Source organism: Rhipicephalus sanguineus, chromosome 4, assembly GCF_013339695.2.
Source record: "Rhipicephalus sanguineus isolate Rsan-2018 chromosome 4, BIME_Rsan_1.4, whole genome shotgun sequence".
Classification (NCBI taxonomy): Eukaryota; Metazoa; Arthropoda; class Arachnida; order Ixodida; family Ixodidae; genus Rhipicephalus; species Rhipicephalus sanguineus.
The window spans coordinates 63,662,389-63,937,807 of NC_051179.1; the positions used below are offsets into that span (position 1 = coordinate 63,662,389).

The 275,419-nt window shown below is 46.8% G+C and overlaps 11 protein-coding genes and 3 non-coding genes across 16 annotated transcripts; 3 read left to right on the plus strand and 11 right to left on the minus strand.

Moving 5' to 3' along the window:
- The first annotated feature begins 7,624 nt into the window (after positions 1–7,624).
- LOC119390124 (Meckel syndrome type 1 protein) lies at positions 7,625–84,642 on the plus strand. Its single transcript, XM_037657680.2, has 10 exons — positions 7,625–7,790; positions 49,456–49,505; positions 50,842–50,904; positions 55,768–55,832; positions 60,193–60,262; positions 65,238–65,342; positions 66,050–66,216; positions 78,000–78,085; positions 83,399–83,449; positions 84,332–84,642. The coding sequence occupies exons 2-10, from the start codon at positions 49,469–49,471 to the stop codon at positions 84,438–84,440; spliced, it is 753 nt and encodes a 250-aa protein (XP_037513608.1). The 5' UTR covers positions 7,625–7,790; positions 49,456–49,468; the 3' UTR covers positions 84,441–84,642.
- A 1,681-nt stretch (positions 84,643–86,323) lies between these two features.
- Positions 86,324–108,456, minus strand: LOC119390120 (S-adenosyl-L-methionine-dependent tRNA 4-demethylwyosine synthase TYW1). Of its 2 annotated transcripts, none has more exons than XM_037657673.2 (14): positions 108,256–108,456; positions 107,300–107,423; positions 107,120–107,206; positions 106,303–106,404; positions 102,566–102,760; positions 102,070–102,166; positions 100,620–100,714; positions 98,298–98,396; positions 96,674–96,924; positions 94,535–94,644; positions 93,723–94,036; positions 91,589–91,699; positions 90,902–91,069; positions 86,324–89,269 (listed from the first exon to the last, which is right to left on the minus strand). In XM_037657673.2, the coding sequence occupies exons 1-14, from the start codon at positions 108,336–108,338 to the stop codon at positions 89,057–89,059; spliced, it is 2,049 nt and encodes a 682-aa protein (XP_037513601.1). In that variant the 5' UTR covers positions 108,339–108,456; the 3' UTR covers positions 86,324–89,056. The 2 variants fall into 2 exon arrangements, with proteins under 2 accessions (XP_037513601.1, XP_037513600.1); XM_037657672.2 differs by having other exon boundaries at positions 107,300–107,427; positions 108,260–108,450.
- A 675-nt stretch (positions 108,457–109,131) lies between these two features.
- Positions 109,132–117,974, minus strand: LOC119390123 (SREBP regulating gene protein). The gene is made up of 5 exons (XM_037657679.2): positions 117,717–117,974; positions 117,361–117,517; positions 115,324–115,475; positions 113,977–114,090; positions 109,132–113,607 (listed from the first exon to the last, which is right to left on the minus strand). The coding sequence occupies exons 1-5, from the start codon at positions 117,816–117,818 to the stop codon at positions 113,500–113,502; spliced, it is 633 nt and encodes a 210-aa protein (XP_037513607.1). The 5' UTR covers positions 117,819–117,974; the 3' UTR covers positions 109,132–113,499.
- A 129-nt stretch (positions 117,975–118,103) lies between these two features.
- On the plus strand, positions 118,104–122,312 carry LOC119390119 (DNA repair protein RAD50). Its single transcript, XM_037657671.2, has one exon. The coding sequence runs from the start codon at positions 118,192–118,194 to the stop codon at positions 122,107–122,109; it is 3,918 nt and encodes a 1,305-aa protein (XP_037513599.1). The 5' UTR covers positions 118,104–118,191; the 3' UTR covers positions 122,110–122,312.
- Positions 122,313–127,363: 5,051 nt separating this feature from the next.
- LOC119390121 (uncharacterized) lies at positions 127,364–159,970 on the minus strand. 2 transcript variants are annotated; one of them, XM_037657677.2, is made up of 14 exons: positions 159,791–159,970; positions 156,937–157,047; positions 154,876–154,951; positions 153,714–153,856; positions 152,382–152,536; positions 151,129–151,286; positions 148,368–148,493; positions 147,697–147,808; positions 145,664–145,839; positions 144,500–144,753; positions 143,805–143,915; positions 140,943–141,309; positions 127,809–127,902; positions 127,364–127,691 (listed from the first exon to the last, which is right to left on the minus strand). In XM_037657677.2, the coding sequence occupies exons 2-14, from the start codon at positions 156,955–156,957 to the stop codon at positions 127,673–127,675; spliced, it is 1,812 nt and encodes a 603-aa protein (XP_037513605.1). In that variant the 5' UTR covers positions 156,958–157,047; positions 159,791–159,970; the 3' UTR covers positions 127,364–127,672. The 2 variants fall into 2 exon arrangements, with proteins under 2 accessions (XP_037513605.1, XP_037513603.1); XM_037657675.2 differs by lacking the exon at positions 159,791–159,970 and having other exon boundaries at positions 127,365–127,691; positions 156,937–157,174.
- Positions 159,971–172,651: 12,681 nt separating this feature from the next.
- Positions 172,652–173,843, minus strand: LOC119388789 (innexin inx2). The gene has a single exon (XM_037656200.2). It carries the CDS (start codon positions 173,770–173,772, stop codon positions 172,681–172,683), a length of 1,092 nt encoding a protein of 363 aa, XP_037512128.1. The 5' UTR covers positions 173,773–173,843; the 3' UTR covers positions 172,652–172,680.
- Positions 173,844–176,635: 2,792 nt separating this feature from the next.
- LOC119390127 (uncharacterized) lies at positions 176,636–202,284 on the minus strand. Its single transcript, XM_037657681.2, has 14 exons — positions 202,214–202,284; positions 196,855–196,979; positions 195,232–195,381; positions 193,429–193,926; positions 188,888–189,308; positions 187,151–187,196; positions 186,968–187,087; positions 184,860–184,976; positions 182,222–182,302; positions 182,063–182,143; positions 180,048–180,225; positions 179,363–179,530; positions 178,106–178,240; positions 176,636–176,953 (listed from the first exon to the last, which is right to left on the minus strand). The coding sequence occupies exons 2-14, from the start codon at positions 196,936–196,938 to the stop codon at positions 176,792–176,794; spliced, it is 2,241 nt and encodes a 746-aa protein (XP_037513609.1). The 5' UTR covers positions 196,939–196,979; positions 202,214–202,284; the 3' UTR covers positions 176,636–176,791.
- A 25,677-nt stretch (positions 202,285–227,961) lies between these two features.
- LOC119390130 (uncharacterized) lies at positions 227,962–236,625 on the plus strand. Its single transcript, XM_037657689.2, has 6 exons — positions 227,962–228,135; positions 229,398–229,501; positions 229,859–229,897; positions 234,562–234,585; positions 235,459–235,479; positions 236,584–236,625. Exons 1-6 carry the CDS (start codon positions 228,054–228,056, stop codon positions 236,623–236,625), a joined length of 312 nt encoding a protein of 103 aa, XP_037513617.1. The 5' UTR covers positions 227,962–228,053.
- Positions 236,626–238,835: 2,210 nt separating this feature from the next.
- Positions 238,836–240,183, minus strand: LOC119390129 (cysteine-rich venom protein). The gene has a single exon (XM_037657688.2). The coding sequence runs from the start codon at positions 240,155–240,157 to the stop codon at positions 239,156–239,158; it is 1,002 nt and encodes a 333-aa protein (XP_037513616.1). The 5' UTR covers positions 240,158–240,183; the 3' UTR covers positions 238,836–239,155.
- A 10,715-nt stretch (positions 240,184–250,898) lies between these two features.
- Positions 250,899–252,458, minus strand: LOC119391249 (uncharacterized). The gene has a single exon (XM_037658925.2). It carries the CDS (start codon positions 252,451–252,453, stop codon positions 251,245–251,247), a length of 1,209 nt encoding a protein of 402 aa, XP_037514853.1. The 5' UTR covers positions 252,454–252,458; the 3' UTR covers positions 250,899–251,244.
- A 292-nt stretch (positions 252,459–252,750) lies between these two features.
- Positions 252,751–252,822, minus strand: Trnah-gug (transfer RNA histidin (anticodon GUG)). The gene has a single exon. It is a non-coding gene; the product is annotated as a tRNA-His (tRNA).
- A 268-nt stretch (positions 252,823–253,090) lies between these two features.
- Positions 253,091–253,162, minus strand: Trnah-gug (transfer RNA histidin (anticodon GUG)). Its single transcript has one exon. It is a non-coding gene; the product is annotated as a tRNA-His (tRNA).
- A 268-nt stretch (positions 253,163–253,430) lies between these two features.
- On the minus strand, positions 253,431–253,502 carry Trnah-gug (transfer RNA histidin (anticodon GUG)). Its single transcript has one exon. It is a non-coding gene; the product is annotated as a tRNA-His (tRNA).
- A 4,482-nt stretch (positions 253,503–257,984) lies between these two features.
- LOC119391250 (solute carrier family 13 member 5-like) lies at positions 257,985–262,329 on the minus strand. Its single transcript, XM_037658926.2, has 4 exons — positions 262,150–262,329; positions 260,005–260,172; positions 259,615–259,749; positions 257,985–258,146 (listed from the first exon to the last, which is right to left on the minus strand). The coding sequence occupies exons 1-4, from the start codon at positions 262,327–262,329 to the stop codon at positions 257,985–257,987; spliced, it is 645 nt and encodes a 214-aa protein (XP_037514854.1).
- Between the last annotated feature and the right edge of the window lie 13,090 nt (positions 262,330–275,419).

Genomic DNA, 275,419 nt, shown 5'->3' on the forward strand with positions numbered 1-275,419 from the left:
ATCGTGCCACACGAAGCCGCGTTAACCCACTGCGCCACGAAGCCCGAACTATAGCGTTATTTAAGCTATATAGTACACTGAAGCGCTATTAAATGTATGAGTTTTAGAAATACCATGTAAAAGCTCACTGTACGTAGGTTACCGAAAAATAAAAGATCGTCGTTTCTACCTAAATTATTGCCTTTAGATGAGAACTGTGATCAGAATCTCTAGGAATATTTTCCACAACACGTTCAGGTTTTCAACCTAATAGTAGCGACACATTCCTATCACCAGATGCTGAACTGTTCACGCCATCTTTTGAGAACTGTTACTTTGAGTCCCGACTGATATGTTTTAATTGTCGGTGATAGAATAAATTTTTCTAAACAGAAGTCCGACGTAAGTTCTCCGTACGTCAACGTCTCCCATAGCCTAGAGAAACACTCATTCACAATTCAGGGTTCGTTAACTGCTCTACCATAGTAGAGTGCGTAGGACTCTGAATAGTTTAGCTTACCTTTTTACCTTGTCACCTCGTTTTACCTTGTTAATTTTGTAATTTGTATCTGTGTTGAATACCACCTATCTTTATAAGACTGTTTTCAACTACCGTTCGACAGGTTTCCGAGAAGTCTCAACAGCACTTTGCAATTAGGCGAGCTGGGAAGCCATGCTCGCTTTTTAAATTTTATTTCGAAGCATGACATTAATTGTATACAATTAAAAATAAGACCTATATTTATAAAAACAATATTGCCGCCTTGTCAAGAGGTGTGTATCCCCTTGTGATTTTCCTGGATTCGCGACACTGGTTCTCAACACCCTTTTAGCACCAAACGTAAAGTTTGAAGCATGCATCTCTTCACTGGCGTAGCCGGGGAAAGGGGAGGGGTGGGGGGGTGGGTGTTCAACACCCCCCCCCCCCCCCAAATTTTCGATTTTTCATGCGTATTTATATACGCGCGCGAACATGCGTAAAAAATCATTGTCGACCTCCCCTAAAAAAATTTCTTTAAATGTGGTGATAGAAAAATCAAAAGCTAAAACAGAAGACACTTAGATAGATCCCAGCTCGCGATAAACACCGGGCCCGCACGTTTCTTCAATGGTTAATGACCTGTACGGAGTACTGTGCTAGACAGTGCACCCGGCTCCTTCGCGTCGCACCAACGTGTTTGTGTTCCGCAAAAAAAAAAAAAAAGAAAAAGGAAAGAACAGTGCGACCTTTTCAATGCCGCCGGGTGACTATGAAGTTCGCCGCCGTGCAGCTGACAGCTCCGTCTTGATATTTCGTCGTTCTGTCTTGCCTTCTTCTGCGGTTTTAATTTGTTGTTTATATATAGCTTGCGACGCATGAATAAAATAGACGTGCCTATCTGGCGCTATTTTCCTTTAATCGTTTCTTGTATTATTTTTTTTTTCTTTCTCGTCGACACGGGCTTCTGGTTTCTTTCCCTTCTTTCTCTGCTTCGTTTAATTGACGTGTCTAAAGTTCATGCCAGAAATAACGCGACGAAGAAAAAGAATAGAAAAAGAAAGAAAGAAAAAAAAAACACGACGATAACAGCCGGCTGCAGAACGCGGAAGCCTGCATTGCGTCGGCGGCCGAAACGTCATTCGAGAGCGTTGACTCCTTCCCCGCAGAGATAGAGTTCTCGATAAATATTCAGTGACAATGGAATGTCAAAGCGGCGAAGAAAAAAAAAAATGTCAGCCCCTTGTTATGATTCTCCGCCGCCTGGGCGAGTCCATTCGCTGCTACCTGGAGGGAAGGTTGGGGGGAGAAGCATTTGGAAAGTTTTTAATTCTTTGTTTCGTTTTGAAGTTCCATCCGATTCGTTTGCCACATTACATACATGGTAGATTGCCGCGTTGAAAGCTGCAGAAAAACAGCTCGACGCATGTGCGTGACAGCATGATTGGTCGGTTAATGTGACAGGAAAAGTAACCGATTACCCAAGCATATATCAGACGCCGTGACATTATGCGTATATACGTTAGAACATACGGTACTCCAGCTGTCTAGCGGAACACAAAAGGAACTGTGGAATGCTCTTGTATCGCGAATTATAGATGTACACGTTGATGTACGATGGCGTTATGGTAATACCGCATACAAGAAGTTATAGTTATGGCCTAGTTTAAATGAAATAGTTGCCTTTTCGGAGTTAACGCGAAACGTGTAGTTTCGCTGCGGTGGCAATTGTAAACGTCTTTCAAAGAAAGCATTGTTAGAATCCATTTAAGCTTGAATTTTTGCCGCATAACGTTGCTTTGAGAGAGCTCTATTTATTCCCACTTTCTAGTTGCGTGTACTTGACGCATCAGGGGGGCAGAAATGGGGCAGAAACCTAAATAATAACAAATAAAATAAGAAATTAAAAGGGCCATGACACGGTCATACAACAAGTTGCAGTTTCCAGCGAAAAATAGTAGTAGAGGGTATATTATGATATGAAAAAAAAATGGACCGTAAAAGAATATTTCGGTGCAAAATAAACCGTAGAAGTCGCCGGCTGTAAACCCCGCCCACCACGGGCGACCGCCATATTGCCATGGCGTGCGTGACGTCATGTGCTGCATGGTGCGGAGCCGCCGTCTTCTGGCAAAGTTTCAGCCGTTGCAAATATTTCAGTTTCAATGCCAAGCTGAAAAAAAGTTGAAATAGCTCGATTACACGCTCAGCTGACCACGGAACAAAATCCTTCGCCGGAATGCAGACGCTCGCAAAGCAAGCAAGCAAGCAAGCAGTCCGTCAGTGTTGTCCGACCCTCAGGCCGCCTCGAGTGTTTATAAAAAAAAATTCAATTATAAATTAAGTGCTCGGCCAAATGCGGTAAAATTTCGCCAGCTTATTTCTTAACGTACAGGGATTGACCCACGTAACCCAGATTATGGTCTAAAATTGGGTGTCGTGGCCCTTTAAGGACGACGCAGAGTGCTATGGAACGGAATATCGTAGGCGTAACATTAAGAGATTGGAAGAGATGAGAGTCGATCAGAGAACAGACAGGGGTATATCACTCATCATAGTTGATATTGAAGAGAAAGAAACGCACCGGGAAGGCCACGTGATGCGTATAGGACAGATAACCGACGACCAGCGAGAGTGACGGAGTGTATATACCAACGGATGCGAAACGCAATCGAGGACTGCTGAGAGTTAGGCGCGGTAATGAAGACGCGCTCGTATACGCATAAAATACAACCAGTTCGCTGAAGACAGGGAAAATTAGGGATTATTGGGAGGAGCCTTCGTCTTGCAGTGAACGTAAGAAAGGCTGACAATGACGATGTTCGCTGTTTGTGTCTTAGTGACAGCGTCTGTATCTCTGTGTATGTCTGTCTGCCCCTTTTGCCTTTAACACGCTGCGTTAACCCTGTAAATACGACGTTCATGCTACCGTTGGTCGCGGGTTCGATTCCAATCTGTGGCACCGGAATGCCTGGATATTCACCCAACAAGACCTGCTGAAAGCCCCCGTCTTTCAGATACTCTGGGATTCAAAGTGCATGAATGGAGGTACTATAAGTGGCCGGAGGCTGAGATAACCAATATACACTCAGTGTATTGGTGAGGAAACTAAAAGGCTGAGAAGTACGCGATTGATAGAATCGCAATCACTACGGGCATTTAGGTAACAGCACAATGTCGAAACAGAAGCTTGCATGAAGAAAGAAAAGACGCGGAAGAGATAGGCAAAAATGCCATGTAGACTGCAATAAGCGTAATAATAAAGATCCGATTAGATCAAACAGGATAGCTGCCTGTACTTGGCTCGTTTCAAGGGAATGCCAATAAAGGTAATCGTCATAACCCCCGCGACCTTCCTTCGATTTGCATTCTATTATGCCTATATGCATATATTATCTTTTTAAATAACGAAACGTTTCGTCGCCGGCTTCGAAGTGCGCAGGCATGTCACCTGTGTGATCATATGGTTAGCATGATATCGCGCGATTTCTATTTCCTTTATTTGATTCTTCTGCTAACTACCGCATGCCGGGATTGATTACCCTTTGTACTTACACAATGGGTTTTAGAAAAAAACTGCAAGTACGGGTCGGCACTCGTGCGTTACGCATACTCTGGCATTTCCGCAGCAGCTGAATTCAATCGACGAGGCAGTTTTATGCGTGCATGTGTTTTTCGAGAAGGGGTATGTATGTTTGAAGGTATTGCTCATCACCAGGCGGGGAGCTGGGCTTATTAATTTGGTCGCGGCTTCGATTCCCGGCCACGGCTGCCGCATCATGATGGGTATACGAAATGCAAACACGCCCGTTTACATACGTTTATGCGCACGTTAACGAACCCCAGGAGGTCAAAATTAACCCAGAGTCCTCCACTGCGGTGCGCCTCATTGTCACGTAGAGGTTTTGTTACGTAAAACCCGAGAACTTAATTTACGCAAGAAAGGGGAAATAAAAAGAAAAGCGGGACCCAAGACGTCTCACATAAGCGACGCGATTTGCAAGTCACTTTCTGGGAAGCTCCTCGAAACGTTTACTCATCTGCATGCGAATGCCGCGATTGTTACGCGACGGCGCGTGTGAGTATGAGCGGTTGAGACGTGTGACCTTGAGGACTGACTATTTTGACTCATCGGTGTAGGTCGACGCTTACGTCTGTGCCAGCTGGCCTTCCTCATTGTGACAGGCCGAAATTCATTGCGCTACTTTCTTCTTTCTTTTTTTTCAATTCTCTATTTCTCTATCTCCGTGCGCAATCGTGCGTCTGAATGTAGTTGCTGTTATGCTCGTACAGCGCGTCCTCCGCATAGGACAAATTCCTTTCCAGCGATGACGCACTTGCACCACGTGTAGTAGTGATTGATTGTTAATCACAAGCGAAGGTCAACTGTGAATTCTTTCCCTATGGAGACAGTGAGAAGTAGAGAGTGGGAGAGCAAGCAAAAAACATATCCGGATTCAAAGCACGTGTTGAAATAGAAAGCGGGGATCGTTCGTGGACCAATAACTTTAAATGCTACCATATACTGGTAACGTTACGCAACGTGTTTTGCGGATCATTTGTCGATGACGCACGTCAGCCGGGCTAAATTGGCGACGATGCGGCGAGCAAATGAGCTGTTGCATTCGATGAAGGAAGGCTTTTTATGACAGGACCTTATAATGAAAACCAGCAGATAATGAAGCCAAAGAGGGTATAGGGGACGTTAATTGAACTGTTTTAAGCGCATAGTAGTAATTGCGATATAGATTTGAAGAAAGTAAAGTGGACGAAAAGTTATAACTTTCCCCCGGCAGGGACCGTAACTGCAACCTTCGGACATTCTTACGTGCCGAAACCACGATTTGATTTTTCCATGTAGTGTACTGCGCAGTCACTGCCGGAGCACGAACAGTGCTCACCTAAGGACAATGCCCCCCCCCCCCCCTCGCTAGCCATCCCATTGGTCGAGTCCTAAGGAAAACAACCTTCGCTGCAAAAATGAACATGAATCGATCATAGGCTTCTCAGAACGGCCTGCCTTTGGTCCCTGACTTTCAAATGTGAGAAGTAAACCGTTCTTGGAATGCGACATCAGGGGTCCGCGGCCACCATTATTGTCAAGAACCTGCATGGCCGTAACCGTGCGCATTAAGCGTTGACGTAACAGTTACGACAGGGTAAAGGTATGAAGGATACTTGGGGTCCGCCTTTCATGAGTGGCGCCACCCATACCGCCTGTGCTCAAGTCTATGGCAGTGATTACAGTGCTTCGCGCTGTCCAAGACTTATTTTATGGGAGTTCTGCGCTCCGTTTCGGCTAACGCGCGAGACAGGTGCGGCAGCCACGGCTTGCGAAATCCGGAAGAATTCAAGGAAGAATGCTTTTACTTCGAACGACAGAGCAAGCTCGTCGCTTGTGCAAGGCACGGTCGTCGACTTGCATATGTCTGAAGGTCGCATATGTGTGTGCGTGCGCACGTCCGTACGCGGGTGTGTTGTTTGTTATTTATTAGATACCTATGTGAAGCGCAGTTCCGATGTCGAAGCTGTTCATTTCGATGCCAAGCAAAGTATTCGCAGTCGTTGTCAGTGCAGTATGGCTTTACGTTGGCTTTACGCGACTGCGTTATCATTGTTATCGAGGGAAAAAAAAAAAGAAAATCTGGAATTCAGCTCATTCGCGCATTTTCTTTTTTTTTTTTTTTGCCTGCTCCAAAACATTGTTTACGAGAAGTGTGTGTGTTAACTCTACGGTTCTACGAAAGCCGCTGGCTTCAATGCTCAACGGGTCCCTTGAATTCTCTGAATATCTGAAGAGGTGGCAATGTCCATACTGCTGTGAATATCGCCTATAAAACTTATGAAAAGCACGAGGGTCGCGAAAGCGAAGGCCTCACTTAATAGGTTGAAAGACGAACGTTGACTTGCTAGAGACTCGAGCAAGGGCTCGATTCCCGGCTCATGGCGACAGTTGCGAGTTCAGCACATTTTCTGTACACCATTCTTGTCTCTCGTACGGTAACGTGCTGTTTGAGCGAAGTGAATTTCAACCAACTCGTCCGACTTACAATCTAGACACGGAATTCACTTAGCGCCGACCGGCGTTGTTCTTCTCTCCGCGTATACTGAGCGTCTTTTCTGGAAGGCACGATGTCCGTGCGAAGAAGCCGATTATACAGCTAAGCGAGCAAGATGATATACGCGCGTTCGGCGCGCTTTATTATTCAGCAGAAACGTCGTCAACTTGGAGCTTGTATAAAGAACTAAAAATGAGGGTCACATGCTGCCAGAAAATCATCATCATCAGCCTGTCTACTATATGTTATATGTTATATAAATACTATATGTTATATATACCAGCCAGTGGCGTAGCCAGGGGGTAACACACCGCGGGCCCGTGCCCCCCCCCCCCCCCCCGAAATTTGTTTCTCCCATGGGATACAGAACACCAAATGACACTCGACCACACTTACCTGCCTGGACCCCATGTCGGATTAAGAGGGTGCCCCCCCCCCCCTCTCCCCGAAAAAAAAATTTCTGCATACGCCACTGATACCCGCTGCGTGTACTGCGCGAGATTTGCACGCAGCTACAAGTTCCCTGTTCCTGTTGTCGTATATAGTTGTTTTTAATCATTTAAACGTGTCCCGTAGGAATCTACGCACACAGGAGCTTCGTTTTCCAATATCAAAGTCGTTCTTGATGGGCGCGACACTCCTTTTGATCCGCTTTCCGTCGCTCCGTCAGGTTTCTCTTAGGTCTTGATATATACTTAGTATGTGCAGAGCAGCGCAGACGAACAAAGACAAAAGGAAGACACGACACAGACCGGCGCTGACTTCTATGTCATTTATGTGTCTTTCCTTTGTTCCTCGGCGCTGCACATATTAAATATCAGGTTCTATGTTTACTAAAACTGCAACGCAGCATCGAACGCATACTAGCCTTGTGCGGGGTTCAAAAAGGCTTGATTTCTCGATCAGTCGATTGCCACAGCCAGAGAAATCGAGGGAAGTTCGCCAAGATGGCTTAGCTTTAACAGGAAAGGAACACCTCGTGTGATGAATCGAGGCCAATGAAATAGGCTCTATGTTCTGCAAACCTTTTGGAAGCGCGGCTCAGGGCGTAGTCGGTGAGCGACGTAAGCGAATAGCGCACAGTAAGTACAGGTATAGGAACCTCTTTTCAGTGAAGAATGGGAGCACCTCATTTCTGAACTGTGGCACGGTAGTATACATAGGCTGGCGCACTCGGACAACACTGCCTCGGCAGTGCATTTTTGGGGGGTCAGGCATATTTACCTCAGCCCAGATGGAATTACGGCGGCACCCGAGGAGCCTTCGTCGAAAAGGTGAATAGTATACACTACGCATGGCTACGTGTTCCATTCTTGCCCGAAACGCGCAGTTCTTTTGTGAACGTCGCTAGACGTGACGACAATCTTCGATATTGACGTCACAGGAACGGATACAGTGCACTAAGTAAGCTACACGTCTTTTTTTTCAAATTCTTTTTCCTGGTTTCCAGACGTTCGTTTACCTTTGGAACAGAAGCGTACAAATAGTACTCGCTGGTTAAAACGCGAAAAATTTAGGGCTAAGTAATGCGCGCGCTTTCGTTTCCAGCGTGTGCATTTCGTGTCATATCGGCGTAATTTCGACTCGAACGCTTGCATCAGAGCCGACGTTACCTTTAGCGGCCGGATTTAGCGACTGACGCGGTTATCAGAAGCAATTGCTCATAGCAGTTGTTGCTTAAAAAAAAAAAAAAAAAAACGTCGTGTTTCAATCCGTGACTACTTCCCCCTTCACGCGCTACCGTTCTCGCCGCCACATCTCAAAGTATACCGTTTTGATTAACTTGTTTATCTAATTATTGATTTAAGATACATTTGGGACCTAAATGCACTTCTTGTATTTGTCTTGTAGACGTTTGTGCTTGGATGTTAGCATAGTGAAGACCGGGTTCAATTTTTCTTTGCTTCGTTACCCTTCATTCTCATATAGCGCTTTCTGTGCTTACAAAAGCATAATGTTTCCACAGCAGTGGCGTAGCCGGAGGGGGGGGGGGGGTTCAACCCCCCTTTCCTCCAAAATTTTTTTCAATTTTGCATGTGTATATGTATACACGCACACATACAAACGCTCGCACGAACATACATAAAGTACTGTAGAACCCCCCCCCCCCCCCCCCCCCCCCCCCACACCGCTCCCCAGAAAAAAATTTCTGGCTACACTACTGTTCCACAGTATAGTAAAAACGCCTTTGACTAGCGTCTGCAATCTCCAACTAAAAATGCGTAATAGCGCTACCCCACTACGTGCTACGTTACATCGCTCTACTAGAGCAGCTGTTCTGCCACTGTAGTCAGTGGGCGTGTGCAAGAAGAGTTCCTTCTGCGTCGTGGCGTTGGCAGCTATTTATGCCTTCGCCAGCTGCGGCGGCGCTCGTTTATGAACCGAGGAGGAGGCCGTCTCGTATGCCGTGCCTCGTGTATGCATTGCTTATTTGCAAGTCCTCCCGCCGCTTTTCCAAGAACTGCAATATCGCTCGAGGGCTCTGTGAACGCGAGACGATGCTATCGATGCGCGGCGAAATGTTTCTCCATTTCCTGTAATTCTTCTTTTGTTGTTGTTGTTATTATTATTGTTATTTTCTATGGCAAACCAGTTGTGCTGATGCCGGCAAGGTGGAGGAAGGCTCACAAAAGTACAAATTACAGAACATAGACAGGGCTAATATGGAGAGCTTGGTGGCATTTGCCGTCACTCTGATTCAAAGGGGACTCTTCTAACATCCATCCGTCCGTCCGGAACTTTCGTCCGGACCATAACACAAAAGCTAGGCCGACAAATCGCAGCGCGATACGCACACTGAAATGTACGAACACTGCACACCATGCAAGTAGACACGGATAATCAGTTCAGCTTATTCAGCGTCCGTGTACTTCAATTTGTCGGTTTATTCACCTTCGCGCTGAGACCTGCTGGTCGCCTGGTTAGGCTAGGTGGTGGAGCGGCCGCCCGAAAGGAAAAAAAAAAGGATAATGTTGGTCGCGTGTTCGAATCACTCGCCAGGACACGGGATACGAGTAACCGCGCGGAGACTGACGCCTTCCTTTCAAGGACAGCTTTCCACCTTGCCCGTCGCGGTTTCGTCCTCTCCCCTAGTGGTGGCGACGGGAGAGGAGGGTTTTCGCCTACCCTTCCACGCTGGCACTCGTGCTGTTTGAAAGATACAGAGTGAATTCTAACATTCTTTGAAATACGAAAATGTATGTATGTATGTATGTATGTATGTATGTATGTATGTATGTATGTATGTATGTATGTATGTATGTATGTATGTATGTATGTATGTATGTATGTATGTATGTATGTATGTATGTATGTATGTATGTATGTATGTATGTATGTATGTATGTATGTAAGCACATTCTCTCCACCGTCTTCTCGCAATTAATGCACAGACGCAACGCGACCTTCAGCGGAGCCGCGACAACAGCAGCTGCAAATTGCCCTGCAGCTGTATTCCAGAAACGAAAATTAATTCAAGGAGGAGGGCCTCGCGTGAAGCAAACGTTCATCGAGCGCCCATTTGCGGAAGGGTGTCAACGAACCGCCGACCTCAAACGGAGCCTGTCGGGCGCGCGTGTCTACCGCGAGATGGGCTCGCAACAATGAGAACATTTTTCGTTTGTTCGCTTGCTTCTTTCTCCGGCGTGTTTCATAACAACGCGAGCTCGCAGTCGACTGTTCTTGTGGCCTTCTCAGGTTGTCGCCCTAACCTTTATTGCTAAATTCTTTATTTTCTTCCACACGGCTGTCTTCTTGTTACTACGCACGCTAGAGGGGAGTGTGAAAAATACTATGAGAAAAAAAGAAAAGCAAGGAGATTGTCAACGAGAAAAGACAAAGACGCAGCGCTTAATAAAGTTCTTCTTTCTTTCTTTTTTTTAATAATCAAACCGTTTCGACATGCCTGCAGCTTGTCGTTGTTGTCAGACTTACTAAATGTCATCCAAAACACAGACGCACGCATACACCGAAAGCATGCATACGTACAGTCGGCGCCAAAAGTTTAGAGACCACTATAGGCCTGAGAGAACCTTAAGTTTACCAGCAATATGTGGCTATATTCAGTCGAACTGCTCAGTACATGTTAGTCCGCTTTAGAACAGACCGGAAGTCTGAATTTTAAGCATGCTATTCGAAGCAGCGGAAAACAGTTTTTTCTGGCGTGTCGTAGTCCGTAAACTTATGACGCTGGCTGCGCATACATAACATGCACTTGCATGGCTTACAATTACAGAAGAGGTGGGGTAGGGTTGAGGGGGGGGGGGGGTCATCATGCGTTACTTCCAGGCCCGTAGCCAGGATATTTTTTCGGGGGGGGGGGGGGGCACTTGCTGAAAGACTCGACTACTTGAGAAAAAAAAAACGCCTATTTTCATGATTTATTTTCGATAAAACACCATGTATCATCAAAGTTTCAGAGGGGGGGGGCTTGGGCCCCCTGCCCCCCCCCCCCGGCTATGGGTCCGGTTACTTCACCTTCTATCCCTGTCTTGTTATCAGAAATAGTTGTGCTATAACCTCCTCTCCTAGCCACCCCTGTACATATACACCCATACATACACACATACCATGTGGGTCGGGGAGGCGGAGGAGGAGAGGCTGCCTCGATTTGCTAGCAAAGGGAGACGAAACACTACAGTCGTTGACAAATTAAGCGCAAACAAGAACTCTCGAAAACAACAACTTGACAGCTCCATCTCGAACCGCCAATCCGCCCTTTTCATTTTTGTCTGCTGCCCTCTACCGTTTTGGTAGGGTTTCGGTAGGGGCCGGGCCAACCGGTATCGACAGAAAAAAAGCCTCCGAGATCAAGAGGCATTTCGCGACTTTTCCGCTAGGGCAAGGGCGCATGCGCGCCATGGCATAGTGAAAAGGCCCGATTATGCGGTTGGCAAAGACCGTTTGGGACCTCAAATTTGTTGTGAAAGCCGAAATAATGTTGACGTCGCACATACATACCGTAAAATACCGGCTATTCTTAGCGGCTCTTGCGCCGTCATATTGAATTTTTGTCCTCGACCGAGCAAGGGCCACTCCTCCAAGTCTTGTCCGATTATCTTTCAACGTGGGGGGGGGGGGGGAGGCTTGATCGGGATACCGGTATATTAGGGTACATACATACATACATACATACATACGTACGTACGTACATACATACATACATACATACATACATACATACATACATACATACATACATACATACATACATACATACATACATAGACATTCACACAGGCGCGCGCCCCAGATGCGCGCCCTTTCGATTTCCACACGGCGTCGGCATGTGTGCGCAGGGGTCGCCGACCCGTGTTCGACATTTTACGCGTTTATAGTAGAACAAGGATACAGCTGACGAAAAACACAGCGAGCCTTACGGAACCGGGCTCGAGATGCACTCGCTTCACGTCGGCTTGACTGTGTATAATATGCCTAAACATGACGTGTACACGCACAACGACTATATATATATATATATATATATATATATATATATATATATATATATATATATATATATATATATATATATATATATATATATTCGCGGCCTTTCGTATAACGTACAAATATATAAATGACAGCAACGAAGCCGCCCCAACAGCGCGCACAATATATGTATCTAGGCGCGCCGGAGCTAAAACAAGGGAGAATCGATGATCCATCAAGCGGCCGCGGAAAAACGTATGAACCATGTGTGCGCGCACGATAATAAAAAAGAAGAACTAACAGAAAAGACAAAGCGGGAAGGTCGTTTTGCGGACGCCGAAATAGTGCGCTTACAAACGAACGCTCGGAGCCATCGGTTGGAAGTACGAATGCGTGTGTCACATCATACGAGCACGTATATTATATCTATGACCTCAGAGTAATGGCTTTAGCTGTTTGTCTTCCCCTTTTTTTCTGTTTTCCTTTTTCCGCAGGTGGGGAAGAGGGTGACTTGTCGCTGGAATGACTGCATCTATCTATCTATCTATCTATCTATCTATCTATCTATCTATCTATCTATCTATCTATCTATCTATCTATCTATCTATCTATCTATCTATCTATCTATCTATCTATCTATCTATCTATCTATCTATCTAGACGCCTACGTCAATTCGTGCTCTTGCGGCCGTTTCATTAGGCAGTTATAGTTTAGCGGGCTTGCTGAATAGCAGGCGTAGCGGAATAGCGGGACCGAAATGCGCATGCGCAGCACGCTAACCTAACCGTAGCGTTTACCGTACGCACGCTATTTTTCAGATTTAGCGTTCCGTGTTTGCGTGGTTATCGTAGTGTACGTAAAACATTGCGGTGGTTTTGGACGCCCGCTTCGAACTGAATTTAGCGTTAATGTGGACGGATCCACGTCTTTCGTATCATACGACTGTGTAAAATGGCTTCGCTTGCCTTCAGGTAGCCTCGACGATCGAGTAGTACGGATAACTTAGCGTAGTTTTAGAGATCGCTTCCCATTTCGAACGTCCCATGCCTAACTAAAAGATCGGTGCAAACAAATCTGCAACATAAAAATTTTTGCTTTTAGATGCGAAGCATCTTATAGCGGAGTTCAAACCGGTGGTGGTGGTGTGCGGCGTGACCACCCTTACTGCGCATGCGCATACCCTCTCCACTCCCGCTGACTATTCCTCCTGTCCACTTCCCCTCTCCCATTTCTCCTCTCCCATTTCTCCTCTCCCCTTACCCCTCTCCACTTTCTCTCTCCCCTCCCCACTCTTCCTCTGAAACGCGGGCTAGACATGCCGAAATTCTCTCCTGCGCAACGCCGCGATGAGCGCCAGCGCATGCGCGTCCCCTCCCCCCTCTCTCCTCTCCTACGCTGCCCCCCTCTCGCACGCCTGTTGACCGCGTTCCCCGCTCGCCCTGTGAGAATTAACGGCCAGGCTAGAGGGAAGACAAGACGCGCGTAGCGTTCCTCTTCGCGTTCCACGACGCGAGGTCGGTAGCATGCCCAACGAACGCGAACGGAACGCGATCGTGCAAGTGCTCCGGCTTCGCACCGCCTCATGGTCCCCTTTAGCGGGAAATGGAGTAATTTTTGGTGCGTGGTTCATATTTCTTTACTTTCATTGTTACTAAAAAAGTAGTAACATTGCTGCGTACGGGAATAGAGGCGAGCATTCTCGTCTTCTTTTAACTTTTTTTACCGCGTTCACCTTCCGCTAGGTGGCGCCATCGTCCCAGCTTGGGCACGTATACGCTATCCCGCTAAACTAAAACACGCTGTCCGCAACCAACGTTTGCGGTAACGCTACTCCATTAACCCCCGCTATCACGCTAACGCTAAACTATAACTGTCTATTAACTTGATATACACCAAAATTGGCACGGCGTGACATGAACGCATGACGAGCGTAAGTGACTGTGCAGAACATCATGAAAATCACATCATGCTTGTCACGTACGCCGTGACATTCATGACACGGTCTTGGTTGCCTCGAGGCTGTTTAATTTTATTTATTTTTTCGTGATTTAGTTTTATCGTCCGGATACACAAAACCATACGGGCGAAGACCGATTTTGATGAGCGGAAGTGACAGGGAGGGTAGTAGGTGTACAAAAAATAATAAAAGACCACGACCTAGCGCGCACGCACACACACACACACACACACACACACACACACACACACACACAGCACGCACGCACGCACGCACGCACACACCACACACACACACACCACACACACACACACACACACACACACACACACACACACACACACACACACACACACACACACACACACACACACACACACACGCGCGCGCGCGCGCGCGCGCGAAATGAAACCACTGTTGACGCGCTAACAGGGCTACAGTTCTGTTGTTCCAATAATGTTGTTCTAATGATTGGCTCAAAGAAAGAAAAATGAACGAATATACTGTCACGTGTGTGACAGGAGGTAAATGACTCGAACACCAAAATTAAGAAAATTAAAAAAAGGAATGCTTGCACTGACGGGATTATTAGTCACGCACTTCGGTAAGCGTTTTTTTTTTTCTTTGCAGTGCACATATACGTCCCGTTGCTGTTCCATTGCCTTTATAAACACGGGCTGCTGAGACTAAAGGGGTCATGAACCACTTTTCCAAGTAATGATCTAATGGCCTCAGTATCGGAGTGTACTGCCTCCCGAATCGATTGCCGCAAAAATTTCTCGAATCCGTCAAGAATCAGCGGAGTTACGGGGGTTTGGCGCACGCTCCCAGCGCTTTCTCTCTTTTCTCGTGCCGGCGAGCGCACTGGAAGCTAGACAGGGAGGGATGGCATGGGGAAAGAAGTTACGCCAGCGCGCGTCATGAAACGCGATCGCTCTTCATCTCGGAGGCTTTGCTTCTGACAATACCGGCCATGGTGTGGTACCGGCTGTCCCGGCCCCTACCAAACCCCTACCAAAACGGCAGAGGGCAGCACAGGAAAATGAAAGAGGCGGATTGAACGAGTGGGCCTGGTCGCAAGACTATACGGAGCTAGCTATATAGATAGCTATTGTAGCTAGCTAGCTCACGATTGCTTTTGAATGAGGGGGCCCGATCGTAAGAGTATCAAATCTAGCTCTATCTATCTATCTATCTATCTATCTATCTATCTATCTATCTATCTATCTATCTATCTATCTATCTATCTATCTATCTATCTATCTATCTATCTATCTATCTAGACAGACAGACAGACAGACAGACAGACAGACAGACAGACTAGACTAGATAGATAGATAGATAGATAGATAGATAGATAGATAGATAGATAGATAGATAGATAGATAGATAGATAGATAGATAGATCTAACCGTTATTGTTATGCCCTCAGCGCAATGGCATGAAAATGCAAAGCGACACAAGGAAGCGAAGCGCTCGCTGCATGCTGTCGAAATACCTACGAAGAGGTGACGTCAGGGGTGCTATCCTGGACTTCCGCCATTTTCTGTCGAATTTGACGTAGGCGTGACGTGTACACAATGATGACGCAAACGCATGAAATGCTTGCGAAACGTGACGTGAAGTGGACATAAAATACAAAGAAACGCGCAATTAAGTAACAGTTTGTTTCTGCAATTGTAAATGCAACAACAAAAAAATAAAGGGAAACTGAAGCATTTAGTTTTAAAGTCGTGAAGCGGACGATATCGTCTGCAATTCAGCGCCATATTTGGAGATGAGCGACAAAGCCATAGTAACTTTTTTAGCCAGTAAGCGAGCGAGCCAAGCCAGCGTCGGCATTGCCGACATCGTTATTTCGCTGGTTGTTTTGTGTAGGTGTTCTGTGGTTATGTCGGCAGATCGCGAACAGTGGGCCGCGATGTTGCATTTTTTTACCGATCGTCCCTGTATGGGGAGGGTGGTTTGCAACTTACTACCGGAGGTACGATGGGAGCCGTGACAGACGATGACAGAGCGCCTTTACCGCCTGGGCCCCAGCAGCAGGCCGCCGCCGGAGTGGCTGCAGCTGGAGCTCGAGGCGCGGAATGACGGTGCAGTCAGGTAAGCTTGCGTTTCACTCGGGTGGTGTTGAAGTTTCAGCTATGCACATGCTTATTGCAGGAGAACAGGCGGATGGCCGATTTGGCGACGCACGTTTCGGTGGACGACGCCGGCATCGTTACAAGTATGCGCGTCGACCCCGTCTTGGGCTGCGGTGGCCCTTCGTTCCCAGGGCCCGCTTCGTCCAGAAGCGCTATAAGGAGCTGCACAGCATTGCAAGTATTAATAATGCCCATTCTTTTCCTTCTGTCTTTTTTGTTGCGGTGGCTGTTCCGCGTCTAGTTTATCTTAAGTAATGTGCCAACTAGCCCAACAGCCAGCTGAGTTATTTATAACGTCTCCGATGCCGAAGTATCTTCCTGAACTGTCGTGATCATTAAGATGGTGCTATATGTTTTGCTGAGGATGCGTAAGGACTACTGTAAGTAAAAGTTACAATCATGTAAATATACATAAGCAGAAGCAATGAGAGTTAAGTTTCAGGACCTCACGTTACGCGCGATCAGTTGAATCTGAAAGATAAAGTCTAGGCGAATCTCAATCCACAGAAGTGATGCACCTCCGAAGGTGTTAACTGTGGAAGGTACTTCCACGTTGCTTACAACATACGGATAAGAAGTGCATAATGGCCACAATAAGAAGAGGAATTGTAGTATTTCATGCAGTTGGATGTTACATTGGACTGGCAACACTAAGAAGTGCACAAACTGCATTCAAAGAGATGTCTTTTATGCAGATGTGCTGGTTTCAAAAATGGCTGGTACAATACTAGAGGCATCCTTTGTTGTTGTTGGCGGCAGTGAATGATAAGACAATGATGTAAGTAATGAGACAACTTGACTGCTTTTTATTATTGCAAGGATGAATTGACTCACAATGATGAATTAACAGAAGAAGATCAATTGACTCACAATGCATTATGAAATATCATGTATTACTCTTGCATGTAAACTTTTATAGTCCACCAGAGAAACCAGGACAGAAGGACAGAAAGTAGCTACACAGTGCTGTGCCCATGTTGCCCCTTTCGGTACTGGTTCGTTTTGTGCCTATAAGCGTTTACATAGATTACCAACCACAACAAGCTTGTGCTCTTGCATGTACAAGTGGCTACTACATGAATAGAGCTTTTGTACACACCTGCCAGACTCGTACAGGCATCACATGGGTTCGCATTGTGAATAGAGTGCCGAAAACAATGCTCTGGAATGGCATTCAATGTTGCATGCACTGCTGCAAAATAACACAGGCTGTTTACAGAGTAACTATGGTCTCAACAAACTAGTCCTGCTATGATTTGCGGCAGAAACTGAGCCCGCTTTTGCCTAACTGCTTGGTACAATTAGCATGCTCTCAATGAACGAACACAATGAAGCTTTTGTCAGAATACAATTCCTGCAAGAACACAAGTACAGGGAATAGGTATAGGATCAAACACAATGCAAGTGGCTACTTTGTCATGAGAAACAGCAAGAGCTTCTGTGTTTCACGTTTCTGTGCACATCTCGCAGGAATGTAAACCCCATTACATCGAGTCGTGCCCAGCTGTGAACCACTACAGAGCGTGATCCTGCCTTTGCCTACCCGCCTGGTTCATGTCTACTGCAGTCGTATCGTCGCTATTGTTGTTGTAAAGGTCCGCATATTCTTCATCGAGTTCTTCAGTGCAAGGGATGTCGTCTAGCTCAGGCAGCTGCTGCCAAACACCGAGGTTGTGAAGCACGACACAAACTGCGATGATCTTCGACGTGAAGAGTGGGCCATAGTACAGTGTTCTGTACCTCTGCAAGCACCGAATGTGGGCCTTGAGGACTCCAGTGCACAGTTATACGACGCACCGCAGTGAAGAGTGGGTGCGGTGGAATCGGGCAGCAGAGGATTCTGCAGGATGTGCTCCAGGGATGGGGTTAAGCAGCCAAGGTTGAAGCGAGTGTGCACTATCACCTGTGGAGGTCAGTGTTCCAATTAGCATAATATGAATGTATACATGAATATGTACTATTCCTTTCTCACTTCTTTTAACTTATTCGAAGACATCGTGTCACTGATATGCACTGTTTTCCTTTTTTTTACAGCTAGACATATTCACAGAATTGCTTGTCTGGTTAGGTACATAATTACGGCTTTTGAAATGCTCCAACGAAAAATGGCTTTATCAACTCAATTCCTTCGTCAGGAGGAATGACAACGAACCTACTGGACTGCAGCCCTTAACTTCTTTCATAGAGAAGAAGGGGCGAGTGACAGAAGGCGCATCTTCTTTGGTGGTAAGGGTGTTGTTCTTTCTTTTGGGACTGATGTGCGGCTGCAGACGGTCAGCGCACTCAAGGCTTGGTTTTCCTTAGATTTTTTTTGTGCTTAGGCCGTCAATGAAACGTGACAGCAGGTTTCTTTTGCAACCGTTTGAGTTGTTTTTTAGTGCTTTTTATGAACCATCACTGAAATACCTTTGAGTTGTCAGTTGACTTATTTTATTGCTATATAGCACATGGCTGTGATTGCTTATTTGTATTTTTTATACAAGTTGTCTTTTCTACACATAATTGTATTTATGAATGTACAACGTCTATGGCAGTTGTATTTGATGTATTCTTTTTTTTAACATAGCCTCAGAGTGTAGCATTTTCTGTATCATCGCATGCTTACTATTTATTATTCCACCACTTTATAATAAAGGATCATACAATCTCTTCATGAAAGTTTATTTCATGCTTGACCTTTCTATTGCACTAGTAGTCTTTCCCATGACCATAGAAAAACAAGTTGCAATTATACACTGAGAGCAAGTCGGATTATTGTGTGCCGCCTCGGGTCTCAGTATGACTTGTTTTCTCAAATGTGTGCATGAGAGAATTTTCATTCAAGGGAACACGAGTGCCACTAAAGTAGATAGTGTTCGACCAAGGTAGCTGCCAGTAATGACATACAGGGCAGAAATTTGGACAAAGAGACTTGAGTAGTTAAGAACCATGCAGCGTGTAATAAAATTACCATGAATAATGTTTTTGCTACACTAAGACACCACGCAAGCATTCTCACGCTTGCATACCAAGCAGCTATTCACCAACCTGGCCACGGCGTCCACTGCCCAGTCCTGGCTCACGGTGCATGTCTTCCACATAAAGGCGTCGTGCACGGGCCCCGAGTGCGAGGGCGGTCATCGGCAGGGTTGGTCACATACCTGCAGAGTGTTGTTTGCATTGGAAGGAAGTCGGCAACAGCAATACAACCAGCTACATGCAGAACAACTGTAACTGTGTGGTCCAACGCACTTATTTCTCTCGAGTTGCTTTCGGAGCGCAGCTTCGACAGCTGTATCTTTCATTTCATATGTGGCAGTTACTGCATGTCTGCATAGCACTGTTTATGAAATTAGAGCGCAATCAGCACGTTTGATTTCCTTTCATGCATTATTTTTCTTAAAAGCTACCACGATCAAATATGAAGCTCGATGAACTTTTTATGGTGTCACGTTAACCCTGCCAAAACTAAATAGTGACGGAAACTCCGTTTACCGCGACTACTGCGTTCTTTTCTATCACTGCAGTTGGAGCCACGGCAAATGTCGTTAAAATACTGGAGAGTGGCGAAAAGCTGTCTTTCACGTTCCTCATTTGCATTCTACTAACAGCCTGCGCGAGATTGAATAAGATGAAATTTATTCTCACCACCATGACGCTGAGGGCGTAAAAGTTCTTGCGGCAAAAGTAAGCAGCCTTGTTGCCATCGTCCTTTTCATACGGCCCACTTATGCACACGAACGTGTCGTCGACCACCTCAACGCAGCCTTCAAACCTTGCATCTATATGGACAAAGCCTTCCTTTTGGCAGGGAGGGCGATCCACTCATTGCCGAGGCGCTCGACGATCGCTTCCATGACAGCATGAATCGTGAGACCCACACTGGACTAGCTCGTCGCCACGTCCTCGTTGTTCGGATCGTGTCGTGGTAAGTGCCGGTGGCGAACAAGCGAAGGGCGCAAAGCACTTGTAGCTCAACAAAAACAACAACAACGGACGGGGCTGTTCTCGTGTCCGTACGCCGCCTCTCCAGGTCCTGGCGAAGCTCCCCGCACAGCCATCGCACAGTGTCCTTCGTCAGCCGGCACCACAGTTGAAATAATTGATCGGTCATCACAAAGCATCGCGGTACTCGCGATGCTTCCTGCAGCTCCAGCCACTACACAACAAAGGGCAGCGCCATTTTTCTTCGCTTATCTAGCGTTCTCTTGCGGCGAGAACCGCAAATTCGAACAAGCCAAATTAAACAATAACCTTTTATTTTAACAAGCAAGCTTCATGTACAACACTTTATAATATTACTAACCGAAAAACATGCGTGTAAAGTAACTCACGGAATGACATCTACACATACGTATGTGAGGCTGCACATCGAACAAGCAACTCAATTTACAACAATATGGCGGCCAATTTTGGGCACTTCATCGCATAGAGTTTCCTAAAATTACAGTGTACTAGAATGGGGCAGTGGGCTCACTGCCGTATCCCTGCGCCGCACCGCCATGGCCCTCTCCGCGTCGACAGCCTGGGCGCCCGCCAGGGGCGCTGCCGCCAGTTTCTCCTGAAAACTTCTCTTGCGGGGTGCGAAGCGCGTCCCCTGGTCGGGGTTACGCTGGTTACGAAGTTTGTTCTGGGGGGATCAACAAACGCGGAGTTGAAGGCGGTAAGAGGGCCACCACAATGACACTTAAAAGAGACCACAAAAAAAAAAAAAAAAATGGAGGGAGGAGGGGGTCGAGCATTTTATTCTTCTTTTAAGCTGATTCCCCTGCAGCGCATGTTCACGCCATTCATTCGTTTGAAGGACCTTTGTCGATCGTCACCACGCGTGCCGCTTTGCTGCACTTACGTATGCTTGTTTTTCTGAAGGATCGGCATTTGTGTCTGTCCGCAAACTGCAACTGTCTCAAAGACGGTCCGCCGCTGCATCTGGACGGGAGGGACGCGCTACAGCCTCCGGCGGTCGTGCACCTAGGGCATGCAGCGTACGTGCAGAGAAATTGCTGGGGCAGCGTTTGACAACAAAAACAGCTGGACCCAACGAAGCTAGGAGTGGCCGCGTAGTCAAGTGCGGTAACAATAAAAGCAAAAAAAAAAAAAACAGGAGGGTGGTGACAGCAAAACCATACTCGTGTACAGAAAAAGGAGATGTAGAGGGGAGACATTAGGAAGCGGGAGACCCGTAGGGATTGGGCTCCTTTTGGGATACTCCAGTGCCTGTTAGATCAACGTCGTCGTCGGCTGTTTATTGGTCGTGACCATTTCTGCATTGTTAATCATGGCAAGCATTTGCGCATAGGCAGGGGTTTGCGTAAATAAAATCAGATCATACGTCTATCAGGTCAGGAGGAGGAGCAAATCTGCCTGCTCATTGGCGGGTGTGCGGCTGTTCTCCTGATCTGAAAGGCACGCAAATTGTTGGTAAGGGAACCACGCAATTAATACGAACGTGAAGTGATTGAAGCGCAAATCTGGAAACATATATGGTTTGAACAAATGCATTACTGTATCTGTCACTATCAAAGAAAAAGATTGCTTATTTTAAAAAATGTGGTTACTGATGTCATTCTCTCTGATTGTGAATCACACGTGTTTTATGTACGACGCATGCGCGCTTGGCTTATGAGGGAGTTAACGTTATGTGGTTTCATTAAACCTGTTGCTAGTTCCAGCGAGCGTCTTCTCTTCTTGTGTAACGTCCGTAAGCTGGTTTTTTCGTTTCTTCAAGTATGTATACCAACAGGCCCAGCAACAGATTCTCCTATTACACAGACCAGCTCATATATGCAAATAAAAAAAAAGAAAAAAAAGTGAGGCGTTTTTGTGGGGCTCGAAAGGCGAGAGTGAAATCGCTATGATCGTTACAGTGGCGAAAGGGCATTGAAAATCGTATCGATCAGCAGGACAAAAAAAAAAAAAAAAAAACTTCAACCCCCCCAACTACACGCCCTATCTGTTACTGCAGCGGCTACGTGGAGGAGCATTCATCTATGCAATAGCCGCTTAAAACATCGCCCACCCTTCGTAAATCAGTCACAACGACAGTAATTTATTTAACAACTCACGGAAAAGTTGCATCAAAAGAAGCTCCGTGTGTTGCGCACCGTAACTTTGGCTTTTCTTGCGCGCAAAACAGCAACGCGCGCTAGCCGCGCCCAGCAATCCGCCGGAAAGTTTCAGGTGACGCTGGGAGCCGCGCCGCCTGTCGGCGGCGACATGAAGTGCGTCACGCTCCGCCGCTCAGTGAGCGCACTACAAACTTCTAGAACACTGTACTAAAATTAACTAGAGGGGACTCTGGCGCTGCGATCGTTCAGCTACCATGGGAATGATGGGTAGTACTCAAATTTGCCTAGTCTTCGTGCTTGAGGCTTCAAACGTACTTGTGGCTTTGTTTATTGCTGTGTTTTGGCGTTCGTTTCGGATAAAAGAATAGACCGTTGTGAACTTCGTGACCAGGTTTGATTTGGTTAGCCTAAAAAAGTTAAAGTGGTGAAGTGGAACTGCTGACTTTTGCTGAATTTAGTTTTGCGACAAAGCGGATGCAGCCGACGCGGAGCCAAACGGAGCCGAAAGAACGAAGTTTAGACAAATTTGTGTACTACCCATCATTCCCATGCTGGCTGAAGCGTCATGCGTTGCAGCTCCCATAGACACTAGCGCCAGAGTTCCCTCTAGTAAGTATTGTAGGAAACTCTATGCTTCATCGTTCTCACATTTTAAGCTGCAAATTTGGCAGGATGCAACGTCACGCAACGTCAATTTGACGCTACAAAAAGTGAGATCCTGTGACGCAGTGGGCGCCATCAGTGCAATGTCCAATCGTGTTGCAGACATGGCGGCTCTTCGTCAAGCGAGCAGTAGTTTCGATAAACCGCAAGTTGACCGTAGGCACAGCTCAGTACCATATTTCGGTTTCGTTGTTTCACCCAAACCTTTAGTTCTACATGACAGAGTATGGCGAAGCGTTGCTTCGGAAAAAATTTACTATTTTTTGGCACGTTACGTCATCGCGGATTCCTGTGTCGTAACGCCATTGCAGCGCCACAATGCGAACGACTTCGCGTGACCAATCAAATCATCAACATGGCGGAATTTGACAACATGGCGGAATTTGACAATGTCCAGAATAGCACCCCAGCACTCCGTGCATACGGCGAATGCGTGCCACGCTTTGGTCTCAGTTCGAATATATGTCACCCTCAGCGCAACAGCCACTAGAACCTCATGTATAGTTTAAAGTTATACGCGTACATTTATGTAGTAAGAAAGTCGTTGCCCTTCAATTGCAGTTCGTCCTACACGTGACGTCAGCCTCGAGGCCAATGACACGGCCGCATCATGCTATGACTTTGAGACGTCAGTCATATATATGTACGTATATGTATAACTTTCTATCAGTGAGGGAAATAAATACTATAGAGTGTGGTCAAATCGGTGGATATTTTGGTACGCGTTCGTAAAACTTTAACGAGCAACTGCTTCACTAATGGTTCGTTGTATACAGATGTTATAAGCGCAGGTAAATAGCCATTCCAACGTTCATTAGGGCTTAACGACAGCAGCACAACAAAAATACTGCGTATAGACTTCAGCTGTATAAAGCATACTTCCAAAATTTCGTATTTGTTATCACAGTTTGTCGGACAGAGTTTTTATGATGCTCGTGAAAATGAACACATAGACTTTCATTTGCTTGCGCATAGCACGGGTTGAAGCCGCAGTGCCGGTATGCGTCCGTGTGACGTCATTGGGCCGTTTTATTGATGATGCTGTTCTCCATAATTTTGCTTGGTTGAACCGTTGCTTCCTTGTGTATGTGAGACAGTTGTGTTTAAGTCACGAACATCTGAGTTGAACGATGAATGCCCTTTTAATATCCACGGCGTGAAGGCCAGCTCGGGCACTTATTTCTGTTTTTGCCTCTTAGTCTTCAGTTCTGTTCAGCGTGTCGAGACGTCAGTGTGAACGGCCGCTTAAAATGGGCACTGAGGCGAAACGCTAAGTTAGCTTAGACTAACTAGTTATTCTGTTAGAACGTATAGCTTAATTTCTCAACTATGGTTTCACTATCAACTACGGTTTCACTATTAGCCACGCCTGCTAAGCCTTAATTTGTCTCTGAAAATTTTAGAGTTAATCTTGGAAACACTGAAAAATACCGACGAATACATTGCTCTTGAAGCTTCAGCTGGGACACAAATATAAGGCAAACAAAAGCGTAGGTTTCGAACTTACGGGATACACAGCGCACGACGACCACGTGATAAATTTGAGGCGGAAGGAAACTGCGTCCACAGGTGCCGCCATGTTGACTTTTTTCCGACGCTGCCGTCTGCTCGCTTTTACTTGCCCAATGCGTGTGCGCAGACGCTATGGGGACGCCGAGCAGAGGACGCGGCGCGGATGGAGACATACTGAGCAGCGCTGCCAAAGGCCACGGCACGGGGAAGGCCACGGTGCGGTGGCGCCATCTAGTTTTTATTTAACAAACCAGCTGCGGAAAATCGTCTATATGAAAGTCTGAAACTCTCGAGAAGTGCGTGACGTCATGAAAATGAGTAAGTACTACTGGATGGAGCATTTGTGCAAGTTCTCGGTGGAAGCGACAGCGGTGGCTGTGGGCGGGGCCTGGAATTTTTTTCTTTGGCTGTAACCTACTACAGGTTGGCGAAAGCGCGTGCTCGCCGGGAGTCCTCGAAATCCGTGTCCGCAAATCACGTGACTTCTCCCACCGAAACTGGTCGACGCCGGGTCGCAGCAACTCGCAGCCGTGGATTAGGAGAGGGGGATAGCCGCAGCGGAAGGGCGAGTGCCGACTCGAACTGAGCGCGTCATTGTCCGCCGTAACGGTGCATAACTGCAGCGTTGTAGGCTTAGCGTCGACATCGGCGGAAGACTTGCCGACGAAGCGCTCCCTTGGCAAAAAGGACTCAGAGGACGAGCGTGAATTGAAACGTGTGCATACTATACACCCAAGTTACCTAATACGAGAGGGGCTGCGAAAAGCAGACAAGGAGAACTTGTTGCATAGGGGAGCGCGGATTTGGTTAGAAAGAAAAGACAACACGACAACACTTTTCTGTCGTGTTGTCTTTTCTTTCTAATCAAATCCGCGCTCCCCTATTCAAGATGTCGAACCAACTAGCCCAACTGACCATTTTGAGACAAGGAGAACCTGCTCGGCAAATTAACGTTATGCATTGGATGTCTGTGCATGATTATGCTGAACGCTGACGTGCTCGATGGACTCGTCAACAGAGCTGTTGGAAAGCTGCGGTATGTGAAGAAACACGTTCAAGCAGAAATATTCAGAGAAGCAGAAATATTCAGAGAATTCCAGCCGGGTCAGGGCACATCGCACGCAGCAAGAGCAAACGATTTCAGACTCAACTAACCGAACATCCTATAACACAATTCGGCCTCTCACATTGCTTCATTCTTCACAACACAACGCGGTAACACCCCCTAGCAACAACCTCCCCCCCCCCCGCCCCCCCAGCAACAACCTGGTCAAACGGAACGCTTTCGTGTTGCCATCTCTTACGAATATGCTTAGGGATCCTCTGAAACTTCTGTTTTACAATACAGCGTCTTTCACAACCCACGATTCTTTCGTTCTTGAAAGTAATATTCTTCAATCATTCTTTTCGCGGAAACTAAACGAATTTCAAAGCCACAGCTGCACTGCCCTTTGCGGTATGCCGGCTTATCGCAGACGTGTGTAGCAACATCGGTGGCGACATTTTCGAGACGCTTTGTTTAACCTCAACGTGTTCGAAGCGTTATTGTGTTCCATGTATGTTCCCAACGAAGGAAAGAGATGATACGACAGAAATGTACTGGTGCTACATATATTTAATTGTCGACGCGAATAGAACTTGAGCGACATAGCAGGGAACAGCGCAGAAACACGAGACAAGAGAGGTGACAGGACTTGGCGCTGCCTCTCTTGTCTCGTGTTTCTGCGCTGTTCCCTGCTATGAAGCCAAGCCAACAAGCTCAAATTTACACCCTTTTAACTTGAGCGATACGTTGGTAACACATTCACAGACGCTTTAGCTACATTTTACGCGAAGTATTGTCGCTTCTATTTTTAAATGATGCAGCACCGACAGCTGCTACACACGAAAGCCGCGAATACAGCAGGCAGTGTTTGACGTCAAGTAGGAAGTTAAATCGGCCACCCATCCGAAAGCGGTCGTGCTGTAGCTAACGAAATGCTGTTCGCATTTAAAAACACCGTGCTAACGATAATATCGACAGACTGGTGTATTAATTGCCGGACAAACTGAGAGGCATTGTTGCCGCAAATCAACTTCACTGCTTGTGTAAATATTCGGCGGCCGCGTAATCGTGAACACTGCACTTTAAGTGATTTATCATTATTTTTTTTTTGTAAGAACGCTCATAGAAGATGAAAACACATATCTGTTGTAGTTAAACGGACCGTCGCAAGTTGTCATAAACAGCGTCAACTTTTGTCTGTCCGAGACTAACAACAACAAAAGGAAAGGGTGTGGGAGCGAGCCTGCGCAGTAGGATGAAGCGCGTTAGTTCTGAAAGAAATGTCCTGAAACCAGGGGCGTGCAGGAAATTTTTTTTTTCGCTGGGGGGGAAGAGGGATGTCCGACCCTGCCCCTGTGTATGTTCGTGCGTGTATACATATGTCCAAATAAAAAACGTAAAAATTTCGGGAAAGGAGGCGGGTGGGATTGAACCCGCCTCAACGCTACACCACTGCCTAAACCGACTTAGCACACGGTAATAGAATGCCAGGATATTCGTCCATCAAGGCCCTTAGAAAGCGTCTACACTTCACAGCAGCTGAGATTCAAATGCGGGTGGGTGTAGCCATAGAGCAGCGGAGATATGCAAAATGCGCTTAGGGAAATGAAAAACAAAACAAAACAAAAAAAGGAGACAGGGATGAAATTGATATAACCCGAGTCTTTACAGGCACAGTACGATACAGCGTATGAACCTCACGGCGAAGGGAAGAATGCGCCTAGAGTGTCCATGTAATTGCTCTCGCAATTATAGCAATGGAGGTTTTACTGAATAGATAAAGTAAAACGCAAAGAGACAGCCAAAACGCGCGAAATCACCCTAATTACTTCGATAGACGTAATCGAACCGGGTTTGAGCAAACTGGTTCTAAGCGACTATTTGAGGCCCCTCTGCTTCAAAAGTGATACCAATACGTTATCATCATCGCCAATATCACCAACAGCTCCAGGCAACCCGGTATTGCGCAAACATTATTGCGTATACCAGAATAACGGGCAAGCTGAAAGCCAGGAGGAAAATCGGCTTACACTCAGACCTATATACTCGCTGTGCTCGCCTACGACAAATGTGGATAGTATAACGAAAACAAACTGCGACAGGAGAAGCTATAGCAAAACGAACGCTTCATTTCCGGCTGCCGGCACCACGTCCTTTGGCCAGGCCAAGTGTCGAGCCAAATCTTTCTGAGAAAAGAAAACGAGATGTTGGCGTTCCTCGGGGTAAATCCCACTGAACCTGACAGGGTGTGGATTAGGGGACCCGGATTAACGAGGGATTAGGCTAGTCCCCTTACACGGCCTCGGAGGTTCACGAATAGAATGGATGTTTTATGCTTTCGAGTGCAAATTTACTCATTTGCGCGTAACGATGTAGAGAACGCGCGAGAAAGGATCTACGAAAGAGATAACAAAATTTAATTGTCACAATCTTAATTGTTAACTACATGTGTTAATGGAATTTTAAAAAAAATTGACATAGTTGTAAAAACTGGAGGCGACCTTAACCTTTGATTTAAGTGTCTCGTTGTGGCATTCGCACGTCGGCCTTCGTGTGCCGGTGTATTCCTTATTATGCGTCGTCGCGCTGCCGATGCGGCTCTCGGAGGCCACGCAGAAAGAAGCACGTGGTTGAGATCTGTCCCGCCAGGTGCCGCAACGATCCCAGCCGCTCGCAAGAAGGCTGGCAAAATCTCAGCGCATCTGGTCGAGCACTTAACTTATAACAAATATTTTTTATAAACACGGGAGCGGCCCGAGAGTCGGGAAACACTGGCGCACTCGCGAGCCGTGACGCAAGAAGCTCCTTGCTTTGCGAGCGTCTGTATTGCGGCCAACGATTTTGTTTCATGGTCAGCTGCGCGTACAATGGGGCTATTTCAGCTTTCTTTAGCTTGACATTGAAATTAAACGATTTGCAGCGGCTGAAACTTTGCTAGCAGGCGACGGCTCCACTCCATGCAGCGCATGACGTCACGCGCGCCATGGCAAATTGGCAGTAGTCGGCGGTGGGCGGGGTTTGTAGCCGGCGAATTCTAGGGCTCATTTTGCAATTAAATATCCTTTTAGAGTCCATTTTTTTCATATATTTACAGGCACAATAGACCATCTACTTCTATTTTTCGCTGAAAACTGCGCAATTTTCTGGGTGACCGTGTCATGGCCCTTTTAAAGGAGTACCGACACGATTTTGAGACATCGCAAAAGAGACATTTTGTCTGGTATGCAGTGTTGACGCTCTCCACACACCGGAGTCAGACAACACGTATAAAATATTTTACTTTGATTTTAAACTTTTCGTCGCTGAGCATCTGCAAGCCAGCCCCACCGCAATGGACATTATCCCGACGAGTCAACACAGTTCCGCTGATTTAGCTGAGTTAGCAAACTCTGCGTCCTGCATGCAGCCTAAATCGCAGAAATCACTGTCGGGGTCGCTGGACGAATATTCACTCATCGTTGCTTATACAGATCTGCCGCCAGTAAGTCGCGAGTTGCTGTCTCCCCGTGACGTTACACTGAGATGACACGTCACTGAGAAGCCGTCCTTTCGATATCAAAAACGAAAGTGTTTCTTTTTTTATGTTAGCGGCATTAAACATATATTCCATAAGTTCTTAGGCACCACAGTGCTCTTTTTAGGGTTCTCTACACCAGCGTTTTTATTTAGAGCAACAATCGGAAAATATTTAGAATTCGTGTCAGTACTCCTTTAGGTAAACTTATGCTCCAACATCATATGTATCTAACTCTTAATGGAAACAGAACCATCGCTTTAGTACTGGCTTTATTTTTTAGAAGACGTTTTCTGAATATCCGGAAAACCGGAAGTAAGCGCTCGACCGGAAGTGCTTGGAGAAACGAAAGTGTCACTCGTTGCCCGTGCCACTAAAAACCGTGATTAAAGCACTCGACGTTTACTACGACGGTTAAGGCACACGCTACTGAAGACACATTCGCACATTTAATAATAGGTGGATAGCAAAACGGCGCGTCGTCTGCTACAGCACTTCCGGTTCACGGAACTTTCAAGGCTCAGCTATTCGCTGCTTCAAGTTGTGTGCGGTTCAGTGTAATCGGGGAGGAGGCAAGATAACAGGTAACAACCGCGTCGCAGAAAGTACGTGTTTTCTCCCCGATTACACTGAACGGCACACACCTTGAAACAGAGAAGAGCTAGGCCTCGAACCGGAAGACGTCATTTTGCTATCCACCTATTGAGGAAAGAGGTACAAATTGGGAAGGAAAGGCTGGGAGGCTAACCGTGCAGAATTGGGTAAGGTTGTCCTCCATGCTCTGGAAGAAAGGAGCGAAAAGAAACGATAAACATCAATGCAAAAAATAGAGAATAACAGCGTGAATCGTAGAGAACATGCATCAGTGCCGGGACATTAGCAAGGCTGGGGTCAACGACATGATCGATCGAGCACAGTGTAAACAGTAACACACGCAAAGGAAACCGATGGCATTCTTTTGTCGTTTTGTTATCCACGCGTATAAATAAAACGGCGGATGCGCCATTACACTGATTTGTTTCGGGAAATTTACAGGGCCTAAGAACTAGAGTGCCTAGGAATTTTTGGAATATCTAACACACTTATTTAATTAAAGTTATCGCGGCTGTATGCAAATCTGTTTTAATTGAGAAGAAAAATGTAATTGGATTATAAATCAATCAATCAATCAATTAAATTCTATTATTTATGTAAGCAAAATGAATATCTATGTAAAAGGCTTCTACATTGAGCACAGAATGAGAATGGATCAAGGGCTCGTTTTCTTTGTTAGACAGAACCTGATAAAGACAATGATGCCGAGGAAGGTATAGACAATAATAATAATATCTGGGGTTTAACGTCTCAAAACCACGATATGATTATGAGGGACCCGGAAGTAGAGGGCTCCGGAAATTTCGAACACCTGGGGTCCTTTAACGTGCACCTGAATCTAAGTACACGGGTCTCAAACATTTTCGAATCCGTCGAAAATGCAGCCGCCGCGGGCGGGATTCGATCCGGCGACCTTCGGGTCAGCAGTCGAGCGCCATAACCACTAGACCACTGTGGCGGGGCGATGGCTGCCTAGCTCGTATACAAGCATCATGGTGTATATAGTGTACAGTGGCGGACACTTCCAACATCGACTCCCACATATCGGATGCCATGTTTTCAGCTCCGCTAACATTAAACACAGGGCGCCCGGCCTTCTTATGTTTTTGTTATAGTATATATTCTATCGCATTTACCTATGTAAAGAATCATCCGCTGATCTTGCGAAGATGATAGCGTGGGACTGATTTATAGGCCGTACGAGTTGTCTTAACGGCTGCGCGACACGCCATCGCGACCTTTCAAACTTAATCGACGCAGTTCTAGGAATTTACGTGGCAGAATCGCGTGTCGAACAAAACACGCCTATACGGTGGTTCGATCATTTGCACCGACACTACATGCTACATGAACCTATACATTTCTGACACAACAAGTATCTGCCATATTCTTTTTTCTTTTACGTCGTAACAATAGACGTGAAGCCCTAGAAGTGGCTACATGCGATGTGTCAACAGACTATAGAAGTGCGTCGAGAGAAAATAAGCTATCGCCTACAATGGCTAAGGTGAGCCAGACATTTCCGCTTCTAACGTAAACGGTACATTGCCATAAGTCAACCAATATGACGTCGTACGACGTCAGTCTCTGTGGGCGCTTAGGCGGCTACATGTCAGCACGGAGACCATTTCCGTCGATCCTTGTCATATGACTCACGGTATGAGTCATGCCTCACTTCTAGAGCCAGCGACGCGCGTCTCAATATGAAGTTTTCTGTTCGATGACTCAGCTGTCGGGTAAAACGTCCTGCCGCCTCCAGGAACTGCATAAAAAATCGCCACTTCGTATGTTATGTTTGTTTTAAGTTCGGCCTTAGTTATACTTATGGAACTCATTTTACCTCTTGTCTTTAGTTACGAGGAAACCATAAGTTGAACTTAATTGAAAACGGGTGTACGTATCCGGGATCAATGCTTCAGAGGGACACGGAGGAGAAATACGGTTCATCTATATATTAGTAAATTGCCCTTTCACAATGCGAAAATCATCATTCTTTCCGCGATAAGACGACTAGTTGTCGAGAGAACGCGCCGAAAGAAAAATCCTCGAGTCCTTGCCCTATTAAAAAATAGGAGGAGCGAGGGGGGGGGGGGAGCAAGCGAAGCTTGGCGTGTGCGTGCCTGGTGTACTACTTCCTATCTATCTATCTATCTATCTATCTATCTATCTATCTATCTATCTATCTATCTATCTATCTATCTATCTATCTATCTATCTATCTATCTATCTATCTATCTATCTATCTATCTATCTATCTATCTATCTATCTATCTATCTATCTCATTGAGCAATGCTCCCTTCTAACTGTTTCCTTCCTCCATGCCGGGAGTCGGACCTTCATCCACGTGCTTCATCCACGTGATGCCATGGCATCGCAACACTTCAGTCGCTACAGGAACAACGACGGTCATGCGTTCAGATCCAGCTAACAATGAAATGTGGCAACGCGAAATGACAGGTGACCGCGATAAAAGATCGGCTTGCCGTATCCGAAACGGCCGATCGCCGTCAAGCCCACGATCGAGAGAGCATCAGTTATTGGAAAACGGAGCGTACAAAATACGAGTGTGACCGGCGCCCCTTCGAGGGCCGCATTTCTGTACGCTCGCCGGCGCCGTGTTTTAAGCGTACGACGCCGCCATCGAAACCCACGAGTTGTAAAAGCTTCGCTTAGAAATACAGGTGGCAACGCTGCCCTTGGAGTTCTCTCGCCCCAACTCACCATGACGTCATACCATTTGACGGCACGCTTGGGTCTGCATAATTATTCGCAAGAAAGAGAAAATGGAATACATAATTATGTTCAAAACGGAGCGTACAAAATACGACTGTGACCGGCGCCCCTTCGAGGGCCGCATTTCTGTACGCTCGCCGGCGCCGTGTTTTTGGCGTACGACGCCGCCATCGAAACCCACGAGTTGTAAAAGCTTCGCTTAGAAATACAGGTGGCAACGCTGCCCTTGGAGTTCTCTCGCCCCAACTCACCATGACGTCATACCATTTGACAGCACGCTTGGGTCTGCATAATTTTCGCAGGAAAAAGAAAATGGAATACATAATTATGTTGAAGAGAGCCAGTGAATTAATTAGCATCGCTAGTTTCGGGAAGTTTCATGGTATTCCTTTTCCGAGACATTCAAATATATGATTCGAATAGGTGCTGTGCACGAGCTAGAGGTAGGATACAGTTCGACTCATTTCTTTTAGATGTGAAGCATCTTATAGCGGAGTTCAATCCGGTGGTGGTGGTGGTGGTGGTGGTGTGCGGCGTGACCACCCTTACTGCGCATGCGCAAACCTTCTCCACTTCTCTCTCCACTCCCTTTTCTCCCCTTTCCCTCTCCACATCACACCTCACCTTCCCTTTCCCCCTCTCATTAGCCCTTTCCCATCCTCCTCTCCACTCCTCCTCTCTACTCAAATCTCTCCACCTCTCCCCTCCTCCTTTCCCAATCTCCCCTCACCTTCCCCTTTCTATTCCCCTCTCCATTCTCCCCTCTCCACTTCCCCTCTCCCCTTTCCCCTCACCACTCCACCTCTGAAACGCGGGCTCTACATGCCGAAACACTGCTTCGCATCGCCTCATGGTCCCCTTTAGCGGGAGATGGTGTGATTTTTTTTCATTTTTTCTTTTTGCTTTTCTTTCCCTCGAAGATCAAAGCAGGCAGTGCGTTCTTTTGTGTTTTTGACTCCACGCTCTCACGTCTTGGCCTCCGAGATTGCCTACCAGCGCGCTGCATCTCGGAGGCCATGCTCACGTATGCACCTTCTTCTCTTATTTCAGGCGGCGTGCGTGAGCGCGTCGTCGTCGTCAACGGTGACCCCATGAGCGAGCGCGCGCTGCGCAGGTGCGTTCGTCACGGTACTCACGCCAGACGGTCCTCGACCCATTTGCGAGGCCGAAACAAAAACAATGCCGCAAACTGCACTGTCTGCAGCACATGTTAGCTCCGTTCGAAAAGCGCAACAATATCGCCGCAGTGTGGGTGAGGTTCACTGCACTCCGGAATATTGAGCTCCGGGTCAAAACAGGAACAGTCATGGAAGCAACGGCTCTTAGCTGGGTATACACGTAGAGAGAGAGGGGGGGGGGGTGGAGGAGAAAGAGGGAAAGAGGGAGGATGGCTTTGTTTAACAGCTATAATCCATGCTGAAAAGAAATAATAAAATAACGAAAAACCGGACACAGATGCTTGCGTTCTCCCTCTAAACATGCTCGACCGCGCGTACGTTGAACGCTGCATAGAGTAAGTGTGACGAGGCCACGAGTCATCGACTCCGTCGCCTGAAGTACCGTAAATCTTTTCTAAGCCGCACGAGCAGTGAATCATACAATCACAACGTGATTTTGCCTTATTAACGTCGGACTATAGCGCAATTACAAATCAGGTTCAATTTTAGTTGCAAACGTAGAACGCGCAAGACTTTGAAAAACGTGGATACATCCATAGCCGAAGGGGCTTTGTGGGTCCAATGAAAGGCAGCAGTTAGACGAGCGCCAGTATGAAGAAACGGTTGTTAAGGCATAAGATAAACGTCACATGACAAAAGCAAATGCACACACGCACACACAAACACACACTCACACATACGCAAGCACGCACACGCACAAGAGCTATAGCTTACATTAGCAACAAAGCTAAGAATTATTTTAATTTAGATGTTTCCACATAGTTCTCAAAGGACAACTTGCTCATCTTTATAATTTTTTCTGATTATTTCACTTCTTCCGGCCCTCTCATTAGCTAAGGTACACATAGCGATTAATATTTAGCTATGCAGTCGGCAATATGCTTACATGTTCCTTGCGGCGATCATACACGACTCTTCTATTGTTCGTGTGCTATTTATTACACGTACCTCGCGCTTCTCTCCGTGCAATGCTTTAGTGTCATAGTATTGTATACTGTATGCTTTTTTTCGCAAGCTTATACTCATTTTTTTTTTACACCACATACTCATCAATCTAAAAGATTTCGCTGTATCCATAGTCAAACTCGGAGGAAACGCATCAAATAAAGAAATCCATAACCTTCGGTATCTATAGATGCAATTGGTTTGAAACTGCGTATGTGCAACACTTAACTTTCAAGACTGACATTTTCCTTTACTTTTTAACACGAAAGTGTTTTATGCCGGGGTCCACCAAGTACATCCGTCACGGATATGACGTTGATAAAATGGACGCCAACGGGTGAGAAAGAAAAAGACCAAGAAAAAGATAACCCCCGCTGGGAATCGAACCCACGACGTTGCGGCCGCAACGGCAAGCGCCCGACGTTCTACCGACTAAGCCAACTCGGGAGATGCTAGGCACGGCGCGAACGCGCCTTATATCTTTCATACCTTCTCTTTCGCGGCGGGCGGAGCGGGGCGGTGCCGCCGTCTGTGAGAGGTGAAAAGAAGTAATGCTTCACGATCGACACTTACTAGCGCTTACTCCGAGATTGCACGTGATATCGGAGGCCATGGTTAAAGCGTCTCGATACCAGAGAGGTAGACTGGCCGCGCTGGCGTCGCCGAGGCACCCTTGACGCAGTTACGTTCTTTGCCTTTGGATTCGTGTTAGCGTGCGTCGGCTCATCGGAGTAGTGCAGCTTCCACGTGCACGAACGGGATTTTATTTATTTTGCACTATAGAGTAATGCTGCAATTTCCGCGTTATTCTAGCTCATCTCAGAAGCAGTATAGTGCAAATAAAATCAACTAAATCCAGGGACAATATAAAAACATAGTCGTATATATATGCTTACATTTCAGTGTATAACACGTTTTTTGAGCGAAGGTGCGCGTCGTGTGGCTTCCGTTCAACACACACACACACACACACACACACACACACACACACACACACACACACACACACACACACACACACACACACACACACACATATATATATATATATATATATATATATATATATATATATATATATATATATATATATATATATATATAACGAAAGACAGCGAAATAATAACTATGCCCATGCAGGGTCGCGCGGTCATTTGCTCGGTCGCCTTCTCGCATTCTGGTCACGAGTCGGATTACACTCACCGGTTTCCGAAGCGTGCCCACAGTTCACGTCGTCACATATATACATTCCGCGCACGACTCGTGGCCGCAGTGGCTTAGTGGTCACGGCGTTGCCATGCCTTTAGCTCGAGGTCACGGGTTCGATCTCCGGCCCCGCAGGGGCCGTATTTCGAAGGGGGCGGACTAAACACTCGCGCGTACTTTGCTTTATGGGTGAACGCGCTTGAGAGATACTGCGGTCGACGAAATTCATCTGAAGCCTGTCTTACCTGCGCGTTGCGGGTGCGTGCGTTCTATCTGCGTGTACTGCTTGTGCGTTGAGTATGCGGCCATACATACACTTGCGTGTGCGGTCTGCGCGCGTTGCGTTGTATGCGCGTATGCAGCGTCGATCTTGCTGTCGATCACCGAAGGATAGTGTAATGCCGCAGACTGGGACACGATTGTGGTCCGTGTAATCCCTGTATAATGCAGTGCTATAGTTAGCCTGCACCGATGCACGCTTCTTTATTCCCGACTTCATCAACGCGCCAGTTATTTCTTTACGGAACAACCATGAGTGGTACCAAATACGAATTATATCGTCTACAAAAGATAATTTACTGCGTAGAGCTGGGATGTACGTTTCTGTCGCCATCAGACTTGGACGAGCGGCTGTAGACTGATATAGTGATGCCGTATATAAATAATACCGCACAAGACTGACGGAGTGTGACGTTGTGTGTGTGCTTGTTCTCCCCCTCTTCGTCTTTACTCTTCTAACTTTCAAACTCCAACATCCATTTAACCTGTGAAAAGGTAGCGTACCGGTTATACTAAACCGGTTAACATCCCTGCCCTTCCTCTCTCTCCTGTCTTCTTTCCCTTTCCTTCCAGTACCGTTACGTGTCGTGTCCTGACCCGTGAATAACGTGTAAATTAACGTAACTTTTCGATCATCTCTTTATGATTTCCCTAGCCCGACAACATAATTTACACTTCAACGCGTTGCTCTTTAAAACCGACGTGGTAGCTTATGCAAGTGACGTGTCGCGCTTTTAAAGGCACCGACAACTGGACAAAACATGTGATTAGATCCTGGTGGAAATGAAAAGACCGTGAAATATAGTGACAGATTCCAGCATCCTTTTCGCGTTGTGAGTAGGATTTATATTTTTAAATCGTGCTTAAAAGTAACAGTCGGTCACTTTGCTGTACGTAGTCACGTAGTCTGATGCTGTCAAGCGCGCCATAATTGGTCCTCAAAGAGTATGTATATTATTATCTATCCCCGCTTTGTTCTGTGCTGCCTACGAGGTAAAAGGAGTTGCGCGGCGAGAAGCAGCGCTGCCTATGCGTCCGCCAATGGCCCATGTCCAGCCGCGGCGCATGCACGCGGAGTGCACGCATGCGCAGTAAACCGCCGCGCTCGAACACGAACAGTTCTCGCGCTCTCTGTTTGCAGCATGTGTTGTCAAGTGTGTATAAGACTTCATATTCGCCGCAGATAGAAAAAATTCTGATTAAAAATGTTTGACGGCGTTTTCCGCGTTACCATTTCGTGGCTAGACGCTCTGACCAGATAGCTTTCCGTTGCGCTAAAGAAAATAGGTGCCCTAAAAATTGGTTGGCAGTCCCTTTAAGCTCGATGACGCGGGTTCGATTACAGGCCACGGCGGCCGAGTTTAGGTGGGGGCGACATGCAAAGAACACTTCTGTAATTAGATTTAGTTGCACGTTAAAGAACCCCAGGTGGTCAAAATTAATCAGGAGAGTCCCCTACTACGGTGGGCATCTCATAGTCATATCGATGTCGTGGAATGCAAAATCGTGCGCAGTATGCTGCCAAATGTGTGTAGTCTTATCGTGGCTCTCATCGAGCTTTGGCAATTAATTCGTGACAGTTTTAAGTGTGCTGTTTCCTTGAGTAGGATAAATAAAATTAAATTTAATAACAAAAGGAAAACGACTGTATTGCATCAGCTAAGATGCGCACCACGCCGCGTCTTTACAGCCTCCCATCTTTACACATAGCCACGAAGGAAATAACGAGTCACTAGAAGAAGAAGCGACGAAACGGTGTTTCGTCGTTTCTTGTTCTAGTGTCTCGTTTTTTACTTCAAGCTGAGTGTAAAGATGCAGATGTACTGACTCGCCCAACTAGCTACTGTATTTCAGCCTTCCATACACACGCGTGTCCCTAAAAAGAGATAAAGAACAGTCGTTTAACAACTCAAACATACGATTATTTATGAATCAAGCGATTTTTGCTGATATAACAACTGATAGCCAATTACACTAGCTAATATCCGCTAATGTTGACTGTAGCCGACGTCAGCCAACGGCACCCACCATCAATTAGCAAGCACTAATTATTGCAGGTAGTGTGCGAGTAAATGCAGTAGCTGAATTCTGTCACAAGTAAGCATCGTACTCAGATTACCGAGAGTGGGGCTTGGAGGCCCGGGATGACGCAATGTTATAAAGAAAGCGACCATTGGTGCTGGCTTCACTGCAGCAACAGGGTCACTGAGGAGAAGCCGACTTCGCGCATCTGGCTTTGGAGACACTAAAGTGACAAACAACTTTTTCTCGTGTTAGGGAGAGAGAGAGAGAGAGATACGAAGAGGAAAGGCAGGGAGGTTAACCAAGCTTTGGCTCGGTTGGCTACCCTGCACTTGGGGTGGGGGAAGGGGAAATAATAGAAAAGAAAGGGTAAAGAAGAAAGAAGAAGAGTAAGAAAGGGATGGATGAACTACACAACACGAACTCGCGCTGTTAGTTCACAGGCGCTCGTGAAGCCCGGTGGTCCTCAAGAAGCACAAGAGGGCTTTCGTGGCCTTGCGCGTATGCGAGACCGTAGGCCAAGGTCCCAAGATCTTCTTTTCTGTCAGCGGTCTTGAGTCCAGGTGACGGAGCTTGACTTCCATATTACGTCGTTGAGCTTGGTATGATGGGCAGTGGCATAGAATGTGTTCAAGCGTCTCCTCGCAGGCGCAAATGTTGCATGCCGCACTGCTGGCCATTCCAATGAGACACGAATACGCATTCGTAAATGCCACGCCCAACCACATGCGGCACAGTAAAGTTGCATCGCGTCTTGAGAGCCCTGATGGCAAACGAAGTTGCAAATTTGGGTCAATCGAATACAGGCGCGCGTTGGAAAAACCCGGCGTTTTCCATTGCAGAAGAGTGATACGGCGTGCAAGTGATTGTAGTCGCCACGCGGCGTCTGTTCTCAAGAGTGGTATGGGTGTCCGCAGATCTTGGTCATGAGCCGATCGCGCAGCTTCATCCGCGCGATCATTGCCGACAATTCCTCAATGACTCGGCAACCATTGAAATATAATATCATGTTCTTCCTCGAGTGCTTGTTGGTAGTCGCGCCTTATCTCGTACACGGATTGTTCGTGTAATCCGTGCCGTAAAGCAAACCGTAGTGTTTGTAAGGCTGACCTGTAGTCGCAAAAGATGGCCCATCGATTAGGTGGCTGTTGCAGGATGTACTTGACCGCACCTTGAAGCGCTGCGAGCTCTGCGGCTGTCGACGTCATGATGTGAGAAAACTTGAACTGTAACAGTACGTCATCAGATGGAACAACCACCGCTCCGGTAGAGCTGTTGGAATTAGTGGAGCCATCGGTGTAAACATGCTTGCGATCAATGTAGGTTTCTTCCAACAGACGCAAAGACAACTGCTTCAGGGCTAGCGGTGACATGCGTGCCTTCTTAACGATTCCAGGAACCGATAAGCACACGTCAGGTTGATGCAGAGTCCACAACGCAGATGCCGGACGCATCGCAGGTTTGAAGCCAGGTGGTAATATGTCGTAGTGTTTTGTCACAATACCGCAGAATGAAGCATGGGGCCTCCGCGCTGGCAAACGCGCTAAATTATGTGACGGTAGTCGTGACAAATGCCGTATGTACGCTCTCAGCGTCTCAACGATGATATGAGTTGCGATAGGCTGTTCTTGTGCGATAGCGATAGTTGCAACTGTCGATGAGCATCTTGGAAGGCCAAGACATGTCCGAAGTGCTTGGGCTTGCACGCTCTGTAGTGCACGGATGTTAGTCTTGCACGTGTTGGACAGGGCAGGAAGGCTGTACCGTAGAAATCCGAGAAAGAGGGCTGTATAAAGCTGCAGCATTGAATGCACGGATGGTCCCCATGATTTTCCGGCAACGAACTTAAATATGTTCTCAATGCATATCAGTTTTCTCTTCAGATGTGCGACATGGGGACTCCAGGTTAGGTCGCGATCCACAATGACACCTAGGAATCTATGGCTGCTCTTATACGCAATTGATTGGCCTTCGATGCACACTGGGTAGAAAGACATCGGTTTGCGTGTAAATGCCACTGCTGCACATTTTTCTGTAGCGATAGTCAAACATTGCTGGCGAAGGTATGCAGATGTCAATGTTGCCGCCTTCTGTATTCTTGCGCGCACTTGAGGCCGTGTCACGCCGGACGCCCAGATGCAGATATCGTCAGCGTAGAGAGATATATTAGCCGTCTGTGGCAGCGTTTCGGTGAGCCCCACCAGAACTAGGTTGAAAAGAGTCGGGCTCAGCACGCCACCTTGTGGCACCCCACGACTTGTGAAATGCTTATTCGTAGGCCCATCTTCTGTTAGGACGAACATGGATCTCTTTGTGAGGTAGCTTCTTACCCATCGAAAGACGTGACCTCCAAGTTCTGCTGCTTCGAGAGCTTCGAGAACGGCCTCGTGGGTCACGTTGTCATAGGCACCTTTCACGTCTAAGAACAGTGCTACCGACAGCCGCTTCTTAGCTTTCTGCTGCTGAACGGAGGTCACCAAGTCAATGACGAAAGCCAGCCATAGCATCAGGATAGATGTTATAATGTTCGAGGTACCATTCCATGCGTGTCAGCAGCATCCTCTCCATGACCTTGCCGACGCAGCTTGCTAGTGCGATGGGCCGGTATGATGCCAAATCCAGCGGAGACTTTCCAGGCTTCAACAAAGGCACCAGGCGGCTGCACTTCCACTCGTTGGGGACTTCGCCATCATGCCAAGATTGATTGAATATGTCCAGGAGACAGCGTTGTGCCTTCGGACCCAGGTGACGTAAGGCAGCATAGGTCACTCCATCTGGACCTGGGGACGACGAGCGCCTGCACGTGTTCAGTGCTGCATGAAGTTCTTCCATAGAGAATGGAACCTCCATTTGCTGATCTCTTGCAACCGGAACGTCATGTGATAACAGGTCGGTAGGTATAGCGATGTCCCCAGCGATCTTGGCACAAAATTCACCAGAGACCTCAAGCTGTGAAGCTGTGCTGTGGAAGCTGTGTTAGGAAACTTCATTGAGCCAATGTGGTAAAAATACGGGAAAAGAAATATTACCTCGAAACCTGCGACGTCACTCTGAGATTCGGGTGCTGAAGTTTCAGAGCGAAATTAAAAAAAAAAGAAATGAGACAGTTTGACGTTGACGTACAAGACTCTTTGTTTGAGCCAGTTGATATTGGTTCATGACAGGACCGGCGCCAACTTGCAACCAATTTTATTTCACAGAGAAAAGATGATCTTATAGCACATTCAGTACGCGTGGTGAGAACGCGCGCGCGCATTACAATCTTGATTTTGTCTTCGAACAATAAAAATACAATGCAGAAATTAACGATACTAGATTCCTGGCAGAAAATCAGCCCAAAATTATTTAATGTTTTACTCCAGTGTCCTCTAAAACTACATGAGGCATGTGTACGGTGAGTGTTTCACAGCCTATACAGCAATTCATAATAATATCTGGGGTTTAACGTCCCAAAACCACGATATGATTATGAGAGACACCGTAGTGGAGGGCTCCGGAAATTTCGACCACCTGGGGTTCTTTAACGTGCACCTGAATCTAAGTACACGGGCCTCAAACATTTTCGCCTCCATCGAAAATGCAGCAGCCGCGGTCGGGATTCGATCCCGCGACCTTCGGGTCAGCAGTCGAGCGCCATAACCACTAAGACCACCGCGGCGGGGCTGTACAGCAATTCAGACGAGAATACCAAATGAAGACTGTATACACACTATAGCTTAACTGTTTTCCCGTCGAGTATTTTGAACCCCATTGTGCAATCACACGAGATAGCGAAAGGAGTGAGCGTGGAGGAAAGGAATCGACTTCGCACTGGGAAGTTTTGAGCACCACAGCGGTTTGTCAAGTGGTTAAAGCGTACAATACGCGGGAAGCACTGGGCTCATTTCCCACAGTTCCCTCTAATTGGGAGAGAGGTACCTCAACCCAAGATGAAGTTCTATAAAAGTTGCTTCAACCTGGCGCCCGGTGGTGTGGGTGGCCTTACCTTTCGGCACTCCTCTTTCGCTTTCCATCCCTTTCCCATGAGCGAAGTCGTGCCGTGGTCTCCTCTAATGTGTTGCATAAATGAGCGTGTTTTCCCGACGTCAAAACCACTATCTCTCGAGCGTTTTATGCAACGTGACCATCACGGTGACGTAGGATTTTGCTCACGCGATAATCGGCTGCATAGTAAGGTCGGCGCTGCGCGCCTCCACCTCCGGCGCATCAGTGTTTGGTTAGCGTCGGTATTCTACGTACTCCGCTCCGCTACGCGGGACGTATACCCATGAACAACTCCGTGACGCTTAGCAGCGCGTACCAACGGCGCCTGCCTTCTGTCCTCCTCTCTTACCATTGTCAGAGCGGCACCACATTGTGATATCGCTCTGTGCAGTAAATCAATAAGAGAGTCACAGTGGTTGGCCAATATGGCTCAGACAATATATATATAAAAAAAATGGCGAAGCTTGCACTAAGCCGCGCAAGGCTTGAAACAGCGAAACTGGACGATTCTGAAGACTAACGTGGTTGCTACTGTAGGTTGTCTAGGCCTAGGTGATGCAGGTTGTTTCTATAGGTCGCTTTAAGGTCGTTGCTATAGGCTTTAGCTAGGGGATGCTATAGGTTTTTTCTACGTTGATTCTCAGCGCAGAGAGGTTCGAGTTGAACCACACACAGTCACAGACACGACACGGTTGTCCAAACTCCAGAGACAGAAACTGGCGCTGAAACCGAGCGCTCGCACCTCTCAGATCTACGGGCACGTCGTCGTTGGCTTAGGCCTTTCATCGCTTCAGGGTCCTTCTCGCTGCCGCCGTTGGCGTTCCCGTTACCTATAGTATTTTGTCGTTGTATATGTACTCGGGATCTTCGGCTCGCCGCTGTTGCTTCGCAGCCATTTGTTGTTGGGCTAACGGTTGCCTTCTTCATTTTTAGTAGACCAATGGTGAATAGTGAGACTTACTCAGTTTCTGTGGCACATACCCCTATATGATGATGATAGTTTTTTTGTTCGTCGGACAAATAACGATTTGCTAAACAGCTTCGCTGTTAAAAAGTCACGTGACGGACCGCTTGCGCGCCGCTATCGTGCTGCCCTCAAGCGTGTAATCGGTTAACACGGTGTCAAGAAAGTATTTGTGCATGTATACATGCGACCGAGACGTTGTGACGCCAGCAGTATACATACACAGTTCTAACATAAATGAAAAAAATATATATATAAAGAAAAATTAAGCTGACATCAGACAACGTGGAAAGTCGACCCTCTCCACGCTGCGGCAGGTGCTCAATCGAATGTGCCTGAGGTGCGTATAGGTTAACACGGTATATACGGTTAAGGATACTACGTGATCAGGCACTGGAGCCACATGCTCCTGACTTTCGCGGTATTGAGAGGCTCTGTTAGCGATCGATCACTTTTTTGGGGGATGTCATTTTGGATACGCGTTGATAGGCTGAGTCGGAGGACGCGCAGATGAGATGAAACGAACGGCTTACGTATTTTTGCATCGGCGCTTGTTCCACGTCGTTCAGATATCTTCGCGGTGTGCAGTGACAACCTTCCGAAGTAGCGTGGCCTCACATGGGTCACGTAACAACGGAAGAGTTCGCGAGAGTGATGGATGGACAGCATACGAATGTGATGTGTAACGGTTTCACAGTGATTCAGGCTTGTTGAAATTTAAAAAAAAAGAACACGGGCGGGTACGCGCTGCATAAGAAGTAAACTTGAAACCGAGGTATCATATATAAGACCGGGCTCAGCAACCAATGGATAGGAAAATGGCAGGGCGTTATTAATTAGGAACCGCATCCAACTCTACTGATGACGACTTCAACTCTTGATGATGATCCGCCACAATTGCAACGAGGCGAACACGTTTAAATTAGGTTTAAGTTTTGCAGGTTTATAAGGCCCCCAAGATGGCATGGTAAATTACGAGACAGAGAGAAATACATGTGAGGGATGCTGCAATAGCTGGGTTCCTGATTAATTTTGACAACATATATGGCTCCTTAATGTACGCCTAATGCACGGTAGATGAGAATTTCTTTTTGTCCCCCCCCTCCCCCTTGTTTTTCTTCATTCCGACTCGTAACAAGGCGGCGGCTGGTTGTCAAATCCGCTCTGGTGTCGACTGTTTTCTCGAGCCTCAAGTACTGATGCAGCCGTTGGCGTAATCCAGGGGAGGGGAGGGGGGTCTCGACGGGGTCGCACAATGAGCCAAGTGATGCTCTGTCATTACACTACACTCTAAGAAAAAAAAAGAGGAGTATTTGTGGAGTATTTCTGCCACACAACAATAATCGTCATCTGGCTTGCTCGCGTTTTTTTTTCTTCAAAACCCGGCTCTCACCACTTTCCTATCAAGAATGCTATGCCACGCTGATAGCACGCACGCCGCTCGTGTCCGGGAAGTGCCAGGACCGCGGTGGTAACGCGAGAAAAGTACGCGAGGTATACATGCATGTGTGGTAGAAATACTCCCCGAATACTCTCTTTTTTTAACACGGAAGTGTTTTATGCCGGGGTCCACCAAGACTTCAGTGACGTATTTCCGTCACGGAAATGACTTCGAAAAAATATACACAATCAGATGGCAAAGAAAAAAAGCTACCGTCAACGGGCATCGAACCCACGACCGCTCGGTCCGCAACAAGAGATGCCGGGCACGCTATCCACTGCGCCACGGTCACAGACCCTGGAGGCTTTACGAACGCGCCTTTTATATCAACCACTCTCCCGGTCGGCGAGGTGGTGTTGACTTCTGGGAGAGGTAAGGTAAAGTAATTCGTCATTGTTGTGGCCTCCGCGACTAGGACCTGCAACGCGTTTACGCGTCCGTCCCATTCGGCGCGTTTTCAATAGAAATTGAATTTTGTCGATGCCTTAACACACCGCGAGGTGGCGACCTTTGTCCAAGCGTCGTAAAAGCGTCAGCGTCTCTCATAGCAACACGCTAATCCACACCAAACATAGCTCTGCGACGCGCGCCTGCCTCACCATGGCTGTAACACTGCGTTCCCCGCTCACGCGCTCGCCCCGAGAAAAATCGCGGCCGGGCTACGGAGGCGGCGCGACGCGCTTTGCGTTTCCCTCTAGTGCGGCCGTGGTGTTCAATCACATTTTAACATGCCGCGGGATGGCGACCAAGTTCTGCGTCCAATATGCGACGCTCTTCTGGCTATCACACCTCGTTCTCTGATTACGCTTTAACCGTTAACTACTATAGCTACCACAAGGGTTTGTTTAATCATTTAACATGGACGTCGGGATGGAGATGTACCACCAATCATCAAAGTGGGTGCATCCACGTTAAACGGTGCTATAGCGGCCATACATCAATATACATTGCGCAAACTCTCTCATATCAATGTACAGTAAACATTCAGTTACTTCTGTAAGGGCACGCTTTACTTTCGTGTTATTCCGATTCCTATGACGGAGGGATCAACCATCTTTTTCTCAGAGCATAGAAAACATTTATAGTTCTATTTTCTGGCTCACTGTTGTACTATCGTGTTCTGTGGTACTATGTAGAGGCCTACGAGAAAGTTCCAACGTCAACTGTCTCTCAACGTGTGCGCAAGGCAGTGACACCATACACAGGGAAGTTTATTGAAAGCAACAATTAACAGTTCAGGCGAGTTCAACTGCACCGAGTAACAAAAAAAGAATCACAACATCTCCGCTAAAGGGGACTATGAGGCCATCTCCGCTAAAGGGGACCATGAGGCGATGTGAAGCAGCGTTTCGGCATGTCGAGCCCGCGTTACCCGCGTTTCAGAGGTGAAGTGGAGAGGGAAAGTGGGAGCGGGGGTGTGTGGAGAGGGTTCGCGCATGCGCAGTAGGGGTGGTCACCCCGCACACCACCACCGGATTGAACTCCGCCATAAGATGCTTCGCATCTAAAAAAAAAATGTCTTTAACGGCACGTTCAAACAGGAAGGCACAGGTACGATGTCACTTATGGCACTCAGACACTATCACAGACGACTGCTAGAAAAGAAAAAAAAAAAAACAGGCTAAGTTTGCACAGATACACACTTATCAGTGTACTTCGCAGTCCTACTGTCGCTGGAGCCGAACGTGCAAGCGCACATCAAACTTAGGTCATCCTTAAAAGCCTCTGTACTCGATCTGGCTTTGATGCAGAGTTCTGCAGTCTATCCGAAAAGCTTTACTTATAACGACACAAGAAATAGTATTGTGAAATAGAAATTGAGTTTCCATTTCATCTTTTAACCAAACGACCGCTAGATAAAGAAAATGGCTACAATGGTGTCATTGAAATGTCGGCTACGAATTTTTTTCACCAAGCAAGGGATTCATTCAACGAAGTAAAAGTAACGCAGAATCTCGTTAGTCAGTTGTGTTGCGGTCTTCCACAGAAAGCTGTTTTCGGGCGGCATCGGCATGGAGTCATTCATTTTCTTCCCAGTCGTTCGACATCTCCGGGAGTAGCATTAAAAATTGATATCTTTTGAATCGTTCGTGAGCGTCTGAAACGGTCCCACAGAAGGCGCACCCCGCGACCACCGAAGCGCGAGTTCGACATTATTTCCTCATATCACGTCAATTAATGAAAACAATTAGCGCAAGTGCGCTTGGATCTGTTGAGGCCGGTAACCGAGACACGTAACTATATCTAAAAGATACACTTTTTATGCATCCGTATCTTAATCGCAACACTTATCGTACAGCAGTTACTACGTACCACACTTCACTTGCACGCCACGACGACAAATTCACAAATATAATGGTATTCTTGTTTCTATGCCTGGCCGATACATAACGCGAACGTATACACATAGGTTCCCTCGCAATTAGCAAATACGGTCCACGTGAGCGTCAGCTGTTCCGAGAGACGACAGCAGAGAGTCGACACGGCCTGTCGCTCTGGCGATTATATGCGTGCAATGAATGCACAAATTTTCTTTTCTTTTTTTTTTTCGGCAGTAAAACGCAGGGACGCAGGGCGTGCCTTTTTGTGACGCGGGAGGGGGGCGCGGGGGGGGGGGGGGCGCTGACAACGCACACCAACGCAGACGACGCTTGGGCGAGGGTCCAACGTGACGCCCATAAAACGAGGCCGTCGCAGAACACAGTAAACAAAAAAAGGGGGGAGGGGGTGAAGAGAAGAAAACAAAAGTTGTACATGTGTGTGCGTGGGGGAGGGGGAGGAGGAGGAGGGGAGTGAGATAGAAAGGTGAGAACGTGTTTTGTAAGCGTATTCGGTTCACGGCTCGTAAACAGTGCGAGAGCGGCTGTGGACGCTTTACGATTACTATTGAACGAGTGGGCCCGATCGCAATAGTATATTATGCAAAGTTTAGATAGATAGATAGATAGATAGATAGATAGATAGATAGATAGATAGATAGATAGATAGATAGATAGATAGATAGATAGATAGATAGATAGATAGATAGATAGATAGATAGATAGATGGCAGCGTCATCTCTTGCAACTGTCAGTTGTCTGACAGCCCAAACGATGATAATGGCTGGGTCCTTTATTACTTTTCTGAAGGACCATGATGAAGGACCATGATCCTTCTTTATCTGTAATAATTAATTGCTGTGTTTTTACGTGCCAAAACCATTGTAAGGCCCACCGTGTAGCGGAGAGCTCCGGAAAGTTTGACCACCCGGGTTACTGAACGTGCACCTAAAATACACGGGTCTCTAGCATTTTCGCGTGTTCATCGAATACGCGACCAGCGCGGCCGGGATCGAACCCGTGACCTTCTAGTCAGCATCCAAGCACCGTAACCAACGTACTACCGCGGTGGCTTTCTTTCTCTGTCTCTCTCCCTCTTTAACACAGCTAACAAAATTTATTCCTGTAAAATTTGCTCTCGCTTTACAGGAATTTCTCACACGTATAGATGCACGCCTTGTGTTGAAATCGCGACTTATCTTCAGGTTTTAGCCCCGTAGAACAATCCACATCACGAATCCCGAGTCTCAACTTATTCCTGCAATGCCTTCCTTTTGTCTTTTTACTCTTTTTCGCTTCTGAGCAAAACTATAGTGGTTGTGCTGACGTTTTAGACAGCCGACATTTCGTGTACTAAAGTGATCTGCAGTTTCTATGCGGTTTAAGAAAGCGCCGTTTGACGGCATTCGTAAACACGAAACCGCGCAATTACGCCATTTGGCATTTAAGCCGAGGCGATAAGTTCATAGCGACATCAGTCGTAAGGCCGCTACATTGTTTTCTGAACTCTGTTGCCTGCGTTTATAATCAAGTGCTTCCCACGTGGAGTCACATATATATGAAGCGGCACGCAGTGATAAAAAGAAAAATACACACACACACATCTAAGAAACAGCACAACCACAGATGCATTTCCCACGTCTATATATGTAAACACGACGGTGCGTAACAATTAGTGAACGGAGATCACCACGCAAATGGGGCGAAACGTGCCTACACAGAACGCAAAAAGATGCACACATTTGTGTGCAGTTCTCGTACTGTTCCCATTATAAACACGCGCGCACTCGCGCCATCATGGACGCAGATGCGTGCAGGCATATACATGAAATATCACAAGCCGCATCTGCGCCTCTGTAGTCCTGAGGTACAAAACAAAGCAATACACCAGGAATACACCGACGCAGCGCCAGCGCGGCCTGCAGGTTTGCACTCCGCCATCGCGGGCTCCATTAGCAAGGACGTCGTTTCTGTGCGCGACACGCAATATTTGGCGGCGTAAAAACGAGGCCGGGTTTTCCCCGATCGGAGCGTTTAGTATAGGACTCTTTCTCTTTTTCTCTCTCTCTCTCTCATACTCGGCCTCGGTGGACCAATTGCTTCAGTGCCAAGGACAAACGCCACCGAGTGAACATCAGAGGGGCGCGGCCTGCTTGCCCACAACTATACGTGCTATGTCTATAAATATATGTATGCACCGGTACTATTCTTGCTGTGTACGCCCTCGTGTGACGTCATGGCGCTTCACCACCCGATGTTAGGGGAACAGCGAGGAAATTCAGCCGGTCGTCTTCCCACCCGTCTAACCTCGGAAGATGGCAACAGACGGCTTTGTTGTTAGGCGGACGAATTGGGTGTGGGTTCATTCAAGTTGTACAACTCGCACACTTAATTACTCGTTTATCTTTGTTGCTCGCGCTTAGACCCCGAAATCCTGAACACCTTTCCACACCAAGCAATAATTCCTACAACTTGACCATTGCTAATTCATGCACACGAGTGTACGCACGTCGAGAAAGGGTGAAAGAAAAATATGAAGGCCTAATTGAGTTCTAGGCTTCCATCTCGGCTAATCATGTTAGACAGTTCATTGCTCAGCAAACAATGTCGCTCACCAAATTCCACAATTATTTGTTTCCTCAGCAAGGGCCCGCTGAACAGAACTGAGACGTTGGTTCAAAGTTAAGGCAACGTTTGCAGGCGATTGAAATCGACCTATCAACTATGATTCTTTTGAAGCATTGTTTTACTTAGCAAGTAAAACAATGCTTAGCCACCGCTGGGGTAATGTGTGTGTGTGTGTGTGTGTGTGTGTGTGTGTGTGTGTGTGTGTGTGTGTGTGTGTGTGTGCGTGCGTGCGTGCGTGCGTGCGTGCGTGCGTGCGTGTGTGTGTGTTTGTGTGTGTGTGTGTGTAATACCTATCGTTTATTTTTCCCGTTTCGTTGTTTCGGACTGGCGCAGGTTACAAAGTACGATGGATCCGGTGAAGGTTCTCATTTTTGGAAGCATAGGTAAGGGAACTGCTTTAATGCGCTCCTTAAACAGCCACTGAAAATGTACAGAAAAAAAAAGAAAAGAAAAAAGAAAACGAGCGGGTTATTCTCTTCCGGCATTTCTCGTCTTTTCGGCGCACTTCGTGACGCCAGAAGGATGATTCAAGTGACGCGATTAAAGTACAAACTGTCGATTGGTCCATACACGGTCTCCTACCCTGCTTTGCCATGCAGTCGCCCACCCGTTCTTCCTTATCTTGCAGCGCGACTATCGTGCGCGACCAGCTGATCTCACTTCGTCTAGTCCGTTTCCGACGGCGCAAGCGGAGATGACAGCGTGTAGCCGACAAGCGCGAAATCCTGATAGGCTCAGCGCTTAGTGCTGGCATTGTACACGTGCTTTATGAAGAATTAAGTGGCGAGGTGGTGATATCGCGCGTAGGAAAGGGAAGTGAAGGTGAGAAGAAAACCACTCCCTCTTCTTTAATTGAACTCGGAGTGGTTAAGGGGCCCTTTATAAAATAAGGGCGATCAAGTTGTTCCGATTTTCGCATGACGTGGAATGCAGTTCCGTATAACCGCGGGGCCAGAGCACGAAGAAAAAAAAAAGAAGAAAAAAAAAGCACTTTAAATCCAACGCTAATCGTGCTCTAATCCAGCGCTAATTCTTGCGGTTAATGTAACGCTAATGTCGTTCTCGTGTAGGTCGCGGTGTAGTTCTAAATGCCGCGTCTAATGCAGCTCCACTGCCGTATAATCTGAGGAAGTGCGTAGCGCCGGCAACCCAGCGATTCTCTCAATCGCGTGCTTGCCACCGCCTCGAGGATCGCGCGCTTGCTGATGCGGTGGCGCCCTCTTGCGCGCGGCGCGGGTCTCAGCCTGATGTTTCAGAAGCGCTTTTCGCGATTTTATGTAAATTATTGCGATTAATTCTTGGCTATTTCTGTATTTTATAATATTTTAGACCTTGCTAGTTTCTTTTGCGCTGGTTTTGAGCATTGAAGCCTTGTTTTAGGCCTGTATTGACCACTGCGTGACCATGCTACATGAGACAGTGGATGAACGACAAGCCGGGCCCCTAAAGTGCTGCGCACTTAAAGGAAAGACAACGACAACAGACAGGTGCTTCAGTTGCGTACACCACGAAACGTGAAAACACTTATATCGATGATAGAGTGACGACAATACACTATTCGAAGAAGACATACATCAGGCATAATCCATTTTGTATAGCGTGGATTTCGGGATTGATAAATACCTTGTGTGTTGTTAACCGGTTCATTAACTCCTTCACTCCCTCCCGCATACCCACCCCCTCCCCCTCCTTCACTTTCTTTTATTGTCTTCTACGCAGCCACAGCTGAAGACTTCGAGAACGATGACCTCTTCGTACACTACTTCTTTCACCTGGAAAACGGTGAGTGCACGCATGACGGATGTCAACGTCTGTGCTATATAACTTCACGCGCACGCACGCACGCACGCACGCACGCACGCACGCACGCACGCACACACACACACACACACACACACACACACACACACACACACACACACGCACGCACACGCACACACGCACACACACACCTCTTATCTCCCTCACTCTCTTTTCCACGAATAACGTAAGGCTGGCTTGTCTGATGCATAATTCATTTATAGAACGCCTCCGGCCGCGGAGTGCCGTGTCGCCAGTCACCGAACGGAGAATGCATTCTGTGATGCGTCGTCAACAGTCACCGAGCGCCACAGCAGTAACGCGAAGAGAAACTCCTAATAAATGTGGCCTTGTTGCAGGTTGCCGTAATACCGGGAAGCGGCAAGGTAACAAGCCGCCGCGATTGCCTAGTGGTCACGGTGCTCGACTGCTGACCCGAAATGTGGCGCGATTTCACCGCACGATACGGAACCCCAGGTGGTCGAAGTTATCTGAAAACCTCCATTACGGCGTCTCTCGTAGACCGAGTCGCTTTGGGACGTTAAACCCCACAAAACCAAACCAAACGGTAACACGAACAGCGCAGGCGGAACATCAACATTGCGGGCTTTCACGATGATGGCGGCGATGATGATAAAATCGGCACTCTCCTCGGAGCGGGTCGGTGAGAAAAAATCGCCTAGCCTGCTTGAGCCAATAAGGTACGTAACGCATAACATACGCGCGCGTATAGCAATGTAACACTTTACCTATTCATTCTTGATATTTTCTTTCATTAAAGCCTCTAGCTGGTTCCATATCGTGCAACTTGACAGAACGATTCCGGTGTTATCAATGTCTTCTCCGCGCTTTTTTTTTTTTCAACTGTGCACCTTACTCATCTTGACCGAATGCCGGCGCTTCAGAAATGTGGACACCTCCTATGTGAGTTTCACGACGTTATGAGTCGCTTCCGGACCTTTACTTGCAGCAGACACACATGTCTATCGTCTTGTTTCTTCCAGGAGTTACTGCACATGTTTATTCCTATTTCTTTTTAAGTTTCAGGGCCTTTATTTCTTCCTAAAGCCCCTCTACATTCGAAGGTAGAGGGGCTTCCTTTTTTCCAGGCTTGGCACGCCCTCTACACCGTTCAGCTCCGCAAAATGCAGCCTCTTTATTCCATCCGTAAATTTCTGTTTCATAAAACCCCTTTCAATATTCCGCACACGTCGCGTCTCAGCTCTGAGCACAAGGGCGCTGTACAGATATTGTGAAAGCCATAATACATTTGAGAAGACACGCTCTTTGTTACATACTATAGGAATCCTGCTCTTGTACGCAATACGCGCCACATTTCGACAAAACAGACCCAATGTTCGTGACCATTTTATATTTCTCTTATTATCGATTACACGGAAGAGCTGCCGCGGGAGCTACTGGTGCGATTTCATAGCTGAACGCAGTGCCAAGTTTTCACAAAAGACTAGAAGAGACTACACACGAGGACGACAAGGGCGATGCGTGTGATCACCTTCAAATGCATCTGCGACGAGCCAATGACCGGAAGAACGAAGGGCGAAGTGTATCATTACTAAATGCGGCCCCAAAATGTATTTGTATGATCGCGGGCGGTGTTACGAAACACCAATGGGGAAGCGGTGCCGCAGTGGCATGCAAAGGGTGCGTGTCTTAAAGGGGTCATGAAGCACCCCTTGGGCTGATTGAAAAAACACATCCTGCGGAAAGCTGACACGGCTATGAACTGCTCTGCCAAATATTACAGTCGTGCGCGCCGCGTAATGGCCACAACCGGAGCGCGAAGTTGCCGTTTCCCCAGGCACCCTCTTTTCAAACAGAGGCCGGTTCTCACTCTCGTCGGTGGGCGGGGCGTCTGTCCGCTGTACGTCGCAAGAGACATAGCATGCTTATTGGCCGATAGCCGACGTAAATCGAGAGCGGTGTTCGGATCAGATGCGCTTCTTGCCGCGGGGGGCCGCCACTTGCCGGCGCCGCACTCCTCAGTACACGGTAGCCGCACTCGCGCAAGCGAATCACAGCGGGAGAGCGATCGCGTTTCATGACGCGCGCTGGCGTAACTTCTTTCCCCCATGCCATCCCTCCCTGTCTAGCTTCCAGTGCGCTCGCCGGCACGAGAAAAGAGAGAAAGCGCTGGGAGCGTGCGCCAAACCCCCGTAACTCCGCTGATTCTTGACGGATTCGAGAAATTTTTGCGGCAATCGATTCGGGAGGCAGTACACTCCGATACTGAGGCCATTAGATCATTACTTGGAAAAGTGGTTCATGACCCCTTTAATACGCCGAGAAGTCATGGTAGCGCAAAATTAAACAAACGCGAAACGGTAGACAGTACTGGAAACCACACGTGCATTGCCGGTGGCGCTATGCGAGGGATTTTCCCACCGCTACTATATGACTTCAAGTGTTAGCCAACTATAGCTCAGGAACAAGTTATCTTGTCTTTAGTCGTATAATGCTGCAATGAGGCAGTATATAAGGCAGTATATAAGGCAGAGAGTCCGTTCAGTGATGCACTGTTAACAGAGGGTGGTTGACAGATCACGTCCGAAGACTTTATAGGGCGAAGGTGTATAAATATATGTGGGGTGGAACGCCACGGCTCCCAGACATCTCGTTACTGGATGGATCCACACCACGACGGTCGCTTATAGAGTTCTGGGCGCAGTTCATCTTTTGTAGTCGGAAAGGAGCGCCAACCGCGGACGAAAAAGTATAAAGACAGAGACAGAGGGAGCGAATAAGCATTTTTCCTAAAGAGGCAGGGCGTCAAACACGGACACGAGAGAGAAGTCAAGACACCGCAAACATTTGTGTCCCCGTTTGACGCCATGTCTGTTTAATAAGCTCAGCTCTCTGTTACTCTAAAACATTTTTCTTTTTTGTTTTAGACCTGCATTATATACTGCTGCTGCAGGAATGAATTAACCTTGCTTAAATAACTTTCCAAGTCTCGGTCAACACGATGGCTGATTTCCTTGGCGGCACAGTCTCCTTCAAAAGAGCAGGTACCTCTTCCAACCGTCCCTTTATCTGAAAAATGAAAAAAAGCTTCGCCTTTGACACTGGAAATATCAGCGAAGGCTGCCAAGCAATCGTAAATATCGAGAAAAGAAAAAAGCTCCGTGAATTTGTTCCGTTATCATAAACAAAACTGTTGCGTAACCCAGCGTGATAAGCGCCGACTTATCAAGGAACCCGCCTTTTCTTTTTCCCGGAGCAATACATATTTCTTTTGTCTGAGTTTCTATATCCTATCTTTCGCAAGGGCCTCACGCACTGCACGTTCAGGACTGTTGGTGCTGTACACCCTTGCGTGTTCGTGGCACTTACGGAACCGGCACGTGCCAGCCAGCCAGGGCGTGGTTACGAAACGCCGGGTCGTCTCTTACGTCAGCTCAACTGCAAGGCTGGTGGGCGCAGAAGAAGAACAACAAAAACAGAGAGATGGTATTGGTTCCTCCTCTGGGGGGGAGGCGGCGCGAGTTGTGCAGTCAAGGCAGCAGAGTCCCTAAAGTGGATAGCGACAGTTAGGTAACACGCGAGGAAGCCGTCAAAGATCAGGTCGGCTTGGAGCCCGACGATCACGTTGCACGCGCCCGCGTCTTCTCGTACCTCTTGACTGTCGTAACGCCGTCGGGCAATCTGCACCGTCGCGCCCAATGCGTGCCTTTATCCGATCAGCGCGTATTTATAGCTCGCGGCGCTCCCTTGCGTAACAGGAAGACGAGCGGAAATTTTAAGCTCATGGGTGACGTAACACCTACTCCCATTACCGTATTACCGTACAGTAATAGAAGAGCAACTTAGGAGTGTTATGCAGGAAACTCCTTCTTGAAGAGAGCAGCGCGAACGGCGCATGCGCAGGACGGTACAGTCACATCACCTAATGCGACAGCATTACAGAGGAGATACTAACTATCACTTGTGGCAGCTATCGGCGCAAAATACGGCGTGACACCAGAAGCACTGCAGCACGTAAATAGGAGGCCCCGGGCCTCCCATTTACGTCATTTGTAATTCAATCCCGTTACAGTTGTTCAGGTGTGGCACAATGATCTCCTAATGTTTGCTTTTTTTGATGGCCCAGGAAGGAGGCATGCATTCCTAGGTAGTGTCGGCGCTGTGCTAATTCGGCTTAACGTAACGACCGCCGTTATCACCATCATTACCGGACGAAGTACATATAGGCCACGAAGACTTCTCTCGATAGGTAGCGAGCGAACCGGGCCCCCCTCTCATTACTATGAGCACTCCTGTACTCGTTGTTGTGCACCACTTGCTACCCTTCGACATGAACAAGCAGTTAGCTGTGAACAAGATTTACCATTTCCAAAGACGCCTACAGTACCACCACGCTTTAGCCTGCGAGTTGCCGAATCACGAAACATCAACCCGGCTCCTTCGACGTGTGTTTCTCGATCTTCCTCAGGCACTGTCTTGTCTTGGCTCCTTACTCTGACCTTAAATGCAATTTTAATTATCCGTACCATGCGTGAGGTCTCTGATTCTTACTGTCGTCCTCCCTTCTCCTGTGACATATACGCTAGAATAAACGAAGAAAAAACAAAACAAAAAATGTGATAAGAAATTGTCGAACATGGAACGTCGCTGGAGCCAATGTTCGTTTCCACAATGTGACTTGGTCGCGGCGATTAAGACAAATCCCTTTGCTGAAATAACGTTGGCTCCAACGACATTTTTTTTTTGTTAGACTGTTTGTCATCAGCACATACCACTGGTATTCTTATGCTCGCTGTTATTACATCCGGACATGCATGCACTCATTTGCGGCCGTATTAACCGCATTTGTAACTCCCTACGCAGGTTGGACTTCGTCGTGCCCGCTGTTCGGCGTGACGCAGTGTTCCCGAACCAAGTCCAAAGGACGCGTGAGTAGACGTGCGAGTTATACAGGGTGTTTCAATAAATGTGTCCGAAAATCCTAAAAAAAATCCGTGAAATGCGATATTTGTTCGATGCCTTCACAATTGCTTTTTTCTGTAGCAGCAGACATCTTGATGGTTAAAGACATCATTTGGGACTGAAATTAAGAAAGTTAAATTGATGAACTTTTTTAATTAGTGGAGTTAGGCGGTTATGTCAAATGGGAGAATTGAACTCCTTCACGCGAAGAACCCATTGCAGCTTTGAGATTTCGAAAAAGCGCCCTCTAGTAATAACTGCGAAGTAATGAAATTCAACCATATTCAGCGGCGAAATCGAAACCGAAACGCGGAAGAGCACAACTGCCATATTCTTCTGAGACGTCCAGAATCGACTTCGCTGTGTGGGTGTGCGGGCTTTGCTTGCAATTATAGCACGGATGGCGCGCGTACGTTAACGAACGCGGAAGAACCACACCTCTGTAATCGTTGTCTTGAACAATGACGTCATTTTGGTCGTCCGCTTGTTGCGCTCACCGGTGCATCGGTTTCGATTTCGCCATTAAGTTTGGTTAATTTTTATTATGCCACATACGCTGACACCGCGCCTAGCTCAGCGTGCAAACTCGATAGACTTCGTATCCCCTTAATGAAACACTAAACAAACAGCTTTGCACAGCCACGCTTAGCTCGATAAGAAAATAATCAATACAACTAGATAGCATTCGCGAGCGACAAGCAAAGCCACCCCTGCCTGGCGCATTAGTGCGATGCGCCTTCCTAGCGCGTTCGACTGTCCAATTGTCTGGCTTCTTCGGGAAATCCTTGAAAAGTAGCCTAGCTGTGGGGATCAACCTCAGGCGACCCTTTGCGGGAACGCTTTTTCGAGGGAGGACACAAAAGGGCATGGTCTCTGTCTTCCCTCCTAGCTACACCGTGCTGCCAGCCGAGCGGCCAGCCGAGCGGCCAGCGACAGCCAGTCGCGGAAATACATAGACTAAGTGATTAGACAGGAATGTTCGAAAGAAGGGGAATTGTCCGAGGGGCTCGTTTTCTGTACTATGCACAAGTGATGAAACCGACAGACAGTTAAGCCAAGGAATACATAGGGGACATTATTTGAGGTTCCTTAGCTGTATTGTTATGATTCTCACTTAAACTGAAAGAAATTAAAGTGGACAAAAAATCACCCTTCCCGTCGGGATCCGAACCCACAACCTTCGAAATACGCGTCCGACACTCTACCATTTGAGCTACGACGGAGGGCGCTCCATCGCCCACTTTTTTGTGGGGCATTTATGTACCCTATGCTTTCCTTGGCTTGTTTCATTAGTTGTGTATAAGACAGTATAAAAGACAGTAATGTGGTTAGCCTGCGATTATAGAGGGTGATGGCACAGTGCCGTCCACCCCGTCTTGTTCCGGCAGCAAAGAATGAGGTTACTTGTCGGGTCGTTTCGGGATCAGGGAGAGAGGTCTTTCTTCAAGAAGGGCAAAGATCCGCTGCAGCCCTTCCAGGAGCTTCTTTCTTCGGTTGAGTGGGGGCGGCCGCATTTGTTTTCCTTAGAGTGCCTTCCCTAGGCACGGCGGAGGACATTGAGATAAATAAGAAAAATACAGGGACCTTAGAGATAAACACTTGGCAGCGCCCCTGTCAACCGGTAAATGTTTTCGGGAGTGTCGCCCATGTGTGCCACGACTCCGCAAAAGGGGGGGGGGGGTTGACCTCGAGGTCAACGAATCCTCGGCGAGGGCACTTCTTTGGCGGTCGAAATTCCACACGTCGTGTTGACGCAGCATTTCGGGAAAGCAGGCTTTTCATTTCACCAACATGTATGTACGAGGCGTCCCACTCATCACGCCGGATGGCGTGAACAATCTCTTTGGTGCCTTTTCGTTAGGCGACCTGTCTTTCGGTCGTGGTAGGAAGTGTCCAAGCGTGGAGGTTGGTGTGTGCAGCACACGTGCAGGCGCCTTGATCATGGGCTCCTGAGTAGCCGTTCTTTTGCGTGTGGCACCTGACTTTCATCAGCTTTGGGGCTCTTCAATTTTCCACTTTCTGGCAGCCAGCAGGCTGCCAGAAACCTGCCAGCGGGTCCCGGCTCCGACAGGAAATGACGTTATATCCCGTGGCCTAAAAACTTCTGGCAACAAGAAAGCGGTCGAGGGAGGCAAAATCGAATGTCAGGATCGTGCCTGGCCGGCTCACAACCGCGCTGTCTGCTCTTCATTTGTGTCGTCTGGTGGTAGCCACATAACATGCTATATAGTCCAAGTTTTGTTAGCCACGATCGCTGAGCTGTTGGCCTTGCTGCGCGCTCGCAGACTCTGCAGGCGTCGCCGAACCCTTGTGTACGAGGATAACAATGCTGAAGATCTCGTTGTGTGTCTGCTGATAAGCAGACTGCAACGAAAAGACCGGCATAGAGTCCCACTGTACTTTGAAAACCTGCGACCCCTCGCTCCGTGGCACGATGCGTTTAGCGGCTCGGCCACCACGCATACGTAAGTACGTCGAAAACGTCGTGCCGGCGCATATGGACCTTGAAGTTAAAAATGTTACTCAGTCTATCCAGGAATACTTGTGCAGCCCTGGTTGAGGAGTTCGAATCTTCAGCATTTTGTCCTCAAGGCCTCCGAGGACGACCGAAGATATCAGCCGAAAAGACGCTTCTTGTTGCACTGACATACATCGGCCAGCAGATGTCGATGTATCAAATCGCCGACGAGTTCGATGTCAGCGAATCTACAGTGCATGTGGCAATTTGCCGTGTGCTGGACTTCCTTTTCCATCAGCGCACGGGAAATTCGGTGACCGGACCGGGAGGAAAAGGAGCGGACGAAACGCGCCTTCCAAGACGCACTCATTCGTCGTGGAACGTACAACTGGACTGCCGGACGTCATCGCGGCGGGCCACTGATGGGTGCCATACCCGCATTTCGAGGCCCACGGAGTCTGAGGAGTCTCATTACAATCTTAATAAATTTCACTCCATCATACTCCAAGGAATTTGGCATGCGGACATGGCATTCATCGATGCGTTCGGTGTTCGTCGGTTTTCCCGGAAGCGTTCACGACGCAAGGGTGCTGCGGGAATGCTTCTTCTACGAAGTGGGACTTTCCAAATGCGAAGGTGATCGAGTTATTGCGTGCGTTTCCATTCAGGACATTAATGTTAATTGACGAGGCACCAGAAAGCAAAACCCAATCAGTTGCATTAGTCGCGTGTGCAATCGCACAAACATAATTTTGCACTCAGCCTGTGCATATGAGCAGTAATTTAATCCTTCAAGATTTCCTTTAGCTGACACGTATACCTATCTCACGCAATCGCTTCGCAGGTGGATATCTGCTCGGGGATGCAGCGTATTTCTTGCTTCAGTGGCTGCTATCCACCCGATCGCTAACTGGCAGCCTTGATGACGACTTTCAACAAAGTGCACAGCAAACATAGAAATCTATGTTATCAACGCTTCCTTATTTTGTAGAGTTATGCTGGAATGAGCGATGAGATAGCGTCCACTTTGTTTCCCGTATACCGAGAACTGCATCGAGCCATCCGTCCTTACCACGTGCACATAGAGGAACGGCAATAAGTCTTTAAACACTTGCCGACATACCGCAGTTATTACCGGGCTGGTGCAGAAGTACGCCGAGCCGTGCTCCCAATAAGGTTGCTGAAGTTCATCACGAAACAAACTGCTAAAATAACGAACAGGAGAGACGAAAGTGACGTCATGAGAACGTTTTCCATACGAAACCTCTAGTTCCCAGACTGCTTTTTTCGCTATAATCACGTTGTTGGGGATATGAACGAACCAAAAGGCGAAACACAGAGAAGTGCCACACACAACGACTGGTCCATGTTCAGCCGTTGTCTGTGCCACTTTTCTATGTTTCGTCTTTTGGCTGGGCCAAATCCTCAAAAATGTGTACCAACTGACCGAGATCGCTATAATGTTACAACGCGCCAAGCAGGGGTGGTTTTCTGGGCCCGAAAGCGCGTTTACATGTATACGACAACATGGCGGATCGCATCCATGCGTGTAAACGGGGGCAATGCGCTAAGTGAGCCGAAATAATGACCGCATCAGCAAGTAAGGTGTAGACAGAATCAACTGTTCCGATCGTCTTCGCACGATATCTGTCACTGCTGTAAGCAGTGGCCCCTGCTGTTCGAGGATTTTTCAACTGCTGTAAGCAAGGTATGCAACGTAATCAGGGTACAAATTAATAATGTTTAAAGTTAGGACGCCTTATCCTACAACGCGCCGCATCGTTATGAGCGGAAGGCTGTGTACACGAGGTGGCCTCGTATTGTTTCGCCGATGATGTCGATGTCGTCTCGTTGTCTCTCCGAAACAGGCGGAGGTGGCGCACTTTTCTCACCCGTTCGAGCTCGAGTTGGAGAACACAGCGGGCACAGACCAGGAAGGTAGGGTATACAGCCCCTGTTATTGTCGGCCTTGTGACGATCTGTCCTCGAAAATGACGAGATATTGCGTCTTTCCCGGAGAGAAAGGCAGATGTGGGAAAAAAATTACTTTAGTTAGATACAATTTAAAAAAGAGTTTTAGGGTCCAACGCACATATGCTGAGAGTCATATGTAATAATAATTCTTGGGGTTTAACGTCCCAAAACCACCATTTGATTATGAGAGACGCCGTAGTGGAGGGCTCCGGAAATTTTGACCATCTGGTGTTCTTTAACGTACACCTAAATCTAAGTACACGGGCCTCATGCATTTCTGCCTCCATCGAAAATACGGCCGCCGCAGCCGGGATTCGATCCCGCGACCGGCGGGTCAGAAGTCGAGCACCATATATACTATACCACCGTGGCAGGTCATGTGGAGTCAAGCTTCACTCAAGTGGTGCCTATTCAACAACAACAACAACAACAACAACAACAACAAAAAACGAGATCTTGAAGCAGACCTCACGCACGAATGATGTTGCATGGCAGTGGGAAAAAAATATAAATAAAATTCTGGAACTTTACGTACTAAAACAAGTGTATTATTACGAGGCACACCACAACGGGATACTCTAGATCAATTTCAACGGTTACTTACATTGACGTATAGCCATGGGAGGGTTGGGCTACACACACGAATATAAAAGGTGGTTCACAACCCCCTCCCCCCAAAAAAGTCTAGCTACGCCCCTGGTTGCTTAGCATCATCATCATCAGCCTGTCTACGCCCACTGCAGGGCGAAGGCCTCTCCCATGCTCCGCCAATCAACTCGGTCCTGTGCTTTCTGCTGCCACGTTATACCTGCAAACTTCTTAATCTCATCTACCCACCTAATTTTCTGTCTTCCCCTCACGCGTTTGCCCTCTCTTGGAATCCAGTCAGTTACCCTTAATGACCACCGGTTATCCTGCCGACGTGCTACGTGGCCGGCCCATATCCATTTCTTCTTCTTAATTTCAACTATGATATCCTTAACCCCCGTTTGTTCCCTGACCCACTCTGCTCTCTTCCTGTCTCTTAAGGTTACACCTATCATTTTCCTTTCCATCGCTCGCTGCGTCGTCCTCAATTTAAGTTGAACCCTCTTTGTAAGTCTCCAGGTTTCTGCTCCGTAGGTAAGTACCGGTAAGATGCAGCTGTTATATACCTTCCTCTTGAGAGATAGTGGTAGACTACCATTCATGATTTGATAGTGCTTGCCGAATGAGCCCCATCCCATCCTTATTCTCCTAGTTATTTCACTCTCATGGTTCGGCTCCGCGGTTACTACCTGTCCTAAGTAGACGTACTCCTTTACAACTTCCAGCGTCTCGCCACCTATCGCAAAGCGCTGTTCTCTGCCAAGATTGTTCCACATTACTTTAGTTTTATGCATATTAATTTTCAGACCTACTCTTCTACTTTCCGTATCCAGTTCAGTAATCATGAGCTGTAATTCGTCTCCCGCGTTACTCATCAATGCAATGTCATCAGCGAATCGCAGATTACTGAGATACTCTCCATTAACTCTTATCCCTAATTCTTCCCAATCTAGGGCCCTGAAAACCTCCTGTAAACACGCGGTGAATAGCATTGGAGAGATCGTGTCTCCCTGTCGTACGCCCTTCTTTATTGGGATTCTGTCGCTTTCTTTATGAAGGACTATAGTGGCTGTGGATGCGCTGTAGATGTCTTCCATTATGTTTATATAGGCTTCGTCGATGCCCTGATTCCGCAGTGCTTGCATGACTGCTGATGTCTCCACCGAATCAAATGCCTTCTCGTAATCTATGAAGGCTATGTATAGGGGTTGGTTGTATTCCGCGCATTTCTCTATCACATGATTGATAGTATGAATATGGTCTATTGTTGAGAAGCCTGTACGAAATCCTGCCTGGTCCCTTGGTTGATTAAACTCTAATGTCCTATTAATTCTGTTAGCAATAACTTTTGTGAATAGCTTGTAGACAACGGACAGTAAGCTGATGGGCCTGTAATTTTTCAGGTCCTTGACGTCCCCTTTCTTATGGATCAAGATGATGTTGGCATTCCTCCAAGATTCTGGTATCCTCCCTGTCGAGAGACACTTCGTATACAGGGTGGCCAGTTTCTCTAACATAATCTCTCCACCGTCTTTCAGCAGGTCTGATGTTATCTGATCCTCACCAGCGGCTTTGCCTCTTTGCATTCCCTTTAGGGCTTTCTTTACTTCTCCTGTTAATACTGGTGGGATGTCAGATTCCTCTGGGATATTGCTGCTTCTTACATTATCATCCTGACTGTCTCGGCTGCTGTACAGATCTCTGTAGAACTCTTCCGCTACCTCAACTATTCTATCCATATTGGTTGTGACCTTGCCATCCTTGTCCCTTAATGCATACATCTGATTTTTGCCTATGCACAGTTTTGTCTTCGTAGCTTTGAGGCTTCTTCCGTTCTTTAGAGCATGCTCAATTCTCTCCATATTATACTTTCTTATGTCGGCTACTTTACGCCTATTGATCAACTTCGAAAGCTCCGCCAGCTCTATTTTGTCTGTTGCATTTGAGGCTTTCATAGCTTGACGTTTCTTAGTGAGGTTTTTCGTCTCTTGGGATAGCTTACCAGTGTCCTGTCTAACGACTGTACCCCCGACTTCCACTGCACACTCCTTAATGATACTAGTCAGATTATCATTCATTGCGTCAACGCTAAGGTCGGTTTCCTCGGTTAAAGCCGCGTACCTATTCTGAAGTGAAACTCTGAATTCTTGTACTTTCCCTCGCAGAGCTAGTTCATTAATCGGCTTCTTCTTGCGTATCAGTTTCTGCCGTTCCTTCCTCACGTCTAGTTGAATTCTAGATCTTACCATTCTATGGTCACTGCATCGGATCTTGTTAACTACTTCCACATCCTGTATAATGCCCGGGTGGTCGCACATTATGAAGTCTATTTCATTTTTAGTTTCGCCATTAGGACTCCTCCACGTCCACTTACGAGTAGTCCGTTTTCTGTAGAAGGTATTCAAGATCCGCAAATTATTGCGTTCTGCGAACTCTACTAGTAACTCCCCTCTGGCATTTCTAGAGCCGATGCCATATTCCCCAACTGCATGATCTCCAGCCTGCTTCTTGCCTACTTTTGCATTAAAGTCGCCCATCAGTACAGTATACTGTGTCTTTACCCTACTCATTGCTGATTCTACGTCTTCGTGGAAGCGTTCAACCAGTTGATCATCATGGCTCGATGTAGGCGCGTAGGCCTGTATCACCTTCATCCTGTACCTCTTATTAAACTTAATCACGATACATAAAACCCTCTCATTAATGCTATAATATTCCTCTATATTGCCAGCTATATTTTTATGAATAAGGAACCCCACTCCTAGTTCTCTTCTGTCAGCTAAGCCACGATAGCATAGGACGTGTCCGTTCTTCAGCACTGTATAAGCCTCCTGTGGTCTCCTAACCTCACTGAGCCCTATTACATCCCATTTAACACCCTCTAATTCCTCGAATAGTACAGCTAGACTCGCCTCACTAGATAAAGTTCTAGCGTTATATGTAGCCAAGTTCAGATTCCAATGGCGGCCTGTCCGGACCCAGAGATTCTTAGCACCCTCTGCTGCGTCGCAGGTCTGACCGCCGCCTTGGTCAGTTGCTTCGCAGCCGCTGGGGACTGAGGGCCGAGGGTTAATTGGTGTATTCATGTGGGAGGTAGTGGCCAAGTACTACACCAGGGTGGCCAATCCTGCTCTGGTGAGGGAGTGCATTGCTGGCTGTGGTCGCCAGTGAGGCTGCACCCCAGGCCTTTACACAATTCCATCATCACGCGGATTTTTTTTTTTTTAATCCGGTTGGGAATTGTCCGGCACCGGGATTCGAACCACGGACCTCTTGCATGCGAAGCTGATGTTCTACCCACTACGCCATCGCTGCAATTGCTTAGCATATATATGCATAAATCTATATAAGTACGTGATCGCTTTCTCATTTCGCCTTCGTATAAATGCGGCAGCCGCCGCCAAAAAAATCGCGACCTCGAATCACGGTTGTAGTGCACTCTACTTATTCCTCCCACTAGCTAACTAAATTATCCACTTCATAATTCCGTTCACTTTCACCACAATTTGTTTATTGCGTGATCAGCGGCTCTCGAGGTAACATACAACAGTTGCTGAGTGAGAACACATTTTTTGTAGCCCAAATGCGTGTATCTTCAAACAGGCTTTGTAAACACACGAAAAGAACGTGTAGCATAAATACAAGCATAGGAAGCGTTTTATTTGTAGGGTTGTTCCAATAACGAAATCGCAGACTCCGATCTAATACAAGTTCATTTTTGCTATCGAATCGGGCACCGAATATGCGCTCATACTTTTCCAAAAACAAGTGAAGTATCAAGTTCGCATAAACGATTCACTCATTTTGGGACTCTCATATGCATGTATAGAATGCCTATCGCAACATGACATACGGTCAACGTTGAAACATGTATAAATTATAAACGAAATGCTTTCTGTTATCGACTCTCCTGAATCATAATCATTCGGGAACATTTTCGTTTACTTCAGTCGTTCTCTCTCTCACTCGAGACTCCAATAAGTGTAGCTAGCCTGTTTTATTCGAGTATAAACAAATGTTCGGCTGTTCCTAGTAATGTATTCCCGAATAGAAAGCGAATATAAGGAGCGCTCGATTAGCATGCGATTTGCCGATTATTGTGTGTGTGTGCGCGTGCGCGCGTGCGCGCGCGCGCGCGTGTGTGTGTGTGTGTGTGTGTGTGTGTGTGTGTGTGTGTGTGTGTGTGTGTGTGTGTGTGTGTGTGTGTGTGTGTGTGTGTGTGTGTGTGTGTGTGTGTGTGTGTGTGTGTGTGTGCGTGCGCGCGCGCGCGCGCGCGCGCGCGCGTGCATGCGTGCGTGTTTTCGTCCGTTCTCATTGTCGAAATTTCCTTGGACGACGAACGGACGTACAGCGTTTGCAGCGGTCGGCCGGCTGTTCATCGAGGTGCTGTCTTTGGACTGCTGGAGCAGGCTGCGCGTGGAAGGCTACGCATACTGCGACCTACTCGCAATCCCCGGTGAGTGCACGCATGTACCAGGCATGCGATTGCAAGCCTTCAGAGCGGTTGCTATCTGCAGACCGTCTTTGCAGTCTTTGCAGCAGGTACTTTTTTTTTTGTCATAAATAAATACAACTTCGCATTTTATTCGTAAAGTTTGAGTAACTGTGCCAAGTGTGACATTGAAAGATAGCGACGAAAATTGCCAGTGCCTTTAGCTAACGCTAAGGAGAGCTTGAGAAACCCTATGCTCTCACAATAGCACTCATTAAACTACTTTGACGAACGTTGTCAGTCGAACGCATTGTCTCCCCCACCCCCCTACTTCCCCTTAGCTTTCTGCAACTGACCCGTTGCTCTATTACCTTTGGTATCAACCCACGTATGACTAAGTGATGACGTCATCTGACGAAATCACGACGACGTCACAACGTACCGCCATTCTGACGTCATGACACGACGTCGGTATATGACCTCATCACTTGGTCACGTGATTTTGGTACCATTCGTGTTCACGACGCCGTCGAACGCCAGCTTTTGTGCTCATAAGACATTCAAGGTTTTCACCTGAATAAAACACGAGCTTTGTACGAAATTTGAGCAAGAACAGTGCAGCCGTAAGTGCGAGATCTTTTTTTTTTGCAAGATTTTTTGCAAAATATGCACGTCCCTGCACGCTGTAGTCGCACTGGTGATGGTGCTCCTACTCTTGCACTCATGCGCAGGCCAGAGGGAGCTGTCCCTGCTGACCTGGCGACCACTGTCCCGTAGCCTGGTCTCGCGCATGCGCAGGTTCTTCACGGGCGGAGACCCCCCTATGGAAGACCTCTGCGTCGTGGGCCCGCCTCCCGGAGTTGCCGCCCCCTCCGGACAAAACGGGGGCGCACCTGAAGTGAGTACTCGTAGAGAAACGTTGACAGCAGAGTTTGTTGTGGACATTTAGCAGCTACACATTAGTCCTGCGGCGATCCGAGATCACCATCACCACCCCCACAATAATCATCATCACGTTCTATGTCCACTGCAAGGCGAAGGCCTGTCACACTGATCTCCAATTTTGCCCAGTCTTGCGGGGGCTGATTACATTTTGTGCCTCAGAACTTCTTAATTTCATCACCCCACTTAACTTTCTGTCGGCTTAGATTGCCTTCGTGGATACACAAAAAGGCCGCTATACTCGCGGACAACTTTTCTTGGCAATGAAGGAACGGCTACGGGGGCGAGTCACTGCACATGTTGTACTGCTCCGCGAAGTAGTCCAGTTCGGCGTGCGCTTCGAATTTAGTCTTGGTTTGTGAACCTTCCGTATCTCCTGTGACGGCCATTTGATTATTCGAGCGGCCATCACAGGCTTAGACGGCCATTTGTCAGTGAAATTCGTCACAAGCTCCGTCGGCGAGTCGTCGGAAAAGCTGGAGGGTCACGAGGGCTCACCAGCAAGACGAAGACGCCATTTTGACTGTGAGGTGCACGTAAAAGGCGCGACGTTTTCACAGCTGCAAGAACGCGAAATGACACTGCATAAAGCAAAAAATATATTACCCTTTTTTCAAACAGCGCCCCGTAGAAAATAAAGTAATGTTTTTTTTTTATTATTATTCTAACGTAGAAAACACGGACGCAATTGTGGGACTATAATCTCCAGCGGTAGCACACGCGTAGTTCGGCTCTGTAGCCTTCCCTTCATTGCCAAGACAAGTTGTCCGTGATTAACGGCCTCAATTAAAAAAATAAAATAAAATAAATGGTGCGCTATGAGAGTGAGCAAGATGTAATCGTCCGTTGATTGCATCATGATTGCATCGATACACACGCACCTCTCTCTATTTCCCCTCTCTCTTTTTTTTTTCTTTTTAACGCTTCGCGGAGGCCAAGATGCGGCGGCTGTATAGACCAGACCGCATGCGCAACTGAAGCTGCGTGATTTGCTTTATACCGACTTCCACGCCGACAGAACGTGACACGACGCATTAAGTGGCTGGCGATAGGTATTCTTATTCATTCTTTGCCGAAACCGGAACTTCATCGCACCACCAGAAGGATGCTTATAAGTAGATGCAGTGCGTCACGTCCTTCGTGCCAGCACGCATCGGTATAAAACTAAGTATGCGCTGTACGTATATAACCGTGCATATAAACCTGTCCCAGTCATGCGGCCAACGTGCACCATACCATACACAGTTTATCTGTTCTCTTAGTGCACGCTTTGTTTTATGGCGCACTTTTTGAGAGCTCAGTTTCGAAAGACGGCGATGGAGCGAGCGCATTTTATCACGCGTGTAAATAATGACGACGCAAGTTTCTGTTGCCGCACTTTTGTCTTCTTTGTTTCCACTTATCGCCATATAGTGCACCGCGGCAATGGTCGTAAAACTGTTTGATTGTCACTTTTATGCATTCACTGCCCGTCGCGTTTCTGCTCAGCCGTCTTTCGTATCGCTAGTTACGTGCAGTACGTATTGCTTAGGCTCAACTCAACACAGTCGCGTCTCGTTCATCAGGGTGGCAGATAATGCCGATGTCTCAATACTGTTAGGCCGCGTACACCCTCACCGTATTTTTCTGCACTCACCGACAGCTCTTTACGCCGTTACGTTCGAAAGCAACGTCACACGAGGATCACCTTCTTTATGACGTCGTAAACCCATGACGTCATCATATAGTCACGAACTACAGTACATTACCTTCATAATTAAGAAAAACACAAGTATATTTATTCTGCGTCCGCAAATATAAGTGCCCTAGAAAAAGGCGAAATGAGCTCGAATGCTTCGAAACGGCGCATGCGTATGGAGTTTGAAATTTAAGAGAACAATAGCAAGCAACAAATATATCAGTAGCGGAGATGTCTATAACTTCGTCAATCAGGGCGATCGATGCCGCTCTAACAGAGGGTGAGCCCTCGCAATCCAGGAAAAAAAAAATAGAATAATATACTATTTATACATGACGTCATGAACTACTCTATGCTATCCATTTAAAGCCACGTCGCGTCCAATCAAAAACGGACAACGGCGACCCCACAACCTTGTTACAGCCGACGCTTATTTCGTTCCATCGATGTCTTTCGCACGGTTGCGTTTAAAAAGCGATATACCATACTTATTTTCTTAGTTTTCTGTCCTTCACGTGACGTCATCAACCACTGTGTACTTTCCAACGCACCAGTCTAATTCCTCCTCGAAGCTCCCGTCTGCTCGCATTCCCGTCTCTCTCGAGTACAACCTCGGCCCCCGAGAAGTTAATGGAATTTTAGCTCCCCATCACGTGGAATTCGATTGGCCACCATGATGCACTTACGTACGAAACTTCAGCCTGGGATTTTCACTCCGTGGTTGATCAAAGCCGGCGGTGACCGAGGAAGGAGCCGCGGAGCGTGAGACACTACCACGTATTCCACTTTGTAGTCCGCGCACGGGTCTACACCTGGAGGTCGCGTGATAACTTCGTCAGTGAGTGAACTTTTTTCTTTCTTTTATGTATCCCACAGCTTATATCCATTTTGCAGGGAATAATCCCGCTGGAGAATGCTAACCGTGCTCAGCGAGGGTAATTCCGGTGTTTGCAGCGTATTTTGTATTTAAGAAGCTTTCGTGCCTTTTTTAATAATAATAATATTAATAATAATAATAATAATAATAATAATAATAATAATAATAATAATAATAATAATAATAATAGTAATAATAATAATAATAATAATAATAATAACGCTGCGAATGTGCACAGTCCTCACCCAAGGAACATATGTCTTCGCGCAAAATTTTTGCTATGTATATCCCTCACTGCTTGAACTTCGTGCAGCAACGCCACAATGACGTCACAGATATCTTTAAAAAAAAGCAATTTTATCGTATTCGGACCGTTCTGGGCACGGAAAAAAAAAAGATTCAGAAACTTCCTAGCTCGATTTCTCCTTAGTCTTATATATATCTTTTGTTTAGTGATACTGTGATAGATAATCAACGGGCCCCTAGTCACCGCAGGAAAAGTTGAGCACTAGCGACCGTTTTGACCAACCAATTGAACGGGAAGCGGGGAACCTGAGCTTTGTTTTGACTATATTTGCTCCTGGCGAAGGGGCAGGTGAAAATTTAGGGGTGAAGGGGGGCATTGCCGCTGCCCCTCGTGCCGCCCAGCCAGTCATTCGTCTTCGCAGTGCATCCTTTCCAGCGCACACACTTGAGCGCACTACAGAGCGGGATATACGGTATACCCTTAAGGCACGGGGCCAAGGTGTTCGCGCGGCTCGCTCTTAGCATCGCGGCGCTGCTGTACTGAAATGATACGGGACGCGCTATTATGCGAGCGGAGATTCCGGCTCAAAGCCGCGGCCGCACGTGACATGCATGATATGCCACGGGCACGTTGAGGATGCGGTCGGAACTGTGCGGAGCGCCTGCGTTTTATCGTATGGGCCGGCAGAAAAATCAACAAAGGAAGAGAAAAGAAAATAGAAATGGTGACAGAGGTTCTCGGTCGGTGGCAGCAGAAGGGGGATCTTGGCTTCTCTTTAGAGTATAAGTAAAAGCCCTTGCGCACCGGCACGCATGCATGCATATATATATATATATATATATATATATATATATATATATATATATATATATATATATATATATATATATATATATATATATATATATATATATACGCAGTGAAACAGACGCGCGCGCGTACGAAGCGATTTATTGACGTTTCGGCCGCGGGTCCGGCCTTCATCAGAATACAATGCATGGCATGAGTCCAGTTTATATACGTGTGCATATCAGAAAGAAGAAGATATGAAGCTTACATGAAAGGCGATATAATGGCTTACAAAAACGCATGTCACTCGCTTTGAAGTGCACCTGATACATGTGTAAAACGATTACATTTTGCGGGCACGCCGTTTATAAGTACGAAACATGAAACGCATAGCATGGCATGGAGCACGACCGGTAATAGCAAGGTGCAAAAAGAAACAAATATTTAAAGATAACCAGACAAACATTCCTTATAGTCAGGCCTTGCGGTTCAAAAGAATCTGTTCCGAACAATCAGAGTTTGACAAAAATTGCAGAACACTAAAAGACGCTCTCGTCAAACAAAATTACCCATCACTATTAATTGACGACGCAATAAAACGCGCCGATATGCATGATCGTAAAACGCTGTTGTGCACGACAAAGAAATCGACTCCCTCATCCCAGACAAACCTTGTCCTCACTCATTCGGCGTCAGTTCCGCGCACCATAGTATTTTAATGCAAAGCGAACGCCTCAGAACCATTTTTGCAGAACCGCCTAAAGCAGTGTACCGGAAGGCTAAAAACATCCGAGACATACTAGCAGCATCATCATCGAAAAAAGACTGTCCTGACACGATCGGATGCCATCCTTGCCGAAAACCGCGACGTAAAGTATGCCCATACATGTGCACATCGCGACAAGTCACTAGTACAGGTTCGAACTTTTCTTTAAATATCAAAGGCAATTTCGATTGTGACACTAAAAACGTAATATACATGATCGAATGCGTGCTATGCAAAAAACAGTACATTGGGCAAACAGAAGGGCCTTTTAGACTGCGTTTTAACAATCATAAATCTCATGCTAACACCTTGCCCCACCTGCCTACTTCAAGACACGTGCACCTCCCCAACCACTCTTTTGAAAATCTACAAGTCACATTACTCGAATCTAATTTCCGCACAAATTATGATAGAGAAGCCCGTGAATCATTCCTCATTTACAAGTTTGATACCGTCGCCTCTGGTCTGAATGAAAACGTAGGAAGACTGAGTTGCCTATCTGTGTAATCTGTATCACTTTGTCTAGTTACTGCGAGTTGCTCAGTATATCGTTTGTATCAGTTTGTTACGCAACACCTATTCAACAGCGTCTTGTGTATAGCTCTTTGTCTGGTTATCTTTAAATATTTGTTTCTTTTTGCACCTTGCTATTACCGGTCGTGCTCCATGCCATGCTATGCGTTTCATGTTTCGTACTTATAAACGGCGTGCCCGCAAAATGTAATCGTTTTACACATGTATCAGGTGCACTTCAAAGCGAGTGACATGCGTTTTTGTAAGCCAATATATCGCCTTTCATGTAAGCTTCATATCTTCTTCTTTCTGATATGCACACGTATATAAACTGGACTCATGCCATGCATTGTATTCTGATGAAGGCCGGACCCGAAACGTCAATAAATCGCTTCGTACGCGCGTCTGTTTCACTGCGTATATTTACCCGGACCTAGAATCATCTTTTCTCGACATATATATATATATATATATATATATATATATATATATATATATATATATATATATATATATATATTATGTGTGACAGAGAACCCAGTCCGTGAAGAATACCGATCGCTTGCATCAGAATGAAGGCGGCGACAGCCGCGAATTCACGAGAGCATGAAGCATGTGGCAAGACCTGAATGACTGCTTTAACATTTCACTGCACGCTCTTCGATGTATTACTTTTTGTTTGATTTTTGTTTGTGCGCGTATGCGTATGCCAGTTTATATATAAGCGAGCCCCAATAAAAGTGTGGAATGCGGAAAAGGTGTATGTGTTTTGTATGTTTAAGTACATAGCAATAGTTATTTATCTTTGATTCGTACTTTTATCGTCGCCTAGTGTACGTAACTTTGACCATTATTATTTCTTGTCATATAATATACATATACGTGTTTAATTCAGGAAAAGCAGGAAAGTCGGCCCGAGGTATAAAACGGTAACGAAGTGATGCATGCCGCTGTACCCATTGGCTGTGCTTTTTCCTGTGGAATTCGAAGGTACGAATACCGGCCGCGGCGCACCTCGGTCACATTTAAATGTTGTTAGCGCGCGAAAGCGTTTCTTGGCTAGGTTGGCGAAAGCACGCACTCAACAGTGGTCCGCAAAAGCCGCGTCCGGAAAACACGTGACCTCTCCCACCCGTTAGGAGAGGAGAGTCACCGCAGAAGCAGGGGAAGTCCCGAATCGAAACGAAACGATGTCGTGTTCTCATCTCTCATAAGGATACGGTTAGGGATCCTCCGCAACTATGTGTGCTGTTATGCCGGCCACCATATTATGCACTTGCAGATACGCCAGCTTGATCGAGGCAAACATTCTTTTGAGGAAACTATTACAAATAGAATTTCTGAGTGGTGCTTAAATTGGGGAATGCAGCTAAATGCGGAGAAAACCGTACTTTTGCGCGTAACAAGAAAAAAGTCTCCCAGCGAATTTCATTATCAGCTTGAAAACAGAACTGTAGCCGAAGTCGAAATATATAAGTATCTTGGCGTTACTCTTACCAATAAACTAACATGGAAAACACATATTTCAGATATCTGCTCAACTGCCTTAAAGAAACTGTGGTTCGTAAAGAGGAAGCTTAAACACGCGCCTATAAGAACTAAAATGTTAGCTTATAATGCAATCGTAAGATCAAAATTAGAATATGCTGCTGAAATCTGGGACCCACATACTAAAAATGACATTCTGAAACTTGAGCGAGTCCAGAGAAAAGCTGTGAGGTTTATATACGGAAAATATGCCAGGAAAGACTCCCCGTCCTCATTAATGTCACAAAACAGTATACAGACACTACAAACACGCAGAAAAATTAATCGTCTTGTATTACTACACAATACACTTGCTGCGAAAAATAATATGGTTTTGCCATCTTCGGTATGTAGGCCTACTACGAGAAAAACAAGACACACTCACGAACATTTGCTTGCGCCGATTTTCGCGCGAACAAACGCTCACAAGTACGGTTTTTTTCCTCGAACGGTGAGCGAGTGGAATTCTCTTCCTATTCATGTATTTGAATCGAACGATTTCATGGCTGCCTTGACAAACCATTTTTCTTGTGAATTTTAGTGATGTCGAGGTGAGATTGCTGCTTGTTTTTACGCACTATGTACATTTCATATGGCATTGTTTACGCATGTTGTATTTTCTTTTCTTTTGCTTGTTTGTTTTTTCTCTTTCTGTAATGCCCCTCCTGCTTGGGCCAAAGTATTGGCCTGCAGTATTTCTAAATAAAATAAAAACGTATAGTGTCCGTCAAAAGTTCCCAGGCCACTATCCAATGTATTCATACGGCAGCCTGGCCTAGGAACTTTTGACAGACCGTGCACATATGCTCTAAACGAAAGATACACGTATACGTACACGCGTCATTTCAGATATCATTCGTGTTTGTTCTGCTACGTTTTGTATATATTTTAGCGTCTAGGAATAAAATGCTTGCAAGGCAGGCGCGCACACACATTCTCCCAAAGGAACAACTACGACAAGTCGACAACACCACAAAGAGAAAAACGAGAAAAAAAAATAGAAAAGAACAGGCGAGCGATATTGAGCGCTCCTTTTCAAAGCCAGCGGCCACCCGGTGATGAAAATCGGTTGCCGAATACAGTTCCGTATTGAACGCAACGAACATGTACAGAGCATTTTGCTGAATAAGGCCCGCCTTAAAGGAGTGAACAGTACAAATCTTATTGGTTTGATAGCTCTCCCTGCATTTCGGCGTCTGGGCAACAAGTAGACCGCGCTTTCAACCGTGTAGGCAGCCATTTCACGCTGAGAAGTCTGGATGTCAAACGTTCTCCCACATAAACTGCAACCAGCAAACGGACTGAGAAACTACGAAGTAACCGCTACACGCTCTGCGAAAAAAAAAAAAAAAAGGCGGGGGGGAGGGGGAGAGAAAAAGCAGTGCAGTTTGCCATACGCTTTTACAATGTTTGCACCTTTCGGTCCGTGAATGCAGCTTTGGCTAAGCGTTGTTCAGAGGAATACAAAAGATATTTCGTAAAGATGTCTGGGTAGGTTGACAGCAGGAGTGAAGAAAAACTAAACAGGACAGAAGCTCAGGTACGAGCGATGTTTACTGAAAAAAAAAAAAGAAGAGAAAATGTTCAAGGAGGAGGCATTGGTTCACGCATGCTCGATCACATCATGATGCGCCGTCACACTATAAACACCTTTGATAGCCTAAGCGTCTAAAGACCGCAAAGGGGGGATCTTGGCTTCTCTTTAGAGTATAAGTAAAACTGCTCGGAAAGCCTGTCTTTGTATTTCTTTTTCAATAAAAATACCATTTGTAAGTGAGCGTCTGTGCTAACTCGTCTTCTCTCTTGCTGTCAACCGGCTTATTCCTTTAAAATAGCAGCGCCTACAATATATATATATATATATATATATATATATATATATATATGCTGCACCATCAGGCCCAGTATAGCTAGGCTAGTATCAAGAGTACAAAGAATTGCATGAGTGATGCGACTTTCGTTTTTTATTTATTTTTTTTTGTACTCTATATAGCTCTTGAGGGTGTGTCCAGATAAGATCGAACACGAGGTCCCGGTCACCATTCCCGATTTTGATGAAACTTACTGTAGGTCTAGGCATTACACCCAGAACAATGGTTTCGCAGTTAGTTTTGTGAAAAAAAAAATTGTTCGCCTGAAAAAAAATATACAAATTTTGACCGCAAAAAACACTTTTCCGCCGATTTCGCTATTTCTGAATTTTGAGCGCACGGGAAAAAACGGTGCACTTCTTCGTCACAATATTTATTCTCCTTAAAGAACAAGTAAAATACAATCTTATGAGTCTATTATTTCCCTTGCTTGTCGAAGCACTTTTGAAGAAAAAAAATCACAAACTTGGCAAATCGCACAAAATACCTGTGTTTCAGGAATTTATTGTTGCAAGCAAGTTAAAGTGAGGATAATAAAAATCGGTACATATTAACTTTGATACTTTCGCTGTCTTTTAAAATAATTTGCGTCGTTTTATCGTGCTCCGTTTTACTCGATAATTGGGCTGAAACGTAAGTGCTTTACCAAAAACGCCGAACTTTGAAAATGATTTTCTCAAAAAGGCCCTTTTTTATTTTTTTAAAAATCCCTCTGATTGAAGTCAATGACGTCATCTACCATTCTGCAGAAAAAAACGTTGCATTATTTTGGTTGGCAACAAGTTATAGTGTGTCAAATGTGACCATGCCATCCTAGCGGCCGCGTCGTTCGTTATGCGCTGAAACTCGGATATAAGTTGTTAGAAGTACTTGTACGTGACATAATCACGAATCAGCAGCTCCACACCAACAAATGCGCAGCAAGGTGTCACGGTTCAGCAAGCTTTGTCTTGGGATCAGCCGCTTGACAAACCCGCAGCAGCGGCCGCTCGATGCTGCGGGCACTCACATTACATGAGTGCCGCTTCGACTGTGGATGAGCTCGCTACGCGCCAAACTACGCTCAGAGGACAAACGAGAGAAGGAGTGCATCACTGCGAATGTTAAAGGCTGTCAAGAGCCAACAAATGTCATAGTATGCATCGAAAACTCTGCCGGCAATTTCCCAGTGAGCGCCTCCAGTAGTGCGCTCATGTGTTGCTTTCTCTCTTCTGATGGCCTAAAGATAATTAGGTTCATTCTATGAGCAACATATGACACAAAAGAAAGCCATTGACATCTAAAGAAAGCTGTCATACCTGCTTCCGATGGTCGAACAACTCAAACTGCAGTTGTTCTTCATCTCGTGCCAGAACACTTCTGTCAGCCGGCCGTGAAAAGAAGTGTGTCCAAGTCCATTGCTTCATTAAAGAACCGCTTTTACAATACTGCACTGTTGTGCGTCCGCACATAGAATATTCAACGCAAGTCGACCGTTTATCACGATAATTTGTGGCTTCGGGCATAACAGCAGGGAAAAAATACATGCGTGCTCTATTGAAGGCGCTCACTGGGAAATTGCCGGCAGAGTTTTCGTTAGTATGACGTTTTTTGGCACTTAAGAGCCTTTAAGTTTCACAGTGATGCATTCATTCTCTCGTTTGTCCTCTGAGTGTAATTTGGCGCACAAGCGGAGCTCATCCGCAGTTGAAGCGGCACTCATGTAATGTGAGTGCCCGCAGCATCGAGCGGCCGCTGCTGCGGGTTTGTCAAGCGGCTGATCCCAAGACAAAGCTTGCTGAACCGTGACACCTTGCTGCGCATTTGTTGGTGTGGAGCTGCTGATTCGTGATTATGTCACGTACAAGTACTTCTAACAACTTATATCCGAGTTTCAGCGCATAACGAACGACGCGGCCGCTAGGATGGCATGGTCACATTTGACACACTATAACTTGTTGCCAACCAAAATAATGCAACGTTTTTTTCTGCAGAATGGTAGATGACGTCATTGACTTCAATCAGAGGGATTTAAAAAAAAAATAAAAAAGGGCCTTTTTGAGAAAATCATTTTCAAAGTTCGGCGTTTTTGGTAAAGCACTTACGTTTCAGCCCAATTATCGAGTAAAACGGAGCACGATAAAACCACGCAAATTATTTTAAAAGACAGCGAAAGTATCAAAGTTAATATGTACCGATTTTTATTATCCTCACTTTAACTTGCTTGCAACAATAAATTCCTGAAATACAGGTATTTTGTGCGATTTGCCAAGTTTGTGATTTTTTTCTTCAGAAGTGCTTCGACAAGCAAGGGAAATAATAGACTCATAAGATTGTATTTTACTTGTTCTTTAAGGAGAATAAATATTGTGACGAAGAAGTGCACCGTTTTTTCCCTAGGTGCGCTCAAAATTCAGAAATCGCGAAATCGGCGGAAAAGTGTTTTTTGCGGTCAAAATTTGTATATATTTTTTCAGGCGAACAAATTTTTTTTTTCGCAAAACTAACTGCGAAAACATTGTTCTGGGTGTAATGCCTAGACCTACAGTAAATTTCATCAAAATCGGGAATGGTGACCGGGACCTCGTGTTCGATCTTATCTGGACACACCCTTGAGCGGTATTGCATATGCATTGCGTTCGAGCGACGTAGAACAGCGCCGTGAGCTTTCCAGAGCCTCGTCCTCGGGAAAGCGCCGATAGACTGAGAACTGCGGGTCCACGCACACTGCGCAGTGTGCCGTGTAATTTCCATTTATTTCAAATGCATGTACACGCATCACCGTGGTACAAAATGACACCCTAAGAAAGGATGTACCGTTTCTGAGAATATAGTGTATAACGTACGCTTGTGGTATCAATTCCCGTACGAGGAAAAAACGCCTCTGCGACACCGGGCGCGCCTTCGTCACACCGTTGTCCTGTTTATTACTTTCCCCCTGCAATTTGAAGAAAACGTCTGTCCGTGTACACTCAGGCTTTGATATACAGGCATGTAGCATGTACGTGCGCGAAGCCACGGCCCGGTAGCGCGCACGCGCGTACACAAATGCATCTATAACGATCCAAATAAAAATAAGGCACAAGCTCAGGGAAAGGTGGGAGCTCGAAGAGATGAAACATCCTTGAACAGGGAGTCGCTGGAGCCAATCGCTTCGAAAAGTGGTCTTGTCTTCTTCAAGGCAGCAACCGGGTGCCTCGAAAAAGACAAGACCGCTTGTATTGTCAGGGTCCTGTCTTGAAAAAGACAAGACCCTGTGCTCAAGGATTTTTTTGTTCACCAATATCTAACGATGCCGCGTAGTATTCTGCCTTTTTTTCTTTTGTAATATCTTGTTCTGCCTCGCTTATTCTTTAATTTCTTACACAACGAGTCGCCCGCGGAGCCAGTGGGTGCGCATATAACGCGTGCATGGTTGGTGTGGGCGCAAAGGCATTCCTCATTCGCCGAGACTTATTCGCCTTTTCGCTCGTTCTTTTTTCTCGACGACAGCGGAGCAAGCGGATGAGCCGGTACTCGCTGCTCACGGAATCCAGCGGATCTGTCAAGGTGCTGCTGAACGTCGTGCGCCAGACCACGTGAGACCTCCCTCATTACTTCGTCTTGTCGACGGTATATGCTCATATTGAAGCTGAATTGAATACGATTCGAATACAGCGCCAAAAAGGGAAATGGAATCGAGTAGTCGAATCTTGAACAGCCATCTTTTTACGATAATAATAAAACGATGTTCACGCACTACAGCACTCGACACACAAATGGAGCATCAGGAACAAATCAGCATGCGACAATGTCTGCTTTTTTTATAACTGCGCTAAAAAAAAAAACAAGGAAAAAGAAGAGGGCAGAAGATTGGACGTGCGCAGACTCACAAATAAAAGTTCAATGGGTGAAAGATGACGTATACAGAGAACAAGTGAATGAAACATGCCCATTGGCCACCCAAAACAAAGATACGCTGGCGTCACAAAGTAGCATCTAAAAACTGCAGCTCCCAATCACGGGGACGAAATTTATCCTATACGTTCGTGTTTGGCATGGACGCAGTTGAAATTTTGAAATATTCGTAAGCTATTCGAAGAATGTTCCTACGTATACAAGCAGCAGCTATTCGATTCGAAGGTCGAATTGAATAAAACATTTGATTCGATACTCGTACATACTTATACACTCTGTCGCTTTGTACTACACCCACTTGTTTTCCAGTTTCTATTTCACCTTCTGTGCATTTTCAGCTCGGGGAAATCAATTTCTATATACTGTTATATATGATTAATACAGAAGCCTACAGTTGTGTCAGATAAAATGAAAGGGCGCTTATATAAACGTGCATCTCGCTTTCAGCTGAAGTCTGAGAACACAAATTTAAAACGGAAGTCGTTACGCGAAACTACTGCTCCGACGTGTTTCCGTTCGAGTGGCGATTTGGGCAAGTTGGTTGCGTATGGCAAAATAGTTTTTTGCGCCGAAAGAATGGTCGAAGAAAAAATTTTGGGAAGGGCTATCGTGCTTCTTGCAATCCCTTCCTTTTTTAACGCGATAGCGTTAAAGAGCTCGTATCGCAGAAATTCCGCCGTCGGCGTCGGCGCCCGCACCGTTGGTTGTGAGCGAAAAATCATCATCTTGTCCGTGACCGAAAAATCGAAAAAGCTGCAAATAAAATAAATAATAAAAATGTTCGGCCCGAGTGAGAATCGAACCCAGGCCGTCTGTGTGGCAAGCAGGTGTTCTACCACACAGCCACGCCTCTGCTTAGAGCTGCACTGAAAGTAACTTTCATGCTTCCCAAAAATACGCGTCCTGTATACAGGTGTCACAGTACGAGATGTAATGTGGCAGTAATATTGCGTGGTACAAGCGTATGTACATTGCCATCGGGCGTCACACCACGTCAATATCATAATGACTTGGTGGTTTAAAGACAGCCACCCATCACAAGAGGCACACAAATTATTGCGCGTATTCCCTTAAGACCACGTAGTGGGTGCATCGCAGCTTCGAAAAAGGTTCTCGCGCATAATTGCTCCTGGTTTAAAGCATGCTACCCATTACATAAGGCACACACCTTATTGCGCGCATTCTGTTAAACACTCGTAGTGTTCGAAGTGCGCACTAGGGGCAGGATATTGCTATCGCGTTCAACTCTTAAAGGCGAAGCTTAAGCGTCCCCCAATTTTTCTTGTGTCCGTCTACTTCCACTATGTCACGTTGTAAAACATGTTTTTTTTTTGTTTTCTTCTTAATGGTGGCATGGCTGTGTTACGCCGGCTTTTCTTGCATAAGGACCAACCTGACTTGCAAATTGGATATAATTTGAGTAACAGGATTAATAGGTTGTTTTAGCAGCTCCGGTTTACCGTACGGCAGTACCGTACCGTCGTGGTCAGCACGCAGCTTCTTTAGTCTGCAAGACGCTTATTAGCCACTTCGATCGTATCATCATTCATCACGTTACCGCACGCAATGAGCAAACAAAGCGTCTAAAAAATGCAAAAACAGCTGAAAAAGAAATCACGTGCCTTTTACCTGTTTGTTCGGCGAATATAAGATCTCAAGTTTTCGAAATTCGGAGAGCACCACCTCAGACTATAAGATACCTAAAAATCCTGGGTGCATGTACGGGACCATGTGTCTTTCACAAAATCCCTGAAATGGCTTTCTGAAGTCGTGTAAGCGCGGCTACAGCTACGCAAATTGAGTAAATCATCCGTAGCGTAATCTAAACGAAGTACCTTGTATGAAGGAAACTGCTGGCAATTACATTCGCTGCCCCCCTCCTTAGTAGTCTCGTCGATCTCTGCGCCACCACGTGCCCCCCCCCCCCCCCCCGCTCCAAACCCCGCCACTCACATTAGAAGTTGCAAAAAAAAAAAATCTCCCGTGACGTCACAGAGGCAGTCAAGCCAACACCCTCTAGGCTTCAAGGCCTGAAAGAGGCCCTGCAACACTTTTCCAAGTAACCATCGAATGGCTTCAGTAAAGGAATTTACTGCCTCACGAATCGACCGCGGCAAAAAATTTTAGAATCCGTCAAGTACGAGCGGAGTTAGAGAGATTTGTCGCACGCTGTAATTGCTTTCTCTCTCCTCTCGTCCCGACGAGCGCGCTGGAAGCTAAGCAGGGAGGGATGGCACGGGCGAAAGAAGTTACGTCACGCGCGCGTCATGACCTTGAGCACTTTATTTATTCTTTGAATTGCGCGGCTAACCTTCAGCGAGATCGCGAGCGCGGGCACGTGGCGGCCTCCCGCGGCGGGCGCAGTAACTATGCAGCCCACGATGCTCATATCAGCCAATGGCCGTGAGTTCGGGTATATAATAATAATAATACTTTATTCTGGCATGTGTACAAAACAGTTACATGCCACCGAGATGAGGCAAAAGGAAATAGACGAAACTGTTTCCTGACTAGGCCTACATGCCGGCTCGTGAACAAAAACAAAAAACAAAACAGCTGCTAGGGTATGCTGCAGCATACCCTAGCAGCTGCCACATCCACCAATACCGGGATAATGTCCTCCATCTTTGACAGTGTTCTTTAAGTGACAACTACGTTGCAAATAAATAGTTATTTACAACTACGTTGTAAATAGCCCGTAGCTTCCACCTGAAGGTCATGCCATTGCTCGTCTTCGTCAGTGGCATTTCTAGAAGCAGCGACCGTCGTACTTCTAATCACGCTGGAAAGTATATAGAGAAAATTCTGCAGGACAGCTTGTCCGTGGTGCGCCGGTTTGCCAACTTTATATCGCATCTCTTGGGAGTGTGACGTACCGATAGCCAGCGAATTTCAACTAATTTTTAGGCAACAACATTGTAGGAAGTTCGGAACAGTGGGAGGCACAACTTGCCAACTCGAACCCAGAAGTGCAATTAGCGCTTCTGAATAATTAAGTTAGGCGAGCGGCGCAAGCCAGTGGGGCCCTGGACTTGGGGCCCAACTAACATGCTCCTGAGTACCCCCTTCTCTACCCCTCCCCTCAAATAAAGTTTGTCCTTCTTCTGCAGGACAACTCACCCGGGAGTACTGTGAAGGGGTGAAGTCACGTGAAATTGCGCGCAGCCATTTTCTGCGCAGCTCCGCGTCTTGGGAAAATCGGGAAACGCGCACCTTGCACATCATGTCGTAATTGCCACGGCACTGAAGGACACAGCACTTGTTTGGTATGACGAATTCAATGCCCCACACACGCTACAGCACGCACAACGTTCTCACAGTTTCGGAAACACGACACATTGCACTGAGGGGGACCGACGTGTCACGTGCGGCAGCGAGAAACGAACTGACGGGCCGGTGAGCCGCCGCACTCCTTGTCCTCCGTCATTAAATATAGTGCGCTTTTGAGTACATTTTCTCGCTAGATGCTGATATTTCATTCAAACGTAACTCTCATATGATCGTTGCAGCTTTCTTCCGCCATTTGTATTTTTTCATTCAGAGAAATACTGCGAATTTCTAAACGACGGCTAGTGCAACGTATCCTTCCGCATTTGAGTTGTTCACTTACGCGGCTTAAAGTCCTTAGCTTTAGGGAAAAAAAGCGCGCCGCCGGGAATGGGGGAAAGCGGATTCCCGCCACCGCCGCCTCCGGTTAGTGACGTCAGCACTCCGAATGCGGAGAGCCTTTGGCCTTAAGAGTTTGACGACAACTTTCTGTGGCAGGTCAGCCAAGGCTACGGAACCGAAGCACGCACTTTTTACTACGCTGCTGCATGTAGTCCGGGAGCGCAAACTTCTGTAGACTACGTAGCATAAAAGAAAAGAAATAGGTATTACGTTCAAGACTTTCTGCGTTGTAAGAAAGCTTATCCCATGAAGGTTTTTCGCTTTTGCAGTTTATAGTTTCTTGGTGCCGAAGCGTCAGAATCATTTTAAAGGACTGCTCGTCAGGCTTGGTCGTAACAAGCCCACAGGGTCATAAAAAAAAAAAAGAAAAAAATTAAGGCAGCTTCGCACTAGTGGTGCCAAGCGTGAAGGAAGTGCGGAGCTGGGCCGCCTTTCTTGTTTTTTTTCCCCTTTTCTACATCTCTTGTTTGTCTTTGTTTATATTTCTTTCTTTTTCCCTTTATCTCGCTCTTTCTATTTCTCGCTTCCTTTTTTTTTCTATCTCTTCCTGTCTTGCTTGTGTGTTTCTATCTTTCTCTCTGTCTTTCTTCCCTTTCTCTCTCTGTACTCGTTCTCACGCCCATCAGTTATTGCGTCCCACGCCGGACAAATCGGCGCGAGTGTTCCGGGAGCGAAGCAGAAAATGAAGAGGAAGAACAGAACGAAGAGAGCGCGCGTGCCGGTCCATGATGATAAATTAATGTTCGCGACTAACGGAGTCTCTCCGGGCTGAAACAGCTCCGCTGGCCATCGTAAACTGATGCTAGCATGAAAGGTGATTAGTTTGTCTATAAAGACAGCGCGTAAAAAAGTCGCAGTTTCGCCGCAAAGCTTCAACGCAAATTTTGCGATGAGAGCACAACACGTACAAAGGCATGGCCGCATGAGCCATCTGCTGATCGCCCCTCGCGTGACCAAGCTCGGTCGGTCAATTTCCTGACGGAAACACGCAGCCAACTCTCCGGCTCCTCCATGCGCCTTTCGCGTGACGAAAACGGCATGCTCGTTTCATCTCTGCTTCAGCCACCTACGTTGGCAGTGCTCGCGCGCTTTCACTCGCACAAAAAACACACGGAACGCGTGGCGGTCTTATCGAATGCGCCTTTGTTCGTCGGCATCGCTCGCGCGCTTGCACTCGCACATAGAACACACGACGCTAGAGGAGATATTATCGAGTTGGACTTTATACGGAACATGACGACGACGGCAAAAATCCGTCGAGAGTGTCCATATAATTGCTATCACAGTAAAAAAAGCCGTTTTTGTTTCTCTACCTGTGCATTTAGGTTCAAAGCCAGGGAGGCCGAGATAGCAAGACGAGTTTTAGGGTCGATCGGGTAAGTGTCCACAGTGCTGCTTACCGTGCCTGTTCCATGTCCGTTCTTACAAAAATTGTAAGCTTAAGTACACAGGATGATTGTAGCCTGCCTTGACTTCTTACAGCCTCAACCACTCATCAAAGGTTTTACGTAATGATTAATAGAAAGCCGCGAGAAAGTGCAAAATCATGGTGTGATTGTATCAGACTACCACAAGAAATTCTTGTGAGAGATAACTAAAAAGTCAGGCGGGGATGGGCAAAAGGTGGAGAGGTTAGAGCAGATGATGCATGTAGGTAAAAACTAAAGAATTCCTGTTCCACCTACAAGTCATGTTCTGATTGATTCAATAAATTGATGGTGCACTAATTAAAGGGATATTAAAGGGGTGCACTAATGAAAAGGTACTGTAGTTGTGGACAAATGATACTGCGACAAGATACTATTTCTGAACACATACTGTTCCATCATAATGAAAAACTCAAGGCACACTGCAAAACAATTTATATGAAAAGAAAACAAAGGGAGGACAGAAGTTCTTAACACTGCATGAACGCTTTGTGTCCAGCAGATCTCTACATTTTCTGCACCATCACAGTAGATCAGATACTGTGTACATTTTTGGTGCCATTAGTACCAGCCCAGGATTGCCCTCAAAAGAGTGGGTGCAAAGCCAGCAGATGCCGCTGTCACCCGTGCATGCCCGAGAACATAAGCAGCACCCTCCCTTACTTACGGTTATGTCATACTGTACAATTATGAATTCTGGTAAATGGCTGGTAGTGCGACAGACCTACACACCCAAAAAGGTGCAATATATGGTTTTGCTGGCCTTTAACAGGTGCTTTGCCTTTAAACACACAACATGCAACCTCGCTTCCCTTTGTGTATGTGGTGCAGACGGCAGGTGAGCGAGTCGAGCATCACTGCTGTGCTGGCGTCGTTTCACCGGGCCAGAAGCAGGATGCTGGCAGCGCGTGCCAGGCACACAGCCCTGGCCCAGACCTGAATGCTTCTCTACTGCTGCTATCACCACTACAGAACACGCAAGCTCTCGTGGAAACGGTGACAATGTAGCACGCAGCTTGTAAAATTAAACTCCAGCCCATCTGCAGATTAATACGTCAATAAATAAATCCGATAAAAAGTTGAATGTCATTAAAGTATTTGACGTGAACGTGAGAAGAGATTGTGTCCTCGAGTTTCTGCATTTGGGCAACAGCTGCACTGGACTTTCACACCTATTTTTACTTTTGAAGACACATGAACATGAAAATATATTGCAGACGGTGTTCACATTGTTGCGCATATCAGCTGCACGAATGAAATGGCAGCGAGCTTTTTTTTGTACTGAAAAAAAAAAAGAGGAAGCTTGTTAGCCAGCGACACAAATGCGTCTTCTCATACAGCGCGAGCAGAACAACAAAGAGATAGAAGAAGAAATGCAACACGAATGTGACACAGGACTGAAGGTTTTACTAATGCAAAAACCACGTATAAAGAAGAAATTGAGCGTGCGAACCATTTTCATGTGGTTTTTGTGTGAATAAAACCTTCAGTCGTGAGTCAGCACTCGTGTTACGTCAATTAATTCTTTTGTGTACTTGTTGTTTTGTGTTCGTGCTGTATGCAAAGATGCAGCTGTACTGAGTCGACCCAATGAGCTACTATGCAGAAAAATGCGTTTTGTGTGCTATTTCCTCATGAACACTACAGATACGCTTGTGCAACATTAGCAGGCTTCAGTAAAATAAGACGGCAACAGACGAGATTACTTTGTGAAATTCAGAAAAAAAAAAGCAAGGCCTAGAGCAGGACCACTTCAAAGAAGCAAAACGATTTACACAAAGCAGCAGTTTCACAAATCTAGGCTCAGCTGTGTTTTGGAGCTATGCAAAACATACAGCACTCCAAAAGGCAGTTTTTAAAGGTACTGTTTTGATTAAGGAAATTACAGGGTATCGAATAACCCGCTTCGGCTGGTTTCGGTTTCTCGCTCGGCCTTCCTAACCTTCTTGGCAGCCAAGAGGGGTAGGCGTAGCCCGCTGTTGTGACTACGCCCACTTCGGCGACGTAACGTGACGTCAGCGAATACGTCATCGGCACGCAGCCAACAACTGAGCAAGGCTTCTTCCACGTGTCGCTCGTGTCAGAGCGGCACCAGGGTCCCCCAAGTGGCACGGTGAAGAAGCGCGGTACATGCGTGGCCAAAACCTCATCACCACAGGGCGAAGACACCATTTCGTAGTCTAGAGGACCAATCGACGAAGGTGGTGCAGTGTAATGTTTCCCATGGGCAAGATTACGTCACTTCGCATACGAGGAGGATTGGACAGGTGCTGGAGAGGGGCATGGGAATAGTTTTTTGAAATGGAGTGTCTGTGCAGCGCTGTGATATTCATAAAATGTGGTCGCTGAGATGTAAAAAAAAAGTCGGAGCCTGTTTACTCGCCCTTTTAAGGCATTTGAAGGTAGCAATAACAACAATATCTAGGGTTTTATGAGCCAAAACCACTATATGATTATTAGGCATGTCATAGTGGAGGACTCGGGAAATTTCGGCCACCTAGTGTCATCTTAAGGTAGTGTTTGATTAGTTGAAATAAATAAAATATGACCAAAGTTAAAATAAACTTCAAATCAGCTCGCACTGTATAGGGTAAATTGTAGATCATTGGTGAAGTCCATCCTGCTGTGAACGTAAAATGAGCAGACAATGACGATGAATTCAAATATTTTTTCATACTTCTCAAAATACACTTAGATATGAGTAACATGCAATTAATCACATAACACATTAACACAGTGAAGAGTTGCATTCTTGTGAAAGAAATAGTTTATACAATACTTCAGAACACGCTTGTATCTAGCAACAGTTGAAGACAAATTGCAATAAACAATGCATTTTGCCACTCAGTTCAGTCCACAAAGAATGGTGCCCTTGTCGAAGTTATGTAACGCAGGCAAATGAAATCACTGTACAAGTTCTTCCACTAGAAAGAGAGAGAAAAAAGGAAAAAGAAAAAGCAAAGTCTACATCTCTGGTGACCAATGGAAATTTTCCTTTTCTACATCTCTGAGATCTAGCCGTTGAACATTTGATTGAAGTGCTAGCTGTATAGTGAAAAAACTCTGAAGGTGCATGTAAAAAATACTGCACTTAAATAATGCCATGCAATTTGCCTTATATGACTTCAATTACAAGCATGTGAACATGACTTGCAATTCTCAAAGAAATGATTGGCCATGGTTAATAACAGATCAAGCTTCTTTGGCAAGCAGCAAAATAATGCTTCGATTAACAGGGACAGCATGTCAAAACAAAAGAAAGAGAAACGACATGGACATGTACAAAGATAACAAGCAAAAGGTGATTTGTTGTGTCTGTGAGAACACTTATAAAAGATAATGCATTGTGCAGAGTGACGTGTCACACTTAAACAGTGTTGTCAAAACAGCTGCTGAAGGTTGGAAATACCACCGAAACGTCAGCTAATAAAATATACAAATTCATTCTATACATACTATTCAAATCACACAGTTCATTTCTATTACCTTGTCATAACTGGAGAACAGTAAAAAAAAATGCCCACAAAATCATCATTCTGCACTTCCATTCAATCTTTCCAGACTATGTACGCTCTCGATCAAGACCTACGAAGGAAAATTTGTTGCCTTAACAATGTTTGATACATGTGAAATGCCCTAAAGCAACAAACATTCCGGGCAGAAGTTTACAGGCCACGTGTGTAGCACAAGCCCCCCTCCCAAAAATGATTTCTAAGAACCATGGTTCTCATATATTAGGAATCTCTATTGATTAGGCCTAGCATTTAATAGGTTCAGGCTTAACACTTTGAAAACTCTCAGTAGATTGCCTCATTTTGAACACATTTTTTTCTTTTTTTTCGCTTGCGCTTAGAGCTCTACAACATTTTGCTCAATACAGCACAGCAGTTGTACCAATGTGGCTCTATAAATCATAAACGTGTGTTGATACAACAGTTGCCAACACAAGCAAAGTGACAGAATGTACAGTGAAAGACCTGTAAATAGTTTCAACAGACAGAATGGTTGAGGAAAAAACACAATGCAAGCCACTGTACTTGGCAAGGAACCGCAAGGGTCAGGCTGGGATAATGTATATATTAATTCTCTTGCAATTTTTTTCTTTGCATACTTCATTGAATGTCCAAATGATGCCCTCCTTATGATAGGTCTTTTCGATTCATCTGCACTAAGTGAATCAATTGAGGAAGTTCATGAGGATGCATTAATGCATTGTTTACAGAGCATGTGTAGGCTGATGTGTTGCACTTTTGCTACAGCCCTCAATTCAACTATTCAGTGTTCACATTGATTGGAGCAATGCTATCCTGGATTAAGCGGTTATGCCTGTCAATTGACAGCGCGGGTGGTTTTTGTGTGGCATCTTTAGATGTGTTCTATATACGGCACACATTGTCTGGCTGTCAACAAGCACTTATCCACTCGGTAACACATAGCATGTATACGCGTTTAGTACTTTCTGGTGTTCTGCAAGTCACCCCAGAAGCCTCACCATATGGCTGCAACTCCAGGCCTCCCAAACTTATGCGGACGGCAGACACTAGGTGGACAAATAGAAAGCTTGCACCGCATATACACCGTATTTGCACCTAGGCATTTCGTTCGAGAGTTGTGTTATGCTCGCACTGCTGGAGTGAGCTGTGCAAATTCTCAATGTCTCATGCCTCCCCGCCAGTGAATGAAAGAAATTTGCCTGCATCACAGTGATGCAGGTGAATTCAATGAAACTGTTATCACCATGATTATCTGGTTACCAATGGTGTATGACAGGAAAGGAAGAGAATTTGGCAGAAGGAATTGCTACATTATATGAACGCTACAATCTTCATCATGGCCTGCATTAGTGCTACACACCAAGCATGCGAATCTTCACACACAAGTCACACACATACACAAAAACCTACTTGTAGCAAGTGGTGAAAAAAAACTACATACATATGTATTTAATACATGCAACAGCCTTTCAGAAGCAGGACCCAAAAATGGAAACTGCAGATAAAAGCTTCTGCTATCTCACTCATGACAATGGCACTAAGGACATGGTGAGCTACAATACCATGGACTTTTGTCCAGTTCATTGCAACAAACATGGACCTTTCTAAAAGAAACTCACTGAAGCTGCCCAAACCACACAAAAGAAAAATTAAATGGCATAAAAATGAAGTCAAAATCATTCTGAAAAGAGCTCTACAAAGTCGCCTTATCACATATGCTGCACCTCACGACAGCCGTTTTCATCAGCCATATCGTAACGACATGTATGTGATACAATGTGCAGAGCAATTGACTCTTATCACAAGCTTGTCCTGGCTTGTTTAGGCACTTTGCTTAGATACTGTACAAAAGGTGTTTTCAAGCTCGAGATGTCCTTCCTCGGCGCCTTTCCAGTGGTGATGCCCACATAATCCTTTTGATTTCAAAATGTGCTGTACACACCACCGTGCTCAGTAGCACGCTTCACTGCGACCTTGCAGGATTTGTAGGGCCTGGCATCCGCCACACTTTGCTTAGGTCTAGCATTAATTGGCTTAGGCTTAGCGCTCCAATAGTTTAAGCCTAGCATCCGCTGATATCCTTCTTGGATCTCCTGAGCATCCTTGTGTCGCTGGGGTCAAAGCCACGCTCCTTGGCCCCAAACACTGCCCAATGCGGGAGAGGTGCCGCATAATCCAGGGAGGTGAATGACTCGCCTGTCTGGTAGAACCTTTGCACCAGCTCGTGGAAGCGCTCATAGTCAATCCACGTGTTCCACTGCCCATTGACACGGAACTGGAATGGGGTAAAAGCAACAAACGAAATTTGAAGAGATAAGGAAATTATTAAAAAGGTAGTACTACTAGTATTTTTGGCCCTGCTAAAGATATTGTTCTGCTGTCACTTTTGATTACCTAATTACTGGATGTGTGAGTACTAGAATACTTCAATTTAACCATTTGATAATTAATTAGACTTTTTAACCTCATTATCAAGCTAGCTTTCTTACAAGAAAATTTGCCAAGCTAATGGTGGTCTGGTCTGTATTGCAATCAGGTGCGTCTTGTACACACTTCGTGCCTTGGATGAATAATGCAGACTGGGCTCTCGCAATGAAACCGTGCGCTCGGAGGGACCTGTCAAGCTCATTTTTCACTGTGTCTTCATTTTGACAGTTGGTTCCAGCAACATTTTGGCAAATATGCAATGCAAACAAGTGCACTTGGGAGTTAGGAAAGCCTGCCTGCTGTGAAAAAAAAAAAAAAAAAAAGGAACCAGAAAATAAAGGGGTACTGACACGCCGGAGCAGAAGTTCCAGTGCAAAATTCAAGAGAGGGAAGTCAGGCCCTCATTATCACACTAGCAATTAAAATTTTCCCAACAAATGATTAAAAATAAAGGTTTTAGATAACATATCACCCGTCTGTAAACTGCTTTCATGCACCTTTTTAGTTGCTGCTGTGAACCAACCTTGGTGGCATTTTGACTGCCGCCCGTTTTCAAGGAGACCAGTAGAACAGTTTTCAAAGTGCGATAAAGGAGTAGATAGAAATTGTCTGCCAGATGTCTTTCTGCATTTTTATTTCACACGATTGGAGGGCCAAGATTTCTTTCATTTCAAAATGATATTTAAAGTTAGTAAGCTTAGAATATTTGTACATATGAAATTAAGTAAGAACATTTTGCTTTACCATACAAAAGCTTCTAATAATCATCAATCAAAACTACTGCTTTATTGGTTTGATCTCTGGCCCCTGTTCATAAGTTCTAGGCAAGTCACTTCCATGTGCCAGAAGCTAATGTCTTAGAACTGCAGTTCGCAAATTAAGGAAAAAGCAGGCAACAAGAAGCCAAACAAATGTATCGCTTCTGTCGCACAGAACATACCACATTTTATAAAAGAAAATGTTGTCCAGGACTGCGCTTCACAATCTGATGCTTCATCAGATGTTACAAAGTTAATCCGCAGTATTCCACATGTGGGGCACTGTATCACCTCAAGCATCACTACACAGGTTCTTGAAAAATTCCTATAGCCAGACAATAAATTTCAGTAACATGTCCAGTTTCAATGGTGTTACTGCTAACAAGTCACACTTTGCATGTTAACAATAATAATGACTATTAAACTTTGCTAGTCCAGTTTCAATGGTGTTACTACTAACATGTCACACTTTGCATGTTAACAATAATAATGACTATTAAACTTTGCTAGTCCAGTTTCAATGGTGTTACTACTAACATGTCACACTTTGCATGTTAACAATAATAATGACTATTAAACTTTGCTACTCGGCTTAGCTGGTTGCACTGTCCTGTCAACTTTTAATAACACAATGCGAGGCGAATCTGCAGGCTAAGGCAGATATGAGTGCAAAGAAAACGTGACATCTTCATTCTCAGAGCAACACACATGTGCCCACTCACCTTATTGTGTGCAATGAGCGCGCAGTTGGAGTGCTCGTGCTCGGAGGCAATGCTGTAGTCGGGAAGTAAGGCCACCAACTGCTTCACAAAGGACAGCACCTCCTCGTGCCACGGCACATTGCTCATGGTCAGGCGGGCACCTTTGGAATCGCCACAGTACGTAACACCCTGCGCATATCAGCACCGTATTCTTATAAGCATAAGTAAGGTGTAACAGCAGGTGGTAACCTCAAGCCATGCATTGATGGCATTCTGGCCATGGTTTACACACCCAAAAGATGTAAGCCAGCTATTCACCAAACCAGACTTGTGATCACTAAACAAGAGATAGCTCAGCAGCAGTGATGGTGACCGCACGACTAAAGACTAGTACATTGTTAATATAACCAGGTCCCACATACCATCACAAATCTATATCCTTGCCACAGATGACGCTGTGGCCTTTAATGCAATTAGTGATAAACATGAAAACGATAGGGTCATGGGAGGATAAGAAATGATGCAAAATACAGCCCCTATAGTTTACTTTTTGCTGCTGTTTATACGGAAGGGAGGGTTTAGACCGTGTTTCTGAGCGACTGCTGTGAATGCTCCCTTTATAACCACCGAAAGATAACAACTAACACGTAGATGAGGAGGGACAAAAATGTTAAACTAATAAAGCAACAGGGAGTGAGGCCACAATACCTTGACTTCAATGAAATCCGGCTTGCCGAGTGCCACAAGGTTGGCATAGCCTTGCATTTCATCCATGTTCCACTCTTTGACCAAGGTCAGCCTATAAACTGTCCTCTGACCCTAAGAGGAAGAGATGAAAAAACGTTGTCACATTTTAAAAAGTAATCAGCAGATTACCTATTGAAGTGGCACGATCACATAAACCTGTTCCATTCAGTTTTTATTTTGTATACCTGCCAACAGCACTTCGTGATTGGTTGCAACATTCTGGGCCACGCCCACGGAACTTTTGGATCGTGGGATGCCACAAAAGCCATGATAATGCCCCATTGCATTAATATGCCAAACAAAAACTTACCTGGAATAGTTAGACAGTGTCACATCCCGAATGGAATAGACAATGGCTGCTCATCGATTGCTCTGGTGCTGAATACATGTTGCTGGCAGCGAGAGTGAATTTATTTGTGTGTAATTATACTTTGTGTGGTTGTACAATGGCCACTGAGCTGTTTCTCTCGTTTTGGAACGGAATTTGCTGCCATTTTCTACTCGGCACGACTCCTAATGCTTCCTGTAATCTGGCTTCCCCTGACGACACATGCTGCATTGGAGAACTTTTGTCCTACTTTGTAATTAGACTTAAAAAAAGAGTTACATAAAAAAATAATAAAATGCCAAGCTAGTAATCTACACGGAACTACTTACAGGTACTGATAGCTTTTATACAGTATTTACTGCTTAGAGGAACTACCAAGTCAACAGGCAGCAGATTCATTCCATTGCTCTTAAACTCTTCAGTTCACTTTAATCATAGGCAGGTGAACATAAAATGGTGGCTTTTAGTAATATACTTTCAAATAGTCAAACAAGGTATGTAATTTAGGAGTGCTGTTTCTTGGGCGAGTTGGAAATTCATACTTGGAAGGGTAGTGCTAGTAGACACGGACTAGTAGACACGGACAACATGTATTCAGAGTCTGTGTGTCCGTGTGTCTTCCTCTAGTCCGTGTCTACTAGCGCTACCCTTCCAAGTAAAAAAAGGTATGTAAAATGTTTCACTAGAGAATGCAGACTAAAAATTATGATCTCATAAAACTTGGAACAAAAGCAAGCACCATTCTTTCTTTTAAAGGAACAAATGTTGGATTAAAAAAAAAGCAAGCTACTGATCTCATAAAATTTCAGTATTCACTCGTTTCACTATTACATTTGGTGACAACTTAAAAATTCAGTTCAAGCTCTGCCTGAAAAATGACACTGCACCCACCCACCATGCATCCGCACTCCAAGATGTTGTTCGGGAAATGCCAACACTGCTGAAAACGGCTACATTGAACAATGGCCTTATGCACAAAAAGATATTTTCCCATATCAACTGGTAATCTGATACTCCAAACCTTGCCTATAAAGTGCTTAAAACAAACTCTTCTGATGTCTTCACTACCTCCAGTGGAGGAAAGGTGCAAGATCGGAATACATTTCTTGAAAAAAAAAAAAAAAAAAACTGTCTTTGATGGGCATTCATTCTCACCTATGTCTTGAACCGTTACTCAGCGTGCCTAAATATGGTGTAATAATCGCAACGTTAATGTATGAGATCGTGTAGGCCTGCTCCAGTCGATTTACCTTTACAGCTTTATTGTGCTGGCAGTGGATGCCTAAAGTTTGGCACAGCCAATCTTTTAGAACTTATGAGGGAATTACTGCAGATGGGCTCTGGTCAGTATTGCATGTTTCATAATGAGAATAATTCACGCTATCGGGGTGTAGCGAAGCCATGGAATTGAGTAATGGGTTGCGCTCTCCAGCGCCTTCCAGTGGGTCGTCCTCTTCGACTCCTCCTGAAAGAACACCGCTCGCGCTGAGAGTCCGTGCTTTGACCTGACTGTTGCCATTGCATATTGTCGCTCAGTGCCATCAAATAAACACCTTAACAGGAGTTACACTTGAGTTTGACTGAATTCGCAGGAGTTTGCCTCGGTTGTGGCATTTTGGGAATGAGCAAACGTAATTGGCTGGCATATCCACACAAATTGCCTTTAACTTGGACAGAAGTGTACTGTCATCACATTCACAAGTTGTCACCTTCGACAGCGTTCCTGCCACTTGAATATTAGAACGAGTAAAACGCCAGTTGTCTGACCTTGTCCGCAAGGGTAGAGAGACTGTCCTGGAACCGTTGCCAGAAGTCTGGAAAGAGGGGACGGTCTATGCGTTTGAGTGCCTCGCGACTGCTGGCGTCCACCGACACGTAGAGCTGCGTGACAGGCCCAAGTTCCCGCAGGGCGTCGGGGAACTGGGCGTTGGTCACCAGAAACGTGGAGATGCCCTGGTCGTGCAGAAGGCGCACCAATTGGCCGATCTCTGGATACATGATGGGCTCCCCCACCAGGGAGAGGGCACAGTGGCGTGCCCGCAGGCCCTCTTCCAGACGTTCACGCAGCACACCGGGAACGCCTGAAATTGAATGCCAACGAAATCTCGCTTGGGCCAAATTTGTTATAAGTGAGTAGTATATATACTAATGAAGATACCTCTGCAAGGCAATAGGGCTAGTAACAATATTATCTCAAAGCTAATGGCCCCTTATATGAGAACCCGCAGGTTCCAGGTCACGCCCTTGTCATGCGTCACTTCCTACGAGCAGTAACGGCGCTTCTTTCTTCCTGTTTCGGTGTTAAAGACGTCTGTTCTTGCAAAATTTTCATGGTGCTTCCGATTGTGTTTCAAAGACAAAATTTTGCACGGGCCCTCCTTCCTATTTACACTACCTGAAATCAGCCTTTATTATATGGTCGAAAGTTTCATGCAGTTGGCGTTCAAGAACCATACAAAGCTGCGAACCATACAAAGCTACACAGTTCGAATAGCTGCTTCTGAAGCAGCATTCTGTAATCCTCTACTATCCACCGATTCGCTTTACAATGAAATGGTCACACAAGAAGTGCTCGTTACCTTTGAACTCATTTATCATCTTGTAGTGGTTCTTCAGCGCATTCTCCACAATCATCTCGTGCGAGTCAATGTTCCACTTCCATTCGGTCCCTACGGGGTTTGTGTGGTGCCTGGGATGGATCACAAGGCACGACTGATAGGTCTGCAAAACACACACACTGAGACTAACTGCCCAATCGCCTTGAGCAATCTTTTACGTGTTACTCACTGTAAAGGCTCAGCGGTTATGGTAAATCATCGCTAAGCACAACACTGCAGGTTTGTTGTTGAACTACCTGTGGTTATTGGGCTATGCATGTAAATCCAAGCACACAAGTATTTGGTGCGCACTTCGCCTCCATCAAAATGCCACCTCCACAGCTTGGAATCGAACTCACAACCTTGTACTCAACAACACAACACCATTAAAACTGAGTGGCTGCAAAGGATGCCACATAAAAAAATGAAAAACACATGACCTCAAACAAAGCTAACATAAAAAAAAAAGATATTGCTGGAAAACTCCCGCCGCTGCAAAAAGACTGAATGAAGACTGAATGGATGCATTTTTAGCAACACTGAACTATTGGCTTTTACTAGGGGTGTGCGAATATTCGAAATTTCGAATATTTTTCGAATAAGATTTGCTATTCGTTTCAATTCGCACTGGAATTTTACTATTCGAACTTTCCAAAAACAAATACAGTCAACGTCCGATTGAAAGTGACCCTTTCAGATTTTCAGTATGCTTCACCTCATTACACTCTTGCACTGCGGCAGAGCTGTCTTTCAAGCTCCGTTACGGTCGAACTTTGCCAAGAGACAGTCAACGTCCGATTAGAAGTGGTCCTTAGATTTTTAATATGCTTCACCTCATCACACCCCGGTATTGCGGCAAAGCTGTCTTTCAAGCTCCGTTACGGTCGAACTTTGCCAAGACACAGTCAACGTCCGATTGAAAGTAGTCCCTAGAGATTCAGCATGCTTCACCTCATCACACTCCCGTATTGCGGCAAAGCTGCCTCTCAAGCTCCACTACGGTCGAACTTTGCCAAGAGACAGTCAACGTCCGATTGGAAGTGGTCCCTAGATTTTCAATATGCTTCACCTCACCACACCCCGGCATTGCGGCAAAGCTGCCTTTCAAGCTATGCTACGGTCGCAAACGTATTAACTCAAGAAAACGCTGGTTCCAACATGGAGATGAAAGATGTGGCAGAGGTGGGGCTCAATTAATGCTGTTTTGGACCTCGAATTTGGGCAGGAAGTCCGAAAAATCGGAAGCCGAAGCTTTTTAGCATCCAAAATTTCAGATGTTCTTATATATCAACCTCCTCGAGGCAGATTTAGAACTCCGGAGTTGAAGGGAGCACACCCTTGTCCGCCACATCAGTTGGGCTTCCACAGATGTTGAAAGAGGAGGAGAGGCTGAGGAAATGGCATCTTTGCCTATCACGTGTAAAGTGTTGTCGGCAACACTTTCGTTGCACGAAATCATGTACATAAATACAATTCAGCCTCTACATTGCCTCATTCTTGATAAGAAAACTATGAAACGCCACCCCACCAGTGCTTCATCAACCTAACGAAAAGAAACACTTTCATGTTGCTATCTCATAAGAATATGCTTAGGAATCGTCTCTAACTGCAATTTCGCTTCGAACTATTCGAAAAATATTCTAGAAATATTCGAGAAATATTCGAAAAATATTCGATTCGATTCGCACTTACACTTAAATATTCGAATTCGCTTCGCACCCAAAATTTTGCTATTCGCACAGCTTTAGCTTCTACCTTATGGAACTTCAACTAGAGGGTCAATGTTCCTACAGAATTAATGTAAGCATACTAAAAGATCAGAATAAGGTCCCGCAATACTCATGTTCATTCACACACAATGTACCTGCGTTACCCTGCCTATGCAACTGGGCTGTAAGTGCCTTGCTAAGAAAGGCCTTCACTTAATTCACACTGAATTCCATCAGAAAATAGTGCCATCATATCCTGTTGATGATGCCTAGGAAAACACTGTTTTCACTAAAAGGAGAGGCAAAAAAAAAAGCAATGATGTACTACCACAAATTATGATAAGTTTTATCAGGACTTGAGTGCACGAATATGAGAATGTGAGAAGCCAAGCACTGGCAGTGGATACCTCACCTCCAGCAGAAGACACACTTGTTGGCACAGGCAAGGCTCGGGGTGGCCTCCATGCAACGGTGCGACTCGATGCCGTAGAAGGTGTGCTTGTAGCAGCCGCCCCTGCCGCGCAGCATGGCCTTGGTCCAGCGGCACAGCTTAACCCCCGAGTGGGAGCCAATCAGGCGGTAGCCCTGCTTTCCCAGTGACTGACGCAGCAGCGGGGTCAGCATGTCTGATCGGGCCTCTCCGTTCTTCAGAGTCTTGGATTCCTGCAATTCATAGAGGCCTTGGTGGTCCTGTGCGCCTTCATCAAAGCTGAACTATATCTACGCACGTAATTGTTATTCTTTTCCATTTTGAATAAGTATCACTAGGCCAAAATTGTAACACGTGCTACTGCGCAGCTTGCTACACACGGCACAAGCTGTGCCTGAATGTATTGAAACCTTATTGAGTGTTTTTAACTGTTGAAATGAGACTGCATGTCATGACCAATAGCTCAGTACATTATAGAACTTACGCAAGCCCCAAGAATATGTAATGCTGGATTTCACGATGACACGTATAAAAGCTGACGTGTTTCACCAAAGTAGCAGTTTTATGACGGCCACCAATCATGCTCATTGCTCACCTCTATCTTTATACTGCAAGTGTTTTGTTTAGCTAGGCACAATGTCACCAAAAAGACATCAATCTTAAGCAGTTTGCCCGCTATATTCTTCACCTTCACAACTACATGAAATATGGTGGAGGTGTTCGCTAGCTCTCTGGGTTTGTGCTGCGCAATCGTGGACAGCTGCACCGTGGTTGTCATCGTAGCTGCTGAGGCTAACATATTCTTTGTGGTGATGGTTGTCTTCTCGGGTAGGAGTCTGTGTTCCGGCGTCAGTCCTTGTAACCTGCAGCTAGCTCAAAGGATCGGTTCGGCGTTCGTGTTTTTTTTATGGATCGGGCTTGGACCGTGGCTTTTCAGGGGTGTCTGGTGCATGAATAAGGCAGCACCTCCATCATATGTCACGCAGTTGTGATGGTGAAAAATGAAGCAGCCAAACCGGTAAGAATACTGTCATTTTCAAGAAAGGTGGGAAAACCCACGGGTGGAGCGGAAAAAAAAAAAGAAAAGAAAAAAGAACACAACAACGTCATTCCGTTAGTGTTAATATGACAGCCTCTGTCGGCTGAGCAAATTGTTTACACACTAAAGCAGAGAAGTGCACTCTAAATAAGTTTCAACAAGGCCTTTGGCTGAAACATGTCATATTGGTGCTCTCACTGATACATCATGTAGAGTCGTCATCGGAATGTCTTTTCCTATTCAAGCAGAGCACGCAGAGACTTTGGCTTTTGCAGTGTTACGCAGAACATAATGGGTCATGCACAAAATCACATGCTTTTATCACCTACACTGTCAATATAACGAAAAACAGGAGCAAAAGCACATGTGTAGACATAAATGTATGCACTATGCACACTGAACAAGCTTGAACTGGGAGCGAGTACAGTCGAAGACCAATGTAACAGACATAAATAAAGAGAAAGCACTGAGGTGTTTTGCACAACTCCGTGACATTAACGGCATTGCTGCAACACACACCGTGACAAATGGCACGTGATAATCCAATGTGCAACAAGCTGCACTCACTTTTGATTTGGCAGTACTCCGGATATTGCCGAGGTCTTCCAGGTCAATCAGTTCAGGCTCACCTTCATCACTGGAGCTTTCGTAAGCAACGCTTTCTGGCTGAAATAGTCCAGCAACCAATTGATGAATCGATCACAACTTCACATAGTAACAAATAAACAATAAAAGGCTAACGTTAATCCCAAAGTCTCGTACTATATGATGGAAAGCCTAAAAACATTAAGTGTCAAACACTTAATATCAATGAAAAATCACGCCATATCCACGAAGTGAATTATGATTGAGAAGCTGGCTGAGAGATAATTGGGTAAACCGTAAATGCCCTGTACAATCCCTTTACTGTCATATAAAGACGCCACACCTTGTTATAGTAGCGATTGTGGTCAGGTTGTTGTCAAACCACAAGCGGTCGCAGACATTGCAGCTGTGGCCTAACATGTGGTCGAGGAAATCGAGGAAATGTGGTTTTGCCTGCGTTAATATCATCATCAAGGCACTCAAAGAACAAGAGGAAGAAGACTTCTCTTTCGCGTGAGCGTGCGCATGGTACAGTTGGCTATGCTATATGCGCTTTTGCCTGCGTAAATATCATCATCAAGGCACTCAAAGAACAAGAGGAAGAAGACTTCTCTTTCGCGTGAGCGTGCGCATGCTACAGTTGGCTATGCTATATGTGGTTTTGCCTGCGTAAATATCATCATCAAGGCGCTCAAAGAACAAGAGGAAGAAGACTTCTCTTTCGCGTGAGCGTGCGCATGGTACAGTTGGCTATGCTATATGCGCTTTTGCCTGCGTAAATATCATCATCAAGGCACTCAAAGAACAAAAGGAAGAAGACTTCTCTTTCGCGTGAGCGTGCGCATGCTACAGTTGGCTATGCTATATGTGGTTTTGCCTGCGTAAATATCAACATCAAGGCGCTCGAAGAACAAGAGGAAGAAGACTTCTCTTTCGTGCGAGTGTGCGCATGGTACAGTTGGCTATGCTATATGCGCTTTTGCCTGCGTAAATATCATCATCAAGGCACTCAAAGAACAAGAGGAAGAAGACTTCTCTTTCGCGTGAGCGTGCGCATGCTACAGTTGGCTATGCTATATGTGGTTTTGCCTGCCTTAATATCATCATCAAGGCGCTCGAAGAACAAGAGGAAGAAGACTTCTCTTTCGTGCGAGTGTGCGCATGGTACAGTTGGCTATGCTATATGCGCTTTTGCCTGCGTAAATATCATGATCAAGGCACTCAAAGAACAAGAGGAAGAAGACTTCTCTTTCGTGCGAGTGTGCGCATGGTACAGTTGGCTATGCTATATGCGCTTTTGCCTGCGTAAATATCATCATCAAGGCACTCAAAGAACAAGAGGAAGAAGACTTCTCTTTCGTGCGAGTGTGCGCATGGTACAGTTGGCTACGCTATATGCGCTTTTGCCTGCGTTAATATCATCATCAAGGCGCTCGAAGAACAAGAGGAAGAAGACTTCTCTTTCGCGTGAGCTGCGCCTGTAGCGGTCACCTCTGGAACTAAGGTTACGCTTACGGCGCGCGACAATGCCCCAGCTTAAGAACCTGGCGAGCCAGCTCCTAACATTTTCCTCTCTCGAGCTCCTTCATCACATATAAAATGAACATGCAGTTGCTCTGCTTTATTGCGATCTGGTGCAAATCAAGCTTTTTGTTTCTTTTTTTTGTGGAGGGGGGAGGGGAATCGCATAATGAGATAGAAATTGAGGATGATGATAATCGGATGGACACTTGCCGTAAATAATAATAGATATGTTCGCGTCCTTGTGAGCGTTCTGATGACACGGTAACATAGAACTTCGCAACTTTGTTTATGTGCCATACAATGCATAGCACTGCACACAAAAACTTCAAAGCGAGGGAGGGGTCCACGGCACTGATATTAAAACATTACTACACCAAGATCTCTTTCATAGTTTCAGGAAACCACTTCATATGGGGCTTAGTGCAAACAGTGCCATCTTAGCTGATGACCTACATAACTGTGCTCTAGGCTTTGCCGCTGTCTATACCTATCTGCAGTTTTCTTTTCGCAGGTATAAACTTATCCAATGAAGGAGAATGTTTCTGCCAAGCTGTACGCCCTCTGTCTGGCTATCTGCAACTGTCACATTGTGAAGAAACAAACACACTAAATGACAAACAACGAAAAATTGTACAATGAGTGCATGATTGTTACTTTCAAAAACCAAGTCACTCAAGTTCCCTTTACTTTTCTCATCAATTCCCAAGATGGCATTCACAACTGAGTGTAACAGTACTCGGAGCATTCCAGCAATTTCAAATGATGCTGAACGTAACTAACTGCAGTTTGAGCTTCACGGGGTTTGGTGGTGATCGATGGCCTTCCTTCCAGATATGCCATAATGTCATCTTTCCAACCTGGAAACTTGCCTGTCCCTGAGATTTAAAAGAAAATGGGTGGGGGGGTGGGGAGAGAGAGAGAGAGAGAAAAGGTGAGGCTGCAGCAGTATTCTAGAGCTTTTCATTAGAGAAGCTTACGCATTCTTGGAAATAGTTCCCACTATTTGTAAGAATCAGAAAGGCAAGACAACCTACGTGCTACCCCCTCACACAATGAAAATACTCAAAACATAAGGTATGAGACTTCTGCCACAGCAGGGCTTGTGGAGTGTGACACAACCAATGTGAGTACACTACCATCTATGGGTGAATTAAACCGAGGAAGGCATGCGCGGTGCGTTCTTCAGTCGTGACTTTCTCTGCGGTGGAGAAGGTAAGAAAAAAACATGCAAATGGTTGATATTTCCAGCCAACATTAGCCACTACAAGTCGGCTTCAACAGACAATGTATACTGTGTTGAGCGGGTTGACGGTGGCCCCACGGCTACTAAGGAATGCCAATTTATCAGTGCACATGATTAGGTGATGCCATGAAGTTAGAAAATTTGCAAGCATAAAATTTGGTCTGCTGATGCATGATATTTCTTTTTTTTTTTATCTGGGGTTTAACGTCCCAAAACCACGATATGATTATGAGGGATGCCGCAGTGGAGGGCTCCGGAAGTTTTGACCACCTGGGGTTCTTTAACGTGCACCTAAATATAAGTACACGAGCCTCAAACATTTTCGCCTCCATCGAAAATGCAGTTGCCGTGGCCGGGATTTGATCCCGCGACCTTCGGGTCGGAAGTCATTGATGCATGATAGTGATAAGTGAAAATTGCTTGGATCCAAATATAGACTAATAATAATGATAAGACTGTCACCAAAGCTTGATTTAATGTTTGTCGTTTCCACCCTTTTCAGCAATAAAACGGTTGCTTTCAATATCATCGCTATGAATAACAAGACTGTAGAAGAAGACTTGTGCCACGGTTGCACAGCTAAGAATTCATGCTTATAGTACTAGGCAAGAGGCTGCGGTCAGCTTACTAAAGCACCAACTGCTGAAATTAAGCCTACTTTTGACTTCCCAGAGCTTACAATTTATATACTGTAAGGATTAAATTCTAGTGCACATGAAAAAATTGCCCATTGGTTTAATTTATGCAACAGAGCAAAACTAGGTGGATGAGGCATGGTAAAAGCACTTAGTCGAGAGTCAGCATTAGCCCTTGTTTGTGTCCCATCAACTTTTGAGCCGTTATGCCAAATCATTGGATAAGGATTACTAGCTCAAGCAGTTAGTACTTTGAAAAATATCTCTACCACTACGTCTCTATGGAACTCTGATAATAAATATCTCAAGTTTACTTATAATACATGCCACCTGAGCTTAGGAGCTTCCTTACCGTATTTTCCTTCGTCATGGCTTTCATCATTGAGACAAAGGGGAACCACTGGCGTTGCGTGCAGCTTGGACAGCCAGAAATCCATATCTTTGGCAACCTGGAGGAACAGCATGGCACAAGCAAATATTCATGAGCAAAGTTTTGCCTAGAACTGTGCTTTAGCAAACATTCTAAAAGCAAGTCAGACATCTCTATTAAAACCAGTAACATTCTGCCATGGCCTGATTGGTGCAATAATTGAGAAATAAAAGAAAAATATATAATTTTTCATAAATGAAATTGTAAACTAATAGATCAACTTGGTGACTGATGACAACTGTATGTTTTCTACAATACTGGTTTAACACTAACCAGGACACGTATTAGAGAGGCAGAAACAAAAACTGCAGTCATAAAGAAAGATCAGAAGCTCTTTCGTTTGAATGCTGCTGAAACTACAACAGTTTAAAGACAACAATTTTTTAAACGAAAAGAGGTTTAGTTATTGTAAACACACCTTGTTGTAACTGTCACCATAGGCCGAGTCACCCAGGCCATAGATGGCATAGTTGAGACCCTGGAGGTAGTATTTGTGCACGCGGAAGTCTGCGTATGTATCCTTCAACCAATCGTGGAACCACGTGGCTTCATCCGGTGGCGAGCCGTCCACGTATGTCGACACGATGAAAATACAAAGACCCTTTGCTTTCACCTGCAATTCCCAACGTAAAAGGCAATAGCAAAATGTCAGTGAAGAAACACAAATGACGCTATACTAAGTGTTGTCGTTACTCTTGCAAGCTCTACTGGATGGGTTCTAATCGTCGACTGCCTTGCCTCTTGCACAGCAATGCGTAAAACGGTTTGCTGTGCAACTCTGTATTGAGCATTGGTATCAAACTGTTCAGCGCAAAAAGTAGACACAGCACACAAAGAATTGATGAGGACCAGCGCAGACTGCACTGGTCCTCGTCTGTTCTGCATGTGCTGCGTCTTCGTTTTGCGCTGAACAGTTTAATAATGGAAAACCAACTAGCCCGATCACACTCCTTACTTCAGAGCATTGGTACCCAGTTTCACTCAGCGCTGCACAAGATGAACGAAAACCAAATACTAGTCCGATATCTCATTGTACACAGTATCTCAATTTTTTTAAAGGGGCCCTGCAACACTTTTCGAGCATGCTCAAAAAGCGCTGCCGATCGGTAGTCGAGGCTCCCGAGAACACGCGAGCCAAATATTACAGCGATGCGCACGGCCTGGAATTTACAATAAATTCTCAAAGTCAGCTGAAAATCGCTCCCTCTTCTCTCGACAAATGATGTATTAGTCCGCAAAATATGACGCGATTGTCGGCCGTTCCATCACTGGCTGATGTTATAATCACGATAACACCCTCATTATTACTTTCGTTGTTAATTTTGAGTTCAATAAGTAGATAATATGTATGTTTATATTCTGTTATCGCGTTAAAAACACCGAACAAACATTAATATTAGCACTTCCGGTCTCACCGACAGCTCGTCTGCTCGTAGTTGCGTGGTTCCGTTTTCTTCGCCATGCGCAGTGCCGAAAACGTGAATATTTCTGTGCTTTTGACCATCGCCGGTTGCCGTTGAGAGTGGCAGCCGTTCGAGTGTTGCCTCGTCAGCTGAGAACTGCATCGTCGGCACGTTCTCACGACCGACCGAGGCACGGGCGCAGCGTGTCTCCGATAACAATGCTGGCGTCCGGTAATGGCGGCGCTTCGGGGTCGTCTGCTAGTGCCGTCTTACGAGGCGGTGTATTGGAGTATGGGCCGAAACCGATCTCAGCTGTCATTCGTTCCAAAAGAGCGCACAGGTTTGCTTCCATGGTTGGCAGAGCGATGAAAACACTACGGCGTTCGAGGTGCACACCCAACATTACCAAACCGACGCGCAGTTTTCAAGCACGCGCGATACACAGTGCGATCGGCTCCGCTCGACGAGAACGACGCAAGCCGACCGGAAGTGGCGGCACAGACCACGTGGTTGCGCCCAGACGTCAGAGAGAAAAAAATGAAGAAAAAAACTCCGCCGGCGCTCTTGGGCGGAGCCTCGCTCCTCTGCGCTGCCTCCCTCGACTCGCTGCCTAGCTTTCCGTTGAGTTGAGGAAGAAAGCTGCGGAACGTGATCTCTATAATTTGGTAACACCACTCAGACTTGACGGATTCGAAAAATTTTTGCGGCATATGACTCGTGAAGAGTCATACGTCAATAATGAGACTATTCCAATATAACTAAGAAAGGTGTTGCAGGGCCCCTTTAAGCAATCTTCCTTTTTGTGTGAATTCATGGCTGTTTACACAAACTGAGCCTGCTATGAAAAACAAGCGTGATGCAGTGAAAGGTGCAGAAATCCAACCACATGGCCGATTTCTGACATTGACACCTAAGTAAGAAATGTGGTATACAAAATAAAAAGAAACATTCTAGATGCATGTTGCTGCTGATAAAGAAAAAAATGGTGCACACATAATGTGGACAGTTGCTCAACATCAACAGATGGTTCAAACACAACTGCAAACGTATTTATCCGGCACTGTGATAAAAAACCAGAAACTTATAAGCAGTCTCTCACGCTCTGTTCTGATTTAACACGTCAAAGTGCCCTGCTTTGCTTCTTTCATTCACGGTTGGTGGCAAACTTATAAAGCGTTGGCTATACCTTTACTTAATCTGATAACAGCTCAGGTGTGAAATCAACATACGGCACTTGTAGTGAAAGCGGTGCTATGGAAATTTCAGCAAACAAAGCATAGTGTCACACATGGTACTAGTTTGCAGTAAATTGATCAGTTGAGTGACATGGTTTCTAAGAAAAGAAACTTCATGGTTTGCGACACCACATTTTTGTTGATTATGGTAACCACACGTATTGGTCCCGCTAAACCATTTTGTGACGTCTTTGTCTCGTAGAGTTTCAGTATTGACTAGGGAGTTTCTGAATAAATGTCTTCAGCCAACATTGAACGACAGGCACCAAGTGTAGTGTAGTCTGTGGATTAAGCAGAGCATGAAGACAGGAGGAAGAAAATGAGTTGGCACGCAGCTTGCTCTTTCTTTAAAGCCTGATCACAGGAGACAGGTGGGGGTGAGATCCCCGGCTGCAGTGCTATCGCACGAGAAATGTAAAACAAATGCAACATACGTCTATGTTCCACATCCAATGAGAAGTGTCTGTAAAAACTAACAGGGACAGTTGGGCGAGTTGGTAAACATGCATATTGAAGTTAAGCGCGAAAAGAAAAAAAGAGAATGAGCGCGTCATCCTGTCTTCTTTGTTCCTCTACATTCTAGTTCTTTCACACTTTACTTCAAGTGCCTGTAAGTTTTAAACAAAGCCACATGTGGCTTGGGGTGACGCTTTTTTCTACATGGCATTGCCACAAACCCACTCCACCTTCCTCCAATTTCTGAAACAGTTTTGCAAAATAAAACTTTTCCTTTCACTGAATATGTTCGTTCTCAATGTATTTTTGACAATTAAGTAATAAGTAAAGGCTCGTTCACACCGGCGACTAGCAACGGTCGCGCGACTAAGTTGGTCGCAAACGGTCGTAAATGGCCGTTTTGGTCGCAAAGCGACTGCTTTGGCTCAGTCACTCACTGCTCGATTTTTCAGTCGCGCGACTGCAGTCGCAAACCTCTGAACCAATCAGATGCGCAGGAACAGGACGTCGGCCTATTTTACGGGGCAATGGCAATGCGAGCTGTATACGAGCAGGTGTGAATTCTATGTGGCGACCAGGCACGTAGCCAGGATTTTTTTTCGGGAGGGGGGGGGGGGGGGGGGGGCCAAGGCCTAATTGTTCGAAAGACAATCTTTCCATGGCAAAAACAAAAAAAAGTTGCCTGGGAATATAGAGGGCTGGAAAAATTTCGCGGGGGGGGGCCCCGCCCCCCCCCTTGCCTACGTGCCTGGTGGCGACCCTTATAGGTCGCACGCAGGTGTGAACATCGGTCGCTTTGAGTCGCTTTTTGACCACCAGTCGCAAACGGTCGCGCGACCGTTGCTAGTCGCCGGTGTCAACCAGCCTTTAGCACTTTCTTTGACTATTTGTGTCCTGTCTTTAAAGGGCTAATATGTTAGCTTACTTCAATGAAGTCATCTTTTATAACTATCAATGGCACGTCTGTTTTAACAAATGGATATGAAAGAAAACCATGTCCCCCCCCCCAGAATTAAAGCTGGCCTAACTCCCAAAGTCTGTTAAAAGTGAGTTGCCTGTACCTGACCAAGCAGGCATTCCTCTGGCTCCACATGCTTCAAGTTGACCATCTCCACATCATAGTCCAGTGCGTCCAGCTCGGCTGAGAGTTTCTCCGACAGAATCTGCACCCACAAAAGAAAGCACATTTCTGCTGAAATCCACTGCCTTAACTAAAGAGAAGCTTAAGTTTAGCTTGAGGTGAATGGTTCTGGGCTCTTATTCACAGAAACATTTTGATGCTTTAATTGTTTGCAGCAGCAGCATATACATATACAAATATATGCCAGTCAATCTTGACATCAAACATATCAATGAAGGCTGCCAGTTAGTGGGAAGCAGCACCTACAAATTAAATGTCTCAACAATTTAGTCCGATATTATGGACAGTGATATAACGACAAATGACTGCTAACCTGCAAAGTCAAGTGCTTAGAACCACTAGGAAATCGTTAAAGACGTAGAAGGATATGTACAAACTAAAATGGTGCATTCAGGTGAAGCTGTCATGTTAGCGAGCATAAAAGACTCACTCTCAGCCAAACTTTGAAGTATTTTGGTCTGCACAGGCAGTGAAGGCACACAAATATCTAGGAAAATAAGAACCGAAAAGGTAGGATCTGTGATCGCATACATTCTCAGTCAATCACATTTGGGCACTTTCGGTTTTCCATTGCGTGGTTCTACGTGCTAGCTAAGCTAACCAGTGTCTCCTGAAAGTGATCAACTGAGAATTCTGCTGCAAGTTTCTCCATTTTTCTGTCCTTGCGTGAAGCATTTGACATCTAGAATGTATGGAGCCAGTAATAAATTTGTCGTAGGATACTATTAATGGCACACCTTTGCATTTCCAGTCTGGGTGCCGTACAGGACTTTTACCGACTTGCCCTTACGTTTCCTCTGCCTTTGCTTGAAGGGGTCCTGTGTCTGAAACAAACGAGAAGTGAAAAATTAATGCTTCCGGGCAAGCTGCAAAAGGTGGAAGGCCTATTATTATCACGAAAGGTATGCTAGACTTACCTTTATTTTGGAAAGGTTGAGCTTTTCTCGAGCAATGACATAAAAGAGCACTGCTAAGACACCTACACATAGCGTAGTGGTGTAGCTGCTGGGATACCAGTCAGTTTTCGATTTTTCATTGACACTTCCTGCAAAGAAAAGGATTCCATGTTTATAACAAGACGGGTTCTATTGAAATGCACTGTTACTCGTTGGGTGCTTTAATGGAGAGAATGTTCAAAATTTCGTCTAACGCAAAAAAATAAAACCTTTCACTTTCCTTCGTTTATTTGTCTTTCTTTTGCGTGAATATTACATGTAGCTTGCAGTAGCAGTTAGAAGACGAAAGCTGCATGCCTCAGGCAGTTAAATTTCATTTTATATAATAAAATTAACGCGCAGTTGTAGTTCGTAGGTGAGCATTTTGTTGCCGTGTCTCCGCTCAGTTAAGACAACACGTACGACTTCAGATCTTCTTACGTGGACTGGAGTTCATTTGACACCGTCGTGTCAGATAAATTTACGAAGATTTCGTGTCATGCCCGAATGCTCGGCAAGTCCAGCATGGAAATTTACGTAATAAACAGTTCAACGCATGCATGCATTCAGGTCGTATATTTCGTGTCATCATCGGCGCATATGTGATTTAGCTCTACGACCGCATTTGCATGTGTTAATGCAGGTAAGGAATAGAGCAACCGGATATTCTAGTAGCATGAAACAAATGAGTCTATTTTTACTATACTTTTTTTTTTTCTTTGGAGGATAGCCGGGCGATCGAGTCGAAGAGAGCTATGAATTTGAGCGCTCGACAATGCAATTGCGTGCGTGATCGCTTCAGACGACCACACTGCGACTTATCACCCTTTCCTCGAAAGATCTTCAGAAGTGGCAATGTTGTTTCGCGTTTTTTAAACGACCACGCGCATTTAATCCCACGCAAGGCGCTGTGCTGAAAGCAGCAATGCGTACTATACTTGCCTTTCGCGAGCACCGGGTGAAAAATCAGCAGCACACATACGAGAGATGTCACGAAGCGCCGGGCAGTGCTTTGGAACATTACGGCAAGTTGCCGTCCAACGAAGAAACTTTATTATTTGCGAATCGTGCAGCTTTCACCGCAGTTCAAGACCACAGCATGCACGCCCGCAAGGCAACGTCGCATCGCTGATAGCAATGACGGTTCGAAAACTCCGCGCTCGGGAGGCGAACAGTTGACTCATCAAAAAGAGCCGCACAAAGCGAGCGTCTCATAAAGAGACTGGACGCCACACAAACGGTTAGGACAATAAAAAATTAGGTCATGAATCTCTCCGTTTGACGCCTTTGTTCGTTTCGTGCGTAGGTTTCGTTCTGAAACTGGACAATCGACCTTCGGAGACGCTTCACAGATAGACGATCAATTATCAACCTCAGTACGGTGCAGGGTGTACTGCCCTGCGCCGTTTATTACACTGTACCTTCGTGTTACACGCATTCAACCTTTATTTGCTCTTCCACTCACTTCACACATGCCTGCTTTCATACAAAAGATACTTTCGGTTTCGATACTATAATCGCGGTCGTGCCATACATAACGCACATTACTGCGTTGAAAAATGAAACTCCGCAAGCACGTTCAATAAAAAAAAAAAGAAAGAAAAGCTGCTAACTGTCCTCTATGATATAGACTAGATACGTTTCTAGGACAGCACTGCGCATGCACAGAGGCCTGATGTTACTTACCGATTTAACGATGCACTTGCTCGCTGAAAGGCATATTTTTTTGTCCATGGCAGCATTGCTTTGATGCACCAACGTGCCTTTCAAAATGAGTCCCCGCCATCCAATAAGTAAACAAGGAAGACGTCACATTGTAAGCATCAATATTTTATTCATACTGAGACCCTTTCCCTCCGACACATGAAGACAGGCAGCTATGTACAGGCGTAAAGGCAGCTGACTACAATATTCACAGTACAACATACAAACCCCCAAACAAAGTAACAACAAATGTACATGTTACGATCGTGCGCAAAACATTTGTGCCCATTTACATGCACGCCATGGTGCATCAATTAGATTCACGTTACTTTCTGCACAGTTCTTGCTTAAAAAATTAGAGTATGAGAACTGGGTATCCAGGCCTTGAGTTTATTGGGTATGCACACTATTTTTTAAAAATAAGGGTTGTAGCATTAACCCGAAAAACGGCTTGCATTTGACCCACGTGCACTGACGACAACTTGGGGCGATTGCATGAATAAAGCTCTGGGTACCCAATTCTAAAACTCCCTTTGATTCTTACAACAGCACCAGACATGCGCAAATGATTTCACCAATAGAGTTTTAAAACTATGAAGCGGAGAGCATGTGGCCTGCGTAGTAAACATTCCTCTGCAGTACTCCATTTTGCAAGAATCTGGCATTTAAGTGGAAGATGATTAAGCCGAGATAAGGCAGAAAGAGGTGCAAATGTAAGAAAGGAGCCTCCCACCATAAAACAGCATAGCTTGCTCAGTCCTTGGTACCGGGGGTAACATCTCGAATGCATTTAGTCTTTGTTTTGATTTTCGAATGTTTGCCGTCGACAGCTGAAGACAGTCGTTTGACGACAACAGCTGGCTTCCAACAGTAAGCCAACATGTTACATGCATTCTACCTTTTTTTTTTTTCCCTATTGCATTCTCATAACGCTGCATCTACAAATGTGGACACAGGTGATGCCTGGAAACCGAACAAAGACCGAGTGCGCACAAGATTCCACCTCTGAGCAGATATTGTAGGTTCTACTCTAGTGCAAGTTTATTGTGAAATGGAGTACAAGGCATCCCACCAGACACTTTGAACATGTATGTGACTACAGTAAGGTACTAAAGAGAAGTAATCACAGCGAGCTGTACAGGAGTTTGCACAATATTAAAGAAGCACTATGTACATAATCCCTTCAGACGCGAGTTATGATGAACTGTCTGCAAATGTGTCAAATGTACGCAACGTAATTCCAAGGCACTCGATATTATACTTCAAGAAAAAGAAGAGAAGGTAACACATTTTATGCAAGTTTCATTAATTGTAATTATCATGTAATTAAATATCTAATTATTCTGCAGTCAGTCATGTACCTCTTCTGTATAACAAGAATTAAATCGTAGTCTCGAAATGCATGTGCGATTTCTTTTTGGTTGCATTCATTTCGAGGGAAGAAAAATGTTTGACGTTAGTCCAGGAACGTGGCACGTTGAACATTGTAGTGCCTTCCCCAAAGTGATCGTCTGCAGTGATACTCAGCAAGTTGAAGTTAAGTGAAGACACATTAAAGGGACAATAAAGGCAAATAACAATTTATGTCAGAGTGAAAGCTCAATGTACGACAATGTCTAAAACGGCAATATTATCAACAGCAGTGCCCTACTTACCGAGAAATTAAGCTAAATCTATCACATGACGTGCGCCATGAGTGGGACATTTTGGAAATGATCCCAATGACGTGAGAGCATCCAACTACAATTAATCACTAGTAATAAAACTAGCTGCAATAAAAAAAACCTTCCGTGCCTCAAGAGACGTAATAAAATGCTGCTTGTTCGTCTCTGTTTGATTCATGGAAAAAAGAACCTTTTTGGTGTTGCCACGGGGAACGGCGCCCATGGCTCAAAGGTTCGATTTTAACCGAACTGCGCTTCGCCCGGTGCCCGGCTTCGCTCACGCGGTCGCGTAGTTTCAGTATTGCGTACTGCCGCATGTGTTTTGCACACTCGTGAAAGTCGCTCTGACAGAAAGTTCAACAAAATGCTGCATGCATGTGATGTTGCTGGATGCCCGAATGGTGCACGCTGCCGCCAGTGCACACTGCCGCCAGTGCGCGCCGCTGTGCAGTAAAGGCGGGCAACGTTGGGCACGGCGACCGTGATGTCAGAAAGACCGCTTTCAGGCGGGTGATTTGAAGTGCGCTAACGTGATGCGGACCACTAAGAAGTGATTTTATTTCAAAATAAGCACTTTCTTGGCACAAAAGTAGCACTACGAGGTATCTGGACCACTATTTCAACAATAAACGTCGACTTAATATTTGCCTTTAGTGTCCCTTTAACTATGCAGAAAGTTATTCATCCTACGCAAAATGTATTGTGCTCTTTCTTGGCCACTGTCCAAAGAAATGGCAACAGCAAGTTGTGTCCACATACATGGACACTGCGCCTGAAGGGGATAAACTGAACAATGCCAATGCGAAAGAACTACTCGCTCATAGTACTAGAAAACCACACAGAATTTGGGGATACTCCTTCAAGTGCAAAACACAAAAAGCATGTCTATCTTTTAAGGAAGGCAGTCTTCTGAGTCGCAAAAATAAAACCAGCAAGGCATCGCCATTATAGTACATGAAATTCATTCGTGACAAGGAGTGCATCCTTTTTTCTTTTTTACAAATAAAGGCCCGACTTTATGACTATTCCACTAAAGCAAAGCAAGACAATGTGAACCATATGCAAGGACCACATATGAAGCGAGTGCTGCCACGTTGATGACCACTGGTCGTTGCCTTCAACGAAGCATATGCAAGGACACTTGTATCTAGAAGCACTAATGCCACAATCACTGCTCAACCTTTCCTGTGACTGAGTCCTACTCATCACTGGATTCAACTTGGTGATGTTCACAGCACGCGCACACTAACGATATAAGGAACAGGCAGATGGCGAAAGTTGCCAACTCGTCTAAGCTCCAACGCTTGCATCACAGTGTATTATGCCCATACACTGGGCCACAAGTGTGGTGTGTTGTGTCTTAAAATATGTTGCTTGGTTTATGGCTGGTGGGCCCAGGCTTGACAATACTGTTCAAGCTGAAGCCAGAGCCGTACCCAGGAATTTTATCCAGGAAGTGTGTGTGTGTGTAGAACGGCTAACTTTAGCAAATGGTGGTCGCTGTGAAGGTGTGTAAATATTTTAGTATTACCTAAAAATTTAAAGCATGAAAAAATTTGGGAGGGGGGGGATCAGAACCCCCTCAACTAATCCCCAACTATCAGGCGGTAATGAAAGTTCCATCAAATGTCACTCTGTGTAGCAGCACATTGAAAAAAAAACATCGAAAATTCAACAAATAAATATTCTGCGGTTCGGAAATAAAACCTAGAGCCACCAAACTTTCAGTGCTGTCACCTGCCATATGTGAGCTTTACAGCAGATGGGCAGCTGGAAACTTGAAAAACTAAATTAACTCTCGCTGTGCTATTAAAGAAAATTTTGTGCAGGTCTGGCAGATAGAAAAGTTTTCAGTTATGAAACAGTGCCGGGTAGCCTAATGAAGCAGATGAATTCTTCCCCGCATGCATTCCTGCTTAGTATACTTGATCACTTCACCATACATTTTTTTTCTCCGCTGTTCACGTGAACGGCTGTAAATCACAAGTGGCCGATAATAATGGTACCGTTCTTGCTTTTGTCAAGAATGCACCCTGCTATGACATGAGCCTACAGCCAATCAATTTCTCCGGTATAGCACTGAAAAGCCAAACATTAGCAATGATGACTACCGAATGCCCATTTGTCTTGCACAGCTTGGACATGACTCACCGGTCTGTGCTACTGGAGCAACGACGACTAATACAGCCTGAGCAACAACCACCAACTATACAAGCACACCTCTGCAAAATATGCACCGCACTTCACCACACGGGGCAGTTGCTAGTTAGAAATGCTTCAAACCAGATGTCTGAAAAAAGCAGCTCTCATATTTTCTTGCATGAAAACAAAGTTCTGTGCCGTGGACAAAGTGCACCACAAAAAAAGCAAAGGCAACAAGCATGGGGAAACACAGTAGGAGTTCTTAAACCAACCTTCCTACGGAGACAAAGCAAGACTAAACTATATGCGCAAAGAAGATGCATACATCTTAGATTATAACTGTTCACCGGGTCAGAAAACTGCGATGTAATGGCTACAATGAGCAAGTATCAATTAAGTGAGGATAACTGCTAGCGCACCAAAGTGAACTGCAGTTACGTGCTGACTGAATCATTACATTCGAACACACCAGGCACTCATACTTCCCTCTCTGGCACCACACCATGCCATCAGGTTCGTCACTTCGAGAGCACAATGAAGCACAGCCCACTGCTATGGGACACCTGCTACGCTTGGCTAGCTAGCTGGGCACATTGAGCTCAGAAATTGAAAGGCAGCAGCAAAAGAAAGAAACACTGGGAGCATTCCACGTAGTAGTCCCCAGCTGATCATTCATTCCTTCATCAGCTGGCTTCGTGTCGACATCTGTCGGCCGGGCGGCTCGTCGGCATAGCAATGTTTCGCCTTGGGATCACGATACGAGTTCTCGTGATGAACACTCTGTTGCAAAAGCGTAGATACATACACAGATTGTAACCATACTCCCCACCAGTACAAGCCCTATTAAGTACAACGCAGTGGACAACAGCCTTGATCACTGCTCCCTTAATTCTGTCCCATGCGAGAATGTTGATGCAGTTCACGCTGATCTCATAACCACATAACCCATTTGACCAGCTGCTTTCCCTATGTACATTTTTTATGTTGTTCTTTACAGGCGATAGCCGGTTAGACCATGCATCGTTTGAAAATGTACTACACATTCAAAAAGCCCCCATTATCAAGTGACAGATGATAAAAGCAGAGGAGAACAGGGTGAACTTTACGTTTAACACAGCTCCATGCATCACAAGAGAGAACCATACGTACATCAGATGATGTCCTGCACTTTGTGAGGCACAGCTCAAAATGGTCGGTGATGGATGCCACCAACATTTTGAAAGTGTCCGACGCCTTCCCTAGGATCTTCTGCAGTATTGCGATCTGTGTGTGATTGCAAAATGATGCTTTCAAGCGTTAACTGCTCTGAACCAAGAATAGAAAGTGAAAAAGGAGGAAGCAGAAGAACAAAAGCGACAAGTGAGCCCACGCTATACTATGAAAGTCACCCACGCTATACTATGAAACAACTAACTAATAAATGTCTGCAACAGTGTATGAACAAGGAATGAACATATGAGAAGTGACATACATGCACAGATGATTGCACTCGTACATCTTGTCTCACACAATGTTCACCAGAGCCAATGCTTGGGCATGTTTGTAATCCACAACTATGTTTAAAAAGCACAAACCAAACAACAGGATGAAAGAGGCACGTAGCACACAAACAGACACAGCAAACATTGTGTGTGTGCTATGTGCAACTTTCCTTGCGTGTCTGGCTAGCACTTCTAAAACACAGCTTTACTCACATGTACCTTGTTTATGCGCTGTTCTAGATAATGATGAAAAATGAACTAGCCCAAACGAGCACCCTTGTAAAACAACATTGAATTTCTTTTGCTCACTTTCTTCCCAACATAGAGGAAGAAAAAAAAAAGAAATCACTGACAAACTGCTAGAACAATTTACTCCTTAAATTCTGCAAGCAAGACACACCAATTACCATCTGAGCCTAGAGCCGTTATGGAAAGACCCGGGCACGTGCTCAAATGACAGGGAGGTACTGGCTTTGTACTTCTAAGAGCAAAGTTGAAGGAAGGAGTGAAAGCAAGAAAACAATCGCATTGCGCTCAAGTATCGTAATCTGGCCTGACCAATTCTATTGCATTTCCTTGAAGAAGGACCCACTGAGTCTGCGCTTTCACATTGCATTGCAGATGGTACTAGCTACGGTTACTACTAAATATGGCTCCCAAAGGGGATACCCCTAGGGAACTATGAAACACAACCTTCCTAGTATTAGCAAGAGTGCAGCACCCGTTCTGCATGGTTTTCTGAATCATTGAAGGCAACAGCACCTTGCATTATGCAGCTTTCAAGTTTAATGGCAAAAGGCAGGAAAGCTGTATTGGGCCATTTAGGAAATGGCTATGTAGCAACTTATTTTTCGAAGTAACTCTGCCCCTGCAATGAGATTACTGTATTTTATTATTCTGGCAATGCTCAATATTTTGCTTTAGTATCCCTTTAACAAAATCGCCGTTTGAGGCACTATCCGGGTGAGACAAGGGGAAGACTGCTATGCTGCAAAAAAAAAGTGGTTGTCGGCACCTTTTGCGGATGCATGCAGCAGGAGATGCAGTACTCGTAGATGCTGCAGCAACCATTGGGTTGGCACGTATCACAGCAGTAGCGTCGTGTGCTGGAAGCTTCAGCAATGCAACAGCCATTTGATGCCACCTCTGATCTTTGGCAGACGTAACCTATAACGTCAAAACCATTTTTTTCTTTTTAAAACAGTATTCCACTTTCCGTGTCACTGCTACTGGCTAAACTCTGTGTTTGGTAAAGTCTCTGCCTTAAAGGGACATTAAAGGCAAATAACAATTTATGTCAGAGTGAAAGCTCAATGTATGACAACTTCTAAAACGGCAATATTATCAACAGCAGTGCCCTACTTACCGACAAATTAAGCTAAATTTATTACATGCTGAGCGCCACGAGTGGGACATTTTCGAAGTGATCCCGATGACGTATGACAGTCTGCCTACAATAAATCACTAGTAATCAAACTAGCAGAAATAAAAAAAGAACCTTCCGTGCATCAAAAGACGTAATAAAATGCTGTTTCTTCGTTTCCGTTTGATTCATGGAAAAAAGAACCTCTGTGGTGTTGCCATGGGGAACGGCGCGCGTGGTTCAAAAGTTCAGTTTTCGCCGAACTGCGCTTTGCCCGGCGCCCTGCTTCGCTCACGCGGTCGCGTCTCAGTGGTAGTTTTGGTATCGCGTACTGCCGCGTGTGTTTTGCGCGCTCGTGAAAGTCGGTCTGACAGAAAGTTCGACAAAATGCCGCATGCAATGACGCCGGCCCTACGAGCCCTCAGCAGCATACCACGTTCATCGGGGCTCAAGTCGCTGAATTGGAGCCCAGCGTCGCGAGCCAATGTCTTGTTGTCAAGTTCTCCGTCCACATCCATTGCGGCGATTGCGGCAAGCTTCGATGGCCGTTGTTGCTGCTGTGGGTCCCACTACTTTCGCTCGGCTGCTACTAGTGTCGGCGGCAGCGCAGTAAAGGTGGGCAACATCGGGCACGGCAGCAGTGACGTATGAAAGTCGGATTTCAGGCGGGTGATTTGAAGTGCGCTAACGCGATGCGGACGACTAAAACGTGATTTTATTTCAAAATAAGCACTTCCTTGGCATAAAAGTAGCACTACGAGGTTTCTGGACCACTATTTCAACAATCAACGTCGACTTAATATTTGCCTTTAGTGTCCCTTTAACGTATTGGCATATTTCCCGACACCAGCAAGATCAACCTAATACAGGTTCTTTAAGCTCTCCTAGATGTTTCCATTTGGTCTGAAGAATACCATCTATCCATCTCGTGTATGGGAGACCCTTGTTTTCTGGTCCCTTCAGCTTTAGCTAACAATAATTTATGCTCCATTGAAAGATCCAATTGAACCGGCATTCTGCTAACACTGCATCTAAAATAATAGTTTTACAAAACACACGCGCTGCTTTGTTTTCGGGCATTGCAAGCTCTCATTATCGAGAATAATTTATTAAAAATATAAACGAAGCAAAGCTCCTCGAGAGAGAGAGAGAAAAAAAAAGCTTAATTCTAGAATGTATTCAAACATACTCGAAGAACAAGAAAGCCATCCGCTAAGAAAATATGTTGTTCTCGTTCAACTAAACTTCTTTTCATGGCAAATGCCAGACCAAGTGAATCACAAAGTGCAGCACACTTACGGCCAATACCGGCGCACACACAAACCACATTTGCTTCGCGTTAAAAGTCAAACGACACCCGACGTTTCCTCGTCGCACAAGCGACTCGTGTTCCGGCACCGTGCCAAGAGATCGCGTTTAATCAGCTCAGTTCCCGAAGAGAATACTAACAGCGCAACGTAGTACAAATGAACGATAATCGCACGCACAAACATGGGACAGCACATACGATGGGGATTCAAAGGCAAACCGTGCTGCTCACGTTTAGCCAATGAACACCAACAATCGGCGAAATCGTTCGTTTGACGTTCGGTTGCTTCGCAAAACACTTACGTAGAACACGACATTTAAACTTTCGCTCTCTAAATGCGCCGACCCCAAATCGGATCGCGACCGCCAAGCCCCACTTACCTCGGTCATCTGCTACGAGGACTTTTCCTTGAACCGAGTTTCTGCAACTAACGGGGGCACTCGAGTTGTTCTTTTCTTTATCCACATGCCACTTGAAGGAACTCGGCGGTAGAGAAATCTTCCCGAGAGTTTCGTTCGTCTCAACGCTGAGCGAATCCTGAAACCAAAAAAATCACACACGAGGAAATGAGGCGCAGGCGTAGGCCTCACAACTTCTAGATCCGATCCCCGTGTAAACAAACCGGCAGACATGAGCCCGGCAAAGCATTTAAAGGTTTCTCCTAGCCGGGAAAGCACCAAGGAACGATGCCGTACCAATGGACGTGAGCACGAGAAGGCGGCAGACCGTGACCCACCTCAGTTAACAGCGACGATAAGCAGTACAGAAGCGACACGCAGAAGATGACAGCAAGCACAATCCTCTTCTTCAGGAACCTTACAATGACTTTGGTCACCATTTAATTACGTCTTCGGTGACTGTGGCCACAGCACAACTTTTAACGCAGCTGTTAGCTGCTCGCAACGGCCGCGCATCGCTACGAGACGGGTAGCGTCCCCATAGGTAGTGCGACCGTACGCCTCAACCACCTCAACGGCCCTCCGTGTTTAGAAACAAGTGGCTTGAAATGGCTTGCATCTATCCTCAGCCTGGCTCTAATGTTACTTTCGGCTGGACCAGTGGCTTGGCTTGGCTAGTTGTAGCTGCGAGCGTGTCAGAACAAGTCGTAACTGAGATTGAGAACCTTCCGCTGCGCGGGAATGCGCATCGTCTCCCGCCTCTTAGGCGGTGATTAGATTTTGTTTCTTGCAAAGTCACTTTACTGCCTCAAAATGTCGATGCTCGAAAAGCTACAGATTCAGGGCATAAGGAGCTTCGGTCCGCAAGAAGCTGACAGGCAAATTATAACCTTTTTCTCCCCGCTGACGCTAATTCTTGGCAGCAATGGCACGGGCAAGACGACCATCATCGAGTGTCTGCGCAATGCGACTACGGGCGACTTGCCTCCGGGTCAAGGTAAAGTGTTCATCCACGACCCGAAGCTCAACAGTGAGACCGAGGTGAACGCCCAGATTAAATTGAAGTTCATCGACGTCACGGGCTGCGCCAACGTGTTGACGCGAAGTTTCCTTTTGCGTCAAAGCAAGACGAACACTACGTTCAAGACCGTCGACTCAGCGCTTGTCCAGTACGCGAAAGACGGCACGAAGACCGTCGCCACGCCGAGGTGCTTCGACGTCGGCGCCACTGTCATCGAACTTTTGGGCGTCCCGCGTGCCATACTGGAGAACGTCATCTTCTGCCACCAGACTGATTCTAACTGGCCACTCTCAGAGGGTCAGGCGCTCAAGACCAAGTTCGATAACATATTCGCGGCAACCCAGTACATAAAGGCCCTGGAGCAGATTCGCAAGCAGAAAATAGAGTACACAAGCGGCATGAAGATGATGAAGGAAACCATCAAGTTCCTGCAAGCGAACAAGGAGAAAGCCGACGAGTACGAAGATGAGGTCGCAAAGTCCGAGCAGCGACTTGAAGACTGTGCCAGCACGATACGCGACATTCAAGATAGGCTGGAACCGCTGAGCACTGCTTGGAAGGCGCTCGAAGAGAAGCTGGACAAGGAGCGAAACCTTCAGCAAAAGCTCTCTGCTGAAAAGGAGCAGCTTCAGTACACAGAAAACGAGATCAAGCGAATCACATTGAACCTGAAAGATGTCTTTGCCGGTACTGAGGAGCAGTTAAAGCAGGAAATCGAAAATTTTCAAATTAAGATGCTTGAGGACAAGGCATCTCTAGAGAGGGAGAAGACAGCCCTCCAGGAAGCGTGCTCGCTGTTGAGCACAAATAGCGACGAGCACAAAAAGCTGCTGCCCGTGTTGGGTCACTTGCAGAGTGAACAGCAGGCTGTCCAGGAGACATCGCAGAAAGTTGAACTAAAGTTGGAACGACTGAACAAAAACCAATGTTTAAATGTTGATGTCATGTCCAGCGATTCTCTCAAGGACAAGGTTATGGCTGTCCTTGCCGGACTTGAGAGGAAAAAGAATGAAACCCAAAGACGTTTTCAGGATGCAAAGCAGGAAAGTGAGGAGCAGGAGAAGGCTCTGCAAGGAAGAATAGACTCTGCACGTGAGCTGAAGTCAAAGTGTGAGCAGAAACTAGATTCTGCACGAAAAAGCATTGACGAAAACAGCAAGGAGATTATGAGGATTCGCAAGGAACTCCTTGATGCCAAGACTTACAGCTCTCAGGTGAGAGATCTGAACAGTGAGATCGAGAGGTTCAAGCAGGAGATCGGAGCTCTGGAAGGGGAGGACACCCGTGAAGGCCTGCGAGAGAAGATTGACAGCAGCCAAGCACTGAAAGATGAAATCGCCGGCAAGCTGGACAAGCTCAATGCAGACCTCCTTAGTGCCCAGCGTTTCAGTAAAGAGCAGGCGGAGCTCGATAGGATCAGACAGGACATTGAAGAGAAGTCTGCGGCACTTAAATCGCTTATAGATGAGAACAAGGAAAAATTTGCAGAGCTTCTCGGCAGTGTGCCCACATCAGACTTTGGCAAGCGTGTGAAGGAAGTTACAGCACAAATTGAAAGTGATGTCAGTTGCCTCCGGAGCACGGTAAGCAAGCTCCATGCGAAAAAGAGCTCTCTGGAAGCGCAGCTTAAGATGCATGCTGAGGACTTGAGAAACAAGGAGAACGAGCTTGAAAAGAGCCGGAAAAAGATTGTTGCGGTCTGTGGTTCCGAAAACTTGGATGAAAGTATAAGCGACCTCAGTCAGTTCATTGAAAAAGTGCGCGAAGAAACTGGCTCGCTGAGTGGGAAGCTTGCCCTGTACAAAAGTTACGCCAGGTCCCTGAGAGCAAAACCGTGTTGCCCGCTCTGCAAACGAGATTTTGACAAAAGGGAGTTGGTGAAAAACCTCATTGCCGACCTGGAAAAGAGCATCGACACACTTCCCTATGAGACCAAAAGAAAGTCTGACGAGATTTCCGAAAAGGAAAACCTCTTTAATGCCATGCAGCGGCTTAAGGGTGATGAAACAAAGATGGCACAGTTGAGGACTCACGACATTCCAAAGCTGAAGCAGAAGATTGAGAAACTGAAAGCTGAGCAGGCATCCCTGGAAGCTCAACTGGCCAAGGAGGAAGAGATTATGGAAAACCGCCTGTTTGACGTGGCCATGGCGAATTCTGTGGCAAACGAAGCCGAGCACATTGATCGCCTGGAGCTCGACATAAACTCGCTTCGTCGCAGCCTGGCATCCAAGTCGCCCAGATTGCAACAGCTTGGCTCTGTTAAGTCCACGGAAAGCATCCTTTCCGAAATACAGGACCTCACGAGCCAAGGCAAAGTGTATGACAAGAACCTGCATGCCTGCCGTTCCAAGCTGGAACAGCTCCACAGCTTGGACATGTCTCTCAAGGACGCTCAGAGTGCAAAGTTGCGACTCGAGTCAAAAATGAAGGAGGAGTCAATATTGCACGAGCAAAAGACTAAGCTGGAGTCTGATAGTGTGACATTGAAGAGTTCGTTGGAAGCCCTCAGAAAGGAGCTGCAAGAGCACCAACACAAACTGGACAAGGCACAGAAGGCCAAAAGCAATGCAGCAGGCGAAACTGAGAACCTGCTGGACAGACTGCGGTCAGAGGTAAGCCAGCGCGCATTGGAAATAGAGGACCTTCGGAAGCACTTTGACAAGATTCAGGAGTACAGTGCCAGCGGAAACCCTCAGAGGCTGTTAGATGTGAGGAAGAAGCTGGAGTCGCTGAGGGAACATGGTCGAAAACTAGAAACTGAAAAGGAAGAGAAGGCTGCTCATGTGAGGCGCCTTGAGCAAGGTCTGTCGCGGCAGGAACTGAGAGAGCGTGAACTAAAGGACAACTTGCATGTGAAGGAGCTTCAGAAGAGAAAGCAGCAGCATGTTGACAAGATGGAGGAAATCAGGGATGACATGAGGCGCTGCGGGCTGGGAAACCTCGATGCCGAGAAGCAGAAGATTTTAGAAAAGATTGAGAAGCTCAAAAGGGACAAGAGAGCAACGGAGATTCAGGAAGGCGAGCTCAGGGTGAAGATCGCCGCTGCCAAGAAGGAGCTCAGCGGGCACTTCAAGGACGCCGGGAAAAAATACACGAAAGCGCTGACTGAGATGCACGTGAAGGAGTTCATAAGCAAGGACCTTGACATGTACTACCGAGCTCTCAACTATGCCGTGCTGAAGTACCACGAGCAGAAGATGAAGGACATCAACCGCGTCATCAAGGAGCTCTGGCAGGACACCTACTGCGGCGATGACATTGACTACATCCAGATCAGGACCGACACGGACAACAAGGGCCTTGAGAGCTCTCGCCGTTCCTACAACTACCGGGTGGTCATGGTGAAGGGAAAAGTGGAGCAGGACATGCGATGCCGCTGCAGCGCGGGCCAGAAGGTGCTTGCGTCGCTCATCATTCGGCTGGCACTTGCAGAGAACTTCTGCCACAACTGCGGCATACTCGCTCTGGACGAGCCGACCACGAACCTGGACCGGAGCAACATCCATGGCCTTGCGTTGTCGTTGGGAAAGATTGTCCAGGCACGTATGAACCAACGAAACTTCCAGATGATCGTCATCACCCACGACGAAGAGTTTATGCGGCTCCTGAGTGAGCGCAACGGTCACGCCGAGTACTTTTACAAGGTCGAGAAGTCCGACGAAGGCTGCTCACGCCTGACCAAGTGCCGGCTCAGCACCATCATGTAGCCTCCACATTTTTCAAGACTTTGTGTTCCACAAGACTGTGATAAGAGTGTTACACGTGTAGGGATGTGTGTGTACAAGAAAGCAGGAAAGCTTCTTGTTATATACGTTATGAGAAGACTGAATATTATTTTCTAAATTAATAACTGTATTCTGTGCCTTAGTTATTAAACGTTGCTAGTACTTCAGATTCTGGAAATGTTAGTGTGGAGATCATTACACCACAATTCATCTTGTCATGCCAGCCAGGCAAGGTACGACATGTGGGCTGATTCATCATCGAACGGTACAGTAATTCTGCAGCCAGAGGAGAATGAGGCATTAGTGCTTCGCTGCGGAAAGGAACATCTGGCATAGTGAGAACGAGGGGTTGGGCCAGTTGGGTTGGGCCAGTTGGCTATTAAGGCACACTTGACACAAAATACATTTGAGAAGTGTGGAAATGCAGTAAGGAATACCATGATCTGTTTTGATCACGGTACCAGCTTGTGCTTGGATATTCATAGTTAAAACCATGCACAGTGTGAAGGACAAAGACTACTTTCGTGTGTTTATGCACGATCTGTTCCTTTATGCTGCAGTATCACTATCTTGTAGTAATGTGTGTCCTCTTTTCAAGTCATTGTCCCTCGCGCTGTATGTGGTTTGAACTGTTTGAATATCTGTCAAGTGCATGCCACTGTGGTTGAAGGATGCATCAGCATACACTGGTATGAAATTCAAGGCTGTGGATCAGTTTCATAGCTTGCACATGCAAGCCTTTTTGTTTGGATTTGAACTTTTATAACATATAGCAAGCTGCGATAACGATCTTTGATAAGTTGCTATTCCAATGGGATAAGCAAATTGATTTTCCATTAATTGCACCAATGCCTCCTTTACTAGATGCTTACAACTTTGCCCACTTTGCGTATCAGGGTGGAGGTTCCTTGTATTTCAGTGTAGTCTATGCAAGAAGTGCTTGCAGCTGACACTACTTCTGGTAGTGTCAGAAGTGACGTCATCAGTAATTGGCAGTGTCTATGATGGAAGCTGCCTACGGGACAGCAGTAGACTTTCTTGTAACCTTGGAGGCATGGAGTGCGCACGCGCACTCCTATGCCTCCAAACACATGCGCGGGACTTCGGTTCATTGCCCTTTCTAAACTTTATGAGCCATGTGTCGTGATGTTCATTATCCTTGAGGTAAAACGGTAAGTGTGAAATTACACACACTACTTACACACCCTGCTATTTTGCATGTGCGGTGCATTAATTGTGGCACACAGCACCATATATGCTGCCGAAAACATTAGTCACGCTTTCCAAGCTCTTGTTGTTTCTAGATGCCAGTGCACATGAACTGGTGGTGAAACGAGGCTGATTGAAGTGGGAAACTTGAAAGAAAATGCGCTCGGGCTGCCGGCTTCCTCTCGTTAGAGCAAGGTTCCGTGAAGCCAGGTGGCATCAGGTGATCCAACTTAGCATGTCGCAACGACTCCAGCGCCCGTGTCTCCACTGGTGGGCCTCGAGTACAGTAACACTAAAGAGATGCAGAAAGAACTGTAGTGGCAAATTATCTTATTACGATCACATTCATGCCATTCTTGCTGTGAACTGAGCATTTAACAAGTGAGGAAATATCGAAAAACTGGAGGGTATGTACAAACGCCCCTTCATGTTTCTCGTAGTGATCATAAACGCAGTCCGGTCGGCATTTGTCGAGAGCTATTCATCGTGATATCCTACTCATTCATTTTAGGGGCGAAGCTCCTTAAAGCGGCACCCGTTCGTCCCCGTCGTAGTGCGTAACCAGTCTTAACGCTAGTACCAGATCTTGACCTCCAAGGTGGTGCCGGTGGGAGATTTCTCCTGTGCGTTGTTGAACAATGAAAAATTCGCAGCGTGCACGTTAACTAAAAGCCGAATTCTTCTGTCTCTCATTCCCCATTAGCAGCCATTGGCATGTTCCAGTAGGAAACGTTAGTAGAAGTAGAAGTGTAAGTGTTAGCTAAAAGCCGACTTCTTCTGTCTCTCATTCCCATTAGCAGCCATTGTTTACCTCCAAGGTAGTGCCTGGTGAGATTTCTCCTGTGCGTGATTAAACAATAAAAATTTTGTTCAAAACGCCGTTGATTGATGAAATAAACCAACGAAAGACGCCAGATGTTTTCTAAAAGCAAAACGAAAGACGCCAGCTGCTTAAAGGGCCCCTGACAGCCGATTTCTTGTTTGTGACATTTATGTTGTAATAAGTAGGTCTATGTCTTGTAATCACGGAATGACACCGTAAATCCTCCAACGTGATGTCTAAATAATCCTAGCAGCGTTAATTGTGGTCATTTTTAGTGTAGGTTCAAAACGCGCGCCGAAAGAGGATAAGAAACTAGCGCCGCGCCGCGGCGGTCGCGCCTCGGGGCACGCGTGATGACGTGCGCTCAGTATTGGGTGACGTCACACACGCGCTTGTTGAACTGCCAGTTGGAGAACACACACACGGAGAGCTCACGCTGCCTGCAGACACGTACCGAAGAAGGAGAAGGTGGGAAAGCAAACATGCTTCGAAATATACCACAGTGCATGCACCGCGCATATTTCTGTCTGTGACGTCGACAACACTTGCTTTACCTCTGCAACGTCACAAGGGGCCTACGTCTACGTCATACTAGTGGTTATGTTGATAGGAGTTCAAAATTCAGATGAGCACTCAGGCTTACTTTAAAACCAAATTAAAATATCTTAAAGGCAACGCTCGTCACTCATAATCGGTCAGAAGTGCCCCCGCATGCAGGACTATCAAACAACACAAGCATCTCGAGTTTCCAAATTCGGTGTCAGGGGTCCTTTAACGAAAGACGCCAGACTGTGCAGCTCACGATGCTCAAATCAGCCAGCAGCCGTGTACTTTTCGTATGTGGCATCATTTGTAGAGAGAAGAGGGAGCGATTTCTAGCAGATTGAGAATTGTAAATTCCAGACCGTGTGCTGCGCTATCATGTTTGGCTTGAGTGTTCTCGGGAACCTCGACTACCGATCGGAGTTTTCTGACCATGCTCAGAAAGTGTTGCAGGGCCCCTTTAAGGTGGAATCTTGATTAAGCTAGGATATTTGTTTCTATACTGTAAAAAACAAGGAACCTACCCTGTACAAGTGCAAATCAAGCCTTTGGAAGGGCTGGATTTTGGGATAGTTGGGCACTGTGGACACTATGTTTATTGGAAATGCAGTTTTCTTTATCTGCAATAAAAGAATGTATGATTGTGCCCAAGGTACCCTGCAGTAGTCCAGTAAAAGCCTGGACGTGACATGGCAGAGTGATAAGGAGTGTTATCAGTTCCTGTGCAATCATATCGAGATACTGCAAAGAGGCAAGCACGCATGGAGACCACGACTGCTACTCAGGCCAAAGCACAAAAGTAACAATACTGAACAATCCGGAATAAGGGGACAACTGCCAGACTTGCTGTATCCTGTTATTCACATAGAGCACACTCTTGTTTAACAGAGCTACTGAGGTCGTGCTTACGCACTTGTTCAGCTTCCTTCAATTAATGCTGCTTCATTACGATTTAGCTAGGTTAGTGACACGGATGTCAAAACTCCAGAACCGAGCGTTCACACCTCTCATACAACACCCCTTTCTTTATCCCTGCTTTTTTCTTTCTATATTTTTCTCTGTAGTCTTTTTTGTCTATTCCCATTATTTCTGAATTTTTCTCTCTCAGTGAACCAGTGGAGAGTAGAGAGATTTGTCCAATATCTGTGGCACATACCCGTTCATGATGATGATAGTTTTCCCGATTTAAGCTTCGCTGATGAGGAATTGTCAGATGTAGAGAACTACAGAGACAAAATCACTCTTGCAGTCATTTGATTTTATTCTATTGCATGAACTATCGTTCATCTTCTATGTAAAGTACCCATCTTGCAGAATGACTTCCTTGTACATCGATACTTCTTGAAGTTGACCGCTTTCAGAGCAATCATGACGGGTTCCTTCTACCGTGTACTCCACCGTGCTCTTTTTATAGCTGTTGCCCGTCAACAATTCCCCAAGCTCTTTGAAGTCTTGCTTTCAACGCTGAACCACGAGATTTGCAGCACAACATTCCATATGAAAAAAAAGTTTCTAAAATTTTTGTGTACACCATACTCCAGACAAATCTCTACAGTTCCATAGTCTGGTTGAGATTATCTGATCTCAGAGACATCTGTACTAGAAAAAAATATCGTAGTTAGGACTTGAGCAAACATTATAATTGTAGTGTTGCCATTGAGCTTCTTTCGATAGAGGACATTTCAACGGTGCCACAACGAAGAACCACACCCGTCTTAGTAGACGTCGAGGTGCCACTGTCCACAAACGCCAACCGTCAGTGTTGCCAGATATGCTGTTAAGTTTGAGACAAATACCAGCTCCTATTCTTAATTCACGAAAACAATATTTTAAAAACTAGTTGTGAACAATTAACCCGCCATTTCATCATGAGAGATGCTTTTTTTTTTTTGCAGTTTGTTCCCATCTGTACACTAAGCTCCACCTATACTAAGCATTTCAAGAAATCACACTGTACAATTAGCAGAAGCGCTACTACCACATGTTGAAGCCTTTTAGTAGAAATCACTGCCTTTATTTGTCGTGAACTGTGCTAACAACCATTTCGTCGCTGTAGAAGAGTACTACAAGAGACCATTTTAGTCCATTTGAAAAAGCGACCTTTGTATGCAGTGGGAAGTTTAATCTTGGACAGGAAGCAGGAGACAGAAGACAATGAAAGTGAGAAACTGTTAGTTTTCACCATCCATAAGATCTTTATTCTCCAAGCACATTATAAGGATCATACCACACAATGTGCAGACAATGGTTTCACATTAAAACAGCAGCACATACGCATCGTTATAATAAAACGCAAGCTATACGAGAGCTCGTTGCAGGCCAGTCAGTCCGTCAGTCTACAAATTGACGGCGACGCAAAAATGACGAGAACAGGTAGAGAGACGCAGTGCCAGCCAAAACTGTCCAATGAATGAGCCGTGACCTTTCTGGTAGATAACGCATTTTGCTGATGTGCAAACTCGCACTTGCGAGCGACTAGCAAACGTGCCCAGCAGGGCCCACAGCAAGTTTAAGGTCACCAGAATTTGTATTGCATAGATTTGGACTGACAATACTGGCTGTATCACGTGCGTGTCTGTATTCGCCGAGACATCGATTTTTCCTGCAGCGAAGCTACGTCACGACAGCAATGTTCTGTCGAGTGTAATGCTCCAGGATGATGACATCTCGCAGAGTTTGTTTTCGGTTTGTACTTTGCCCGACCTGTCACATGCGTTCCTCTGTACTTGGGTTCATCTACATCGTGTCTTTCCACGACAGTTTGTTCATCAAAAGGATTACACGAAGTACCTTGCATATCTGCTACAAGGTATATAAAAACGACTGCCTTTGTTAATAGTTAAAAAAATATAAAATAAATGTGAGAAAGCGTGATCAGAACCAATGCCCACAGTGCCGTTAAACTGCATCATATAAAAACCTAGGCGATAAGTTAAAACTACACACAATGACATGTCTCTTTGCCCATTATCATGGTCGTCGAAGTTTTCTGAAAAGGAAAGAAGAAGAAAATTACTACAACAGGTTCCTAGTTCGCTAAAAGCGTAAAGATTACGCAATTACTCATGCACTACAAATAGGGCGACGCTGTCTCGTTCACACTTACGTGCGAATGCTTGGCAGTTTGTAGCTCTTGGGCTGCAGATTTCTCCTGGATGACCGCCCCGTTGAGGACCGCGTGGCACCTTCTTCGTCTGTTGCTGAAATGGAAGAAGAGGAATGCCACATTCAAATTCTGTGCGAATAATCGAATTCGCTTCAGCATGCATTTAAAACTCAATTTCGAAGGATTCGAAATGTACTAACACATATTTTACCACTTGAAAAGGTGGTTTCACCGCAATGTGGGGCAGTTGTGCCATGAAACCACCTACTGTAAGATCCCGAGCAAACGCCCCACCCAAGGAGGTTGAAAAAAAACAAACTTCTGGAGTGGAGGCGGCGCGCTGCCGCTGAAGCCGACGACCGCCATATTGCTCCAGGCAGAAAACATGTGGGTCGTCGCTTGAGCCCGCGCGGAAGTTCCACAGATGGCGAATTTCTCCACTCCTTTGGTGACAAGCGAGTGTTGTGGGTGTATCATTTGTTGGACTGCGTGTTGGACTGCGATCCACTCGATAACCACATTTACAATTTATCAAAGATTGCCAAGCTGTACACAAAAAACGCTGGGTTTGCGCGGAGTGCGCAGCACAGTAACAGCGAAAGCTGGAAGAATGGCCTTTCTAGAGCCCGTTCTAAACTGGGGAAACTAACACAAGTACACTTGCAAGGTACCCACTACGCCGCAAATTATAATTTTTGTGAAGTAGGGAAGCAATCACTATGCCATTATTAGTCTTTCTGCGGATAAGCGAGGTACCCGCTACACATCTGTAAGGCATTATGTGAACTTTGTTGATGCTGTCTGTGGCTGATGACGATGAAGAAATATGGCTGAGCCTTTTGTAATGGATTTGAAGCAATTAACGATCTGGTCACTCGTTGCACGATTAGCATTGTGTGACGCTTGGTCGTTATTTTACTCTTCTGACACGCTATATTACACATTTAATGCAATTCCTTGGCCGACATGCGCCTGTAAGGATGTTTTTGCAAAGGAGTTCCAGTCACTAGCGTGGCTCTGTGGTACAATACTTGACTGCCACGCTGAGGACCCGGGTTCAAATCCCATCTGAGCCTGTTTATTTTTATTTATTTCATTTTTTCTTATTTCGCGCGATACTAGTTACAAACACCGGCGGCGGCTGTTGTGATCTGATAACAGCTTTCGCTGTAAAATCAAGCTTCACCACATTTCAAAAGAAATCAATAGGAAAAAAATTCGGCAGATCCCACGCGTTGTGGGAATCTGTTTCATGCGAAGCAGTGAGCGAGTACGCCAGAATTACCAAAACTAAGTGCACATTATGGTGCAACCATGTGGATTTCATGCGTAACTTTCGTTAATGTATTCCTCTGGGGTCGAACAATGCTTCAATATAGCTTGCTGAAGCATAGGAATACAAATGTAATGTTTATTACACTGCTATAAAAGCGGAGCCAACACTGGAACCACAGACAGTTAATCTGATACGACGCCGGTATCATAGAAGTACATACGTACTGTGCACTGCTTTATTGCAAAATTAGATAGCCAGCACCACAACCACAGTTGACGTAGCACCGACATTACGCCTGCATAGGCTGTTTTTCCAAACCAGTCTGTGGTAGAAAACTTGATTGCCACGCAGAATGTTTGGGTTCGATTCCTGCTGTGATCCTAATATTTATTTTTTCCATTCGTCGGGTCAATGCTGCCGACGTCGGTTTTTCTTAACGCTCTCGCATTTAAATTACTAATGTCTGTTTTCGCCGTTCCTGGGTAGATATAAATTGTCAATCACCTGTGGCACTTAACCATACACCGCGGCCAGTGGTAAACTGGCATGTGCCACACGTGTCTGGAGGATAGGGTTTGACGACGTACGCAACAGGATTTTCCCGTTATTCATGTCATGGTCCGACATCCATATTCGTCAAATCCTCTTACCCTCCCAAGCAGATTTTGGTCTACACCAAGTTAAGGAGGCGATCATGAGATCACCCAGGTGTAGGCGGCTAGGTAATAGATTCGTAGGTAGAAACGCCGAATGTGCCAAAGGTTCATTCGCTAATAAATTCTTCGCATTTAAAAACTCCCAGAGCGGAGTAAGAACGCGGCTGACAAGGATTTGTCTTTAAAAATTTGTAGACGAGCGTAAACAAGAGCAGCAAGCTAGTCAATTCATCTGCTTTCGTATCTCTTCTTTTGCTGTGTTTAGTTTTTAAGGACGCGTGTTTCATTCGGTTAGTTTCGTGACTGTCTGCGTTATGATGTATTCTGAAGTTATTTTGGATTTGTAGCTTTATCTATTCACGTATAAACCACGTTGTATATGCTTCTTTTTTCTTTTGAAATTGTATAAAAGCCAGGGATGAATAAAATTTTATGTACCACTTATTAACTCCACCTTGTGCTTCATTTCGGGAATGCTGCAAGCGAATTCTACGTGTTATCAGGCACGCTTCAGCCCATGTATTATGGCGTAAAAAACTGCCTTCTTCAATCTTGCAGGACCAAAAAAAAAAAATTGGGTCAAATAAGTGACACTAACTATCCCGTTCTCATGCTGAAATGCCCCCGCGGAAGCTCCCAATTACGCTGCCCGTGCTCAAGCTGTGCTGCCTGTTGCCTGGAGCAAGATGGCTGCCAACCGGTTTACCAGGCTTCACCCGCTCGCGTGGGCGCGCATAGGGGACCTCCGCTCCAGAACTTTTTTTTAAACCTCCTTGGCCCCACCCTACAGTGAAAGATAATCCAAGGAGTTTTGGGGGGGGGGGGGATGCTTGCTCGGTCATGGATCAAAATTCAAAATGGCGGTGGAAGAGCAGCTCAGAATAAAGACGGCACACTGATGCTGGTCTGAAAGCTGTTGCCAACCAAACCAACCAATCCACTGATCCAACAAAATATGCGATAATAGTTGCGCCAAGTGACAAGTAACCATTATGGTCTGTGAAACCAGGCTACCATGAAACAAAGTCAAAGCCAATGCAATATTCTTTTGGTGCCGTCTGTTATGTTCAATGTAACTATTCCTACAAGGAGTAGACATAGGCTGTAAAAACAAACAAACAAAAAATCGGGAAAGCACGTTATTGTATTAGCGCATCACTAATACCTACAGCTATTCCACTAGTAAGAATTAAATTAGGCTTTACAAGATTGGTATTTCATCTGCAATGTAGTTTTATGCAATGTTTTCGAGCTGAATGTAAATGTGTTCAAGATAAACCAAATTTAATCAAAGAACAAAGCTCTGTCTGTGGAAACAATAGGATGACAGCTTTGTCTCCCTGAGCCAATTGACCTACAAGAAAATTTATTGCATATTAAAATCTGCATAAAAAACAGGACGAGTAGATATTTACATGAAGTTCAGCCACAAGATAGAAGAAATATCTTCAGAACCCACGTCCCCCTGTTGAACTTGGCAAGAATGTACAAGCATACAGCTGCTCACAGTTGGATTAGTACAGTAAAACCTCGGTGATACGAATCTCGCGGGGTGACCAAAAATATTCGTATCATCCGAAATTCGTATCACCAGAAAACATTGAAAATCAGTATGAGACAAAAGAAAGTTGGCATATGTTTTGATTCAGTGTTTCTCAGGGCCGCAGCGACATCATGAACAGCTCTGAATGATTGCCAGTAAAGTTTTTAGATGTCAACAATCATACTTGTACTCGTAAACACACGGTTCATGTACGCCTGTGTAATTAATGAAGCAGATGTGTTGCGACCCGTGACCGCTTGTAGCCTCCTCTTAATCTTGCTACGCTTTTCTGCATGACCCAGAGCACTGCGGCGAAAGTCACTTAAGAGCTTTGCACGCGACAGATGAAGGAAAAAATATTTTAGAATCGCTGTCCTTTGATGCTGTTATTTTCGTATCGCGGTGGTGTTGGGAGTGCTTTTCGGGAGATTTACGGCTTTGCCCGCACAATCGAGAGGTTTGCTGACACTTAGGGAGACTCCCGTGCAAATCGGAGAGTTGGCAGGTGTGCGCGTGTGTTGCGAGACCTAGCTCCTTTGCTAAGACCGTCCGTTTCATCTCTTGGGGTCTTCGTTCACCTTTCATGGGACTTCATGACGGACCCGCAGCCCGTTTGTCTTGTTTCATAGAACATCTGATTGCGTGGGCATGTCTTGCATCGACGTGGCAGGCACGTGTTTACACAGTGCAAACACGCTGCTGCCTCGAGCACAGGAGCACGCGTCAACGCGTCGGGGGGAAAAAAAATGCGACGTCAACGTCTGTAATCTAAACGCGAAGGCGCATAAAGGCCTCCAAGATTCGCCTCCAAGAACCTTAATACTACAGTAAAAACGCGTTAATTCAGATTTCACGGGACCGGAAAAAAAAAAAAAAATGTTCGAATTAACTGAATGCCAGTACATACTCCATTTGCATAAGAGCAGTGTAAAAGCCACGATTTGTCATTCGCGACTTCATTTACAATGTGACTGGGCCCAAGACTACCGTGTCTTAAGCCGAAACGCGCTCTGACCACCAACACCACGACAAGCACGTAGGCGATAATCATTTTGCCAGAAAAATGACTGGCAATGTAGGTCATTTCAATGTCCGGCAACGTCCATCATAACGTAGCAAGAGAGCTTTATGCAGGCATGCAGACTGTGGCTGAAACTAGTAATTTTCAACAGCTTCTAGTATAGTGGAATTTTGTAATGTTGCGCACACATTGTGATACTCTGTGGACGAAACAGCGGTCGCTAAAGACACGATCTTGGCGTCCACGCATTTCTGAAGGCTTGCGCGCACGGCCTATGCCCAGAGTCTAAACGAAACTGCAGAGCACCACATCTGCTAGAAAATAAACCTGGCTTGCTAATGCACAGTCGTGGATGGCTATTCCGCAGTTAAGACACGTGGCAAAAACGAAACTACTTGTCGAAGCTTTGATCCCAGTCGCTATCAATGCAATCATAGACACAGCCCATGCAATTTGAGCGCGTCGAGTAAAACTGAAAAGGAAACAAGTTTTGCTGCAGCCACTGAAGCCATGGTCACCAACAATGCTATTATGGTAAAACTGTTAATGGCGACCATGCCTTTGCAAAGGGCCACGGCCGTTTTGGTTTCGTTGTGAACGCCATGTGCGGTGTTACGTGCTTGCTGTGCTCCAAGGATCATCCGAATCAACCGGGTTGCGGCCAAATATGACCGAATTAACGAGAGTGATTCCATTAAACAATACATATTGTTACAAGAAAACGTATATTTACAAATATATACAAGCAGAAATAGACGCTGAGACAATGGCGGACCAGAGCCTGTCCTTTCAGCACTTCGTCGTTGTCCCCCTTTCAGAGTGGGTCCCACTACCACCTTGAGCCACTGGCCCACTGCTACCTTGTGACACTACCCCGCGGCGTAAAAGCGCCGACCCGGCGCTGGTCACGGAAGTAGTGAGGTGGTCGGCACATATGGTTTCAGTCTTGCGACGTGCACAACAGTGGATGGCGTTGGCGTTGACTGCACTGAATCGGCGACTCGCTGTATTTCATATGTGAGGTCAGTGACCTTCCGCAGGACTTTGTATGGTCCGTCATAGCGAAATAACAGCTTTTCTGAGAGACCGATGCGACGACATGGGGTCCACAATAGGACAAGTGAACCGGGTTCATAAGAGACATCTCGGTGTCGGCGATCATACAGGTCTTTTTGAGAGGCCTGAGATGCTGTGAGGCGCTCTCGGGCAATCTGTCGTGCTGTGTCGGCTCGGGCAATGGCATCGAGAACGTATGTGACAGGCGAGTTCGAGCCAGTGGGAAGCAGCGTGTCAAGAGGGAGGGATGGCTCACGTCCATACAGAAGATAAAACGGGGAATAACCTGTGGTGTCATGCCTGGAGGAGTTGTAAGCGAATGTGACGTAGGGTAACGTTGCGTCCCAGTCGCGGTGGTCGGCAGAAGCGTACATCGACAACATGTCGGTGAGAGTGCGGTTCAGGCGCTCCGTAAGCCCATTAGTTTGCGGGTGGTATGCCGTTGTGAATTTGTGGTTCGTAGAACAGGAACGAACAATGTCCTGGATGACGCGGGACAAGAAGTATCGGCCTTGGTCGGTGAGAAGCTGGCGAGGAGCACCGTGATGCAAGATGATGTCATGCAGTAGAAAGTCGGCGACATCAGTTGCGCAGCTGGTGGGAAGAGCGCGGGTAATGGCGTAACGTGTGGCGTAGTCAGTCGCTACGGCGACCCACTTGTTCCCGGATGCAGAAGTGGGGAATGGTCCGAGGAGGTCGAGCCCGACGCGGTAGAATGGTTCGGCGGGGATGTCAATAGGCTGGAGGTGTCCGGCTGGAAGCATTGTTGGTCGTTTTCGACGTTGAGAGAGGTCGCAGCTGCTGACGTACTTTTGCACGGAGCGATAAAGGCCTGGCCAGAAGAAACGGCGCCGGACGCGATCGTAAGTGCGTGTAACTCCAAGGTGACCGGCGGTAGGTTCATCATGGAGCTGGCGAAGAACATCTGCCCGCAAATGGGAAGGCACGACGAGAAGGCGTTCAGGGCCGTGGGGGCGCATATTGTGGCGGTATAGAACACCGTCGTGAAGGCAGTACAAGTGTAGAGAACTGCTTGGAGTTCCGGAACTCAGACTGTCAATGATGGGACGTAAAACCGAGTCGCGGCGTTGCTCACAACCTATATCGAGGAAGTCTGATATTGAGAATACCCCAGACTCAGCGGGTCCCTCTGCGGTGTTGGGTGGATCCACTGGGTACCGTGACAGACAATCGGCGTCCTGATGGAGTTGGCCGGATTTGTAAACCACCGAGAAGGTGTATTCTTGAAGGCGGAGAGACCAACGACCGAGGCGGCCCGTGGGATCCTTGAGCGAAGAGAGCCAGCACAGGGCGTGATGGTCAGTTACAACAGTAAAGCTGCGGCCGTACAGGTATGGGCGAAACTTAGCAACTGCCCAAACTAGAGCAAGGCACTCTCTTTCGGTGATTGAATAGTTCTTCTCCGCTGTGGACAACAGTCGGCTGGCGTAGGCGATGACGCAGTCTCGTCCGTGTTGACGCTGAGCGAGAACAGCACCAATCCCATGGCCACTCGCGTCGGTGCGAACCTCCGTCGGGGCGGTGGGATCAAAGTGGGCTAATACTGGAGAAGTTGTGAGGGCTGTAACGAGCGCCGAAAACGCAGCAGCTTGAGGCGAACCCCAAGTAAAGTTGGCGTCTTTCTTGAGTAGTTCTGTGAGAGGACGCGCAATATCGGCAAAATTCCGGATGAAGCGGCGGAAATAGGAACACAACCCGAGAAAGCTGCGGACATCTTTAGCCGAACAAGGTACGGGAAATTGTGTCACTGCGCGAATTTTGTCGGGATCAGGCTGGACGCCAGCTGCGTTAACGAGGTGACCCAGTACAGTTATTTCACGACGGCCAAAACGGCATTTGGAGGAGTTCAACTGTAGACCAGCTTTGCGGAATACCTCGAGAACAGTGGAGAGCCGCTCAAGATGGCTTGCGAATGTTGGTGAAAAAACGACGACATCGTCCAGGTAGCACAAGCATGTTGACCACTTGAAGCCGCGTAGAAGGGAATCCATCATCCGCTCAAAGGTGGCGGGAGCATTGCAAAGCCCAAACGGCATGACCTTAAATTGGTACAGGCCATCTGGGGTTACAAATGCGGTTTTTTCTCGGTCTTGCGGATCAACAGCGATCTGCCAATAACCAGATCGAAGGTCAATGGATGAGAAGAACTTGGCGCCATGAAGGCAGTCGAGTGCGTCATCGATGCGTGGCAAGGGGTAAACGTCCTTCTTAGTGACCTTGTTGAGGTGCCTGTAGTCAACGCAAAATCGCCATGTATTGTCCTTCTTCTTTACAAGCACGACAGGAGATGCCCACGGACTAGCTGATTGTTCGACGACACCTTTGGCGAGCATCTTTTCGACTTCTTTCTGGATGACAGCGCGTTCGGCAGCGGACACACGGTAAGGGCGCCGGTGAATTGGGTTGGCATCGCCGGTGTTAATGTGGTGGGTCACAACCGATGTCTGGCCTAAAGGGCGGTTGTCAAGATCGAAGATATCGGCATAGGATGTCAAGAGACCACGCAGGTCTTGTGCTTCAGTGGGCGGAAGATCGGGCGCTATCATTTTCTCAATGTCAGTGCGTGCAAGGTCGAGTGCAGTGAGCGAGTTGGCATGGTGACTAGGAACACCTGCTGATAACTGAGAGATATGGCAATCTTGCAGTGACGACACGACGCCGAGCGTAATACCTGCAGGCAGCACATGGGTGGTTAGACCGAAGTTCAAGAGAGGTAAACAAGTCTGGTTGCGGCATACTGTGACCACAGTGTGCGGTACGGCAACAGAATACTTCAAGACGACGTCGGTAATCGGTGAAACAACATATTCACCATCGCGCACAGGTGGATCAAGGATAAGCTGGACGTACGTCGCGGCTTGAGGCGGAAGATGCACAAACTCCATGGCACATAGGCGACTGGGAGCGTCATGGTCAACGTAGGCGTCTAGAGGGAGTTCCAGCTGAAGAAGGCCCGTCGAGCAGTCGATAAGAGCGGAGTGCGTCGAAAGAAAGTCGAGACCGAGGATCACGTCATGTGGGCACTGCGCAAGCACGGTGAACAATACGATGGTCTGACGGCCAGCAATACACACACGAGAGGTGCACATACCAAGAACTGTAGATGTGCTCCCATCGGCAACTATTACTGCACACTGAACAGGAGGCGTGAGCACTTTGCGCAGTTTTTCCCGGAGAGCAGCACTCATCACTGAAATCTGTGCACCAGTGTCTATTAGGGCTGTAACGGTAACGTTATCCACCAAGATTTCTAAAATGTTTCGGCGTGTAGGAATCGTCAACAGAGGATTTGAAGTCCGGGTCGTTGTCGCAGCGTCACCTCCGGGAGCTGCATGGACTAGTTTCCCCGAGGTCGAGGGGCCAGGCCGTGTAGGGGACGTTGATCGACGAACAAGCGGCGATAGAGATCGACGGCTTTGGGGTGACGGGGATCGGCTGAACCTTCTGCTTGGAACGTGGACATCAGTAGCCTGGAGATCGGAACGAGGAGAAAGCCTGCGCGAGTTGCCTTCAAATCGGCGCCATGTCCCGGTGTTCCAGGAAGTCGACGACCACCGATTGCGACAGTGGCGCGCAATGTGTCCTACGCGAGAGCAGTGGAAGCAGATTGGCCGATCATCAGTTGTCCTCCATTCAGCAGGGTTTCGGTAGCGCGAAGGGTACACTGGGTTCTGGTTGACGACGGCAGGAGTGCTCTCGGGAGTGCGAATAGAGCAAACAGGTGCTATGCCGAGATTCGCAATCTCTTGGCGTACGACTGCTTGTATGAGCGATACGGTGGACGCGTTAGCCTGTGGAACGTCAGCAGGAACCATTGCTTCCAGTTCACGACGGACGATGCGGGTGACATTTTCTGACGACGTAGCTTGCGTGAACGTGGGGGGGTCTTGGCAGGTCGATGTGGCTGCAGTATTAGGTAGTCTTACGAAATGGCGGCTGATGCGACGACTCTTGGCCTGCTCAAAACGCTGACATTCCTTGACGACGGCGTCGACGGTGGTGCAATCCTTCACAATCAGTAGATTGAACGCGTCGTCGGCAATCCCCTTCAAGATATGGGCAATCTTGTCAGCCTCCGTCATGTTCCCGTCAGCTTTTCGACAAAGACCCAGTACGTCCTGTATGTAGCAGACGTAAGACTCTGTCGACGTCTGAACGCGGGACTCGAGATCTTTTCTTGCGGCCTGCTGGCGACCAAATGGCCTGCTGAACAACTCGATGAGCTTCGACTTGCAGGTGTCCCAGGTGGTTAATTCCGACTCGTGCGTCTCGTACCAAACGAGTGCGGTATCCCTGAGGTAGAAGACCACGTTGGCGAGCATCAACGTGGGGTCCCACCTGTAATACTCGCTGACGCGCTCGTACAATGCGACCCAGTCCTCCACATTCACCTTGTCTTTGTCAGTGCCCGAAAAGGTTCCTGGGTCTCGAGGAGGCAGGAGAACCACATGGGGCTGCTGCTGCTGCTGCTGCTGCTGCGCCGGCGAACCTCGGTCAGTCATTGCAGGGAAAGGGAGGCGACGACCGCTCCGAAGTTCCGTGTTGGTTTTCCGAGAGGAAACGCAGGCACGCAGGTGTACCCCGCACCTCCACCAATAATGTTACAAGAAAACGTATATTTACAAATATATACAAGCAGAAATAGACGCTGAGACAATGGCGGACCGGAGCCTGTCCTTTCAGCACTTCGTCGTTGTCCCCCTTTCAGAGTGGGTCCCACTACCACCTTGAGCCACTGGCCCACTGCTACCTTGTGACAATATGTTTGCCGGGACCAGAGAACACGTCCGAATTATCAGATTTTTCAAATTGATGGGGGTTGAATTAACGAGTTTTTACTGTTACATAAAAACTGCCGTGTAAGTGCAGTGTATACAGTCGACGTCCGATTTCCCGGACCCTCAAGGGACCGCGAAAACGTCCGGAAAATCGGGCAGTCCGGAAAAACGAATGCACGTGAAAAACCTTTTTGGTAGGTATTTTTCGCTGACAGAGAGGGTCACGGCCGGAGTACGATTCCCATTGCAATTCAGCCAATGCATCGTTTAGGTGGCTCTGAAAAGAGCAGTTTATAAAAAAAAAAACGACGTGGCCGGCGCTACCTCATAGGTCAGCACTTGGGCGCAAAGAAGTCGTTTATTTTCTTTTGCACGGCGTTCCGCTTGCCCGCGATCATGTCTGCCTCAATTTCAGTCAACGTCATGTTGCCGCTGTACACCGATGACAGTGTCATCAGTGCTCGCGTCAACTCCGAGCGCGTTGGCTGTGTAGGAGCTGGCTCTTCGTTCTCGGTGTCGTCGGAATCCTCAGTAACTTGACAAATGATTTCGTCATCGGTCAGCTCCGCACATAACTAGAGGTCTTTGTCAGCGTCGGCGAAGCCCTCAAAGGTTATCCCGGCTGGAATCGACACGCCGGCAGCGCGCAGATCGTCGAAGGCAACGTCCGCGGATGGCAGTTCGTCACACACGCTGTCCACTTGGGGCGAGACGGCTGCCTCGGCGTCGAGTGTGAAGCCCGCGTGGCAAAAACAGTTCCACAGACTCTAATGCGTAACCGCCTTCCACGATTCCGCTAGCATGCCGACGGCAGACCTGAGGTCAACAGCGTAGCTTTTCCCGCTGTCGGAGCAGAGCACCATGCGGCTGAGCACGTGTGATTTGTAATGATGCTTCAAGTTACGAATCACGCCTTGGTCCATCGGCTGCAGGATTGCTGTGGTGTTCGGCGGCAGAAATTCAATCTGTACAGCCTTTAGGTCCTTGATGTGGCCATGCGCAGCGCAGTTATCTACAAACAGCAGTACTCTTCGATTTTGCTGCTGGAACCTTCTGTCCAGCTTGCGCACGTACGCTTCGAATAGCTGCTGCTTTACCCAGGCCTTGTTAGCTTCATAGAGAACAGGCAGAGTTACTGCCCCCTTGAAACATCTTGGATGCTTCGACTTGCCTATTACTAGTAACGGAAGCTTCTCGCTGCCTGACATGTTGCTGCCAACGAGGACAGTGAGCCGCTCCTTGCTGTGCCTGCCGCCGTGGCAGGGTTCACCAGCAAATGCAAGCGTTTTCTCTGGCAGCAGCTTGTAAAACAGTCCAGTTTCGTCGCAGTTGAAAATATCATTAGGTGGAAACTGCTGAAGCAAGGACTGCAGCTTTCCATCCCGATATTCGGCGACAACGGAATCGTCGACGGCGCCGCTTTCTCCGCACATCTTCTTGAACTTCAAGTCATTGCGGCTCTTGAAATTGCGAAGCCATCCACCACTGAACTTGAAGTTCTTCACGTTCATCTGAAGCGCGAAAACCTCCGCCTTCTGCTTCAGGATGTCGCCCGACACCAGGATTTTCTTAGCGATCATGGCACTGAGCCACACGAGGAGCGCTTCCTCGAGCTGCGGGTAAACACCCTGACTCGCATTCTTCTTTCCAGCCCCGGTTGATTTGGCAGCCACTTCCGAGATCTTCGCCTTGTTTTTAATGAAGTCCGAAACAGTTTGCTTCGAAATTCCGAACTCCCTCCCCACCTCTGTCTGCGACCGACCGCTTTGGACTTGTTTAATGATGGCGGCTTTCTTCTCCATCGTGAGGCTAAGAGGGGGCTTTGTGCGCTTTGAAGGCGCGGACGAAGACGAAGGAGCAGTCGGTGCCATCGCTGTAAACGGCGAATCCGGTCGACGAAAAGCGCAGCACGAAACAGCTAGGAACTCAGTGGATGCTGAAGGTCCGGAAACGTGATAACTGAAGATAGCGCGCAGCAGCAAATGATCAACCTCAGACACGACTGCAGACGCAGAGCTGACAAAACAACACGTGAACGAACACAGTGAGGTTTGGCTTGGCTAAGTTACGGCTGGCAACGGCTTGACACGTGCGGTTTCGAGGTTACGGCAGCCGCGGCACGGTGCGGCGGTGCTGCTGGCCACACCTGCGATGCGAGTATGGTGGGTTCGAGGATATGAAAACAACCAAAATGGCGGCATCGGTGGTGACTTTGGGTCGGCGGTTAACAGTAAATAGTCCGGGAAATCGGATGGCGAAGGCTATAAGCGTCCGGAATTTCGGACTTTTTAATACATTGACTCTATTGGGAACTTGACGGTGCCACAGATGAGTCCGGGAAATCAGGCATGTCCAGAATTTCGGGCGTCCGGGAAATCGGACGTCGACTGTATAGCATGTTGAATTCATCTAGTTGGTATTAATTAGTTAGGCAAAACAGTGAACAAACAACACCAAGAAGACACTAAAAACGACAGTATGAAGGCTGTGTTATGGTCTTGTACCTTCTCAAAGTCATTGTTTACACAGTCTGAAAGAAATGAATCCATTACAAAGCTTTGCAGTACTATAGTAGAGTACAACTGTAGAAGGCAGCAGCATTTCCTCCTCAAAGGCAGATAACAGAAGGCTGCACGAGGTGGTGCACAGTCTAGATAGACATCACAAGCCGGCCGGTCGGCCGGCAATCTGCGGTTGTACTTTGATCATCTGGGGTCTCCTACCTTCTTAAGCCGTATACGATTACAGAACAGTTGCCAATGAGTGAAAAAAAGTGGACTTACAGGAACCAGCCCCGACGTCCATATCCATCGGCTCCGGATTGAGCGGTCCGTCACTTTTCCGAGGAGGTTCCGTTTCTACGGGGCTGACCTCCCGTGGCTTGCCGCGCGACTTCTTGCCAGTGCGACGGGCCTGCTTGGACAGACTGTCAGCTTTTTGCGAAACTTCCTTCTCCATCGTGCCTCCACTGTTACCCCCAGCTTCGATTTCCTTTTTCTCCGGCAAGTCACCATTGTGTTCCACAACGTTTACCTCGGTGTTGACAGTACGAGGCTGCACATCGCCCAGGCCTTCGTGCTCTGGAGCATCAGTCGTTTCTTCCGGCTTGCTAACAAAATACGTCGCACGGTGTGGTGCCTTTCGGGGTTCCTGCGAAGGAGAAGAATTCATTTTCACAAAAAATTGCACACCACATACAGTTCCTGCTTTCCTTTCTGTAGCAGTAATATTTTAAATAACGAATTTTATTTGTTCATAATTAAGACATCAGCAGTAAGCCAATCACTCTTTCACTCAATGGCAAACTTGTAAGTAAACTTTCACTGACATGCTGAACATGTCTTATCTATAGTCACGGAGGTTTCAATGCGCAGAAGATTAAAACACTGAAAAACAGACCGCTTTAACATCCTAATCAGCATTCACAAAGAATACTGAGCTGCCAATAACTACCGCTCTGTGCAGGGGCAATCAGCCCTTCGGTGATCTTATGGTGCAATTCAGTGTAGTAAAAATGTGCAAGTGCAGTTAGGCGCCGTTTTTTCAGGTATGATTATGAAGTTAAAAATTTAATTCACTTATAGTGTGCACTCAGTTTTGTCTCAACATGAAACTTTCAACGTTTAGACAATTGTAGTCTGCAGGGGCAGTTGAAGCTCACGAAGCGCAATCTTGTTTTGCTGTCCAAACAAATATGACGAAATGAGGTAAGTGTTAGTTCACTAATGTGGCAGGAACATGGGGAAATCTGCCGAGTTTGTATATCGTGACGGGGCTGCAGTATACTGCAGAGAGCTAACTATAGACAATACTAAGTAATACAAAAGACACTGACAGACGAAGAAGTCTGCCGACTACACTAAACTCGTGTCAGTAGTGGTGACATGCCATCCAGCCCAGTTCGCCACCTTTAATGGGGTCCTCAACTACTACTAAAAGTAATCATCGAATGATCTCAGTATCAGCGTTTACTGCCCTGCAAATCAATTGTCTCAAAAATTTCTCGAATGTGTCAAGGTCGAGCAGAGTTACAGGGACTTGCTGCATGTTTTAAGTGCCTTCTCTCATCCCGATGAGCACAATGGAAGCTACACAAGAAGGGGTGGCACAGGAGAAAGAAGTTGCATCAGCACGCATCGTGACCTTGAGAGCGCATGATGAAACACGATCGCCCTTTCCCCGTTGCGATTCCCAAGTGCACTAGTGTGGCTCCTGTGCAATGTTGGCAGACTATGGAGTTCGGCATATGGCTGTACACCGTGGCAAGAAGTGCACCTGATCCAAACACCGCTCTTGATTTATATCAGCTAGAGCACTGCACGGGCCCGGGCCGGGCCGGGCCCGTGATCCTCTGGCTCGGGCCTGAGCCAGGCCCGTATTAGGCCTGGCTCTCATACGTATCTGTATAATTGCGTGTGTACGTTGTTTGGCTTGGTTTTGTTGTTTTGTGGGGTTTAACTTCCCGAAGCAACCCAGGCTATATGAGACGCCGTCGTTGAGGGCTCCGGGTAATTTAAACCACCTGGAGTGCATTGGCATGCACAGAAATTGCACAGTACAAGATGTCTACAATTTGGCTCCATCGGTATGCTACACGTAATTTCAAGAAACGCCTAACATAAGTCACTCACTATAATGGTGGAAAAAGACGTTCTTGGGTACCGTGTAAGCAAAGCAACGGTAAACTGCCTAGAATAGTGTATGTAAGATGCGAGCGTTTGTATCTAGGGAAACATTTCCTTATGCAGCTACGCTCGCAGGCCCGCCGCACCTGTTTCCGCCTGCGTGACTCCGTAGACTGGGCAACGCGACTTACGAGTCATTAATACCTCAGGAGCAGTTTTTCATGCAGTTTAAATGCAAGATGCACAGCGACTCTTATCACAGGGCGAACGCCGTTGTTGATTTTCCCATTACTAGTGGCGAGGTGCCAGACCATAGCGACACTCGTTTCCCCGAGTGTGGCTCACAACCTAAGGAGGTATTATATTTTGTAGTAGTTCTTTGAAATGCAAAAATAAGATTGCGTGGTTAGCACTGTGTGCGCACATGAAACAGCCAGCTATGACTCCAATTATATTTTATATTGCCCTGCAATTATTTCGCAAGAGTGTTACGGCCGTAATTAACCGAAAGTATATACAGTACCAGTGAAAGTTGACACTGAAAGAAGTTCCTAAAACGATCTCTAGAAAATATGTTGTGTGCGGCAGGTATTGTCACAATAACCGAAGGTTGGACAGTGCCTCCTTTATGCCCAAGGCATAACTAGCTGAAACGGGCCGGGCCCAAACCTTTCGGGCCCGGGCCAGGTACGGGCCAGAGCATGGCGTTTTCGGGCCGGAACAATCGGCCCGTGCAGTGCTCTAATGTCAGCTATTGGCCAATAGCATGCTATCTGCTGTTTGATGTCAAACAGCAGGCACCAGCTGCTCCGAAGAGAGTGAGCACAGGACTTTGTATGAAAAGAGGGGCCTGAGGAAAAGGCAACTTCAAGCTCCGCTTCTAAACTCTTTGCCATGTATGACTGCAAGATTTGACCGAGCTGTTCATAGCAATGTCTGCTTTCCACAGGATGCGTTTTTTCACCAAGTCCGATGGGTGGTTCAGGACTTCTTTAATGCAAATTATATTGAGTCACATACCTCTGACCCCACTGTGACAGGTGTGAAGTCCCGTGGGGCTTCACGCGCAGCAGCCATACCTTCTCTTGCCTTGTTGACAACAAAGGTCACGCGAGACGACTTCTTGACATCCTGCAACACAAGATGCGCAAAATATTAAATTATGCCTGTGGAAGAAGATGAGCATACACCGGGAAAGAAGAAAAGCAGAGACTGGTTAATATGCCCTCAGTTACTAGGGTGTACTGTAGTGCTAGGGGCGGGGTGGTGTACGTACTCGAAATATGGGTTGTGTAACCAGTCTTGAAACTACTAATATCGGCAAAGTGGCACGGTTGAAACGATGCTAGAACAAAATTCTGTTACACAATTGTTCTTGCTGCCTTTGCGGATGTGTCCAGGACTTCCAGGAGGCTCCATACAAGAAAACACAAAGAGCGCTTGGCATGTCTGCTTGCCTCCAAAAAGCTCTGGTAAGCAGTATTTCTCAAACAGAATTTTATAAACTTGCCAGTTAAGAAGAAGCAGAAGAAAAAAAAAAACGGGACTTTTCCTTGTTGCTCTTGTACAATTCTCATTGTGCTTGCATATAATTTTTTTTTTTCTTTGTGAAGAACACTTCAGCCACTTAGACTTCACGCCAAGTGCCATGTTACGGCAGAGGTCTTGGGGAACGCCTGGTCACGCTTCACTGGTACAAATCCATGGCTACTCACGCTGGCTCGCGACATGCAGGACTTTCTGGCCGACTGTCTCCGCGGTGCCGCTTCAAGAGTCTCGTCCAAATTGCTGGGTGCGGTCGTTTCCAGAGAAGCCAAGTTGCCGCCTTGTCGCTGCAGAGTGGAAGTGGGAGACTCGATGAAGGCGTGCTCCAGCAGGGCTGTTGATGTCAACGGCGAGGGGCACTCCGAGGGGCTGAAATCTGCAGGGCCGCTCCACCTGGCGTTGCGTGAATTCTGGCGTACAGTTTCTAGAAAAGAGGAGAGAGAGAGAATGCGCAGAGAAAAGGAAACGTTGAGAGTTGTGCAACCATCATGTCTTTGACTGTAAGAAGAAGACACTGCCTCGACATTACAGCTAACTATAACATATTGTAAATTTGTAGGGATGGGCAAATACACTCAAAACTCGATATAACGAACACGGATATAACGAATTATCGGTTATAACGAAGTAAATGAAGAATAGTCTTGTCAAAGCTACAGTGTTACAAATAAACGTTTATAACGAATTTTCGGATATAACGAAGTTATTTTCGTGCCAGATGTGACTTTGATATAACGAGGTTTGAGTGTATAGTAAACTTGACGTTTGAAGCAAATAGCGATTTGGTTGAATAACTTTGAATCGAATAATATATAGAAAGTTAGAATATCTCCGAGCATTAGAACTAGGCTTGTGTGAATATCCCATTTCAGGTTTTAGTTTTAGACAACCTATATCTTTTGGCCCAGCAGCCGAGCACCACAACCACTGGGCCACCATGATGGCTATGGAAAATTAAGAAGACACACCAGCACGCACGAAAGTTGCGGAAACTGCCAAGTATTTCCCTGTTGTGGGCAACTAGTCCGTAAAGTACCTACAAAGTAAAGTGAATGTTAACATTCCACGAAAGTGATGACACTACATGCAAAAGGGATGACAAACATGAGCTATGAAAAAAAAAAAAAGACCTATGGTGCAATGCAAAATTGAGAAAGGTAACATTTCTGCAAAACGCCGAAGCAGCAACTACTGAGGAGTTTTCAGATGATACACGGGCGTTACTTGAATCACATAATTTAAGATATGGGAACACTAGCCAACATGCACAAGTAGTAGAGCATGCTCAATGCATTAGAAGAGAGGGAAAAAAGAAAATATTGCACAATACTGACCAGACTTCCTAGGCCAAGGCTGCAGAGGAATTTCAGACACCCTCGTCCTTTGACGCGTTTGCAAGGGGCTGCTTAAGAAATCTTCAGAGAACAAGCCATTCGTGTCCTTGCTAGTGACGTCTGGAGTCCGGGGTATCTTTGGCCTGTAGCTGAATGCTGCGCTGTACTCGTTCACACTGAACAGAAAAAAAAAAAAAAAAAAAAGAGAGAGAGAGAGAGAGAGAGAGAGAGAGAGAGAGAGAGAGAGAGAGAGAGAGAGAGGCATGTCTGCACCATGACAATGTTTCGAAAGAGAAATTCTATAAAAGCACTTCTGAATTCTTGCTTTCTCACATCCGAGGTGAACTCTCCATACTCCCTTACGATTCTATAACAATACCATGTTCAATTTTAAGGGCTTGCTTTATGGTCGTCTAGATGCTAAGATATACAGCTGGACCTCGATATAATGAACCTCCATTTAGCAAAATCTGTGGTTTAAATAACTACAGTGTTTTAATATCCCAATATTGGCCCCATTGAAAAGCGCGTTTCTCATAATTTAACCGAATAACTTCGTGCTGCAATTTTGATTTAACAAAAATGCTTTCAAATTGCATACATGCACCTGGTCGATGTTTGACAAATCTGTAGTTTGCAGGCGCCACTTCATATGGAAACACTGCCAACAGGCAGCAAAAATCTGGCAAGTGTAATGGAACGCTGCACCATTGTGCCGTCAGTGTGTTGGCGCTAAAATGTGTATGGCGTAGCACCGTTAATACAAACTGCACGCTTTTAATAGGCAACAACCGAAACACTACAAACTGCAATTCGGTGCTGCATCTATGCTTGGGACCAATACCAAGTGCATGTGGCTCCAGTGAAACGAGGCCGCATCGTTGTCACTGTGTTGGCCTGACAAAATGCACGCTGCACCCGTGCACGGTAACGAGTGGCGGGGACATGAGGAAACTTCATTCTACAGACACTCCAATGGCATACGCTTCGGTACGTATGATACAGCAAACATCCTGGTAAGTTGTGAGCGTAGTAGGCAGTGCACCGCACACAAACAGATCGTGACGATTGGCCCCACACAGCAGCTGGTACAGTGCAAAATGGAGCAGCATCAGCTTGCGCTCGGCAGTGGATTGCTTTACAAGCATGTATGCTGGGAAAAGCCGGATGAGCTGTCAGCTCTTCCACCATGTTCCCGGTCATACGTAGTTTCAAAGTGCTCCTTAGCCGCTGTGCGTTATCACGAGTTTTTTTATGCTTTGAGTTTAATCTCCGATGAGGCGAGCAATTGTGCTTCTCTGCTGTTTCCTTCAGCTGCTGCAGGGCAGGATTATCCTAAAAATCCGAGGGGTTATCTTTACTGTTGAGACATGGGCACCTTGACTTAGTGAAGTTCGCAACATATGCATAGTTTCAGTTAAAAACAAATATTTTATAGTAAATAAGCAGTACTCGTCTTGGGATACAATAATTCCAGCTACAAATACATAGGGCAGAATGTCTATTCATCGTATCCATACAGAACAAACACTAACTTGCTATCACAGATTTAAATAATCAAATTTTTAGTTTTTTTTTTGCTTTTATTGGATACATTTTTACGATCTGAAACGCTCAATACCATGACATGTGCTGAACCTTGTCATCAGCTTCCAGCACGCTCATCAGGATGAAAGAGAAAAAGGTGCTCTGAACCTGCACCAAATACCTGTAACTCCGCTTATAGTACTCGATGGATCCTAAATTTTTGCAGTGAGAGATTCAAGATTCAACAAATGCCTACAGTGCAGTCATTTAGCAATTACTTAAAAATGTGTTGCAGGGTTCCTTAAAGAAGGCATCATAATTCCTTCTGCTTGAGTGCCTTTTCTGGTTTATGAAGCGTACCCACATGATAATCTAGACTTCCTTGGTATTGTGGAAGTGTAATCTACTAGTACAGGTTTACTTAGGTAGTTTATCGCTATGTGAAGATGCGCAACCACCTGCCTCAGACCATGGCGATTCAGATTTCACTGCAAAGTGCAACATACCTGGGCCCTTGGACCTTGTCGGGAGGTGGCAGGACTACGGACTCTGCACGGACCACGGTCTTCTCCTGTCCCGTGACCTCTCTCAAAAGGATCGACGCTTCCTCGTCGACCACTGTCCGAGGGGGAACGGGAAGCAAGAGAAAAGAAAGAAGGAAGGCAAGTTACGAAGTGAACAACAAATCAAAACAAACAACCTTTTGGACAATAGCTAAGAGTGACTGACCCCAATCAGAACACAACTTCCAAGGTTGGGAATTTTATTTGTCACCTCATGCCGAGCACCACAATGCCCATAGCCGCATTTAAAATGCTTCACTGTGCTAGCACAGTCCAAACGGGAAGCAACCATTTCTGCACATAGCACACTTGCGAAAGTGTGTGCATTTGGGCTGTTTGGTCCGTACATGCTGGGGAAACAGGATGCAAGAAAAGAAGGAACAGCACTGCCCTTTAGCAGCAATGATCAATTCAAGTGTTGCAAGGCCCCTTTACATACAAGTCTTCGTGCTTAGCTGCAAAGCCGTTAAGCCGCCATAGCAGGTCACGGCAAAACAAAGGTTTGATAGTTTGAAGAGGGCGTTGGGAAATAAGGAACTGGGGAAGACTGGGCACTGGATGTGAGGGTACCACCTGGAGAGGAGGCAGCAGCAACGAATGGATGGGCAGCACACCTTTAAATGTTGGCACCGCCGAGTCGGAATCCTGGTCAACGTCGGGGGCGACAGGCGTGGCGTCCAAGAGGCTGCTACGTCTGCCTGCTGACGACCTCGTGTTGCGGCTTTTCCTTCGGACGGTGACTACACAAGGTTGTGAAGCGTTGTGAATTACAGTTTGGCATGTACCAACAAGCCTGACGACTTTTAGCGGCATATTTTAGACAGTTTAATACGTACACTGTTTGCTGTACCTGTTTTAGTGGATGCAGTACAGAATTGCAATTTTTTTTTATTGCTCAGTTACAGTGCTAAGATTCATGCACAAGCTTTTCTTTTTTCTTAAATTTTGCAATTTTTAAGAATTAAAAAAAAAAAAAAGACTTGCACTTGCTGTATAGGTAACAAAAGTACGCATGTAATAATGGGATGGAGATTGTGGTGTATGCTAGTTATCACACCTATCCCTGCAAGCGAGTACACTTGGTGCTCTAGCAATGACCTCAAAAGGATACTAAATGTGAGCAACACATGGAATGGTATTAATAAACTGCTTTTCTTTAATGCTGAAGACTGTGCTATCACTAGAACAGTCTGCATGAGCTAGAAGAAGTGCGAGAATTAAAGACTGGCATTGATGCTGCCTTGCCATACCAGCTTGAGCTAGCAATGCAAATTTTTCTAGTGCTAGTTTGACAGCAGTTCATTTTTATTATAGGTAAGCACAAACCACATTACAATTTACTCATTACGGACTACGTTACCAGCCAAAGACTGAACTTGGCGCAAGTTTAGAAAATTTTCACATGGCGAGAACCGATCAAGTTCGAGAAAATAGAAATTGAAGTCACCTGTAAAAAAGAAAAGGAAAAAGAAGCTTATGAACCTTTCTCTTGACTATCAACCTAATTACCCCCTAAACGAAATTTTCAAATAATTATCACTAAGTCAATGCTATCGATTTTCTTGAACATTCTTTTAATTAAGTAATTTGTAAGTGTAACACTGCTGCTGGTGTCTTCTGTGTAGACCACAAAGCAAATTGCTACGAACATACAGAAAAAAAAAAGTCGTTCTGTGTCCTGCGCTTAATGCAGCTCCACTACCGTGAAACCTGAGAAGTGTGCAGCACGGCCAACCCAGCAAACCCCTTGGTGCTTGCCACTGCCTCGAACATGACTGGCCGTTTTAGGGCGATGTCAGCCTTTGATACACTACATGCCACCAACGCACTGCAGCCCTATCTTGGTCCCCGCACTGCATCTTCGCCCGATTCTTGTTGGCGCACCGAGTAATCAGAGTTAATCCTCAAAAATACAGCACCGAAGCACGTTAAACGCTGCCAGCCAAGCCCGAGGAGCAGAAATGCGCGGATGTTGCACACTTGTCTAGTAACCACTGCAGAAAGAGCCTGCGAATGTTCTACTTCCCAACCAGCCAGAGCTGACGAAAACTTTGGCTTGCTCAATTGAAGCGAGACTGCTGGGAGCCCACCACTGCGTCTCGCGATTGCTCTGCAAGTACTGTGCATTTCGTTGATCACTTTTTCTTTTGCTGCAGGACACGTTATACATGTTTGACGGTGTTTGCGTATCCATATATATAACCTAAGGTGCCATTGCTGCGTTCACGCATTCCGAGTAGGAAGCCTACACACTGGATGCATCCGTACGTCTGTATGGAGACGCGCTCGCTAGTCATGCGCTGTAGCCCTCTTTGTGTGGACTCGCATCAGCGTTGCTCAGCGTTATGTCACAAGAGTTTGTGAGCGGGCTGGGACTTTGAATACTCGCCAAGCCATTGCTAACCGTGTAATTCACGATGAAGTCCAGTCACGGTAGCCCTTGTTGACAGCAAGAACGCTCGTGTAGCTCAGGAGAGCGGTGGTGGAGACCGTTATGGCAGCACATAAAAACCACACCGAATTTGGTGGAAGCTGGCAACAGCGAGCGCATTACCCACTGGCTTTGTTGGAGTTTTTTCAAGGCACTTCTTTGGTTGTCACCACCCTAAAACTGCCGGTCATGCCCCGAACACTAGCGAAGCAGGGGGGGGGGACCTCTCTTGCACGTAGCGGGTATCAGCCACGTTTTAAAAGAGTTTTTAACACGATAGCGTTAGAGAGCCCGTGTCGCAGAAGTTCCGCCGCCGGTGTCGGGACCGTTGGTTGTGAGCGAAAAATCGAGAAAGGAAATGGACAACTATGTTCATCTAGCAGAAAACATATCAAGCCGATGCCGCCTTTCCAGAGAAGGCGTTGATCAAGCAAACAGCAAACGCTAGATAATGTGCTGCCATCTGTGAGGCATTGTGAGACTCTTCATCGCCTCCGAGATGGCAAGAGCGCAGCGTGTATCTTGGAGGCCATGCAACTCTTGCTTTAGATCAAAAACCTGTATGTACCATTCTCGTGCGCGCGCGCGCGCGCGCGTGCGTGCGTGCGTGCATAACAATACACATTAATAAGTATGCACTTGGTGGTTGAAGTGCGCACCAGGGGCTGCATTTCGCTATTGCGTTCAACTCTTAAAGGCGAAGCTTAAGGGTCCCCCAATTTTTTGCAATTTTAGGTAAATTAAGTGAGATTGATTTTTTGTTGTTTCTGTAGTTTATATTTCAGACCTTGATTATTTTGCACTGGTTTTGAGCATTGTTAGCCTTGTTTTAGACCTGTATTAACCACTGCGTGACCATGCCACACGAGACTGGATGACAAGCCGGGCCCCTAAAGTGCTATGCACTTCAAATGCTTTTTTTTTTTTTTTTAACAGAACGCTACCTCTCGAGCATAGGTCGACCTCGGGCTCCTCTTCAATCATGACAGAGTTGAGCAGATGTTCCGACCTGTCAATCATGCTGTCGCTTTCCTCAGGAATCACCGTGACGTTCCCGAATTCGTCGTAGCCCTGCCTGCCTGGTGGATGCAAGGATCGCCTCCTGCGCAGAAGTTATCAGCGCCAATAGCAATTACCTTTGAATGTCTGGGCAAGTATGCAATAAAAATTGGCAGTTTCGTAAAGCATCGTCAGACATAAAAATGTCAAACTACACTCGAGTTTATTGGCATGACGATCAATAAGCTTACGGCGACGTGTTAGCGGTGATGCACCCAAGGTAAATGGTGCTACCAGAAGTCTTGCAGTGCTGCCGTGGTGAAGAGCAGCGCCAGTGGTGAAGCAGGCATGGCGCACGAGGTGCATTAGACAAAACCATCTGCATTCGTAGCTTTAATGGGCCACGACACTGCAAACCTACCAACCTCAGTTTCATTGCAACTAAGAATAGAGGGCCCAATAAGGTTAGTCATGCAGAAACTGCAAAATAAGCGCTGCTTCTAAACCACTTGAACCAATGGAAACTGCCATTTTGGCTTGCAGTGTACACCATAAAATGAGCTATACACAGCAAAATCCTCTTAAACAAAGCCTGGCAATATCAGAAAATATATCCATTAGACAGGCGTTTCGTTTGCAGAGACGGATGTACACCTGTCCGCAAAAGTAAAAAAAAAAAAAGCTATATTTTCACTTTATCTGGCAACGTGAAATCCTAATAAATACTCCAGCCTGTAGTTCGTACTGCAAGCGATACAGTCACCAGCTTGAGTAGAAGTGTTGCGCAATAACAAAGCAGAAATTCGCACTTGTAGTGGGGCCTGCATCCCATAAACTTTTCCCAACAGGTTAACCTATAGGTATGTGGCACCCAAATACCCTCATGTATAACCTGCACAAAAATCTAAAGTATATGAGCTAAACTTAAAACGAAAAAACGCAAATTCTGGTCTGCAAAGATGGCTTCATGGCAGCGCTTCAGAGCTATGCAAGGAAGCCAGGTACGAAGCAATACGCAGAGACCAACTGCTGGCCAAGCTCCAGCCAATCAGCAGCAACCGAAACGAAAAATTTTAGATTGACACACGGAGAATAGCTCACATAGATGAGCTCTCTTGAAGTGCAATACAATATCCATAAAGTCGGAAAACGAGTGAACTCCGAACAGCTCGGCACGTGCAGTACAAAAAACACTAACCGTTCCTGAGAATAGGACAAGTCCATGTCGGAGATGCCCGTGAGAGAGATGTCCTGCCCGGGCGTCATTATGTCCTGTAAAAGCTTGATGCCTCGGGTGCTGTTGCTGGCTATGGTGTGCATGAGCTGCAGGTTTGTTTCGAGCCACAACTTGATCTGCATTTTGGAGAGGACACTTTAGTATTTCGCAACGCCTGGATTATATGGGTGACAAGAAACAAGAATAACAGCTTAAACATAAGATATTTGCTGCACTTAAAGTGACGCTTAAGCGAAATGGTAAGTCAACTTAGAGACTGAAATTTCTCCGAGAACGCTATTGTAATATTTTTCAGAACCGTTAGATCAGAACAGAAAAATGAAGGTCAACATACTGTTTTCGAATTTTGCGCTTAACTCCAGCATGCGAATGTAGGTATGGCGTCACAGATTTCAAAATTATTTACTTTCCTTATTTTGGCCACATTGGCTCAATAAAATTTCCTCGAATTTGCCATGTTAAGTTTGGCTCCCGCAAGGGAGCCCTGCAACCCTTTTTTTAACATAACCTGGAAACGCTCCCAATTTGTAGTCAAGGCTCTTGTGAACATGTGAGCCAAGCATTATTGCATTGCACGCAGTGGGGAATTTACAATTTCGTCTCGAAGGCAGCAATGAGTTGCTTGCTTTCTCCTCTGGAAACGACACAGAAGGCGAGAGCAAATGAGCACAACAGGTGGCGGCCGATTGCATGTTTGTTGCTCCAGGGTACAGTCCCAAGGACTTGTACTGCATAGCGTAGATACCGTGGCTGCCCACTGGGTGCATATCTGAATTTGAAGTAGAGACCAAAAAGAAAAAAGAACGAGAAAATGCTCAAGACAGTGCTAGAGACGTAACCTTCGGGTGGCTCACGACTCCCTTGCCATACCCCACCCATGTTGATGCACACGTGCTTCAGCACAAACCAAGCAACTTATTGCATGGCAACACTTCATCTTAGCTTACAATTTCGCACAAACTACAGCTGAAAAAAAAAAAAAAAAAGATTGTGGAAATATTTAACTCAATGACAGCTGCAGAAAGTGTCTGTAATGCACACTTCAAATAAACGCAGCGATGTTAACTTCGGATGGCCACTTGAACAACACTCAGTGCAAGGACAATTGCGCCTGCAGTTGTCTGTCCACTCTGTGTCCAGGCAAATTTTGTTCCAAGTGAATCGGCCAGGTTTGCACTGCTGAAATGGCCAAGTCAAGACACGATGCCATAGGACTACTTAAATGTGCAAGACTCTGGAACGGATGATTGAACAGTTCTACAGCCAGTGAAGCAAATCCACGCTACGTCTCACCTGAGGCAATGCAAGGTTGTCAATTTTTTGCTGTCTGCTGCCCGCACCTTCCAGTTCACTTATTTTTGCCCTGGCATCCACAAGAGCTCTGGCAAGGAGTTTGTTCTTCTGAAGTATGGCTCGAAATTTCTTTCTGTACTTTGCTGCACACAGGACAACAAAATGTTAAGAGCTGTAGAATCCAACGTGCAAGTTACAAAGTCTACAAAGACAGCGTAAAGTAAAATTTGAAGACTACTATAGCTTGTCTAACATATCCTGCTTTCCCGATAGTTACAAAACTAACATACCTGCTACACACAGATGATTAATATCAGTTGTGTAGAACATGAAATTGTATGTTTAATTCCCAGCTGCGATGGCTACATTTTGATGGAAGTGAAAGCCTGCATTAAGTAGCATTTAGGTGAACATCAGTATTTCAGGCTGTCAAAATTAACACATCGTAACAGCATCGCTTACAACCGTGGTGTTGCATGGATCAATCATTTTCGTGAGTCACACTGAAAGCTATGTAGCATTTCAAAACACATAAAGGAGCAAAGTTGTTTCACGAAAAAAAAAAGACCATTTTTACAAACAATGCGCTTGTACAGGACATCTGCAAGTTCGTTTTTAAATTTTTTCTGTGCAGGTCTTTGGGACTCGAAAATTTACGCATGCTTAGAATGTGGCAAACTGGCTCTGCATAAGGACGCAAGATGGAGGAAGGCTAGGTTAACGGAAGGAAAAAAAAAATTGTAATTTATTTGTTTGTACTGTGAATTTCAAAACAAAACCCTCCAAGTTCACGAAAAATTTTGCGATAAAAAAATCCCAGGCCATAGCAAATTTTCTGTCAACTAAGTAGCTTTCCGTCTGCGAAATCCACATGAATTTCCTTTCATTCTTCTATGTGAATGCATTACAATGCTATTAATTTGTACAAGGCTAGTTGCAGACAGTTGTCATAGCAACTAGCAAGTTGTACCCTGTACAAGCCATTACACAAACAGAAGCATGAGGGTGTCCGTTTAAACAAGATGCATGAAAGCACGATGAAATTACAATCAACTGAAAATTCATTAATTCCTCTAGATGGTCCAGGAGTAATTGTACGAATAGTGGAGTGGGATGTGCTAAGGACCGCACGTTCAATGCAATGGTACGAGAGAGCGCTCACCACGCATGTCCGACTGGTTCATAAAGGAACTGTGGTTGCTCTTGTTTGACTGTCCCCGCTTGATGTTGTATTTCGCCTGGAAAGTAACGGCAGAATGATGCAAGGTTCTGCCACAGCACAAAACGATGCAGAACAGAAACCAAGATCTACACACAATACAGTTCACTCCTAGAAACAACAGCTAATTGGTATTCAAACATAACCTAAAACGGGGCCTTTAAGGAAAATAAACTGAACTGAACTGAACTGAAAACTGTGATAAACAGGACTATTGGAGAGGCTTTCATGAAGGAAATCTGCTGTAAGGAAACTCCAAGTACTTCTCCACAGGATGGCACTTATACCGTGTTCCTTGTTGTCAGTGCCTTTTTTGCATTGCATCACCTATTGCCTCCATTAAGGCTGGTTCACACCGGCGACTAGCACCGGTCGCGCGACTAAGTTAGTCGCAAAGCGACTGGTCGCAAACGGTCGCAAATGGCCGTTTTGGTCGCAAAGCGACTGCTTTGGCTCAGTCGCTTGCTGCTCGATTTTTCAGTCGCACTACTGCAGTCGCAAACCTCTGAACCAATCAGGTGAGCAGGAACAGGACATCAGCCTATTTTACGGGGCAACGGCAATGCGAGCTGTATACGAGCAGACGTGATTTCTATAAGGCGACGGTTATAAGTCACACGCAGGCGTGAACATCTGTCGCTTTGAGTCGCTTTTTGACTTCCAGTCGCAAATGGTCGCGCGACCATTGCTAGTCGCCGGTGTGAATTAGCCTTTACACTGTACCTTCAAACATTGTAAACGAGCGAGGGATAAAACGAGTGTTGAAAAGACACGTTCAGTTACGGCAGAGTACAATCGGCATTCAATGTCGCAATCGCGAGTGGCTTCATTCTAGCAGCTTGTGCAAATAAAAATAAGCTAATGGCGATTGAAATCCAACTGCACTTAGATACAGATTGGGTTTTATTAAGATCAAAAGCGCACTGTGCCACGCCCATTAATTCATGAGAAGCAACACGTCACGGCTTCTCCTGTGGATTTAGGTTCAACCGTGTTCATGCTTGTTCATATGAGAAGGCAACCAGTGGCTTTCTTCTTTCTTAGCCTTGGTACAGGATGCTAGTGGGATCGATTCCTCCGGTTATCAGTTTCTCACGATTTTTTTTTTCTTCTGGTTAACAGTGTTTTGCATAACGTCAAGTTCAAGCATGAAATGAGAGGCTTTGACCAAAAATAGCATAGAGAGAATTTGGCACGGAAATAGTGCCGACTTTACAAGGACACAGGATGGTCTGGAAATGTAACGCAGGCAGTACAATTGGAAGAAGAACATCGCCTTGCCCCCTCTCGCCCCCCCCCCAAATAAAAAAAAATAACAGAATAAATTAAAAGGTGCCCTCGCCTTTATCGCTGGTTTCTGTGTATTTACTGAAATGTCGGCGTTAGATTTCGTAAAAATACCAACGAAACAAGCTAGCGCTATCTAGCACTTTTACTCCGACAGCTCGTGAGAAGAAGCAACTCAATTACCACAGTCTCGTCCGACATACATTATAGACAGGATAGCAATCACGAACAACCTTTCGCAAGGTTTGCACGCCTATGAATGCTCGTATAAAACCCTGAAACTATACATTATGCCGCTCTTGTTCGAGTACGGGACGTTCACTTTCGCTAAAGATTTATCGATAACGAAACTCCCGCTATCACGAACTCTTTACTTCTAGTTGCTGCCATGCATCTTTTTAGAGTGAAGGGCGCGTGGGTGCCAGTAACACGCGTTTAACAAATTAAGTTTAACTTAATTTGTGAAACGTGGGTGGGCCACAGCACTAAACTCGGAAGCCTACTTCCAAGTTGGCCGGTGACAAAAAAAAAAGAAAAAAAAAAAAAGACGTGAACGCATGCACAAATGAAGGGACGAAAAAAGTTATGCATGCATTAGGGAATGTCAGTCATTTTCCCCGGTCGTTCTCATTCGACAGTAATGTGCGAACTGGTGAAATAGCGCCTGCGAAACGAAAAGACACACATGAAAGAGAATGCACCAACGGCTTATCGTACCGGCTGCTTGAACGACGACATTGGCAGGCTTCGGGGAAGTTACAGCTTGGTTAAACTCAGTCGGTATGCTTTGCCAAGCGGAGCAGTTGATGTTCTTACCGGCCTAGTCGACTGCAAAAGCGACCAGCATGGGCAACAACGAGTTAGTAAGCACACACAACGTGAACCATTAGCGGGCGTATTTAAAGGCGCGGACAAACGGAAACGTAACGGAAGTATATGCACGATGACGATGGCAATCGTTTTTAGGGTTGCGCGGTTTTTCGGCGTTTGAAAGTAAAGACATTGCCTCTGAGACTTGTTTCTTGTTAAATTGGGGAAGCTTGCAGAAAATTGCTCGTGTGCAAACTCACGCACATAAAACAAAAAGCCAGCCACAAACCTTGAAGGTTATGATTTCGTGCACTACAAGTGTAAAGCAATGTATCTAATAACGTTGTGTAAAGCAACCTTTAAAAGCATAGAATGGGGTAGTGTCGTAGTGTGCCGTCTTCGCAGAAAACCATCAGCAAACCAATGGGAGAACGGTGGTCACTTTTGCGATGACGCCACCAGAGCGACGCCACGGCTGAACGGCGTGCTCGGCGCGCGAAATTTGAATCATAATAGCGAAATTTTCTGCCGTTCTTGAGTCAAGTGGTCACATAAGCCGACTGAAACTAAATATATTTGCAAGATTTAAACACTTATACAAATATAGATGCATCATTGCAATAAATAAAGATTCTTCTGCGTTGTCTGAGCTTTCACATTTCCTATCGCAGAGCAGCGTCCCAGATCGTCTGCATGCTTACTGTTTTAATTGCAAGAGGCATAAAAAAAGCACATCGCTATTCATTCCATGCATATGTAAGCCTGTCTAGCTGTCACACTAATGTGAAGTTATGCGACGAAACACACGAGGAGGTCCGACGACCACCCGTCACCTGCATCAGCCAGGAGAGTAGTCGCATGGTTTTGGCGAGAAAACATACAACGCTCAATGACAAATGCTGCTCCATTTCTCTAGAGATTTTACTCCTCAAAGGGGCGCCAAAGCGCAGGAATGTAGCTATGTGAATAAGCCCGTAATTCCAATCGGTCTACAAAAAAATTAGAATGCATCAGGCTTCCTCAAACACTGAGTCTGCCATGCATACGAAAAAATTCACTAACGCGTCATGAGAAAGAGAAGGGAAAGAAGGGAACAATCAACAAGTTTCCCACGTACACGCACGACCAGCGCGGCAACTACAACTCCAGATCTCAGGGGCTTTGTATTTCAGCTTATTATAAATTACTTCAGGGGGCGGCGACAGGTGGCGACACAGTAGTACGGTGTGCTCTGGCACTGGCACGGGCACCGCAGGCCGTCATCGCAAAAAGAGCCATGTTTTCGGCGCCAGACGGCACACTACCCCATTCCAGTACACCACAATTCAGTACTTTTGATGGCTTAATTCGCAGAGCATTTTAAAACGAGTACATTAGAATAAAATGTGGCGCTAGCATCTGGCAAAAAATATGTCATGGAGGCCATGTTATCCAAGATGCATTAAGAAAAAAAAAAAAAATCCTCAATTTTTAAAACTTATTTTTCAAAGAATTATCACATCTGATTCTTTTAAAACACTCTGAATTCATTTGCGTGGTTTGATTGGTTTGATCTTCTTATCTCGAAGGCTCTAATTTGGCGCTTTTCGCGTGATGTACCGGTCACAAGAGCGTTGGTGCCTGTGGGCGAAGCAGAAGACGTTACCGTCGACGCTCTCGTGTATGTATAGTGTACTAGAATAATATCATTCTAGTACACTATACGTGTATGTTTGCCTGTGTGGCCACGTGTGTGGCGTAGTTTGCTTGTGTGGCTCACAGTGTGGCTCACCCTAGCTCACAGTAGAGTAACTCTAGCTCATAGGCGTTGACTGCGCCACCCCCACTCCCCCCCTTATTTTACTACAGCTGTTTGCCATTGACAGGCTCCTGTCACCCATATGTAATGTTTTTTTTTAAAGGACCCTGACAGCAGAATTTTTGTTTGTGACTTTTTTACAGTAGTTTGTAGCCTTGTCTCTCATAATCCCGAAATTGAATCGTAAATTATCTAAAGCAGGGGTCAGCAACCTGCGGCCCGCGGAGCAGTATTATGCGGCCCCTTGGCACGACGTCAGAACCGCCCCCTCCCCTTGTCACTACCTATCTGAAGGCCGACGGGGCAGTTTTGACCTCAAATGGGGTTCGACAGGAAGAAAGAAGGATCGCTACCAGTTGGCAATGTCCACCTTCTTCACACTCAGCAAGATAACGTCTTCACTTCCTTTCTTTGCACAGGTCCAGAAAAGGGAGAAGAAAGATTAGATATTTGCGAGTTGGCTAAGAATGTTCAGCACCAAAAATCGCATTGAATGGGTTTCTTTTTCTTTTTGCTTGTAACCTATGTTTGTAAATTGCGACCTTGTGACATGCGCGCTGAAAATAAACATGATTGCTATTTCAGTTTTGCACGTTATTGTCAAGTCGCCGAATTTTTCTTTGTCTGCAAAGCACAAGAAATCTTTCTATATCTTTCTCTTTCCTTCTATGTCATTATGTCTTTCAATCGTTTTATGTCTTTATTTCCTTTATTTTTCTTTATTTTCTCTTTCTTTCTATCACTTTCTCTCTCCTCTTTTTTCTCTCTTTCCTTCTCTCTCTCTCTCTCTCTCTCTCTCTCTATTTTATCTTTCTGTCTGTGTCTTTGCACGACGGAGCACAAGTTACCGATAGCGTAAGCAGATTCGCTGTTAAAAACGGTGGCTTTACAAACAGATTATCAAAGGGTCTGAACTAAACTGTAAAACTCCATGCCCCGGAAATTAAAGAACGTTCGTCTCACAGTTCAGCAGACTTCGGGATGTCGTGGTGACACTGGGAACCGGCACCGCTGCAGGCTTGTACAGCAGGCGTCGCCCTTGAAGGTCGAAGTGGTCGCCACCGGGTCTGCTGGCTTGGGTCCGGATCCCAACGGCCTTGAGACCCCCTCGAACAGCCAGCCGCCACACGTCTTCTCCCCGGCGTTCGAAAACCAGCCGCGGCACCGTCTTCGTCTTTCTCCTTCTCTTCGCCTTGCCCAGTGCAAAGGATTTCTTGATTCAGCTTTTCTTCTTTTTTTTCACACACACACTCCAATGCACATGAGGTTTATAAAGTACAGTGTGGCCAATCCCCCTTGTGGGTATGTGCCAAGATCTAGGCGACAAGACAAGACAAGGTTTTGGTTTCGAAGGATGGGGGTGGTCGATAAAGAAGGCAGAGACAGGGGTATATTGAGGTGAGTTCGCGTGCCGAACTGGGTGAATTCGGCGCGCCAGCTAACCTCGATATAGCCACCGACTTTAACCCGCGTCTCTTCCTTCTTTCTCCCCAATCTCCACCCCCGTTTTCATCCTCTTCTGTTTTTAGGGGCGAAGCTCCTTAAGGCGGCACCCGTTCGTCCCTCGTAGTCGTAGTCGTAGTAGTAGTGCGTAACAAGTCTTACGCTTTGACCTCCAAGGTGGTGCCGGTGGGAGATTTTTCCTGTGCGTTGTTGAACAATAAAAAATTCGCAGCGTGCGCGTTAACTAAAAGCCGAATTCTTCTGTCTCTCATTCCCCATTAGCAGCCATTGGCGTGTTCCAGTAGGAAACGTTAGTAGAAGTAGAAGTGTAAGTGTTAGCTAAAAGCCGACTTCTTCTGTCTCTCATTCCCATTAGCAGCCATTGTTTACCTCCAAGGTAGTGCCTGGTGAGATTTCTCCTGTGCGTGATTAAACAATAAAAATTTTGTTCAAAACGCCGTTGATTGATGAAATAAACCAACGAAAGACGCCAGATGTTTTGTAAAAGCAAAACGAAAGAACGCCAGATGTTTCTAAAGCAAAGCGAAAAGACGCCAGCTGCTTAACGAAAGACGCCACATGTTTTCTAAAGCAATGGTTTTCTAAACAATGAAAATTCACAGCGTACATGTAAAATTAAAGTGAGCTGCAAGTCGTCAGAACTCATCGAACCTTTAGTATAAACGCGCCCGATCTCACGTCGGTGATGATGTACTGGGCAGAATTCACGGAAGATTCACGGTTTACCGATGAACCTCCGCAGCTTCGCCAACTCATCATCATTCACTCCGTGGATATGCAGTGTTTTTTTTTTTTGTTGGGGGAGAGCGCACGAAGCATACTCATACCTTATTTACTCGACTGTAAGTCGACCCCCCAAACAGCACAGAAAAAACAGGGTTGATCCCTCCGTCATAGGAATCGGAATAACACGAAAGTAAAGCGTGCCCTTACAGAAGTAAATGAATGCTTACTGTACATTCATATAAGAGAGTTTGCACAATGTATATTGATGTCTGGCCGCTAATCGCGCCTTTTAACGTGTATGCACCCACTTTCATGATTGGTGGTACATCTCCATCCCGACGACTAACGTCCATGTTAAATGATTAAACAAACCCTTGTGGCAGCTGTAGTAGTTAACGGTGTAAGCGTAATCAGAGAACTAAGTTTGACAGCCATAACAGCGTCGCATTTTGGATGCAGAACTTGGTCGCCGTCCCGCGGCATGTTAAAATGTGATTGAATACCACGGCCGGACTAGAGGTAAACGCAAAGTGCGTCGTGCCGCTCCGGTAGCCCGGCCTCGATTTTTCTCGAGGCGAGCGCGTGAGCATGGAACGCGGTGTTACAGCCAGGTGAGGCAGGCGCGCGTCGCAGAGCTATTTTTGGTTTGTATTAGCGTGATGCTGAACGAGGCCGACGCTTTTACGACGCTTGGGCAAAGGTCGCCACCTCGCGGTGTGTTAAAGCATTGACAAAATTCAACTTCTGTTGAAAACGCACCGAATGGGACGGACGCGTAACGCGTTGCAGGCGCTAGTCGCGGGGCCACAGCAATGACGAATTACTTCACCTTACCACCCCCAGAAGTCAACGCCACCCAGCCGACCGGGAGAGTGGTAGATATAAAAGGCGCGTTCGTACGGCCTCGGAGTGTGACCGTGGCGCAGTGGATAGCGTGCCCGGCATCTGTTGTTGCGGACCGAGTGGTCGTGGGTTCGATGCCCGTTGCCGGGTACCTTTTTTTCTTTGCAATCTGATTGTGTATATTTTTCGACGTCATTTCCGTGACGGAAATACGTCACTGAAGTCTTGGTGGACCCCGGCATAAAACACTTTCGTGTTAAAAAAAACGCATCAGCGCATTTCATAAAGGTAATTTATTAAATGCGAAGCATTTCTTAACGAACTTCTTAACGAACCTAGCCGCCTACGACTTTGTGCTCTCCTGGCCGCTTCGTTAATCGGATGCGTACCAAAATTGGTATGGAATAACATGACCGTATTACCAACATAAATGACAGGTCATAACATGAAAATCATGCATGCATGTCATGAACAGCATGATTTACATTCCACGGCCTTGGGGCTCTTGCGGCGATTCCGTTAATTTCATATATACCAGAACTGGTATGACGTGACAAGAATTCATGGCGAACATAATGACAGGTCCTAATGCGCAAATCATGACACGCATGTCATGTGCGGCATGATTTACATGACATGGCCTCGGGGCGCTCGCGGCCGTTTAAATGAATGGATATATACGAAAACTGGTATGACGAGACATTTCGACATGACGAACATAACTGACACGTGGAAAACATGAAAATTATGACATGCGTGTCATGAACGTCATGATTTGCATGCCACGCTCATGCCGCACTCGCGGCCGTTTCGCTAGGTTGATGTACACCAAAATTGGTATTGCGCGATGTGACTGTATGGCGAACATGAATAACAGGTGGTAACATGAAAATCATGACATGCATGACATGTGTGTCATGATTTACATGCCACGCTCATGGTGCATTCGCGGCCGTTTTGCGGGCTTGATATACACCAAAATTGCTATTGCACGACGCGACTGTATGACGAACGTAAATTAGAGGTGGTAACATGAAAATCATGACATGCGTGTCATATAGAACATGATTTACATGGCACGCTCATGGTGCGCTCGTGGCCGTTTCGCTAGATTGATATGCACCAAAATCGGTATTGCGCGATGTGACTGTGTCAAGAACATGAATAACAGGTGGTAACATGAAAACCATGACATGCATGTCATGATTTACATGCCACGCTCATGGTGCATTCGCGGACATTTCACTAGCTTGATATACGGCAAAATTGGTATTGCGCGACGCTCCTGTATGACGAACGTAAATGAGAGGTGGTAACATGAAAATCGTGACAGGCAAGTCATGTGCGACATGATTTACATGCCACGCTCATGATGCGCTCGCGGCCGTTTCGCTCGCTTGATATACACCAAAATTGGTATTGCGCAATGTGACTGTATGACAAACGTATATGACAGGTGGTAACTTGAAAATTATGATATGCATATCATTTACGGCATGATTTACATCCCACGCTCATTGTCCGATCGCGGCCGTTTCGCTAGCTTGATATACACCAAAAGTGGCATTGCGTGACGCGAATGTATGACGAACATAAATGACAGGTGGTAACATGAAAACCATGACATGCATGTCATGTATGGCATGATTTACATGTCACGCTCATGGTGGACTCACGGCCATTTCGCTCGTTTCGTATACGCCAAAATTGGTATTGTGCGATGTGACTGTATGACGAACATAAATGACAGGTCCTAACATGCAAATTATGTTATGCATGTCATGTACGGTATGATTTACATGACACTGTTATGGTGCGCTTCCGGCTGTTTAGATTACTGTATATATACCAAAATTGGTATTGCATGACAGGAGTGCGTGATGAACATAAATCACCAGTCATGCAGTGTACATAGCAGAATATACGTTTCATTGGCATGGTGTATATCATATTGTGCATGCACGCGTGCATGGCAAACATGCAATATATGGTGAACTAGATGCCATGGCATGAATGATTTCATTTGGCTTAAAAATAAACAAAGCGATGTGTCCAGCTCTTTGCTGTCTGCTTCGCATTACATCGATTCCCACAGTGCGTGGGATCTGCTGGATTTTTTACGTAGTCGCTAGACTGACTACATATTGACTGACTCTATTGTTGGAGTCAGCGCCCATCCTGTCACACACTTCTCTGTCCTGTCCTCGTAAAAAATACCGCTGGAATGTTTTGAGTAGGAATGTGTCACCAACTAGCCCCGCAACGTGTTTTGTAAAGACAAAAAACGCGAATTCCTTTGTGCGAAGGTGGCTTCACTGCAGTGCTTCACAGCTACGCAGGGAAGCTTGCTTTACGGCAATACGCAAGGATCATTTTTTAGAAAAATTTTCCGCGAATCATCACTGATTGCGGGTTATACTCGAGGAAATACGGTATATGTTACAGGTAGAGCAGAAGCGTTAACGTAATGTCGTAACCATGCCACAGCGTCCCTGATTCGTCGTTTGTCCCTCCTAACTGGCACTACTAGCTTCTGTTTCGATTGTAAGTCGACCCCCCCAACTACGGATTTCAAATTTATATAAAATGGGTTGATCTACAATCGTGTAAATGCCGTACACGCGCTAAGGCAGTGCTCCATGCATGAAGCACGAGGGGGGAGCGGCGTCGGAGGAGGTTGGCTTGTGGACGCTAGGCGCGTGTGCTCGTCAATTTTTTTTCCCATGCGCCCACCACAAAAAGGAAACTAAACAGGAGCATGATGAAAATTGTGACACGAACCCGAAGAGGTAGCGGCTTCATAGGAGGTTGGCTTGTGCACGCTAGGCGCACTCCCTCCTATTATTTTTTCTCTAAGGTGTAAGCGAAAGGTTGGAGATCATTCAATTCCTCTCATTTGTGTCGGGAGTTGTGAAAGCATCGTGACGTCAAGATGAGAAGAAAATTGGAAACAGAGGGCGCGCTGCTCGCCGAGCTCCCGCCAAACAACGGTGGCTCAAATCTCATTCCTTTCGCCTTTTCTTCTCGGTGGTTTGCGTCGTCGAATTTTCTTGTAGCCCAAATGAACAGTCCATTACATGGATACATCGCGAATAGCTCCTTCAGGAATGTGTTGTATTTTATGCCCAGATTCCCCGTTCATATTAAAAGAAAGGACAAACGGCGGCGCGCCGCAATAATAGCGCGGCGGCGGCGGCGGCGGCGGCATCATCCCCCTCGGGATTTCGGCGGCGGCGCGAGCGGCGTGAGCAAAAACAGGCGGCGGCGGCGGCACGACGCGGCGGCGCACACCTCTATTACAAAGGGCTCCGCCATAATTCTTCATCGTCATCACGCACAGCATCGACAAAGTGCGCATAGTGCCTTACATGCGTTTAGCAGGTACCACGGCTCTCCGTGGAATTACGAAAAATGGCACAGTGCCTGCTGACCTACTTCTAAAAAATTACAATGATTTATAGCGTAGTGGGTTTCTCGCAAGTGCACTTGTATTGGTTGCCAAGGAAGCCCATAAGCGCATGATCCATTTCCTCGGGGTCTCAGTAAGGTTCTTCACCCCCCCCCCCCTCCCCCGGTCTCTCTCCCACGTCAACGTATGTTATACAGCATGACGGGAGAGGGAAATAGCGACCGGGCGTCACCCAATGCAAATTGCATAACTGGTGGGCCGTTTAAAGCTTCCAACCCATTACAAAGAGCCGAGCCATAATTCTTCATCGTCATCAGTCGTCGCGTCAACAAAGTGCACATAATGCCTTACAGAGGTGTAGCTGGTGCCTCGCTTCCCCGCAGAATAACGAATAATGACTTAGTAGGTGCTTCCCAACTTCACAAAAATTGTGATTTATGGCGTAGTGGGTACCTTGCTAGTGTACTTTTATTAGTAGCCCCAAGAGAGCTTACAACTGACTCTAGAAACGCCGCTCTTCCAGCTTTCGCTGTGACTGTGCTGCGGTTTCAGCGCAGGCCTGGCGTTTTTTACATGTCTTTTAGGCACGAATCGACGACCCTTTGTAAATGTGCATGACACCGACACCCAACACCGTAGCCAGAGGGGGGGAGGGGGAGGTTCGACGTCCAAGAGAACAGACTTTTGCGCTAGTTGGTTTGGTACATTCAATGTGACCATTGTGGCAATGACGAAACCATTGAATATATTTTATGTCAGTACCCTCTGTACAGCTCTCAGAGACAGTCCCTCTCAGCAGTGTTTGCTCGCCTCGACGACCAGCCGCTTTCTGAGCAGTCAATCTTGGAATGTCGGAAAGACCGAGCTTCGCGCCAGAAAGCAACGAAGGCGCTGTTGAAGTTTCTGCGAGCAACCCGCCTCGTTGAGCGATTGTGACACTCCTGTGAGTGTGTGTGTGTGTGTGTGTGTGTGTGTGTGTGTGTGTGTGTGTGTGTGTGTGCGTGTGTTTGTGCTTCCCTCCCTCCCTATCCCATTTCTCTCATCATTAATTTTCTGTCTCCCCTTACCCCTTCCCCAGTGTAGGGTAGCAAACCAGACATGTTTTCTGGTTAACCTCCCTGCCTTTCCGCATTACATTTCTCTCTCTCTCTCTCAATGACGCCATGGCGCTGAAAACACAGGGACCAAGGAAGAGGACAGAACGTGCGCTACTCACAACAGTTGTGAGCAGCGCACGTCCTGTCCTCTTCCATGGTCCCTGTGTCTTCAGCGCTATGGCTTCATTGAGGTTCAACAGGCTTACATACAAACTCACGAACATATGCCCCCCGGCCGGCATAAATTTCTGGTTACGCCCCTTCTCACACCCAAGGCATTGCATTGGTCTAAGGTTGAAAGGCTTCGCTCTGAATACAAGGAGGGTGATCAAGGTTTAAAATTTCGGAAGTCAGCGTTTTTCCAGCAAATAATCGACGACGGATTTCGTGTAAACTTTTATTAGATAAACTAACACTTACGTCTCATATTTCTGATGAATACCTGTGTCAACGCAAACTAAAAGTGTATTCGAACGGACAGTACATCATGACGTAAAAAAACAAACAAACTCTGGGCATCTACGCACTAGTGGTGCGAAGAGCGAATAAACAGCGGAGCTAGAGGCCGTACCCTCCTCCTCACCTTCACTTCCCTTTCCCACCCATTGCTATACTATACTATACAAGACTGTGCTATGCTTTACCCTCTCCCGTCCTCCTTTCCCTCATTCTCACCCTCACCTCTCTCTATTCATCCTCACTTCCATTTCACACCCCTTGCTATACCATACTAAAGAAGACTGTGCTAGGCAGCTTTACCATCTCCCCTCCTAGTTTGCCTCCTTCTCACACTCACATCCCTCCTGACCCTCATTTTCCTTTCCCGCTCCCTTACTGTAATGTACTATACAAGGCTATGCTATGTTATGCTATGCTATGCTGGAGCGATGTGAGGGCCAGGAGGAGGGAATTGAGGAGGGCAAAGCCACCCGCTCCGCTGTTTCCACAATCTTCGCACTAGCAGTGCGTAGCTGCGCCAATTTTTTGATGTCTTGCTTACCCAGTGAGCCTGTTTGTGAAGACACATGCCCATTTTGACTGCAGTTTGTCGCGGTTCTTTTTTTTATTGAGACAATCTTTCCCCTTTTTCAAGCGAAGCGTGTTATGACTATCCGATCTTCATGAAAAGATACGGCCACGACGCGCCTTCTTTCAAATTTCGTCACTTTCTTGTCACCGGTACTTCCGGCCTGACGTAACTGAGTGGACGCGTTTCCTGCGCGCCGGGTGCGATCAGTTTCTATATCGTCCTTCAAATTCGATGACGAATATCTCGAACTGCGTGCAACTTTCACGATTTCTAAAAAAAATGGGTATGTCATAAATTCGCACGCACTGCAACTTTCTAATACAAACTACCGCTATCAAGGCAATAACTAAAATGCTAATTAACGAGCTTTTGTTAATTAGTCGCGTCAATGTCGTTTTAGTTGAGGCAAAGTATTTCCGCCTCGTCTTGGGGTTCGTGTGCGAAAACAACAGGAGACTGACTGTCACAGGATTTTAAAGGCGAAAGCCTTAAATGCCTCATCAAACGCGAAATTTGACCTTCGGCGTCGGCATACCGCGGCGTCGGGGACGAGCGATGCAAAAATTCATCATGCGATGGGGTCATCATGACGTCACAGATCGCCAAAATATGCGACGACATCATGACGTCAGAAATTTAGGCGTGACAGCACGTCAAGTGACGTGACATGATGCCGTCATCGCATGACATCGTAGCTTTGTAAAAAGTGGCGAGATCACGGAGGCAGTGCAAAACCAGGTGAGGTGCCTCCGATCCTGGAGGCAATTCAAAACCACGCAAGGTGCGTAAAGCTTTCGAAGGGTGGCGGAGCAGGATCAATACATCAACTGATAAACAGAAGAAGATGGCTTTCGCCTTCGAGTCGTCTCAAGTGAATGTATAAGGGACCCTGTGAGATTTTACAAAAACCTGTATTGTAAAAAAAAAAACACCCTGTATATCGCCCTCCATGGCGATGTAGGTACTTCTAATAAACTGTCTGAACACCGGACGCGTACACATGTTCCATTTGCCTGGACGGGGAGCCACAGCAGGTGGCAACGGTGTGAGGGCAAAGGGGTGAGTCAAGGTGAGGCGAATAACATAAATATGCTATTCTTGTGCCCATAATTTGGAAGATGATCTATGCAAATTAAGGTCCCCCCCCCCCCCCCCCCCCCCCCCCCCCCGATCAAGTTGGTGGCTCTGCCTACGATGGTACCGGCAGTCGAAGTGCCGCCGCGATGTCGTGGGCCCTCTAGCTAGACGGCCTGGACTCAACTCCGGGCCGTTATTCACAAACCAACATTTCCTTACTTTATGTTTCGCTTGTCGGTTTTGTGCCCTCAACGCATCTGAGTCACAAAAACGACAAGCAGCGGAAAAGATAACTATGCGATTATTGGCCTTATTTGTTAGTGAAGTACGTTAAGAAACCAAAAGAAATAAGGAAAACGAAAGGCGGTAGTAAGGTTGGTTTGCGAATACGGGCCCATGAGCACAAGACGTTGGAACGAGCGAGCAAGAACGGGCCAAGACGTGCTCGGACAAAAATCAAAGTAAAGCTTTTGCTTTAAATTTGTCTTTCAAAGCGATAGGTAGCCTGATGAGAAGTGAAGAAGAAACAAAACCAGGGACAATCAATCAACTGAAAAAATGAAAAACTTGCCTACTGCTCATTGGCGAATGTACCAACAAAACACACGGTGTCCTCCCAAGAAAAGGCGCCAAAAATAATCTGCAGAACTTCTTTTCCTCACAACCTGTCTTACTTTCCTTTTCAAGCTTTCCATCAACACCCTCCTATCATAACAGCCGGCTTCTTGGCTAATCTGCAGTAGTGGGTAAACGCCAAGGGATAAGGAGTGCGCAACCAAACAAGAAGGAGTTCTCCCTTGGCACGCGATGAAGCCATCAGAGTCCGACGCTTCGCAGGAAGCTGCCCGAACGCAATGGATCAGCGCTTACTCTGGTGCCGGAGTCACTGCAGGCACTGCGAGTGTCGCAACCCCCGATGCGTACGTGTCCGACACCACGCCAAGCGTGCAGGGTGCTCAAGACTCTGCGCCGACGACTGCGGGCAGGCGCTCGGGCCGACGGCGGGACTCCGCTCCCGCCCAAGTGAGCAGCGAAGGCAAGGCTCCAGTCGTCTCTATGCAGAGGACTGCGGGCAGGCGCTCGGACCGACGCCGCGACTCCGCCCCCGCCCAAGTGAGCAGCAAAGGGAGGGCCCCAACCGTCGCGCAAGCCGCAGGGCCTTCGCTGTCCTCCACTGGCCACCACTTGTCGCTTTCGAGCCACCTGGCGACCCCCGCAGGGACGCTCAACAAACCCGGACCGGGCACCGCTAAACCCGCCAAGAAGCCCGCCAAAGGTTCCGCGACGCCGTCACGTCCAAGTGTGCTGTCCCGGTCACCACAGATAGTCCTTTGCTTCGTGGTGGCCACAGTTATCGCGCTTTGGACCATGTATCTAAGTTCTGGAATGATCATACCACAAGGAATCAGGGTGGAACAGCCGCCGTTCTGCTGTCCGGAAGAGGCCAGCCACCTGGCGAAGTACGTGGACGAGAGCACGCAGCCCTGCACCGACTTCGCCAGTTACGTGTGCGCGAAGGGCTTCCGAGGGGGCGTCGACGCAGACCGACCGTTCAACGTGCACGAAGCCGTGGAGCGAGACTTCATCCTCGGCACGACTCTGCATAACGACGAATACGCCAGGTTCTTGAGCTTGATATTCCGTTCTTGCCTCCAGACGCTGCGGTACCCGTGGTCCCTCGCAATGGAGCTCGCCGTGGGCCTCGCGGAAACCACTGGACTGAAGCCAGACATGACGGCGGGAGCGCTACTGAACTATTTCCTCCACGTAAGCCTCAAGTTCCACACGGAGTCGCTGCTCGTCGTTGAAAAACCTGGCGGAGATCTGCCGTCCCTCCGACTCATGCCGTACGACATACGGCTAAACAAGAGCCAGCTAGAGCTGTTCGGCTTGGCGCTTGACGCTGTCGTCGAAAGATTCAACGCCATGTTCAACACTAGCGTCTCGAATGCCGACGTCATCGCCTTGGACAGCAAGCTCAACCGCGAATCCTCTTCGAAATCGGCGTTCGAGCCGTTTCGTATCGACCGAATCGGGGACTTGATTCCATCCTACACGAGCGAACGATGGGTCAAGGACCTGACAAGCTTCGGCTGGTCCGACGTGGCCAACCTAACAGAACTGCACGTTCGCGATCACGTTCAAGTAGCTGCCATCTTTAAGACCCTTCTGGACAAGGAGAACGAACCAGCGGTGTTTGCCTACCTGCTAGCCTACACGGTAGCCTGCGCTTACTCCGGCTTCGACACCAGGTGGGAGCTAATGCTGCCTTCGTCCGTATCATCCGCTTGTCTGCGCAACAGCCTAGAGAAGTTTCACAACACGTGGCAGCTGACTTACGCCCGAATATTTGCGAGCCCCGAAAGAACAGCCTTAGTGAACGCAACTTTCCGATTCGTCCTCGATGAAGTCGTCGCCGACGTGTTAGGCAGCAATCTGAGTGCTCTCGAAAAATCGCAAGCCGTGAGCGTACTAATGGGCGTGACCATTGTGCCGCCGCCGAGGGAAGTAATCTTTCCCGCAGCTCCCAGCGCGCCGCTCCCGACGTCCGAGGATTTCGGACTCGCCTACTACTCCGGCTTGGAGCACGAGTTCTTATTGACACAGGCGCTGACCCTACTCGGAATGCCGCACGGAACCGATCGGCACCGCCCCGCGACAATGCTTGATCACCGCGTCATTCCGTCTTCCGTATTCTACCCTTACATGGACTTTGACGGTCCCATTTCCAGCACGGTGGTCAGCAACATGCCCGTGATGGGCATGTCGTTCGCGCAGCTTTTTTGGACGGCCGTGGTGAAATCTTTCCGCGGAAGCAGCGGGCGCTCTAAAGCGTTGAGCGAACTTCACGAATGCGCTTCTTTCCGCAACGACGACAAAGGGGCCGACGCTAACGGTAATACCAGTGTTAGTACTAGCACTGACGACTCCGCCAGCGTTGGGCAACGCCCTTTCGACATCGTCCCTTTGCTGGCATTGAGGTCCGTGCTGCGGGCGATGGGCGTGCCGAAGGCAGGTTGGCACGAGCATCGCCTCTCCTGGAGTGACTGGAACCTGTCGCACGCGCAGTTCTTTTACGATCGCTACGTCTTCTTCACGTGTTTCTTTGGCGAGAAACGAGAGCCCCGTCTGATCATGGAAGACGTCAACGCAGTGCTTGCGTACGTCCGGGACTTCGCCGAGGCATTTGCGTGCTCCGATAGCTCGGTGATGATGAAGAAACGAGCTTGTTCTGTGTAATATAATTCGTGCGAGGTATAATTAAAAAGGCTTATTGTGTCCGTACATCTGTCGTTATCGACGGCCCGGTGGCTTTGAAGTACACAGAGAGAGAGAGATCGATAGAGAGATCATAAGTATCTGTAAAGCACTTTCAGATACATTATGTGCCTTGCTACTGTTGTTCTTATTGGAGAATTGTTATCCATTTGTCCGTAAGACAGGACGACAAAGTACGCTCAATATTCTCTGAAATCTAAGCAACACAAAGGGTTTGTAGGAAGATGGCCATTTTAATTTATCAGTGGATGCAGAAAGAAGGCCTCAACCTCAACGCTTCGAAAGTTGGCTTCAGAATAAGGTAATTCTCACCATTTCTCTAAAATGATTAGTGAAATGATTATTTGCCGAGTGCGCTGCTGATGAATTCCAGAGCGTGCCAGCCGATTTTTTGCGCACACATTGCAAAAACTTAAAGCGCACCTTCGGGTTTCTGTATATGGCTCGCATATGGCTCCCTTCGGGAGCCATATAGAGTAACTCTAGCGCAGCTTATCCAACCAGTGCATACACAATGCAACGGCTTCATGAGCCCTTTGAGCATTTTAGGCTCTTTGTGAAACACATCGGTTACTGAAGCTAACATTTAATGCCGAGTTTTGGCGGAATAATGGAACCTTTTCCCACCTAATATATACTGCTCGTGTAGCCCATCATGGGCTAACTTAATTATTTTCTACGTTCCCGAATGAAAGGTGGAGTCTTTATATATGGAGGAAGGGAGCATCGACGTTATGATGAGAAGATCACCGGGGTAAAAAACTACGGCATTCCTCTATCATGCACAACGTAGAACTTTGCTTTTGGCATATATCGCCTTTCAAGGCCATGCCTATATTTGCAAGTGCCTGTAACTTCTTGGAGGAGGTGGTTCGCTTAAGAATTGCCATAAGAAATGGGGGCGCGTTGCCTTTGCAAAAGACCAATTTTATATCGCCGGTGGTGCCGATGGCACGGCGGCTGGCACAGCCTTGACCAGTCGGCGTGACAGTTCCCCGACCAGCTGGCTGAAAATGAGAGAGTCCACGTTCTGCCCCACCAGGCTTAGCAAGAAGACGTCGCCAGCCGACAGTGCTGACACGACGGCCGCGATGCACTTGCTCTCTGGGTATCGCCAGGCAAGCAGGCGACGTCTGAGGGGCGCGCTGAGTAGAAGCAGGAAGCGGTAGACCACCGTCAGAGAGCCGGTGCATAGGAGCAACCCGTACCAGAACCAAAGGAAGGCGAACAGCTTCTCGTTGACGATGTTCAGTGGGAGAACGCAGATGGCTTCTCGATTCTCAATCGTACCCGACTGGCCGTACTTAAGGAAGGTGCACATGGTGATCCGCGGGAAGGCCACGACGGCGGGACTCACGAACTCGCGTCCCTCGCCGCGGTGCCAACGGACCAGGTCCAAGCCGTAGGTGAGGAATCCTCCGCCTAGAACGTAGTCGGTTAGGAACGTCTGGGCCACGACGTTCACGAGGCTGAGCAACTCGCAGAGGAAGTACTTGACCAGGTAGCAGCGGTTGCGATTCATGTTAATGACCAGGAAGTCGACCATCTGTGATCTCAGCTCGGCCCTGTCCTGCGTCACCGCGGAGCGAATGTCGAGCGCCGCCACTATGGCGGGAACCTTGCCGCCTTCCCAGGCCTTCCAGAGCCAGCTCGGTGCGTAGAAGCACAGCGCCTGCGCGAACATGAGGAAGCAGGTCCACTGGTAGTAGGTGTGGTACTTGCGCTCGCCTCGACCGTGACCCACGCCGGGGTACACGATGGTGCCGTTGTACGAGGCATTGAACAGTTCGCGCAGGCTGAAGGTGGACTCGACCCAGCAGAAGGAGTCCACGACACCCTTGGGCAGCGTCGGGCAGTGGCAGTCTATCGGAGTGCCCACGTACTCCTTGGCGGTCAGCAGGATGCTGAAGGACATGAGAAGGCCCACCGTGGCTCCGGTGTGCAGGCGGAACACGTTGCCGTCGATGTGCACCTTGCGCAGCTTGAAGAGCTTGCTCAAGCTTCCCAAAAGGTGGAACATGGTGCTGGCTTTACTCGCGGGTATGCGACGACGGGGTTCACGCGAGCTATGACGTCTTGTGAACTGTTTGACGGGACCATTTTTGTTGAGCTGACGGGTGGATTATGCGTTTTCCCGAACGCAGCGTCACGAATACCCGCGCGAGCCAGGGGCTGTGGTTGCACGGCGCGTGGCTGCTCGCACCTCGTACAATGGTACAAACCCACTGCATGGCATCGATGATGATGCTGCTGCGATGATTGGCACCTACCCACTCGAGGGGTTCGTGTAGAAAGCGGTCGTTATGTCGCTATAGATTAACCTTTAAAGGCTTCATTTCATCAAACATATTAACGCGATAGCGGTAAAGAGCATGTGTCGCAGAAAATCCAGTGTCGCCAGTGTCGCCGCCTCTCTCCGTGAGCGAAAAATCACGATGGACGCAAACAATAAAAATAAGGGTTCAAGCCGGAGTCCAACCCAGTCATTCTGCGTGGTTTTGAAATATTCTACCACAGAGCCACACCAATGCTCGGAACTGCGGGCTCATGTCGGGCGAGAAGCCACGTCAACCGGTATGCAATATATCACGTGGCGGAAGAGCAGAATCGCAACCGGCGTGTTACCATGCGAATTGCGAGCCCATTACAAAGGGCTCAGTCATAATTCATCCCCACCACCATCACCATCACCATCATCATCGTCATTATCAGTACCGCTACACGTGCCGATGACTCAACCCTCACGTCGCACAGAAGTCATCGCTACACACACTGGCGGCCCTATTAGCGTAGATAGAGACCGATTCTATTTCTCAAACAACGAAATTTCCTCAATATCGTGTCACTTAAAGCACTTTTGTGCAGACATGGCTAAATACGAGCTAAGATTCATTACAAGCACGGCTGGTGTCCATTTCAAGTTCGTTCACGGCTAAACAATTAAGAACGCTGTAGTTGTACGATAAATGTAGGAAAGATGCGACTAGGCCATCAGTACCTCCCGAGCTATACTCGGTTATAACCTAAGAAATAAATGTCAGCTTCGCCCACAGCCATCGCTCTCCCTTCCACCGAGAATTTGCATAAGCGCTCCGTTTAATAACGCTTGCTCATGATCATGACGTCAAGCACTTCTAGAGTTTCAGATAGCGGGCTTTCCCATACAGACCCACGTTTATGGCGCTGGCAGTGACGTAGCCGGGGAAGGGGGTGGGGGGTCAAACCTTCCTGAAGATGTTCAAGTTTGCATGTGCACATATTTATTTGAAATAACTTACAGGCCCGTTGGGCATTGTGTAATGGGGGCTCTAAAATAACAAACGCACGCACGAACATTTATAAAGTATGGTTAACCCCCCCCCCCCCCCCCGAAAAAAAAAAAAAAAAAACTTCTGGCTACGTTACTGGTCGCTGGTAACGTGCCTACTTAAGCGAATTTTTCCTCAATAAACGTCAGTTGAAGTTCAGCGCTTGTGTTGAAGTTGTGTTTTCTTGTTCGCCGTTTCACCCGGTGTGCGCTGGCACATGCCGTAATGATCGGCCAATTATCTCACATGTACATTTTAAGCGAATAGCCATCACTCAAACTCGTGACATCAAACACATAGTTGACTTTCCCGTACACACATGTTTGTATCGCTGGTTTTAGGTGGGAGAATCGAACGTCCTGGTAAATTTCGTCAGGGTTGCTGACATTGCTGCTCAGCCAAATGTAATATTTTAGTTAGTAACGCTGAACCTTTCAAATATGCGTTGCATTTATTACATTAGCCGAGAAAAAGTATTTACGGCTCGAGCGAAAGCCAGCTAGCGCGACTGTCTTTCGCAGGTGAATGGCAGGCACGCCGCGGTTATGTGGGCGGAACCTACATTTTTTTCTTAGGTTCCAACCGACTGCAAGACCGAAGTCAGGCTTCGAGAATCGTGGAACTCGTTAGTGCAATAGAACGTAGTAGCGGTTCTTGGCACTTTCTGAACTAAATTCTTTTATTGTCACAGTCGGTCAGAGTTCAGAGAACACAAAATGTCGCACATGTATGAGCAGACCGTGGGAAGCTTGAGCATGCACAGTGCGTCACAGCACCACAGCTTTGAATACTGCAGTGTGTATATTAAATACAAAGTCTCGATGACAGCACGTGCGTGGGACAAATAAAGTACACTAATTCCGTCATTAATGATTTCGCGGCTATTATAGAACCGTCGTGAACACCTCCAGGGATCGTCCAAAAGACGCGAAGATAAAAAACAAAAGCGAAAAAGATAAATAATTAAGTTGCGCAGTTGTGCAATTGTCCCATTGGTACGTTGCTAAGGCGCATAAATTGGGACAGGCACTTCGATAAGGAAATGGTAGTGCTGAAGATTTGTGCGCAGAGGGGAAAATAAAAAAAACCCCGACACGTGCGTTTTCGGGAAATCTTTACACAAAATAATGACCACATCGTAATGACGGTCCGTGTGTATAGAACTAAGCTGCAGCATAACGTACAACACTACACACATAGTCGCGAGACTAATAATAACAACAATAATAATAATAATAATAATAATAATAATAATAATAATAATAATAATAATAATAATAATAATAATAATAATAATAATAATAATAATAATAATAATAATAATAATAATAAAACCTGGCCGCAGTAAGCGGAAACGACTACGCGTCAATACGTTAAAGAACGCATATTGCTAAAGGTGCACATCGAACAAAGTTGTCCGGTTACAACGGCGCATGTTTTGCACACTAATATGCACTGCCGTTAACCAACAACAATCCTTCAGATTACCGGCTAGCAATAATCGAGTTAAAAATAGCAGGAAGCGAAAAGGAAACGCAGCGGGAGAATAAATGCGACACATTTTGTCTTACTCGACAGATTTAATGTACGATACGGTATAAACCGCGATAGAGGGAAATAATAAAAAGTAAAATAAAAACGGTGTACTTGACGATAGATTATAAAAAGTAGAACGATCGCATTAAAGTTCGAAGGTTTACGCTTTACAGATAACGCTATGAGCGCGTGACATCATAGGGTCGATGCCTTGACGACGTCGGTGGCGTTGTGTAGTGCGAAGATGGCGTGCTCTCTGGCCGGTGGCTCTTCTTGGAAGAGGATGAGGCCGATGGTGTTCATCGAGATGAATATGACAATAACGGCGGCGCACTTGAGGAACACGCCGCAGGCAACCTTCATGGTCGAGAAAGAGAGAGAGAGAGAGAGAGAGAGAGAAAATCAGGAGTCTTAACGAGTAATGCATGCGGTGCACAAATCGCGTCGTGACGATCGTGACAGCTAAACATCACAACGATCTCCAGCCAAGAAGGTTATAAACCTGCTTATTTACACCGTGTTCAGGCCGATAATAATAATAATAGTAATAATAATATCTGGCGTTTAACGTCCCAAAACCACGATACGATTGTGAGAGACGCCGTAGTGGAGGGCTCCGGAGATTTCGACCACCTGGGGTTCTTTAACGTGCATCTAAATCTAAGTACACGGGTCTCAAACGTTTTCGCCTCCATCGTAAACGCAGCCGCCGCGGCCGGGATTCGATCCCGCGACCTTCGGGTCAGCAGTCGAGCGCCATAACCACTACACCACCGTGGCGAGGCAACGTGTTCAAGCCGAGGAAGGGAGTGAATTAGCATTTAAAGAAAACGAAACGGTGAGAAAGAAGGCGGTCGAAGAAGAAAGTTGCAGAAGATCCTTAAGCACGTTCTTATTTGGCTTGTTTGCATAGATTGATAATTTCTCTTGTGTCTTGCTATTCTCTGTAGTATGTGTCTGCGCTCCCAAAATGAAGCACTCAATAAACTCGAGGGGCATGGTTTTCACTTGCTACAGCCACCTAAAGCAAAGTTCAAAGAATCCCACACAGAGTGAATAGGGGACCTCCTTCCACTTTGCGAATTCCCGAGGAATTGAGTTTCTTGTTTTACGACCTCCCAAGTCGAGCTGCCAGCGATGTAACCGAAGATGTATTCAATTCTGCTCCCTTCGAGCTGCACGTTAATTCAACTCCGCCCAGTGTGATCTGCTAATTTTCGCAGATTATCGAATATTCATACCGAAACTCTTTGGTCTCATGTTCAATTTTCGTTCCAGGATAAATTCTTTTTCTTAACCTGCGAAGGTTTCGTTCGAATCTATGAAAACTTTCTAAATTGCGTTTGCTCAATTAAGTCAAGAGTTTTCCTATACTTTCGCACTCTAGCACGCTGTCGGTAGAAACACACGAACGTAAGAACCACAGATTTGTAGCCATAAATTGATGTCATCCAGTGAGTAGAATTGATTTTAGCGCAAAAATAAATTTCAGAATGCCGTAGCACTCACCATATGCGAGCTCTTGGTTTGCTGATATTCGCGCATAATGAGCAGCGGCAGTGACACGGGCAGCATCACGTTGATGGAGGCAGCCAGGCTCACCGGTATCACGTAAAAGGACACGGGCGTCTCCGTCACCACCGCCTGCGGGTTGTCATGGGAACAGAGACACCTTTTGAGACTAACCAGACTAACCCTGAGTCTGTTTTTCGTGGATCGGAAGAGACGACCTATTTCCAATGTGAGAAAACTATACGGAATAGTGCTTTTCTCTTTTTCTTACCCATTGGTATAGTCGCACTCCTGACTTCATTTTTTTTTTTTTTGGAATGTGACAGCTCCATAGTTCTCGAAGATTACCAAAAATATATTCGCGTATGAGGAGACACTATATGCGTAGTAACTAGTTACACCAGCTACACGGCGTACATCATGCATTTGTTTATGAGACAGAAATTCTTGAAATGATTTATTAGTTGTGGAAAGTCCACAGTCACTGATTACCGAGGGCAAAAATTATGGTCAGGTCGCAGATATTTCATGTCTCTGCGACTCAAGTCCGGAATGAGCGACTGAAATCCGACGCCGGATTCAGCCCTGCATTGTTCGATCTGTGCGTCTATCAATGATATCCAAAACGTTCCGTCTCCGACGAGAACCCGGAATTCCGCGAATGTTACCAGGTTACACGTAATCGTAAACGTTCTATTTACGTAGCCGCGAGCGCTATCATTTACAACCTAATATGATAATATACTTGGCATCGTGCTAGTAGATATACAGAATACTTACATGGTAAAATGCGAAGCATTTTATAGCGCGAATAATCAGTTGAATGAAAATCGTCAACACCCCTCCGACAATTAAAACATACTCCTATGCTTAAAGCAGGAAATTTTCGAGGAGCCGTCATTTCATTGAATGGTTTAGGTGAGTATTGTGGAACATCCCTCCCCCCCCCCCCTCACTCACTCACTCACTCACTCACTCACTCACTCACTCACTCACTCACTCACTCACTCACTCACTCACTCACTCACTCACTCACTCACTCACTCACTCACTCACTCACTCACTCACTCACTCACTCACTCACTCACTCACTCACTCACTCACTCACTCACTCACTCACTCACTCACTCACTCACTCACTCACTCACTCACTCACTCACTCACTCACTCACTCACTCACTCACTCACTCAAACACACACACACACGCACACACACACTCTCTCTCCACCACCCTTGATGATACTACCACTCACCACTCTAACCACGGTGGCCGCCATGGATCTCGCGAGCGAGTCGCCGACCACCAGTTCGGAGAGCACGGCAGCCAGGCTTACCAGAATGAACTGGCTGGACTTGGTGGACCGCTGCGTCCAGAACTGGTCGTCCAGCTTGGACAGACACAACTCCACGAGTCGGTACTCCTGCGGCACGCAAGATGACACGGCTACAGAGAACAAGTGTATTCATGTAGAAGAAAACAACACCATTATAATCACTATTATCATAATCGCATCACCGCGACCACCACCATAACCACGCTGCCTGCTAGGAATATATGAAACAGTGTATAGTATACTCCCATTTGGCCGCCCATTTAGGCAATCCGCGCTCGTGGGATGGTGCTCTTGCTCAATCGACCAAACGGGGCACATTAAAGAATGACAATAAGCTTCATATATACTAGAACTTTGGTCGTTTGTAGGGGGCAGCGATCTTTGGCCAAGCGCCATCTTAGGTCAGATGTAAGGAACAACCAGGACAGCGTCCGGCATGTCCTTATCGCAAGCTTCTCACTAGGGGCAGCTCGCCAACGACTAGGACGTAGTTAATGTTGCATCGATCCTCTGTGCTGGGAGCCCCGACAGGTTATAGCTGGGGTCAAGACTGCATTTTATATGCTTGCCCTAAGCGTGGGTACGTCGGTAAGTGAATATGTACCTCGACGGTCTTGGTGAGCGCCGTGATGGACCCCAGCATGAGAATAATGTTCCAGGGTATGCGCGAGCACAGTCTGCGCCAGCACAGCAAACGGAACGACCAGCATCGACGCCATGTCGACTCGGGAGCCGTACTGAGCACCAGCAGGGTGAGACCCAAGAAGGGCCCCTCAACGTAGCTGCAAGCGTGGAAAAGTGCGTGACCTTCTAAGAGAAACGACCGTACGAAGAAAATTGCAGGCTGACACTGAATCCTATAGTAGTGCTATACCTAAGTATGCGTACACGACTTCGCTTGCGCATACGCAAAAATACAAAGTAACATGTCGAAACATGTCGTAATGCTCCATCCCGCAAAAATTAAGTCCGAATTCAAGACGATCATTATTTTATTTTATTTATTTTTGTTTGTGCAACAATACACGACTGTCATGGTGATTGTGGCAACAGATGACGTTAAAAAACGTCGCCTGACCAGGCTTCCGGCACCATATACGCAATTCACTTGCACAGAATGGCATGAGTGTGGTACATAATAAACAAAATTAACGCAGTAGCACTGACAAATAAACAGTAGAATGACATATAGACAGTAGTGGAATTACATAAAACAAAAAATGCTACTATAACATAACACAAAATACATAATATGCGCAAGTAACACAGAAGAAATAAGTTAACAGTAGTAATTACATATCGACAGTAATGGAATTACATTGCACAAAGTACATCCAAATGAAACTTTATATGGATATACGTTCAAGAATTCCAGTCGCGAAACTCACGAGAATCACAGTCAATGAAATATTTTTGGGATTGCTTGCTGAATGCTACAAGTGTACGAGATGTATCAATGCATGACATTAAATCTTGATGGGCATTTAAAAAACTGGAATTCGCCAGTTTAATTAGTGTAGTCTATAATTAGTTCTCGTCTTCGGCATAATGAATGCCGAATGTCTAAAGTCATACTTAGGGGAAGTGTTATTATAAGTGGATATAAAAAATTGAGAATCAGTGGTATATTAAGAAAAAATAAGCTCAGAGGGTCGATGAGCATTGCACGAATGCTGTGTATACTATTCACGACGAAACTAGGAGGTAGCATGTTCATGATAGGACAAATTATGAGCAAAACGGAGAGCTTCCTTTTGCATAATGAGTAAGTTGTTACAACTGTTTTGAGATGTAACCCCCCAAACAAGTATGCAGTAGTGAAGGCGAGAATGTACCAAGGAAAAGTAAAGCTGTCGTTTAAGGTGTGTAGGCAGTAAATTACGCTGTTTAACATACCCATTGTTTTGGAAATACTGTGCATCACGAACTCTACATGCTTAGTCCATCGAAGATTTTCCTGAAACTGAACTCCTCGAAATTTGTATTGTGTTACATGTTCTAATTGTTCAGGTCGGAATGTAATAGCACCATGCAATATCACCGGTTTATTAACGACATGAAATATCATAAACTTCGCATTACTGACGTTTAATTGCAGACGATTAGCACATAACCAGTCTTATAAATTCTGTAACCAGGAGTTTACCAATGGTACAAGAGTATCTAAGTTAGCAGAAGAATAGAATACACTCTTATCATCTCCATAAGGAACTGTGTCTAGAGCGTCTAGAGTGAGCTGAATTGAAATGACTTGTTCAGGAATTTATAATTGTTGTTACTGCTGGTTTGTGAAGTTACTCTCAGTAATCTTCACTGCAATATCGCTGCTCAGTTAGAATCAATTAGGTAGTCTTAATCGGCGCGTTGCTAGATAACTTATCGCCCATTCGTGTTCGTGCGGTGAAGCCCCTACACTGAGATACGATATACTTCAACGCTGAACAAATATTTGCCAGGACAGGATCCCGTCAGGACCAACGTCTTTATTTTTCATACTGCAAGCGTCAGTAGATTGCAAGCAAACCTGGCGCATTTCCTGCCGTCTTCTCTGTCGCGCTTTACGCTAACTTCCAATTTTCTTCGTCCAAATTAAAGTGAGATTGCAGAGCGGCCACTAACCCATCAGGATGCCGGGTGGCGTAGGCGCTCGAGACAACCGGGATCCCGACGAGCCAGTAGAAAAGAAGAGCCTCTCGCATGCTGCAAAGTTCATTTGGACGGCATTCAGTTTGCGTTGTCCATGCAGGCGCGAACAGAGAACCACAAGCGTGGACTCACGTGTGCTTCTTCATGTTTTGTTGTCGGGCCCGAGCACATCTGGACATGTCTTCGTGTGTTTGCTCGTCGATTTCATCGTCACTGCATAGCACGAAAACCAGAAAGATGGCTGACGATCGTCAGAGTAACATTAGAAAGAAGCGCGAAGTCCGATACCATTTCAATTCACTTGGCAGAAAGCGCTTTCAATGACTAAAGAAATATTGAAGTTGAAGTTGAAGTTTATTGCCACATAGTTACAAAACATGTATACACAGCAAGGACGGTGGGATAAAAGCTGCATATAGGCAGCTTGACTGGTCCCACCTCCCCATACAATAACAGCAGCAACATGACAAATATTCCCACTTGTTGCAATATTAAAATAGAAATACACAAAGCAAAGTGATAAGCATCAGCAAGAAACACACATTTTCAAGAAGCACAAAAGCAAGGTTGACATTCATAATATTAGTTGAAGCAATGCGTTTTTAGGAACATAACGTATGTTTTCATCGCATAGTTTATATTTATTTAGAGTGGAGGGAATACAGTAGGAAAGTGTTTGAAAACCATAGTTTGTGCGTGGTCGCGGAACTGCCCAATGTTCAGTGTGTCGGTTTAAGCGAGATGATTGGTTGGTTAACAAGTTTGCGATGTTCCTAATATGAGTAGTACCCTTAGTCGTTTCACGTTTAAAAGAACACATAAGCTGATACTCATATAGATGGTCAACTCGGATAATTTTGAACTTTAGAAACAGATCCCGCGTATGGTCATTGTAGGGTACATCAGCAATAGCCCATAAGGCTTGCTTCTGCAGTATGACTAGAGGACCTAGTGATTGTTTTGTGCTGTTTGACCAAACGAGGTGACAATAACGCAGATGTGAAGCAAATAGTGCATTATATATCATGAGTTTCTGTTGTATTGGTAGCAGTCTCTGGCACCTGCGCAACATGCCTAGGGCTTTGCAAAGCTTAGATTTTAAGTAATCGGTATGGTGGTCCCAAGTCATCAGTTCATAAAAAATAACACCCAATGTTTTAACTGACGCAGAGAGTTCTACTTTTGAGTCATTTAGCGTAAGAGTCTTCGTAATATCGCAAAGCGTAGATTTCGTTCTAAAAAGCACTGCTTTTGTCTTAGAGCACTTTAGCTGGAGCGAGTTTTTTACCGACCAACTATAGATTTTTCTTAGTACTTCATTTTACAAATGTATAAGTTCGTCATCCTTGGTTCCTGAAATGAAGAAACTAGTATCATCCGCGTAAATAATGTAGTTAATGAAATCATGGACATTCACAATATCATTTATATATATGACAAATAAAAGTGGGCCCAGTATGCTGCCCTGAGGCACACCCTGCCTAATAGGTTTAAACGAAGAATGATGTCTATTTATTGATACGCATTGCTTTCTATCTGTAATGTAACTACTAAAAAATTCTAAAACAATTCCGCGTATGCCGTAACAATTTAATTTATCTAATAGGGTTGCATGATTTATTCTGTCAAATGCTTTTGAGAAGTCTAAGAATACTCCCAGTGTTAGTTTCCTAGCCTCAATACTGTTCAAAATTATTTCTTTTTGTTTAAGAAGAGCAGTTTCAGTAGAACAGCCTGATCTGAACCCATGTTGTGACGACGTTATTACGGAATGCTTGTCAAATAAATAACTCATTCTGAGGAGGATGATTTTTTCTAAACCTTTAGAAAACAAGGGAAGAATTGATATAGGTCTATAATTGCCTAAATTATCTCTTTCACCACCTTTGTGTACCACAGTTACCCTTGCAACTTTCATCTGTTGAGGAAAAATGCCAGACGTTAATGCCATGTTGTAAATGTGAGTGAGGCAAGGTGTGATCAGGTCGATGACATGAAGGATTGGTGCAATCTTTAGCCCATTCACATCCTCAGTTTTGCATCGCCTGAATTTTTTGAACACGGTTAGAATTTCATTATTGTCAGTTACATATAGATACAGATAATGTGTTAGGGGGCTGGGTAAGTACAACAACGCATCTTGATCATGAGTGCTTTCAGCCAATGATAGAAAATATTCATTAAATTTATTTACTAGGGCTTCATCTTTAAAGCTCTCGCTTCCTACTTTAAGTTCATTAACAGTAGAGGCGGGCCGCGTTCGTGATAGGACAGAATTCAGCTTATTCCACATCTGCTTTACATCCACAATGCCATCAAACATGGAGCAGTGATAATTAATCGTGCAGTGCCTCTCCTCCCCCTCGCCTTCTTTATTGTCAGACCGTAGTGACGTCAAATAGTGCATTGTGAACAAAATTGAAAGACGAGCTAGTTGTAATGGTTCATAATTAAAAAAAAAATCACAGTGCTAACATGACAGGGACAAGGAAGGGCTCAACACGAGCGCTTTTGTTGTGCCGTTCCTTGTCCCCGTCGTGTTGTTAGAGTTTTGAATTATTTAAGCGTGATCGCAGTGTAGTATGCACTGCGAAATTTCGGCCTAACTTCCTAGGATTAGTCTTAACATTAGAATGCAGCAGTAGGCTCTCGATTGGCCAGGCAGGCAGTGTCGAGAGGATACTGCCAATGTTACGCGACGTCAAAAGGAACTGCGGGGCCGAATCGACGTCGGCAGACGCGAAATAACAGCATAGAAGGGCGCGCTCACCAGCTGACGAGGTTAGCGCAGTATATGAAGGTCCAGGAAAGGAGGCAGCAGATCATGGCCACGGGCAACGACACGGCAAACCACCTCCACCAATTCACCGGACATTCGTCGTCGCGGCTGCGTGGACGAACGTCGGAACGCAATAGCTATATAAATTTAGACGCGTCAAGCCATATCTCTATCATTGCAGCGAACGTGACGCACTTGCTGTGGTCGTTGCCGGGGCTACAGCAAGCGCGTTTTCGCGACCTCAGAGCATCTGGTCATCATCTGGGTCGTCCTCGTGAATTGCAAAAAAAAAAAAAAGGAATTCATGGACCGTTCCGCCAATTTTTACTAGGCTGTATGCATGAAACCAACTTGCTTGCTTACGTGTGACGCGCCTAACTATATTATGCCTAAGGGCAACCTTCCGAAAAAACTCGCAATTTCGCCGCAAAGGGCGAAGCAGTGAATGCGATAGCAACAAATTGGAATGGTATACGAAGCAAGGCTGGCAGCTAACTCCTTTAGGATCAGAGCTCGCGTAACTCTACAAAACGCTGGCGTGAGGGAATACGGCTGCTCCAGGGAGCGAAGCGGTTTTCATGCTCACATGACCACTTGTCGAAACGTTGGCTCCAGCGACACCGCCTGTTCAAGCATTTTTCACCTCTACATGCAACTTTAGACACGTCGCAATAACGTAATTGAATCCAGACTGACGGCACCAACAGCACCTAATAGATGTCCCTAACGCAGAACTACCACGAACTACTCTCATTAGCAAGATCTAAACGCATTTCTGTGGCAGTTTTTGGGTGACGGTTTCTAACCTGTTCAGGTTCGCGGTATGTTTAATTGGCCGACGTTTCCCGAGGGCTGATCGTCGCTAGCAACGCGAGCACACTGTCTTGATTATCGCGATATAATAAACAATATTAGTTAGTAATCCAATTAATCAGCGATTACCAAAAATATTTCTAATAGCCTAGCGCGGAGTGAAGCAACAGTGGCGTCGAAATATATTTTCGCACATGTCTGCAGTTCAGTTACAACTTTTTTTTAAAAGACTCGGCATTATTAATATACGAAGATAGAGGTTGCTGGACTTCCTCGTGGTTTCGGCTCGTGCAGGTTTTCTCGAAGAAAAAAAAAAAAAAACCACTGTGACAAACAACAGGAATACGAGGGCTAACTTCACAGACATTCGCTATGGTCCACCAATGTACGTATATATTCGTGTTTCCCTATACCAAAGTACCGCCGAACCTCGTTATAACGAACACTGATACAGCGAATCATCGATTATAGCGAACTAAATACGAACATTGGTTGGTTACGCTTCATTTCAGCGACGTTTATTATTTTGACAACGAAACCGAAAATGCGAGAGCAGCCGCGATATCGACTCTAACGAAGAAATGTTTGGTTCGCGCGACGTTCGACACTCGAAAAGTAGCATAAAAAAGCAAAATAGGTATTGAAAGACAATAAAGAATATAAAAAAACGTAGGTAACTCGGTTTTTTGTGGCGCAAAAGCAGCTGAGGCTATGCTGCACCAGTCACAAGGTGTTAGGTAATGAACAGTGAAATGATTCAGCTTTAAAGCTTACTTAAATAGCCACATTATTTTGAAAACTTCACACAAGGGTACAAGAGGATCATCTCCTAGAAGCAGAGCAGAGTAGAACGTGTTTCTGACGTTAAAAATTTGGTCAGAAATGTGCTTAGAAAAGTTGCGGAAATTTTGGTCATAAACAGTGCGGACGAAGCGGACGTGACCAGGAGACTGAGAAGGTACTTGGAGAAGCTTTTCCGCAGTGTCCGCGTACTATCGTGCATGGACACTGGGGAAAACTTTATCCTGCGCAGTGCGTGTATTTTGGTATCTAGGATTTAAGCACGAGCCAGATTGCCGATTTGTTAGAACAGATTCTGATACCTACTGTTATAACGCACACCGGATATAACGAACTAATTTATGGTCCCAATGCTACTTCGTTATGACAAAGTTAAACTGTCTATAAAGTCTCCCTTCACTTACGAAAAAGAACAAAAGAATAAAAGCCGGATCAAAGGTGCCGTGTTAATACTCTTCTAAACTGTTGCTATACATGATTACTACCATCCGAGGGCGAAGAGTACGGTCCCCCGGGCGGGCAGTGTGCTGAAGCTGGCGATGTTCCCGAATATGGCCGCGTATGCAGCGCCGGCGATAAACGCTGGACGGGCGGTCAAAATCAGACTGCAGTATAATGGAGAAATGAATCAGTGTTTGCCGACGACTCCATAGCGGGCAAGAACTTACGCTCGCACGCGTAGAGACGACGTCTGTTGCTCTTGGCCGGTGAGGTCTGAAATTATATACAATGATACACGCTGTTTTGTCGAGATATCCGTAAACCTGCTACAAAGGCTAGTTGGTGGCGATATTAGAGCTATTAGAGAAACATGTAGATGTTAAGTGAACTGCGTGGTTTTAAACTGCTGCTTCCTGCGCGATGCTTTTTTAATGTCTTTTTTTAAATCTTTCAAGCTTGCTCACATAATGCATACATAAACCGGTTGTCAGTTGTCGCATCACCATATTTGTCTTCGTGTGGGGTGTTCAGTATTTCAAAAAAATTGGTGCAGCACAAATGTAATTAGTATACGGTTACTATAAAATAATCGGTGACGAAGTCCCCGATACTTCCATGAGAAATTAGTTCATAATAATGGACCAAGTACTAGTGTCGTAGCCAGGGGGTGGCACACCGGGCCTGTGCCCCCCCCTCCCCCAAAATTTTTTTCCAGGGCATACCGAGCACCAAATGACACTCGACCGCATCTGCCTGCCCGGCACCCACTTCAGATCAAGGAGGTGCCCCCCCTCCCCCCCCCAAAAAATTATGCCCCTGCCAAGTACTGACAGCAGGTGACCTCTCGCCCTTCGCGATCCGGCCACCTACGGTAAACAGCGCTAATGAGCAAAATGTTTCACGAATTAAACACCAATTCATGGACACTAAGGTTCATGTGTCATTATGTTCTGAAGTGCAGCGTCACGATCACAGAAACGTTGAAACCAATGCTTCTTCGAGGGTTGTGCCGACTGGCGGTGACCGAGGTGGTGTTGTGACTGTTGTATTGTCTTCTCTGATGTTGAAAAACTGAATTCACTTGAACTGAATTGTGTAGTTATATACGCCAATTACGCCCTCGAAAAACAGCCTACCCTTAACGGCCTATCACAATTGTCAGCGCCCGTCTTGCTTGCAAATTCCGTTCCTGTAAAACCCACCACTCGTTACCCATGCTTTCAAGAATGCTACGTCGTGCTGACTACGCGCAAGCTGTTCGCGACTTGGGGTGTTATAGTGGACATCTTGAATTTCAATTTGAACCAATCAAAGAGGGCGTAAAGAGCTCTCGGGACTAATCCGAGCGGCAGCGATATCGACAAGACGCCGGAATTTAACAATGTCCAGAATAAACAACCTCAGGATCTCCCGGCGCATGACATCAAAGAATGGAATGGCACGAAAGATAGACGACCTTTATCGTTGAGTGCAGAGATACAATCGACAGAGCGCGTAGATCTTCGGAGTGCGAAAACCGGGGCCAAGGTAAACACTCTAAAAAAATTTACACCCTTGAGGGCGTTTAATTGCCCCATGGGTGACACCCTTACCGCTATAAATAATTTATTCGCACACAATTGTGAGCTCCAACTACTTACACAATGAGAAAAAAGCTTCGTAAGAAACCTTTGTGTTAATTCTCAAGTCATGGTGCGCAGATAAATATCTGACAAAAAATTGCCAGCTATATCTCCAAAAGTTTTATTGCACTTATTATCTGTCGGAGCTATCGTCCAACTTTTCCTCAGTGCAAATAAAAATCGACAGGGAAGAAAATTTCAGTTGCTCCTACACAAAATTTCATTTTACCACTTAACTCGAGGTAGTTAGCCATGGGACAATGAAACACACTAAAGACACCGAAAATGGTGTTAAAATTTTTAGACTGAAATATTGTGTTGTATGGAAGCGATGCTCCTTGCCTGTTGTGGGGAGCGGACACTGCAGCATGGGATAAAGTTGGTCGTTGTCGGAAGGCGACAGCAGCCTCCCGCACGGAACACTGCCGCTGCGGCTCGGTATGCTCGGTATGCTCGGCTGCAGGGACAGATATCGTTTCTTGAGAACCCCGCGCACTTCCACCGTTTTCGGTTCCGGTTCCTGATCCGTCCTGGCCTCGGTTTTTGTCTCTGGCTTCGGGTCAAGCTTAACGGCTGCGGACTTGGGCGGTGCCACCGGCTCGGATTCGGGCTGAACCTTTGACTCAGGCAGTGTTTTTACCTTCGACTTCGCCGTTTGCGGCGCACTAGGGCGTGCGTCATTTTTAGCTACGGAAGGCTTCCGAGATCCGTGCTCCGGCCGTCGCGGGTTGCGGTGCGGTACAATTTGATGTTTTTGTCGTGCCTGGAAAAGACGTGGCATAACTTCAGTTGTTGTAGGAAAAGGCAGGCAGCTCGCAGTTCAAACAAACACCCTCCCAAACACTTCGTCATGCGACACCTATTACGCAACAAATCCGGAGTCTATTAACATTCTCTTTAAAGAAACAGACAACGCAGTTATATGTACGTCCGTACAACCCCTGACAAAACCACAGCAGCTGCGCTTCATACAGTAAATTTTACTCTCGGAGAACGCCGTAACAATCAAACCCGAGTCTACTGTCGCTCGTACGCCTTTAATATTAATTGGTGTTAATTGGTATTAATTGGTTTAATAATAATTAATTTGCGAATGCCTCTGAGCATTGTCACGCATGCGCTGTTACATAATTTTCCTTCTGCATTGTTACACGCTAATGAATTAAAACACTTGTTGGAATGCATTGTGCAGCGAAACGTCTTTTAGATGCAAGAAACTGACCCCGACTATCTTCGTAAGGAACAAACATGCACTCTAGTCGTGCTATACCGAGCCCTCGTTGTCACACGGATTCGCACATGACTGTCCATGAAGCTCCATTTACTAGCAGGAAAACTTGAACCCAATCCGGAACCGCGTGATAGTCTACAATATAATCTGCTATTATGACTAGATTGATAAACGAACTGCAGTCGAGCAGCAACTCGTAATCGTCTCTGCCATCGCTTTCTTGTCCCGTTTGTTCTGGCACTGCTCGCTGTTGTAACGAACCAACTAGCCCAACAATACCTTTTCACCCGATCTGAAATACTCGAAAATCGGCTAGCTGCGGTGTCTTAGCGGCTGTGACATTATGCTACAGAGCACGAGGTCGAGGGTTTGATTCCCTGCCACGGTGGCAGAATTGGCGAAATGCCAAAATCAGAATGCCGATAGTTTAGGTGAACGATAGGTGGTAAAATATATTCTGGACTCGTATTCCAGGCCCGTAGCCAAAAGGGGGGGGGGGGGGCTAGCCCCCCTCCCCCCGGAATTTTGGTGAAGCACGTGTTTTTACCAAAACTAAATAATAAAAGTACGTGTTTTTCTCAAATAGCCAAGGTTTTCAGCAAGTGGGCACCCCCCCCCCCCCCAAAAAAAAAAAAAAATTCCTGGCCACGGGCCTGCCGTATTCACACAAACCTCTTACGATAAATATTTTCGTAAGAGACTATATTTTAGCCAATCGAGATGTGGGACATATCATTAGCCAAGCTGGCTGACCAGTGGGAAAATGCGCTTATGAAAGAAGTTTTGTGAATTCGACCTCTGGAATTCAGAATTGCGCGTTGTCTCATAATCATATCGTGGTTTTGGCTTTCCACAGCATCAGAAATGCTTGATGCGATTTACACAGCTGAAAATTCCGTGTCATACCCATTGACAGAAATAGAAACAAGACGATACAATTTCGACAACAGTCCGGAGTCGGTAAACCACAGTTAGGTCCTATTAGAGTATAAATTTGGACAGGTTGGTATATATGCATAGCCCTAAGTGGCACACGACGCAAGAGAAGAAAAAGCAATCCAACACCAATATGTCAAAAATTTCGCGTGTGCATGTGGGCTTTTATTTTAAATACAATTGGTATAGTGCACATATGCGAGAATCATATTCATATTCATAAGCGCTGACTTACAGCTAGACTTTCTTTTTTTTATTGAAAACGCAACATATAAACAAAAATTAGTTGAGAGTTAGTGGCTATATTCTGTCTATTTGTTCTTGCAGATGTCTGCGTTTTCTCGCGCTGTTTGATTTTCTATCACACACCTGTCCAAAACTCGTGTAAATGCTCGTTCATATTCGTGTTCCATGTGTAGCGGTTTTGCACCGTCGTGAAGTTGCGCGCGCAGCGTACCTGAACGTTGTTCTCGGCCGTCTTCTTCGGCGAAGCAAGTTCGTGGGCTCGCATCCGCTTGGCGGCGGCAGTCTTGCCTCGTGTCCCTCTGGGCGACGGCGACCGTTCTCCGCGCCCCTTGAAGCCCCTGGGTGCCGACGTGCCGGCCACTGGTGCGACCACATCGGCGACGCTGGGCTGACGTGAAGCCGCCGGCGCCGTGGTGGTGCCCGCTACTTCAGTGGTGGAGCCGTCCACCGCAGCTTCTGGGGAAGTCACTAAGCTGGACAGCGGCGCCTGGAGCGTAGTCGCAGGTGGAGAAAACGCGGACAGCATCGGCGCGGGAAGCATCGAGGAAGGGCCATTAGGGCTGTCGTTGGGGCCCTCCTGCAAGGGCATGGTATGTACTGGCATAGCCTCGTACGGGTAGCCTACGTAAGGTTTCACAAGGCATATGCTTTTTGGTTTACCTATGGCACGAGTCAACAAATTACTTATGCCGGCAAAGGCAGGTTTGAAGTTTATTGAAGCCCTTCTATTTTTGCGCAAATGTTGCACATAGTTACATTAGTACAGAAATCGTCCCATGGCCACATTGTACTAAACGGTCTTGGGAGAAGATGAGAGGGGAGAGGGGAGAGGGAGTCAAGCCGGTTTAACTGTGTTTCTGCAATGTTCAATTAAGCATGTGTTATATCATACTGAGTAAAATGAACCCGCTAATTAGGGCTGCTATAGGTATGCAGCCCGGCGAGCAAAAGGGGGGGGAGGTGGCAAGTGCCCCTCTGCGTGCCCGTAACTGACACCTCTGATCTCTGGCTCTTTGCTCTTCATTGTTTTCATCTACTGCGCCCGAGTACCTGGACGAGATCGTCACTGCCGGTAGTTGGCGATCGTGGCGACGCTGGCGTTGAGTGGGGTCCTGCCAGGAGAGTTGATCTCGGGTCTTCCTGTCCTGCGGTGGCAGCGAATGGCGACGGCGATGTTTGCGGACGTGGGCTCGGCGCAGGCGTCGGTGGCGACACGGCGGGACTGCGCTTGAGGATGGACGACGGAGGCTTCCAGTCCTGGCTGAAGGAGCGAATGCGCCGCACGGGTAGGTGGAGCGGCCAGTCTCGGTCGTGCGGCGTCGCACGCTCGGTGGCGCCGAAGGACGTCTTTCGAGCACTTTTCTGCGCGAGACGACTTCATTGGACACTCCTGCCTCATAGACAGAACCCTTTTAGCTTAAAGGAGCACTAAATAGAAAGATTTTGGAGGTGACCATAATTGTCTGGTAGTGGCGCTCGCACGTCGGCGTTCATGTGCCTTCATGTGCCCTGGTGTAATCCTCGGGTTAACTGTGTTTCCCGCGCTGCCGAAGCGGATCTCAGAGGACACGTAGAAAGAAGCCATGGTTGAGATCTGCTCAGCCAGGTGCTGCAGCGATCCCAGCTGCTCACAATCTTTCGATGAACTCGATCAATTAATTGTCATTAATAACCTGACAGTTAATTGGCCCTTATCTTAGGTAAGGTTATGCTCCGATATCACATGCATCCAATATAACTCTTAACTAGAACCAGAGCCAGCGACTTCTATTTTTTAGAAGACTTTCTGAACATCCGAAAAACCGGAAGTGCTCTACCGGAAGTGCTTAGAAGAGAAAGAATATTGTCACTCGGTGCTCTTGCCACTAAGAAAGTATTGGGACTGTATCCGTAGACTATGCCTGAACAAGGCCGATATAAAAGCCATCTTTGCAACATAAGCAGCTACTCGCTGACTGCGTCGCATGAAATCGATCCCCACAATGCATGGGATGTGCCGGATTTTCCTTGCGCGACAAATATTTTTTTAAGTATAGGTCCGCTGAGAGGAGCCATAATTGTATTTTGTTCCCGCTCATTCTAGCCAAGTGGTAGCGCGTTGAAATATCCGACACGGAGTTCGAAAGTAACGGCTGTGAAAGTTTATTTCTTCTACCCTACATGGAGTCGGTTTACTGTTTCCTGCAGTTCTTTAGTCGCATGCTTACTTGTCACAGACGCGGGATGAAACTGTCATCGCCAGGGTGATATCTGTGACGAGTTGGGTAATTAAAACTGCAGCGCTAACTTATAGGCGAGACCAGACGTGCTGTGCATGCCTTTTCGTTTTTCGTCTGGGCGTCCGTATTTCGCGCCTGTTTCGATTCCCACTCATTTTTCAACGCCCACGATTCAATGTTACCCCTTCAAAGGTAACTGTGTTAGCCGCATGACAAGGTAAGAACATTCTTCTGCATATAGTAATCCTCACTTCTGGTCTCGGCGCAGCGAGTGTCGCTTGAATCGGCAAGGGAACCGGCGGGTGCATCCGGTACTGCTTGACCAAGGAGCTGCTGCCCGACACCTCGCTGGGGCCGGTCATCTCGCTGACCATGGACACGCTCCTGGCCTTCCTGCTCATCGCGCCGCTGATGCGGCCCCAGCGAGGGCGCCTGCCATCCTCGAAGTAGTTGAGCGACGTGCTGCCCGACAGAATGCGAACGACGCTGCCGCGTTGCTCCGCAGTGCCCACGATCTCGTTGTGCACGGTCGTGACGAAACGGTCGATGAAGACGGTGCTGAAGACCACGATCAGGTTGCTGGGCAACAACAGGCTGAGCGCGAACACCGGCAGGTGCGTGTACAGGAAGAGTGGCTGCATGCGCAGGGCGTAGCGTCGAAGCGCATGAAGACTCAGCCTGAAGAACACGGTCGTCTCGTCGCACAAGAAGGCGATGGTGAACAGCAAGCTGGCCGTCAGCACACGGGGCTGCAGAGGGTAAAGAAGAAAAAAAGACTTGTTTGTTCACGTGCCAAAACCTCGACCCAATTGCGACGTGTGTAGTTTTGTAAAGGAAGCAAAATGAAATAATTTACCCACCAATAGGTACAATAACGTACCGCTTAATCGAATCACACTGTAGAGCTTTTGCGTTTTGCTCAACGTTAATGAGAGGCTGCCGCGGCCGGAATTGAACCTGCGACCCCGCTCGTCAGTGCAGTGGTGTAGCATAAGTTAGAGCGGTGAGTGCGCAGAGGTAAGTGTTGCACCCCCTCCACCTCTCCTTGTGTAACATTTCCCGTGACATGCCTGTACACCTTCATGTCTCTTTTGCCGTGCACCCCCTGACTGATACGAACGTGTTCATCAGGACAGCAGCAACTGCCAGCGTGAATACTATACATACCTTGCCTACGAGATGCACGAAATACGTGCGGTCGCTTCAGCAAATAAAGAAGTCACAGTTTTACCGCAAGGGCGAAGCAATGAATGCGATAGCAACAAATTGTAGTGTTTTACTAAGTGAGGCTGGCAGCTAACGTAACTGCAAAACGCTCGTGTAAGACGATACGGCCGCTCCAGGGAGAGATGCTCTCCGAAGTCATTTGCCGTTGAGAGCGCAGCACGTAGGAGGGTATACGAGCCGCCCGCTGTGATGGCTGACAAGATGGCGCGCGCGCCAGCGATCGCGACCGCGCCCTTAGATTCAAAGTTCAAAGTAGCTGCCCGCGCGACAACCCTCCCCCCCTCCCCCAAGCGAATGCACCCTCCGAGCGACATGCGTTTTTTTTTCATTCTCGTTAAAGACGGGCGTGGCGTTTTCTGTCTACTTCGACAGCAGGCCTCCCGAACGGGGGGATGTTATCGCATGCAGCCTCCGAGCGACGGAAATGGGCCGGCTAGTTTGATCTCTGCTTCGGCCGTGTTCGTCACCCCCGCTCGCGCGCTTTTACCCGCGGTAGAACAGGCAATGCGCGGGGGGATCTTATCAATTTGGACTTCATACCGGAAGGACATGACGGCGACGGTGATGGCAACGGCGACGGCAAAAACCCGTCGAGACTGTCCATATAATTGCTATAGCAATAAAACTGCACGGAACCCATTTATTATTCCTCAGAGAATATCTCTGCGTGATAGAATGCTTTCTCTTCGCATCCCCAGTCTCACGACTTCGCATAGACGGACGTGGCGGAAGAAGTTGTAGGTTAACCGTTGCAAGCAGCCAATGCTGGCAATGCGTCAAACTCTAGCGCCTATACTTCAGCCTATCGCGAACGTGTGAGCACTTACACCCATATATTCAGGGGCCAGCCATTCTGCGCTTTTAATGTCGCCGAGTGGCAGGATAACGATGGGCAGCATGGCGGCGACGGCCGGCGGAAGCAGGCGGCCCATCAGGCCAAGCACTGTCAGCAGGATGCAGTAGATGCTGGTGCCTTCCTGCATCGGCAAAAGCACTCAGGACACATATTCGAGCATATAATTAAACTCTTCGTAAAAGATCTACGACAAGTCCCGTTGACATACACAGTTAGGAGAAGGCGCACATCATCGACGAGTAACACGAACGCAAGGCTTTATTAATTCGGCAACAGGGGCCGAGATCACAATGCTAGTTTTTGTAAGTGCTCTTTACAACAAAGGGGTAGCTATATTAGGAACAGCACGCGAAAAACAACGGTGGGCTGAAATTCCATCCCATAGGAACCGTTCTAGCGTAGGCGCTTTTCATGAATACGGGCCAAGGGCTCATTTACACAGAAGGTTTCAATTCCTTCTCTCCTCCCCCGAAACTTTTCAGTTTTGGGTGTGTGTATATACACGCACACATACAAACGCATGCACGAACATATATAAAGTATGGTTGTCCCCTGTCCCCCCCCCCCCCCTGAAAGAGATTTCTGGCTACGCTACTGCAGTGAACACCTTAAAAAGTAAATTACAAACAAAACAAAAGCTGCGTGCAGTTCACATTTTTCTTTATCTTTTTTTTTGCTCTTTACTCTCCACTCACTCTCCGCGTCGGATTCGCGTTCACCAACCGCTCGGGCCACGTCAGCGCGGCGGCGAATGCTCGCCGGCGTGTCCCGCTTCACTGCTGCCAGCGGTTGTTGGTTGGTTGACCTAGAGGACTAGAGTTGGTTGAACTAGAGGACTATAGGTTGAACCCCATAGTTCCCAACAGTCAATCTTACGCGGTAACATGGATAGTGGTCTCAAACAACACCCGGGAGCAAAACTTGAGCTAAATAGCGTTCATATAAGCGCTAATTTTGAACATAGGCATTTATAGGCGTTTATAAGCATTTAGGCACGAACGCCGAAAATAGGCATTTATAGGCACTAAAAACACTATAAAAGCCCTTCTTAACCTCTAATTCATGCTCATATGTAAAATGGCGCGATACGAGCGCAAGGAAAAAAATAGGCATCTGCCTAAAATCCGGTCTCTACTTATGACATTGCATTTGCCGAAATGTTTAATATCGTGGTAGTATAAGTGCTCGTATTAGCAGAAAAAAACAACGCGGCCAACGGGACAGCAAAGGAAATTGTTTCTCCTGGTGTGAAGCCGTACCAACAAGCTGTGTTGTGAGCATGCTAAAATGCAGGCGTAACTGGTGACCCCTTTGACAAGGCATGCTCAGCGGAAAAGCTGCACTGAAAGAAAGCCTCATATACAAACCTGCACTAAACACCTGCTTACGCTGAAACGATTTCGGTGGAACAGATAAAAGCCAATCATATCGGCCCCAGCAGCCGGCCATTGCGAGCCGGCCGTAGAACACAAGGTTTCGTGCATTTGGGACAAGATGGCAAACAACTATTTACGAAGCTCTCACGGAAACCAACAGCTCCCGTATTCTGCACAGCCGCTAGTTGCCACACCATAGACAAAATAAATGAACGAACCTTGTCACCGAAGATGAAAGGCAGCAGGTAAACGGGCATAAGGAACTCGAGGCACTCCTGGAAGCTGCGTTCCTTCCGCTGCATCTCTACGTCTTGCGTGATCGAGGTCCTTTTCACCCCTTCGCCTGGGCAGAACAGGTGACCAGCAACTATTGTCAACGACCTTCATACGATACAGAGACACCTGAAAGGAGGTAGTGCTTGCGATATATAGGAAGCAATCAGTTTTTTTCTTGGCTTCAGCTAGCGTTCGCACTCCGGCAGCGCGCCGCTTATTCTACACAATGTTCGCAGGCGTAGTGTTCTTTCAGTAGGGTTTATAGCAATGACTAACCACGAAGCTTACCTTTTGAACTTTCGCACGGCACCCAGTTATAACCTAGGCCCTGTATGTTTTAGATGTCAGCCACACATATCAGCGCAATAACTGGTTTCGAGAGTGGCCCCCTTATTTCCTTGCGGTTTTGTCACGGCGTGCTTTGCCCTCGTGGCCTCCGAAAGTGAGCGGCGCGGAGGGTTGCCTAAACAGAACTGGGAAGTCGTGCTCCAGAGAAGCGAGTGAACTTAAAGCTTGGGTGTGTCGAAGCGTCGCGCGCACATCACAGCAAAGAAGAGATGCTACACGCGGGGTACGATACCAGGGACAACGGGAATGAACACGTGGATAGAGCGCTTCGCATGTCAACCAGTATTCGCGATCCGTTAAACGCGCTACGACGCCGCACACTAAGACTTTTGCTCCCTAAATGTTGACACAGCTTGTGGCCTTGCGCTTAGAGGGCTAAGTCGAGTGTGTTTCGACGTGCACTTGTGTGGACGCTTTGCCAACTGCTCGCTCTGTGCATACATTCTCCAGGTATGCTTGTTCAACCTCGCTGGTCTATTGCAATAGACAGTCTTTGACGAAACGTGCTAATGCGGCCACCGCACGTTTTTAACATCCATAGTATACTATTAGTGCGCTCTGAGCGCGGTTAGTGTGGCGGTAAACGACACTAAAGCTCACAGCGACGAGATTGCGTGTCGGACGGACTCTTCTTAGCCTCTGTTTCGTCACGCAATGTTCCCTCCTGGTTATTTCCTTCGTCCGTGCGTCACACGGCCGTCGATGCGAAGCTTCGATGTGGAACGTTCACGGCCGAATTTGGGACATGCCAAAGAACTAGTTATGAAACGCTCACACAATATGTCGCTCCTGTGCTCATCTGGTAAGAAGTGCCAAATCCTTTTTTATCTGTCTTCGCCAGATCAGAAGTGACATGGCGAAGTCCAACGTTTTATCGAAAATAAGGCTTGGTAGGGCACAAGTTGTATTTGGTCACGGAATTATATTGAGATTAGTCCAGTGTCGTTCTCAGAGTTCTTCGCAACAGCAACCCATGCAGTCAACTTACAGAACTATTTATTTATAATTTTATAGCCGATACTGTAAATGTACTTTTCCACCGCCACTCAACCGAAAGACATGTCATACACTTTGATCGAGCAGCCGTTGCACTAAAATTCATGAATATACCTGGACAAAGTGGGTTTTCTGAACGTGCAGTTTTACAGAAGTGCAGCCTTAAGTACAATCGCGTTGGTGGCCCCATATTGTGTCTCCGAGTGCAGTATGGTACAGCCATACCCACACAGGAATGACATGGGTGCGACTATGCTATACCATTCTTTATGGCGCAAAGTACCGCGAGAGGGGTACACATACCCTTGGGGTACACATACCCATTGCATTTTCTTCCTATACTAGCACAATCAGAGAGCATACATTTAACACATCATGGTGGGAAGAAGTGCCGCACGAGGTCGCCACCAGTGCTGATAGCGGACTATCCCTGCTAGGAGCTGCTGTGGAAGCCACATTATAGAAAGCTATTCCTCCGTTGCCACCTTCTCCGTGGTATTAAGCCATTCCGTAATATACGCATAAGAAAGGCCTCAGAACCTTTAACGAGTAGAATTGCACCATCTGTGTACAGATACGTACTGTACATGACCATGTAGAGATTTATGTATAGACTATCCCTGTATCTTCTTTGGCAGGTCATACGAGGACTATTATAAACTATACTCTTACATAGATTGCTCCATTCAGGGGCGTAGCCAGAAATTTTTTTCGGGGGGGGGGTTCAACCATACTTTTTGTATGTTCGTGCGTGCGTTTGTATGTGTGCGTGTATATATACGCAAGCAAAACTGAAAAATTCGGGGAGGGGGTTTGAACCCCCCAACCCCCCCCTTGGCTACGCCCCTGGCTCCATTACACAGAGTGCTCCTACATTAGAATGATCACGGACCTGGAGTGTACGGCTCGCTGGTCGCCGGCACCGTTTGCCTGGCTGCACCCGTCGTGATCATGGCTGGACTTGAACGACTGTCACCGGTACGACGATACGAGAAAGCGTCGGATAGTCCTGCTCGGGAAGTCGGAACCTGTGCTGCCTTCGACAACTAGAGTAGAATAGAGCAGATCCTTGAAACTCTGGCACACACCCACGGTGGAGGATTGATGATGATGATGATGATGATGATGATGATGTCCTCGTCCTGATGGCGCTCACCCACAAAGGGGGATGGGCCAAGAACCGGGCGGCAGGATGCTTAGGGTAAACACCTATGGAACTAAACAAATCTGGAAATTTAGGTTAAAAATGAAACATCGAATAAATGCAGTTGTTGAACGAGCAAGCAGTCAGCCTGTCGTTTGGGTTTCTAAGATAAATAATGACAGATTTCAAATCAAGATTATGAACGAAGAAAAATATACTAATTGGCGAGGAACACGAGACAGCTGTACGGGGGAGGTTCACTTCTTCGTCTTCAGGCGGTCGCGACTGCCGATTAGTTCTTGCTCTTGTCCGCCTGTTAAATGTGGCTCACACCCACTGTAGGGGGTTTGACGAAGAATTCAGTGGTTTTATAAATTCGCGTAAAATTTAAGGCTGGGGTACTTTTTAGAATGTAAAATTCACTAAATCATAGAGAAAATTTTGATGCACGATAAGATGTATATAAAAAAACAAAGCTTTTATTAAATATGGTAATAGTAAAAAAATAAAAAAAAAACACATTACGTTTCGCTTGAAAGGAAAAGCGCACAAAGTTGATAATCCACGTTTAGGGCACGTATGCACTAAAAGGAATACGCCACAAAAGGGGTTACACGAGGTGACACACACAAAAAAAAATGCGCAATTTAAAAGTAGAAACTGATTACACCGCCCTCAGGTACGAATTACGGCGGCCTGTATATCAATATGTGAAACTTACACAAAAACAAGGGACTCGCTATTACATAGCAAGAAAGAAAGACCCGATGGTAGTGCGCCGATATGCGCACTTTGTCGACTTGCGCAGCGCAGTTATATCTGAAAGCCTCCGAAATTCTTATAAACAAGCTTTGAAAAGCTAATGCAGCTAAAGATTAGGTGGAATTTATTTATTATTGTTAGGGAAGCGCGGACGGAGACGGCGAAGGGTTAGATAGAGCGACGAAATAAAGAAATTCGGAGGCATAAATGGCATCAGCTCGCACAGGACAAGGTGGGTGGCAGGTCGTCGGGAAAGGCGTTCGTCCTGCTGTGAACATAGGCTGAAGAGGATGATGATATTTTTAGCTATATTTTGCAAAAGAACGCCTAGTTGTTCGTATTCGGCTATACACACGTCACCAAATCTCATGTTCGATCGAGGTGGCACCGAAATTGCGGCCCGATAGAAAACTCGTTCGTCGGAAATCCAAATGACAATTTGATAGCTGCACGATCTTAAATTAGCAACACATGGCAGGAAACAGAGACGCGTGTTTCTTTTCTTTTTCCCAAATATATTTTGGATTCTCGGTCATAGCATGACATCATGACATAGCAGTCACCGAAGCAACCTCAAAGAGCCTTTCGATATTGTGGACAAAATGAAGTGACTAGAACTCTCGCCATAACGAAAAACTGATAAAATTTTCATATTGCACCCCAAGGTGGCGATCCCCCTTCTGTAGCATTGTCCTTGTCCTTCTGACAGAGAATTTAGCATAGGTGTGAAGAAGGCCCACAGCGGTGGTATCGCGGTTACGGGGCTCGGCTACTGCCCCGAAAGTCGCGGGTTCGCTTCCGGCCGCAGCGGTCGTATTTCGATGGAGACGAAACGCTATAGAGGTCCGTGTACTGTGCGATGTCAGTGCACGCTAAAGAACACCAGATGGTCTAAATTTCCAGAGCCCTCCAACACGGCATGCCTCACAATCATATCGCAGTTTTGGCACGTAAAAACTCACAAATTTTTATCGATGTTTGAAGAAGAAATCGTGCATACCACATCTACCAGTGTATACGCGGAGCAAGCGCACACAACCACATTCTCTATGTGTAAGCAGTGTACAAGCACCATGGAAAGTTGGGCAAGTTGGTAAGGATTCATTTTGGTCAAACTGCGCGCTGGGACGGGAAGCGAAAAAAGAAGTGAGACAAAGAAGCGCAGACTAACAACTGGCATATGACTGGTGGAATTCACACATTCTCTATGCGTAAGCCTATAGGCTGCAAATGAAGCAACCCGTTCGCCGAAGTTTCAAAATGCATTACAGGTTTGCTCAGCCATGTTCGTGCGTGATTTTCCGTTTTTCTCTCACCTCGTCATTGTTACTACGTAGGAAAAAAACGGATTTCGTAATTCCCCGAATATATGCCGTGATGCGCTCTCTCTCTTCCGCACGCAACGCCGATCGAAGTTGTTCGGCTGAATCAACACTCTGCCCCTTACTCCCCTTCTCTGCGGTTTGATACTTTTTTTGCTGTTTTTTTCTCGGCCCGAAGTGCTTCACGTGTAAGTCCAGCCATTGACGCCATCTTTCGTGCTCGCATTGTGTGCGCAAGGTTGGTCCTTCGCGCGCTTGTGGTATATGCGCGGTGATACACCGTCCCGCACCAATCCTGTCACGTATATGGAGTTCCCCGGCGTATCATGGCCGAACGGCCGCTGCATATTGGCGTCATAATTATCCTTTTTTTGCCCTCGTTAATTTAACGACAGTGTAAACACGCCCCCGTCGCAGACAAAGTGTGAACGCTCGTCTTTTCACACCTTTTGCCGCGGAGCGTCTGTTTAGTCACGCAAACAGCTGTTGTCCCAAGGCCTTCAAGTGCGTTGTCACGAAACGACGAAGTCCACGCGAGTACACTCGCCGTTTCGCTACACGCGCGTACAGTCGACGAGCCTGCAGAGCTGACGGTTCACTTTAAAAAGAGGGACGTGTCACGGCAGGATTCTATCGTTCACTTGCCGTGTTCTTCGCCAGTTCCTGCTCACCTGAACGTCAGCTGTTCCTGCGGATACGTATTCACTTGAGTCCTACGCGGATTTTTACCATGATTAACTCGGCTTTTCTTCTTGCGGTCTCCTGCCTACTCCTAGTGGTCTCCCGGAACGTGGCAGTCTGCGAGGAAGAGATACCCGAGCATGGTTTGAGCAGTTTATTCTCGCAACAATGACTACAGTGTCCGGACTGTAACTTCCTTTGAACACTCAAAAGTTAGTTAAGCGACTGTTTCTTGTGCACTTTGTCCTTCGCGAGTTGCTGGCCTTAGTATGTGGTCTCATACACTATTAACCGCATTCAAGCAGGGATTTGGTTTGCGCTTAGTTGGAGAAGATTCATGTTTCAAGAAAACTTTAGGGCGCAGACTAAAACACGGTCGTTGTTCACTATGGTCTTTTCTGTCCGTGTTTTAGTTTGCGCCGTAATTTTTTTTTTTGAAATACATACCGCGTGTCGTAATCTGTGCAGTAAGCTTGTACTGCACCATTTCATGGTTGACTAGGTGGGGCGTTCACTCGTCCTTACATACACGTTATCGGTCGTACAGGCAGTCCGAATTGCGAGGTATGTGACACTCCCGAGACCACTGAACACCTCTTGTGCATCTGTGTCCGCGATATACCATGAAAAAGAAAATTGATGGCCACCTTCCTGCTGAAATATATGAAGCAACAAGCATCAGAAAAAAAGTTCTGTTGGCACCTCCACCTCGTCATCAGCGCAATACAGCATTCTGAAAGTGCTGAACAAGTTTTCACGCGAGACAGAACTCGACGAGAGACTGCAAATAGTTTTTGGACATTCAAGGTTTTGCTTCATCGCCACCTTTCTCCTCCTCATGACCAACACCTTCTCTCTCGCTTCTCTTTCTCACTCCTCCCCTTTCCTAACGCTGAGTAGCAGGCCAGCAAATTGATTCAGGCCGACCTGTCAGCCTTTCTCTCTAAATAACCCCCCCCCCCCTCTCTCATGATGACTACCTCACGTTGTTGTCTAGAACTAATTTTAGAATAAGGATTACACAATACATATTTCATGCTCCCAAACCTTCGTAAGAGCGGCTGACGTTCAGATGGAATGAAAAAAAAAATCTTGGAAAGACTATAAACCGCGGACGTAGGCAAAGCGAAAGAAGCTTCCCTTTTAAATGGTTGCACTCCGCAGATCGCGTGGATACATGTATTGCGCGGTTTCAGAATCACATACCAGGCCCATGGAACGTTTACAGACAGCCTAGACACCAATGAAATTATGCATATCGATGAGTCTTGTCGGTGCATAGCGTATAATGATTTTGTATGTGATGAAAGCCAATTTTATGGAACGACAAGCTACGTTTTACACATTTAGGGAACACGGTGCACTTCAGATTTCGATTGAGATAACGATATAAAGTACGCAGCACAGACAGGTTTCGAGGTGCCCGCGTGTGTTTTGGTAGTTTTAATTGTCCATCATTAACTGAATCCTTTGTGTGTTCTCTTACGACAGGCATGGACAAAGTGAAGAAGTACTTTCCGTGCATGGAAGGATCAGACGATCAAGTAAAACTCAAGCGCGTGCAACAGGTAAAGTGTCATGACCACAGCAAGTGTCGTATGCAACCTTACAGGGACGTCAGCTGCCTTGCTCACCTGCCGAACTTTGTTTAAGTGACCAGTGGGAGTGATTGGAGCAGGGTTCTCCCCAGAAATGTTTTAGGGAGGGAGGGATATTAAATTTAAAAGTTTCAATTTTTGAAACTCCCCGTTTTCGACATACATCCACATTTGATTTCTCGACTTCTGGTCGCGCATTTCTGGCATCTATGACGCACACAGGAAACGGAAGAAAGGGCGCTTGTGTTCTAGCGCTGGCACTGGAGTTGGCGATCTTTGAAACTACAAGGCCCCCTGTGCAGTCTGATTTTCACATAATCAGGTGGGGGGACGTACGGCTCGCTGGCGTTGCGTGCGCACAGTTGCCATTTTAAGGCGAAAGCCTTAGACGCCTCATCAAACGCGAAAATTGACCGCCGGCGTCGGCAGCGTCCGGCGGCGTCCCGCGTCGGCGGCGTCGACACGAGTGATGCAAAAAAAAATCTTCATCACGTGATGACATCACCATATGACGTCATAGTGACGCTACAAATCACCAACATTTGTGACGTCGTCATGCCATCATCGTGACGTCACTATGACGTCACATAACGTGACGTCACACGATGACATCTTCGCTTGGTGAAAGGTAGGCCGATCACGGAGGCAGTGCATAACCAGCTGAGGTGCAGAAAGCTTGCCGTGCCTCCGATACTTGAGGCAGTAAGAAAACTACGTTAGGTGCAGAAATGTCTCGGAGGAGAGCGGGGGATGTTCAGTACATCAACTGGGAATAAAAAGAGGAAGATGATGGCATTCGCCTTCCAGTTGCCTTAGGTGAAAGCGTAAGCGACCCTGTGAGTCTTTTGGTTCCTCAGGAGCGCATTTCAAAGGGGTAAATCGGAGCGCTGGGCGGTTTATCGAAAGGGGTGTTCCAGAGCGGTGGGCGGTGAAGCGGAGCGGTGGACGGCTTTCCCACCACCGCCCACCTAGGGGATAAACCTGGATTGAAGGATTCATTTTTTCATGCATTAACTTTCGCTTCTACCTCGGGAGCGCGCTTGATATCTACAATCCTTATGGACAAGAGAAACGAAAGGGCGATATCCAAGAGCATAAATATCCAAATATTAAGGAGTCGCCTCGACACTGTGTCAGTGACTAAATAAAAAATCGGCAGATCTCACGTCTTGTGGGAATCGGTTTCATGCGAAGCAATCAGCGAGTAGTTAGTTGTTTATGCTTCATTTTTACGTTACGAGGTGGATCGTTTAAACGTTACTAGGTGGATCGACGTGTTTTTCTAAGCGTAGCAGTTGTGTGCCCATCGTGGCTTTACCAGGCACGTCGCCTGCACTGGCGTTTAGAGGGTAACTTATGGTATGACGTAACGCCCGCAAGGCAGTCATATTCATCAAAACCTCTTACCCTCCCATGATAATTTTGGTCTGCACCAATCTAAGGATGCAATCAGCAGAGAACCCAGACGTAGGCAGCTAGATAAATAGATAGATAGATAGATAGATAGATAGATAGATAGATAGATAGATAGATAGATAGATAGATAGATAGATAGATAGATAGATAGATAGATAGATAGATAGATAGATAGATAGAAAGAAATGCTCAAAGTGTCTTGGGTTCGCTTAAAAATGCTTCGCGTTTAAAAATACAGAAATGGTTTGATGAAAGGGAAAATTGTAATGCTCTATAATGTAGCACCAAGTTGCAAAAAGAGATCGCGCGTTTGTCTCGGAGAGAAAGCTCCGCAATGAAATAAAAAAAAAAATTGTCCTGGTTCGTGGATCGAACCTGCGAGCAATGGGCCTTCGCCATGGTCGCTTTACCATTTGAGCTAGCGAAAACGCAATGGTACACTGCGGAGCGTACTTGGAAAATCAGCTCGAACACGACGGAGACACAAGACGAGAATGACACAGTACGAGCGCTGTGCCAAACATCGGTGCCAAATTGTGTAAAGAAACGTATAGAAACAAAGCAGTTATTAGTTATACGTGGGAGACAACGATGACGACGTGACTACGCAGGGCATCTTGTTTGACAAAACAACAACAACGACCACAAAAAACTCACTGTTTTCATGCTTTGTCTTTGTGCAGGCTTACGGTAAATGCAAGGACGTGACCGAGGCGTCCGAGGCGGTACGTATCCCTTTTTCACGGGTCCTTTCGATTCTACTTCTATTTTATAATAAAACACAAAACTCACATGTACATGCTAATGCACAATGTGGAACTTCAGATAATAGACTGCTACAAATTCAGATGAAGCTAGAAATGCAATGGCGACGCAAAGTTTCGCTTTCAGTTAGATCGCGCTTAGATCTCTGCCGATAGTATGCCGATCAGTTTCATTCGAATGAATTCGTTCAAGAATCGTCTGATGCAAATAAGTCTCTTCAGCCTCTCCAAGAAATTTACCTGAAAAGTGGGCTATAATTTCGCGTTATATTGCACTGTTAAGGCAGCTTATAGAAAAGGCTCACGAATTAAATTTCGAAGCATTAAATTCAAGTGGACAATCTGAAAGTGTGAAAGTCAAGCGCTGGAGAACTTTGGTCGTACAGGCTTTGCAGGAGAAATCCTAAGGCCATTAACTCTCTCAAGGTATCAATTTGTACCAAAGGCATACGAAAAAAAGGGGACCATGAGGCGATGCGAAGCCGGAGCACTTGCACGATCGCGTTCCGTTGGCGTTCGTTGGGCATGCTACCGACCTCGCGTCGTGGAACGCGAAGAGGGACGCTACGCGCGTCGTATCTTCCATCTAGCCTGGCCGTTAATTCTCACAGGGCGAGCGGGGAACGCGGCCTACAGGCGGGCGAGAGGGGGGCAGCGTAGGAGAGGAGAGAGAAGGGGAGGGGACGCGCATGCGCTCGAGCTCATCGCGGCGTTGAGCAGGGGAGAATTTCGGCATGTCTAGCCCGCGTTTCAGAGGAAGAGTGGAAAGGGGGAGGGGAGAAGGGGAGAGGGAAAGTGGAGAGGGGAAGGGGAGAGGGAAAGTGGAGAGGGGAAGGGGAGAGGGAAAGTGGAGAGGGGAAGGGGAGAGGGAAAGTGGAGAGGAGGTGTGTGGAGAGGGTATGCGCATGCGCAGTAAGGGTGGTCAGAACGCACACCACCACCACCACCACCACCACCGGATTGAGCTCCGCCTTAAGATACTTCGCATCTAAAAAAATGCATTGATACAGTGGGAGTTTTGGGAGAACGTTAAGCGGAACGTCAACATATGTCGTAGTACATTTTATGGAGGGAGGCATTGAAAGCCCGCACCTCCTACAAAATATTACGATGCTTATTTGGCGAGGTCTGTTAAAACGTCAGCTACCGAAGCTATTATATACACCTTTTTTTTAATTTTCCTGTGCTGCCCTCTGCCGTTGTGGTAGGGGGGCGGAGCTTTGTGTGGGGGGGGGGGGGGCAGGGACAACAGGGGTCGAAAGGCGAGAGGAGACCCTACCAAAGCGTTTCGCGACTTTCCCCCTAGGGGAAGGGCGCATGCGCGGTGGTACCATGAAAAAGGCGCATTAGCTGCTCTCACAGTGCCATTTGCTCTTTAAATAATACCGGACTTTTAGCTTCGTCAGCCGCAGAGGTCGAAACCGTGGTCGAAACGCGCTATATGCTCAATGTGACCTAAGAAAAAGAAATTCTTTCGAACATGGTATAATAAATAGCAATATTATACAATGCCTACTAGTGAGCAGTTTGATGTTTTGGTGCCGTTCCGTACACTCCTGGTTAGCATAGACCTGACACGAGGTGCTGTTCTGGGCGCTGTCGCATTCCGCCGTTTGTAGGCTCTGATTGGCCCAGATTATTGCTACGGCCTCTGATAAGTTAAGAAGTACCGCCATTACATATTTTCACAATATGACGGAATATTAAGCTGTCCGGGATTTTGCCAATGAAAGTGACTAGCGTCTGCCACGTTTTCTGAGGCACTTATAGAGATCTCATGATAGCGGTCAACTGAATAGGTCATGCCGCGTATAATGAGGCACAAAAACCGGGACAGCGACAGAGTCATAAATGCACTTTTGTGGTATATACATGTTATCTCTTTGGTCGGTGTTGCATTATAGTTCAGCGTAATGTCACACGTCACGGCCAGTCATAGTTAACACTTTAGGAATATTAACAAGGAGCCTTCATACACCTGCCTGCACCTTGTTAGAGAGTGCATGTATATGAAGGCTTCATATAAGGCGTTCCCTGACACGTGTCGCGATATGCGTCCCTACGGAGACCTGAGCTGGCTCAGGGAAACCTCAGTCATGGCGGTGTGGCAGGGTACGTGCTACACGATTCCGCTATGTTCCCCGCATATTTACCAACGTGTTTGCCTCGCTGAATGGTGGTGGTGGGCGTGTTTCCGTACCCAAAAGATCGCTGCAGCGAAACTTTCTCTCGCCGTCACACCCGGTAGAGTCACGTGACCAGAGTAGACACGTCATGCATGACATCATACCATCGTCAAAATTTGAATGAAAGAGAAAGGTCCGGACTGGCGTTGCGTAAGTATCGCTATTTGGGTCAGTGTCAGTGGTTGGCCCGTGCCACTGAGAGGGCCAGTAACCTACGCCGTGCCGCTTCGCGGTTATCACTAGTTTGCCAGCGTCACTACTTCCAGATCCAGAGTCGACAGTGACGTGCCACTCTGCCAGTAACATCATACGCGACGTATCCGCTCGGATTACGTGAAGTTCCGGGTTACGGAAGTTCCGCTGCCGCGCTCTTTAGGGAACGGAAACGCGCTGCTTCTGATGGTATCTTGTCCATGCAAGTCTAGCCAGAGAACGTACGCTTCGGTCGCATGTGTGGCTGAGGATGTGCACCGTCATCCCACCGGCTACCGGATTCGAACTATGAGAACGCATAGGTCGACGAGCGCGCTATTATAAAGCACCCAACCAAACACATGAGCTTTTATAGGAGTACAGATCCACAACCCATGGACAAGACAGGACTGCGTTTACTAACGTGCACTTTATGTTTTGTTCAACAGAAAAAATGCTACCTTTCGAACTTGGTAAGTGTTCCACCTTATTTATAAGTGAGGCTTGCAATAAGTTTAGCGGTTCGGTAATGTCATTAATCCTTCCGTATAAAAATGATCGGTACTGAGGTTATTGCTCGGTGTATAGTACTTCATGTATAATGTAGCAGAAAGCTTGCGCCCGTCATTGGCCAATCTCGCACCGATATGGAAAGAAAGCCATGTGTAATTAAGGGAACTTTCGCGGTCTGGAAATAAAGCGGCTACTGCTAGCGGCTCTACAAACTTGACCTCTAGGATACATTTATAAGTGCCAGGACCTTTCGTACTGAAACAGCTTTTAATGTTATCTTTTGAACGTAGGCGTGCGCAGGGTTCTCAGTTAGGGGGGTAGGTTTACACCAGGGCCCTCCACCTCTCCCCCTCTCCTACCGACCCCCTCCCACCGAAGAGAGGACACAGAGTTCAGCGCTCTGCGTCTTCTCTTCTGTCCCCTCTTGTAGTTTGCACTGATACACCCTCTTAATATTTAGAGAGGTTTGAACCTGGATCTGCCATGGTGATGTTGCAGTTGGGATCATGCCGTAGGATTTATATCATTCAGAACTTTCATGAATTAGTGTAGCACATCATAAAAAGGCTATATGCAGTAAGAAAAGAAAAAGAAAGCGTTTGCAATTACTTCATAATGCGCTCTAAGAGTCTAATGCTCTCATTTTCATCATTTCCATTACAGGGGCTCAACGACAAAGAGGCGGTAATGTATCGCAGGTTCCTTCTATTACACATGACTCTGAGTGAGGATTGCAGATAGCAAAGCGGTATTTTGTTCGAAAGTTGAGAAAATTCTTATTTTAGCATGCCAGCGAAATATAATCGCTTCCTTCCTTGTGTTCTAGCTGCCGTCAGGCGCGTATCTGGAGTGCTGTTTTGTTGTCATTATGTTCACGCGTGCGGAGTATAGATTGCCGACCATAGTTATTGATATGGTTGCCATCGATAACCAGTTCTTATTGTTTTTCTAATTCTTGCTGAATAATAAAATTGTGATATATTTAGCACTTCGTATACAAAACTTGCCTTTTCGCATTGCATTCGTTGCAGGAATGTGCGCTGAAGATTCACGCCCAAAGTTAAGCGACAAGATCTCGACGTCACCGTGAACGCACTTCCACACCTGGCATCTTTGAGTAAAAACTTAAACCCACTGTCGCGAGCTTTCAATGTCATTACTCGGATGGCCCTCATCGCATAGGTCAAAGTATCAAGGGTATTTCTTATAATAAAACTACATCTGTGCTTACCCAACGGAGTTAGCAATTCGGCTAAAGGACACGCTTGGTTGCGGAGAGTCCTTGTATCCGACACCAGCCGGCGCCGTCTGTGAAACATTTGCCACAGCACTTATCTCTGACATCGAATGTAGGAAGAACGCAATGGACCTTTCTAACACGTCGTGACGCGGAGTTAAAGAGGCGGTAAACATGGTGCTCGAATTACGCGTCAACTGCGTGAAGTATGTGCAGCTATGTGTGCTGCGTCTTTGTTCTCTCGCCTTTCCTGTGTATAGTGTTCGCGCTTAGTGCCATTTTGAATGACTTGTTCCAACATGCCCAACTAGCAACCTTGTTGAACTAGATATACACATTAAGCGAATAGAGGGTGTACTGTGCAGAGGCCTGCAGCGACACGCATCCGCCTTATCTACACTCTTCCAGCACCACGTACAGTGCATCTGCCTGGGAAGCCTTCTTGCATGGCTTGTGGCGGTTTTCCGAACAATGCTAAGATGTATTGCGGGACTGACCGGGAAAGCGTCCTACTACCATGGGAGGCCTGGCCAAGCTGACATCCGCTTGTACAGGGATAAGACACTTGAGGAGTGACTGGCGGGCTCCTTCCCCAACTGCATAGAAGCCATGATCTCATTGGCCTGCGTATATGATTATGCAACTCCGCTTAACAGACAGATAACTTGGAATAAAGCGTGCGGGCTCAGACAGGAGCTTTGAAATAAAGTTTGTTCTCTCGTTCTTCCTAGCAGCGGTAATGCGCCGTGTGTACACTGTTGTCAGTTGCCCTAAGCGACGATTGTTGAGAAAACAATGCCGGTTGGAAAAGAAAGCGAACAGCGTTGTTGTTTGTAGAAACATCGACGGGCTTCTCATGTTCGTGTCTGTGCAACGACCATCGTAGATATTTTATGAATGAAAGACCACTCGCGAGTATAATGCAAACCAGCAGAACCCCCCCAACCGTGCCGGATAGTAAACATATCTGAAGTGATCGACCTTGACATTCATTCCTACAGGTTATATATCGTGTCGTGGAACAGAATTTGACATGTGGCGCGCAAGTTACTATATAGTCTCCTTTAGGAGCCAGAGTTGCGCATAAGTCCGCCATTTCGCTGGCAAAACGAACCAAAGTTTTGAGGGAAAGCCACACGTCACGTTAGCAGGAGGCAAGCTTGTGACGACATGAACGATCGCGATCGACCATGCACACCAAATGCTACCCGCTTCATCAGGACCACTTGATCACAAACTTGTGCATGTGAGCAGCTATAGTTGTTATATTTCCTCTTAACGACTTAACGAATATAATTATACCGTTGCGTGGGCAAACACTTCTCTCTCGCACAGCTGAGTACTTTCTAGCACACTATACCTGAAGCACTGCATCTGTCATTGCACAAAACTCGATGGCGCTATCGGCCGGGGAACATGCCAACCAGAAGCCCCAAACGAGTTCAGAAACAAATGAACAAAAAAGCCGTTTTATCTCGTGCTATTTCATTCTTTCTTGCAAGGAAAAGCAACAATAAGAACAGCAAAACAGGTCAGGCTAACTTTGTAAGTAGTGCTCTCTCTGGATGCTTGTTATTGAATGAAGCGTTCTGATTTTCGAATGAAGCGCTAAACTTTGGTGACGACGGAAAGCATACCAATGGATCGGAAACACAGCCGAGGATGGGAGAGAATAATACGGAATGATGAAATTAGGAAGTCCGCAGGAATAAAATGGAATGGCCAAACCCTGGTCGTCCAGAGTGCACTCGGCTTGGCGGTCCCCACGTGGAACTAGCTGGATGGCGCTGGGTCTCCCCTGCGTCTTCTGTGGACCGAAATAGAGTTCACTCTGCCTTGGCTTCAACCTAGCGCAGGTCAGGGTAAATTGTACATTGAAACTGAACACAAAGACATGAAGGAGAAAATGAGTGAACTGGCAATCAAGCTTCATTTGCCGGCAGCTGCAAAAACTGATGTTGATGGCTGCACCGTGTTCTCTCTCGTTCAGACAGAATTCCTGTCGTGTTCATCAGGTTTTGCAAACAGTCCACAACACCACGGTGGCTCACCAAGCGTAGCACCCTGAAGCAATGCAATAAGAACGTTAAACTTTTGGACAACTTAACAGCGCAACACAAGCTTTTGTATCTCGCGAAGGCAGGAGCTGCGGAGCCTCGCTAACGGTCTGTCTGGACGAAGGACGGGAAGATATTTGCTAGGAAAGAACCAAGTACTCGCGCGATTTACACTACCAATGAGCGCGACCTAGACAAAATTTTCTAGAACTTGGCGTGTGTTTCAAACACGAAATGCCTTTAGCTCCCGTTGTCGGCGGCCTTCGAGTTACCCGGCCATCGTCAACGAGACATCCGGGCATTCAGCCCAAAAGTCAAAAGTTTAAGGAAGTGCTTTCTTTGGGAGTCATACATTTTTTCAGGACCTTGGCGGCGGTCCAAACAAATTACAAACTATATTGCTTCAGAGTTGTTCTTAATGTTTGTTCACACTATCACTGAAGCTGTAACTTTTTGTAAGCTGAAATCTTATATACCATTTACAATAGCGACGTTCCAAAGGCAGATAGGGCACCATGCACCTGATCTTTTAAACGCCTGCGCCAAGCCTGTGCTCTTTTGAACTCCAGCGGTGGGCAAGTAAACGGTGCGCTGCCAGAGACAGCGGTTTCGCGGCACGGTTTGCCGCATTCTTCGAGAGGTGGCGCCACCGTGCGTGCAGCGTGCAGCGCACCAGCCTGCTGTCACGTCGTGGCCGCACCGGCAGCATACGCAAGGCAAAGCCAAGCATTTATCTCGCACAGTGAAAGCAAACAATGGGGTCCACATTGACGAGTGCACAGTGTAGTCTGGTATAGTTTGGTGGGGCGTGCCCTTGCGAACCATGCACAAAATTGTGGATAGTATAATCTCCAACCAATCTGCTTTGCCGGTAGACATTTCATGCTTACACCTACTCTAGGTTACGGGAGAGGCAGCCATTTTTTCTGGAAGGAAGTTGATGAAATATGGCCTTTTTTCCTGCTGATTCATTCCAGGAACCGCTAAAAAACATCTGGACACGGTACAAGCAATCGCTCGTTCGTTCATCATTTAAACGCGCAAAGCCTGAGAAACAAAGCGGAGGGGGAAGTCGAGGCTTAAATAGAGCACACGAAGAGCACGTTTCATTTTCTTGATTTTACTGAGACGTGGTTTCGCTATGAGGAAGACGTCACTCAATTCTCCGGCTCCAAATATACAACTAAACTTTACGGATAATAATAATTTGGGGCATAGGTTGTTAGCCAAACAACAATGCTAGCGGCGCCACGGGACAAAGTCAGTGGTCAAATCTCAGCCAATTTAATTCCCAAGTTCTGTAAAAAAGAGAACAGGGTTCGAAAAAACAGAACCTTCATTATCTTTTCTCGCTTATTCTACATATTGTAATAGACCTCACTTCTAACTTGTTTCGCTTGTTTTCTTATTCTTGTGTAGCTCTGCAGCGTTTCACTCAACAAGTTCAACAAAGGAGACCGGTGGGCTAGTCGTTGTACTGCATATCTTGTGGTTTACGGCGAAGGAACGACGCAGTACGACGTAAGGCACGAGAAAGCCACAGTGCCGTGCCTTCGTGTTTTCTGTCGTCCTGCGTCGTTTTCTTTGCGCTAAACCTCAAGATGTGTAGGCAATATAACTGCCACTTAATAGCGGCCATTGAAGTTCCTCAACATTCCAGCGACACTCCTTGTCCGACAATTTCTCATCCCTTCATCATTCCCTGAACACCGATCTCGTCTATATAGCTTTTATACCATATGTGGTTTATTCATTCACTTGTCATTGGCACCAGTTATATTTTGTAGTTCAAGCAAAAAATTATGGCTGATCCCACGCATCGTGGGAGCCGGTAAGCGTAAGCGAGTAGCAGCCTGTGCACCATTATTATTATTATTATTATCATTATTAATATTATTATTATTATTATTATTATTATTATTATTATTATTATTATTATTATTATTATTATTATTATTATTATTATTATTTGTTTTGAGCCAAGCGTTGCGAGGTCGATGGATGTCCCTCTGCACATTGATTAGTTGTGAGCATATCGTGAGCTTACCAAACACATCGTCCACACTGACGCCCAAGGGTAGCTTATAGTCCGGCGTAACGCCGGCAATCATGTTAGAGCATGCACAGACGTCAGTTTTATCGAAACGTAGTGTACTCTACGGTACGGTGATGTGCATATCAGAAGCATAGGCGCGCGCAGGGGGGGGGGGGTTCAGGGGGGGCGGCCGCCCCCCCTAGTAATCAAGAAGGGGGGCGCAAAATCTGCCCCGTACATTGACCCTTCTAGCCACATAAGAGGGGGGGGGGCGCAAAGTCTGCCCCATACATGGACTTAGTAGGGGGGGGGGCGCTGCGACGAACCTTTGCCCCCCCTAATGGGGAACGCTGCGCACGCCTATGATCAGAAGTATATATCGGATGTCGGCGTATTCTCCCGGAACAGAGCAGCGGTTGACAATAGCATGCACAGTCATATGTAGGAGTGAATATGTAACGTTTATTAGATTTTTATGAGAGCGGATCGCCAACACTGTAACCACGATTGACGTTGCCCCGACATGACGCCTATGAAGGAGCTTTCCCCGACGCAGTTTCAAGAACTGGCGTGACTCTTTTGTCGAATGCTCGACTGCCACGCAGATTGCTTGGATTCCATTTCAGCGGGAATCGTAATCTTTATTCTTTGCGTCCATCTGATTTTTCGCCCACCGACAAGGCTCCCGACGCATGCACCACATTTTCTGTGACGCGGGCTCCTTAACGCTTTCGCGTTAAGATTTTCAGCCTTTTATCGCTGTTCTTGAGTTGATATAGACTGTGAATTACGTGCGGCGCATACCCGTATTCCAAAGGTCATGGCAAGCGGGTATGCGCCACAGGTTACTAAAGAAAGGGTGTCATGACGTACGGTTTCCATGTCACGTTATTAACGCGAAGCATTTCTTAGCGAACCTTTGGCATTTTGAGCGTTTCTATCTATCTATCTATCTATCTATCTATCTATCTATCTATCTATCTATCTATCTATCTATCTATCTATCTATCTATCTATCTATCTATCTATCTATCTATCTATCTATCTATCTATCTATCTATCTATCTATCTATCTATCTATCTATCTATCTATCTATCTATCTATCTATCTATCTATCTATCTGCCCACAGGTGATTGACAGTTTATATCTACCCAGGAACTGCGAGAACCGACATTTGTAATTTAAATGCGAGAGCGTTACGAAAAAACCGACATCGGCAGCGTTGACCTGACGAATGGAAAGAATAAAAATTAGGATCCCAGCAGGAATCGAACCCAACATTCTGCGTGGCAATCAGATATTCTGATTCGGTATTCGAACGCTCGCTTTCCGAACGTTCAGCTTTTGAACAATGACGTACACGTCCTCAAAGATGACGTAATAAATGTTCCGCTTTTCTGCCGGCAGCGGGGTCCCACAAAGAGCCAAGCTTACAGCCAAGTAATGCTCGCGCATGACGCGAGTGCACGATTGAGAGTACTATGCAGACAACTAAGCGAGGGCAGTAAGCTGATCTGCACCGTGGGAGCACCGGAACCCGGAACTGTGCTTAGAAAAAATTTTCGACGGTTTAGAGTACTGTGTACTGTAATGTGTTCAAAAGAAAAGGTGAACGACTCTGAGTACAATATGTACGCTACTATGGGAGAGCAAATGACGTGCATTGCCGGAACAATGGTGGACGCCTGAACACCAGACACTGCGAACTGTCAATACTGTCACTTCTGCAAGGGCACCTCAAGCTCAAGTCATCCTGAAAAGCCTCCATGCTCGATCTGGTTATATTGCAGGGTTCGGTTGCCTACACAAATAGCTTTACTTGTAACCTACACAATAAAGAATATTGTAAAAAAAAATAATGAAGTTTCCTTTATATCATTTAACCAAACGACTGCGAGATAAGGAAATGCCTGGAATAGTGCCGTTTACAAATTCATCAACAGCAAGGGGCGGCTTCAATATAGAACGTTACACCATCTCCCATTAAAGGGAACCATGTGGGGATGCGAAGCAGCGCATGGGTCGACTTAAAGTTCTGTTTTAACACGTCCTTGCAAGTGGAGCATACCATGAATTCACTGTAGTCGCTGTTGCTGTTACGCGTCCCGAACTCTTCTTGGAGCACGCCACGCGGGTTCATCGCGCGTCTGCAGAATCTCGTTCCCCGACGCCATCACATGATTGCTGAGAGAGTGTAAGGGGGAGAAGCCACAGTGTCTTACCCAGCCCCTTACACAGGCCCGAACGCGCTAGCGCGTGCCAGCGCGTTCTGACTAGGATAAAACGCGTTGGTTCATCGCGCGTCTGCAGAATCTCGTTCCCCGACGCCATCACATTGCTGAGAGAGTGTAAGGGGGAGAGGCCACAGCGTCTTACACAGACCCGAACGCGCTAGCGCGTGCCAGCACACATGGTTTTGTCTGTTACGCCAAGCTAGGACAGCACACGGCAGCCCGGGCCCCTGAGGTGCTCTGCACGTGTCATCATCAAGGCGGTCAAAGAACAAGAGGAAGAAGACTTCTCCTTGGCGCGAGTGGAGTTGCTCGCAGGATTTCATGAAGAACGGTCGCGTCATCCGCGATGCCTTGGATCTCTCCTCGTGCCTCTCGCTGATCGACGCCCCGTGACGGCTGCCTCGTCCGCCATGCCGTGCGCCTCTCACCGACGGGGCCTTCGCAGCCTCGTCACCGACGTGCATCGTGCCTCTAGCTGATCGTGGTCCCGTCCCTGAACTCTTGTGACCGACTCCCCCATGTTTCCTGTCTTCTCTCTCCGTCGTTCTTGTCGACCATCTATCACTTCTTTCCCTTTTAGATGCGAAGTATGTTAAGGCGGAGCTCAATCCGGTGGTGGTGGTGTGCGGCGTGACCACCCTTACTGCGCATGCGCATACCCTCTCCACACACCTCCTCTCCACTTTCCCTCTCCCCTTCCCTTTCCACTCTTCCCTGAAACGCGGGCTAGACATGCCCAAATTCTCTCCTGCGCAACGCCGCGATGAGCTCGAGCGCATGCGCGTCCGCTCCCCTTCTCTCTCCACTCCTACGCTGCCCCCCTCTCGCCCGCCTGTCGACCGCGCTCCCCGCTCGCCCTGTAAGAATTAACGGCCAGGCTAGATGGAAGATATAAGGCGCGTAGCGTCCCTCTTCGCGTTCCACGACGCGAGGTCGGTAGCATGCCCAACTAACGCCAACGGAACGCGATCGTGCAGCTGCTCCGGCTTCGCATCACCTCATGGTCCGCTTTAGCGGGAGATGGTGTAATTTTTTTCTTTCTACTTTTCTTTTTATCCCCATCCCCCTACCCCTAAAGGGCGCTTAGCCGTGTCGCCTATAGGCAGAAAGAAATTAGCGCCCCTTTCCTTTTCCTCAAGAACCACTTCATCCTTGGCGCGAGCGCGCGCTCAGATGGCTATGCTAGGTGGTAGGAAGCGGGCGGTCGCCAATGGAACTACGGACACAGCCCAGCGCAAAAGCTGCTTCGCATCTGAAAAAGCACATATAGCCACAGCCTCGGTCTCTCGATAAAAAAAGTCACAGTTTCGCCGCAAGGGCGAAGCAATGAATGCGATAGCAAGAAACTAATGCTATATGAAGCGAGGCTCGCCAATGGATACTCTAAGTTTGAACAGCGCTCCTGTTGCAAAGGTGGCCGAAGCAGCGAAAGAAACTAGCGTGCTTCAAGTGTCGAGCTGTGACACTTGATAGTTCGCGCTCATCTTCTGTTTGTTCGTTTAGCGGCGTCCCTTGAGCTCGAGTGGCTTTCGTACGCTGCGTAACATGAGCGCGGACATCACGGTGAAAGCGTGAAACACTCCTCTTCCCCTCAGCACAAGAAAACCGCGCGAGCAGACAGCGGAAGGGCAAGGTTCTCCCTGCGCAAGTATAAGAAGCGAGCGCGCGAGCTGACGACTTTTAAATGCGCCTGTCGTGCTCCTAACGCCATCTCGCTGGTAATGAAGAAACGCTTATAAGCGCAGCCGTCTCTGAGTCCGTCCAGCGCTAAAGGGTGTGTATATAACGCTCGCCGTTACCTACGTGGAGGATCTGCGTTTCGTGGCGTAGTGGATAGCGCCACTCGCTGCGGAACAAGAGGTCCCTGGTTCGATTCCGCGCTTCGGAAGCACTTTTCTGAATTATTTTTCTTTGGGGCTTTTATATATATATACATACTTATACATATACGGTGCATGACGGCGACGGCGACGGCAAAATTCAGCCGAGACTGTCCATATAATTGCTATCGCAATAAAATTACACCATCCCCGCTAAAGGGGACCATGAGGCGATGCGAAGCCGGAGCACTTGCACGATCGCGTTCCGTTGGCGTTCGTTGGGCATACTACCGACCTCGCGTCGTGGAACGCGAAGAGGGACGCTACGCGCGTCGTGTCTTCCATCTAGCCTGGCCGTTAATTCTCACAGGGCGAGCGGGGAACGCGGTCGACAGGCGGGCGCGAGGGGGGCAGCGTAGGAGAGGAGAGAGAAGGGGAGGGGACGCGCATGCGCTCGAACTCATCGCGTCGTTGCGCAGGAGAGAATTTCGGCATGTCTAGCCCGCGTTTCAGAGGAAGAGTGGAAAGGGGGAGGGGAGAGGAGGAGGGGAGAGGGAAAGTAGAGAGTGGAAGTGGATAGGGGTATGAGTAGGGGAGAGGGTGAGTGGAGAGGGAAATGGGGAGAGGAGGAGGGGAGAGGGTGAGTGGAGAGGAGGAGGGGAGAGGAGGTGTGTGGAGATGGTATGCGCATGCGCAGTAAGGGTGGTCACGCCGCACACCACCACCACCACCACCACCACCACCACCGGATTGAGCTCCGCCTTAAGATACTTCGCATCTAAAAAAAAAGCCGGCAGATCCCACGCATTGTGGGAATCGATGTAATGCGAAGCAGTCAGCAAAGAGCTGCATACATAGTCTTGTATGTCATTGAGGAAAATGCGTGTCATGGTTTTCATGTTAACTCCTATTATTTATGTTCGTCACACAGTCACGTCGCGCAAGACCAATTCCGGGGTAGATCAAGCTAGCGAAACGGCCGCCAGCGCACCATGAGCGTGGCACGTAAGTCATGCTGTACATGACATGCGTGTCATGATTTTCATGATAACTCGTGTTATTTATGTTCGTCACACGGTCACGTCGCAAGATACCAATTTTGGTGTGTATCAATCTAGCGAAACGGCTGCCAGCGCCCCATGAGCGTGGCACGTAAGTCATGCTGTGCATGACATGCGTGTCATGATTTTCATGATAACTCGTGTTATTTATGTTCGTCACACGGTCACGTCGTAAGAGACCAATATTGGTGTATATTAAGCTAGCGAAACGGCCGCCAGCGCACCATGAGCGTGGCACGTAAGTCATGCTGTACATGACATCCGTGTCATGATTTTCATGATAACTCGTGTTATTTATGTTCGTCACATGGTCACGTCGCAAGATACCAATTTTGGTGTGTATCAATCTAGCGAAACGGCTGCCAGCGCCCCATGAGCGTGGCACGTAAGTCATGCTGTGCATGACATGCGTGTCATGATTTTCATGATAACTCGTGTTATTTATGTTCGTCACACGGTCACGTCGTAAGGGACCAATATTGGTGTATATCAAGCTAGCGAAACGGCCGCCAGCGCCCCGTGAGCGTGGCACGTAAGTCATGCTGTACATGACATGCGTGTCATGATTTTCATGATAACTCGTGTTATTTATGTTCGTCACACGATCACGTCGCAAGATACCAATTTTGGTGTGTATCAATCTAGCGAAACGGCCGCCAGCACCCCATGAGCGTGGCACGTAAGTCATGCTATGCATGGCATGCGTGTCATGATTTTCGTGATAACTCGTGTTATTTATGTTCGTCACACGGTCACGTCGTAAGAGACCAATATTGATGTATATCAAGCTCGCGAAACGGCCGCCAGCGCACCATGAGCGTGGCACGTATGTCATGCTGTACATGACATGCGTGCCATGATTTTCATGATAACTCGTGTTATTTATGTTCGTCACACGGTCACGTCGCAAGATACCAATTTTGGTGTGTATCAATCTAGCGAAACGGCCGCCAGCACCCCATGAGCGTGGCACGTAAGTCATGCTATGCATGACATGCGTGTCATGATTTTCGTGATAACTCGTGTTATTTATGTTCGTCACACGGTCACGTCGTAAGAGACCAATATTGGTGTATATCAAGCTAGCGAAACGGCCGCCAGCGCCCCATGAGCGTGGCACGTAAGTCATGCTGTACATGACATGCGTGTCATGATTTTCATGATAACTCGTGTTATTTATGTTCTTCACGCAGTGACGTCGCAAGATACCAATTTCGGTGCATATCAATCTAGCGAAACGGCCGCCAGCGCCCCATGAGCGTGGCACGTAAGTCATGCTGTACATGACATGCGTGTCATGATTTTCATGATAACTCGTGTTATTTATGTTCGTCACACGGTCACGTCGCAAGATACCAATTTTGGTGTATATAAAGCTAGCGAAACGGCCGCCAGCGCACCATGAGCGTGGCACGTAAGTCATGCTGTACATGACATGCGTGTCATAATTTTCATGTTAACTCGTGTTATTTATGTTCGTCACACAGTCACGTCACAAGATACCAATTTTGGTGTATATCAAGCTAGCGAAACGGCCGCCAGCGCACCATGAGCGTAGCATGTAAATCATGCTGTACATGACATTCGTGTCATGATTTTCATGTTATGACTTGTCATTTATGTTCGTCATACAGTCATGTTACGCCATACCAATTTTGGTGCACATTCGATTAACCAAGCGACCAGGAGAGCACAAAGTCGTAGGCGGCTAGATAGATAGATAGATACGGTCAAAGTCGCAGAAGTTCGCTAAGAAATGCTTCGCATTTAAAATCACAGCATATCCACGGAGTGAATGATGATGAGTGGGCGAAGCTGCGGAGGTTCATCGGTAAACCGTGAATCTTCCGTGAATTCTGCCCAGTACATCATCACCGACGTGAGATCGGGCGCGTTTATACTAAAGGTTCGATGACTTATGACGACTTGCAGCTCACTTTAATTTTACATGTACGCTGTGAATTTTCATTGTTTAGAAAACCATTGCTTTAAAAAACATCTGGCATCTTTCGTTGGTTTATTTCATCAATCAACGGCGTTTTGAACAAAATTTTTATTGTTTAATCACGCACAGGAGAAATCTCACCAGGCACTACCTTGGAGGTAAACAATGGTTGCTAATGGGAATGAGAGACAGAAGAAGTCGGCTTTTAGCTAACACTTACACTTCTACTTCTACTAACGTTTCCTACGGGAACATGCCAATGGCTGCTAATGGGGAATGAGAGACAGAAGAATTCGGCTTTTAGTTAACGCGCACGCTGCGAATTTTTTATTGTTCAACAACGCACAGGAAAAATCTCCCACCGGCACCACCTTGGAGGTCAAGATCTGGTACTAGCGTTACGACTGGTTACGCACTACTACGACTACGAGGGACGAACGGGTGCCGCCTTAAGGAGCTTCGCCCCTAAAAGGTGTGGCATGTTGCGTCACAAGTGGGAACCCTGTATTGACAGTTCGTCCACGTTTACGCTATACTCGGGGACAACTTTCTGTGGCAATGAAGGGATAGCTACGGAGCCACAATGCACGTATCCTACCGCTAATGAATGTAGTCCCACAATTGCGTCCGCATTTTCTGCGTGAGATATATAAAATACTCCTTCATTTTCTACATGTAGCTTTTTGAGACGGAACGCAGCACACACAAGCGAGATATTTGTATTTCTTTTACTTTATACGTTGTCACTTTGCGTTTCTGCGTGCTTGAAAAAGTCGCGCCTTTTACCCGTACAGTAGACGCTAAGCAGCGTTTGCGTCGAAATGCAACGCTAGCCATCACTTTCCACGGCGTTACGAGACGCGCGCCAAACTGGACTACTTCGCGTAGCAGTACATGTGCAGACGCTCCGCCCCCGTAGCTTTCCCTTCATTGCAGCAGAAAGTTGTCCCCAAGTATAGCAGACGTATAGCCACGAGCCTTTAGAAGAAAAAAAGAGACAAAAAAATTCACCCCACCTCCCCGAAGGGAATCGTGAGGAAATGCGAATGCATTTCTTTGGGCGCGAGTGTGCGGCGAAGTAATTATATAATGAATGACGAGACGGTGATTTGTAGGGTAACCATTTATTTAACACCTGTTTGTGTTATCGTTGCACTTGACGGCCACGATCACTGCCTTGTGGTCGGTAAAGTGCACGGTCAGAGGTTCTTTGAGAAGCATGCGGGCGTCACAGTTTCGGGTAAAGACTAGATCAATGCAAGTACCGTGAATGGTTGTGGGGCAGAGTTCGGATGCGGTAGAGGCACACTGCATAGAGTGCTTGGTGCGCATGTGCTCGACAAGCCACTGTCCACTCGTCTTTCGCGCGTCAACGTTAAAATCACCAACCAAGACAACGGGGTCAGAGCTTTTGGAGCGCGCACAGACACTTTCCATGGCCGCATCGAGCTGCGCGGCAACGGCGTTTCGGGCGAGGTTGGGCGCGAGGTACACGGTCACCACAAAGACTCCGTCTCCGGTGTAGGCGAGCTTTAGGCGAGCATATACAAATATACATGTCCTCGTACGGAGCGAAAGCCGGCGAACGAGTCGAGAGAGAGTAGAGCGTGCGCTCCGCTCCATTTATATACGCTTGCGAGCGAGAGAACGGGAGAGTGGGGTGCCCGCCGAGAGAAGCGCCGAAGCACGCGCCTACCCTCGCCCACACTCTCCCACACACGCGGGAGCTCCGCCGAGCTCCTGCGATGCGAGCGCCCTCACGCGCCCGAGCGCGCTCCTCCTCTCCACTCACTCTCCGCTGATGCGCCCGCACCACCTGCTCCGGTTGCTAGGGGCGAGGAGGAGCGCGCGCGCTCGCAGCTGTTGCTATGGGAGAAGGGGGGGGGGGGGAGCGGAGAGATCGCGGACGCCGCACGGCGCCTGACATAGCTTGACTAAGAAATGCATTCGCATTTAAAAAACGAGGGTTGTGGCGGGTGCGAGACGCTGTACCCTGCCATATATGAGCATGCCGAGGAACCGCTGCGTTTCGTGGTATCGTCTAAAGACAAGAAAGAATATCAACGTCGGCTACCATAAATTTTATATGGCACTGAATGGCGTTAACAGTCTAAATGGCAAAATAAGAGATCGTACTTTCTGAAGAAACTAATGCAGCCAGAATAGTGTTGACAACATCATCGCCAATAATATTGCCAAGAGTTCGAGGCTCCTCAGAAAAACCCGCAACACAATGACACCTGTGTTTTCTTTAAACCACCTAGGTGCGTCCCGTCTTGTGGCGCCACAGCAGCAATTGGCTCAACTAAATGGCTCCCGCCAGTTTCGGGGAACGCAACAGGGCGCACTGTTTTTTTTTCATTGAGCGGCCGTGGCTATGCTATGCTATGCTGTGCTAGGAGCAGATTGGCATATAGCCGCTCTCAGTGGCAATACCCGCCCGAAATGGCGCAAATGCCACCCGGAATTTCGCCAAGTTAAAACAGAACAGCTTCGCTCTTAAAACAAATTAATTTTCTGAGGCGCGTCTCCCCGCACCCACCCGAGCCTAGACAGGAAGCAAGCGGCGGAATACCGACAGTTACAAGGAAACTCCTACACAAACGCTATGCACCTCCACAGGAGCCACCCACACCTATACCGGGACAACAAATGCAAACTACGCAATACAGAAAGGGCTTCGAATAAACATATACTGTGTGAATGTCCCAACTAGCAACAAGTTCTCCTGAGATCCTCCGGAAGCGGTGGCGGCTAGCGCTGTGCAGCTCAAAGGTCGAAGACCAGAAATGGGCTATCCAGCACGCCAGAGAAGCTATTCGCGGCGAGATCGACCTATAGGTGGCAGCACCGTCACCCCGCTAGTGTGGATACTGGTTTCGTGTGGTGCGTGTAGAAGTGCACGGGGCTTCTGTTTTCACATCGTGATTTTGTGTTCCGTACCCGCAGAAAACTCTTCGTTATCGATGGTGAAGTTTTGTTCGGTGCCACAATGCCTTACATACTGCACAGAGCCAGGGATAAGCTTCCATTTTTATCCCACCGACGCGGAACGTCGCCGACTGGCTCGTTAGGCTTCGTAACGGCAAGACGCCTTCCAAGTGCGCGATGGTGTGCAGCAAGCACTTCGACGACGGTGCATTCGCAGACGACAAAGAATGGTGAGTAGTCAGCGATAACTTCGCTAATGTGTGCATTTATATGCTTGTTGCTGCTGTGCACTACGAGCGCGAAGACGGTCGCAGTAAGCGAACGCTCGGGGAAGCTTCCCTGTGCTTTGATTTTCGTACACTTCCGCAGGAAAATTAAGCGAAAATCAATCGAGAAAGAAGAAAATTAATTGATGGAATTTATTCTTTGTCATTCATGTACCGTTTGCGCTGTGAATGCAAAGTTTGTTCGCGCTCGGCTGTGAGTCTGTTTAAACGAGAGTCCCCGAGCCCTTTTGTAGTTCGCGCATGTTCCATTGTGTACACGGCCGCGAGAACAGTTCTCAGTGTTCCGCAGGGCAAGTACGTGCACCGAAACGCGGCAAGTGTGTATGCATGATCTGGCGCATAGTAAAGGGTATCGTTTTATGAGCCCTCACTCGCCACGTAAGCGATGAAAATGCGCGAGCGAGTTTATCGCCACTGCTGGTCTTGATGAATATATTTTTCTCGCTCGCTCTCTTTTTTTAAAGGGTTTTCGCGGAAAAGATTGAGGCCTGATGCACTTCCGACACTGAACTTGCCAAAGCGCAAATTTGACAGGCATAAGCTACCTCGCAAGTACACGGGTCTCTTTGTATACATTTCGCCACAAGTTATAATTGCGCAAGGCAACTCAGTTTTGCGATTTCCGTGTCATTCCATTTTCTGTTCTGTTTAGGGGACAATTTAAGTACCGAAGTGTCAGACGTGACTTGACAGACATATTTCTCTGCAGTGGGACCAGGACCGTACACAACTAAAGCTCGTCACGTAACCTATAAACGACAGTCCCGAAGTTATACACATGCGCAAGTGCATGAGAGCCTTTTTTTTTAACCACTGAGCCGCTAAAAGGCTATATTCACATGAGATTTAATACTTCTCATCTTTAGGACAACGTCGAGTGCACTTAGCAATGCGCTTGAACCACAGAGCGGCACCTACACTGATATGACTCTCGTGAACGGACGGTACGACGACCACACAAAGCACTCTCGACAAGTGCACTCACTGATCTTATTACAGTACATATACAGCCGATCATGGCCAAATGCTTCTTTACATCGTGTTAGGCATACGTACGAGCGGTTAAAGTTGCACCAACGCAACGGAACAAACCGCCTTTTGGGGCCCTGCATGACGTACGCGCACATGCAAACACTACGCGGCTAGCAGACGACGCATGGAGGAATCCACACTAGGCGCGCTTCAGCCAGTAGCCGCCAGGCGGCGACTCCGCTCGATCTCGCGGCCAATAGGTAGAAGAGGTCTCCTGGCCTTGGTCTAGCCCGTACCGCAAACACGCCAGATCTTGCAATAAAGTTTACTCACTCACTCACTCACTCACTCACTAAAACGCCGTCGTCATCTAGTTCGACACCATATAATATACACACTGCTCGTTCATTTCCAGTAGAATTCATTTATTCATTCATTCATTACTGTGTTTCAGTTTGAAAACCCGACTCTGTAGCGCGGCTCCGCGGCAAGCGGAGGTGGCGAGTGGCGCTGTAGTCGCATCGGGCTTCAGCGAGGTGCGCCGGTGTGGCCGCTGCTACCGTATTGGCTCGCCGGATCAGATACGTTGCTGCGTTGTATCAACGCGATAGCGTTAAAAAGCTAGTTTCGAAGAAACTACTGTCAGTCTCGCTGAATTTATGAGCAATTTTCAGCGAGAGAAATAAATTATATCCGCAGCGAAAATGGCGGAATATGTCCATTAATAAATTCGCATTCAAAACCAACCAGTTACACCTTACGATTAACAAACTTAGTTCTTGATAATTTTTTGTATGTTGGAATCATAAAATGCAATATAAATTTGAAGCCGCGCAGTACCACCACATATAACAGCTTCCTTTCCGCTACAGCTGAACAGTTTGACTTTATGATCATGTGTCAGCGAAGCACTCTGGTGAAGAACACAAGCATGTCAACTTTCTCGCCCTTCAGCCTGCTCCTCCAGCTCCACTGCGTACCGCGCGCGCAGGGAACCAAGCTTATGCTGCAATGAGTTCGCGCTGTTCATTTTATACTATCGATAGTACTTACTATCGATAGCGCTATCGATAGTATTTTTTACCATCGATAGTTCGATAGTGACTCCGCTATCGATAGTATCGATAGTACCATCGATAGTTCTGCATCACTACAGGAGACTCCATGACGGGCTACGACGACAGGAGACGCCGACAGCCCGAGCGCATAAGGTGCTTCGCACCTAAAAAAATTAGACGAGAAGAGTGGGAAAAGTTTCTGGGGCCGAAACGTTCAGATGGGGACGTTTTACCAGCGAAGCTGTATTCGCTTTTCTGCTGTCGACGCCTCTCCGCTCGTTCGTCCAGCATCAGCGACTGCAGACGGCGTCGCTCTTGCTCGGACTTGGGGTCTCTGGTCCCGTTATCCACTTTTGTACGGTCCCGCTTTCGTTGTCTGTATTCGAACTGCAGCTGCCAACGCCTCAAAAAAAAAACTTTAAAAAATGTCGCCCGTATCTTCCCACGGGGGGAACTCGAGTAAATGCGTCGCAGAGTGGTGGGGGTATCGCGTGAATGTTGCGTAATTGGGTTTCGCAGAAGCGTCGCGCTGCCCGAGTGATGGATCCGCTGCTCGGCGTTCACGAACGGTTGCTGCTTCTCAAGCACGACGTTCAGGATCCACAGCCCGTCGTTGCCGTTTCGCAGCTGCTTCTCGTTCCCCGATCCGCAGCCCGTCGTTGCCGTCTCGCAGCAGCTTCTCGTGCACGAAGTTCCGGGTCCGCAGCTCGCTTCAAACGCTTGCGTTCAGCGTCGTACGCTCGTCTCTTCGCAGCCTTGTCCTCTGCGTTGCTTGCTGTTGTTGACGCCGACGACGGTGAGGGTGGGGTAACGTTGCCTTCAACGAGTGATGGGACGCTGATTGAAGGTACTGTTGCTTCCATCGCATCTACTGGAGTCAAGCAAAGCGTCAAGCGAAAGCCAAGACGCCCGTGACTGAATTCCAAAGCGCGCTCCGCCGCTTATATAAACACCACCCGCGTTCGATCGAGAGGAGGGAGGGAGGGAGAGGCCTGCTGCCGGCACGAGACGAGCCGAGAATGCGCAGTGGGGGTGTGGACGGCGGCCGACGCCGCAGGTGCGACTAAGAAATGCTCCGCATTTAAAACCTCCAGCAAAGCCTTCAACAAGGGTCATTTCTTATGCAATGAAAAAGTATAACATCGCGTGTGCGATTTATTTGCGTCAGCGCCGCTCGCTGTGCTGAACAGTTCTATTTTAAACCAAAACACTCCCTTCGAGGACGGCAACAACTTCATGCGTCAGAGCCCACTTGCCAGTGCAGAAGAAGCGTGGCCGAAAGGCATGCACGCCATTGGATATTCGAATTGTTAACCCGATTCCAACGAGAAGTACGGTCACTCGACACTGCACTGATCACGCGAACTCGCAACTCGAGAAGCTGTCGGTTCAGACGTACTTTTCGTCCTGTCAGTTCAGGCGCGCACTCTGCGTGTTGAGTGGCGACGAGCGTGACACGTGCAAGGAGGGGCGGGCAAGTGTGGGCGCCTGTTGCCCCCTTAAAAGGCTGAACATTGCTCTGACGACGCGCGGTGCAAGGAACGGGTCATCTTCGATCAACGGGGAGCGTACACATCGCCATGAAGGTCTCCGTCATAACTACCACCGTCTTTCTTTTCGCATGCATCACGTGCAACTACGGCCAAATTGACATGGAAAAAGGTACCGTGCGCACATTTATACCAAATGATGTTTTATGTTGCTGCTGTTGTTGTCGTTGTTCAGAGCGTACGAATGCGCCATTCGAAGCTGTCGAATATTTGTTAGTGAATAAAAATCTGGGGTTTTACGCTACAAAACCACCATGTGGTGATGAACGAAAGAGGTGGTATTGATGGATGGCTCGTTTCTTTAGTGAGACAAAACCTTACGAAACGAATAGACATTGAAGTCAAGGAAGGCGGTGTAGGGGACATTACTTGTATGTATGATGAGGCACACCGCATGCAGTGGTGGACTGCGGATTTACTTTGACCACCTGGGATTCTTCAAGATGCACCTAAACTTAAAAGCACGGATGTTCTCAAATTTCGCCCCATCGACATGCGGCCGCCATGCCGTAATGCGGGGCTAGGAACCGAACCTGCGTCCTCCGCAACATTTTACCTTCTGACTTCCAGGGCGGAGTGCAGTCAAGAATTCGTTTAGGCCCGAATATATCCACGTTGCCATTTTTTGATATAATAGAGAACTTTAAGAACATTGACTGTTACAAATAGTGCGATCAAACCCTGAGCCCGAGTGCTTCGAGCGGCGGACGTTACTTACACGAGAGCTCGAAATGCATAGTCGGGTAATGAACGAATATTCACTAACTACCTTTTTCATTATTTACGTTACGGCACGTATTGCAAATTTACGAACTGTAGCCCGTGAGTTTGACAGGCGTGTACGCTTTGAATGAATTTTGAGGGTGGCACCAGTTCTGAGACCCGCATTCCCAAAATAATGAAGCCTGCAGATAATAGTTCGTATGATTGGATGCGTCTAAAAAAAAAAAGAAAAAAAAAGAAAACGGGTCTCTACATTCCTCTTCCTCCATTGATTACCAAACTGTGGGGCTAACTACATAGGCGTTCCACTTAAATCGTGGTTTAATGCCCGAAATAGCGTTTTGTTAAAAAAGTTAACTTCAAGAACAGTATATATTTTTTGCCGTAGCGTTGACGGCGCACATGCAAAAGCGCACGCCACCCCTTGATTTATTTCCTAGTGTACAATCCGTCAACTGATATATGTAGCCCAAAGCAATTATGTGTTGAATTTTAGTTGTGTAGGCAGTAACGCATTGCGATGTTTCGTGCAAGAGATATCCACTGCTTTGAGCAACCAACTTCAAGGATTAAAATAATGCTGTCGCCTGTGATTTTCAAATATTCTGTACTGTATAGAAAAAAAAAAACAACTCATTCTCTTTCTTGCAGGGTTCGCCCTGATGAAGAAAGCCATGTCTTGCTTCGGAAACGTGGATATGACCAAAATAATGCAAATGAAGGGTGGCAACTCGGACATAGGGAAGATGATGAAGGTAGGCATGCGACCTTCATTATGTCCAATAACAATTGACGCCTGTACACAGCTTTCAATAGCGATTAGAGGTCCGAAATGCGTTTTGCAACCTCGAGACCTCTGCTGTTGTATTCATAATTGCAGTTCACACTGAGTAGTTGTAGTTGTTCTCTGCACATGGCCCACACCCAATGCAGTGGATTGACCGAATAGTGGGTGAATTCTTACAATATTTTCTGTATTGCATAATTCGTAGATGCGCTAGTTATTATTCATTGATTTGAAGTGCCAATTATCAGTAATGAAATATTTAATGCCCGCAGAATTTAAAACTCAGTGTTTCAGTGACAGTACGTGTTTTCTTCTTCTTTACCAGGGGTTCAAGACATGTAAATCGCAATCTATGGATCAAATTGTAAGTACGGGGTTTGTCGTGGTCACAGTTACGGACTTGGTTTTTTAGGGGCGAAGCTCCTTAAAGCGGCACCCATTCGTCCCTCGTAGTTGTCGTAGTCGTAGTGCGTAACCAGTCGTAACGCTAGTACCAGATCTTGACCTCCAAGGTGGTGCCGGTGGGAGATTTTTCCTGTGCGTTGTTGAACAATAAAAAATTCGCAGCGTGCGCGTTAACTAAAAGCCGAATTCTTCTGTCTCTCATTCCCCATTAGCAGTCATTGGCATGTTCCAGTAGGAAACGTTAGTAGAAGTAGAAGTGTAAGTGTTAGCTAAAAGCAGACTTCTTCTGTCTCTCATTCCCATTAGCAGCCATTGTTTACCTCCAAGGTAGTGCCTGGTGAGATTTCTCCTGTGCGTGATTAAACAATAAAAAATCTCAGCATATCCACGGAGTGAATGATGATGAGTGGGCGAAGCTGCGGAGGTTCATCGGTAAACCGTGAATCTTCCGTGAATTCTGCCCAGTACATCATCACCGACGTGAGATCGGGCGCTTTTCTACTAAAGGTTCGATGAGTTATGACGACTTGCAGCTCACTTTAATTTTACATGTACGCTGTGAATTTTCATTGTTTAGAAAACCATTGCTTTATAAAACATCTGGCGTCTTTCGTTAAGCAGCTGGCGTCTTTTCGTTTTGCTTTAGAAACATCTGGCGTTCTTTTGTTTTGCTTTTAGAAAACATCTGGCGTCTTTCGTTGGTTTATTTCATCAATCAACGGCGTTTTGAACAAAATTTTAGGGGCGAAGCTCCTTAAGGCGGCACCCGTTCGTCCCTCGTAGTCGTAGTCGTAGTAGTCGTAGTGCGTAACCAGTCTTACGCTTTGACCTCCAAGGTGGTGCCGGTGGGAGATTTTTCCTGTGCGTTCTTGAACAATAAAAAATTCGCAGCGTGCGCGTTAACTAAAAGCCGAATTCTTCTGTCTCTCATTCCCCATTAGCAGCCATTGGCATGTTCCAGTAGGAAACGTTAGTAGAAATAGAAGTGTAAGTGTTAGCTAAAAGCCGACTTCTTCTGTCTCTCATTCCCATTAGCAGCCATTGTTTACCTCCAAGGTAGTGCCTGGTGAGATTTCTCCTGTGCGTGATTAAACAATAAAAATTTTGTTCAAAACGCTGTTGATTGATGAAATAAACCAACGAAAGACGCCAGATGTTTTGTAAAAGCAAAACGAAAGAACGCCAGATGTTTCTAAAGCAAAACGAAAAGACGCCAGCTGCTTAACGAAAGACGCCAGATGTTTTCTAAAGGAATGGTTTTCTAAACAATGAAAATTCACAGCGTACATGTAAAATTAAAGTGAGCTGCAAGTCGTCATAACTCTCATCGAACCTTTAGTATAAACGCGCCCGATCTCACGTTGGTGATGTACTGGGCAGAATTCACGGAAGATTCACGGTTTACCGATGAACCTCCGCAGCTTCGCCCACTCATCATCATTCACTCCGTGGATATGCTGTGATTTTTTTCTTTCTCTGCGATAGGAAGGACGTATAGCCAATAAAAGAAAACCAAGCTAGGCGAGAACACCGCAATCTCTATTTTGCGATGACTCTGACGTCACGACAGGGGCGCGCTCGTGCGGCACTGACGACGCTGCACAATCGCGTTTGTCAAGCTCGCATTTCCAGACCTCGCATCTTTTTGCGAACTTGCGAATTCGTACACACTGCGTCAAGCATGCGCTGAACACACGTGAGTTTTAATAGCCTTGAAATTGGGCAAGGCCCGGCTATGTCGCCATAAAGAAATGTGGGAACGATGGATATAAATGTACTTAAATTTTCCACACACAAAAAAACGCAATCCGTAACTACGGTGCAATCATACGCATGCTGGTGGTATACCAATGCCACTTTTTGAAAAGTCTAGAGCATATGGGTGCACCGTCACGTTCTTGCTTCTCTTCTTGTTTAAAGGGACACTAAAGAGAAACAATGAATTGGTTTAGATTGATAAAGTGTACTCGGAGAACTCTTGTGTAGTTTATTTCACCACCATAGGTGTATTATCAGAAGAGAAAACCAAGTTCAAAGTTTAATTTTTAAATTTCGCGCCGAACTTTGTAACTCGTGACGTAAAATATTTTAAAGAGCATTTAACGTATTTTGGCACCACTGGCTCGACGAAATTTCCACAAGCTCGTTATGTCAAGTCTCTGACCCCTTCAGAGGAAAATGTACTTCGATTTAACCGATTAAGAACTACGTAGGCCCTAGCAGGCGCCGTCAAAAATACGTGACGTCACGGCAAATGGTGCGGGAATTCCAAGGTGGCGTCGCCACCTGTATTTTCTTTTTGCGCGTTTTCTCGCTTATTAAGCGTCTTCTCGCAGCAAGCGTGGTGTTTTTGGTATCGTGGAAGATTACTTTACTAATGCGAGAAAAATCGTTTTGCTCTTCAGTGTCCCTTTAAAGCAGAGTCGCTAAGGCCGAGGTCGGTCATGCGTCGTAGGTAGAAAATTATCATAATCATGAACCGACACGCACAATCTTCGTCCTCTTCTGCTTCGCCATCAGAGGACGTGCGCCGATTTGTCCGGCGAGGGATGCAATCACTTGATGGGCGAGAGAAAGGGAAAGAGACAAACAAATAGAAGGAAAGAGAAAAATGGAATTTCTTGGCGCAAAAGAATTTTTTTGCCGAGGCGAGATTCAAGCTCGCGCACCCACGACTCGAATGTGAGCGTCCTAACCACTCGGCTATCCAGGCACGCGGGCAGAGCAGAGCATACTTTTGTACAGTATAGTACAGCAAGGTAGCGAGAAAGGGAAGTGGGGGTTAAGAGGAGTGAAAGGAGGATGGGAGAACGTAGTACAGAGAGAGAGAGACAGAGAGAGAGAAACAGACAGAAAGAAAGGGAAGAGACAAATAAGAAAGATAGATGGCGAGAGACCGACTACAGAGAGAGAGAGAGAGAGACAGATAGAGAAACAAAGACACAGAAAGAAAGGGAAGAAAGAGAGAAAAAGACACAAAAACAGAGAAAGAAATCGACAGAGGGAGAAATAGTTATGAAGTAAGAGATAAATGGAGAAAAAGATAGAAGGCAGGAGGCCGACTAGAGAGAGATAGAGACAAATATAGAGAAAAAGATAACATATGGAAGAAATAGTTAAAAAGATAAGAGGCGAGAGGCCGGCTACACACAGATAGAGAGAGAGAGAGTAACAAAGGAATAGAAAGGAAGAGAAAAAGTCAAAAGAATGGGTAGAAAGAGAAAAAGATAGAAAAAGAAGTAGACATTACATATATATATATATGTATGTATATATATGACGCAGCATACACAAAAAAAAAACAAAGAGAGAGAGCATAGCCATGTATTGTACAGTATAGCAAGTATTGTTTGCAGTGTGGCGCAGAAAAACTATCATCTTACACGCGCTGTCTTCGTTATCTTCTTCATCTTAATCCTCTTCTTCCTCTTCTGCTTCTGGTCCACTAGTTCTTCCGTGGCCCAGCCTTGCGCGACTAAGTGCAAGCCACGCTAATTTTTTTTTTCAGAGCAGTAATTGCAGGGCGAGGAGGTATAGACGGCTTGAGAAGGAAAAGTTCTGTTTAACTACGAGTGCAAGAATTGATCATTTTGGCAGCGAGCATCGTCATGGCTCCTGCGGTTATCGGTAGGGCATCTTGGATACGCCCGTCGTCCTATTACCCGTTATGTATGTTCGCGCGTGTTTATATGCGTGCGTGCACGTATACGCCTACAAAATGTAAAATTTTCGGGGGGGGGGGGTGGTTTCAAGCCCCCAAGTAGCCCTCCTTGCTACGCCACTGGACAACACCGTCTTCCATATCGATCGAGACTTTTCAGACTGCGCTAAGTTCGAGATCATTTCACGCTTTAGGTCGGGAAGCGATAGTTCCAAAGTGGCCGCAGCCCGCATATACTGCTCTCGCGTAAGAAAATACGAATGACCTAAATCTATCGGAATCAGAGAAACGAAACGGCTTTTATGGCCTTTCGTTCGAAGCGATGCTCGTTTGACATTGCACTTTCAGCTGTATTGTATGTTATCAGATAATTCGTTTCGCATGCGGTTCTAGCGCTTGACTTGCTTACGTTCGTTAGCTTTTTGGAATTTTTTTTCTGTTCGCGTGTTTAATTGTGTGCGGCTAAGCTCTTTATCTCCACAACCATTGCAACCTTGCAAAAAAAAAAAAAGAAATGAAAGAAAGAAAAGGAAAACAGAAACAGTGGTTCCATGCATGCTTCGGGAAACAATATACAGTGTTGTCTTTAGTCCGCAGCGTATGACGACAGACGCAGTGGTGGAGGAGAGAGAGATCGGTGCAGTTCGAGTAGAATGACGTATAACTGAACGACAAAGGCTGGAGAATGTCTACAAATAAGAAAAAATTGTAGTGCAATTTCATTTGAAAATATCAAACGGGATGGGATCTACTCGGTGAATTTTCAGTAGTGAAATTTGCCGGTGACCGCTTAAAAATTCAACAGATCCTTGCTGTATACGCTCTATATCATTACCACGTGTTACCACTATCCGCCACTAGAAGTCTCGGTGTAATTGATAACGAGTGCGTTGTCACTTGTTGCTGCTTAATCTCGTCAAAGATCCTCATACGCGTTTCATATCCTCTTTTCCCTGAACAAGGTGGAGTGCCTGGGACGTGAAGCGGTGAGTGCACACGCTAAATAAAGCCGTGACAATTAATGTATCAGTTATTAGCAGTCATGTTTTGCAGTAGATTTAAGGTTAAAGAGCTATATGTTTCGTACAAAAATTGCCACAGGGAAGTTAAGCGTTAAGTCATGAGGCTGCTGCACGCATGGCTATCATGACAGTAATATTTAGGTTCAAGCATGAAGTGATGGTTAGAAATGAGGTAAGGCCTGAAATGATGAAAGATGCGCAGGAGTTAAATTGGGTTAGAGCTGTCAGTAAGAATTTGCCTAAACTTTACCCTTCTGGATTCCCATGGCTTTGTGACTTTGCAAATGGACCATGCACAACCCAAATAAGCATTGCGTTATAGTAGTTAGTAAAATTCGCGATAGCTAAAAGCACGTGCGCAGGGCCTAAATTTGCTGCCTTCCACACTTTTAAAGTAAAGAATACTTCACAATTTCGATCAACAAAGGGCCTCTTAAATAAGATCATATGACGGCATCACAAGCACCCTGCGTTCTGTGGTCATCCATGCAGTGAATTTACGAAATCAAGCTCACTGTCGCATGTGAAACGAACACACTTGGTCTGCGGGCCAGATGACTGCTCTTGAATTCATGGACGGTGAAAATGAAAGGGTGTGACGTTTCGAAAGAGTGCGACAATTAGCACATACGGCTTCGCTGTCTTTGACGTGTAATTTGTGAAATTGACACACAGTCATCATATGTAAATAACGCAGACTACTGCACTTCGTAGAATTGCAGCAAAATGTATATTAACCAGACGGGCAGGTTCTTGCGAGTAGTGGAGAGAGCACCTACAACCTGCCTTATCCACTAATAGATTTGCACATTAAAACTTGTTACTTCTTTTTTGCAGGGCCTTAATTCGACGGTCATTGTAAGTAATCAACGTGTTTCTTGAGTATACCTTCGGAAATTTGCGTTACTGAAATGCGCCGTAATGACAGCAGGTAGATTGGAACAACCATTGCGGATAAACAGATATGCCATGTGCATAAGGATTGAAAGATCTGCTAAACTGACGTAGACAGAAAACATAACTAAAACAAGATTGACGCTTAAAGCTATTAAAAAATGCTTAAAAAGTGAAGAAAGAAAGTTAGTGGCGCAACCGTGCTCAAAATGTTCCCGAATTTTTGAAAACGGGAAATAACGAAACCTCTTGTTTTCATAATATCATACCGTTCGCACGCGAAGGGAGACAATGAATAGCTAAGGAGATGTTCAAACGCCTGTATGTGGATATTTACAGGTTATCCTTTTGCACCGTGTAATCCTTATTAGAGGATTTTATGACGTGTAAGCACGAACAGATAATGGTCGCACATTCTGTGATGTCTTCATGTTCCAAAACAGTAATCATCATTTATAGCGCGTGCCTTGCCTAGGTTTAACCCCAAGAGCCCGGTACTTACTGGGAGCGTGCCGTTAACGACTGGCCCGCTTATTCGTTCTTTAACCAACGCTTCATCTTCTCAATAAACTCTTCAGCTTTAGTGGAAATTGATGTTGTTACTGAGCTATACCCGTGATCACTTTCCTTGTTTTCTTTTTACTTGCAAGTCACTGATTTTTTTCCCTTTGTAACCAGTGTGTGGACTTTCAATAAGCTCACTGCGTTATCGCCAGTCTTACCAGCGTAATTGTTGTTATTTGTAGTTTTACCCATACCTCCAGCTACTGAATGGCATTTAAACATTGTCTCAGCGTACTGCGTTAGATGGGTGATTTCATTATATCATTTCGTATGAACCATCCCTGTTATGCTTTCTTGTGAGATCGGCTGTATTGTAGAGCAGTGTTCATAACGAAAAAACGTACGAACAAAAATTCAAAGAAAGAAAAACCAAGGAAAGAAAGAAAGAAAAAAAGAAAGAAAGAAAGACATATACAGGCACACGAACAGCGAATAAATTGAACTGTAGGTAGTACAATGTTCAAAGCATTTGTGTAATTCTCATTTGTCGTTCCATCCCCACAGAGTTGCCTGAATGGAGTGATGAGAAGTGCCTCAGCGCAGTAGCACTTGCCGCAGGAGCCATGAGATTTCAAGCGGTACACGGGTTTTGAATTTTTAACCGGGAATAAACACGCCTCTGTCCAATCGAGATAGATAGAGATACTTTATCAGGAGAAGACGGAGAAGTCGGCCTGAGCTCTGGTCTACTACTGTACACACGGCATAAAGGAAAAGAAAAAAAAAAGAGCGATGAAGTGTGGTGATTGGGGCAGGAACAAGCAGTGTTGGCGGTAACGCGTTACAACTAACGGCGTTACCGGTAACACGTTACTTTTTTCAGTAACTAAGTAACGTACTCGTTACTATTTCGGAACTGTAACGAGTAACGTACTTTCGTTACCATTTTTCGGTAACGTGAGGTGTCACGTTACTGGTTACTCTCCATTCCAATTATACTCGCAGTCTTACACAAAATTCATTCTTCTTGTAGGAGCGCCTTTCTCAGAGCTCGCCCCGACGTAATTTTGCCGCTGCGGCGGACTGCTGTCGGCCCGCCAAGCATTAACAAAGCGACACCACACGGGGTCCTTCTTCGCGCGTAGGAAATCGAAATGGGGAGCAAATTGCCGAAATTTCTTAAGTGGACTTGCTATAGCTTCGGCTATCTTGCTTTCGAGGTTCAAGTTGTCGTTGATTGTCGATGAAGCGAAGTGTAATGCGGTCCTTTTAACCGTCGAAAGAGAGCTGTCGAGATCTGCTCGGCTTGCAGACGCTCCAGCACAATGGATGATGACTTCTTCGCAAAGGCCTTCTGAACGTAATCGCCAATTGAAGATGAGCGACTGTCTAGTCTACCTTTGGCGCAACGTGACATCCCCATGAGCGGGCTCAAGGAAAAGTCTCCGCGCGTTCACCAGCTCTTCCTGAAAGTGAATACAGGAGTACCATATAGTGCGTCCGCCGAGCTCGTATTTAGCGTAGGTGTGGACGTATTCGCTAATAAGCGAGTCAAGCCGTGCGATTAAAGCTTTGAAAGGCAGCTGTTGCTTATATTCAGCGATTTGTAGTTACATTAGGAAACTGTTTGTGTACTACTCTAGCACTGTTTATCAACTTCGTATTCAAAATTAGTTTTGCTTCTTGTAACTGCGTCTACGTTACTGGTTATTGAACCACTGAGCAAGCCAGGCTGACCTTGAACACGTTCACGTAGGTAGTAGCAAAATTAGCGGCAAGTATACGAGTCACATTGAAGAAAAAAAAAACTATGTGCGCTAATGCTTTTCTCCAGATTTATGCCATTTAAGCATTCCTTTATTGCTACAAAATTTACGCGTTGGTTTTGGTAGCAGAAGCACACCGTCTTAATTACTGCAAGTTTGTTCAGTGATATTTTCATTTCGTAGAACATTGATGATGAAATCGATTACGTTGTGTTTAATGACCCATGCCTGAAAACAGCTACCCCGTGTGCCACAGAGTTAGAAACCGTCACATGTAACTATACAAGCAACTTTAGGCCACTATATAGTCTACTACGAAGATGCGGCACATTTGTGCATATTATACTTGTTTAATCAGTATTTGCGGCTAAATTTTTGTTTCGGCGACAACTTTAACCTGACATATAAATATAAGTTTTATAATGTAGCTTCTGTAGGTTCTAGAGGCGAAGACACACTGTTTAAGATTCCTGACTGGAGTAACGGCGGAAGTAATGTCCGTTACTTTTTACAGCGAAAGCTGTTATGAGATCACAACAAGGGCCGTTTTTGGCGCCGTAGTTTTCCGCCGCCGCCGCCGCCGGTATGCGTAACCACTGTCGCTCGAAATGAAAAAGAAAAAACGAAATAAGAAAGAAAATTCCAGGATGGAACGATCTGCGTGGGAGCCCAGTATTCAACCTCGGAGCCATGCCGGTGCTTGAAACTGCTTTCCAAAATGACCCTATACAGGCTTCATGTCGGGAAGGAACCACATTAACATATGTAATGCAGCGTGGTAGAAGAGTAAAATAACAACCAAGTGTCACACAACGCTAAGGAGGTGTTCACTCCTGCATGCTGTGCTAAGTCCCATAATGCGCACCGAAAAAGTTTCTGTAACTAATTCTGTGTGCACACCCGTGCCCGACTACTCGATTGCTGGAAAACGCAGTGCATTATCTACGGAGGTGATTCTAAAAGAGTCATCTTACTAGGCCTAAGTAACCGCTGCGAAAGAGTTGGTGGATAGCGATACGAAAAGCGCGCAGGCTTTTTTTCCGCTTACGACCGTTTATTTGCACATAAGAAAGCGTTAACGCAACGATAACGACAAGAAAAAGAGCTAATACAAGGTGCGCACAGTATTTCAGAACACGAATATAAACTTTACTAAATCGTCGCCGCGACAACTGCGGCGTCTGCATGCGGCCTCCTGTTCCGCACGGCTGGTCATGTGCTTCGCTTAGAGCCGGCTGCCCCAAACGGCGCTATCTCATACCGGCGCAGCTGCGGAGAAGCCTCGTTAAACTGTTAACATTGTTCGTATAAAATAATAAAATAGCGGAAGGCGTTCGTCGCAGCAGGACATCATCTTGGGTGGTTCCTCGTCAGGCGACCCCCTGGTGCCACACGTGGACGGCCACCAAGGCTGCGGCGAGCGTAGAATCGACCGCTACGGCGACTGGCCCGGCAGCCGACTCACGGGCTTTTGCAGGGGTCGCCAAGAGCGACGGCTGACGCGTCGTCGTAGTCTTGTCGCGGCCCGGCTTATCACCCTGCAGCATACAGAGTCCCGTGGTGGGGTCGCACATCGTGTCCTCGGGACAGAGGCTACAGGGCTCCCCGGCCTGGTAGAGCGGCTGGCCGATCTCGCCGCTCTGGGGCCCGTAGTTGCAGACGTAGATGAACACCTTGCTCTCGGGCTTGAAGGCCGGCACCTCGTTGCTCGTGTAGCTGCAACCGATAGCGTAGGTACGCGCCCAGGCCATTTGGTTGAAGGCTTCCGCGCCAAACACGGCACTGTGGGCCTCCGCCTGGTCTGCCGTGAACAAGGTGTTCTGCTTGAACCAGTCTCGCACCACGTGTTCCCAGTTGACGGAGAGCCTGTCCTCCTTGCTGCGCTGGTTCAGCACGTTCTGGCCCACCAGAGGGAAGTCGGCCGTCCACCGCTGCTCGTTGGTGTCGGTGAACAACACTCCCTCTGGGCCGATGCAGCGGCGCGCCCGCGCCTCGGCCACTGCTGCCAGGTCGTCGTCCCAGCGCAGCTGGAGCATGTTGGCGGCTGACGGGAAGTTGGCTAGCTGGCCCAGCGCGAGATGGCTGCGGTAGTGGTTGTGCACCCACAGGATGGTCACGAACGAAGCCGGCGTATCGCTGTACAGCGTGGTGCAGCTCTGGTAAGGCGGCATGCACATGGTGTGCGTAGCGTTGTACGGTGACGGGCAGGGCTTCTTGGTTCGCACGGCGACGATCAGCGTGAAGCAGATGCACAGAAGGGTCGGTGCAGCGCGTTCCATCGCGGAGCTCTCCGCAGCGCGCGCTCCTGGCTTGCGCAGGCAGGAGAATGCGTGGAGCGAGCCGATCGATTGTGATGACGATGGTGATGCCATGATATACGATCCACAAACGGGGATACTGATGAAGATGTCGCTTCGCACTGATCGAAGAAGAAAACAAGGTGGAGGTCAACGTTAATACAAGAAACGCAAGAAAAAAAATTTCCGTAGCTTGCATTGGATAATAATAACAATATCTAGGGTTTAACGTCCCAAAACCACGCTATGATTATGAGAGACGCCGTAGTGGAGGGCTCCGGAAATTTCGACCACCTGGGGTTCTTTAACGTGCACCTAAATCTAAGTACACGGGCCTCAAACATTTTCGCCTCCATCAGCTTGCATTGGAGGCGCAATGCTAAAGAGAGAGTGGAGCTGATGGACACCTGTAGTCATAGCTTTTGCTGTTTTGCTAAGTTTTGCGAAGTTTCTCTTTCTTTCGTTTCTCTCCTCAACGTTTTTGCTGTTTTTTTCTGTTTAGTTCTATTTATTTAGTTTTTCCTCTCTCTCTATTTCTTTCTCTTTCTTGCTCTTTCTATCTTTCTTCCTCTTTCATCCCTTTCTTACTTTATCCCTATTTCTGGCTTGCTTCCTCATTTTCTCTAACCTTTTTTCTCTATCTCTCACTCTATTTCTTTCGCTCTCTTTTTTAATTCTCCCTCTTGCTCTTTCTGTATTTCTTTCTCTCTATTTCTCTCTTTCTCATTCTTTCTATGCTATGCTTTACTCTTTCCCCTCCACCTTTCCCTCCTCCTCACCTTCACATCTCTCCTCCTTGCGCTCACTTCCCTTTCCCACTACTTTGCTACACTCACTATACTATACAAGGCTATGCTATGCTCTACTGTCGTGCCTAGATAGCCGAGTAGTTAGGACGCCCGCCTTCGGATCGAGGGTACGCGAGTTCGCCTCCCGCCTTGTGAAGTATTTTTTTCGCCGAGAATTTGTCGCTTTCTATTTTTTCTATCTGTTTCTTTCTCTCCCTTTCTCTGTACTTGTTCTCTCACCTATCAGGGTTATCACAGGCCACGCCGGAGAAATCGACGCACCTGTCCTAGGAGCGAAGCAAATGAGGACGAACATGTAGGAGAGAATGCAGGGAGTGCGTTCCGGTTCATGATGATGATATTCTTGTTTCCGACAGACAAATTACGGCGAGTTCTAACAGATTCGCGGTTATAAGAAAAGAGAGTGTGTTTCAACCTTCCTCGCCATGATAAAAAAAACAAAAGCATAATTCGCGCACACATAAAAATGGCCTAAACGAGCATTGGTGAAAATGTTTATTCTTGTATTTTCGCAGGATATGTGCAGTAATTCTCGACCTTGACCCATCCACGATCTGTTTAACTTCACCGCAATGCACCATCGCAACGCAATGCCCAGCATCTGTATTTCCAAAGATGGGCTGAGAAACACCGTTTCACGTACAAATATAGCGAGTGATACCTTTTAACATACGCGTTTACGGCACTTGCTCGTTACTTCCCTGCTGCGTTGGGGCACTGTATTCATGTACTCGCATTTACTCATCCTTGGAACGAGCCGCATGGCTATAATAAAAAGATTGCGGTTGATCCCTCTTTCGTAAGAGTCGTACGTAACATTAAAGTGAAACGTGTTTCTGTAGTAGTAGTTGCAATGTTAAAGGGGTCATGAACCACCCCTCAAACTTGGTGGGAAAACACATCCCGCGGATAGCAGACACTGCTATGAACATCTCAGCCAAACCTTGCAGTCGTGCGTGGCATGGAGAGCTTTCAAGCGGAACGCGAAGTTGCCATTTCCCCCAGGCGCCCTCTTTTCATGCAGAGGGCTGTGATCAACCTTGATTTTTCATCACTGGTGATCATTTGTGATCTTTCATGCAGAGAGCTGTGAATGCATATGGACACTGTCTGCTGGAGCACCGGGCGCCTGCTGTTTGACGTCAAACAGCAGATAGCATGTTGTTGGCCAATAGCCGACATAAATCAAGAGTGGCGTATGGATCAGACGCGGTTCTTGTCACGTGGTGCCGCCACAGGAATCACAATGGGAGAGAGCAATCGCGTTTCATCACGCGCTCTCAAGGTGATGACGCGGCTGACGAAACTGCTTTCCCCCTTGCCGCCCCTGTCCGTGTAGCTCCCAGCGCGCTCGTCGGGACGAGAGAAGAGAGAAGGCGCTTAAAGGCTGCGACAAATCCCTGCAACTCCGCTGGTCCTTGACGGATTCGAGAAAATTGCGGCAATCGATTCGTGAGACAATGAACTCCGACACTGAGGTCATTCGATGATTACTTGGAAAAGTGGTTGAGGATGCCTTTAAAGGCTAATTCCCACATGCGACTCGCACAGGTCGCGCGACCAACTAGGACGCAAAAAGGCACGTCGCAAATGGTTTTCCTAGAATCAGCTCCTTCCTAGAATCTTGGAGCAAATCAGCCCGTGTACTTTGGGAGGCGTATCATATAAAGAAACAAGGTGCTAACTGTGTTAGCGACACGTCTATCTGCTTGTATAGAAATGAGATTAGGCTTTTTGATGCCTCATGCCTGTAGCCTGATAAGTGATGACGCCTTGTTACGCGCTCGTTACGTCTGCGCACCAGTGTGCTATTTATTCCATTGCAAATCTTGCAATAAACCAGTTGTTAGTAGCGCTTGTCCTGTCTCTCACGTGTGTATGTCTTTTTTAGCGCTAAACCACGATGTTCCGTACTCACCAACTCGCCTAACAACAAGTTGTTATTCAGCAGCAACAGCTCGCTGTCTAGGGCGTCGATCTGGCGAGGTCCTCGGTACACGGGGTACATGAAGTACGCCACGGAACACTGCGCCGGTGCACCACGAAAATATGCTCGAGAGATCGGTTCTTCAAAAAGGCTAATAACATAGGATGATGGTGATGATGATGATGTACAGTACTTACGGATTGAAACGCGAAAATTTAGGGTTAGGTAATGCGCGTATTTCCGTTTCCACCATCTACAGCTTGTGTCATATCGCCGTAATTTTGACTCGAACATTTACATCAGAGCCAACATTACCTTTAGCGGCCACATTTGCAGTGAAATGACGCGGCATCAACGACGAAGAATTGTTCATAGCAAGCGTTATACTGATAAAAAAAAATCGATGTTGCGTTTCAGTCCGTCAGTACTGTACTTGTATTCCTACCAAAACTACCAGCGACAAGAGAGGTCGCCGAGCTTGTTTTAACAAATCAGGTTTTACTAGGTATATACACACGAGGGCTGCAACCCAATTCACGTCGAGATAGGGGTGTGCCGCCTGACACACTCTCATTTGCTTGTAGCGCTGCAATGTTTATTCCACAGTGCTCGCGCATCCACACTCCGTCTGTTTAGTTACTGCTCGACACGCCGCACACTTTGCTACTGCGTCTCATTTAATGTTTAACTTTGAGTGGCATGATAACTAAGCTTACTTTGGCGCTGGCAATGAGGGTGAAAAGAGCCACGAGTTGATACAATATTACAGTCTGGAAAATAAAAAAATAAGTACAATTAAAATATCATCATTCTAGGAAAAGAAACGCTCTGTTTTCGCATTACTTAGCGAAACGTTGAACAAAATGCCAGGTGACAGTAGGCTACAGGCACCGCGGTACTCGTTTTTGCTGTGTTCAGTAATTGCCAGACATCGCTTCATTATGAATGTTAAGTAAAACTGGACTGAGCTGACTGTTCTGATGCACAGAACGCATCATGTGACCCCACGAAATTATTAAGAATCAAGCGTGTTATGCAGTTCTCCGACAATGGACCGAACGCTAACATGATCCAAGACGAAAAACGGAATATCATGCGCGACACAATCGAACATTTTTTTGAGGTCGAGCTGGAGGAAGGCGACGCCACGTAAAGCGAAGTCGCCGCACCCGAGCACGAAGCGCATCTTATCAAAGTTCGAAAAAATAGCCGTGCGTTTGATGTCACACATTTGGTGGTCCTATGGCTATTTCTTTGATAACAATATAAAGTCTCGCCACTACAAAAATCGTCTAATCTATATTTGCCAGCGATATCGGCCTATAAGCTTTTCCCTGTCATCACTCATAGGGATCAGTATGGCACGCGCTTTACGAAAGAAGGAGCGCCGTATTCTGTAGTCCTGAGTGATGGAGATAGTTCCCTTTCAAAAATTCTATACCAGCAATCGCTCAGACCGTCAGGGCCGGGTGATCTGCCAAGGTTCAAATGATCGATTGCCCTTTCAGTTACACGTTTTGTTATTTTTATCTTCGAATTGTCCCCTTGTGTCATCACTCAGTTGGGGCGTGCGACGAAGCCAGTTAGTTCTCAAGTCGTCCACATTCGCTTTTCAAAATGCCAAGAGCGATGGATAATATTCAAGAGAAAACGCGACCTATCCAGTTAGTATCCCTCGCAAGCGTCCCGCTGCATCATGTCCGCATTATAAAGGCGTTTATTGACGGCACTAGTCGACGAAGCACAACGGCGACAGTCAAGACAGAGCGCGGACTCTGAGCGCGAGGAGCGTGCTGTCAGAGAAGAGCCGAAGGGGACGACCCACTAGAGAGCGCCCGAGAGGGCGACCCATTACATAGACTTCCAACGCTTCGCTACAATTACCCCGGGTACGAAAAAGGGAGCCGCCTGGCGACCTAACTGCTTGTCACTATGAGCGGGTCATGATAGCGCTTCAGGCGCTCCACGTTGACAATGTCGCGCCCTCGACGGCGCATGTCCGAAGATGGTTCAATGGGATCGATCAGGTAGTTGACCGGGGATGTGCGTTCGACGACACGGTAGGGGCCGTCGTACTTGGGCAGCAGTTTGGAAGAGAGGCCAGGTGCAGTGGTAGGGACTGAGAGCCATACGAGTGCTCCAGGGCGGAACGTGGGCGCAGAAGTGGTGTTGTCACCGCGAATGCTCTTTTGCCGCTCTTGGTCATGCGTAGTAAACGTCTTGGCAAGCTCCCGACACTCCTCAGCAAGTCTGGCTGTGGCAGAAATAGGCGCACACTCAGACGGATCCGGCTTGTATGGAAGGATTGTGTCGATTGTGTGCGACGGGTGTCTGCCGTACAATAAGAAAATTACACCATCTCCCGCTAAAGGGGACCATGAGGCGATGCGAAGCCGGAGCATTTGCACGATCGCGTTCCGTTGGCGTTCGTTGGGCATGCTACCGACCTCGCGTCGTGGAACGCGAAGAGGGACGCTACGCGCGTCGTATCTTCCATCTAGCCTGGCCGTTAATTCTCACAGGGCGAGCGGGGAACGCGGTCGACAGGCGGGCGAGCGGGGGGGGGGCAGCGTAGGAGAGGAGAGAGAAGGGGAGGGGACGCGCATGCGCTCGAGCTCATCGCGGCGTTGCGCAGGAGAGAATTTCGGCATGTCTAGCCCGCGTTTCAGAGGAAGAGTGGAAAGGGGGAGGGGAGAGGGTATGGGAGAGGGGGAGGGGAGAGGGAAAGTGGAGAGGGAATGTGGAGAGGGAAAGTGGAGAGGGGAAGGGGAGAGGGAAAGTGGAGAGGGTATGCGCATGCGCAGTAAGGGTGGTCACGCCGCACACCACCACCACCACCACCGCCGGATTGAGCTCGACCTTAAGATACTTCGCATCTAAAAAAGGGGGAGAAACCAGTAGTGCTCTGATGGGCGGTATTATAGGCGTAGGTGACGAAAGGCAGAATGACATCCCAATTGGTGTGATCGGCGGCGACGTACATCGAGAGCATGTCGCCGAGCGTGCGGTTAAAGCGTTCGGTGAGGCCATTCGTCTGCGGGTAGTAAGCAGTAGTTTTCCGGTGAACAACGTTGCACTCTTTCAGGATGGCTTCGACGACTTCCGACAAGAAGACACGACCTCGATCGCTGAGCAGCTCCTGGGGTGGACCGTGGCGCAGCATGAATCGGTGCAGCAGGAAGGAAGCAACATCGCGCGCTGTAGCCGCTGGGAGGGCGGCAGTTTCGGCGTATCGCGTAAGGTGGTCAACAGCGACGATGGCCCAGCGGTTACCAGCCGACGTTAGAGGAAGTGGTCCATACAAGTCTATGCCAACGCGCCCGAACGGACGGTCAGGGCAAGGCAGAGGTTGCAGAACTGCCGGCGACAGGTGCGTTGATGTTTTGCGGCGCTGACAATCGATGCAGGAGCGAACGAACTTCTGTACGTAGCGGTACATCCCTCGCCAAAAGTACCGTTGGCGAATGCGGTGGTAGGTTTTCGATACCCCAGAGTGTGCGCACTGCGGATCAGAGTGGAACGATTCGCATATGTCGCATGATTACGCCTACCTTACGCCCCTTCTAGTCCAAACGCTCTTTTCAAACGCTTGTTTTGGGCCTCTACAGCTGGCATACGTGCGCACACACGGAGAATCATCGCGACAAAAGACACCACAGACCAAAGCGTGGAAAGCGGCACTCTCGTCGACTGCGCCACGGCATCGGAGGCCGAGCTGTACTCTGCTATACCAACGAAGAGGAGAGCCACATCCTTAGCAGCACGCAGCTCCTGTGGCAGGTCGCCCGCTGCAACGCCTACATTTAATGCCAGCGTCACCGAGCGGGTGGTTGATCTTCTGTCGATGCAAATGATTTCCGTTACCTTTCCAAACGGCGCCAAGGCCACACGCAGGCATTGAATCGGCGCACCACGAAGCAGCCAGCACAGCTTCAGTGGGATATCGTGGTCTCGGGGGTCGAAGACCATACAGCTACGGTCTTTCACGTTGAACGCCTCCGCCGCTAATATTTTCGTTCCTTCCCCATACTTAAATATCCTTGTTGAACGGTGATTCACTTCATATCACGCAAGAGGTACCACTTCCAACAGCAGCGAAATACGCGTGAAAGGCTGTCTCGAACATGTTCCACTCAATACGACCTGGCTTTTACATATACATGCAGAATAACGATGTGCAAAACAGAATAAAACAGAATCATCTGAAGGCAAATCAGGCAGAACTTCCTGGCAATCTTAAGCCCGCTTCTCGGTACACCTGATAATGCGGCCCACACAAGCCGCTGAAACCGCCCTTCACGAAAACACATGATGGTACTTCCATTCACTGCGGTTGCCGGAAGTGGAATCACGGTTGCCCGAAAGAACGACGGTGACTGCTTTCGTGATCACCGTCATCAATACTGTCGGTGGGAGCTCACGTGAGGTGCCGCTTCAAAGGAAAACGGTGCGCGATAAGTACGTGAGAGTAAAACGAAGAGAATGGTGGTCGTTTGAACGTGTTGAAGACTGCAGGCGCCCGTAGGAGAACTGCTAAGAAGAACCGGTCATTCGTCGGCGCTGCTTCGAGTGATACAGTGCTCTTTGGAAGAATATAAAAAAGGGAGAGTAAAAAAAGAAGTATGCCGTGACCAAGAATCGAACCTGGGTTGTTGCGGCCACAACGCAAGGTACTAACCACTATACGATCACGGCTGTCCAGAATTTTTTTTTTATTTATTTAAAACCTGTTCGTAGCGATACAGACATTGGACAGCACAGACACCATCGGCCCCAGCCGAAAAATCAACGTGTGCAATCCGCGATTGTATCTTGTTGATGAATTATGTTAATAGTATTTCATTGTAGCCAATTGTTCAAAGGCAGGTAACCACTCTGGTGGTTCACTAAGAGATTTGTACACTTCTCGAATAAAGAGAACATTTTCTTTAAAGTATTCACTAGCAGGCCTTATATCTACATCTTCATTTCGCACAGCCATTCGTGTTTTCCACACGCTGTGCATACAAAGTAGCATCACCATGTCGTAGGGCACACCTCCTGTTTCTTCAAATGGTAAAAACCGGATACCGAATGGTGTTAGTGGGAACTCTTTTTTTAAAGTCCTTTGTAGAATATCCCAAAGGAAGACGGAGTCCCAGCAATCCAAGAAAATATGCTCAATGGTTTCAGGTTTTTTGCAAATGTAGCAGTTTACACCCCAAGGTAGAAATATTCTCTTCTCTTTTAGCCATGGCTTGACAGGAAGCGTGCCCGTGTGTAGCATAAAGAAAAACGTCTTTGTGGTAGCCCTCACTGGCATTCTTCTAACCCGTTTTAAAACATTCTTTTCATTCCCGAGTACATATATCGCCCGGTATCTTGGAACAGGACACATAACCTGCACCAAATCTCTGTACAATCGCTTTTTTGTGACAGCGCTCAAATATTCTAACGAAAAGTGCGCTCTCAGGAACCGATAAGCACTTATTATCTCATACCAAAACCCTTTCACTGACACTTTTGGTGCTGGGCTTGACGTAACTAGAAAATCTGGCATTGCGTCACTCAGTTGCGTCTGGATGACACATCGCAAGAAACCGTTACTTTGATCACGCAGGAACATGAATCTAGCCACTATCTGCTTGAAAAACAAGTTTTGTAATCCCAGTCCCCCATTTTTCACCGAATGAAACAAATTCAAACGACTTGTACGCTCCCATTTAGATCCCCACACAAAAACAGCAAAAATTCTGTGCATCTTCTGCACACTCATTCGGGACATACATAATACATGTAACATGTAAAACACTTTGGCGACAAGAAACACATTACACACTGCCGATTTCGCAAATATTGAGAGGCTCCTGCCTCCCCACCTGGTTGTTTGCGCCTGAACCCGTTCAGCTTGTTCTGTCCACTGCGTATTCGCATCTTGGTAATGTTGTAAAGGCACGCCGAGGTAACTGGTCGGGGTGTCGGTGAACGCTATGCTTTCGAAAACTGTCCGCCTACTACTCCACTGGCCATGCCAGAAGCCTAAGCTTTTTTGCCAGTTTATGGCACTACCAGTGCTGCTACAGAATTGTCTAGCATCTTTAATTGCCTCCCGAATGCTCTCTTGGTCTGTACAGAACAGCGCAATATCGTCTGCGTACGCTAGTATTTTTACGTCTTGGTTTATTAGACGATAGCCACGGATATTTTGGTTTTCACGTATCTTTAGACAGAAAGGCTCAAGAAAAATAGCAAAGAGCAACGGCGACAGGGGACATCCTTGACGCACTCCTGAAAGCACCGGTATGTTGTCACTCAGTCGTTTATTTATTATCAGTTGAGCAGAGCATTTTTCATAAGCCATGGCGACACCGTCGTGAATGATTCCACCTACATTGATGTATTCTAACGTGGCCATAAGAATGCTGTGAGCAACTCTGTCGAAAGCTTTTTCCAAATCGAGCTGGACCATTGCAACGCACCCGAGGCTCGAGTCGCAACACTCCAGTATACTTCTAGCGACGTGAATATTAGTGAATATTGTTCGCTTCTTTATTCCGCAAGTTTGATGAGGACCAACTATTGTGTTAATAACAGACTGTAGTCTTTTCCCTAGTACCTTCATGTATATTTTATAATCCACATTCGCGAGACTTATAGGTCTATATCCCTTTACTGACTGTAGCTTGATTGGGTCATTTGTTTTAGGTATTAGCACAACGTGACTTCTTCTAAATGAGGGTGGTAGCTGTTTAAGTTCGTATGCTTCTGCTATAACACTGTGAAGTATTTCTGCAACTTCCATCTTAAACGTTTTGTAGAAGAGCGCTCCCAGCCCATCAGGTCCTGGCGACTTTCCGCTACCAAGGGTTTCTATAGCGTGTAAAATTTCAGCGACTGAGATGGGCCTTTCGAGTCCCTCTTTCACTTCGTCATCTACCTTTGGCAGGAGCGCCAGAAAGGTATCTACGAACTGTTCCGATACTTTGACCTGTCTACTTAACTGTGTCCGGTAATGCTCAACAAAGGCTGTCTCTATTGTACTTTGGTCTGCCGACAAAGCGTCGTTGTACCAGATTTCTTTAATACGGTTACTTGAGGCGTAGCCTTTCTCTTCACTGAGCGCGCGTTTTGTTGGCGCTTCCCCTTGCCATAGCCGCTCCGTTCGTGCCCTTATCACTGCGCCTTGATAACGCTCCGCATCCATCGCTTCAAGTTCACTTTTGATCGTTTTTATTTCTGTACTAAATAATCCCGGTACAGTGCACTCGGCGTTTTGAAAGTAACCTAGCATGTTTTGTAATTCTTTTTCCCTTTGTTTTGCTTTGCGGCGTATCACCGTCGTCCTCTCGATCGCAAGTAGTTTTACTTCGTTTTTAAAATTCTCCCATGCCTCCGCTATGTTTGACACAGCCTCCTTTCTTACAGTTTGGATTTTTTCCATTATAGCTCTCACGAAGCATTCGTCTTTTAAGATGTTATCATTCATTTTCCAGAGTTCCCAGTTAAACTTCGAGCCGCTGTATTTTTTCCCGACCGTACACACCACTATGCTGTGGTCACTAAAGCTCACATGTTTCACTGCGTAGTTCGTGAGCCTTGGCACAAGACCCGCTGACATGTATATCCGGTCTAGCCTAGCATGGCTCTCCCCTTGGAAGTGAGTGTAAAATACTTCATTTCCACTTAAGATGTTTCCGACATCGGCTAACTCAAAATTCGACACGATTTCATGAAGTCTGATTGCACTCGTATCTCTACCTCTCGTATTCTGTACACGGTCTTCAGGCATGCAAACACAATTAAAATCTCCTAGGAGAACCACATTTCTGTCAGGTGTCAAAAGGTTGGCCACATAATCAAAAAATTCAGTTCTTTCATGTACGATGTTTGGAGCATACACACATATTATTCGCCAACATACATCATGTAAAGCAAAATCACACAGTACAAATCGTCCATCCTGGGTTGTTAACACACTTTGTTCAACGATACCGACAGAATTACGCAGCATTAATAAACACCCTCCTGACTTGCCCACCGCATGACATACGCAAACATTGTACCGTGATTTAAACATATCAACCGTTTTCGTTGTTTGCTCTTCACTTTCAATCTTTGTTTCTTGGACAGCAAGAATGTCTATGTCGTTTTCCATCAACAGGCGATTTAATTGCACTTGTCGCCGCCTGGACGTTAACCCTCGAACATTAAACGTGGCAATACGAAGTGCTACATTATTATTACTGGCCATGAAAACAGAAGAGAAAGCTCAAAGTACACTCGCACAACGAATTATACTGCAAACAAACTTACATCGTTCTGCTCTCCCTTCATGTTTGACGCATAGTTTGTAGGCCCACCAGTTCCGTTGCAAACTAGCACTAGGGTCAGGAAGTTCCGCACGAAGACCGTCCACAGCCATAGATCACTCCCAGACAGCGACCCCGCTACGGCGGGGCAGCCAGCGGCGAATTCCGCTTGTCAGGCGGAATGTTCGGTTTTGGTTTCAGGGTTGCGCGTCTGAGAAGGGTAGCTTTCGGAGGAGGACCCTCGCAGCTACCGTCATCACCTTCACGTCCGTCTCCTCCCTCTGACGGGTCCCTGGGCCTCTTTGAGCTCGCACCCGTTAAATCCATGCCCTCAACAGGCTCTTCAGTAGCGTCTACTCCAGAGGAGCTTCGAGGAGCCTCCCCCTTAGTAGCCACCGCCTTTGGACGTACCATGGACGCCTCCGCTCCCGGTACGTCTTGACCTTTGTTATCTTGACTCTCGTCCTTTCTTCCGCTGGGCTGACATTCTCCACTAGCCTTCAGATCGGACCTCACCTGCAAAGCAGGCGAGTCGCTGCTCCCTCCAGAAGTTGCTTCCGCGTCGGCCTGGTCCATCATGTGTTCCTCCAAGGCTTCACCCCTGCCAGATCCGGTCACGTTGGCATAGCTCCTCACGCACTGAGTCTCGTCGTGGCCGTAACGACGACAGAGCCCACAGCGTGGCACACGGCACTCGCGCCGGATATGGCCGGTGCCGTGGCACCGGAGGCAGAGCGGGGCTCTGCCAGGCACGAACACGAGCGCATGGTCTTCCCCCACTCGTAGCTGATGTGGTATGTCTTCAATGGTCATGCCAGCTTTCAAGCGCAGCGACACCAGCCTAGTGTGAGAGCCTTTGTCCCCGCATCCTGGAACACGCCACTTCTCCCTGCATATCTCAGTCACGGTGCCGTATGGCGCTAAGGCTGTTCGAACTTCCTCGTCGGGCGTCGTGTGAAGCAGCCAGTACATCTTCATCCTAATGTCCTGGTGACAGGGGTCAATAGCGACGCACCGGTGGTCCTTAACGCTGAGCGTTTTCGCCGACAAAAGCTTCTTTTTTCCCTCTTCGTCCTTAAAAGTTATTGCCCAAACGTGGTTCATCTGATACGCCCCTAGGGCCGTCACCTCCGGCATCAGCTTGAGACGATCGAGCGCATCGCGAAAATGCTCAACTCGGTAGGGGCGGGCTTTTAAATCACCATGCAAAAACACAGTATTGCAGACAGTTGTACCTGATGGAAGCTGGGGCAGAACGAGCTGATAATCCTGTGTCGACGTTTCCATAAGCCTGATACCGCGACTCGGCTGGGCCGCTGAAACCGCCCCTTTCGAGGAGCACAACATTCCGCGTCCGTTCACTACGGTCTCACGGCTGTCCAGAAGGACGGCGATGTCTGCACTCATGGTCACCTTAATGGATACCGTCAATGGAAGTTCACCCGAGGTGCCTCATCAAAGGAAAACAGTGCGCGATAAGTACGTGAGAGTAAAACGAGGAGAATGGTGGTCGTTTGAACGTGTTGAAGACTGCAGGCGCCCGTAGGAGAACTGCTAAGAAGAACCGGTCATTCGTCGGCGCTGCTTCGCGTGATACAGTGCTGTTTGGAAGAATATAAAAAAGGGAGAGTAAAAAAAGAAGTATGCCGTGACCAGGAATCGAACCTGGGTTATTGCGGCCACAACGCAAGGTACTAACCACTATACGATCACGGCTGTCCAGAAGGACGGCGATGTCTGCACTCATGGTCACCTTAATGGATACCGTCAATGGAAGTTCACCCGAGGTGCCTCATCAAAGGAAAACAGTGCGCGATAAGTACGTGAGAGTAAAACGAGGAGAATGGTGGTCGTTTGAACGTGTTGAAGACTGCAGGCGCCCGTAGGAGAACTGCTAAGAAGAACCGGTCATTCGTCGGCGCTGCTTCGAGTGATACAGTGCTCTTTGGAAGAATATAAAAAAGGGAGAGTAAAAAAAGAAGTATGCCGTGACCAGGAATCGAACCTGGGTTATTGCGGCCACAACGCAAGGTACTAACCACTATACGATCACGGCTGTCCAGAAGGACGGCGGTGTCTGCACTCATGGTCACCTTAATGGATACCGTCAATGGAAGTTCACCCGAGGTGCCTCATCAAAGGAAAACAGTGCGCGATAAGTACGTGAGAGTAAAACGAGGAGAATGGTGGTCGTTTGACCGTGTTGAAGACTGCAGGCGCCCGTAGGAGAACTGCTAAGAAGAACCGGTCATTCGTCGGCGCTGCTTCGAGTGATACAGTGCTCTTTGGAAGAATATAAAAAAGGGAGAGTAAAAAAAGAAGTATGCCGTGACCAGGAATCGAACCTGGGTTATTGCGGCCACAACGCAAGGTACTAACCACTATACGATCACGGCTGTCCAGAAGGACGGCGATGTCTGCACTCATGGTCACCTTAATGGATACCGTCAATGGAAGTTCACCCGAGGTGCCTCATCAAAGGAAAACAGTGCGCGATAAGTACGTGAGAGTAAAACGAGGAGAATGGTGGTCGTTTGAACGTGTTGAAGACTGCAGGCGCCCGTAGGAGAACTGCTAAGAAGAACCGGTCATTCGTCGGCGCTGCTTCGAGTGATACAGTGGTCTTTGGAAGAATATAAAAAAGGGAAACTAAAAAAAGAAGTACGCGCCTGTAGCGTCCGATTACGTAGCGCACCAAGGAGAGGCTGTTGGTGCACTGTGGTAGAAATGGAAGCGCAAAAGCGTTTTGAGCGATACAAATTATCTAAATATTATCAAAAACAAGATATTGATGGAAGTTGAAGGTACAGTGTTATTCACTGCCAAAGCGAGCACTCGGCATTCCGTCAGCCAATATTGAGATAGAGCGATATGGAGTTGTGCATCGATGTAGATTACTTTTGAATGTTGGCAACTAGAAATGTCCGAACGTATGAGGTGGGTGACTTCTCCAAATTCATGAAGTGTTCTTTCCGACTGAGCTAATAATTTTCCACGGACTCCTTACATCTTTTTGATCCCCTCCTAATCCCAAAGGCAAGAAAAAAATAACAACAAAAAGCCAGATAATCTTAAAAACAATAAAAATAGCAAAGGAACAGCACAGGCCAGTTATTGTTGGAACTCGTTAGAATAAAAACGGAGGGCAGTAGAATTTTGTGCTGTTTTAAAGGGGGCGGTACAAGTTCATGAAATCGATACCGTTGCCATTTAAGTGCTCTAGTATGTACGCATACTGTGTTCTGCAGGCAGACGTGCCGAAGCGGTTGCAAAGGAAGCGAAATTTCGCAAAAGAAAGAGGTCACTTCTTTAGCTTGGTTCTGTTGACTCGATTTCTATAAATAGATACATTCCCGCTAACATGAATCCAGCATGGTTGTTATTTCTCTCGTTAAGATCAAATGGATAGGAATTTACTCGACTGTTGGGCTCACGCAGGAACGAATGACATGGCGTTAATCTCTTCAAAAAACATACCTCTACAGCTGCCGTGAACCACGATCATTTTCTTACCGTACGAAATACAATGACCAGAGCCAGGCGTTGCACCCTCCATGGCATTCTTCTTATTATTCTTCTTTAAAAGCGAGCCGCACGTTCCGGATACGGACGAACATCAGTCATTAATAATGATATAAATATATACCGGGTACTAAAATATTTTATGGGCACACTTTACTGGCTTCACAATGACAACCCTGGCGGACATCACAAATAGTACGATATTCGCCGATTGACTCGATAACTAACGAGCATAGTTCACAAATTGAAAGTTCTAAATCCTTTACAACAAAAGCTCAGATGAGATCACAACAACGGCCGTTTTTGGAGACGTAGTTGTGCGCCAGTGTCCGTAACTGCTATCGCACGAAATAATAACAATAAACAACCGAAATAAGAAAAAATATTCAGGATGGAGCGGGCTTCGAACCTGGGTCTTCTGCGCGGGAGCCAAGTATTCTACCACAGATCCATGCCGGTGCTTGAAACTCCTTTGCAAAAAGACCCTATACAGGCTTCATGTCGGGGAGGAACCACATTAACATATGTAACCTAGCGTCGTAGAAGAGTAAAATATCAACAAGACGTCACACAAAGCGAACTGCGCAACGAGTGGGTTGCTGAATGTTTCCAACCCATTACAAAGGGCTCTGCCATAATTCTTCATCGTCATCAGGCACAGCATCAACAAAGTGCGGTAATGCCTTATGTTTAGCGGGTACCACGCTTCTACGCATAATCACGAAAAATTGCATAGTGCAGCTCCCTACTTCACACAAATTATGATGACTTATAGCGTAGTGGGTTTCTCGCAAGTGCACTTGTATTGGTTGCCAAGGAAGCCCATAAGACCCCCATGATCCATTTCCTCAGGGTCTCAATAATGCTCTTTCCCTCTCTGTCTTTCTCACGTTAACGTATGTCATATAGTGTGGTGGGTGAGTGAAACAGTGCCGGGCGTCACACAATGCGAATTACGCAACTAGTGGATCGTTGAAAGCTACCAACCCATTTTAAAAGGCTCAGCCATAATTCTTCATCATCATCAGCCGTCGCATCAACAAAGTGCACATAATGCCTTAGATGTGAAGCTGGTACCTCACTTCTCCGCAAAATGATGAATGGCGTAGTGGTTGCTTCCGAACATAACAAAAATTATGATTTATGGCGTAGTGGGTGGGTACCTTGCTAGTCTACTTGTATTAATAGCCCCAAGACAGTTTACAACGGGATCTAAAAATGCCGACCAGTGGCGAAATGCACTTACGAAAGGGAAGGTCGGCCTCGTAGACTTTTTTGGGTTTTAAATTTCGCGTGACATTAATCATATGAATGGAGCAAAAGCGTGCGAGAAAGATGATCATTAAAAAAATAAAGACGCTATTTCTGCTTCCCTACACGGCTCAGAGAACAATGTGATATTGTGTACGCGGGAAGGTTCCTTAAAGCCTTCGCCGCGTGGAGGCGCTGAAACTTACAGTATTGCTTGTTCATTACTACTGGACTTTCGAATCTTTAAGTGCAAGAGACTGAGGTTATTTGAACTTCTTACTCACACTTTTTGCTTGCACATTATGCAAGTACATACAAAAACCTATTTTGTGCACAAACTGAAACGCAAGGATGCTATTTCCTACTGAAGAACAGCTTTATTTTTGAAATCCTATTCAATAGATGTTTTATTTTTCTTACTGTATCTTGAACTATTCGGTTGTAAAATTGAAGGATCTGAGCGCTACGCACGTACCTACCCTGAACACAAAGGCGTAAGTCTGCCATGGACCTGCAGCTGCGGATATCATAAGCACAACTCTCTAAATGTACAATGGCCCGTGGCATGATGACCACCGACGATTTTTTGTTGCACCCTCGTTAGAATATTGTGTTGATGTTAATACACCACTTTGCGATGTTTCGGAATAAATGTGGACTGAGGTTGATTTCTGAATGTTTAGCGCCAAAACAGGCTTGCATTTACGAAAGGATATGAGCGAATTCCCAAGTCAGTTAGTGCAATCCCACGTGAACGCAGCTTATAGCATCGGCGGAATACGCAGCAGCAGCTTGTACAGCATTGCCTTAGAATTCAGCACCATAATGTGAGACATAGGCGAGCAAAAAAAGCGAAAAAGAAAAGACCAGTTGGAGTGCCTATAAATATTATGGTTTAATGCATTGAACGTAATAGACATATGTCGATTGATATGGCGTCTTAACGGCGCAAAAATACGAGAAGAATGAATCCGTCACCAAGTCGCGTTATAGCATTTGTGTAGCGTCAAACTACACACTTTTCTTTTGTCTAATGCTTTGCCAACGGCTGTTTCGCTTCCGCCGGCAATACAGGCTTTTATCATCTCTTCACAAAGCAACAGGAACACACGCGCGCTTATATCGAGCAAAACGGTACTCTCAACAATTGCCCATGTGTTAAAATTCTTCCTGCGCCAATGTACTTTAGTTACATTACGTTAAAAATGACAATAATACACGGTTGCCGAAGATGAACATAGATACCACTAGGTTTGCTCAAACAAGCTCCATAAATTTCCTGAAGCCTGCCCGACGCAGTATATTTTTTTTGCCATAATGTAGCCCCTCTAAAAAAGAATGCGTAAATAACTTTGCGAGACCGTCAACGCGAGACTTCCGGTATACGACAATGCTTGCAGGAAGTAAGCAGTCCTCGCTAACCAATAACGGAGGCTCCCGCCACCTCAATGCACACATTTCAGTAACGGAGTTCATCCCGGAGAAGTTTCGCAACGACAAGATTCTCGGTGGAACCGAGCGGGTACGAAAGTCACTTGCCACGTGGTGTTTAAAAACATCGCGGAGCACTTACCCACAATGCCCTTGGTATCTTATAAAGAATTAAGTAGCTGAGATGATGACTTCAGCCCCACGAGAAGAATGACCTCTAAGGGCTTACCGATTTGCAGAATCGCGCGATATAATGCAGTGGGTTATAAGTGGTTATTGATGTCCGCAGGCGTAAAAATAGGCGTGTATACTTTGTTTGTTGTATATAATACAGCACATCGGAGTTCAAACAAAGTAGGTTAAGCAAGGTTACAGGTTGGCGACAGAAAAAAAAAAGAAGATAGAAGGGGAGAGAGAAAGCTGCGTTTTAGAAGTTATATACGCCTAAAGCTCTCGTGCATTCGATCGAATCATGTTTAAGCATTTAAAAAAAAACAGCAAAGAATGGCTCATGCGAGTAGTAATTGATAATAGTTCACGTTCCTGAACTCGTTGCGAATATGACGACATATGTCACGCCAACGAACGAAGGCGTGCAGTGCGAACAGTAAACCACAAATAAGAAAAACCGCACACATATACAGTTAATGTCATACAAATAGCACTGCGGAGTATCACAGGGCCCCTGCCCTGTCCACGTCAGTGACGTTGCGCATGACGTAGATGGCGTGCGCAGCGGGTGGCTGGTCGCTCTGGAACATGACGAGTCCGACGGTGTTCATGGAGATGAAGACGACCACGACGGCGACGCACTTGAGCAAAATGCCATAGCCCAGCTGCGGATTGGAAGCGCTTATGTAAGGTGTACTGGACGCATGCGCTTGGCACAGCAGTTCGCAGGCGATACAAGAAAAACAAGCGCTCTTTCGTGCGAACACTCACAATGAAACTTCGTTAATAACTCTTGGTTACTGTTCTAGTAGGCTCTACGCTCACACTGTACCCCTATGAAGTGCCTCGATAACTACATGGTGGTCAAATGTGTTGTACGTGTCAAAGGCCACTATTCCCCTTTCATACATCCGAGTTGGCACACAGAGGTGCTGAGATATGCAATAATACAACAGTTTGTTTTGCATGTGTCACGACTTTTATGCAGAAATAAGCGCTCCATTTCAGTAAGCAATACAAGAAAATAGTGGGACCGAATTCCTTAAGATTTCTGTACGTAAGTACTCTTTTGCCATTGGCTAGTCGGCTTCGCTGAACGCGGCTAGCATCACCGTTGGCTGAAACTTTCTCTCACGAAGATTTAAAGCAGGCACTGTCTATACTGCAGTGAACACTATACAAAAGAAAACCCGGCATGATGATAGCATTGTTGCGGAAGGTAACGTGGAATAGGTGCGCCGGTGTTGGGTGGTGCAGAAAGTGTCATAAACAATTGAAATAAGAGCCATTGAGAAAACGCGTTCTTTCGTTCTTCTTGCTAGTACGGGCAATGTCAATATGGTTTAGGCTTGCCCGTTTAATTTGAGGCCTAGAACATCTTTGAGAACCACACAATCAGTGGTTTGAGATGCAGCCCTTTAGTTATCAACTCACGAAGCCTATGCTGCTTCGTATTTCTCGTTCACGTTTCAGTTGATTGTACACATTATGTCAGAAAAGCGCCCCACGTGGTTCTAGCACAGGGAAAATCGAAAATACAACTGCGCGCTGCCGTTAGGGTAAAAAAAAAAAAGCATAGCTTCACCGCAACGGCGAAGCAATGACTGCGATAGCAACAGATTGTAATGTTATTCGAAGTAAGGCTGGCAGTTCATTCTTATGGATCCGATCTCGCGTAATTCTACAAAACGATGGTGTAAGAGAATACGGCCGCTCCAGGGAGAGAGGCGCTTTTCGCACAGTCTCTTCGCGTTGAGAGCGCAGCACGTAGAAGGGCATACAAGCCGTCCGCTGATGCCCCCCCCCTCCCCCCACATACACACGTTCCTTCATGCTCGTTCAAGACGGGCGGGGCGTTTCCTCTCTGCTTGAGCAGCACTCGACGGCACGTCTAACACGCGGGGGGTTGCTGTCGCATGCGCCCTCCGAGCGACGGAGATGGGCCGGCTCGTTTGATCTCTGCTTCAGCCGCGTTCGTCGCCCACGCTCGCGCGCTTTTACCCACAGGTAGAACTTATGCGCGCGGTATGTTATCAATTTGGACTTTATACGGAACATGAAGGTGACGGCAACACCGACGGCAAAAACCCGCCGAGAGTGTCCATATGATTGCTATCGCAATAAAAGACTCACCATCTGCGCGCACTTGGCTTCCAAGTATTCGCGCATAACCAGCAGCGGCAACGACACGGGCAGCATGACGTTGATGCAGGCCACCAGACTGACCGGTACCACGTAGAACGAAATGGGCGTCTCGGTCACCACCGCCTGCAGGAGTCCATGCGTTTTTCTTATGCGTATAACATTTGTGACGTTTATGACATATACCTTACAACTCTTCGTAAACATATACATAAGGAACCAGAGAAAATCACCGGAAGGTTGCAAGAGCTGTGAGGCCATGCTCTGCTCATGTTTTTTCACGTTTGGCTCATTGCTGCTTATATATAAATCTGTAGCACTAGCCCAATATATCACATTGTGGAAATCATAGGTATAATAGTGCGAGAACGTATAGCTCACCACCCGGACTACTGTGGTCGCCATAGATCTTGCCAGAGTGTCCCCGACCACGACTTCAGAGAGCACAGCGGCCACACTGACCAGGATGAACTGGCTGGACCTGGCAGACCGCTGCGCCCAGAAGTGGTCGTCTAGCTTCTCCAGACCAACCTCCACCAGCCGGTACTCCTGCGCGACGATGACTGGGCGAGTTGCGATGTGATTGCAAGCAAGGCTCAAAGATGATAGCCTGAAAACTATAGATCAGCAGCACATTTGAGTCCGTGCTGTCCATAACAAAACAGTAGCACGATGAATGGAGAATGAGACAGGGTTTAACAACGGTTGCCTCAACATGGACAGTGTTGCCCACTGCATTTACATTTAAAAGTTGGTGCTCGAGTTGCTTCGTGTAACTGCCATAGGCGTTGTGGTGTGTACTCGAATATAAATTATACTGACAATGCACTGCGTTTGCTACATGTAATGATCTAAATTATTCTGAGGCACAGTGAAAACACCTCGAAATAGAATTCGGTTGTAAATAAAGAAAAAAAGTTTTGAAATTCATTCAATATTCCTCTTTCTTTTCATTCAGAGATGCTTAATATGTCTTTTGGCAGACCAGCCCATGTAGGCGTAAAGCCTACCTTCTATACTGCTTTTACAGGGCTGGGTTATTTCCGGTTCCTTTAAGCATGGAGAATTCTTTAAGCGTGGAGCACAAGGGAGCATTCTTGGGTCACTTCTTTTCATTTGTTACATGAATGACCTTTTTTTGACCGCTGAAAATGTCAAATCGATTGCATGTGCCGACGACACTGCCATTTTTTTTGGCAGTGTCGTCGTTTTGGCAGTCGGGGACATCGCCAATTGATGTGATAGAAACCACTTAAGAATTATTGCTAAAAAACACAAGCGATCATGTTTCGCGCAAAGCATAAGGCCCTAAATCTCGAAAGCAGTTTATATTTAACAGAAACTAAAATTTCAAGTGAAGTAAAAATATTAGGAGTTATATTTTCCGAAAATTTACTTTGGAAGAAACATGTCGAGTCCCTTTGCGAAAAGTTATACAGAATAACGGGACTACTGCATAGACACCGACATGTCTTGCCTACCATTGTGAAACGAACTGTGTATAACTCTCTATTTCTTTCTACGCTAAATTATTGTCACCTAGTCTGGGCTACAACATCAAAGCAAGGTATCACTATGTTAAACATATGTCAAGAACCAGCCATTCGTGCTGTAAGAAATCTTGATTGCAAAGAACACACGTCAAAATATTTTTTCGAATGGAAAATAATGCCGGTTGAATTCATTTACTCCTTTCGCCTCGCTTACATGTACAGAACTGCCTTGCGAAAGGGAAGTGGTGGTTATATGAATTGGTTTAACCTGAATCGTCGCGAAATTCACACTAAACACATAAAGCCACAAGACACATATAGACACATATATTCACACATATAGCACAAGACATGCAGATATCTGGTTAGCACGTTTTTGTCGTACTAACTATGGGCAGCAATCGGCATCTTACCGCATTGCTTTTAAATACCCTAACTACACATGGATTAACCGGATACCATGTCTCCTCGCTTCTTTTTCACTCATTTCATTTTGCTAAATCTTGCTGTGTGATACTTACAGCGCATGATTATGGTTACACGTGTATATGTCTAAATGCACATATGTGTATACCACTTATTTATATAGAGTTTTATGTGGTCACTGATTTTTTTTTTCGCCTTTCTTGGCTTGCGATTTTTCTTTTTTTCTTCCTTTCTTGGCTTGCGATTTTCCATTGCAACATTTCATTTCTGAATTTATTTTGTGTATATGTGTTTGAAATCGTTGAGTTGCTTTGTGTTACAGTTACAAAGAAAAATAAAGGGGGCTCAACTTACTTCATGTACGTCTACGTTACTTTACTACACACTTTCCTTCCATACTTTTGCAAAGTGCCTTGACTTATGTTAGCATGTCATGTACCTGTAGCCAATGCTGCACACTGTCTAACTGTAACACAGGGGAGCGGGCTTAGTCAAGCTGCAGCATTGCAGCTTTTCCCCGCTACCCCCTTTCTCCTTGATGAGACGAAATAAGTGATTTGATTTGATTTGATTTGATTTGACTAGCGGTGTAGTAGAATCGGCGTACCTCGACGGTCCTGCTGAGCGCCATGACTGATCCGAGCATGAGGATGATATCCCACGGCATGCGAGAGCACAGGTTCCTCCAGCACAGCAGGCGGAGCGACCAGCAGCGGCGCCCCGCTGGTCCCGGCGCAATGCTCAGGACTAGCAGTGTGAGGCCCAGGAAAGGACCTTCCAGGTACATACACCCGGAAGTCGTTGCGCCTAAAGCCTTCCGACGCGCTCACTCTAGGACGCCAGTCATACTAATTTCGAAAGGTGGTTCGTTGGTTAATGATTGCCTCAAACCAACGCCATAGGTTTAGGATAGGTCGCAGATATAGATGAACTAAATGAATTTGCACAAGCTTTTTGGTCATTACATCTCCACACGTTTGAATCCGGCAACCGCGCTAGTTTCGATGTTTTGGTTCTTTATAAATGCTGTGAAGGGTAACATTCACAGGACGAAAGTTCGCGGTAAGTAGACATGGGTAACTGCGGCGCCATACAACGTGCATTCGGCCACCGCTACTTGTGCTAAGGCCGCGACGTCGTGCTCGACAGCTGAGTGCCCTGGACATTGCAACGGGAGGGAAAGCGAAGGTTGAGAAAACATTTTTAGAAGTGCTTGTAACAAACATAGGTAGGCATTAGTGTCGTACGATTATCCTACGCCTTAGTTAATTTTTTCCCCTGCGCTCCCACCCTGCTGGTGGCAGGAGCTACTGCCGATATACTAACTTTCCTGGTTGCTGGTAGGCATAGGCGCTGGAGGCCACAGGAATCCCGATCAGCCAGCAGGAGAGCAACGCCTCCCGTATTCTGCAAGGACCAATTAGTGACACGTGGTCTGCGCCGTTAAGACATGAAAACAAAATTAGCTAGCAAACTTTACTTACGTGTGCCTATTCATGTTCTTATGACGGACAAGGGCGCACTTGGACATGTCCCTGTGTGTTTGCTCATCGATGCTGTCGTCGCTGTGGTGTGAAAAGGGCACGAAAAGTCGTGTGATGTTAAGTAATCAGATGCAAAAAATGTAAATTCTGAGGGAAAGCGACTAAAAATCTCGTGTCAGAATCACGATATGATTATGAGGCACGACCTATAGTAGGGGACTGCAGATTACTTTTGATTACCTGAGGTTCATTAACGTTCCCCTATATCTATTTACAAATGTGCTTTTGCATTTCGCACGCATCAAAATGTAGCCGCCGTGACTGGCAATCGAACCGGCACCCTCGAGCTTAGCAGTGCGACATCCTACAGCAGTAGCCGCCAAGCAACCACGGTGGATGAGCAAGAAACTGGAAGATTTCGCGATCTCGACGCACTATCTGCATCAGGTAGTTCGACTTCTCACCAGTCGTGTTATCTATAAAATAATCTAGACATAATGAGACTAATTATGTTGTCTAAAGACAGTTAAACGGGGAAAAAATTTTGTAAATCTTTCTTTCGGGAGAATATTGGTTGCAGGACTAGCCGTGCCTCTGCGACATCAATATGTAGACCCATAGTACAGGGCCACATATTTTCATGACAGAGAATTGTTTTTCAGTAGGCCTGCTGTTCTGGACTTGAACACAGGCAGGAAGAAATCACTACTGAACACAGAGTGATCGAGATGTAAGCGAAGCGGGCAATTCACTTTCAGCTACTTTAAGAGCCACATATACTTAATATGGTTTCTCAGCAGTGTCGCATATCAGTGAATTCCACAGTTCAGCTATAGTGTACTTCGATTTCGCATATGAGGAAACTCAAAGACAGTGTTGTGCTACTATATCGCACGACAAAGACACAGAACAGATCTGTTGGAGAAGTAAGCGCTCACCAGCTGACGAGGCTGTTGCGGTAGATGGACGTCCACGAAATGGCGCAACAGGTCACCGCCACTGGTAGCGATACGGCCAACCACCTCAACCAGTTCACCGGACATTGGTCGTCGCGGCTGTGAACACCCCATCAAAATCAGGTGAGAGCGTAGGGGCGGGGAAAGGGGGCGAGGGGAGGCGAAGGCAACAGCACGATTCTCTAATCAGGAAATACGTGCAGTGCAGGACACATCAGAATAACAACCTCCCTGGTATTATAGCCTTGTTCAAGGTAACGCTTTTGAACCTTTGGTGTGTATACCGACGGGTAGAAGCAGTTTACCTATGAAAAAAAAAAAATCAAGCAAGTACCACACCGTGAAAACTGTAGAAACTGCGCAGCACATCTGAGTATTCCCCTGCCTCTGTTGACGCTTGGCTTGTGTTTGAGTCGAAGCTGCGGGTTCGCCTGTCTTTGTTGGCGCTCGGCTTGAGCCTGAGTCTTTTGAAGCTGAGAGTTACCTCGCATTCGCTGGGGCAACACCTTCTCTATTTGTTCTTTCAAACAAATAGAGGAGGCATTGGCTGGGGTTTCGCCTCCGCTTCTCTCTTCCGTAGATCTGTGCCTAACTCCGGACGCTGGCGTTTCGCTGAATTAGCCCTTCAGCGACGCTGGCGTTCATGGGCAAGCAAGCGCTTGCGTTCCAAGCGTGCAGCCTGCTTGGCGTCCATGGCGGGAAAGGAAACCATTTGTGATGAGGTGGCGTCCTCTCTTGACTTATTTTGGCATTGACTCGACCTGTACCTTACTCTTTTGACCTATTTTGGTACTTTGAGCGTGACGTCAAGCGACCACATGAGACGACAGCCTGCGCCCCTAAAGTGCTCCGCACTTAAAGTCGTAACGTTTCAGTTTCTCGCACTGCCTCTTGAAGCAGTATAGCCTAAGCACCCAGCGACACTATACGGTAGTGCAACTTTTTGGCGACCGACCAAGTGGTTGTGGTAACTATGAATACTAATTATACAACAAGATATGGTCTGAAGGACATAGTTTGCCATATATTAAGGCACATACAAAAGGAAGACACGGAGAACGACGCAGACGCCACGGTCCACGCGTCTTTCTTTCGCATGTGACGCAATTCGCCGAAAACACATGTTCTCTATAAAATACTCACTAGGTTAAAAAAAAACAGTTTAGTTAAAACAAGACAACGTTGCAACATCAGACTATACCGTCTATTAACATCAAGCGATCGTTTTCACCATACGGCGATTTGGTTCGCTTCAAGCTACCCTTAATGGAAGGAGCAAGCACTTAGTGACTTCCGTTACTAGTCAGAGATGGTGATGGCTATCTGGCTATACCCTTTGGATCGGGTTGCCTGCGCTCAATGCGTGACGTAGCCTGAACAATAACAAAAGAACTAAAAAATTAAAGCCTGTTTCGCGTATGCAAAATTTGAGCAAAAAGCGGAGCTGGAAAGCAAGTGGCGCCAACACCTGGCGAATGCAGATCCAGTTCTTTCATCTTTGTTCATCTTCTCTCTTTTCATATTTCTTCCTATATCTCTTTTTACATTGCCCTCTCTCCTCCTTTCCCTCCTCCTTACTCTCACACCACTCCTCCTCACTCTCACTTCTCTTTCCAACCCCTTGCTACCATAGCGTGCGCACAGGGGGGGGGGGGGCAGGGGGGGCGGCCGCCCCCCCTAATCACCTAAGAGGGGGGGGTGCGAAATCTGTCCCCTACAGTGGCCCTTCTATTCACCTAAGAGGGGGTTGGGCGCAAAATCTGCCCCGTACATTGACTTAGTAGGGTGGGGGGGGCGCTGCGAAGAACCTTTGCCCCCCCCCCCCTAATGGGGAACCCTGCGCACGCCTATGCTTGCTACGCTATGCTGCACATGGTTATGCTATAGTTCACCCTTTCACCTCCTCATTTCCCTCCTCCTCAACCTAACATCAGTCCTCCACCTTCTCACTTCCCTTTCCCAATTCCTTACTAAACTATATTTGAAAGGGTATGCCATGCTTTACCCTTTCCCCTTCTCTTTTCCTTCATCAGGGTAAAAATAATCAATTAGCCTAACCTTTATAAAATGCAGCCTTCCATGCGTGAAAAGGGATTGTAAGGAAATTACATATCGCCAAGTACCCTCTGCTTTTTTAAAGATCTGGAACAAATCTGCTGGCGTAACGCCTGGTTACATATAACTTGAAATAGGTGCAATGCACTCACCAGCCAAGTGTGACGAGGACCGTCTTCCGCGCAGGGAGCGTGCTGAAACTCGCGATGTTCCCGAAGATGGCGGTGTAGGCTGCGCTGGCGATAAACGCGGGACGGGCAACGGTGGTGAGGCTGCAGGAATGAAAGAGAGAGAGAGAGAAAAGAAAAGCAAAATAAGCCAGAAAGCGCACCTTTCAATCGCACGTTAAAGAAAAGAAAAGGAAAATAAACGTAAGGGGGAACTTACGCTCGCACGCGCCAAGACAACGTCGGCTGCTCTGACCCCGTGAAGACTGAAACGGAAAGAAAACGGAAGCAATTTCCTTACAAAATTGTGTAATCACGTGTTCTTAACCAAACTTTATAGGCTCCAGGTGCAAATTACGAAGTCACCTTAACTATATCCCTACTTCCGTGCAGGCACGTGTTGTTAAGCAGTATTTATAGGCTTCTGATGAGAATTACGAAGAGACATTATCCACATGGCTATGCGTTCAGGAAGTCAGAAATTTGATTCTCGCTTGAAACAGCATTAGGCTCATTGTCTTTGGACAGTCTGAGCATTAAATAGAGATGTATATATCATGTTGCGACTACCCCCCCCCCCTTCCAATACTTCGCCCATCTCGCGTAAATGCCCCATTGGCCAACTTCTGGATACTGAGAGTGCAATTTAACGATTTAATGGGCGCAGGAAGTGGTGACGTCTGCATCCTCGCCAGCCTAAAAAATTTAAGGACGCTTCAATTTGCCCCTCCCCGCTTGTCATAGGAATCTAATTTCAGACGGGCTTTGCCAGGCCTTTGCCAGCACTACTAAGCCTTTTGCTTTAGCTGCAGCTTCTGTGCCGGTAGAAGAAAAAAGAAAGGCAACATAACAACGAAAACATTCGTAGATGTCTTCAAAGTTTCGCACTAGCGAACTAAGCTTTTTCCTTTCGCTTCAGTCTGTTTCTATACAGAAAGAAAAAAAAAAGTCACACGGTCCCTTAAGTACTTGCCTGAGACTACTCAAAGGAGAAAGACATCATCTTTTTCTTCTCAATGGATAGTATTATTCCTCCCCCCTCCCCCTCCCACAATCACACCTCGGCGCAATCTACTCAAAGCAGGCCTCCTCTGCTTTCATCTTAAAGGCCATAGCAAAGGCCTTTTGACTGCGCTAAAAACGCGGACAGCAGAAGAGGGAAGAAGGCGTTCTTATCTGCCTTCTCAGCCCACGCAAGGACGGCCTCCTGAAGGGCTACGAGAAACGCCGTAGAGGGGCACTACGGAATAATTTTCACGGAGTATAAGGTTAATTGCAGTGCCCCCCCCCCTCCCACAAAAAAAATGAGCGTGATTTATGTTACATTCCATTGTTATTGGAGAGTGATCACCAATGCCGGGAGTCGAATCCACAACCTATCGTCTTCAGCCGTACAATAGGCAATAAATCGGAAAAAAGTTGTGCTCACCGGAATTCGAGCCTCTTTCCAGGGGCGACTTCATATCGCTCATGGAAGTACGCTGAATGCTTCTCCGCCCGGCGACTGGAAGTTCAGATCCTGCCGTGAGGAGCGCCCCCGCCAGCGCCCTGACTGCGACGTTGTCGTTCTCGAAAGGCGCGACGCGTTCCGGCGACTTGTCGGCCAAGTTGTCACCGTATATGAAGGCACTCGACCCAAGTTGCGAGCTTCGTTTCTTCAGAACACCGCGCACCTCCGGCTGCTTCGGTTCCGCGGGTCGGGGCTGCGTCGCTCTCGACTCCTGCACCGGCTCGGGCGCCGGCTCGGGATTTGCAGCAGCCGCCGCGTACTTCGGTGGCGGTGGCGTTGCCTCGCTCTTCTGCGCAGACGTCCGCCGCGACCCCTGCCTCGTCTCGTCCTTGGTGTCGACAATTTGCTGAGCCCCTTGCTCCGAGTGCCGCTTGTTGTTGTGGGCCGGTATCGAATGTTGCCGGTGTCGAGGCTGAGAGGGATAGAGAAAGAAGCAAAGCACGGTGAGGCGCGCTATAGTGGGAAGTTTTACGTCGCGCCTTAATGTCCATATAGGCATCGCTGCGTAAGTTGAATATAGCATTCATGAGGATAGTTGGGGTTTTACGTCCCAAAACTACGATACGATTACGAGGGGCGCCGTAGTGGAAGGCTCCGGAAATTTTGGCCACTTTGGGGTTTATTAACGTGCACCTAAATCTGACTAAACCGGCCTCTAGCATTTCATCTCCATCGAAATGCGACCGCAGCGGCCGGGATTCGATACCGCGACCTTCAACAGTCGAACACCATAACCACTAGATCACCATGGCGGGGGCATTCGTGAGAGTCCGAGGGCGACACGAATGCAACATTCGCACTACTTTGGCTGCGATGCCACAGCCCTCGGAAGCGACTTCTTAAAAGTACAACGCAATAATTCATCCGGCGCCGAAAAAAGGATATCGCCATTATGACACATAGGATGCGTTCTCGTACCTTATGAGAAGAAACGGCATGTCTGCCATGGCCGTGCTTCGCTATGGCTTTCGGCCGAAGCTTCGCCGACGGAGACCCCAACTCCTCATCCCTAGCCTTCGGCGACGGCGTCTTCAGCGCGTCTACGTTCGAACAGCTCGGCCTGTGCGATGACGCTACGCAGCCCTCTCGTGCGGTAGAATTGTCCGCCGTATCAGAAGAGGTCAGCGCTGCGGACGCTTTGCGCTGAAACCCGGAGACCTGAGGGGGCGAGGGGGACGCCTGCGTCGTTCTAACGGCAGACGACTCGCCGGGAGCGGCGTCATGCCACACGTTTATGTTCGGCGATGACCGTCGTGACGTGGTTGCCGAGAGGGCGTCGGCCGGCGCGAGGCTGTCTTTCCGTTCCTCAGTCTTCAAGGTGACGGACCATTGTGACGGTGACGGCACCGGCGACGTTCCTGGATACGAAGGCGACGAGAGCGGCGACGGCGGTGGGGGGGAGGGGCTGCGTTTCAGGATGGACGACGGCGGCTTGTTCTGCATGCTGAAAGAACGGATGCGACGCACGGGTAGGTAGCGGGACCAGTTGGAGTCGTCGTCGACGTCGCGCCACGGTCGGATGAACGCTCCGAAGGAAGTCTTGCGAGGAGTTCTCTGCGTTAAGGAAGGCGGAGGTTATGTTGACCAGAAGAAAGTGATTCTCGGCCAGAAACAAACAAGGCGCAAACAAACAGTTATACTCTTTGCGATAAACGTTGGACAAGCTACAGCGTACGGACGACATGAAATCCAACGCGTACGCTGTTTCACCTTGTACACATATTTGTTGCACTGACCATGTGTGACAGTACTCAGTAGTCATGTATGTGGTACACGACGCGGGACTAACCTTTTCACCCCACCAGGGCGTATCGATAGGTTGGTGCGTCGGCGTAGGAGGTGGTAGGCGTGATCGGCCCTGTTTGACCAAGGAGCTGTTGCCCGATGTCTCGCCGGCTACCTCGCTGTCCATGGACACACTCCTGGCCCTCCTGTCTGGTAGCATGGTGCTGCTCCGGCGGCGCCAGCGTGGACGTCTGGCGTCGTCCTCGTCGGAAGCCGACGGGAGGACTGGTTGGATGCGGACGACGCTGCGCTGGTCGCTGCCAACTATCTCGTTGTGCACGGTGGTGACGAAGCGTTCGATGAAGACGGTGCTGAAGATAACAATAAGGTTGCTGGGAAGCAGCAGGCTCAGCGCTAGCACCAGGAACTGCATGTAGAAATAGAGCGGTTGAAGCCGCACGGACCAGCGCTGAATGACGTGCAGGCACAAGCGGAAGAACACGGTCGTCTCGTCGCCTAGGAATGCTACGGCGAACAGGATGGACGCCGTCAGCACGTGGGGCTGCGCAGATTGGGAAAAGAGATGGAATTAATGACCCGCTATTTAATTGCGACCCCAGTACCACTTGCTGGGTTGCGTTAAGAAAAAGTAGCATAATATTTAAAGCACCAGCGGCTTCCACAAAAGCAGGCATAGCTTATATCGATGGCATAAAGCAGGGCTGTAGAGCTAAAAACTAATGTCAGAATAAACCTTTCCGGGGCTCAAGTGGACACCCCCACAGTGAAATAGTTTGAAATTATTGCTTCTGCTAGTACGGTCTATGCTTTCTGTCGTCGTGCCGGTTGTTCTTACTCTTTTAAGAAAAAAAAAGAGAAAAGATTGCCTGTAACTCTTTTTGTTGAGTTCTGAATTGTCACCTATATAACTCTCTTTAAAGATACGCGCTAACTCTCCTCTGGAGATGATCACACTCCCTTCGGAGAGTCATGAGAGGCGCGACTCTGCGAAATAGTGTTAACGTGTACATTTAAATAGAGTTTTATATGTGACAAGTCGGAAGTCACCAAAAAGGTAATTTTTTTTTCTCAGAGTGTAGCATGTCTTAAGGGGTCACTGGATAGCGGAGACGGCTCTCCTACTGATTAACAATGTTAGAAATGTCACTGCAGTCTTCGTTTGTATGTCCCCCACAAAACGTTGTTTCCTCACTAACAACAGACAAGCATTGTTCGTAACTAATCTCCCAGCAAATACCACGTAAAAATTTAGCAAATATATTGAAATGAAGAAAGCAAGACACCCAAGTGAATGTAGTGTCTTGCATTCACCACGATGCAAAACAATTATAGTGGCAGGCGCCTCTGTATTCTATCATTCATTCGCGACACATCAATAAAAGGCATGTTTGATTTAGCTGCTCCTATAATACGGCCTTGATGCTTGTGATTAATTCGCTTATTACGTTTGGTAGCTAACCTTTATGTGCCTATTTGGCAATGGTTCGAGGACATCACAAATTTTATTCATTAATGTGTGTGCATTGTTTTTCATGTAGACAGCTCGCATGGCACATCATGTTTGGCAAAGAAATTGCCGCTTTTCTCATCATACCAACCAGCGTCAGCTACATCAGCGAAGATTGACTGCGGGCGACTGAAATTCCGCTCGCGAGCCTCATGTGCAAGGAGGGCGGCTTGTGGCCCGAGGACCGCGTATTGTGCAGCTCTGGTATAAAGCAACAGAGTACTAGAAAACTCCAGGCTCGACCATGGCTTCGCATTAGCACGAGCGGAGTCCTCAATTGCTGTAGAGCTCATGCGTGGAGCTGTCATTCAATTGTACAATCAGAATGCGTACGCCGATTACGCATCTACTATGCTTTCTTCTAGGTCGCTGCCAACAGAGCCTCAACTTTGAACGTGCCCCTGATACGTTTGCCTGGTTGCATTGCACTCTCTTGTGATGAGCGGCGCTATACATTTTCTAAGAAGAAAACAAAGTGTTCTAGTGCAGCATGACACTATCTGAGAGGTCGCCAGATGAAGATTATCAGAACGAAAGGTCTACTAGGCTATATCGTGTTCCAAGGTCATTCATCGCGTCGCAATGTCCTTTAGTGTGACAAGCAAGGTTAATATTCGGATCAACATATACCTCGGCGCACTGGAGTACCAGGAAAAAAAAAGGAGGGGGAATCACAATGTGAGGGAGCAGTTTCTTAGCTTACTTTTGATCTGTACTGCTCTACCATGACAAGAAGCGTTTTCAGTGGCAACGAACGAGAACATTGAGGATGGTTGAAGCCGAGCCTTTTGTACGCGATATCTTCCAAGTCGCAGCGAACTGCTCTACATTACTGCAGCTATCAGGGGCCTATTTAAGCTCGCATTGGAGATCTTGGTGCTCGGGCTATGCTCCCGTGTAAAGGCATAGATCAATTGAAGCAAGTCTTAGTATTAGACAAATAAGTTTTTTTTTTGCAATATACTGACTCCCATGTATTCAGTGGCCAGTTGGTCGGCGTCATAAACGTCACCGAGAGGCAGAATGACGATCGGAAGCATGGCGGCTACTGCTGGCGGAAGCATGCGGCCCATGAGACCGACCACGGTGAGCAGGATGCAGTAGATGCAGGCGCCTTCCTGCGCAAGGGATGGAAGCAGGTTTTCTCAGAAACCCCACACTCGACAGAGCTGGCATTGTCTAAGAGAGAGATGGCTACTTTAGTTCATTTATCAGGGCTCCTATGATGATAATTACTGGTCATACATTAAGCAATCATAGGAGGTGAGTAATGGCAAGAACTTCTCGTTAGATAGCGCGTACGCAGCAGAAGCCTAACTCAATCCTCGATGGTTATTGAAATATAGGCACGATAAGGACAATTCCCCAAAGTGTTCTGATTTGTTTCCTCGTCAGGCGTAATTCTGGTCTGACGTAACACAGTGGTCGCGTTTCCTACGCGCTGGGAGCGATTCGATGCCGCCATTACAATTCAACGTTGAATATCTCGAATCACGCGCAACTGTCGTGATTTCTAAATAATGTGTATGTCATAAACTGTCAAGCTCTGCAGTTGTCTAATATATACATGTACGCTCAAGTCCCAATAATTAAAAAAGTTCACTAACAACTTTTTGTTAATTATACGCATTAGTGTCATTTCAACTGCGGCGCAGTATTTCCGGCTCGACGTAGAGTTCGTGTGCGGAAACAACAGGAGCCTTGTTGTCATGTAATATTTGTAAGAAAGTATGTAGTGTCTAAAAAAAACACCCCGTAGATAGACAGAAACGGTCAAAGTGCCTTTGATTCGCTAAGAATTGTTTCGCATTTGAAATAGACGTTCACGTGAGCCTACCTTATCGGTGAAGACAAAAGGCAGCAGGTAGACGGGTACGAGAAACTCGAGGCATTCCTGGAAGCTGCGCTCCTTTCGCCGTAGATCTGCATCTTGCGACATCGAGTTCCTCTTCTTCGTCTCACCTGCGGGCGAATAGCAGTCGTGCTTCCATTTTTTGTTTCGAATAGGTTACTGTAAGCTAGGGGTCTCAAACACGCGGCCCGCGGCTTTACAAGAAATAAAGTTCTACGACTTTGCTAAAATGGCACTCGTATTATTTTCAAAAAGGTAAATGAGTCCGAGCACTCTGTACTCTGCTATGGGAATCAAGGATGAAGGGCTAACGAAGTTGCTGTTGGAGCCACTTGCAGGAGGTTGCCGATGTCGGGCTCTCTCGTTTCGCGCATGCAACCGAAACAAGGTTCCCTCTAAGTTACTTTTGATCTAGCCAGCAAAGCCGCGAATATGTTCGAATTCATTTAAGCCACGATACTACTTTCCTAATCAAACACATAGCTTTTTATCGAAAACTGCAACAGGTAAGCAATTACTTAGTGACATCTTTTAGCCGCGAAAGAGGCCAACAAACAGTCTTGGCCAACCAACTAGGCCAACAAACAGTCTTGTTAAAAGCAATTACTCGTTTGCGCAAAATTATTGTATCTAAATAAGCACGCTACCTTCACGCCAAACATTTACCTATAAGCTGCTACAAATTATATATATATTAAGGCACGTTCACACCGAACGCGGAGCACGCAAGCGGATTTTCAAAGCGGAAAGGCAGCGTGGGCACGCGGCTGTTCAGACCTACCGCGTTGACTTCTGCCCGCTCCGCCACGGGAGCGGAGCAATCCACCAATCCACAGTGGACGTGTCGCTACCTTGCGGCACTACGCGACACTGCGCGCGTTCGTCTCGAGCCCTGATTGGCTGCGGCCAAAGCGGCCAACTTTTCCGCGCGTATAAAATCGGTCCGGGAGCGATCCGGGCAAGCGGCCGCGGGTTTGCCACTTTTGCGGATAATCCGCGTCCGCTTTCCGGATCCGCCTCTCTGCTTTCCGGATCCGCGCTCGGTGTGAGCGTGGTTTTAGAGGGCACTAGCCCGCCTCGGGCAAGCGTAATGGGCGTACTGCAGCGTTCTACGCGTACACAGATTATATTTTGTTTACACAGTCAAATCGGACGACGGAGCCTGCTCGGCGGTTATGCCAAATCTCATGGCACGTTCACACCGAACGCGGAGCACGCAGGCGGGCAAGCGGATTTTCAAAGCGGAGAGGCAGCGAGACCGCGCAGCTGTGCAGACCGAATGCGTTGCCTTCTGCCCGCTCCGCCGCAGGAGCGGAGCAATCCACCAGTCCTCGGCGGACGTGTCGCCATCTTTCGGCACTACGCAATACTACGCGCGCGCTTCTAGGGTCCTGATTGGCTGCGGCCAACTTGGTCCGAGAGCGATCCGAGCAAGCGGCAGTGGGTTTTCCGCTTTTGCGGATAATCCGCGTCCGCTTTCCGCATCCGCCTCTCCGCTTTCCGGATCTGCGCTCGGTATGAACGTGCCTTTAGTCTCTGCCTCCCCTCATCCAAAGACAGGCACTGCCTCTGCTGCACTGAGCCCTCTCCTCCTGCACCGCCTGGGCTCGTTTCTTCGTGCATGGTTCTCACACTTGACCTCAGCTCTTGACTCATCGCGGCCGTCCTGGGATGTATACAATGTCCGACCAGTAGCGATCCTCGCGGTTGCTCCCTACCAACCTCGTCACGAGACGTTGAACGCTCGACTATTAGGTTGGGTGCTTATGTTTGGCTTTTGTGGCTATTAATGTGTGATGGAAGTTGTTGCAATTAAGCTGACACAACGAGTCGTAGAAGCTAAAGCATCGAATTAGTAGCTTGTCCGGCACAACACAACGTGCGCTCGCGCTGCTGTGACCGCGGGAAGCATGCAGCTCAGAAGCGCACTAGCTATTGTAAGTATTCTACATTTGCGACGGGTTTTGGGGCGCTAAGCTTCAGCAGTTATTACTATTACATTTGCGACGCTTAAAAGCATTGATCCCCAGCCCAGTGGTTTAAACATGTTGCCTTCTGAATGTGGTCGCCTGGGTACAAACCCAGCGCCGCCAACGAACATTTATTTTGTTTTATTCATCAATTTTTTTATGGCGATAATCGGCTTACGTGACAGAGGAATGGACGGACGGCTTTTTTGATGAGTCGGCACAGAAAGGCTTACGCACTTGAAACTTGGACGCGTTTAGTACACGCGGACGCACAGAAGTTACATTTTGGCAAATTGAACGCAAGGTGAAAGCATGTAGCTTACTTCTGGGAAATCGGCTGCGGAAACGGAAGCGGTGCGGTAGAAAAAAGTCACATGACAGCCCTCGTGCCTCGCGCTTTGTGGGATTCACGTGACCAAAAAAAAAATTTAAGTATAAAGCGGCGTTCGCATCACTAGACCTTCGCATCACATGACCACCAACGCCGCTCATGGTTCGAGGCGCGCACGCTGCGCGTTCACTTCGTCTTTGCGGCGTATGCTTGGCTAAAAAAAAAATTAAAAATATGACACTGTCCCTTATGCATTTGCCTAAGACTACTCGAAGGCGAAAGCCATCTCTTTAAAGGCC

What these genes read in the sequence shown, in the direction of transcription:
- LOC119390124 (XM_037657680.2), top strand. Translation starts at nt 49,469, where the DNA reads ATGGATCCGGTGAAGGTTCTCATTTTTGGAAGCATAG. An exon ending in TCTCATTTTTGGAAGCATAG is followed by an intron (nt 49,506 to 50,841) that starts GTAAGGGAACTG and finishes TCTTCTACGCAG; the next exon opens with CCACAGCTGAAGACTTCGAG. An exon ending in CTTCTTTCACCTGGAAAACG is followed by an intron (nt 50,905 to 55,767) that starts GTGAGTGCACGC and finishes CTCCCTACGCAG; the next exon opens with GTTGGACTTCGTCGTGCCCG.
- LOC119390120 (XM_037657673.2), bottom strand. Translation starts at nt 108,338, where the DNA reads ATGTTCCAAAGCACTGCCCGGCGCTTCGTGACATCTCTCGTATGTGTG. An exon ending in CCGGTGCTCGCGAAAGGCAA is followed by an intron (nt 107,424 to 108,255) that starts GTATAGTACGCA and finishes CTTTGCAGGAAG; the next exon opens with TGTCAATGAAAAATCGAAAA. An exon ending in CGGATTTCATTGAAGTCAAG is followed by an intron (nt 91,070 to 91,588) that starts GTATTGTGGCCT and finishes TGATATGCGCAG; the next exon opens with GGTGTTACGTACTGTGGCGA.
- LOC119390123 (XM_037657679.2), bottom strand. Translation starts at nt 117,818, where the DNA reads ATGGTGACCAAAGTCATTGTAAGGTTCCTGAAGAAGAGGATTGTGCTT. An exon ending in CCTCGTAGCAGATGACCGAG is followed by an intron (nt 115,476 to 117,360) that starts GTAAGTGGGGCT and finishes TTGACGTTATAG; the next exon opens with GTTACGTCTGCCAAAGATCA. An exon ending in GCTGCATGCATCCGCAAAAG is followed by an intron (nt 114,091 to 115,323) that starts GTGCCGACAACC and finishes AATCACACACAG; the next exon opens with ATCGCAATACTGCAGAAGAT.
- LOC119390119 (XM_037657671.2), top strand. Translation starts at nt 118,192, where the DNA reads ATGTCGATGCTCGAAAAGCTACAGATTCAGGGCATAAGGAGCTTCGGT.
- LOC119390121 (XM_037657677.2), bottom strand. Translation starts at nt 156,957, where the DNA reads ATGTCGTCGTTCAAGCAGCCG. An exon ending in GAACCAGTCGGACATGCGTG is followed by an intron (nt 153,857 to 154,875) that starts GTGAGCGCTCTC and finishes TCCTGTGTGCAG; the next exon opens with CAAAGTACAGAAAGAAATTT. An exon ending in GGCGGTGCCAACATTTAAAG is followed by an intron (nt 147,809 to 148,367) that starts GTGTGCTGCCCA and finishes CCCCTCGGACAG; the next exon opens with TGGTCGACGAGGAAGCGTCG.
- LOC119388789 (XM_037656200.2), bottom strand. Translation starts at nt 173,772, where the DNA reads ATGTTCCACCTTTTGGGAAGCTTGAGCAAGCTCTTCAAGCTGCGCAAG.
- LOC119390127 (XM_037657681.2), bottom strand. Translation starts at nt 196,938, where the DNA reads ATGCAGCGGAAGGAACGCAGCTTCCAGGAGTGCCTCGAGTTCCTTATG. An exon ending in TGGCCCCTGAATATATGGGT is followed by an intron (nt 193,927 to 195,231) that starts GTAAGTGCTCAC and finishes TACCCTCTGCAG; the next exon opens with CCCCGTGTGCTGACGGCCAG. An exon ending in GCCACCCGGCATCCTGATGG is followed by an intron (nt 180,226 to 182,062) that starts GTTAGTGGCCGC and finishes CCACGCTTGCAG; the next exon opens with CTACGTTGAGGGGCCCTTCT.
- LOC119390130 (XM_037657689.2), top strand. Translation starts at nt 228,054, where the DNA reads ATGAAGGTCTCCGTCATAACTACCACCGTCTTTCTTTTCGCATGCATC. An exon ending in AGTGCCTGGGACGTGAAGCG is followed by an intron (nt 234,586 to 235,458) that starts GTGAGTGCACAC and finishes TCTTTTTTGCAG; the next exon opens with GGCCTTAATTCGACGGTCAT. An exon ending in GCCTTAATTCGACGGTCATT is followed by an intron (nt 235,480 to 236,583) that starts GTAAGTAATCAA and finishes CCATCCCCACAG; the next exon opens with AGTTGCCTGAATGGAGTGAT.
- LOC119390129 (XM_037657688.2), bottom strand. Translation starts at nt 240,157, where the DNA reads ATGGCATCACCATCGTCATCACAATCGATCGGCTCGCTCCACGCATTC.
- LOC119391249 (XM_037658925.2), bottom strand. Translation starts at nt 252,453, where the DNA reads ATGTTGTGCTCCTCGAAAGGGGCGGTTTCAGCGGCCCAGCCGAGTCGC.
- LOC119391250 (XM_037658926.2), bottom strand. Translation starts at nt 262,329, where the DNA reads ATGTACCTGGAAGGTCCTTTCCTGGGCCTCACACTGCTAGTCCTGAGC. An exon ending in CGCTCAGCAGGACCGTCGAG is followed by an intron (nt 260,173 to 262,149) that starts GTACGCCGATTC and finishes ATCGTCGCGCAG; the next exon opens with GAGTACCGGCTGGTGGAGGT. An exon ending in AAGCCAAGTGCGCGCAGATG is followed by an intron (nt 258,147 to 259,614) that starts GTGAGTCTTTTA and finishes TCCAATCCGCAG; the next exon opens with CTGGGCTATGGCATTTTGCT.